The following is a 262859-nucleotide window of genomic DNA, read 5'->3' on the forward strand; positions in this document are numbered from 1 at the left end:
TACCATGCTTACAAGCTATGGCACTTGTTTATGGCCGCCATCGCAACGTTATTGGGCCTTTCCCGGATACGGAATACTTGATAACGCTGTTAGAGCGCTGTAGTGACTACGAAGAGCGTGATCGATTAGTTTGCCTTTTTTCACAGTTGGTCAACGAGCCACTTAACGTTAAGGGCATGCTAGACGCCGATGGATTGCGCTCACTCATTGATCTCCTTCCTTTGGCCCACCTTCACACTCGTCGAGCTGTACTAGTCAGCCAGAGCAATGTGATTGAAGCTGGCCACGATATGCAGCACCCAGGAGAGAAAGAAAAAGAGTGGTATTATGGAAATGCTGCAGGCGAGCGCCTAGGACCCTTCAGCTTCGTCGAAATGAAAGAGTTATTTAAAAAGGTCTATTAACCGCCAAATTCTTTGGGGAAAAGTTACTAATAGGTCATGCCGTTTACAGGGTAATCTAAATGCGAAAAGTCGCTGCTGGGCACAAGGACTGGACGGTTGGAAGTCACTCCAGAACGTGGCTATTTTCAAGTGGAGCATTTTGGCTACGGGTTCTCCTTTACTGAACGAAAGTGACTTGGCTGCTTTAATCTTGAACATCTTGATTCGCATCTGCGAATACTTTCCTAGTCGAGACAATGAAGGTTCAATTATTCGGCCTCTACCCCGAGTAAAACGAATTTTGAGCGATGCACTTTCTCTGCCACATGTGGTCCAATTGCTTTTGACGTTTGACCCTATTTTGGTTGAAAAAGTTGCAACTCTTCTGTCACTCGTGATGAGTGATAATCCACTGCTGTCACGGCTCTTCAACAGCGGCGTCTTCTTTTTTGTCATGATGTATACAGGTCAGTTTTACTTTATCCTAAGAAATACGACAATTGGTCCTAAACAAGTGTCATTTCATGTTGTAGGGTCGAACGTTCTCCCCATCGCCAAGTTCCTGAGAATGACTCATACCACTCAAGCTCTGAGCTTAGAGGACAGCAGTGATCAACTACCTCGAAGCGTACTCTCACCTATGCTACCTGAAGCCATGATTCGTTATCTAGACACTTATGGACCGGAAGAATTTTCCCAAGTTTTCTTGGGTGAATTCGATACCCCCGAGGTGATTTGGGGATCTGAAATGAGGCGTTTATTGATAGAAAAAATCGCAGCTCATCTAGCCGATTTCACTCCGCGCTTACAAAGCAATCCACGTGCCTTGTACCAGTTTTGCCCTATTCCTGCCATCGCATACCCGCAGCTGGAAGCGGAACTGTTCTGCCAGGCGTACTACCTCCGTCATCTGTGTGATACGGTTCGTTTCCCCGACTGGCCAATCAAAGAGCCTGTGAACTTGTTGCGGGAATTGCTCGAATCTTGGAAAAGAGAAGTGGAGAAGAAACCGTCAGGAATGACAGAAGATGACGCCTTAACAACTCTCGGCCTTCCGAAATCAACTCCTTTTAACGATGCTACTATTCGTAAAGCCTATTTCAAACTTGCCCAACAATATCACCCGGATAAAAATCCTGAAGGTTGCTCTCTTTTTCTCCACATTCTCGATTTTATTCGATGCCTTACATTGTATGTTCGTTTTAACAGGACGCGTTATGTTCGAAAAAGTGGCTGTTGCCTATCAGTGGCTTTGCAATCGCAATTTGCGCGTGACTGATGGCCCGGATGCGTATAATATCCTACTACTTTTACAGGCACAAACTATAGTATTCGATCGTTATGGTGTAGAACTCGAGCCGTTTAAGTATCCAGGCTATCCTCAATTGCTCCAAACGGTACGACTCGAAACAGAAGACAGCCAGCTGTTTAGCAAGTAATAGTTACATGGATATTTATCGAGAATGCGTTAATTAACCTATCAACAAATTGTTGTACAGAACCACTTCACTTTTGGGCGCCGGAGTCGCTTTAGCTTACCAAACCGTGCGATGTTCCGCTCTGAACGCGGAAGAGTTAAGACGTGAAGGAGGATTAGAATCATTTTTAGAAGCCATTAGCCGATGCATACCGATGATTGGATCTTCTTCCAAACTGGAAGATGTGGCGGTTCAGGTAAACTTTGACAAGTTGCCAATTATTCTTCATCAATTTATCAACTCTTTTCTTTTATTGTAAGGTTTGCATGCATGCTTCTAGATGTCTGGCGGTGGCAGGTCGTTTTCCAGCCTGTCGTGATCGCTTAGCTGAGCTGAAAATGCTGACGCCGGAAATTTGCCGTTTACTTAGCCATCGCCATTTACCCAAGCTATGCCAAGCGGCTTGTGAGTGTGTGGCTTCGTTGGCCCAAGACTCCGTGTTGCAACTCCAACTGCTTCAAGCTGGAGCTCTATGGCATTTGTTAATCATGCTTTTTGATTATGACTTCACTTTGGACGAGGGCGGAGTTCAACGGTCCGAAACGTCAAATAAGCAAGAGGCAGGGATTTAAAGTGCTGGTAGATGTGATAGCTAAATCTTCTAATGTCGATTTGAATTTCCATAGGTGTCGAACACTTTAGCCAAGTCGGCTTTGTTTGCCTGTGCAAGACTGGGTGGTTATCTTAAAGGTTCCAGTGCATCGCCCCCCAATGCGGCAGTCCAAGAAGCTCTCAGCGCCATGTTGACGCCTTACTTGGCTGGTAGATTAGGCGTTTGGACAGCAGAAGAATTTCTTAAAGTGCTGACGAACAATACGGAAAATCCCGTCTTAATTTGGGATAATAGTACACGTTCCCAATTATTGGAATTCCTGCTGGAACAGCAACGAACGCACATTCGGTCTGGAGAGAGCGATCTGACTTATGGCGCTACTTACGTTCATGAGACTTACGCTAAAGAACTGATTATTGGCGGCATTTTTGCCCGCGTCTACAACCGTCAACCGGATTTTCAACTCGAAAATTCATCTAATTTTGTCATTCACCTGCTAGATTATTTAACGGAACACTCCCAACAGGTACCACCGTATCACTCGAAACTCATACGCTAATTTTGATCATACATTGTTTTGTTTTAAAGACTCTTGGAACAGATCTGCAGGCTATCGATTCAGCTTTGCAATCGTTATTGAATGTGATAAAAGCAACTCCGGCGGTAGCTTTGCAGTGCCTTGGACGTTTTCAGTGTCTTTTCCAACTTGTAGAGAACACGTCTACAACCGGATATTTGGCTCTGCAGGTAAATGCACTTGCTATTGAAAGAGAACTCATCAAAAGCTCATAAGTTACTCACCCGATGCAGGTGATTCATCTAGCTACCCAACAAAATGACTGCGTTGTTGACGTTGGCTCAGCTCAACTAATCAATTACCTTCTTTCCGTTCTCCGCTCACCAAATTCTAATAATGTTAGATTATGTCTCGATATAATCTACACACTTCTTTCACACACCCCTATTGTTAAAGAGGCATTGGCAAAAGGAGGTAATCAGTTCTCGTATTTGAAATATTTATAATTGATGACTTGTTATTATTTTAATTTTATTTAAATTTGTGTAGGCGTTGTTTTTGTGTTAGACGTCTTTTGCAATGAAACAGACATGGAATTGAGAATCCGATCTGCTGAGCTTTTAGCTCGTATGACAGCCGACCGACTCGTTGGGGGCAGAGTTCGTATCCAGATGGGAAAATTTCTTCCAGTGCTCTTTGCCGATGCCATGCGAGATGCCCCTTCTACTGCAGTTCAACTTTTTGAATCGAGTTCTGAGAATCCCGAGCTTATTTGGACAGAGGAAATGCGGCTCCGACTATCAACTGTAAGTTGTTGTATAAATCATTATTCATGTTTCACAGATGTCCCGGTTTAACACTCGACCCATATTAAAAGGTTCTTCGAAAAATAATCAAACGCCAGTTGACTGTAATAAGTCAAAATCCAAAGGCAGAATGGGCTGGCATTGACCCTCATGATGAATCCGAACTACCCAATTTAGATGCTGAAATCTGTGTCGGCGGAATTTATCTCCGATTGTTAGTGGCGAACCCCGGTTGGATCCTGCGCAAGCCAAAGGAAATACTTGGTGAACTGCTAGAAGCCGCACTCCAAGGCTTGCAAAAAGAAGGAGTAAGGCTCGCCAGTTACAATTTGCTGATTAAAAAAATTCCTTACGACATATCTAATTCTAGAGGCAACAATAATAACTCGTTTATAAATCAATCAATCTTTTTTAATAGGAAACGGAGAAAACCAAGATTATCGTCTCGGCCATTTCGGGACTGTTGCATAGTCAACCTGTTTTATTGGAACACATTCCTGCACTAGGTCCACTACCTCGATTGCTTCGTCTACTGTCATCCTCTACGGGTTCTAGTACAGTTACTGCTCGATTACTGGCGCTGTTGAACCCGATGACGATCAGCAGCACCTGCATCGAAGCGTTTTCTAGGTTAGAATGCGTCGCGCCCATTGCATCTGCCATGCACCACCATCCTGAGCATGTTACAATTGCATTGGAGACTCTCGAAAAGATGATAACGTCAAATTCGGGAACCGAAGAGTTTGCACAGCAATCAATTAATGTTGAATTGGTGCCGCAGTTGTTAAAATTACTAGAAGACTCCTTCAATCCACACTTGTCTTCTTCTGGCCGAGCTTTAGTGGTTTCCATCCTGAAAGCTTTGTCCGTCAGCCGTTTGCATGGATGTCGGGTAACCTCACTCCTAGATCAGTCGTCTTGCTGGGCTTCCTATCGAGACCAACGCCATGATCTGTTCCTACAAGCATCTGGCTCTGCATTGCCGATTGCAGCCGGAGCTGGAGTAGCCGGTTACATTACTCATCATAATCGTGGATCGGCCGGACAGCAGCATCAATCACCTCCTCCTCCTCCGCCGACCGACCCTCTACAGTCGCGTGATTAAATTTTCGGAAAACCTCACAAGTGCCAATTGTTTAATTGTATTATTGTTGTTTAGCGTTGCACGCAGGTGCACGCGTACATATTCTTTCCTATCCGGTGTACGTGTAGGTCATACATTAACTTTCATCATTCTTCTTACCGCCGGTGATGCCAGATGTTTCAAGTAATACAAAAAAAGAGCTCATGCTTAGATAATCACTAGTTCGATCAAAATACCTTACTTGCATCCGTGCTGAGAATGCGTATCATGGGGCGGAGTCTCGCTTCAGAGAGAGGCCGTCGCCCTTTCTTATGCAAAGATGACGTTTACGAGACCCTTTAAGCAAGACGCATTTTGGCTGATGAATTTCTGAGCCCATAACCTTACGTCCTTAAGCTAGTCAGTAACAAAGTTACGCATGCCGTGTGAGAAGGTTTGCTGAAGACTGGTTTACCTCGTCGGATGAAATGGCAACGGGTTCCAGCGCTGAAGTTAATTCCCGATTGAGGGCACTCTTAATGAGCCTTCATTTTCCGGAACGATATAACTAATCGGCGTCGGAGGGGTTAAACCATTGGAAGGTGGGAAGAGGGAAAAAGGAATATTAGGAAGAGGAGTGGGGTGAATGATGAAAAGCGGAAGAAAAAGGGAACAGAGAATGAGGTCACGTGATCAGTTTCGATTGGCCGGCCTCTAGATATTCTGAGATGTGTCACAACGAATGAAGGACTAGCGACGCTAACGTCATCTATGGATTGAGAGGTGCGCTAGGAATTAGTAGGAGCTGCTAACGTAACACTCGTGATAGAAATGCATAACATTGTAGTTACGATCCACAATCGCATGGAGCGCCACTTGAGATCCAGGAATCGTAGTTCCATAATGGAGCAGATTCTATAATTGTTCATTGGTTGTCCGTACTCCCCTAACTACAAGCATACACTCTACACTAAAAAGATACCTTAAGCGTGGTCGCCATTTTCAGGCTTCGAATTTCCACTCCACTCAGCTGGCATATCCATGGATTAAAACTGTGGATCTGCAAACACATTTTTGCAGTTCTCCATGGGAAAGTTGAGCATATCCCGTAATTGATTTTCATTTTAAACGGTGAGAAGTTAATTATCAACCTTTCGTAACCTACAGCTAGCCCTCTGCTGTTTGACAATCGTGGCGGGAATGGATTTGTTCTTGGGTTTTGTACGAATAAATGTATCGTTTCATTTCAATATTCATAACAGATTAGATTTTTGGATTAAACTTGAAGCTAGAAGTCGATTTTTTGTAATATCGCGTATAATTTCAAGAGTTGCAAATGTTTGTTTATGTTTGGTAGTTCATTCAAAACCTGCTTGGTTGTTGTCATTTGAACTTGGTGGTCTAACTTGTACTTTTAATAGGCATCTACTATGAATTCTGACCCAGAGGATTTAAAAAAAATCCTGGATTCTACAGAGGATGCAGAAATCAAAATGGAAATGAATGGTGATGTGACTACCCCACAGGAAAATGGAAAACATCAGACTGTTGTGGTAGATGGCTCCTCTCCGGTGGATGAAGAAGTTGCTAGCATATCTAAAAGTGCAGCATCTTGTGAAGATTCCTTGTCTGTGATTGAAGCCAAAACGGGAGAACAAATTCTAGTTGGCCAGAAAAAGGAACTCCCCAGCAAAAATGTTGGTTTGGAAGAATCAATACAAAAAGAGAAAATGGATGAAACAATGGCTGACGTGAATGGGCAGAGTAAGGCCCCTTCAGCCATAAGTAAAGATGGGAAGCCTCCTGTGCAAAGGAGGATGTCCCTAAGACAGAGGGCTGCACCGAAGAAATATTCTGAAGCAGACGGCAACAGTGATGATGATGTAAAAGATCAGTCAGCTTCTGTGAAAGACCCTTTGGAGATTCCCCTAGGAAAAAATTCATCAACAGTACTCATTAGGAAATCACCTATTGCATCAGTGGTAGTGAAATCCCCACCAAAGCCTCTCTCTCCTGTCAAAATGACTAAAGTGATGAGACCCCCACCAGAGCTTATCAAAGCTCCAATTTTGTCAAAAATTTCCATCTCTTCCGCCACAAGTGTGACCGTAGTGCCACGGTCTAAAGAGAACAATTCTAGCTCTAGATTTGTTGTAGTTGACACACAGTCAATTTTAAAAGGCAAAAATGCTACATTAGCCAGCAACGTCCCAGCATCAGTGACAGTTTCTGCCGTACCTCCTCTCCCTAAAACAATGCCCAAGCCTACTCCACCGCCTGCTACTTCGAGTGCAAGTCGAAAGAACATCACCTCATCGAATTCCAACTCAACCAGTCTTCCAGATCCATTTGAATCCTTAGGTACAACCTCTTTTCATTTTTCTTCCCCCTCCCCCCTTTTTTTTTGGAGTTGATCTTACATAGACCTTTTTTTCTGTAGGTTTGGCAGATGACTCTTTCATCGTCGAAGCGCCGTCGTTTGTCGTTCCGTACCTGATTGAGAAATCGGCCTCTCAAAATTTGAAAAAAACAGTTCAATCAATGGATCCGTTCCCTACATCGGAAAAGAAAGAAGACGTTATAGTTTTGAGCGAAGAAGATTCGAATGACTCAGGAAAGAAAGAAACAGACGATGTCAAATCCACTAGTGCAACTGCTATACCGGGAGGATCTCCGCTCGATAAATCGTCGATGAAATCGGAAATGGACAAATCTATTGCTAAATCCGACACGAACAAAGAAGATGAAAATTATTTTGCGGGTCCGATTGGTCGCTTTTTTCTTGATATTGGACTATCGTTAGTTCAGGAATACGTTCAAGGAGATCTCCTTCGAGTCCAAAAGAGGAAAGTACACAAGGGAACAAAAATCAGCGACCCCAGTCTTACCGTAAACGCCTTGACCAAAGGTAAAAATTATTATCTTGTCATTCAGTACTCACAATTCATACTTTTGTCTCTTGTTTGTTGTAGGGCTTGACGTTACCCGTGCAAAAAATGATCCTTTCCGGTTGCCTTTGCGCTCTTGCGACCGCTGTAGTTTCAAAAGCGAATCATCATTAACGATGGCTCATCATTGGAGCCTACCGTTGGCCCTTGGTTCTGGCTCCTCTGCACGTCATGTTTGCCATTGGTGCTCGTTCGAAGCCAAGGAACCACATTTGGTATCAGCACATATCGAGACGGACCACGGCATGAAGTCGCGGATTGGACCTGACCTGCCGTTACATCAGTGTCCACTTTGCCCATTCGAAGATAACGTCAAGTCCAAAGTAACACGTCACATGTTGAGCTGCCAGAAACGATTCGTCGCTGACCGTAATCTTGAACCTCCGCTTGACTGGGAACCGCCAGCTAAGATACCAAGAATGCCAGCTCGAGGTATGCGGACTTTTGCTCCTGGTATGAATAACGCAGTAGGGTTGCATGGATACTCACTTGCGTCGACCAAAGGACTTAGTCTGCCTTACCACCCACTACTACCGAAATCGGCCTTGGTAAATACTCTGGGATACAATAGTGGCATACCTTCAGCAGGGACCGGTAAGATATTTTTGGGGCCTATTCCATTAAGAAGGATTGATCCTATTCTGCAATCCATGTGTTTCTCCATCGCTTAGCTAACAACCTTTCATAATTTCGTCATAGGTCAAAATCATTACTTGGGTAATATGCCACCAGTAGTTCAAGGCAAGGGCAACAAAACAGGAAGCCCTTCCCAGTCAGCGCTTGCTGGTTTGCGTCTCCCGGCAGAATTGCACGTTGTATCGGGGGTGGCTCCACGCGTTGCAGGAACACCTTCGGGATCAGCGTCTCAAGCTAAGGTTCGAGATGGTCGTCAGCAAGTCTCTAATCAATCCTCCCCTTATTTAAATCCTTCCTCTTACGGTGTCCCCAACAATCAGATTTATCAGGTAATAAAAAACAAAAAACAAACACACATTGGCTAAAACAAGACGCAGTTTAATCGCTAACATCACGATGTATCCTTTCCGTGCGGGTTGTAGGCGATTGCCAAGTCTTTCCAACTGTTGCAAGGACACGGGTCTTCAATGTCCGTCTTACCATCAACTGTTTCCAAGAACCAATCTCCAGGTGCCAGTGCACTTGAAAAGTTGAAGAAAGCGTCCAACACCAACTCTATTAGTTTATTGCCTGGCTTAGTTAACACGAGCGGATTGACAATTCAAAGCTCAAGCACCCCTACGGCCAATAAGACGAAGACTAACCAGCAGCCAAGCATCTCCATCACTCCCCTGCCCCGATCGAGCACATCGACTGTAACAAACAAACCCTCTCTTTCCGTAAGTCCTGTCACTCCCGCGGCCACGAACACAACGGTTACAGTTGGAAATAATACCGTGGCGGCGAAAGCTGGACAACCGGCAACTCCAGGCCAAAAGGGGGGAGTTGTCTGTGAAATATGCGACAGTACTATTAAGGTAAGCAATTTTTTTGTTTTGTTTGTTTGTTTTTTTCGGATATAAGATTTTTTTTCTTTTAGGATTTGGAACAGTTACGTCATCATATGCAATGGATTCACAAAGTGAAAATTCATCCCAAAATGATACACAATCGACCACCGTTGAACTGTCAAAAATGCCAGTGCCGTTTTTTTACCGATCAAGGTCTTGAGAGGCATTTGTTAGGATCCCACGGTTTGGTAACGTCTTCTATGCAAGAAGCAGCCAATCGTGGCCAAGACGGTGGCCGTTGTCCTATCTGTGGAAAGGTATTTTTAATTTCGTCGCATCATTAACACGTTGTGATTTCCATATTGTTATATTTTTATTGATACCGATTGTTTCTTTCTTTCTCAATTGGTAGGTTCACCAGTGGAAACTGCTCAGCCATGTTGTGAAGGATCATGGCCTCAGTTTGAAGCCTGCTCATCTCTCGTACAAGTGTACGGTCTGCACAGCCACTTTCACTATGTACAAACTTTTTGAGAACCATGTGTATACAGCACACTCGGTGGTAGCTAGAAAAGTTCTCGACAAGGACAAAGTCGATATCAAAAAGGGAAGTTCAGGCTCGACCAATTCCAGCACAACTGGAGCCTTGAGAATCAATGACGAGATCACCATCATACCTCAGACGACTCGCCACGATTCGTCTGATCAGAACTCGTGTCGGCCCTCCAAGGGTGAAAAAAGGAGTCGAGTAGACATCATTGACTTATCTGATGACGAGGACAACAAAGACGGACTGTCTCTTCCTAAATCCCAAGTGACGATTACGAAAGTGCCCGCCCCCAAAGGCTACCTAAGCAGAAATAATAGGGAGTCCATGTCCAAGCGCAGCCGGACGGACGACAACGATACCGAGTGAATTTTTTTTTGGGGGAGGTGGGGGGGGGACGTTTCGTTTCAAATGTGCTCCCCTAGCACCTTCTCCTTTCCTCCCCAACCTCTCGTTTGAGGCAATCCAATTTGAATGTTGGATGGTATGAATGTTACGCGAATATTCTTATGAAACAAAATTCAGAAACAATACAGGATTATTTACTTTTACACAGTTGGATCAGTGTTACGATGTCATGCCTGATATAGAAAAAGAAACATAAGCCATGTCAAGGTGCATTACGAACGTAAAGATGCTGTTGATATTCGAGATCATGTTCTCAACCCCGCCATGCTTCTTGATATCACAATTTCCTTTATAAACGCATTTCTGCCATCCTTTTTTCTTTACCCTTTTCATTTTCCGTAAAGTTGACATACGTTTAGTTCTCGCTGTTAACTAATTGTTAATCGTTTATTTTTACCAACAGTCCGCTCGCTGAAGCCCTTTCTGTTTGACTAAGAAAGTTTGTTTATTCTTGTATATTTTCTTCTTTACTCAAACCCATTGATTTCTTCGCCGTTCATACCGACACCTTTTATTTCCTTTCCACCCTGTGTCAAAAGGAATGTCAAAGAGGTCATGTCAACATGACTGTCTTCATGTGGCCAGCTGTTAAAAAGATACAATAAACTGCGTTTAGAACCATCGAGCAGAAGCACTATGTAACTACTAGAACTTTCTTAAAATTATTAACGAATTTAGAAAAACAAGGGACACAAAAAACAAACAATTTATTACCAAAATCTTCAGCAAAAAAAGGCTGCTGCAGCAGAATGATTAACTCATGATTCGGCTAGGTCCGAGGGGACCATTCCATTACTGTCACGGACGTTGCGGTTGGCGCCAAGCGTTTCTAAAAGACGTATACACTCATCATGGCCGCATGCAAAAGCATAGTGTAGAGGGGTTTGTCCATCACCATCTGTCATGTTCACATCGGCACCTTTTTTCGCAAGTAGCTGGATCATGGCGATATCGCCTCTATCCGCTGCCCAGTGAATTAACGCCATTTTACTTTCGTCACGATAAGAAATGAGAGATGGGTTAGTAGTCAATGAGGATGAAACATTTTCCAAACTGCCTTCTTTCAGCCAATCAAAAACTGTTTTATCACTGTCGTTGAGTTCTTGTTCTGTTTTCGCCATACAACTGACGGAAACTCCAAAAGCTGAAGCTTTGTTAACACTTTGTGCTTCTTGTTTGTCGTTCGGAGTCAGACTGTTAACTAATTCAATATATTGGGATTTCGCATCTGCAACACTTGTTGATCCCAGCGAATTCCATGCTTCCCATTTCTGCCGGGCTGTATAACTTAATATTCCTGGTTTAGAAATGTTGCACTCCCCTTGGGTTGCTTGTTTGTAAAGTCCATAGAGACGCAGCATTGTTGCCTTGTCAACGTTCAAAAATTGGTTCACCGTCACTGAGGCTTCGTGGAACGCAGAATCTAAATCCAATAATGCATCCATTTTAATAAGGACAGGAACGTTATGATGCACGGTAGATTTCGAAGAGTTGTATGGTGTTATCCTGAGTCAACTCGGCAACATCGACTACAGAGCTTGAGACAATGTTACCCACTTCTAGAGTTCTGCAGCACAGTTTCCACTTTGATAAATATGGCTCAAAGCTCCAATCTGAGCTTCTCTCTTTATAGGAGCATACAAAACTGGCTGAAGGGTTCTTATTCAGTAAGTAAGATACAGTCACTAGAATTGGCTCAAAAACAGCTGGATCATAGAAACAGTCTGAGCTAATGATCAGGTCAACAGGCTGGAGTTTTAGAAGTTGTGGTTCAAATGTCCCCCATGTAAGTCCAATTATGTTTACCTGTACAACAAAAAAATATCAGAAACTATAACACCCTGTTTATTTTATTTTTTAAATTTAGAACAAAAAGTGAGATCAGGATAATAGAACGTTCTTACCTTATCACCTACTCCATTTGTTGTAGCACTTATTCTACAATTTTCAAGGCATTTGGTGAATCGTGAACAATCACTCAAGGTAACATTGGCTCCACACTTAGCTGCAACTACTCCTGGAAGTGAAGTTCCGGCACCCAACTCAATTACGTGTTTCCCCACTAATCCCACTCTTTGACTCCACAAATACCAAGCTAAAACTGGAGCGCATGGCCATGTGTACATGCCATAACTTGCATGGAGTTGCTGAATGTAAATAAAGTTAAGCAAAAACTAAAAGTCTTGAAATATAAAATTATATTAACCTCAGGAATGATAACTGCTAGAGTTTCAGCTGGATTATCAGGACAAGAGAAGAAGAAGTGCTTGTGGGTTGGTTTTGATGAATCAGTACCAATTGAATTTATGTCCATTGCACATATACTTAAAAAACAACACAAATTTCACTTTCTACTCCTGATGCGCCTTCTCGAGTACTCCTTCAATATCTCCCATACCTTGATAATGATGAAAACCAAAGACACCACAGCTAGCGGCGGTAAACTGACAGATAAAATATTTCTGCTCCCAGAGACGCCAGATCATGGCAAATACACCGATGCAGCCCGTATCGAAGAAGAGAAGTAGGCAAGACTGGCAACTTGGCAAGTAGCAGCGGTCAGCGGAAGCAGCAAGGAGAAGCTGGCAGATGACAAGAAGAAGTAGACAGTGACAGACAGAGACAGGGCATTGGGCCACAAGCCCAGAACCATGCCAGAACCTCGGAAGGCGGCCGGCTTTCATTATGCCGCTGATCGCCAGGTGCTCTTGCATCGTGAGTGGAACCAACAAGTAAAGTACGTCGTAATTTATAGTAATTTTTGTGGATTAGAGAAAAAACACTAGGGGCCCTCACTCCGTTCAGGAAGTTCCCGATAGGGTACGGCCTGGTCACCAATTCGCCATAATATCTCGGAAAACGTTTGCTCTTCCGGCAAAACAGACTCCGTATACATGTCCTATGAGGCGTGCGCTAATCATCAACGCCTTCATCCCGCCTTCCCACTTTTGTCAAAATCGGACAAAAATGACATCTCATGAATTTCTCCAAAAATCAGACGGCACAATCGAAATTGAACGCTGATTTCGATTTAGTCATTGGTTTTCTCTTTAGACTAGCCGTTAAAAAAATTAACGAAAACAGTTCTGTTAGCGCACCAACTTCATTTATGGTTTTTAACATGTAAATGAAAAACTATAAGACCAATAAAAAAATAAACCTGATTTCCGTGATTTTCATTCAATTCTAAATCTAAATCATGTATTTTAAGCCAAATTTAAAATTTGGCCAAAAATGAAAAAGTGGGAAGGGTATAGCCTTTCCACTTTTGTCAAAATCGGGCAAAAATGACATCTCTTGAAATTCTCCAAAAATCAGACGGCATAATGGAAATTGAACGCTGATTTTAATTTAGTCATTGGTTTTCTCTTTAGACTAGCCGTTTAAAAAATTAACGAAAACAGTTCTGTTAGTGCACCAACTTCATTAATGGTTTTTAACATGTAAATGAAAAACTATAAGACCAATAGAAAAATAAACCTGATTTCCGTGATTTTCATTCAATTCTGAATCTAAATCATGTATTTTAAGCAAAATTTGAAATTTGGCTAAAAATGAAAAAGTGGGAAGGGTATAGCCTTCCCACTTTTGTCAAAATCTACCAAAAACGACATCCTTTGAAATTCTCCAAAAATCACACGGAATAATCGAAATTGAACGCTGATTTCGATTTAGTTATTGGTTTTCTCGTTAAACCAGCCGTTTCAAAAATTAACGAAACAGTGCTGTTAGCGCAACAACTTAATTTAGGGTTTTTAAGGATTAAATCAAAAACTATAAGACCAATAGGAAAATAAACCTGATTTTCGTGATTTTCATTCAATTTTGATTCGAATTCATGTATTTTAAGCAAAATTTGAAATTTGGCCAAAAATGAAAAAGTGGGAAGGGTATAGCCTTCCCACTTTTGTCAAAATCTACCAAAAACGACATCTCTTGAAATTCTCCAAAAATCACACTGAATAATCGAAATTGAACGCTGATTTCGATTTAGTTATTGGTTTTCTCGTTAAACCAGCCGTTTCAAAAATTAACGAAACAGTGCTGTTAGCGCAACAACTTAATTTAGGGTTTTTAAGAATTAAATCAAAAACTATAAGACCAATAGGAAAATAAACCTGATTTTCGTGATTTTCATTCAATTTTGATTCGAATTCATGTATTTTAAGCAAAATTTGAAATTTGGCCAAAAATGAAAAAGTGGGAAGGGTATAGCCTTCCCACTTTTGTCAAAATCTACCAAAAACGACATCTCTTGAAATTCTCCAAAAATCACACGGAATAATCGAAATTGAACGCTGATTTCGATTTAGTTATTGGTTTTCTCGTTAAACCAGCCGTTTCAAAAATTAACGAAACAGTGCTGTTAGCGCAACAACTTAATTTAGGGTTTTTAAGGATTAAATCAAAAACTATAAGACCAATAGGAAAATAAACCTGATTTTCGTTATTTTCATTCAATTTTGATTCGAATTCCTGTATTTTAAGCAAAATTTGAAATTTGGCCAAAAATGAAAAAGTGGGAAGGGTATAGCCTTCCCACTTTTGTCAAAATCTACCAAAAACGACATCTCTTGAAATTCTCCAAAAATCACACTGAATAATCGAAATTGAACGCTGATTTCGATTTAGTTATTGGTTTTCTCGTTAAACCAGCCGTTTCAAAAATTAACGAAACAGTGCTGTTAGCGCAACAACTTAATTTAGGGTTTTTAAGGATTAAATCAAAAACTATAAGACCAATAGGAAAATAAACCTGATTTTCGTGATTTTCATTCAATTTTGATTCGAATTCATGTATTTTAAGCAAAATTTGAAATTTGGCCAAAAACGAAAAAGTGGGCCTTCCCACTTTTGTCAAAATCTACCAAAAACGACATCTCTTGAAATTCTCCAAAAATCACACTGAATAATCGAAATTGAACGCTGATTTCGATTTAGTTATTGGTTTTCTCGTTAAACCAGCCGTTTCAAAAATTAACGAAACAGTGCTGTTAGCGCAACAACTTAATTTAGGGTTTTTAAGGATTAAATCAAAAACTATAAGACCAATAGGAAAATAAACCTGATTTTCGTGATTTTCATTCAATTTTGATTCGAATTCATGTATTTTAAGCAAAATTTGAAATTTGGCCAAAAAATGAAAAAGTGGGAAGGGTATAGCCTTCCCACTTTTGTCAAAATCTACCAAAAACGACATCTCTTGAAATTCTCCAAAAATCACACTGAATAATCGAAATTGAACGCTGATTTCGATTTAGTTATTGGTTTTCTCGTTAAACCAGCCGTTTCAAAAATTAACGAAACAGTGCTGTTAGCGCAACAACTTAATTTAGGGTTTTTAAGGATTAAATCAAAAACTATAAGACCAATAGGAAAATAAACCTGATTTTCGTTATTTTCATTCAATTTTGATTCGAATTCATGTATTTTAAGCAAAATTTGAAATTTGGCCAAAAATGAAAAAGTGGGAAGGGTATAGCCTTCCCATTTTTGTCAAAATCTACCAAAAACGACATCTCTTGAAATTCTCCAAAAATCACACGGAATAATCGAAATTGAACGCTGATTTCGATTTAGTTATTGGTTTTCTCGTTAAACCAGCCGTTTCAAAAATTAACGAAACAGTGCTGTTAGCGCAACAACTTAATTTAGGGTTTTTAAGGATTAAATCAAAAACTATAAGACCAATAGGAAAATAAACCTGATTTTCGTGATTTTCATTCAATTTTGATTCGAATTCATGTATTTTAAGCAAAATTTGAAATTTGGCCAAAAACGAAAAAGTGGGCCTTCCCACTTTTGTCAAAATCTACCAAAAACGACATCTCTTGAAATTCTCCAAAAATCACACTGAATAATCGAAATTGAACGCTGATTTCGATTTAGTTATTGGTTTTCTCGTTAAACCAGCCGTTTCAAAAATTAACGAAACAGTGCTGTTGGCGCAACAACTTAATTTAGGGTTTTTAAGGATTAAATCAAAAACTATAAGACCAATAGGAAAATAAGCCTGATTTTCGTGATTTTCATTCAATTTTGATTCGAATTCATGTATTTTAAGCAAAATTTGAAATTTGGCCAAAAATGAAAAAGTGGGAAGGGTATAGCCTTCCCACTTTTGTCAAAATCTATCAAAAACGACATCTCTTGAAATTCTCCAAAAATCGAACGGAATAATCGAAATTGAACGCTGATTTCGATTTAGTTATTGGTTTTCTCGTTAAACCAGCCGTTTCAAAAATTAACGAAACAGTGCTGTTAGCGCAACAACTTAATTTAGGGTTTTTAAGGATTAAATCAAAAACTATAAGACCAATAGGAAAATAAGCCTGATTTTCGTGATTTTCATTCAATTTTGATTCGAATTCATGTATTTTAAGCAAAATTTGAAATTTGACCAAAAATGAAAAAGTGGGAAGGGTATAGCCTTCCCACTTTTGTCAAAATCTACCAAAAACGACATCTCTTGAAATTCTCCAAAAATCACACGGAATAATCGAAATTGAACGCTGATTTCGATTTAGTTATTGGTTTTCTCGTTAAACCAGCCGTTTCAAAAATTAACGAAACAGTGCTGTTAGCGCAACAACTTAATTTAGGGTTTTTAAGGATTAAATCAAAAACTATAAGACCAATAGGAAAATAAACCTGATTTTCGTGATTTTCATTCAATTTTGATTCGAATTCATGTATTTTAAGCAAAATTTGAAATTTGGCCAAAAAATGAAAAAGTGGGAAGGGTATAGCCTTCCCACTTTTGTCAAAATCTACCAAAAACGACCTCTCTTGAAATTCTCCAAAAATCACACTGAATAATCGAAATTGAACGCTGATTTCGATTTAGTTATTGGTTTTCTCGTTAAACCAGCCGTTTCAAAAATTAACGAAACAGTGCTGTTAGCGCAACAACTTAATTTAGGGTTTTTAAGGATTAAATCAAAAACTATAAGACCAATAGGAAAATAAACCTGATTTTCGTTATTTTCATTCAATTTTGATTCGAATTCATGTATTTTAAGCAAAATTTGAAATTTGGCCAAAAATGAAAAAGTGGGAAGGGTATAGCCTTCCCACTTTTGTCAAAATCTACCAAAAACGACATCTCTTGAAATTCTCCAAAAATCACACGGAATAATCGAAATTGAACGCTGATTTCGATTTAGTTATTGGTTTTCTCGTTAAACCAGCCGTTTCAAAAATTAACGAAACAGTGCTGTTAGCGCAACAACTTAATTTAGGGTTTTTAAGGATTAAATCAAAAACTATAAGACCAATAGGAAAATAAACCTGATTTTCGTGATTTTCATTCAATTTTGATTCGAATTCATGTATTTTAAGCAAAATTTGAAATTTGGCCAAAAAATGAAAAAGTGGGAAGGGTATAGCCTTCCCACTTTTGTCAAAATCTACCAAAAACGACATCTCTTGAAATTCTCCAAAAATCACACTGAATAATCGAAATTGAACGCTGATTTCGATTTAGTTATTGGTTTTCTCGTTAAACCAGCCGTTTCAAAAATTAACGAAACAGTGCTGTTAGCGCAACAACTTAATTTAGGGTTTTTAAGGATTAAATCAAAAACTATAAGACCAATAGGAAAATAAACCTGATTTTCGTTATTTTCATTCAATTTTGATTCGAATTCATGTATTTTAAGCAAAATTTGAAATTTGGCCAAAAATGAAAAAGTGGGAAGGGTATAGCCTTCCCATTTTTGTCAAAATCTACCAAAAACGACATCTCTTGAAATTCTCCAAAAATCACACGGAATAATCGAAATTGAACGCTGATTTCGATTTAGTTATTGGTTTTCTCGTTAAACCAGCCGTTTCAAAAATTAACGAAACAGTGCTGTTAGCGCAACAACTTAATTTAGGGTTTTTAAGGATTAAATCAAAAACTATAAGACCAATAGGAAAATAAACCTGATTTTCGTGATTTTCATTCAATTTTGATTCGAATTCATGTATTTTAAGCAAAATTTGAAATTTGGCCAAAAACGAAAAAGTGGGACTTCCCACTTTTGTCAAAATCTACCAAAAACGACATCTCTTGAAATTCTCCAAAAATCACACTGAATAATCGAAATTGAACGCTGATTTCGATTTAGTTATTGGTTTTCTCGTTAAACCAGCCGTTTCAAAAATTAACGAAACAGTGCTGTTGGCGCAACAACTTAATTTAGGGTTTTTAAGGATTAAATCAAAAACTATAAGACCAATAGGAAAATAAGCCTGATTTTCGTGATTTTCATTCAATTTTGATTCGAATTCATGTATTTTAAGCAAAATTTGAAATTTGGCCAAAAATGAAAAAGTGGGAAGGGTATATAGCCTTCCCACTTTTGTCAAAATCTACCAAAAACGACATCTCTTGAAATTCTCCAAAAATCACACGGAATAATCGAAATTGAACGCTGATTTCGATTTAGTAATTGGTTTTCTCGTTAAACCAGCCGTTTCAAAAATTAACGAAACAGTGCTGTTAGCGCAACAACTTAATTTAGGGTTTTTAAGGATTAAATCAAAAACTATAAGACCAATAGGAAAATAAACCTGATTTTCGTGATTTTCATTCAATTTTGATTCGAATTCATGTATTTTAAGCAAAATTTGAAATTTGGCAAAAAATGAAAAAGTGGGAAGGGTATAGCCTTCCCACTTTTGTCAAAATCTACCAAAAACGACATCTCTTGAAATTCTCCAAAAATCACACGGAATAATCGAAATTGAACGCTGATTTCGATTTAGTTATTGGTTTTCTCGTTAAACCAGCCGTTTCAAAAATTAACGAAACAGTGCTGTTAGCGCAACAACTTAATTTAGGGTTTTTAGAATTAAATCAAAAACTATAAGACCAATAGGAAAATAAACCTGATTTTCGTGATTTTCATTCAATTTTGATTCGAATTCATGTATTTTAAGCAAAATTTGAAATTTGGCCAAAAAATGAAAAAGTGGGAATGGTATAGCTTTCCCACTTTTGTCAAAATCTACCAAAAACGACATCTCTTGAAATTCTCCAAAAATCACACTGAATAATCGAAATTGAACGCTGATTTCGATTTAGTTATTGGTTTTCTCGTTAAACCAGCCGTTTCAAAAATTAACGAAACAGTGCTGTTAGCGCAACAACTTAATTTAGGGTTTTTAAGGATTAAATCAAAAACTATAAGACCAATAGGAAAATAAACCTGATTTTCGTTATTTTCATTCAATTTTGATTCGAATTCCTGTATTTTAAGCAAAATTTGAAATTTGGCCAAAAATGAAAAAGTGGGAAGGGTATAGCCTTCCCACTTTTGTCAAAATCTACCAAAAACGACATCTCTTGAAATTCTCCAAAAATCACACTGAATAATCGAAATTGAACGCTGATTTCGATTTAGTTATTGGTTTTCTCGTTAAACCAGCCGTTTCAAAAATTAACGAAACAGTGCTGTTAGCGCAACAACTTAATTTAGGGTTTTTAAGGATTAAATCAAAAACTATAAGACCAATAGGAAAATAAACCTGATTTTCGTGATTTTCATTCAATTTTGATTCGAATTCATGTATTTTAAGCAAAATTTGAAATTTGGCCAAAAATGAAAAAGTGGGAAGGGTATAGCCTTCCCACTTTTGTCAAAATCTACCAAAAACGACATCTCTTGAAATTCTCCAAAAATCACACTGAATAATCGAAATTGAACGCTGATTTCGATTTAGTTATTGGTTTTCTCGTTAAACCAGCCGTTTCAAAAATTAACGAAACAGTGCTGTTAGCGCAACAACTTAATTTAGGGTTTTTAAGGATTAAATCAAAAACTATAAGACCAATAGGAAAATAAGCCTGATTTTCGTGATTTTCATTCAATTTTGATTCGAATTCATGTATTTTAAGCAAAATTTGAAATTTGGCCAAAAATGAAAAAGTGGGAAGGGTATAGCCTTCCCACTTTTGTCAAAATCTACCAAAAACGACATCTCTTGAAATTCTCCAAAAATCACACGGAATAATCGAAATTGAACGCTGATTTCGATTTAGTAATTGGTTTTCTCGTTAAACCAGCCGTTTCAAAAATTAACGAAACAGTGCTGTTAGCGCAACAACTTAATTTAGGGTTTTTAAGGATTAAATCAAAAACTATGAGACCAATAGGAAAATAAACCTGATTTTCGTGATTTTCATTCAATTTTGATTCGAATTCATGTATTTTAAGCAAAATTTGAAATTTGGCAAAAAATGAAAAAGTGGGAAGGGTATAGCCTTCCCACTTTTGTCAAAATCTACCAAAAACGACATCTCTTGAAATTCTCCAAAAATCACACGGAATAATCGAAATTGAACGCTGATTTCGATTTAGTTATTGGTTTTCTCGTTAAACCAGCCGTTTCAAAAATTAACGAAACAGTGCTGTTAGCGCAACAACTTAATTTAGGGTTTTTAAGGAATAAATCAAAAACTATAAGACCAATAGGAAAATAAACCTGATTTTCGTGATTTTCATTCAATTTTGATTCGAATTCATGTATTTTAAGCAAAATTTGAAATTTGGCCAAAAATGAAAAAGTGGGAAGGGTATAGCCTTCCCACTTTTGTCAAAATCTACCAAAAACGACATCTCTTGAAATTCTCCAAAAATCACACGGAATAATCGAAATTGAACGCTGATTTCGATTTAGTAATTGGTTTTCTCGTTAAACCAGCCGTTTCAAAAATTAACGAAACAGTGCTGTTAGCGCAACAACTTAATTTAGGGTTTTTAAGGATTAAATCAAAAACTATAAGACCAATAGGAAAATAAGCCTGATTTTCGTGATTTTCATTCAATTTTGATTCGAATTCATGTATTTTAAATAAAAATTTGAAATTTGGCCAAAAATGAAAAAGTGGGAAGGGTATAGCCTTCCCACTTTTGTCAAAATCTACCAAAAACGACATCTCTTGAAATTCTCCAAAAATCACACGGAATAATCGAAATTGAACGCTGATTTCGATTTAGTGATTGGTTTTCTCGTTAAACCAGCCGTTTTAAAAATTAACGAAACAGTGCTGTTAGCGCAACAACTTAATTTAGGGTTCTTAAGGATTAAATCAAAAACTATAAGACCAATAGGAAAATAAACCTGATTTTCGTGATTTTCATTCAATTTTGATTCGAATTCATGTATTTTAAGCAAAATTTGAAATTTGGCCAAAAATGAAAAAGTGGGAAGGGTAAAGCCTTCCATCTTTTGTCAAAATCTACCAAAAACGACATCTCTTGAAATTCTCCAAAAAACACACGGAATAATCGAAATTGAACGCTGATTTCGATTTAGTAATTGGTTTTCTCGTTAAATCAGCCGTTTCAAAAATTAACGAAACAGTGCTGTTAGCGCAACAACTTAATTTAGGGTTTTTAAGGATTAAATCAAAAACTATAAGACCAATAGGAAAATAAGCCTGATTTTCGTGATTTTCATTCAATTTTGATTCGAATTCATGTATTTTAAGCAAAATTTGAAATTTGGCCAAAAATGAAAAAGTGGGAAGGGTATAGCCTTCCCACTTTTGTCAAAATCTACCAAAAACGACATCTCTTGAAATTCTCCAAAAATCACACGGAATAATCGAAATTGAACGCTGATTTCGATTTAGTAATTGGTTTTCTCGTTAAACCAGCCGTTTCAAAAATTAACGAAACAGTGCTGTTAGCGCAACAACTTAATTTAGGGTTTTTAAGGATTAAATCAAAAACTATGAGACCAATAGGAAAATAAACCTGATTTTCGTGATTTTCATTCAATTTTGATTCGAATTCATGTATTTTAAGCAAAATTTGAAATTTGGCCAAAAATGAAAAAGTGGGAAGGGTATAGCCTTCCCACTTTTGTCAAAATCTACCAAAAACAAAATCTCTTGAAATTCTCCAAAAATCACACGGAATAATCGAAATTGAACGCTGATTTCGATTTAGTAATTGGTTTTCTCGTTAAACCAGCCGTTTCAAAAATTAACGAAACAGTGCTGTTAGCGCAACAACTTAATTTAGGGTTTTTAAGGATTAAATCAAAAACTATAAGACCAATAGGAAAATAAACCTGATTTTCGTGATTTTCATTCAATTTTGATTCGAATTTATGTATTTTAAGCAAAATTTGAAATTTGGCCAAAAATGAAAAAGTGGGAAGGGTATAGCCTTCCCACTTTTGTCAAAATCTACCAAAAACGACATCTCTTGAAATTCTCCAAAAAATCAAACGGTATAATCGAAATTGAACGCTGATTTTGATTTAGTCATTGGTTTTCTCTTTAGACTAGCCGTTAAAAAAATTAACGAAAACAGTTCTGTTAGCGCACCAACTTCATTTATGGTTTTTAAAATGTAAATGAAAAATTATAAGACTAATAGAAAAATAAACCGGATTTCCGTGATTTTCATTCAATTCTGAATCTAAATCATGTATTTTAAGCCAAATTTGAAATTTGGCCAAAAATGAAAAAGTGGGAAGGGTGCCTTCCCACTTTTGTCAAAATCTACCAAAAACGACATCTCTTGAAATTCTCCAAAAATCACACGGAATAATCGAAATTGAACGCTGATTTCGATTTAGTAATTGGTTTTCTCGTTAAACCAGCCGTTTTAAAAATTAACGAAACAGTGCTGTTAGCGCAACAACTTAATTTAGGGTTTTTAAGGATTAAATCAAAAACTATAGGACCAATAGGAAAATAAGCCTGATTTTCGTGATTTTCATTCAATTTTGATTCGAATTCATGTATTTTAAGCAAAATTTGAAATTTGGCCAAAAATGAAAAAGTGGGAAGGGTATAGCCTTCCCACTTTTGTCAAAATCTACCAAAAACGACATCTCTTGAAATTCTCCAAAAATCACACGGAATAATCGAAATTGAACGCTGATTTCGATTTAGTAATTGGTTTTCTCGTTAAACCAGCCGTTTCAAAAATTAACGAAACAGTGCTGTTAGCGCAACCACTTAATTTAGGGTTTTTAAGGATTAAATCAAAAACTATAAGACCAATAGGAAAATAAGCCTGATTTTCGTGATTTTCATTCAATTTTGATTCGAATTCATGTATTTTAAGCAAAATTTGAAATTTGGCCAAAAATGAAAAAGTGGGAAGGGTAAAGCCTTCCATCTTTTGTCAAAATCTACCAAAAACGACATCTCTTGAAATTCTCCAAAAAACACACGGAATAATCGAAATTGAACGCTGATTTCGATTTAGTAATTGGTTTTCTCGTTAAATCAGCCGTTTCAAAAATTAACGAAACAGTGCTGTTAGCGCAACAACTTAATTTAGGGTTTTTAAGGATTAAATCAAAAACTATAAGACCAATAGGAAAATAAGCCTGATTTTCGTGATTTTCATTCAATTTTGATTCGAATTCATGTATTTTAAGCAAAATTTGAAATTTGGCCAAAAATGAAAAAGTGGGAAGGGTATAGCCTTCCCACTTTTGTCAAAATCTACCAAAAACGACATCTCTTGAAATTCTCCAAAAATCACACGGAATAATCAAAATTGAACGCTGATTTCGATTTAGTTTTTGGTTTTCTCGTTAAACCAGCCGTTTCAAAAATTAACGAAACAGTGCTGTTAGCGCAACAACTTAATTTAGGGTTTTTAAGGATTAAATCAAAAACTATAAGACCAATAGGAAAATAAACCTGATTTTCGTGATTTTCATTCAATTTTGATTCGAATTCATGTATTTTAAGCAAAATTTGAAATTTGGCCAAAAATGAAAAAGTGGGAAGGGTATAGCCTTCCCACTTTTGTCAAAATCTACCAAAAACAAAATCTCTTGAAATTCTCCAAAAATCACACGGAATAATCGAAATTGAACGCTGATTTCGATTTAGTAATTGGTTTTCTCGTTAAACCAGCCGTTTCAAAAATTAACGAAACAGTGCTGTTAGCGCAACAACTTAATTTAGGGTTTTTAAGGATTAAATCAAAAACTATAAGACCAATAGGAAAATAAACCTGATTTTCGTGATTTTCATTCAATTTTGATTCGAAGTTATGTATTTTAAGCAAAATTTGAAATTTGGCCAAAAATGAAAAAGTGGGAAGGGTATAGCCTTCCCACTTTTGTCAAAATCTACCAAAAACGACATCTCTTGAAATTCTCCAAAAATCAGACGGTATAATCGAAATTGAACGCTGATTTTGATTTAGTCATTGGTTTTCTCTTTAGACTAGCCGTTAAAAAAATTAACGAAAACAGTTCTGTTAGCGCACCAACTTCATTTATGGTTTTTAAAATTTAAATGAAAAATTATAAGACTAATAGAAAAATAAACCGGATTTCCGTCATTTTCATTCAATTCTGAATCTAAATCATGTATTTTAAGCCAAATTTGAAATTTGGCCAAAAATGAAAAAGTGGGAAGGGTGCCTTCCCACTTTTGTCAAAATCTACCAAAAACGACATCTCTTGAAATTCTCCAAAAATCACACGGAATAATCGAAATTGAACGCTGATTTCGATTTAGTAATTGGTTTTCTCGTTAAACCAGCCGTTTCAAAAATTAACGAAACAGTGCTGTTAGCGCAACAACTTAATTTAGGGTTTTAAAGGATTAAATCAAAAACTATAAGACCAATAGGAAAATAAGCCTGATTTTCGTGATTTTCATTCAATTTTGATTCGAATTCATGTATTTTGAGCAAAATTTGAAATTTGGCCAAAAATGAAAAAAGTGGGAAGGGTATAGCCTTCCCAATTTTGTCAAAATCTACCAAAAACGACATCTCTTGAAATTCTCCAAAAATCACACGGAATAATCGAAATTGAACGCTGATTTCGATTTAGTTATTGGTTTTCTCGTTAAACCAGCCGTTTCAAAAATTAACGAAACAGTGCTGTTAGCGCAACAACTTAATTTAGGGTTTTTAAGGATTAAATCAAAAACTATAAGACCAATAGGAAAATAAGCCTGATTTTCGTGATTTTCATTCAATTTTGATTCGAATTCATGTATTTTAAGCAAAATCTGAAATTTGGCCAAAAATGAAAAAGTGGGAAGGGTATAGCCTTCCCACTTTTGTCAAAATCTACCAAAAACGACCTCTCTTGAAATTCTCCAAAAATCACACGGAATAATCGAAATTGAACGCTGATTTCGATTTAGTAATTGGTTTTCTCGTTAAACCAGCCGTTTCAAAAATTAACGAAACAGTGCTGTTAGCGCAACAACTTAATTTAGGGTTTTTAAGGATTAAATCAAAAACTATAAGACCAATAGGAAAATAAACCTGATTTTCGTGATTTTCATTCAATTTTGATTCGAATTCATGTATTTTAGGCAAAATTTGAAATTTGGCCAAAAATGAAAAAGTGGGAAGGGTATAGCCTTCCCACTTTTGTCAAAATCTACCAAAAACGACATCTCTTGAAATTCTCCAAAAATCACACGGAATAATCGAAATTGAACGCTGATTTCGATTTAGTTATTGGTTTTCTCGTTAAACCAGCCGTTTCAAAAATTAACGAAACAGTACTGTTAGCGCAACAACTTAATTTAGGGTTTTTAAGGATTAAATCAAAAACTATAATACCAATAGGAAAATAAACCTGATTTTCGTGATTTTCATTCAATTTTGATTCGAATTCATGAATTTTAAGCAAAATTTGAAATTTGGCCAAAAATGAAAAAGTGGGAAGGGTATACCCTTCCCACTTTTGTCAAAATCTACCAAAAACGACATCTCTTGAAATTCTCCAAAAATCACACGGAATAATCGAAATTGAACGCTGATTTCGATTTAGTCATTGGTTTTCTCTTTAGACTAGCCGTTTAAAAAATTAACGAAAACAGTTCTGTTAGCGCACCAACTTCATTTATGGTTTTTAACATGTAAATGAAAAACTATAAGACCAATAGAAAAATAAACCTGATTTCCGTGATTTTCATTCAATTCTGAATCTAAATCATGTATTTTAAGCCAAATTTGAAATTTGGCCAAAAATGAAAAAGTGGGAAGGGTATAGCCTTCCCACTTTTGTCAAAATTGGCCAAAAATGACATCTCTTGAAATTCTCCAAAAATCAGACGGTATAATCGAAATTGAACGCTGATATCGATTTAGTGATTGGTTTTCTCTTTAGACTAGCCGTTAAAAAAATTAACGAAAACAGTTCTGTTAGCGCACCAACTTCATTCATGGTTTTTTAAATGTAAATGAAAAACTATAAGACCAATAGAAAAATAAACCGGATTTCCGTGATTTTCATTCAATTCTGAATCTAAATCATGTATTTTACCACTCACTAATACTCATACTCTTCTTTCTTCTTACCAGGCTTCAGCATCACTCAGAGGATGACCAACATCAATGTTTCTTTTTACTTTCTTTGCAAGACACTTGTTGGTTTCAGACATCAATGCCTCTAATATTCCTGTCCACACAAAGCAGGAAAAGCTTCTTGGCTCAAGGGTCATCTCAAGCAAGTCCAAAGTCATAAACTTCCGAGAGAAGAATTTTTTTTACCGTCTAATACTATAAATAATAAAAATTTAGCTAATATTGTCACACGAGTTGTATTTGGACAAGAACAAACGAATACAACAAGTGATGACATCAATTCTAAACAATGGTTTAACTCAAACAAAAGGGATAACCATTACCAAAAGTTGGAAAAGCGTCTGAAGACCTCTTGGGAAACCAGGGAACTCCTCTTACGGAGCCCAGCTCCGGGAGCTCACCCGATGGAGACTCATCTAACGCAGATTCGGGGCAGCGTTTTATACCGTCGCGCGAATTACTCCCCTTCCGGACTGCATATCTGCGTATCTTTCTTAGAGCGGACTTCTCCCGATAATTTCTTCACCACGATCGCAGCGTTGTCCAAGGAGCGGATGACTCATCTCTGTGAAGAGATAACCAATCTCCCTTTTCACCCGCGACAATATCAGCATGCCATAGAGTTGTATGTTAAAGCAAACTGCAAACTAAAAATACTGTTGATAGGTTTTTTTATGCCTATTTATACAAACCAGCATTGTTTAGTTCAGGATAGAAGGGCAGAAATTCTCAATATTTTCCATTGGAATGTTTTCTCTGGGATTGATGTATTCACGATGCACACTGTGTGTAAAGCTGCTGATAGTGACCATACCTGAAGAAACACATTAATAATGAAGGTGTGTGCAAAAGCAGAATCCTTGTGGTTGGCATGAAGATATGGCAAATTTATATCTAGTCGAAGAAAAACCATGGATATAAATTTAAAAATAACAGTAATTAAAATGCAACATGTGATAAACAAAAGATACGCTCAAAAAGTCTAAACTATTTTCAGATAGAATGTGTTGTTTACCGCTGACTAATTATATTGTTGCAATTGCACTGTTGGTTTGTCTCGAGTCACATGTAACTCATTCCACGGTTGGAGATGCAAGATTAATTGTTGAAGGAAAAAGTACTGCTAAAACAAAACAAAGTCCTTGAGGCACTCAAGGACTTCACCTAGCTGCCAACAAAGTGAGACATTATGGCATGACTAATTGGATAATGCCTTAAATACCTTTATTTATCAATACGCTCACCAACGGAGCTTTGTTATTGTGCAACGCTCATCGAGGTGCAAACACGCGTACACTTCCAACGTGCGTGTCAAGATCTCGTCAAGTTGTCATTCATTAACTATACAATGCTGATCGAAATCGGCCTAACAATCGATCGATAAATTCAATATGTTGTAGACTCCTCCTCCCTTGAAGGCGTCGTCTATCGAAATCGCTACATGGCAGTACAAGTTGTTTATTTATTTGCTAAATAAACGGACAACTATTAAAAAGTGGATCAAACGGCGTTCCGTAGTTGCCCCTTTTTATGTAGACGACCATGATCGAAACAATGGAGCTCACACGGCCTGTGAAAAAACCTGTCCGTTGCCGGGCGACGCACAAAGCCTCGCCTTGAAAAATAGCTTCGCGGCCTGATTTTTCCCTATCTTCATGACCGACGCGCCATCTCTCTGAAAAAAAATCTCCAGAAATGTCGAGTCGCTCTTAGATTGCTCCGCATTCCTTTATTGTTGAGCCGATAATTGACAGGACCCCTTCGTTAATCTCCGCGTTATCTCCTCTACAACACGACGTCAAGTTTTGCGACGCAGCATCTAAAATAAGAAAACGTATAAAGGATACGTACGAGACCCTGAAATCGACTCGAGTTGGCTGACTAAACTGCTCCACACTCCTTCGTCGTTCAGCCGATAAAAACGGGGACTCGACCGGGAGCTGCTGCGTTATTTCCTCTACAAATGGAGACCAATCTCAGCGGCACAGCATCTAAAAAAAAAAAAACGAACGAAAGATTAGTGCGGACACCCCTGAAATCGCCGCGCCATCAGCGCCATCTCTGGGGTAAAGTCTCAGAAAAAGTGTCGGTCGATCCACCGGTCGTTGTAGAAAGGTAAGGGTGCCTGTATCAGGGGGTTGGGAAATGCGAGTTTTGATAGAATCCCTATCGGGAAACTATTAGAAGAATTTTTTTTATTGTGCTCACATTTAATTTTAATAATTGTAAATTACATGTAAAAGCAGTTGTCAGTGTTAGTAAGGAAAGCATATTCCCCTTGCCAATCCAAATTGTATCAATCCTTAATTAATTCTTTCGTACATATTAGAGTAGTGCTTCCAGATGGGAAATGTTCATATTTTATCAAATGAATGGTTTCCTAATTGCCTCCAGGAGTAAATTTGTAGAGTTAAATTCATTTATTACCAGTTGATCATGGTACACTGATCAGATTTATATATTTAATTTAATTTTCATAGTTTTTTTGTTTTTTTTCGCTTTTATTTTTCAAATTTTATTTATTTGTTTATTTATTTTTTATTTTTTTCATAAACAATTATTATTATTATTTTGCTTTTCTTAAGATGCTGGCATGGTTTCGTTTTTTAATGTGCATTTAGGATTACTAGTTTTGGATCCGTGGTTGTTATTCTGCCATAGGCATCTTCACGAAAAACCGCTAATCGATTGACTACTGAAAGGATGTAAGTTTTCTACCAATATCTTAAGCCGGGTTACAAGATCATCAATCATCCATGGGTTATTAGAGTTCTTCTGGATCTCAGAGTAGAACAATATTTTACGCTGAAAAACTTAACCGTTTGCAGGGCTCGACCCCGTCTACCCATGGGTTACCCGTGACCAGCTTACTACTAAAATCTACCGTAAGTTATAGCGTTAACTTGTATACTTGTCCGACTTTTTTCATGTAATTTGAGTAATTTACCATTTCGTAGTCATACGGGTCGTTTCCTGTAACCCGGCAAACGGTTTACTAACAGAAATTTTCATTCGGCAATACCCGGAAAAAGTAATCATCGCTAACACAGTAAAGTAAAGTAGAATGGCCATAGTGTGATGTAAGTTAGGGAAAACCGTTAAGATTTGTTTAAGTGGCTGACTTGGCCAATCCTGCATTTTTGAAACATTCTTGCCTTGTTCTTCGTTTTTTCTGTACTAAAGATTATGTTTTGAAAGGTGTGTTCTATTACCATCACAACATACGCATGATGAATCCCAGGGATTTTGGACCGACCAAGGAAATTGTCTCGAGCAATGCAAAATTTTGACATGCAAAATAGGTGAGCGAAAGGTAACAACGGATTTTGGCTTAGAAAGTATGTAAGACGTTACATTGTATCTTTCAATGTAACGTCATATCACTTGAACAGTAGAATTGAATTTACTCGAAGGAAAGAGTAAGGTAAAAGATAAATCTTTCTAACATTACCAACTTAAATTTCCAGCAAATCTCGCTACCTTTTTATGTGCCATGTCATTGTCACCTGTTTTTTGGGAGGGGGGGGGTGTTCTTCTCTTCCCGGAATAAGATTAGAGTTTGGGAAACGAAAATATGAGAGCCCATGGCTGATTGGCTGTTGGACACTTGATTCGTGTACTACCTCCGCATTTCATTACATCCTATTGCAACGATCTCTTCTAAAGAATATCCTTAGGCATTTAAAAAATGTACATGTATGTGACGTATAGACGTAGTTAATTCAGTATCGCTCAAACTGTCATGATGGATATTTGAATAGATTTGCTTCCTTTAGTTACATTGGTAATATTTCAAGGATTCATAGTTTACAGTGCGTTTTAATAGGGTAGGATAAATTTGTCACGTTGCATCTACCAGATGCCAGCTTGTTTAGTTTGGGGCAGGCTGTCCTTCACTTGCATTGTGGATTGTTCGTATCATTTTGTATTAGCGTTGGCAGAAGTCTAATTACTTCTTCGTTTACCTTTTTCAAGCGACCTGGCTGTGTTTCTGCTCTGAGTTCAAGAATGGCGAGGCCATTTACTAACCACAATCTGATCTGGAATTGGTATAATGTATTTCTGGTATGATATTGCAAGTTTTTTTCTTACAAAATGATCAGAATAAGAAACATTGGTTAAAATGCTTGGAATGTGGGAATGTAATGTTTGCGTTTAGAAATTTGATTGCATTAGCTCTCTCTGTAGACAAGGATCTCAGAAGTTCTTCAGACATTAGGTCAGCTCTAAAAGTTTTTAGAAAGTATGACTGGTTGGAGATACAGAGTTTTAGAATAATGTCAATGACAACTATGCAACTTTCGTCAGTAGGGTAACTATCACTTGATTAGACCAATAAATCATACTTGTTGGTTATCAACTAACACACTTTGAGTAAACTGTAGCAAAAGGAATCTGTGTATTACTCTCAAGAGTACCATACGCCACACCGTCTTGTCTACGTACAAGAAAATTCTGGATTACCCCTTCTCTCCCTGTGCAGCGTTGCCGCTCTTCCCAGTTTGTTGCCTTGTTATATTCAACCATATTCAACACCTCCCCTCAAACTGAGGAAACACAGGACATGAAGACAATACAATGACATCAATACAAAGTATGCTGGAAAAGATACCGATCCTTGTGTCGGAAATCCTTATGTTCGACAATCCTGGCGACCATAAGCTTACATCATACATGATCAAAGAAGACAACAACACACAAAAAAAACTTAACACGAAATCCAAAGGCTCGCCCTGTGTCCGCCTTTACAGAGCGCCTACATCACTAACACCAATCTTGTCACGAAGGTATTTGAAACGTGGAGCAGGCAGGGGCTTCGTGAAGGTGTCTGCTAGTTGTTCCTGGGTGCTCACATAGCTGGTGTTTATTACTCCGTTAGTTTGGGCTTCTCTGATGTACCAATATCGGATGGCGATATGCTTCATTTTCCGATGCATTTCCTGGTTGTATGCTACTTTAATTGCCCCTTGATTATCACAGAATAATGTGATGGGACCAGGTTTTCCTTGCCCGATCTCCTCCAGCAGTGACTTGATCCAAGTTCCCTCTTTGGCCGCTTCACTTCCGGCCACAAATTCCGCCTCGGTTGTAGAGGTGGCTGTGCATTCCTGCTTGCGGCTGAACCATGAGATAGGCCCACCATTTAGGAGAAAGATGCATCCTGATGTTGACTTTCTGTCGTCATGATCTCCGCCATAGTCAGCATCAGTGAATCCCAGCGCTCCTTGTTCTTTTGTTGAGGAGAAGATTATCCCATAATCCTTGGTTCCGGCAAGATAACGAATAATGCGTTTGACAGCAATCCAGTGTTGAGGCCCTGGGTTCTGATTGAACCGTGCTACTTTGCTCACAGCATAAGCAATATCAGGCCGTGTCGTGGTTGAGAGATACAGAAGAGCTCCAACTGCGCTCTGATACGGAACTTCCTTCATTTTTTCTTCTTCCTCTTTGTTTTTAGGGGACATAGCAGAACTGAGATGTAGACCCGGCTCAGCAGGAATCACATTTGGGTGACAGCTTTCCATTTTAAATCTTGCCACAAGATCGTCCACAAAATCGGGTTGGGAGAGACTCAGCGTGCGTGTGCTTCTGTCTCGTTTGATTGTGAGACCCAGGAATCGGCCTACAGGAAGAGTCCTCAGCTCGAACTTTTTCTTGAGATATGTCACAAAGTCGTCCAGTGCCTTGTTATTGGTTCCACATACAATAGCGTCATCAACGAAGAACAGGGCCGCCATCCATTCCTCCCCTTGAAGACGGAAGTAAAGACACTGATCATGCTGAGAGCGAGTGAGGCCATATGTAACTATAGCGTCATTTAGCTCCATATTCCATACTCGGGGGCCTGTTTCAGTCCGTAGATACTCTTTATCAACCGGCAGACATCAGCCTCACGGCCGTAGGCCACATAGCCTTCCGGCTGGCACATGTAGACTTCCTCCTCAAGACGTCCATAGAGGAACGCCGTCTTCACATCTAGTTGGATGACGCTAAGATCACACACGGCAACTAGAGCTAGGATAATCCGAAGAGTGGATAGTCTGACAACCGGAGCTAATGAATAAGAAACGAATATGAAACAAATTACAAATTAAAATTAATTAGCGAATAACAAACCGAATGTTTCATTATAGTCCAGTCCAGCCCGCTGAGAGCAGCCAAGGGCCACGAGCCGGGCCTTGTAGCGCTCAGCAACTCCATCATAGCCGGGCTTGAGCTCAAAAATCCACTTGCTTTTGATAGGCTTGCGTCCTGGTGGCAGTGGGACGAGTTCCCACGTCTCATTCTTATGAAGTGAGTTAAGTTCGTCTTCGACGGCAGTCTTCCAGAGAGGTCCTTGCGGTGATGAGAGGGCAGCACTCAAAGTGATGTTTAGTTTGCCATAAATTTTCTTTTCTGGCTGATCAGTCGATGTTCGATGTCCAGGTGCTGTAGCATGATATCCACGGTAGAGAAGATATTTTTCTGATGGCCTTGCAGTTCTCAGGGACCGGCGGAGGTGGCCTACTGGATCAGCAACTGGCTCAAAACCATGGAAAAATTCATCCTCCGTTTCTCCATTCGTTTCGTTTAAATCAGCCTCCCCTAGTCCATCTATGACGGGATCATTTGGTTGGGAAGCTCCATCATCGGCCCCCATGTTCACATCAGATTGATCCGTAGGAATCTGTTCGTCCAGCAGAGACTCAGGCATCTGTTCATCAGGTGACAATGGAAGAAGTGAGTAGTATTCCCGCTCTTGTAGCTCAGAAGAGTTTTCATGGTTGAGGTTTTCTTCAAATACAACATCTCTGCTGGTGATGATTTTTCTGGTCACCGGATCCCATATCTTGTACACTTTGGATGAATCGCCATATCCCACCATGATTCCTTCCGTAGCCTTCGGGTCAAGTTTCCTTCGTTTTTCATCCGGTATATGCGTAAAAGCTGGTGAACCAAATGTCCTCAAGTGTGACACGTCCGGTTCCTTCCCATGCCAGAGTTCAAAAGGTGTTATTTTCCCAGTACTAGAAATCACCCTGTTCTGAACATAAGCTGCACATAGGACTGCCAATCCCCAGAGTTCCAGGGGAACTTTCTTCCCGTACATCTGGCTCCGTGCTGACTCGATCACCGTCCTATTTGTTCTTTCGGCAACTCCGTTCAGTTGAGGGGTATAAGGCGGAGTGACTTGATGAGTGATTCCAGCTTTGGCCAGCCAATTCTCAAAATCCTTGCTGCAATATTCACCTCCTCCATCAGAGCGAAGGATCTTTGTTTCTCGTCCAGTCTCAGCCTTCATCTTTGCATTGAACTTCATGAATGCTTCAGGGACCTCAGATTTTCGTTTCAGCAGTTGGATATCACAAAAGCTCGAGAAATCATCCTTAAATGTCACAAAAAACCTTAAAAGCAAAACAGAAAAAAAATGAACAAAATTTGTTGTGATAAAATTACACAATGATTCAAAAAACCTTGCTCCGCTTGGTGTGCATATTTGGATGGGGCCACACACATCAGAGTGGACTATATCTCCAACGTGTGTTCCTCTAGTGCGGGTAGACAAGAAAGATGTACGTGACATTTTCCCCAGGAGACATCCTCGGCAGTGGGTAGAGAGATGAAGCTTGTCATTGAAAAGGGCGAGTCCAGCGACACTCCCCAATGTTGCCATCCTTAGGACAGTCTTGTGGTTGAGGTGGCCAAAACGTTGATGCCATAAGGAGAGAGAGGCAACTTGAGCAGCAGAGAGTGCCCTTTCAACAGTATGGTGATTCTCCTTTGCTTGGATGTTGAGTTGATATAAAGTTTTCTTTCCTTCTCGCTTCCCTTCCATGATGACGACATCGTCTTGAGAGAAAGAAACAGTGTCGTCGTCAAAGACTACTTTGAGGCCTGCATCAGTCGCCGTACCAATCGAGTAAAGATTGATACCTAATCCAGGGACGTAGAGGACTCCTCTCATCTTTCCGTGCAGATGTTCACCATTCACTGTAGCAGTAAGAATAACATCTCCTTGCCCTGCTACAGTGAGACTTGATTCTCCTATACCAGAGACAGACCATTTCTCTGGTCCAGTGGGTACAAAGTTGGTCAGAAGTGCCCTATTGTCCGTCATGTGCTGAGTAGCACCTGAGTCAGCGTACCATGTTGACGGCTTTTTGACTTCGCGATCCGTCGAGGATGTATAGCTGTACCCCTTTCGTTCTTTTTGGTAGTCCTTTTCATCTCTGCTGTCGTCACGGCGATGTCTGTCTTTGTCTCTCTGGTCTCTGCTATGATCACTATCTCTTCTGTCATTCCGATCAAAACGTTTTCTTTTTCGGTCTGCTTCGTCTTCCTCTTTTTCACGCCGGCGTTTGTATTTACGACATTGAGCTCTGACATGCGTCGTCGATTTGCACTCCCAGCATTCCTTCGTTGCGCCAGACTGTTGATGAGAAGGATGGCCTCGTTTTCCACGATCGAACTGGGCAGGTAGAGCACGTTCTCTTGATTCTTCATCATGTGGTTCAGCGCCGTTTTTATTCTTACTGAGAAATGCTGCATCAGGAGTTGATCGTTTTTCTTCATCATTTCTCATGCTCTTGTCGAGTGTAATGAGACGGGTCGTGAGCCTTTTTAGAGTCTTCTCAGCGACGGGTGTACTTTCCCAAGCAAAGCCAAAGACACGGAATTCTGCAGGTAGTGACATGAGGACTTTTGCCATTATTTGTTCGTCATCAATGGCTATGTTGAGGCTCTTCAGACGAAATGCAATTTGCTCTAGTTCTGTCAAAAAACTTGAGACACTCTGGCCTTGCCTAAAGGTGCACCCATAAAACTTGGTCCACAATAATGGTATGCTATCAGCGGCAGCTTCTTCATACTCAGATTCTAGTTTGATCCACATCTCTCTGGCTGAGTTGCAGGTCATCAGGATTCGTGATTGTTCTTCTTTAATGGCTCCGAATATGTTCTGCATTGCCCTGGTGTTTTTCTTCTCCCAATTGGTGATATCAGCTGCATTCACAATGGCTTGGGCATCATTGCGTCTCTGAAGTGAGGAAAGAAAAAAAAAAGAAGGCTGGTTAGCTTTTTTTTTTTTTTTTTTTTTTTTTTTTTTTGATGTCCATGCTCGGCCTCACATTGTCATAATGCGGAATCCCTCTCACATTGTCACAATGTGGAAAAGCACCAGCTTTCTACTCGGTTCTTCACATTCTCTCAATGCCGAATCCCTCTCACATTGTCATAATGTGGAATCCCTCTCATATCATCACGATATGGAAAAACACTAAACTGTCTTGTAGATGTTCACTCAGACCATAGCAAAGGAAAGAAAAAAAATACTGACAACATAGCCTCATGGCCTTGCTGGCCACCAATTTCCATCAACACATAACTAGCAAGAAACACAACAAAGAATAATAACTGTTTCTTACCACATCAGGTTTTTGTTCAGTCCCGTCAACAATTCCCCAGAGCTCATCACTTTGTAGTGCCAATTTCATCCCGAACTTCCATGATTCGTAGTTTCTGCCATCAAGGCTCCATCCAACATGGCGGCGTCCATCCTTTTCCATCGCCGAAGATCAGTTCAATTCACTTTTCCGAACTATAAAAAAAAACACGAACGAAAGAAAAAAAATATAGCTACGCGTATAGCTGGGCCCATAACCTGTTGGTTATCAACTAACACACTTTGAGTAAACTGTAGCAAAAGGAATCTGTGTATTACTCTCAAGAGTACCATACGCCACACCGTCTTGTCTACGTACAAGAAAATTCTGGATTACCCCTTCTCTCCCTGTGCAGCGTTGCCGCTCTTCCCAGTTTGTTGCCTTGTTATATTCAACCATATTCAACAATACTTTCATATAATCATAGTTTTCTCTTTTGGCTTTTGGATTCCTTAATGGCCTAGCCTTTAAGTGATGTTTCATTTGTGCAATTTCTGTGAGTGCACAAGCAAACAAGCCTTAGTGACCTTACCAGCTTGAATATTCTACCTGTGTTACTACACTAGTTATTGGTCCATTTCTTGTTAAACCTCATTTACTGGAACTGACAGGATTAGCTGATATGTGATCTCATGGTATTATTCATCATTTGTTTGATAACTAGATCAGTTAATTAATTGTAGTAGAGTACAGTTTTAATTGGATTCCTTGTTAATAGAGTTCACATTGTTTAAACCGTTTCGGCGCTTGGTGCTGCGTTCCACTTGCAGAAATTATCCTGTTGCGTTTAGCAACAGTCGACTGAAGGGACTAATGATGAAAACATTAGAAACAGTGAATTTGATTGCAGTCTGGCGTTTGCTGCTGATCCTTCACGAGATCCCAGCCAATTGTAGAGGACTAACATCAATTAAGTATAATGCAAAGGGTACAGCTGAACTGGAAGAGATAACCAACCATTTTTCGCCTTCTAGCCAACCGTTACCTCATCCTGAAGTTGATCTCTTCTGGAAAAAATTCATCGGTCGCCTCGTCACCGTCGTTACTCTGCCCACACTCGTATTGGCTGCCATCATGACATCACACTCGTTTCGACTTTTTTTTTTTGGCCACGATTTTTCTGTCTCTTAACTTCCTTTCGTCATTTATTCGATGAATGAAAAATTGATATCAACAATAATTTCGATGAATCAGCAACGGCTATAGCAGTATGCGGCTCAACGCCAAAAACAGCCTATTGCGATCCAGCGCTCGCACCTTGAAACGGCAGCCAATGGTCAACTCTACTAGCAAACCAGAGGTGATTGATCATATTTCTCATCCAGACATGAATGGTTTAATATATGGTAAACTAATGTGCCGATTTATCGCTTTGATTTCGTTAGAATGGATCGTACAAATCGTACAGACGTGATTCTGGCAATGGCAGCTCGGAACAATGATTCTTCTCCCCGTTAGCAACAAGTTTGCGAACAGTAGACATAAGTTCAGCAACAAGTCCAGCTGCAGCAGCAATAATAGGCGTTGATCGAGCAAAAACAGCCAACTAATGGGAGTATATATTGGTCTCGTGGAAACAACTACGCACATCCAGATTGCTATCCCATCGAACTTTCTCGCGCCGTTTGGCCCATGATCACCAACAACATTTAAGGGGCTCCAACAAGGACAGACACTCCGCTTCGCCGTGGTACCACAGCTTCATGAAGATTGACCTGAGACAAGCTGGAGGTGCCAGCTAAACAAGAACCAATGAAACGGAAGAACATAAAAGCGGAACACTTTCTTATCGTGCTAACGAAGAGATTGAACGTAGGGCAGGATGTAGCGGGGGCGATCCGTGTCCGTGCAATAATAACCACCAAAATCAATTGCAACGAGAGCCGACGGTCTTGCACTACTAGCAGGCGTCGGATCTATGTATCTTGTGGCCATCGAGCTGTGCTGGAACAGCAACGGAGTGCTGCTGCCAAACAGAAGCTCACCGCCTCATCTACCGAATGCTGAACGTGTTTGAAAAAAGGCAAAAGGTGAAAATACAATCATGTTTAGAAGAAGAGGACGTTTGCCATGTCCAGAAAAGAATCACATGGAAAAGAAAATTCCTTGTTATTTAATATGAACTTTTCGCATGTGGGTAATCAGAGACGGAAAGGAGAATTTATGTTTCTTTTCTTTCTTTTTTTTTTCATTTTCACTTCGAAAATAGAAAAGAAAAAAAGAAAGAGAAACATATTTATATTTAAGAAAGCGTGTCATTGCTGTTGAAACTCCCACTTCCCCTGAATATCCTTAGTATATCAACTTGTTTTGTTTTTTTTCAAATTATTTATATATTTAATTATATGTATATATTGTATGTACCACAAAAAAAGCTCAGAATATCAGCCTTACTATCACTAAATCCTCCCTCCAATTGACATGATTATTTCACTTTATAGTTATGTATATCCAGTCTGCTTCAACTATGTCGAAGAAAATTTTGTCAACGAACTAAAGACATTCCTGCAAAATTGAACTGTTGTGTGTAATGTCGATTGCGACGTGTTTGTGTCTATGTTTCGGTGGATGCTGTTTGGTTTTGATAAAACTGTCGTGTATTCTGTTTGTATTCTTTTTAGTACAAAATTCAAAAATTTCTGCAATTTGTTTCTGTTTTGTTTGACAAATACACAACTTAATCTGTAGCCTACTGCATTTTCAGGGAGCTGTGGTGGTTACAATATTTTCTTTTGACGTTAAATGCGCCACTACCACCACAAGCAATTGCCAGGTGGATGTTGCAAGCCATCCAATGGACAGGCAACAATATTTTTGTAAGTCCAGAATTTATTCCTAGAATGGCTATAAATAATAGCATGATAAAAATATCGGAAATAGCTCAATGGTAGAGCATCTGCTTCGGAAGTTGAAGCATAAGGGTTCGGTTCCCACTTGAGACTCTGCAGCATATATTAGTTGAAAATATAGGGATTTTTTTGTTTATCGAACACGATTAATGTCGAAATGGAAAATGAACAAAAATTTTATAATATTATTTCTCATCGAGAATGTTATGTCCGCAACTCTCAAGCAACATTACTCAATCTGGGAATCAAACCATAGACCTTTGAATCCTCAGCTAAGTACGATATGGTTGTGCCATACCTATACTTACGCTATGAATTTCAAATTTTAATGGCTATGTATAATTTGTGATGCACTCCACACTAAGTTATCATGGAATGCCTATTGCAGACAAATTAAATCGTGGCTAGATTAATGGTAAAGCCAGCGGCTGACACGTTAGATATCTTGGGTTCGATCCCCAACTCAGATAATGCCCAAATAAATAAATAATTACGAAAGAAAATAATATAACGAAAATGCATTTTATTGTCCCACCATCCACCCACAAATCCACCACTATTTTATACGTTTCAAAATACAATACACAACATACAATACAAACAAAAATACATACAACTAACCCGTTGGCTGCCACGCCACATTTAAACTACGCTAGCTACATCGCGATCAAATGGATCGCGACCAAGGGGGACTTGAAAAGTCCGGGCTGACACGATGATGGAAGCCGTTATGGGAATACACACCCCAGGCAACCATCACCGCATCGACAAGAGGGAGTCCCTACTGGTGTATTGCCTCGACGATCGACGTTGCGCCACACGGCTTGTGCAACTGTCCTACCCATGGCATATAGACCATTGGGCAGAACAGCGCTGCCGGACCCTAACAAGCTAAAAAAAAAAAGGGATCAAAGTGGGTGGCAGCCAACGGGTTAATTAACACTACACATTACAAAATTCAACAATACCACGAAGAAGAGGCGATGGCGGGGCGACCACGAGGCGAAGACGGGGCGATGGGCGTGGCGAAGACGTGGCGAAGATGGGGCGACGGACGTGGCGAAGACGGGGCGACGGACGAGGCGAAGACGTGGCGACGGGCGAGGAGAAGACGGGGCGACGGGCGAGGACGAGTCGACGATGAAGCGAAGAAGGGGTAGAACTTAGAATCTTGATGATCAATTTTGCATGGAACGGAAGAGGAAAATGGCATAGATCTAGATGGTAAATGTGAAGAAAAAGTGTAAGTGGGGAACATAATATTGTTTATGTAACTATAACAGAGAAGGCAATTTGACTTACGCCTGTTGTCCGAAGGCTGGAAAGACTTCAGGGCCAGCAATTAAGCAGAAGAAGGCAAAGACTTGGCTGTCCTATGATGGGATATTTAAATTAAAAAAAAAAAATAGCAATACTTGACAAGAAAACATTTTTATTACCGAAGGTGATGGTTTTGAGTTCCATGTCTTTGTGTGTTGACAAGCTTAGTAGAAAAGACAAGAAGACTGCTGAAATGGTGGTAGTTTTCATTGGCAACACAACATTAAGAAATATGGTGCACTTGTCGTATCAAAACTGACAGAAGATGATGAATACACAAAGCTAGGCAGAATGATATTATGGTATCCAATTTCCAAGCCATAGGATTTGCACCATTGGTGACATTCCTACACGGTCAACATCCTTTGCAATTAAAATTTCACAAGCTAGATCTCAAAAGTCAAATCAATGCCAATCGGATAGTATTGACCAAAATGTAAGTCTTATATACCTCTAAATGAGCTAAAGCATAGCATGATGGAATGCAAATGTTTCAGGATGCTAACAGCACAGACTAGGAGTAGAAAACTCTACTTCTAGTCTGTGCTAACAGTTTGTGGGTTTGGTAGCTGTCATCGATGATCACAAGAATACCCATTACAGATGGACTAATCCATTTGATGTGCTTCACTTCCAAAACACACAACAGGATGAAAACACTTAATAGTTGACAGCACACCACATGTTTTTCTTTTCTTTTTTTCTTTTGGAATGTAAAACAGTTAACAAACATTCGAACACGGGTTTCACACGTCACACATAATCACGAAACAAACATTAGAGGCGCAGCAGCGTCATCTTGTTTTCTGATTAATAACCAAAAGAAAAGCCAGATTTAATAAAAGCAAAACTTGTTTTCTAAAGCGTGAACTTAACCAGAGTAATAGAATACTTAAATAATAATTTACCTAGTAGGTAAATTTTAAGCTCCGGGATTCCGGAGCTGGCCGAAAGGAGCAGCGCAGTCGAATTCGTCTGCTAGAGAGGGGGAGGAGGGAAAATGTCGACTGCTGGGCTTTACGTGGAGTGAGCCATCTCCTTATCTCTGATTATCAAAAACCCTTCAATTTCTAATGAGTGTCTGTTATTCATATCTGGGTGCTAGTAATAACACCAATATAGTGTGACCGAATTGTAGCTAGTTTGAAAAAGGTCATGAAAATGTACGTGGCAAAACAATTTTTGAAACCCGTCAATCTCGAACAGTACCCTAACTACGCTTCCATTGTCAAGTACCCAATGGATTTATCTACAATTCAAGCAAGACTGGAAAGCCATTTTTATCGACAAGTGTCTGCGGTAGAGAATGATGTAAGCCATATTTACATCAACGCATTCGAATACAATCTACCAACTTCAGACATTGTTCGAAATGCATCAGTCGTTTCGGACTTGTGTCTTGAAATTATTCGAAACAAGGATTCTAGTGAAGTCAAAGCCCTGTACCAACAGGTCTTGGAAAAATACAGAATCCAAGATGAAAAAGAAGAAGACGAACCAAAACCAAAAGTAAATATGAACTTGCGTTATTTTTAAAATTTCAACTTTTTCATTTTTTTTTAAATTTCAACAGAAAACTAAACCTACTACTTTAGCCACGACTTCTGATCCATGCTGGAAACAGCAGTGCAATGATCCATTGGAACTCTCTAAACAGCAGTGCAAGGATCCATTGGAAATCTCCAAACAGCAGTGCAAGGATCCATTGGAACTCTCAAACAGCCCGAAGATTCAGTTCTGTTCATTGACCTAGCCAACAATATTACGCGTCACAGCAATAAAGAACAGGTAATTAATTAACTTTCTTATTAATTACAGAGATGAATTAATTACTTATTTATTAACTAGATTCTGGAGCTGAAAGCTGACATCCAAAAGGATATCCATGTATTGTTGGAACAACTGGAACAAATTAATGGAAACTGTTCCACTTTGTTTGAAAAATTAAATAAATTTAATCAGCTTTTAGAGTAGAAGCCAGTAGAAGCCGTTCCATTTGCATTACCGACTTTGTAATGTAACTCGCCATTAGTTGCCATTACCCCATATGACGTGCAATAAAAGGTTTCGCGATCGGGGAACGAAGTAATTTATTGTTTGTCATTTAAATAATTAAAAAAAAAGATGGCGCCGTCCGGTTCCATAAATTTATAAGTTACGAGGGCGAAAGTGCATTTTGCACCACAGCCAACGGCTAAAACAGAGGATTGCTTCTTCAATTGTTGTATATCCACTGGCAAACAAAATTTTTAAAATTTTTTTAATATGCCGCTCCGGTTTACTACACCGAAGCTCCTCAATACTATACCACAAAGGCAACTGAATACTACACAACTGCCGCCCAGGAGTATTACACGAAGAAAGCTGAGTACTACACCACAACATACGCTGCTCCAGCTTACTACACTGAGTCTCCCAAGTATTACCAGACTGAGGCACCGCAATATTATGTATTATATTTAAAATACTTTTGTTTGTTTTTTCGTAAACCTTTTTGTTTCCAATTTTTTTTGGAGGGAATTTGGCCCAGCGCATCGAGGATGAGGGGATGGGTGATCAAAAATCCATGATGGCCGCCGTCTGGCCTTTTCCACCAATCGAATTTCTTCACCCTCCCACCCACTTCACCCGCCTCTAGCCCTCTACCGATGAGACTCATTTCAACGACACTTGTGTCTCGCCCGAGCAGTGCAACATTGCAGAAAAAGGTCAACCATCAACCTAGACCTGCCGCTAGACCTGTCTACAAAGGTCCTGCTGCTGCTCCCAATCGCTTTGGTATTTTGCCTGGTTACAGGTGGGATGGGGTTGACCGGTCCACAGGCTACGAGAAGATGTATTTCGAAAAGCAAAACAGCGCTGTAGCCCTCCAGGAAGAGGCATACAAATGGAGCGTATCCGACATGTGATTTCGATGATGCTTTGTGAAATTTTAATACGCACTAATCTTTGTAATTTGTCCAAGCAGTTCTTACCGAATTGCAGGCAACCCCAGCTCCAACTCCAACGCAATATCCGATAACGACGACAAAAGCTAGTAAATAACGTCATTGCGTGTATAATTTTTGCCGCTAGATTTGCATTATAATGGTTTACTTTAAAGTGACCTGCACAAGCGAAGGAACATATTATGCTGATCCGGCCAACTGCACCAAATACTACCGATGTGTTAATGGCAAGATTATCACTTACTACTGTCCAGCTAGCCTTGCCTTCAACTCTTACATCAGCCGTAAGTTTTATTTCTTAGTATGTCAAACAATTATATAATTAAATTTGATTTCGATTAGAATGTGATTGGCCCTACAACGTACCTGGATGCGCCTAATCTTCCCGTTTAAACTTGGACTTTTTCTTCCCGCTTCCTTATGGAAATAAGTTGCCGTATTTGAAGTAGAAAACCATTACTTGCTAAAACATGGATATGAAAAAACTTAGTAATATAAATATGACCCATATAGAAAGAATAATAAAGATACCTGCGTATACCTATTCCATTTCTCTTAAATATCGCTCTAGTACATCGAACTGCCATGATTATAACTGATTTGGTTACAACTTTCAAGTTTGTCAAATTTAGCAGACAACAACATATTTGTAAACATTAAGATAGAATAGAAACACATTAAGCTAGAATATGTTGAACTTAATAACGAGTCAATTACATCACATAAGAGTGTTCTGCAGACAATTCAAGTAAGTACCTTCAAAATTTTTTTCTAAACTGTGTTTTGCTTCCTTGCCTAGCTGACTTTCGGTTGACTTCTATCGTTTAAAAAAATTTTTTCTCAATTTAGGTCTCAATGTTTCGTGTTACTTTTATGAAATCTAACCTTGGGTACTTGCTACAATCAAACTTATTAAAAATTTTGATTTTTTTTTTTTTTTCAAGGCCAGTGTAATCGTCACGGAAGAACCCGAAAAATTGCCTGTCAGTGGTGGCAAAACTGACTGTCAAGGTAGCTTAGAACTGTGGGACACTTCTACTGTTTTCAATTCACAAGGTATTTACGTTCTGTTTCAAGATTGCATACGGAAATATATATATATATTTCGCTCCCAAGGAGATACTTTGAAAGGGTCATCTGAATTGGGCGCACCTACTGACGATTGGACGACTGCTACGAAAGAATCAAATTCTGCGTGCAATTTGACGATATCACCGGCTATTGACTGTGATGATTAGAATGCCGCATCCAGGAGAGATATGAGAATATCCATTGAGCGCTGTAAGAAAAACGGGGAAGAGAAAACAGTTGGAAAAGCTCCAATCGACGATGACTAGGGTGCAAAGGCTGATTCGTGCAAAACCGACTCTTTCATAGCTGATTCGTGCAAAACCGACTCTTTCATAGCTGATTCGTGCAAAACCGACTCTTTCATAGCTGATTCGACCGAAAAAGAAATAGCCCCACGTCCAAATGAAACACAATCCGTTGATGACTGGGGAGCATGTGCCGATGCTTGGGCGTCCAATAGCAAAACAACATCGCATGCCACTAAAGCAGGAACCAACAGCTGTAGTCAGTCGGATTGGGACTAATGGACCAATTTTGGACCAACCCCTCCCGCCTTTTCCAGAGGGATGTAGAATAGCACTGCAGTTCAAAAGAAGGTCTATTTTTCCTGTAGATTCTTCCATGATTTTTGGGACAACCTGTTTGATGTTATTTTCCTTTGTTACATCAACATTGATTAGCACCATTTTATTGGGAAATTGGAAATGTTGTTCAACATTTGTGGGCCATATGCTTTATGCGGTTCGCAGAAAGTGAATCCTTGTAGTCGAACCGTGCTAAAGGGATCCAATCCAGAGAGACTCTTGAGATCTTCGAATTCATCTATTTGGCCACTGACGGCGTCACGCGTGAAGTAATTTGGATAGAAAGCTCCGTAGAGGACGACATGGAGCAACAGAGCCTTTTCACTTTCTGTTAATGGTGTGATATTGGGTTCAATCGCCTCCTCAATACCAATGGAACTTAGTCGTTGTTTAATTTCCTTCACCAGGAGATCCATGTCCTACCAGGAAAACAGATACGCCAATCATTTTCACGCATGTTCGAATAACGAAAATTGTCTTCCTTAAACACACACAAAAAAAATATTACCTTGAGTGTTTTGAGCTGGATAAAATTTTCGTCAGCCCAGCGCTGTTCAAAATTTATTTCCCACTCCCCACTCATTTTTAAATAATCTAAATACACATCGCTTTTATAGGCTTGATATGCGTTGATTGGTACGAAGTGCTGGCGTCGATGGCTTAAGTTGGCAAAAATCTAGCCCGAAATGAAAACGGAAGGCCGGTGGTTTCTCTTATTACTCCCGAATCCTTATTCGTTCTCTAAAGATCCAACCACTTATTTTTCTTGATCAAAATATTCAACATTAAACTTTTACCTCTTCTTGGATCCCTGCCAGGTTCAAACATTGTGTGAACTTTGATAATCCGACATGATCATGGTTGTTCCATCAGCAACACCCTAATATTTGAGAAACCACAAAAGTGAACATAATGGGTGGCAAACAAACCAGTAAGTTGTGTTGCAACTCACTTACACAAGGGAACAAATAATTAAGTGGCACAATCAGTCCTTCCAGAAGCTCCTTGGTTGCAGGCTCTACAACATTTCAAAATCTCTTATGCTGATACCAAAAATATCGAGTTTTGGTTATTCTATATTCACAAAAAATATTATCTCACAGTGACTCATTTATACAGTAACAAAAACTTGCTGATTCTAAAGGCCACACCAATTGGACAAACCAGATTTAAGCCACTCATATGCATCAAGAAGCTGAACTGCAGTGCCAACATTAACATCTCATAAGCACAATGTGTTACACCTATAAAAGAACTAGCATTCAGTTACGGATTCTTACACAAATAAAAAGCAAAATGACGGTTTTTTTTATCACTTAAGCAGTCCTACAACTCTGGCTCCTTCGACATTCCTCCTACTAAATTCTTCTACCATAAATCTTCACCATAAAACCACAGACTAGGAGTAGATCTACTACTCCTAGTCGGTGATAAAACTTTTGTTGAACCATGAAGGCAGATACCTTAAACAAAAAAAGCTAAATTATAACCTGAATGGGAATGATAATTATCAATATTATCGCTTGCTCTCAACCATTTGGAAGAGTAAATTCAGTAGCTCGTATCATCTCAAGAAAACATTACCAATCAAAAGTTTTTCCATTACACACATTTTTCCCATTGTTAACAGCTTCACACCTCAAATGGTTGGATGTAAAAGATTCAAGGAGATACAACTGCAAACACGCGGTATGAAACGTGAGATGCATGTATAATACACCACCTGTATAAGAATCAATTTAGTACAAATGAGAAGTAGAAGTACCAAGATATGGAAAGTTGGAAACCCATGCCAAGGAAATCGATCTGTCGATAACTTACAAAGATGCTTCGTCCGTTGCGTCTCGTGTTACTCCAGCCTCTTAGTGAGCTTGGTGCGCCATAATTCCAACGTTGCCTGATGAGCAACTGTTTTTAGCGCCTCTTATGGAGACAAATGTAACTTCGCTAAATGTATATCTGTCATTGACTCATTGTTCCGAAGTTGAAATTTTTTTTATACTACTAAAATTTAAGGCTGTTCACCTCAAATCGAGTTGGCGTGTGTGGCTGGTCCCTCTTTGTTGAATTTTTTTAACCGAGAGGGGGTTCGGTTTCGGTGCCACTGGTCATTACTATTTGTAATTATCACTGTGTAATAGTTTTAGTTTGTAATTACTGCTTAAACAAGGCCGTATAGCTATCTCTTGTCAAGCATCATCCTATAAGCTTCCCAATCGCCTCATGGGCAGTAAAACATAGTAATGCATCAGTGTAGCAAATGCACACACTATACAGATTGAAATAATAAAAATGTATTTCCGTATGTGTATTCAGGTTTACCAAATAGAATTCGATATTTGATGTGCAATATAACAAGAAACAATACGGAAAAACTTTAGATTTAAATAAAATACAGCAATGATCGCTTTTTCGTCAAAATTGTGTGTCGACATGACCGATCACGCCCTGTTAACTATACATTAACTATTCCGAAACTGAAGGTATTCAGTTTTGATGGATTTAACATTTTAGTATTCAACCATTAAGCACGTTCTTCCTCAGAATCGTTGTAGGACTTTGTGGTAGTCCTATAACGACCAGAGACCTCTTTCACTTTCTTTCCAGACCCATATTCAGGCTCCTTTGCTTTCTTTTCAGATCCATACTCGCTATTTGATTCGTATCCTTTGATTGTTCCTGGGGGGCCAGCAGGTCCAACTGGTCCGGGATATCCTGGGGCACCCGGGGCACCAGTCTCACCTTGTTTGCCAGTGGGTCCAGCAGGTCCAGCTGGGCCTTTAGGACCAGTGGCACCTGGATATCCTGCAGGTCCTACTTTGCCTTCAGGTCCAACCGGGCCAGTGGGGCCAGTTTCTCCAGCTGGGCCTGTAGGTCCACGGGGTCCTTCAACGCCTCTTTCTCCTTGAGGTCCTTGAGGTCCTGGAGCTCCTGCAGGGCCAGTTGCACCAGGAAGACCATCTTTGCCAGGTACTCCCTCCTCGCCTTGAGGACCTGAATGTAAAATTGTTTTGTTTTTAAGAAACAGACGAAAGATGGCTGAATGGTGTTGATTTACAAACCTTGGGAGCCAGGAGCACCATCTTCTCCATTTTTACCGGGGGCACCTGCTTCGCCGTTAAGACCATCCTTACCAGGTAAACCTGGTACACCGGCAGGTCCTTGAGGCCCTGTTTGACCTTGGGGTCCAGGTTGGGTACTTGGGGCACCAGGAAGACCATTTTTGCCAGGAGCTCCGGGGGATCCGGGAGCTCCGTCTTCTCCTTTGGGACCAGGTCCGCCGTTGAGTCCAGGAGCACCATCTTTGCCGGAAGGTCCTTGAGATCCTTGTGGGCCTACAGGGCCAGCTGGCCCAGTTAAACCGGGGGCGCCTGGAGCTCCATCTTTACCAGGAGCTCCTGGAGCACCTGGTGGGCCAGGGATCTTGGAAGCAATAGTCTGACCGGGAGCGCCAGTATCACCCTTTGGTCCTTGTGGTCCGGCTTCCCCTGGTCGACCGTCTTTTCCTGGAGCACCTGGAGCTCCGACAAAACCTGGTAGGCCGTTACGTCCCGTTTCTCCTCTCTCTCCTTTAGCTCCAGGTAGGCCAGCAGCTCCGGGGGATCCATCATCACCTCGTTCGCCTTTAGATCCCTGAGGTCCAGGTGCTCCATCAGAACCATCTTTTCCTTGAGGGCCAGTTTCACCGGGAGCTCCAGGTGATCCTGCACTTCCAGTGTCTCCTTTAGGTCCGGCTGGGCCAGTTGGACCAACGGGGCCTTGCGGTCCTGGTACAACGACGACTTCTCCAGGAGCACCTGGAGCACCAGTGAGTCCTTGGGGTCCTGCAGGACCGACAGGTCCCGTCAACCAGGGAAGGTATCTAAAACAATTTAAATTCTCTATTAGAAATGTCCCTTGCTATAATCCATTCTTCATCCGGAGTGAATTTTACTTACTGAAGAAAGCTGGCCCATTGTTTCTGGATCTCTTCGTTCTCGTATGGGTTTTCAGATCTAATAGGATTCAATGATGCCCACTGCTCATCCGTGTATGAAGATACTTTTTCTGCACGTTGTCCATAGCCAGAGCCATACTGAGAAGGAGCAGCCAACGCCGCTGCGACGAAGAAACTCAAAATAATCTATTCAGGAAAAAAATATATTAAAAAAATAATAATAAATTCATGATATGCCAGAGAAACGCTTTTCGAAAGTTATTTGTTTCTACGAAACGAAACATATTATTAGGTACTATGTAGTCAACTTACTACTGCGTTCATTCCTGTTAGTTTTCCAATCAGCAAATATATTCAATCAGCTTCCAGTACTAAACAGAACTCCTAGAAAAATGAAAATATGAACAATTTAGTTCCAGCCATTTCCCTCACACGACATAGGAAATTCTTTTAGTAAGATGTGAAGAATTAAGTAAACTTTGACAAACAAAAATTGCAAAACAAAAATGTTGTGAATGATCGCAAAAGAGCGCAACGCGTTAAAGACGCGTATTTGATGCAATTTGGATAAAGCGATTAATACCTTTAATAAAGTTGTTAACGGACGCTGTTTCCTTATTCACCACCGAACCAACGATGAATGGTGAACAGAAATCGGCAACCGCTTCTTTTTAAAGTGTCGCGTGAGTGTACAGAAAACGATACCAATTCAAAAAAAAACCTGGAAAACCTGTGTAAGGTGCAAGGTTAATAGAATGTCCAGACTCGTACCTGCATCGGCCAGTCTCCTTTACGTCGGTGGCTCGAAAATATCCATCACCAGCGATCTACACAAGTGAAAGGAGTACCCCCGGTTTGAGCTGTTTACGTGCCGTTAACCCATAGCGGTTTCAAATGGAGTTGACAAACTCGATCGTCCACGTTGTTATCGCAACCAGCTTTTGATACCTTTATAAAAGAAATTTTTTTTGATACTTTTAGAATTAAGAAACACATCAAGTCCAGATACCGATTTTCTCTCTCTTTCTTTCGCCTTTTTTTTCAAATTTCAAATTCATATCTTTTCGTCAGTTTTGACACGCATTAACATAGCCATATTAAGTGTTAAGGTACCAAAGATGATTCACATCGATTTCGAAATAACAGTCACATAGTCTAAAGGAAAGTTTTTGAACAGATATGTGAGAAAATTCGACAATTAAAACTTAGCCAAAGGGTTAAGTAATTTTTTTGTAGACGTGTTTACTTTCTGTAGCAGACAAAAACTGGCGGGCTCCCTTATCAGCCCGCCAGTTTCCTCTACAACATCCATTTTTGTCTGCTACAGAAAGTAAACACGTCTACAAAAAAATTAATAATAAATAAAGTACAGTCTATATCGAGGTCAAATAAAAATTACAAGATTACCTGATAACGAAGGAATTTCGTGATCCAATTATGAATGGAAAGAAAGATAATTTCAATGGAAAAAATTAAAACTAAAACTACAACGGGCGAAACTCCGTAAGCCGCCATGCAAAAACTGTTACTAGTTTGTGTCCATTTTTTTTTTCACAATTAATCGAACTGGCAACTTCGGACGTTAGCCAACTCTATTGAATTGTTTGCGTAGTTTGAGACGTATTGCGCAACTGTCAGTACGTATAAACAACGACAGGTTATGTTGGCCCGTCGCGTTCCACTTGTTCCAGGGTCGAAATAGGGAATTTTGACTGGGTGTCAATCCAGTTTTCGTGTCGCACAAATAGTGACACAATTCAAACGACGTGACATTGATAGTGACTTGTTAAACGTTCGAAAAGAAAAGTAGAAATGAGAAAACAACGATAATCTTGAAATTAGGCTAACGATTTGAATCACGTGCGTGTTTTACAACTGAGGGCACATTTAAATAAAAGACCAAATTTCATTTACTTTACGTACCACTGATCATAATAAATGGTGTAATTGAAGTTGTGCGCAAGCAACGTTTTGTTAAAATATTGAAAATATTGAAAGAAGTAATGGACAGAAAATTTTACCTTTCTTAGAGGTTTCTCTTTTTTAATCAAGTTTTGTATCGTTGAACGAGCAAGTAAAAGCTTTAAACATTACAAGTTTCAATCACGATATTAACATTGCCAGGCTATTTTGCATGGCGCACTTTCACCACATTTTACGTCATGTGTTTTCACATTGTCAATCAACATCAAGTTTCTGTGATATTTTGCTGCTAATTCATACAGACGGGAAGTCTGTACAACTTGGTCGGTATTAGATAATTAGGAATCTTATGACGCAATGCCGGTTGATCTAGTCATATGCATATTTTGGACTAGAACTAGCCCCTGACAACGTTTGACAATTTATGCTTTCAGAAAAAAAAAACCACTGGAATTTTCTTTTTCCCTCATTATGTTCGATCTATTTTATGTTGGATAATAATCAAGCCAGTTCTCCCGAATAATCGGCTAGTCAATGTAGTGCTGTCAGTTGTCACAAAAAAATTAATGGAAAGGAATAATCGCGCTTTCGTTCTGCTTCTGTTTTCACTTTCTCCTATACGTCAATCGATTGCTGAAAATAAAGCAAGTCGAACGACTCAATCTCTATGGGCCTAACGCACGTCAAAAATCATCATGGCTTTGTCTGTCCAGATCAAATCTGTCAAATCTGCAGTTTCATTTGAATATCTGTATGAATTTTGTTTAAATGTTTGTGGGCCTCCAATAATAATAAATAATTCAGGGGTACGTTGTCCCTTTAATTACAATCTAATGGCCCACCAATTGAAATTTCTGCAATTCTACTACTCGTCTTGGCCTTGAACGTTGCAACGTTTATCGGGACACGCGCGGCCTTTGCAATCATTACTAAATCACTGAGAACAATCACTACGCAACACCTGAATGGTCACAATCGACACTGATAAAGAAAGTTCATTCCAAGAAACGGAGCTGAAAAGACACGACGGAATGGTACCATACAGTATGTTGAAAGATCTACCTGTTTATGGCATTTTGCTTTCATTGTTGCTCGTCGAACGACGTAACGCCCCTCTTCTCCAGAACTGCAACTTTACTGGTCCTTGTTTTTAATTCGAATTGGTAGTTCTGGAAAGGCGCAGCAAAACCTGCAAAGACATACGTAAGTGGATGTATAATGCGTTTAGATCGTTGGGTGAATGGTGGTATTTGGAAAACATTCCAGCGGTTTGGTCGCTGAATTGATCAGAGGCAGTTTAGCTTGCAAACAAGACAAAATGAAACGCCAAAGATATATGTTGCTTTTTTCTTTTATGGCGAAGCATTCCATACCATACTAAATTTACCAAAGAACCGCATTGTCCATGTTTTGAAGGCTAGGATTAGCCAGCACAATGCAAACGCGATGGGACATGCTGTGCCGAAGGGAAATGTTACGGCATCATTGACATTTACTGCGAATTCCTGTAAAGGGTAACAGTTGCCATGTGACACATGCCGCCTAGCAGATAATGGTGTAAAACACTTTTACGTAACAGCAACATAATCTAATAATAAGCACGGCCTGTTTTGTATGTTAAGGCATTGTCTGGGATGAGATTCGATCAAAAACATTTAGTGCATCCACCGAAACCGCGACTGCCTTTTTTTTCTACTTTCAGTACAACAACTATAAAAAATGGCCCTAAGCATACGTCTCCTTTCACTCTCTGATTTCTTGATTATAACGTTTTCGTTTGCCCTCTTGTGAAACAACTAGAATCCTGGCTTAGAACAGTTTTTCTCCCAAGCAATTTCTCTTTTTACGCCTCTATTGTTCCCTTACCGATAACGCACTCTAAATCTCCAACCAATTTGGTACAAATTTTGTAGCCAAATGCACAGCGCACTGTTTTTTTAACTTACATCATCAGCCTATTGTTCTTAGTTGAACCCGTACGTTGAACCATATCGTAGTTCATAAAGTGACCTACGTATCCAAAAATGCCTAAATGACGAAAATTTCTCAGAAAAGCTACGTTTCAGTCTAGTGTCGGTCAGTGGTCGGTTGTTTGTCGACCATTAGACGTTCGTATTTAGTTTTCTCAAACAACGAATTTAACCACAAATCGGCCTTTTAGAATCTTTAGTTTTCACACATATCAGGTATGGGAACGTGAGAATTGTAAAGCAAATACGTACCACATTACCATCAATATTACGTTCTTTACTCGTAAATTGAGTAAGGCTAGTGGATGTCGGAGATGGCACTGGAAATCTGGAATCAGCTTTCCCTTTCTTTCGCGATGCTGCATGTAATGGCGGATCGAGTTGTTGCAAAGTGAACTTTCAGGCTACACACCCCGGAGCAGACGGTGGACTGCTAAACAATAGTGACTTTACAGCATTTGACAATGGTCATAAATTTCTTGCCGAAGAATGATGTGACAAAGTTAAACGTCATTACATCGAAAAAAAGCTGCAAAAATAGGCGAGTAGTTGTGAACTGTCCTATGGAACATCAAATATTTAGCTCATTCAGAGTTATAGACCAATGTCTGTTTTCCCTCTCTGGGGGGAATACTATAAAAAAAACGAGGGTTTCAGGTTGGGGCGGTCGGGGTGTAAGAGTGATTTTCCACCCGTGAGAGCGCCTCTTGTGGGTGTGTTGGTTCATTCCACGCAGAGACTCATTTGTAGCAAAATGGCACTCGCTGACCCATGGAACATCAAATATTTAGCTCATTTTCAGTATTTTTAAAACAGCCAAGTAATGCTGTCATATCTAATTTGCCATGTCTGAATAAATAATGTTGTCTGAACACTGTCTAGTTCTTTAGATTTGATTGATTGTATAATTGATTTTACATTTTAGGAAATAGAAGGTCGGTCGTTGGACAACCACCCATTGTTTTCATGGCCGCTAGGCGCTAGGTGACCTTCACTTGCTCTTCCGGTTGGATCTTATCAACTCGGATGGGCTACAACGCCATAGCTTTCTCCGAACCCTCAAATGACAGTTGCTAGGGAATGGTCGTGTCTGCTTGTTCTTTGTTGATTTCCAACTGACATTGCGTTCTGTTATTGCCTTATAAATCAAGCCAAAGTAGTTGAGTTAGGGTGTTTCATTCAGAAAGAATCATGGCAGATGAGGTAAAAAAACCAGATCTAGCCGTAACAAGTGAACCTCAGCCGGTTAAAGAAGTAACTGTACAGGCATCTCCTGAACAGACAACCGTCTGTGAATGTCTTTACTGGCTGGGTCTCTATTATGCACTGTGTAACTGCTGGGAACTTTGCGTAGACTGTTGTGTTTGCTGTGCCAACGGCTGCTCCACATAGTTTGCAGATTTCTCAGGTATGGTAAGTAAATTTGTTTTTCATAGTTGTTTGCACTAAATTTGTAGTTTGTTCTTTAATCATATCTCTGCCTTCTTTATATTTTAGAGATCAAGCCGTTTCATTTTAGTTTGTTTTTTTAGATTTGATTTTTGAAATGTTGTACCTCTTATTTCTTTTGTTTGCAGGATAGACAGCCATTGGATATAACAACAGGTGTCTTTTGGAAGAGACTTCTTCTATTGTTTCCAGTTAATAGATTCTATCTGTGACATTTCATTGGAAAAGACAACTCGTTCAGCCAGTGTGATGATGCCAAACAGCATGCACTCTTTCCTTTGCCACAATTGTTATAGATGTTTTAAAAATTCTTCATTACTTATTTCATGTTTTTACACCATCTAAAAAAAAGCAAACAAACGAATTGAATTTCCGAAAAATTTTGCATGTGTTATATCTTGGCATGAAATAAACAGTTAAAATTTTTACCACCTTTTTCTTTTTCTGGGCGTGCAATCACTGATTACATGGATGCGACCAACATTAATTCCTGAAACCTTTGCATGATGTTCGCAATTTTGCACGAAAGCAATGAACAACGAAAATGCAAACGCCCACTGTTTTGTCAACTTGGTCTCCGCGAGACGGTCTCGAAGGGTCGAGACCGTCACCCGTACATCCCAGTGGGACTATCCCGGCCCTCTGATTGGCTCTCTTCACCCTTACATCCTTCTATGTCTTTCTGCTTTCCGCTCCCACATTTTCCTGATGTACACAGTGTGGTTTTCCGTGGGGCTGCCGCTTTGATTTGTTTGTTTCTTTCGTGTATTTTTATTATTTACATTTATTGTTTGTTCTTTATTAAGTTTTACAAATACAATATTTTTACTTACATTAATTGTTTTTTTCATTTTATATAATAGATTGAATTAATTACCGGTGTGTTTTCTTAAATAAGTGTAAATTGTCATCCAATGGGCCTTGGGTTGGCGGTTCCAAAACCCGATCTTGTAATGATCGGGGGAAACTATAAGTCCAAAACTTAAAAACTTATAGGAATGGATATATCTGGATAAGATCTGTCCATTTCTGCAAAAATATTGCTTAAAAACTACTTATTGGAAGAGTAACCCGATTTGCCATTTTTCCGGTAGGTCGGTGCGGTTTAGCGGGTATCCGGTAATCCCCACCCCCGAATAATACTTAATATTTAAATAATTTTTTGCGGGAAAACTATAAGACCAAAATTAATAAATTTTACAGAAATGGATAGCTCTTATCAAGAGCTATCCATTTCTGTAAAAAAGTTAAGACAATTTTCATAAACAAAAAAATTTTGGGCAAGAACTTTTTTGTAGTTTTTGCGCTCTAGAGATATACTCGATCCTATTGACTTAAGTAATAATTTTCATTGTTTTTGAAACTTTTTAGTGTATGAATATTTTTTCATAAATTATAGAGAAATAGATAGCCCTTATCAAGAGCTTTCCATTTATATAAAATTTATTAATTTTGGTCCTATAGTTTCCCCGAAAAAAATTATTTAAATTTCCCGTATTACTGGGAGATGCGGGTTAACTTAGACCCGCTAAACTGCACCGACCTACCTGAAAAATGCCGAAGCGGTTTACTTCTCCAATAAGGAAATTTTGAGCAATATTTTTACAGAAATGGATAGATCTTATCAAGATATATCCATTCCTATAATTGTTAAAACTTTTGGACTTATAGTTTTCCCGATTGTCCCAAAATCGGGTGTTGAAACCGTTTTTCTCCAGCCCGCACCAACCCAGTTGCCCATGAAAGTTCATTCACAATAATTCTGATGGAAACACACCGATTTTTAATTCATTCCTGTTTTATAAATTGAAAAGCGATTTAATAAAGGTATAAGTAGTGTAATAGCATAAATTAATAAATTAAAACAAAAAATCCAACGATAACGAAAAAATATTCATACACAAAAAAGTTTAAAAAAAATTTATATTGTTACTTAAGTCTATTGGATCTAGTATATATATCTAGAGCGCAAAAACTACAAACAACGTCTTGTCCAAAATTTGTTTGTTTATGAAAATTATGTTAATTATTTTACAGAAATGGATAGCGCTTACTAAGAGCTATCCATTTCTGCAAAATTTATTAATTTTTTCCTTATAGTTTTCCCGCAATAAATTATTGAAATATGACGTATTTTTATGAGGGGGGTTCCTTAGCCCCGCTAAACCGCACCGACCTACCCGTAAAATGGCGAAGCGGTTTACTTTCCTAATTAGTACACCTTAAGCAAAATTTTTGCAGAATTGGATAGACCTTATCAAGATTTATCCATTCCTATAAGTATTAAAACTTTTGGACATATAGTTTTCCCGATTCTCCCAAAATCGGGTTTTGAACCTTTTTTCTCAGACCCGCACCAACCCAATTGCCCATGGATGACAATTAACAATAGTTATAATGAAAACACACCAATATTTAATTTATTCCTGTGCTATAAAATTTAAAACGATATAATGAAGATACAAATAGTTTATTAACAAAATAGTTAGTTAGAAACAATAAATATAAACATAAATAATCATAAATAAATAAACATGAAAAACAAACAAATGAAGGCGGCAGCCCGACTACTCCACACACGCCACAGCCCCACAGGCCACACACCACAAGCAGAAGGGGTGGAGGGGCTATAGGGTGAGGAGAGGGAGAGAGCCAATCAGAGGGCCGGGATAGTCCCACTGGGATGTACGGGTGACGGTCTCGACCCTTCGAGACCGTCTCGCGGAGACCAAGTTGCAAAAACCCCCGAGCCGTTATTTTTTTGACATCAGTGTTTCGGATTTTCTAAATTTGCCGGATTTGACTCAAATCCAAATCATTGCGTGTGTTTTGAAATCCGTTCCAAATCCTAAGCTCGAAAAAATCAGCAAAATCCAATCCAAATCAAATCCAAATCCAAATCATTTTAAATTTGAGAAAATCCGATCCAAATCCGATCCAAATCAAATCCAATTCACAATCAATTGTTAATTTTTTGATAGACCAAGATCGGATGCTGAGTTGCCAAGGCTGAATTCCGACCTGCGGTATTTGTCCTCTCGGGCCCTATAGAAGGGAAATGAAAAATAATATATTTAATTAAGTTATAGTTAGTTTTATTACAAAATCTTTTGGAATCGTGTACTATACCTCTGTGCTGATATAATACAAATAATTTTATCTCCAAAAAAGCTGTTATTTTTCCAGGAAACTTTTTGAAAGATACTTGTTTACCTTTCCACAACACCCCCCCTCCCTCCCCGTATTACAACTGTAGAACAAGAAGCAGACGTTTTTCTAAGTAAATTTCTTTTTCCTTATGAATAAGTCCTTTAGCATAATCAGATAACTTAAAAAGACTAATTGTGTCAAATAACTCATTACCGACATCACAAACTACACTACTCATGACATAAAAAACGAAAACAGTTTGACACTACAGTCACTAGTCACTAGTCACTAGTCACTGTATATTAAAATTTATAAAAAACGGTGATTTTGATTTTAAAAAATGATTAATTTTCGCATAAATCAAATCAAAAATCGCAAAATTTAAAAATGATTTAAATCAAAATCATGAAAAAATGATTTAAATTGCGATTTAAATCATTTGTGATTTAAATCGCAATAGATTTTGACAACACTGCTGTTAAGAAAACTGCGGCATTTTCAATTGTTATTATTTCCTTCAAATTCCAATTTCAATGAATAGTTTATTATTGAACTACGTATATGCTTTATTAGTTAAATTCGAATTATATCGTAATAAAACATTATTGAGTTTTAATTATTCTTTTCAAGTACGTTCAAAATAATATTCTTGTGTCTACTGTTTTCGTGACTTGAAGAAGAGAGTGAAGCAGAGATGTTTATTGCAACCCACCATTCGCCTGGGCAGCGTCCATTCTGGAACATGTGGAAGGGATCGAAAGGTGTATGCATCTATTGCCCAGAAACCCGCTTCAGTTGACGTCTATACTTAAATCTATCACGCTTGTAACACAGCATAGTTGTTGTAGCACCAACAAGAATGGCTGGCGTTAATTGTCTCAGGTATATTGGTTGCTCCAACGATTGGACTTGGATGTTCGAAATCACTTATTAGCCTTGCTACTCGTTGTAGATTAAGGAAGTAAAATGTTGGAACAGGCTCGGTTTACAGTTAAAGTTGACCTTAGCTTTTACTTTTGCTTTGCACGATCATCCAACGATGCAAACAAACCGAACTGTGACGTTGATTTAAAGGGAAGTGCAGGCGATTATCTGTTGCCGTCACTGTAAATGTGTAGAAAGGCAGCACAGAGGTCGTAAGCGTAACGATAAGGAAGAAAACTGTTGAACTGTTTTGTGGTTGAGTGCAATTTCCCAGCACTTTCAGTGTCCATAACTGTTGTGTATCCCTTGTGGTGTCACCTATTCGTAATCTTCTCTTGTCGCTTTGCCGAAGAAAGGCCATCTTAATTTCTATTCTTTTCGATTTGATACGCAGTTTCGAATTTTTATCTGTTGACTATAAAATTTGCACTTATCATTGCTGCCATTCTTTACAACATATAAACATTCTCCTTGACTGCCTTCCGGTTTAGCGGCATCCGGATGCAAAATCCACGCTCCGCAGGGAAGTCGCCTCTTCCAGCGATTTCGTGCCGCAAAGCCTTTTAATGTTCAACAAAACCGAGATGAACTGCGAGCCTAAGTGAACGTGTTCTTCATCTTCTTTTGGCTGTCCAGCAACTGATAACCGGGTAATATGTCCGTTTTGGTTCCATCTAGTATGACACAGACACAACATCAGGTTAACACGCTTGAGGTTTTGACTTTCAAAATTTGTTGCGTGTCTTTTGCGCAAAATATCCGCAATTTGAATAGGATTTCTACAGTTATTGTATCATGTTTTCTTTAGCCACGAATCACCTCCCTTTTTTGGGCTTCTGTTGCTTCCTCATCTCGTTTGAAACAACTTGCAGGGATTCTTCTTTTTCTCTTAGCACTATCGAGTTTTCCCCTTACGGCAATAACAGTTCCATTGCGTGCCTAAAAAATTATTCTCTGCTAACTTTCGAACAAAAGATTGTTTTTGAATATTTAGCAACATACAAAATTGGGCAAGATTTTTTCCAAATGGCCCATATCATCATATTTTCAAGTATCACTGTTGTGGTTTATCTGCTCGGTTGGGTGTGAAGTCAGCGGGCTTACGCAATCAAGTCAAGTCTCTAGACAGTCGCAGATGGCTTCATGTATCAACAAAACAGCAATGTTTACAAACATTGCGGACCGTAGTCACGTAGCTATCTTTAGAAGCTCTTTCCTTATTCGTACTCTGTGCGTGACTGTTCTGTACGACTGTAAAGGGAATGAACAAGAAAACGAAAGGACTTGGAACACATTCTCAAACCAATAAATTGCGGTGTCCTACCTTTTTTTCGTGTTTGTGTCAGAAGAAAGGGAAAAACAAAATCAAAGTTGTATCAAGATAAATCCATTAAAATTATTTTTCAATTTCGTACAAACGTTTCTTTCACTTTTGCTGGTCCGCCATTTCAGGTTTCCATATACACAGTGGGGCCAACAGCCCCATTCTTAACAATTAAAATGTAATTGAATATCAAGATTTTAAAAACAGGTTTTCTTGATGACTAATCGCTATGCGTAAATTTCAGCATAAGAACCAGATTAAACAACAATAGATCCAGTTAATTTCTTTAGAAATAACTCGCTACGGTCCATGTCTCCATGTATAGAGACGCGAGTAGAGAGAAATGACTTTGAGGTTATTTAGTGCAAGAATGTGGTAGCGACATCTTTCTAATTTGTGTTTCGTAGAATTCTTTGAAAAAAAAATTATTTTATAGGCAGCCCACTTATTTTACTCAGAGAATTTTAAGATACCTATTTTTAAGAAAGGTCAATATGAAGAAAGTGAAAGTAGTTAGGCTATACTAGCAATGTTCCTATATGCTTAGCTATCGTGATTATGTGGATCCCCTAACAAGAATTGTCGCTTGTCAATAGGTGGGACTGACTACGAATGCCCGTACAATCAGAACTTTAAAAAGTAGAACCTCTTTAGAGCATCGTTTTTGGGAGGAATACCTTACACTCTCTAGTTCAAATGCCTTTTTTGTTGTTGCCACCAAACGCTTAGAATTACACGTCATCGCTCAATATGACATAATACGACTTACGTTATTCTCCTAAAAAAAACTAGGGCATGTAAAAGAGATCGTATTGAATGGGCCTAGAACGAGCCTTTTTTCCCGCTATATACATTATAAAGATTGCACACAGCAGGATGTTTCGTTTGAGTGCTGAAGTGTTTGATGCTATAAGGCATTGAAGATTTCCTCTTTGATTTATTTTGGAACAGGGCACAGCAGAGCTTCAGTTTAAAACAATCCGACGCTTCGAAAGGTTTTGTATACTGAGAAAAAAAAGCCTACACATCATTTTCCATATTATTTTTTTATCGATTAGCATACATTTCAAAAAATGAAATTAAAAAAGAATGGATTTAACGATGTTCACAGAAGCGCCCGAAATCGTGAAACGGAACAAGCGCGTTTACCTTATAAAACCGTTAGCTTTGCCAAGATTTATAAATCACTATTTTTTCGGTACTTTCTATCATAAACAAGCGTGCCATTAGATTACATAATTGCACAGTCAGACATTAGACAGCGACGGCTGCAAAGCAGGACGTCAGTGGGGTGTACGGGTACATTTCACGCTGTCTGAGTAATGCGAGCAGCTACATCAGGAAATACGCGACACACGCAGCCTATATTCTAACGTCAATGAAGAGTGAGAAGCCGGAGGACAGGGTGGGAGGAGTATAAGTAAAAAGAGAAAAAAATATATAAATAATCTGAAAAGAGCTGTGCATAGAGACTGGCTCTTAGAGAGGAAACTCTATGAGTAAAATAAGAGAAACGCACAGCCACGGTTTGTTTTGAGTCTGAACAGTACTCGTAGTCAGCGAGACTTGTACGGCCGTGTGGCCATTACAGTCTTTTCAATTAAACCAATTTGTGCAAAGCGTGCTTTGTATAGGCTTATAATTCCAGTGAATGCATCGCCTTTAAATTAGAAACAGTGTAGCAGCAGCAGCCAGCAGGCCTGGAAGACTGTGCAAAGTTGTTGGCGGTCAAAATTGTTTATGTGTGACATTCGTCCAGGGCACCAGTGTATATTTACCTCAAATTGAATGCTGATCACCGGAAAATTATGAAACGGCTCGTTGGTAAGGTGAGTGACACATGCGACTACTTTAAAGCCCACCATTTTGTGCGCTTCCAGCATAGATTGAGATTGCAAAATAAATTCCTAAAATTTGTTTTTGCTACGAGATAAGCCTATCGGAATTCTTTGTAACGAGACGCGGATGCACGTTTAATGTTGATAGAATTATGAGTTTTCCTAGAGCCGGACCCATCGAGGTGTTGTGCTGACTAATTCCAAATCTTAACGGGGTGGGTTCCAAATATACCGAGAACTCTTCCATCACTGAAGTTTAAAGACAATATCATGAATAATCTGATTCTAAAATCAACACCATGGTTAATCATTATTAATTTAAGTCAGCTCTTCTATAAGATAAATTCATTTTTCAACCAAGGGAAGCTATAGCTGTGAAAAGATTTACCTATTTGAATCTGGATTTGTTGTATCACGAAGCCAACGCTGCTAAAATCAGGCTTCTCGGCACGTATAATCTTATCCCGATAGAAAATACGCTGCCAGATGATGTCTCGCTGTCAGTTTAGAAAGCCAGCAAACTCTACATGTACGGCTAAGCGGGGCAGCGACGAATTGAGCCGCGCAATAAACTGGAAATAAATCAACACAAAGTAGGAGGTTGCACAAAGGAAGTGATGATCATGGTCCAATTTACGACTGGTAAAGAAAAATCTTAACGAACCATTCTCAGCTTAAGTGGCCCGTTGATGCCTTTGATGGGATCAATCTATGCGGGAAACAGCTGATCACTCTGGAGACGGACCTTTCTCGTCGTCCAGCCTACCTACTTAGACCAGTTGTTAATTGTTTTTATTTGTTTCAGACGAAGGAGTGACCAGTGTAACTCGTAGGTTATGTTCGGTTTTGACCTCCTCGATTTCAAAACTAATTTCTCGATATTATTTTGTTGTTTTATGTTTGACTGATTGACTTTCGGATTAGCTCGTAGGTTACGTACGGCGTTGGGCGTTTACGTGTGGTTACCAACTCACAACTGTGTATGATTATCAATATGATATTAATTGATTGGGAACTATAAATGTGTGAATAAAAAGCTGTCTTATTATTCATTTTCCCTTACGTTTTTACCAGACTTATGTACTCCAGATGACCTAATCGATTGAGGGACCTGTTTTGTTTTCAATCCTACATGCCATAGTTATACCAGCGCCATTTACAAAACTATTTTCTCAGGTACGTAGGTAATATCGATTTCAATCGAAATAAAACCATCGGCATTGTTCAAACTGCAGCAATAAGCTAAATATGAAATAATTCAATGGTCTCTTCAGGGCTGACGTACTAAACGTGGATCGAGCTGTAGAATGGCTTCAATTAATTTCGATTCAGTGTTGGAATCTTTGGGAGCCGAAGGTCGATATCAAACAGTTCTCTACTATTTGTTGTGCATTCCAGCCACAATCCCGGCGGCTTTCCTTGCGTTTAATCAAGTGTTTCTATCAGCCACACCCGGTCATTGGTGTCAAATACCACAGCTGGCCAATCTTACGATAGAGAACCGCAAGGCCTTGGCCATCCCGTTTGATGGAACAAAATACTCTTCGTGTACAATGTACCACGTCGATTACAATCAAATACTGCCAGAAACTATTTTGGCTGGAATCTGGCCGGCAAACACGTCACTCTCCCAGCCAGTCGTAGATTCCACATGGCCCGTTGTAAACTGCCTCTACGGTTGGGAATATGACAAGACTCAGTACGATGCCACCTTAGTTACTGAGGTTAGTTTGTTTTTTATTGCAACTGATACATATTTTTGGAAAATACCTTGAAATAATTTACGCATTCTATGATTAGTTGAATTTAGTTTGCGACAACAAGTGGCTGCCATCTTTTTCAACGACCCTTTTCTACGTGGGGTCTCTTTTTGGAAACCTCCTCTTCGGCTGGATCGCCGATAAGTATGAGACACTTTCAATTATTCGCAGCTTCCCAATGGATTTGTTAATGTTATACGTTTATTAAGATGGGGACGCAGAATTTCTTTTTTGCTAATGATCTACATGGCTGTTATGCTGTCAATTGCTACAGCCTTCTCGCCCAATTACACCGTCTACATGGTTTTTCGGGCAATCAATGGATTAACCTTCCCAGCTTTGTTTCAGATACCATATATTCTTGGTGAGTCTTTTACTTGTTCCAAGTGGAATTTTGTCCTCAAAGTAAAGTAGAAATTGTTTTCTAAAAAAAAAAGAAGAACAATGTCAAAGAGATACTTTTTTTTACATGCTGCTTAAGAATCGTAAGAATGCTTAACAGATGTGACAGGAATGCAACCCCGCAATTCATTTAAACGAGGTCCTTTTGAAATAAACAGTGATGGAGTTGGTAGGCCCCGAATTCAGGACGTTTGCTGGGAACGGAATCAGCATGTTCTTTGGTCTGTCACTCGCTCTACTTGCCGGCCTGGCTTATTTTCTGCGACATTGGTTCCATCTCGCATTGGCGACATCGGTTCCATTCCTACCACTTTTTGGGTAAGTCTTCATGCACTGGTTTTTTTTTGTTGTTTTCGGTGGCTTTAATTTCACAGTTTCCCACTTTCTTTTTGTATTTCCCAACACCAAATGTTTTTATTTCACGATATGTTTCAAAGGTATTATTGGGTTGTCCCAGAATCTCCACGATGGCTCCTTAGCAGAAATCGAATCGACGAAGCAGAGGCCATAGTCCAGCACATCGCTCGGATCAATAAACGAACCATACCACCTAATTATTTACGAAGCTTACAGCAGGTAGAACTCTCTGACGTACACATGACGCCGTAGATTTATTATTTTTTCGTCCTTTCTTTATGATGTGATTGATCTAGCACCCGGACTTATTGTTGCAGACGGATATCAACATTAAGCTGTCAACGGAAGAACAACAGGAAATACCTCGTCATCCATCGCATCAGCCGAGCAAGGGAACGATGTTGGAACTGTTGAGCTATCCAAACATGCGTCGTAAATTTTACATTCTGACTTTCCTGTGGCTTGCCAACTCAGTGGCGTACAATGGCCTTTCGTACAACTCGTCGAATCTTGGCGTATCGGACACATTAGCTTTCTTTATCAACGCAATCGTTGAAGCCCCAGCCTACGTCCTGACATGGTGGGCAATGAGCAGATGGGGTCGTCGATGGGTTACATGTTTAACTATGTTGCTCGGTGGCCTGGCCTGCTGCTGTTGTATGCTAGTTCCAGAAGGTAAACGAAACCATTTTGCATATTCACTTGTGGATTTCATAACTATGTATAGGCATGATGTTTACAATTATGGAAGAATCGCATCTTTCCAAAAATACTTTCTTTCGTTTGCCGTTTTTGGACACATTTTTCTAACGCGGTTTGCTTCTTTTCTTACGGAATTGTAGATCCATTATGGATTTCAGTCACGTTGGCGATGATCGGCAAATTCGGAATCGCTGCATCGTTCGGAATCATTTTCCTTTACGCCAGTGAACTTCTTCCTACAGTTGTACGAAGTCAAGCTATGGCGATTGCATCTTTTGTGGCCGGAATAGGACTTATTGCTTTTCCTTACATAGTTTTCTTGGTAACGAATCAATCATTTCGTTAATAATCTTACAGTTTTTACCCACAAGACAACTACTTCATACATAACTATCTCAGGCAGTCTATTCTCGTCTGCTACCCTTGTTGATTATGGGTTTGCTAGCAACAGCCGGGGCCCTGTGTTCAGTTTTGCTTCCAGAGACGTTGGGCGTAAGCCTACCACAAACTTTAGAAGAAGGAGAAGCCTTCGGTCTACGGCATCGCATCTGGAGTTGTCCAGCGGGTCGCAAAAGGTAATGAATAATTTTCTTCATGGGCTAGTACCATTATGCCTACTCAATCTGTGTCTTTTCCTGAAAGCATACTATTCTGATTCGGTAATCTTACAAGTATGTACTGTTGTTTTGCATTAGGAGATGCCAAAAGGTTGACGGTGTTAAAAGTTCAGACATCGGAAACGAATCCTTGGTTCTTCTAGTGCCAAGCGATGCAGCAATTACGAACGCGGAATTTTCTCAACAGCCGCCATCATCCACGTCTTGTAGTCTGTAAAGTCATTCATTTTTTTTTTTCTATTCTTACATTTTCAGTGACATCAAATCTCATTGGGATATGTTTCTTTTCATCAATATGAAATATACTAAAACATATTTTCATTTAAATCTCATGGATCTTGTGCATGTCATGCAAAAACGATGATATCATACCCCTAAAAGACAGTGACAATTTCTCTTATAACAGTTAATAAAACCTTGCATGGGCAGAAATCTACCAGATATTCTTAACAGTGAACATACACATGGTAAAGTTCAATATGTAGTGTATTACCTGAAGGCAGCTTAGATGTATAAATTACCAGTTTTGGTGCACTTGTCACGAGCTGGGAAGCGTCTTGTCGGGCTGATTAGTAGTTGCTGAGTACACTCGACTGAGCGCAAGAATGTAGTAAACCCATTTACCACGTCTGCGTCCAAAGTGGAAGAAAAAGCGACACATGCAACGGCTGGGATTTGTCTTATGTCGCATACTGTCAAAACTAGAGACGATACAAGGCGTTAAACTGGAACTCTCTTAAAAAAAGACATTGATTAAATGTAAAAATACTTCCTGCCGCCACTCCTCCTAATATGTTGGGCTGCTCAAGTCTGATGTTTTTTACAAAGCCATTTGAGTTATATGCTGAGTTGGCTAAAGTTCTTATCAGTGGTGCCTCTGTGCAGGTTGCTTGATCATCCCTTTTGTAATTTGTGATAGCAGATACAGTTAATACCACCACAGCCATGGTGCTATTAAAACTAGTTATCACCTGTGTAAATGAAAAACCAGTTGTTACTCATGGGTTAGTGATACATGGTAAACACCAAAGGTTAAGCTCACAGTTTTAGTAAATAGCGAAAAATCTTCTGATGAAATTGTGGGGCTACAGGTGCACAGCAAGGTTTCATCATTGATTTGAAAAAACCATGATGGTTCGGGTTCCTTATATTGCAATCCCCAAATCTCAACTTCAGACTTATCTAACTGTGTTTGCTTCACAAGTTTCCCAATAGGTTGACTACCAACCAGAGGAAGATGGCTTTTGGCAAAATCTAATATAAATAAATGTTAATAATAAAAGTTACAAATATTCCTAACTTGCAGATATTTGTTTTTCTTTTTTACCTGTTGCTTCTAATCCGTCACAAATGATAATTGTTTTGCATTTTTCTCGAGTTGCTTCTTCTAGCATAACTGTATAAGTAGGTATCCTGAAATTCATCAATTCCAAATTAAACATATGGGTGAACAAGGTATTTCGCTGCTGCCCCTATGGAAATTATACTTAGAACTGTCAAAGGAAATGAAGCCTTCGTCGTCATCATCTTCAAGTACTTCTTCGTTTGTGCTGGGGTCCTCGAAAGTTTGAGGTGACATTATTTCCATTTTTTTAAAATGCAGATAAGCGGATCCGTAAACTTTCTTTCGCTCTGGATTACTTCACCTACAACTATTGAAATTTCACCAATATCTTTTCGCTCAGAAAGAAAAAGGTCTGTGTCATTCACTTTTTCAAAGCAGACGAATTTGTTTTAAAGTTGTATTTTTGACATATGAAATAAAAGGTAAACAAGTAACTGTAAAAAAAAATCAATTTTAGTATTCGTTTTATTAATGAGTTACACAGAAGTTTGGTACAATTTCTTTATTGATATATATTTTTTTTTATATTACAAGGAAAATTATTATTGCTGACATGTAGAATATTTTTTATTTTCTCATGGCAAATGACAATGTTGGTGATGCATTATACCTAGATAGGACTCGGTACGCAAACGACTTTCCGCAGCGCCAATGTGACGACAATACGTGCATGACATTGACATCTGAAAAATATATTAGCTACGGGCAAGTAATCTTAAACTGGAAATGTCTTGGTTTCCTCCCACGGGATATCACTGCCGCCACGTTTGCTCTTAGTACGTTACCTGGGAAGACTGTGCTGCGTTCGTGTAGACAAAAAAAACTACGAGTGGTTAGGCTGTCTAATCTAGACTTTTCCTCAGCGATCGGCATTTGTTTCACATGGAAATCAATTGTCACAATTGATTCAGTCACACTCACATTTTGTCGTCATTCACTCATAACTTGCCCCACCGGGAAATCGTTTGCCGATTTGTGTGTCGAACTATGTTTGGAGTAGCAATCTGAGTTGTTGAATGTTATTCATTTTTTAAAAACCGTAGTCAAAGAGGGTATAACGATTTTCGTAGATTCTCGAAACCAGTGTAACAAATATGGATCCTTTCGTAATTTTACCACAAGAAAAAGCTCGTTATGTCGAGCAATTTAACTCACTGAAACCGGCTGGAGGATTTGTAAGCGGAGACCAAGCCAAAGGGTTTCTTTTGCAATCTCAACTTCCTCCTGTAATTCTGGGACATATATGGTACACTTTGAAATATAATGATAAGTAAACAAGTTCTAAGGGTTTTTTCTCCTTAAAGGGAACTTGCTGACGTAAATTCTGATGGCAAGCTTGACTTTACCGAATTTAGCATTGCCTGCAAATTGATAAATGCTAAACTCAGAGGATTTGATATTCCTAAAGTTTTGCCACCTAATTTAAGGAATTCTGCATCTTCTGGACTGACAAGTAAAATGGCCTAACACATTTGATTTTCATCTGTTGTGTTAAAATGTATATCATTTTTATATTGGTTTGTTTGTTTATTTTTAGCCTCTTCTGCTGGAACCCCTCCTGCAACTATGATGGGAGTCCCATTGGCTCCTCTAGGAATGACTCCGTCAGCAGTAATCCAACCGTTAACCATGGCTGCTGCCAAACCTCCATCAACAGTCATGGCACCACACCTAAACAATCAACCATTGGTTCAACCAACAATCCAGCCCATGATACAGCCAATGGCACAACCCATGATGCAGCCCATGATGCAGCCCATGATGCAGGCTGTACTGCAGCCTACTATGCAACCCATAATGCAACCCACAATGCAAACCACAATTCAACCCATAATACAGCCTATGATGCAACCAATGATGCAGCCCATGATACAACCTATTGTTCCAGTAAATCTTCCACTCCTTGGTGCTGGTTCTCCTGTTGGGTTACCTTTAATGGCAAACAACATGCCAGGTAATGCAGGAATAGTATCACCTCCTTCGGCTGCTGCAGCATCAGCTGTTGTTTCGGGATTCCCCGGTTCATCATTCAGTTTTGATGGTTCGAAGCCAAATACCCCCGATTCGTCAAAAACAGTCGCTAGAGCCCCATCAATAGCTAGCAGAGAGTCGTAAGATTCTTTTCCAGTTTCTTCTACATTCAACTATTAGCTTACAGATGAAAAATTCACTTTTCTAAATCTGCAGGTCGATCGAATGGACTGTGCCGCATTCATCAAAACTGAAGTATGCACAAGTTTTCAATAGTCATGATCGTGGAAAAACAGGATTCTTGACAGGTGTTCAAGCCCGTGGGATACTTGTCCAGACTCAGCTACCACAACCGTTATTGGCCCGTGTTTGGTATAACATCTAGGAGAAAATCATACCCAAGAAAATGCCTCACAAAATACGTTTTTTTTTTTTATTTAAATTTATATTATAGGGGATTATCTGACATCGATATGGATGGACGCTTGTCCTGTGACGAATTTGTATTAGCCATGCATCTGTGCGATACTGTTCGAGCTGGAGATAAATTACCAGATGTATTACCGCATGACCTCGTGCCACCATGCTTTCGTCGACCTAGTTTACCTACTGTAACTGGCTTAGTAGTCAGCCCAAAAGGATCATCTACACCGGATTTGCTTGCGCAAGCTTTCGCCGGAACGTCACCGCCTCCTTCGGACGATGTGAAAGTGACATCTCCAGTCTCCTTTGAGGATAAACGAAAAGAAAATTTTGATAAAGGTTTGCTACCGTCCCAATGGAAAGGGCATATACATGATTTTAAAAAATATTAATTTTTTGTTCTTCAGGTCAAGCTGAGCTTGATAAGCGTAGAAAGGCTTTAGCGGAACAACAACGACGCGAGCAAGAAGAAAGACAAAGAAAAGAACGCGAGGAATATGAACGAAAAGAAAAATTGCGCCTTGAACAAGAGCGCCGTCAGCAAGCCGAATTGGAGAAGAAGATGGCCAAACAGCGTGAACTAGAAATGGTGAATGGATTGCTAAAAAGAAGATTAAGTTTGTAGTTGCTAAAAAAATTCTTTTGTAACAGGAAAAAGAAGAACAGCGTCGTAAAATGTTGGAGCAGCGTGAAGCTGCGAGGAAAGAAATGGAAAGACAACGGCAGCTGGAGTGGCAGAAACAGAGACTGCAGGAACTTCTTCAGCAAAGACAGAAAGAGCAGGAGAAGGTCGCTCTCCTTCGTGCAAATCACCAACGTCTTCAAACGGAACTCTCTGTCCTGGTAACATAGTCTCATTTGGTTAGCTGTCACCTGCATTTTGAAATTCATGGCCGTTTTAGGATGACAGAGTGATGGAGCTATCTTCAAAGATAATTGAAACGCGGACAGGCGTTGCTGAAACTAAGAATACAATTGACGGTATGCGAACTACACGTGACACACAAATGCAGCAACTTTCAGCACTGAAAACGCAGCTTCGGGATCAAAATCAACGTCTTCTTAGCGTTAGCCAGGAGAAAGTTAGGCTAGAAGCTAAAAATCGAATAAATGCAGCCACCACACCTAACGCAGGTACGAACAATCCGTACTTTAAAAGATTGGTGCTCTTAAATTTATATTGGGCCACCTTGCAATCGTCCTAGTTGACGCTGACTTAACACAGAATACCACGGCTCGTCAAATCGCGCTAAATCAGTCAAAAGAGAAGCTTCAGTTGTTAACGGAAGAGGTTTGTTGCTCAAACAATGCATTTTCTCTTGATCATTGTGAAATGTCAACGATGTTTCGATTTTTTTTTTAGTTGAACAAGAAACTTGAAGATTCTGAAAACAATAACGCCCAGTTAAGCACTTTGAGGACCGAGATGTCTATACTAGCTCGTACCTGTCAAGAGACGCATAAGGCATATCTTAAAAAGCGAGAAGAAGTTCTACTGTTGCGTGCTACTGGTGGCAAGCAACAGTCTTGGAGTAATGACTCCTGGTCTGATTCGGCTAACAGTTGGCCAGTTAGTACCGGAGCCACTCCTGCTGCAGTTGACGTTAGCTCCAATTCCGGTTTGACGCGTTACCGGGCATTGTACGAGTTTGTGGCTCGTAATGGAGACGAAATCTCTTTTCAGCCTGGCGATATTATCATGGTATTATTTACTTCTTCATTTTTTTTACATACGAACTCTAATTTAATATTATGATAACCGCACAAACAGGTCACGGAGTCGCTTTCAAACGAACCCGGTTGGTTGAGTGGGGAAGTACGTGGGCATGTCGGCTGGTTCCCAGAGGCTTATGTGGAAAAAATGGATCAAGCGGGATGGCCAGATACGGGTAGTTCAACAGCAGGCAGCAATGTTGATAGTCCCATAACAGGAGCAAAACGACACCCTCTAGAAGGCATTCAAGAACTGCCAGAGAACGTCAGTGACAACGGATCCATCGCTGATGCAGGTGCATCTGTTTCTGCCGCTATAGAAGCGTCTCATTTTGCTTTTATGCCAGTTGGAACAAGAGTATCAGAAGATTCATCCTCTCCTATCCGTGGACAAGTATAGCGAACCTTCCCGTTGATATTGCGTCCGTTCGTGTTAATACCTTTTTAACGACGTGTTCAGGGAGAAATTGTCGACAACTTGAAAGCAGAAGCCATTTACGTCTGGCAAGGCAAAAAGGATAACCACCTCTCCTTCAACAAAGGCGATGTTATTCTGGTTCGCGAACAGCAAGATCTTTGGTGGTTTGGACAGTGTAATGGGCGAAGTGGTTGGTTTCCTAAATCATTTGTTTCCCTTTTCCACACCGATGCTGCACCGCTATCTCCAAAATCAATTGTCTCCACGCAAAATACCAAAGGTATAGTTAAAGTTGATGATTCGAATTAACCATTAAATCTCTTCGAGAAATGATGGCGTATAATCGAGTTTTTCAGTATTTATTTTTTATGTGCGCTAATAACACCGTACTTATTCTTGGTTGTTTTTTTAATATTTTTTTTTATTGTCATGGACTAGAAGACAATTACTACGTAGCTATGTATCCATATGAATCGAACGAGCCGGGAGATTTGTCATTCGTGGCTGGTGAAATGGTGACAATTATCAAGAAAGATGGAGATTGGTGGACTGGAACTATTGGAGCCCGTACCGGTGTGTTCCCTTCCAACTACGTTCAGAAAGCTGAGCTTCAATATGAAGCCGCCGCTGATTCCGAAGTTGAAGCCGCCTCAGCTGCTGCCGACGCTGCAGCTGCCGCCGCCGTTGCAGCTGCCGCCGCCGCCGTTGCAAAAACCGTTACGCCTAATGTGAAGGCGGCAACGAGTCAGCTAGACTCTAAAAGACCCAATACAGCCCCTATCGACAGCGAATTCGAGGTATTCTATGATGTCTTAAAATGCCTTTTTACGCTTTGAGGGCCAGAATCGATTTCCAGAAAATTCTGTCGCTTCACATAGAATCAACTGGATGTGCTAAAAGTCATTCATCTGTATCCATTTGATTCGTTGAAAACAGGCATCTCTTCCTGGGATTCCTCGAGCTGCCTCCGCCGCTTCTAGCGGTGCACCGTCACCATCCAACATGGTACTCTTCCACTAATATTTTCAAATTTTTGTGTTAAATTTTTTTAGCTAAAGATAATCAGTATTTTAGGGCGTGAATGCATTGGTAAATGAAAATTTATTCGAACAACAGGGACGGGGAAGCAAAAAACCTGAAATTGCCACGGTGATTGCACCTTATTCCGCAACTAGTAGTGAACAGCTATCGCTACAACGAGGACAGTTAATCATGATCCGGAAAAAATCTGCATCTGGTTGGTGGGAGGGAGAACTTCAGGTAATATACTATACCATTTTTTCCATGGAGCCATATTAGATGTCCCTTTACTTTAATTTAACTGTTTGAATTCGCAGGCCAAGGGACGAAAACGTCAACTAGGATGGTTTCCGGCATCGTACGTTAAAGTGTTAAGCAGCTCGGGTGGAAGCAGTAGAACTACACCTGTGCCTGCCGAAATGGACGATGAAATGCCGCAGATGCCACCTACCGTTCCAACCCAGACAGCAATCACTGCAGCTTTCGAAGTTAACAACACCCCTACACTTGGTAAACTTGTCAATTAATAAAATTGAATGTAACCTCTTTTTAAAAACGTGTGTGGCCCGTTTAAATTGACGCAACAGATCAGGTGGTGGCGCTTTTCCCTTACACGGCCCAAAACGAAGATGAACTGAGCTTCCTGCAAGGCGACGTTCTGATCATATTGGATCGTGAAGACCCAGCCTGGTGGCGTGGTGAACTCAAGGGCCAGGTATTAAATGTATAGAAAATTAACTGTCGTGCATTTTGGTTACCCTTTTATTTGTTGTCGTACTAGACTGGTCTCTTCCCTTCAAACTACGTCGAGGTCATGGGAAGTTTGGCTGCTTCAGCAGCGCTAGGAGCAGCTGCCAGTTCAGCCAGTGCCAGCGTTGCTTCTACCGCGACTTCTCAGTGTAAGTGATCGAGTTTCAACGCTTGTATGCTTTGTCAGTTCTTTTGGCTAGTGGGGAATCAAACTCTTTGGTATTTACAATTAGTTTACTTTATTGGCGTTGATGCTTTTTTGCATCACCCCTTTGTTTTCTGTCAATCTGGGGGTTATGGGTGGAGCTTTACACGACACCAGGCCGGAAATCAATTCATTCTTTCCACCACATTTCAAAGCATAATATAGAACTACTGACGGATTGTGTTTCCTTATGTCATGGTTGTCTCGTCTCCCTCCTGTTTCACTCATTTTCTTACTCTGTCCTTCCTCTTTTTAATGCCCTTCTATAATTTTTTTTTTTTTTTTGCTCCTGTTTTTGTGTGAAGAATTTGACCTTTTTTTGTGGTGTGGGCGGCTTTTTAAGTAGATTGTGTTTATCGTTATTGTAGGAAAAAAAAAAAAAAGAAAGAAAGGACTGACGCGATGAGCCATCCATCCGGGGGGAAAGATCAACTTGCACACCATGCCGTGCTTCCGCGTTCAATGGAAACTCGGAAAACAAATCAGCCAGAAATGTTTCCGTTTTCTCTCTCTTTTGTTTTCTTTTCGCCTCTTCATTTTCTTCTAGTCTCGCGTGTCTTCTCCAACATCTCTTTTTCGATGTGCACCTTGAAAGTAGTTGCGACGACGTGCCTTTTTTTTTTTTTTAATCCTTCTTCGTTGTCTTTTAGTTGAGTTTCAATCAATGTGGTTACCCAGTTTCCCATTGGATGCAACTCACATCAATGGACGTTTTCTTTCTCTTGGTTCCCGTATCCATTATTTTCGATTTTTGATCATAATGAGGCTTGATGTTGCTCGGTGTGGTTGCGATATTTTCACCTTCATAAGAAAAAAAACCCCGTGATTTATAATTCCTTATCTGAAATCACGGCTTCCGTATGATTCTTATTCGGGTCTTCGCACTCTTCGTCTGGTTTATGTGTACTCTACGTTCTTTTGTTTCTCTTTAACTCCAGAAAAGAAAAAGGTAGCTTTGTACAGTTTGCTTGCTTCTTTCTGTGTCGCAGTATCATCTTTGTAGTGTCCTTCGCTTGTCTGTCCCTCTTTTGCTTTTGTCTGTGACGCGTCGGTAACTCGTGATGCACCACACACTATGCCCTCTTGTTTTTGTATTTTGAATGCTACTTCTTGCCGCAGTTGTCCATCGGGCATCTCGGTAGGAATGAGACGTTTGATTTAAAATCTGGCAGAGCTCTTCTTGGCCACTCTAAGGCATAATAGCAAACACAAATTAAGTCCCACCTCCTAGTCTCCCGGTGCACACACACACACACACACAAAACAGACGCAATCAAACTGTCAATTGCACCGGGCTGAGGAGCGATATTGCGTCGCATCTTAGTTTTTGTTCTGCTTTGGATTAAAACAAGAGTATTTAGCATCATTGTTACCTAACTCCATTTCGTATAGTTGGAGTGCGTAACCAGATTGTGTTTTATTTAGTCTATTCACTTTCTATGTTAGTTTCTTAATTTTCGCCTCAAAGTAATTTCAAATACTCTTCGGTGGTTTCTTTTTCACGATTGATTGTTGGGTGTCGTCTGTTTCCAGTACTTTTTGGGATTTCAAAGATACTGTAAGAGTCTGAGAAAACACAATTAGCTCCTCATCTGCTCTGTGTGTGTTTTACTTGTTCATCCATGCAGTACAGTTTTCTCACTGTTAGTCTGTATTAACACCTGGCAAGGTGAAATGTGTTTTTTTTTTTTTTTGTTTCCTCTTCTCTTATTATTCTCCGCTATGGATTCCAGTAGCTGAAATACATCGTTTGTCTTTGTTGAACACCGATCGATTTTTGTGGATGAATTTCTTGATATCATGGACTTTCGATATGGGCCTGTTTAAAATTGTACACTCGTTTTAAGCGCACTGTTGTCGGTTGAAGTCCTTCTTTGTCAATGCAATCAACCTAATGTCGGCATAAAGTTCGGTTGTTGTGCATGTTCGAGATTGTTTCTGAGCTGCTGCTGCTTCATCTTAGGGGCAACATCGAGACAGACCGATGCCGCAGCCTTTTCCAAACTGTCTCCTACTGAGAAAAAGCGCCAAATTGTTATCCAAGAACTGATTAGTACGGAAGAAACTTACATGGAGGACATGTCTATCGTCAACGAAGTAATTATTCACTATCCCAAACAAAGAATTCACTAACTGAAACTCTATTTTCTTCCGTAGGTCTTCCAGAAACCAATGATTGAGTCGGGGGTCGTCAAACTGGAAGACGTGGACACAATTTTCGTCAATTGGAAGGATATCATCGCGTGCAATAACACGTTTTTGAGGTACACGCAATCGTCTTAACATTTTCTTTCTTGCTAACGTGAACGAATTCATGGTGATCTTTGCTAGGGCTCTACGCATCCGAAAGAAGATGAGCCCTGGTGGGGTTATTCAGGCCGTTGGAGATATTTTGATAGATTGTGTAGGTGCAAAAATAATTGAATAATATTCCAAAGCCAATGCTAAGTTGGGTCACATCTTCTACACCTTATGTTGGCGTTTGTGCGCCACCAAATTCATGCCGACTCAGCTTCCGCACATGTCGCCGTACATTCGTTTTTGCAGTAGGCAGCTGAACGCTGCGGCGTTAATTCAGAGGCGCCACGAAGGTGTTCCAGAGTTCCGCGCTTTACTGAAAAAATGCCAACTCCACCCGAAAGTTAAAGGAATGCCGCTGACTTCATATTTACTGAAGCCTATGCAGAGAATAACAAAATACCCTCTGCTCATTAAAAAGGTTGATACTTTTTTCCTTTTTTGTTTGTTTTTGTAATAACATTTTGGTGGCCCAAAATGCAATAGATTTTGGAATCAACCGATGTTGACCACCCTGACCGGCTGCTGCTGGACGAAGCTCTCGTTAAAGCCGAAGAACTCTGCAATCAGGTAAGCAAATGCTGCGCAAAGAGAAAACTAATTTCCTAATAAATATAAATAGGAAAGAGGATTAATTTCCTATTATTGCTAGGTTAACGAAGGTGTAAGGGAACAAGAAAACTCAGACAGATTGGAGTGGTTGCAGCGCAGAGTCCATATTGAAGGATTGGATGAACGATTGGTCTTCAATTCCGTCACAAACATGCTTGGTCCCCGCAAGCTTATTCATTTTGGCCCTCTAAAAAAAGTAAAGCCAACAATGTAAACGATAGTTTGAATTTTCTAAAAAAAATTATTAATAATCAATTAGGTCAAAAGTAGCAAAGAACTGCTGGCGTTCGTGTTCAACGATTTCCTCCTGTTCACCACAATCAACAAACCGTTGGCTTCCATCAACCTTCAATTTCTTTTTGACAAGAAATCCAGTGTGACGTTACGAATGTATAGAAAGGTAAAAGAAACGCCCTGACATTTCGTTTTGAATGAAATTTCTAACACATAATTTTTTTGTTTCATTAAATCTATCACGTTAGCCTATATTCCTCAGAGAGATGTCAGTTGTGCCAGGGGATAATCAACCCACCGAAGGTGGTAATGAGCACGAGTCTGTGCCAACACGCTTCACAATCCAAGACACGGCCTGCAAACTTCTAGTGACGTGTACCAGTTCGGCCGACCGAATTCTATGGTTACGTAAACTGGAAGAAGCCCGGAAACACTGCCTGCTGACGGAACGAGCCGTCCTTCAACGCCAAAGATCAAGTAGCTACCAAACTTTTCTATTTTTCGGCATATTTTGCCATACGATGATAGACTTTTCCACGATTTTGGTAATGTTAACGACGAGCGCATTCGTAAGATGGTCCGGTACCTAAAGAGACTTTACCAGATAGTTAGGATTACTAGTCATTGTTAGACGACGCGTGTTTTAACTCGTAATCCTTTAGAACAAAACGAAGGCAATGTGTGTGGACGATTGCTGGTACTGGTCATCGAAGCAGAAAACCTACAACCCAGTTCGGAAACGGGTAAGATGTAGACTCTTAATTGAGAGCCGAAATACTCGATACGCATGCGCGAACGTACGCAAACTTCATTAGGACCCCGCTTTCCTTCGTTTGGTTTCACACTAACAAATCCCGTTTTTTTTTTTTTGAGGTTTATTTACACCATAGGTACACCTAGGTTTTAGTTGAACAATCCTTTTTTGATTTACTAGTTGATTTCGCATGGCATATCGGTGCACTTATCTTTATCTTTCCTCTTTCTCCACTTTACGCTAGCTTGGCGTACCAGTTGCATTCTAATAATAACAACACGCACGATACCACTGATAATATTTTTTCGGCTTTCATTCTCTCTCCTTTTTCTCCTGCACTTGTCTACAGTAAGGCAAAGGCCACCCGTAGGCAAATTGCGAGTCGTCGTTGCTGAAGGCCTCGCTCTTGCTGCACGGGGGAATCCTAAAGGTACTGTCTTCTTCCTCAGTCTTGACAATTGGCTTTGACTCACTGCCTATTTATCCTCAACACCAATGAATCTGTTTTCTCTCCTGCGCGATGCTTGACACGTCCCTAAATTTAACGTTGTGGCACAACCTGCGCTAATCTATGCGTTAAATTGATCATCAGGAAAAAGTGATACTTTCTGCGAAGTCTACCTCGGATCGCAAGAACATCGGACGAAAGTGGTACCGAAATCTCTCAATCCCAAGTGGAATGCATCAATGCAGTTTCTAGTTAAAGATCTCCAGCAAGATGTTCTCTGCATTACCGTGTTAGATCGTGACTATTTCTCACCGAACGGTAAGCTTCGAACGTTCAGAAACTTAAAATCCTCGGATAGCTATTCTGATTCTTGCGTTGAATGCGATAGAATTTCTGGGGCGAACCGAAGTGCGTATCGCCGATGTACTGCAAGATTCGAAAATTTATCGTGGACCGCTCATCAAACGGCTTCCTTTGCACGAAGTAGAGTGCGGAGAAATCGTCTTGAAGCTCGATCTTCAGCTATTTAAAAGCCGTTGACGCCCTCTCATGCCACAAGATTAGTGGGTTTCTATTCTCATTGATTTACCGTTTAACCTGTGTATAACTGCCAAGCTATTGCAATCAAAATTCACCATATTTGATTGTTGCCTCCTCATTTACCAGGAATCTACTGTACTTGAATTGTATTCCGTGTCGTTATGGCAGGGTTTCTCGAAACAATCTCGTAATCGGTAAAACTCATTGCGGTCAGTTATACAGGTGGTTGCATAATAGCATTCTTACCTTTACATTCATTTACAAGACAAAGAACGATTCGTTTGTTACACCGCGTGTGATCAATATTGGCTTGAAGCGAAATTACCTTAAATTGCTTACTTTTTTATGTGCAGTCTGTCACTAAATATTTCACTGGCTACCACCATACTTCCAAGTTTTGTCCCGAAACTTTTAGAAGGGATTCACGCGGCTAGTCCACGGCAGTCAGTATCGTTTTAAAGTGCCTCATGTATCTGGAAACAACGTGTATCATTCAAGGGATTTCACATAATTAAAATTGCACCATTTTGCAAGCGCTTCTGCTGTTTGAGTAGATTCTTAAGCACCCGTTTCAAATTGCGGTTAGGTCCGTCGTACCTTCTTCTTCAATCATCCAATGAAGAAGTGGATCTAGATCCCACTGGATATCTAATGTTTCGATAAGAATCCGCACATTTCGGCTGCGATCCCTTCATCGGAACACAAGCACATTCCTCGTAGTTGAATCATTTAAAATACTGTGCACAATTCAAAAAAAACTTAATTGGGATTTTTAAAAAGGGCAACGATTTTAGATGACGTAATACTTAGAGACCAGGTGCCAGGTGCTAGAATATTAAACGAGTCAGCCTTCTACCTGTAGAGGGGGGGGGTGGAGGGATGAAACAAAAACTGTTTTGTGACAGTCGGCACTGAAAACGCCAAAAGAAGCGCTTTTTTTCTCATCGATCGCGCTCAGAAGCGATACGGGGTCGGAATGTCGCAGTTAAAAAGCCGTTGCAAACGTACCGACAAGGAAGTCACCTCATTGCTCGCTTTGCGTTATCGGCGGCGGGAAACAAACAAGTGTCTCTCCGCCCCACAAACGTTTTTTTTTTAAAGGATTGACACTTCGTGTGAAAACCAATCGCTACCGAAGAAGATAGTATCGTTGCTGATAGTCGTCAAATACCATTAGTCTTTAAAAGCAGATTTTGTAAGAAGACGGGCTGACGCACCGAACCTAAAACTATTCAATTGCTCATCCGCTCTTCGTCAGTTGTCAGCACTCACGCGTCTAACGAGCTCCCCCGCAAACTGGTAAGACCTAACAATCGAAAGCTGGACAATACAAGCGAAGTTGGGGAAAGACTACACTAAATTGGTCGGACCAAGTGATGTCTTTCGATCAAGCTCGAAGTAGTGATCTGTCGGCCCGAGCTAAGGCGTTCTCCGTTTCCAGTCTCATTGGTGCTCCTCTCGGTTCGTGCGGCGATTCCAGTGATGCAGATGCGTCCAAACATCAGCCGTCGGTTCGCCTTCTGGATGGCGATAAAGATGACGATAAATTCATACCTAATCAAAGTATAGTAGGTGAATTACTTTGTCGTGAACTCTGGTTAGAGTTTCATACCCTTGGAACTGAAATGATCATCACGAAAGCTGGAAGGTAAGCCGTTTTTGAACAAAGTGCATGTCATCGTATGTAAAAGAGTTTTGACTATGTTTTTGCTTTTGTCAATGAAGGAGAATGTTCCCATCGCTGAAGGTCCGCCTTAGTGGTTTGGATGACGAAGTGCTGTATATTGTCTACGTCGACATGGATTTGGTTGATGACAAAAGATATAGATATATCTATCAGAGGTATATTATAGCACCTAGAAATTTGGTTAAGGAACATGATCAAATAGCGTCGTATAGTTGGCATTAATGTTTGCCTATTTCTAGTTCTAAATGGGTTCCTGGAGGTCCTGGGGATGTTCCACATCAGGAACGTTGCTTTCTGCATCCGGATGGTCCGCAGCTAGGCAAATTCTGGAACAAACAGAGTTGTGTGGCGTTCGATAAACTCAAATTGACCAACAACCGTAAGCCTTCCCAACGTGACCAAGTACGCTCTTTACTCAGTTTAGCTTGCAATAAAAATAGTGAATCGTCTTTAATGAACGAAATTTCTTCAGATTCCCCTGCATTCAATGCATCGTTACCAGCCGAAACTATATGTTCAACCGATCCCCAGTGACTGCAGAGAAGCCTTCAACACTTGTAGCGACTGGTGGAGGACTTTCTGCCGAAGACGAAGCTCAGCCACATCGCTCACCTTTCCTGAAACTCAGTTTATCACCGTTACTGCCTACCAAAATCAACAGGTAGACGCATCAATGTTTTCCTTTGATTATCCCCCAAATTCAAGCAAAAAAAAATTAATAATACGTGTCCATTTCAATACCAGATCACTAGACTGAAAATTGCTAGTAACCCCTTCGCCAAAGGTTTTCGCGAATCGAGCCGTGAACCAAGGTAAGAAAAATTTGTATTCCTCGTTAGTTAGCGGGATAAGCTTTCTTAGATGTAGTTTTAGCAACTAAAGATGCGGGGGGTTGGCAACTGTTCCAAAACTCGTACACTAGGCCGAGGATCATTCTGGATCTTCAGCAGAATTTTAGGCTAAAATTGAAAATTTTAAGCCAATTTTAAGCCAAAGTAAGGCCAATCCGTACACTTTGGTTGGGAGTTGCCAACCCCCCGTAAAGATGCATCGCAATGCTGTTGCTGATTAAGCGCATTCTATTTTCCCTGGTGTTAAAAAAAGATGTATTGCGCTGTCCGTAAGACACGTGAGCTTCTGATAGTCTGGCAACGCAATATTATGGCTTGCCAATCAAAAGAATATCATGCTACTAATCACACAACAGTTGTGAAAGCTTACTAAGTACAATCGTAAGCTGCCTATGCGATCCACGAACAAATAGCGGCATTCTTTGACGGTGGAAAGCACAGCGACCGAAAGAAGATCGGCACGTTCTTAGCTTGCCGTTGTTGCTTCCTCAAAAGCTGTCGGTTGATTTAACGTGATTGAGAAGTAAACAGATATTGCAACAGGGAAAAAATGTTGCCCTAGGATGCACATCAAAGGCGCAAACGTACGTTGGCCTAGACTGGCGCCATCGAGAACTAACTCAAACTGTCTAGGAGCGATAACAACACGTGTGACTATGTAAACATGATGCTACCTACAAATTGTCTTGCAAGTCGCCCGGCGACTGCTGCCGTATTTAGAGCTATGTTAGGGGTAACTCATTTCTTCTAATGCTACTGGAATTTCTTTTAACAAACACCTCTCCAAATCTAGTGTGTACGGTAAACGATGCAAACCATTAAGCGTCTTTAAAAGCTTAGCCCTTTTTTGTGTGTTAAACATGGATAGGAACTCTGATGTAAAAGAGGACGACCGAGCACAAAGTGATAGTAAAAAAATGCGCATTTCATCGAGCAGCAAAGACAGCAACACAAGCAATTTTCCTCTTGCAAATTCATGGCATCCGTTTGACCATCGCGCCGTTCACCAGCCGATACATCATTGGTGGATTCAACAGTACTCCATATTACATCCTTTCCTACCCATAGTTCCATCACTGCCTCATGTACAAACGGAAGAGGCCTTACAACATTGTTTTTTCTCTGACTCAACATTTGTTTAAATCGTTTCCGTTTGTATTTATGGTGATTCAAATAAAAATACGTTAGCAGGCCTTCAAAACTGAGTTCGGTTGTCATAAATGAGGTACCTCCTACGCTAATTGAAAACGATGGTTATACTGAAAGCGAAACTCTAATGCAAACGTTTCTAGAAAAGAAATCTCAAGCTGCTGAATGTTTGCAAAGGTGATACGTGCGATAGAAAAGCTGGTCTGTTTTCAAAACTATTACCAATCGACACCGACAAAAAAAGTACCTTTTGTCGGTGCTTCCTATCTGTGTACGTAATCAGCAAAACCATCGTCTGTACAAGTCGGTCACTTCAAAGATTATTGTGTACTGCACAAGGCTTGAAGCTAAAGCGCCTATGAAAGGCAAATCGGTACGCGTTAAAGTAGACGGCACCTTACCATTGAAGTTCACACGTTCGTCTTTCGCTATCAATCGCATTTGTCAATGCTGTTAGATTAAGCCACTAAGTTTAGTGACACAACACAGTCTTGCACTTTCAGTTCAATAAATAAATCGTTGAAAGGGAAAGTTTCAAAAAAACCTTTGTAGCGATGAAACATTAAAGTGCTTCACAGCATTTTGACTGCAAACAAATGTATTATTTACAACAATAAGGCCCGGAGCTATACACATTTTTAAAAAGCACAGTCGTCTTCACCACAGGATGCCCGTGAGGACCTTTGGTTTCCGTGAACCGGATAACTTGTTGTTGTGACAGTCAACAGAATTTTATTGTAAAGAGAGCCCGACGGCAATCCACTAATGATCTTTATTAGTTGTCTCAAACTTTTCACGAGGATGAATGGGGGGGTGGGATAGTTTGATTCTTGTTTCTTGTTGAGACCAATACCAGGGAGCAGGGACATCACATTTCTACCATGGGACATCGAAAACATCAAACTTCCATTAACTACATGGAGAAGAGGATGCTTTTCGCTAAATGATGGATGTGTTAATTACTTTAAAATTCAAGAAAAATTTAAAAGTTTGGCTACTAAAAAAATTGCTTCTGGTGATTTCAAAAATCACGTTTTCACACAAACCATCATCAATCGTGAGTTAACAGAAATTGAAGACAATAAGAAAACTTTCACTTCATTACCACAAAAGTAGAGGAACTTCTAATAAATCTACATAATGCAAGAATTTTTCCTGGCATCATAAACAATTGTGAGAAACATGTTAACCAAACAACAGGTTTGATTCGTAATGGTAAATAAGTCGATGGAGTTTGGCGAGCCAATTAGTATGTTATTTTTTAAATATATTATTTTAGTTGATAGCTACTGCTGTATACTCATAGATGTAATTGCTTGATTTCCAGATGCAGCCTCCTTAATTCCAAAACAGGTACAATGAAGCTATGTAAATTTTGCAAATGGCTAGACAAGGCTATGAAATTGCAATTTAAAATACACAAGACAGTGACTAACCATGTGTATTTAAATGTATAACAACTCTGACGGAAAGTAAAATAATGAGTATAATGACTTTGTATCTCTAAAAGCAAGTCTTAGGACCACCTCATCAGTGGTGACTTGAGAATATACAACAAATCATAAATATAGTAAAACGATTGCCCGCGAGCAAACCATTTTACGACGCTTGCGCTGTTTGGAAAATGTAGAACGATCGATTTGTATTCGCTGCATTTGTTGAAGACTGTTTTCCTTCAGCACTAGGCAAGAATACAGAAGATTGTTGTAGTAAGCAGTATTCTAAAAGACAACAACAAGTGTTTGATGGATTCGTTGTATTTATCGCCACCTGAAATGGATAACGGAAATGTCACGGAAATTGCCAACATCGATAGAGAACCTGTTTTTAAGACCATCATGATGCACTCGTTTAACGACACTTTACAGTTTAACGACATATTCAATATGTCATGGGGGCGTAAGTTTCGAACCTAACCATCTTAATGTACTTGAAAATATAGTTCTATATTGTACATCTTTTACATGGCTCCATAGGTTTCTTCATACCTTGTGAAAACTGGCGTGAGCCACAACACATTCTTTTCCAGTTGGCTTATGGTTGCTTCTTCATTTCATGCCTGGCACCAGATCACTCTGTAGGCATTGTCATCATGCATGCAGCTCTTCTATTAGGTAAATTCTCATCATTCTAATATAACAAGGTTTCCTTCTTTAAAGTCTTTGTAAATGATATCAATTGTGATGTCAGGTGGATTGTTGTATTCTACTTGGGCCTGGAATATGCTCTGTGCTCCTGACATATTTTCTTGGACATTTGGTTTTGTCTTCCTTAATTTTTGCCAGTTGATGTACGATCTCTACCGTATACGGCCTGTTCGTCTTGACCCAGAAGTAGAGGCACTTTTTGCTCTTCTATTCCAACCCCTTGGGGTAAGGTGTTTGTGATGGATGTCATGAATAGTTAAATTTGTGATTCAAGAGGTTGTACGATTAGATTAGTCGAATGACATTCAAAAAGTTGGTTGGCCAAGAATACGCCGAGATCTCCACCCTATATCCTGGTAAAAATCATTACTAGAATATTTTGAAATAGCTCTGTTTTAACGAACTTCCTTTGTAAACTGTAGGGGATTTTTATGCCCTTCAAAACCTTACACGTATTGATCGACTATCTATCATGCTTTCCGGAAAGGTCTCGAAATTCGCCATTTTACATTTTTTCAAAAATCTTCTTGTACTCGTAACAACAACCATAAAAAACAGGTGCAAGTGGTATCCGATGGAACAATACTGCATACCATAGACGCAAACGAATTTCTTGATTCTCCGGAATTTGAATCTAGTCGTGCTTCTATCGAAGACAAATTTCGGGTAAGCCAAGATCGTTATCAAAATTATTTGAACAGGATTTTTAACTAGTTAAAATTTCGCTAGGTATCCATTGTTGCCACTGGAACATGTCGTTACATCAGTTGGCAGAGATCGACCCTCGAGTACCTTTTCGTCAAAGAAACAACTTTGGCAAATGTTTTTGGCGTTCTCGTTGCTAGGGACGTTATTAACAAAGTCTTTTCCATGAACAAAAAGGTTCATCATCAGTCAACCATAATTGGTCTATTAGTTGAGTTGATCAAAACTAAAGCCTTAAAATTATTTTAGTTAGCAGTTCAGAGAGGTCATCTATTAGATATCCGTCTGCCCGGAATCGCAAATTGTAGTTACGATTTGTCTCGAGAAACATCATCAAATGCGTCGTCGGATTTAAGTAATATTTTAAACTATCCACTTGTGTCTTGTACGCTGGACTTTGATTCTATTAATTTCTTTAAATCTGACTTTCGTTCCACAGGCCCCTCACTGAAACTCCAGCAAAATGGGGGCATGCCCAATTGCGTATTCTATCCACTTACTCGAACAAAGAATTCTAGAACTGAATTTCACTGAATGCGGTCATTTTTACGGAAGATCACCATCTGGGTTTTTAAATCTCAATGGAAGGATTGATTGTTGACTGTTAAAAGCGGACGACTGCGGGTTGGAGAGATTTTTTGCGTATCCACATGCGCCCCGAGTCACGGTGAACAAAAACGAGTGCTAAACGTCCGCAAACAAAGGTGCTGCAACCATCAGGTCTAAAATCAACAACAGTTAAGTTTTGTTAGTTATTTTTCTTCTTGGTCTCATTCTCATGTGACAGCTAAGGGCTAAGGTCCAGCTTGCTGACGCTTTTTCAGTGGATTATAGTTCTTGATTGAAAAAAAATAATTTGCTGTACGAGCATGGTACGAGTATTTCAGTTCAAAACACATTGTTGTTGTACAAAATGGAAAAAATTTATAAAAAAAAATAGACCAAAGAAAAAAAGTTAAAACAGCATGAGGTCGATCCCTAAAGCCCCTAATTATGATTTATGAATATTGAATAATGACGTAATTAGCAAAACTTTCTTTTGCTGGCAATGAAGCTTCTGATTTCGTCTGCTTTACTCGGATGAAAACTGAGGGAAACCTGAACAGCGCTTTTGTAAACAGAAAGTGGTACACATACGATACAGATTTTGTATTGGCACGATAAAATGAAAGCTATTCAACAGTATCACTGTACAGTTGTTAAGAACACTTTTTTTTGTTTTTTTGTTTGTTTTGTTTTTGTGGTAAAACGCTAGTCAATTTTGCATCATAGACATGATGGCAAGTCCTGAAAATAAACCAGTAGCAGTAGTTTCTATCCGGCTGGTGAGTGCCGATTACTACATGTCTAGTCCGATTCCGGGATTGGATATTGGTTACTCAACATATAGAGGCTTAGAAGTAAAAAAGGTTCCTGTCATTAGGGTATTCGGCTCAACTTCAACAGGTATGCAGCAATGGTTTGTGCCCATGTTTCACTGATAATCTTTATTGAAGATCTGTTTTATCTGATAATCTGTATTGAAGAAAAATTTGCATTCAAATGGATTGTCCATTCACCTTTCTACATTTTCCGATAGGTTATAAGGTGTGCCTTCATGTTCATGGAGTATTTCCATATTTATATATTCCATATGATGGATCAGCTCCACCTGAACAGATGGGCCACCAGATTGTTATGGCTCTTGATAAAGCCATCAATATTTTACAAGGCCAGGGTAATTCATCATTTCATCATGTTTTCAAGGCTGTGCTTGTCAGTGGTATTCCAATTTATGGATTTCATGCCAAAGAACATCAACTATTCAAAGTATATTTTTACAACCCAAATACAAGGAAGCATTCATATGACCTTTTACTGGTGATAGTACTGTAGTGTAAGCATAAATATATTTAAGATAATAATGATAAATTATACTACCAGAATGGAGCTGTGCTAAAAAAAATTCTCCAACCTTGTGAAGCTCACATACCCTTCATTCTGCAGTTTCTTATGGATTTTAATTTGCAAGGAATGAACTTTATTCACTTAAAAAAAGTATTTGCACGCCGTAACCCAGGTAAAAAGCAATGTTCTTTTATTGCAAAAATTGTCGTTAAGATTAGTTGTTTTTGAAAAGTAGGTGATGACGTCGAGAATTTTTATCCTAGTAAAGCTGAACCTGTAAGCACTTGTGAGATGGAGCTCGATTGTTTTGCCAGTGATATTTTAAATTCCTTAGATGTCCAAGGTAATCCACACACGTCCTATTTGTTTTCATTGGGTGTTTATTTTTTTACTTGTTATTAATTTTCCTTGTATGATTTTTAAGATGGAATTCAAATGAATCCCGGTCTAGCTGCTTTGTGGGAAGAAGAAATAGAGCGCCGAAAAGTGAAAAATATTAATGTGGATAGCATAAACCCTCCGGCTTCGCAACCCAGGTCTCAAGCTTTACCAACATCCAGTCACATCTTTTACAAAACCAACTTGATTAAACAGTTGCGCGAGTATGCTAGTGAAACGGTATATAAGTCTTATAGATGGCAAATTTATTTGCATTTAATAGCAAATCACTTTGCTTCATAAACAGGGAGATGTATCGCTGTCGTTCTGCGAGGTGAATGAGCAGCTAGAAACGAGTTTAGCTATTGAAACGCCAGACGGAGTAGAGGGTACATTATTGTCGGCTTCCAGTATCGATTTTCATAGCTCACTGGAAACAAAGGTGTATCATCCTGTGGGAGGAGATGCTGACTTATTGGACATCCTCTGCGATTTGGCTGACGAGCACGAATCGTTTGTTTGCACGCCTTCCGGATCTTCAAGTTCTATGGATGATACAGCAGTTAAATCCCAAAATTCACAAACTTCAAGACTGACTGTGACTACCCCAGTATTAGAATTTGTTTCCAGTGGGGATTCAGTCGAGGATTTACCTTACGACGATGATAGCGTCTTAGGGACACAACATTCTGGAACCAAACCTGATAATATAACTCATACAGGCATCAGCGACCCTAAAAGTGATAGTGACGAAGAACGCGAAACCCTGGAAATGTCCCAGATCTTTGAAGAATCAGAACACTCTGTTGATATTTTTAGAAGTAAGGGGTTTACATCATCTTGCTTCCATTACAGTATCTAATTATTAATTATATTTTCACAAGATGGCCAAGATAAAAACAATCGATTTGCCTCAGGTTCCACCTCTCTTGTGCAAATAGTTGAGCGAGATGAAATAGTTGAAGAAACCTCTTGTTCGTCATTCGAAGAATATTTTCTGCCAAATGTCGATGGAGCCGACGACAGCAGCTCGGAGGACGAACGACATGATCCGGCAGCAACAAAGCGCGTAAAAAAGGAAAAGAAATATAAACCCTTAATGTTTCGCTCGACGTCAAACGCGACCATCAATGAAGTATCACACGATACCTACACCGCTCTTAAACTGCGATATCCATCGTCCAGCCCTACACGTTTTCCTAGTGCCTGTTCGACGTCTTTGGCAATGACGCCTCGAACGAATTTTTCAGTAGTCGACGAAACATGTCTAGAAAGTAGCCATACATGCAGTCGACCACGATCGGGATTAACGACAATATCCAATAACTCTGAATATACAGACGCTTTGTACACAATGAGCTACTTAAGCCCTCTTCCCCTCCAGCCTCCAGAATCGCCTCCGCGGCCGTTAACTCCAATCAAAGACGTGCGAGTAACCATACGACCTTTATTGCAAGACATTTCAGCTTTTGAAGACGCAAGTGGTTGTAAAGTCAAGATGAATTCCGGGCTGGTAGTGTTGAAGAGCCTGGAGGAAGAAATTTTAGCTTACCAAAACCGAACCCTTCGAAAGCTGCGAATCCCCTCTCATGTTCCTCGTCAAGAGAATTTATTCAAACAAAATCCCAGAAAACAAAAACGTAAGAGAAAGCCGCATGCCGAAAAAGAAATGAAGAATCCTCTGAACAAAGAATCACAAGTAAAGGAAGAAAGTCAACATATCGACAGAAGTGCAGACGATTTAACGTTATCGGAGAAAGTAAAATTTACCTGCGAGCTCAGTCAAAAAGAAAGTTTTATTGCAATCGGAGGTGAAAGCATGGAGGGAAAAGTACTAGAAACCAAATCAGAAGAAACTAAACAAACTACGGATGAAGAGGCGTGTGAGTATGTAGCTCAAGAAATGGCGAAAGAGAATGAAGCTTCCAGCCAGACAATTTACGAGGTCTCAGAAAGTGAGAAAGAAAGTACAACATTAGTAAAGGAGTCACAAGACTACACTAGCGACCCTGGCATCAACTTCCTCTCTTCCATAATTACTGACACTAACCAATGCTCTAGAATGTCAAAGCTTTCAAATACGGAAAATTCTGGAGAGGAGGCATTATCCGACGTTGAGTTAACCCCAAATTTATCACAATCTTCGAGTAGTCATCTGCTTCTTCCCAGCCAAAATAGTACATCCAACTTTTCTTGGAACGAAGACAGTAGTTGCCTTCTCCAAGATATTGCCGAGGCTGACAAAACTGCAGCAGAGCTACCCTCGTTGACAGATAGTTCATTAAAGCTGTACCCGCAAATATTTCATTCGTCAAAAATATATGCTACCGCCGTGGACAGCCCAAGTTGGGAGCGGGTGGTGTCCACCTTGAATCTGTACGACATTCCATCGAAAGACAATGGCAAGCCTTTCTGGAGTGATGCCAATGATTTTCTATCAACTTCCAAAACAAAAGATGTTCGCCAGCAATCAGTAACGATTGGTACACATTTGATCTGCCACCTTCCAGATTTCGGTAAAAGTTTATGTCAGGTAAGGCGTATAATTTAGCTTTTGAAACAGTAACACACTGTTAATCGTAACCTTGCGCATGATTTTAGATTGATGGAATAAGCTCAAACGAGGCGTATGTTCCAGTCGTTCTTACTCCGCTTTCAATGCCACCGTCTAGACAAAGCGTCATCAAATGGTTAGAAGAAAAAAAGATTCGAGATTCTTCGGATGTTGCCCGGTCATCAGTAATCAAAACCGATGCTTTAAATAAAGCCGCGAGGAAGATCAAGGCTGGTGATCGGTCACAATTGGAAGCACCGTCACTAAACAACAGTTTCGGATTCAGGGTTTCATTTGGAAACTGCCACGAAGCGAAAGCTGTACATCAAGTATGAATTTGTTTTGGGGTTTTACTTTAGTATTGCATTCAATTACGGTTTACATTCCTGACGGTTGAAATCTAGAATCAGTACTTGACCATTTTGAGTTTGGAACTTCATATTGAAACGCGACAAAGTTTACGGCCAGATCCGGAATTTGATGCTGTCGTCGCTTTGTTCTATACTGTCACCAACGACGTGCCTTTAGATAGTCCAACACCGGACATGGTGACGGGTGTAATTGTTGTTGACCCAGAAGAGACTCCGGAATCCAACCAGAAAAGTAAATTTTTCAGTCGCGCTGGAATTGTCAACGTGGAAGTTCTTTCGGTTAGCAGCGAGGCAGCTCTTTTCGAGCAACTTCGAGAGCTTGTTAGTTTTTGGGATCCCGATATTTTGGTTGGCTATGAGGTTAGTTCCATTATGTACTGTAAGAAATCGAACGAATGATGAAGTTTATTGTAATTTTTTTACAGATTGAAATGTTGTCCTGGGGCTATTTGCTACAACGTGGGAAAATCCTCGGAATAAATGTTCACAGTCAACTTTCACGGATACCAGGAGCCTTTCCAGACCGACCCACAGGTGTTCTCGAAGATATCATTGAAGGAGGTTACATGGTAGAAAAGAATTCAGACATCACTATCGGTGGTCGTATAGTTCTTAACCTGTGGCGCATCCTTCGAGTTGAGGTATACATCATTTCCTTCATTCGTTAGATATAGACTTTTATCATTCCACTGGTAGGTTGCGCTTCAAAGTTATACGTTTGAGAATTTGGTTTTTCACATTCTACATCGACGAGTTTCAACTTTCCCCTTTGAAAAACTGACCGGTTGGTGGCACAGCAATCACGATCGGTAACTCATTTTTCAAGAAATTTTCCCTTGGCATCCGTTAAATGTTTCGTTTTTTAGGTGGCAAGTAGTTGAACATTACATCTCTCGTGTCCGAGGCAATATAGATCTCATGGAACAACTTGACGTGATTGGCAGAACAAGTGAACTAGCCCGCCTCTTCGGAATTCAGTTTTACGAAGTTTTTACTCGTGGGTCTCAGGTATAACCTTTTATTCGGAAGCTTACGAACATTAGTATTAACTATTATTACACAAAAAGTATCGAGTTGAATCAATGATGCTAAGATTGGCCAAGCCTAAAAATTTCATCGCGGTCTCGCCATCGGTTCAGCAACGTGCACGAATGAAAGCACCAGAATGGCTTCCACTGATCCTAGAACCGGAATCCAAGTAAAGTTTTAAATAACATCTGGTATAATCATTTGCAATTGTTTGATTGACTATTTCAGGTTTTACACGGATCCCGTACTGGTTTTAGATTTCCAATCGCTTTATCCATCAATGATTATAGCATACAATTATTGCTACTCTACGTGTCTGGGCAGGACGCATCTATTGGGAAAGTAAGGGCAAACTATCTTTTATCTTTTGATGACCAAATAGCTGACGATATGACCTCCCGTTTTTAGAAACGAACCGTTTGAATTTGGCTGTACTCAATTGCTCGTCCCTCCTGTTACAGTCCGAAAGTTAATTAAACAAGATTTGGTTAACATATCACCAGCAGGTGTTGTCTTCGTCAAACCGGAAGTTAGAACAGGCATCATACCGCAGATGCTAAGTGAAATTCTTAACACGAGAATAATGGTACCTTCTAATTATCAAAGAGACGAGAAAAACAAAGAAAATAATTTTCTTTTCTCACTTACATTCAAATCGATTCAAGGTTAAACAGTCAATGAAAGAATATGAAGGGGATACAACCCTACGGCGAGTCTTCGATTCACGCCAATTAGGACTTAAACTGATTGCTAATGTAACTTATGGTTACACTTCGGCTAACTTTTCTGGTCGGATGCCCTGCGTTGAGCTGGGTGATAGTGTAGTTAGCAAAGGTCGTGAAACGCTGGAGCGAGCGATTCGTTTGATAGAAGAGCGCAAAGATTGGAAGGCACGGGTCGTCTATGGCGACACAGACTCTGTATTTGTTTTGTTAGCTGGTCGGAGTCGAGAAGAAGCTTTCAAAATTGGCGATGAAATTGCACATGCCGTTACTCAAGCCAATCCTCAACCTGTGAAGCTAAAGTTTGAAAAAGTGTATCAGCCATGTATCCTTCAGGTCAGTAAATTGTTTTCAAAAAATTCATTTTAATAATTGAATTTAAAATGTTCTCACTTTTCTGTATAGACCAAGAAAAGATATGTCGGATACAAGTACGAGTCTGTAAATCAAAAAGAACCGGTATACGAAGCAAAAGGAATCGAGACTGTGCGCCGCGATGGGTGCCCTGCTGTTGTTAAGGTAATGAGAACACTATATATTTTTTTACCTTCTGATCTGACTGGTAACGAACACTCTCATTTCATAGCTACTTGAACGTTCGCTACGCTTGCTGTTTGAATCGTGCGATGTCAGTAAAGTGAAAGTTTACCTTCAACGACAGTTCATGAAAATCTTGCAGAACCGCAACAGCTTGCAAGATTTCATATTTGCCAAAGAATTTCGGGGCCGCGAAGGATACAAGCCAGGTGCTTGCGTTCCAGCTTTGGAGATTGCCAAGTCAGTTTTAAAATCTCTTTGCATTTTCCCCTTTCACGTATTAGTTCCTAATTTTTGCAGGCAACAAGCAAAGATCGATCGTCGTTCTGAACCGCGAATTGGGGAGCGCGTCCCGTATATTATAGTTTATGGATCTCCAGGAGTACCTCTTATCCGTTTGGTTGTGCCAGCTAATCAGCTGCTAGTAGATACATCGCTTCGATTAAATGCCCATTATTACATAAGCCGGGCCATCATTCCTGCACTGCAAAGGTGCTTAGGTCTGTTGGGAGTTGATGTACTTTCGTGGTAAATTGATCAACTGCCATGAGTGAGGAACTTAATTTCACATTAACGAGTCCTTGATCTATCACAGGTATCAAAACCTTCCACGAGTTGGTGTTGCGCCATCGTCCCTAATACAAAACGAACATGGGAATGCCCGGAAGGCAACCATTTCCCAGTATTTTGGTTCATCACTTTGCCTCCTGTGTGATGAGCCTATCTTAGCAAACGGTCTATGCGCTGCGTGTAGTTCTAATCGCCAGGCCAGCTCGTTCTCCCTTTCGGCTATGCAACGTATTAGGGAGAAAGATTATACCGAATTAATCAGCCTTTGCCAGAGTTGTACGGACAACATTCGCATCCAGCAAGATTGTGTCTCCATGGACTGCCCCGTCCTCTACAGCCGTGTCAAGGCTTTCCAAAATCTACAACATGTATCGAAATGGAGTGACGCTCTATCTCGGCTGTAATTGTGCGCCACCATCATTTTATTGTCGCTGGTTACAACGGAAAAATCAGGCGCTATAAAAAAATCGTCAAGTTTTCCGTGGATTCACACCACGAAGAATGGTTGATCGTCATTGAAATGGGTGTGCCAGAACTCACAAAAGCGAGACGAGGAAAATATTATCGGACTATAGAGGAATTTGAGCTACTTGGCCTTGATGTGTTTCAAGTGAGGGTTTACACATGATTGCTTCATATCACCTTGGACTGCGACGCACATCTTGTTACCAAATTTATGACTAGTACTCCATCATCTACCGCGGATGTAAGTGTGGCGGTAATCCCCGTGTCTTCTACTTACCACGAAGCCGATGGAGGTAAAGTCCTTGGGAGTAGGAGCACGACACATTTTTTTATGTAATCATATAGTTTATGATAGTTTTTATTCGCATATTCAAATCAACTTTTCCAGTGTCGTCGCGGGAAATAGAAGGTGCTGTAATAATTCATGGTGAAATGTGGTGGTTGAGCCCTTCCTTAGCAGACGAGGAAGTGGAAGAATACTCTTCCTCGTATTCTGTTAATGGGAGATGCGAGCAGGGCAAACTTCCGTCAAGGTCGAAACTATTGGATTTTCCGAACCGTGACACATCAGAAAACACCTTTTGCACCTCAGTGCTTCCGGCCATGACCTCGTTCTGTTTCTTATTTTTCTGACCATACGACTTGTTTTTGTCGCGCGACTTTTGTTGACTAGACAAACTTTCTCAAAACAAGTAGATGAGCCCATTTAGGCGGATACGTTCCATCATATTCGAGAACGCTATGGCGCTCATAGGTAAACATTAAGAGAAAACGAAGCTCATCTTGTGTCAGATGCAAAAGTACCCCATCAATGACGTGTAAGTTTTTACTTGACGAAATTATGCCCATGTCATCGCGATCGGGAAGGCATCCTGATTGCCATGTGAAAGACGTCAAAATTGTGTACAATGCAGAACTGAAAATCCTACGCCATTACCGAATTTTGTATGTTTTTACCGAGGAAATTGAAAGGTAATTGCGGTTGATGGGGAACAGGTTACTTCCATTTATGTAGGCTACGAGTTTTGTATTGAAAAGACAAGCAAAAAAGGGGAAAAGGGAAAACCTGGAGTTGGTGAGGGGGACGTTTTTGGGAAAGGAGGCGGGCAATGAGGGGAGGGAAAAGAGACTGGTATATTTTGTCCTGGAACTTGGTCAGTTAATTCATCAGTCTTCAGGACGTTGGCAACCGAGTAAGAACGAAAAATCATCAAGTGAATAAAAATGTGGACTGCAATTTTTTTCTTCACTCTAATTGCCTCGACGTTAGCGGGGAAATTTGGTAAGTTTGATTCCTTTTCTATTAGAGTTGATACTAGCCTGTGCAAGAAAAGTAAATTTGCTTAGATTGAGCCAAACTATACGTGTGTCCTAGTAACAGAAACTGCCTCACTTAACGGAAGAAAACCCAGAATTTGGACTTTATGCGCCATTTGTTTTGGTTTAAATACTAAACATGTAAATTTTGTTTTTCCTTATTGAATAGGTGATTCCCTTAAACAGTGCGACTCCAATAACCAAGCTGCATTAAACACTTGCCTTTTTAAGATCGTCGAGGATTTGAGACCTTTCATGCCCACAGGTAAGAATCGTTTATTACTTTAAACCTCAGCCTTTCACAAAGAAGGAAATCATTTTTACAAGGGGTGATGCCCGTTGTGTGCTATTTGCACCTGTGCTTTCTAGTTGGGAAAAAGAGTAAAACAAATTTTGCATGCGAAACACATTCGAAATGAAAGTGAAAGTTGTGCTTCCAGCTGTCAGTGTAGTTACTACTACAATGAATCATCAGTTTCATTTTTTTGTTTGTGCAAACATCTTTCCTATTATCCCTCATATGTCATACGTCTTGGTTTCTTCCGTCGTAAATTTTTTTTCCTTTTTTCTGAATATTGCAGGCATTCCGGAAATCAACGTCCCCGTTTTGGTGAGTCAGCGATTTGTCCCTTCCCAGTAATTATTATTAACTCAAGTTAAATGACGTTTCTTTTTTCTCAATTTTTATCAGGATCCCATGTTTATCCAAAGCATTAACTTGGTGCAAGGCGAATTCAGGTCCACTTTCTCTCAGATCCAAGTCCGTGGAATGTCCAAGTTCATCACTAATAGCGTGACGTAAGTGAACTGAAAATAAAACCGCTCCTTACTGGTGCTTGTATCTCTTAAAAAAAAAAAAAAAAAAAGAAAGTTACGCGTCATTCATGTCAATGTTATCATTCAATAGGGCCGATCCGGATGCAATGACAATGAAACTTCGACTTTCAATTCCCGAGTTGCGTATTACTGGTCAGTACAAAACTTCTGGAAGGATCTTCGTGCTTGCTGTAGAAGGATCTGGCACATTTTGGAACATTCTAAGTGCGAAATACTTCTTTCTCCACATGCATTTTCTGTTCCAACCTAATTCACTGTTCTCAAATGAAAATTTCAGGCAACGTCACTGTCGATGCCACGAGCAATTTAGTTTTGAAGGGAAATCCACCAAACCAGAACCTCCAGGTGGCCAACAACGTCCTTGACTTAAATGTTAGCAAAATGCGTATGAGGTTGAACAACCTTTTCAATGGTGATGCCATTTTAGGTCAGTAGCGGAACGTTACATTTAAATAGCTTTTACCTAGGCCTCTTCATTTCGTATTTGAAGCACTTGGCATGCTTTCTTTATAGTCTTGAAGATTAATGTGTCATTTCTTCTTCATGGACATCCCTAGGCGAGACAGTTAATAATTTTCTGAACGAGAATTCGCAAGAGGTCTTCGCCGAAGTGAAACCAGAAATGGCCAAACAAGTAGGCGAACTCGTCATTAAAGTTATGAACGATGCCATGGGCGCCCTTCCAGCTGAAAAGTTTGTGTCGACCAGGAGGAGAACATGAACGTAACATTCATTACGTGGCAGTCTGTGACTAGAGACTCTTTGATCAATCTCAAGTCGGAGGATTTATATACAAGTTTCAATGTCCGACCATATTTGTTTTTCTAAAAATAGACATATTCCATTTTCTTTTGTGATTTTTCTTTCCTGGTTAATTTTTATAATATTAGAAAATAAACTGTGAAGGATTGTTCAAAAATATCGTCCCCAGGATTATAAAAAATACAACAAAAAATAATACAGTTATCTATATTACTAGATTTTAGTCGTATTTCTATTTATATGGTTAAATTTTGTTTTATTACTATCTACGGAACGCCGTTTGATCCATTTTTTTAAATAGACAGCTCTTATCGCCAGCTGATCGTTTATGTAGCAAATAAAGAGCTAACTAGCATTGTCATCTAACGGTAAAAAATGACACTAATAGAAGGGATTTAAATAGACCACGCCTTCAACGAAGGAGGAGCTACATATTGACTTTATCGATCGATTGTTAGGCCCATTTTGATCGCCACTGTACAGTCAATGGCGGCATGGCGGTGACGTGCATTGTAAGTTTGTAACTTGGAAGTGTATGCATGTGCGAATTGATGTGGCGTTGCATGTCTTAGGCCCCGTTGGTAACTCCGAGTGATGATGACATATGGTAAAAAGATAAAGCAGTATGAATATTTGCTGCATTATTTACTTCTATTATTTATATCTTCAAGGTATCTTACTGACTTCTATTGGTATTTGTGGAAAGAATGTCTTGAGTGGGAGAATTGGATCACAATTGACTAAATGTTTTACTATTTTTTTATGAGTTTATCACAAAGAATTTTTTACTCATTCATGCTCTGTTTCTTTAATGTAGGTAGAATAATCGCAATGTCGTGGTAGTTGTTCGCGAGAGATATGCCAATAGGGTTTCCCTATTGACATATTGATACAGGCCTGTTTTCAGTAAGTGTATCAGCAAGAATATTATACTGAAGCACATTTAATTTCTTTAATGTAGATTTGTAATGGATTCGAAGAGGATATTGATGGAGTTTTGGTATCAAAAAGTATAAGTACATGTTCGTTGGAAGGGCAACCGTAGAGTTCCGGATCCTTTTGCTATTGCAAAATATTATGGTATTTTTACAAAATCATTGAAGTTTTTATCTGGACCCCCTTGTTTTCTGTGGCCCTGTTTCACCTTGACTTATATTATATTCTTTGAACCTTCAGTGCGTGTAAAACTAAACGCTAAAAGAAGAAGAAGAATGATTCAAAAATTCAGGGAGAGAATCATCAAAGAATTATACTTGTTTAGGTAATCCAAGGAAATAAGAAAGAGTATTAACTCGGCGCAGTCTTCGATTCCATCTTTTTAAAAGCTGTTTTTACTGTCCATAGAACTTTTTTGGTCGAGACGTTATGGGTGTCTTAAAGGCACTGAAGGTTGCGTTAGATGTCATAATCCCCAACAAAAAGGAAACGCTGAAAATCCCAGGTGGTGATGGGAATTATTGGCAATGTTACGGTGTAGATAAATTCAGAAAGTGTGAAGCTAGCTGATGTAAACCGCGCCAGCTGTGCTATTACCGAGTCTTTCTCACTTTTGCCGCCTAGGTATCTTTTCCAACAAAATTTGTCTTATCAAATTTTCCGTTTGTTAACTGATTCTCATTTAGCAGGAAAAGGTTGTGAGAGTAGCAGAAGAAGAGAAAATTGCAGTAAACCCGGTTTTGAAAGAAGCCAAACATTCCGATGATATGGGAGCCCAGCCTGTGGAAACAAAAACCCTATGTTTCAGATAGTAAGCTATCTCAACATTCGATAAACCCAAAGTTTCACACATAGATCTGCTTAAACATTCTTTGTTTCTTAATTTATATCGACATCAGGAAAGACAAAAGGAACACATCGTTCCTCAACCACTTCTGAGGACCACTGTCACCGAAAGAAAATCACCTCGCTTATAGACTCGGAAGGTGAAAGCGAGACCCAAAAGTTTTCCACAACGCAGTAAGTAAAGTATTTTGGCAGATTATCGTGCCCGCAAAGCTAAATAGCCAATTCAATTAAATTTCTTAACAAATTTTACATGACCATTCGCTTAAAACGATTTTAGGTCCTCCACCGTTACAGACCACAATGTGTAAATGCGTCACATCCGGGAAATTAATACTGCAGTAATCAGAGCGATAAAAAAATTGGCACCAATTCGTATATACCAGGTAGACTTATCCTATTCGAAAGCATTCGGAAAAACAGATTTGTAGAAAAGTTCTGTGTAGATTATGCCGCAACGCATTCAAGAATGGAGCTTAACACCTTGCAGGGCTGAAGAAAATGATAGAAAAGAATTAGAACAAATTTGTTGGCCGTAAAACAAACCGCGGGAGGCTCAGGAAGAGCTAGATCTTAAACAAAAGGTTTTACTTTGTCTTGAAGTTTATTCATTTTTACGTTTTTTACTTATGAAGATGTGTTACTTGTTCTAGTGCTCTAAAGGAACTAGATAACCATAGCAAAGGCTAATAAATTTAGGGTTGACATAAACTTTCGCGACGAAGCAGTTAAAGTAGGCGAAAGCCAATCGACAATCGAGTGCGCTACTGTCCCGTGCGTCACTCGCGGCATCAGCATTGCGGCAAGTAAGGCATCCGACACATGAAGGGATGTTTCAACAAATAAAACAAACGGGGTTCGGTCCAATCTTTTAAACCAAAATAGTGTGCAGTAAAAAGTTACACGGCGGTTCCAATCCCAGTAACCAAATATACTGGAGGCAATTTAAAGTCCGGTGCATTGCAAAAATCCTAATAAGGGAATCAGACGAATTAGTTTCTCGAAGTACAAGATTACATCCATTGTTGTCCATTTATGTCAGAAAACTGATGTAGGTTAGCGGTATCCTGTAGTACGAGAAGTTTACCGATAAGGATCCTGTGTAGATGAGATGATAGTCACCACCGACTCCGTTTTTAACGATATTCCTCTCAATAGACAGTGTTAGCTGTAATAGGGATTTTATATAGGTTTTTGGGGTGGTTCAGAAACGTTTACCACGTTTTGCAACTAGACGTCATATGAATGGTACAGTTCAGTATATTTGCTAATTTTCATGCTATTTCTTTCAGTTTTAATCTGCTGTCCGACAATGTTTCTATATCTTTAGGTGCAGTTCCTATCTGCTGTGTGCAAAAATAAATGGTGGAAAAAATCTGCTCATCATGCTGATCAGCACAATGCCAGCTTCATTAAGCATTCTTGAGATGACCTATGAACAGTAAGTTTGGTTTATATTTGGCTTTCACTTGCAAATCTGTGACAAATATTTATAATAGCTAAATTGTTACTGAACATAGGACTACACAGTATTAAAAGACTCTTCCCTTAAGGAGATTTGTAGCAGTGGACTTTCTTTAGAAGACTTGTATCAAATATTTGCCTGCTTCTTGGAACAAGGAACTTAGGAGGTCTTGATGACAACCAAGTATCCTTGGAAAGATTGTAAAAAAGATGTTTAAGGTATTTGACAAATCTGTGATCATGTTAATAAAGTGACTTTTTTTGGTATTCTTAAATTAGCAGGAAATACCTTAAGTTGGAGGACGGTACATTTTTTGTTTCCCGTTACTAGTTTTGTAAAACAAATGGTAAATTTGGTGAAATGAAAACAACACATGATCTATTACTTAAGATCAATTGTTTTCACAAGTGGAGATTGATTCCACAATCTTCAGCTTCCTAGGCAGACAATCCGCAAGGCAATGGGATATACATTTCCTGTATATTTTCGAGACATCTAGTGGAGAAATAACTAACTCCTTAGAACTTTTATTGGTGTGTCAGCTGTCCCGTCAGCTGTTCCATTTCGCGTGGCTGCGGACTGAGGATGGCTGCTGAAACGAACGTCAATCTTCCTGAAATTATACCGCCGATTCCGTGTATTTTGAGATGCATCTTGTGAATTCAACCAATGCAGAGTTGTTCAAGGTATTATGGCAAAAATTCATGTCAAAGAAACATCATACTACTTATATTTTAAATTTTTAAAGGAGGAACATGGCTTGGCTATGCTAGCATGTTTTGTTTGTTTTTTTTTTATCTCCGTTAGCCTGATATATCCATTTTGTTTCAAAGGTGATACGTTAAAAGAGTAGTTCTTAACAATCTTTTTCTCTATCTAAATCTCTTAGATTCTTGGAGGTGTCTTAAGGTGATGTTTGAATTTATTGTTAACAGTTTAAGTTTCGTAAATCATGCTTTCAGGTCTTTGGAATGTATCTGATGTACTGTGGTGGCCGCAAAATCATTCAATTACTTGGTTCAATCCAGGACTTTGTTTTCTTGATAGTGGGTTACAGTTTTAATTTGCAGAGATTCTGGAGGCACCTGATGTGTTTCATTGGCATTGGAGTCCCTCGGTTACAGAAGAGAATGCCACTACTGTTATGTTGTCAGTGTAAATAAAACATATCCAGTATCATTCTTGTGTTTGTTGAATTATTACCTCATTCAACGGAAACAAAGGAGTTAAAGAAGGTAATGGTTAATTCCTTTTGTGATGCCACCATGTGAAGTTGGTTTGTTTCAGTCATTTTCTCCCTTTCTTCTTTTTTTTGCTAAGTAATTGCACTTGAAGTCAAATGTAACAAAGGAAACAATTTATTCATTGATGTTTTACTGACTGCAAAATCTATTGAAATAAGTACTAGTGAGATAGCTGGACTTAGAATGAATTAGGTTGGGAAAACAAATAATCTAAGTTTATCTTTGATTTGCATAAATTCAAATAAGGTAAAATGAAATAAACACGAAGAATAAATTAAAATTGAAATTGTTTTTATTGTCCCACCGCCTCCCAACAATTCCACCACTATTTTACATCACATTAAATATACATACACATATTTACATAAACATACATACAATTAACTAAGTTAACCCGTTGGCTGCCAGGCCATGCAACCCGTAGGTTCCTTAAACTACAGTAGCTAAACATCGCGTCATAAGGATCGCGAACAAGGTGGGACTTGTCCGAAGACAAGTCCGGGCTGACACGGTGACGGAATCCATTACAGGGAATGCACACCCTCAGGAATCCGCCACCGCATCGACAAAGAGAAGTCCCTACTGGTGCATTGCCTAAGGCGCCTTGCGGCGAAGGCCATTGCGGCCGGTCCCTACAAGCTAAAAAAAAATGGGACGCAAACGGGGTGGCAGCCAACGGGTTAACTTAAACATAAAAATGCCAAATAAAACAATACCAGGACGACGATCCACGGTGAACTCCCTACGTGAAGGGCGAAGGAGAAGCCGGCGACGAAGTGATGGCGTAGAAATAAACGGCCAAGACGGCGATGAAACAAAGGCGAAGACGACGATGAAACAAAGGCGAAGACGGCCAAGACGACGAGACGGAGATGAAGGCGAAGACGGCCAAGACGACGAGACGGAGATGAAGGCGAAGACGGCCAAGACGACGAGACGGAGATGAAGGCAAAGACGGCCAAGACGACGAAGGAAGATGAATATTTGCAGTCCTGTCACAGAAGTTTTTCTTACAACACAACAATGCTCCATAACATAGAAATTTAAAATACCAAAAAAATGGAGATGTTGTTAAAGCCTGTCCATGTGAGCTGGCTAAGTAACGGTGCGAAAAACAGCAGCTAGATAATCCACCAAATTAAAATACCATGGAAAGGCAATGACGATGAACCTTATTCAATTTTGGCATTCAGCAGACTAAGAAGAGAGGAAGAGAAGCCTGTGTAGAGATAATTGTTACAGATGTGTGTAGTGGAAGATAAGTAATGTTCTGAAATACCACAATGAAGAGCTGAAGGGTATGGATGATGGTTGGCTAATCAGAGAAACTTGGAAATCTGGATACCTGGGATGCTGAGGGCTGATGCTTAGCAACACAAAGTAGATGAAGACTCTGTTGTTGACTGACGAGAGAACACATCATTAAGCTTAAACAAAAGGCTTGAGGTCCATTAACAGTACTTGAACTGGATGGTGATCTTCATGTAAGGAATAGTGGCCTTCTTAAAGTGTCAGGATCCCTTGTGGTACATTGATAGCAGGAATGAAGGCTGCTGGTTCAGGCGCTGGCATAGCTGACAAGGCGAAACAACACCACGTACAAACAGCAATCTATTTCAAGGGTTTCCTTTTCAATACATACCCAACGATAGCAATACTGAATAGATAATAACATACCGTAAATATTTGACGAAAAATCCTTTGAAACACATAAAAGGGTAACGTAACAAACACGTAACTTGTCACTCATAATCTTCATAGACGCACATCAACGCCATCTAGAGTTTCCGCCTAAAACCAAAAATTCTATTTTACTTTGAAATTTGAATGTTTAAATGAATACAATACTTGCTTTTAAGTACTTGAATTTTGCTAATCTCTGATAGCTGAATTCCAATTTTAGGCTTAACATCCTAGAATATCAACTACTAGTTGCAGCACGAAACGCTAACATTTGTAGGTAAAACTGTCGTAGCTCGTAGGATCAGCCTGTAGTGTTGAAAGCAAGAAAAACACGGAATAATAGCTACCACACCCTAACGCATGCGAGAAAAGTATTTTAAATTGTTAGAACAATACAGCTCATTTTTTAATTCCGGAAATCTAAAAAATGAACTTTTGTTCTCATTTAAATGGTTAACAATATTTTGATAGTTGTAAAAGTTAACTATTGTTAATAAAAGCTATGCGGTGTTTTAAAAGTTCTAAAAGTACAATTTCAGTTCTGACACCTACAAAGACTTGAATCGAAAAATCATACATTTAACGCAACTAAAACAATTACTTACTTGGTATTTAGTGAAAAACTGCAAACGAAATATGACAGTACTTGTCAAAACAATGTTTTGGGTTCTACAAGTATCTGGCTGGATGCAGCTAGACTGCGCAAGGCCCTTTCAATGGTTCGTCTGCTCACGAACTGCCGCGTGTGCGCGAATGGAAATGCCATGAGGAATTACAGTTTTATACTTTTATTACCCTCCACTTACCCATGTATTGGTATTTTTCATGGATTAATCAACAATTATCATCAATGAATCCCCCCTGAAAAGTGAAAAACACCTCTAGGTTTTAAGAATAAAGATTGGGTGCCATTGTTACACGCTACCTGTCAGTTCCAAGCAGATTCATTGGGCAAAGCAAAGGATCCATTCTTAAAACCGTCATCTGACGCTTCAATAAGCAGTACCTTTGCCGCTTACCAAAAACGTCATAGCTGTTCTTCACCCTTAGAAGCCTACGTACCCTTTCCTATAGTCATACTTTATAGTACCACCCTGATTAGATCTTAACAATTTGCTAACATGTACCAGATTTTCTTAACGTTCAATTTCAGGAAATAGCATAACGCCTAGAGTAGCCTTTGGAGAGCAACAACAACCCACCTAGCTGCACTTTAAGAATGTTTAATTTGTTCGACGAAAACCAAATTTAACCATTATTTCCGATAAGTGTGCATGTATATTAAGGAATACTCAACAAGTCATCACGTGAATTTTTCCTAAGAAGCGAGTTTAATAGATTTTCACGAGACGACAGAGCTGACTAATTTTTCAATTTCAAAAGTCTATACTGAATCCACTATTATGATATATCCCATCTAAATCTGGTCAGTGATACAATTCCGCTTCCGTGTCCTGTAAAGAGTGGCGGAGATTATTTGCATAAGCAACGTTCTTAAATCAAATCAACTCCGTTTTCCAGGGTGGTTTAGCCGTTAGATCATACAAGACCCTGAAAATTCCTGAAACAGTTAAGACGGCTTCAACCATCTTGGCTACAACCTAATAAGCGGTATCCATGTTTACAGCAAGATCTATTTAAAAATGTATCCACTTTTTACGTACCTCTTGGGGCAAATGGATATTAGGAATTGCAGGAAGTCCAGTCATAAAATCCTGAGAAAAGAATGATCAAAAAACGACTGATCACTGGAATGATGGAGTGCGTTGACTCGAATCACAATCAAAGTGGAAGGGATCAAGCCGATTGGCATCTGTGCTAGCTTTTTTTTGCAACCCGAATCCCATAATATTTTATTTGAAAAATAATCCGCTTTCCTCAAGATCGCCAAAATGTTACTCGTTAAGTAGGTAGGTGAAACGTCTGTCACCGATTCACGCACAGCCTTTCCGAATATTTAGTAAACACAATTGACATTATGGCACACACGCTGTGTTAAGCGGGCGTAGGTGACGAGATCATTCCAGTTTGGTTGTGTCTGATCAGAGCTCGGTTCTACACAATAGCTACAAGTTCGGCAATCTCACTGCAAGGAAGAACCATCGTTATACAATTCCGCCAACTAAACGTCTAAATTGCGAAATTACCTTAACACCAACAATGCGAATAGGCAGTAGCGTGGCCGTGGCTTTCCTGATGTCGAATAATTAAGAAACAAAGAATGATTAAGCAGATCTATGTGTGAAACTTTGGGTTTATCGAATGTTGAGATAGCTTACTATCTGAAACATAGGGTTTTTGTTTCCACAGGTTGGGCTCCCATATCATCGGAATGTTTGGCTTCTTTCAAAACCGGGTTTACTGCAATTTCCTCTTCTTCTGCTACTCTCACAACCTTTTCCTGCTAAATGAGAATCAGTTAACAAACGGAAAATTTGATAAGACAAATTTTGTTGGAAAAGATACCTAGGCGGCCAAAGTGAGACAGAGTCAGTAATAGCACAGCTGGCGCGGTTTACATCAGCTAGCGTCACACTTTCTGAATTTATCTACACCGTAACATTGCCACTAATTCCCATCGCCACCTGGGATTTTCAGCGTTTCCTTTTTTTGTGTGGATTATGACATCTAACGCAACCTTCAGTGCCTTTAAGACACCCATAACGTCTCGACCAAAAAAGTTCTATGGACAGTAAAAACTGCTTTTAAAAAGATGGAATCGAAGACTGCGCCGAGTTAATACTCTTTCTTATATCCTTGGATTACCTAAAGAAGTATAATTCTTTGATGATTCTCTCCCTGAATTTTTGAATCATTCTTCTTCTTCTTCTTTTAGTCTTTAGTTTTACACACACTGAAGGTTCAAAGAATATAATATAGAATATAATATAAGTCAAGGGGAAACAGGGCCACAGAAAACAAGGGGGTCCAGATAAACACTTCAATGATTTTGTAAAAATACCATGATATTGTGCGATAGCAAAAGGATCCGGAACTCTTTGGTTGCCCTTCCAATGAACATGTACTTATACTTTTTTATACCAAAACTCCATCAATATCCTCTTCGAATCCATTACAAATCTACATTAAAGAAATTAAATATGCTTCAGTATAATATTCTTGCTGATACACTTACTGAAAACAGGCCTGTATCAGTATTTCAATAGGGGAACCCTATTGGCATATCTCTGGTGAACTACTACCACGACATTGCGATTATTCTACCTACATTAAAGAAACAGAGCATGAATGAGTAAAAAATTCTTTGTGATAAACTCATTAAAAATAGTAAAACATTTAGTCAATTGTGATCCAATTCTCCCACGCAAGATATTCTTTCCACAAATAAAACCAATAGAAGTCAGTAAGATACCTTGAAGATATAAATAATAGAAGTAAATAATGCAGCAAATATTCATACTGCTTTATCTTTTTACCATATGTCACCATCACTCAGAGTATTACCAACGGGGCCTCCCACATGCAACGCCACATCAAGTCACACATGCATACACTTCCAAGTTACAAACTTACAATACACGTCACCGCCATGCCGCCATTGACTGTACAGTGGCGATCAAAATGGGCCTAACAATCGATCGATAAATTCAATATGTAGTGCTCCTCCTTCGTTGAAGGCGTGGTCTATTTAAATCTCTTCTATTAGTGTCATTTTTTACCGTTAGATGGCAAAGCTAGTTAGCTATTTATTTGCTACATAAACGATCAGCTAGCGATAAGAGTTGTCTATAAAAAACATGGATCAAACGGCGTTCCGTAACTATCAGCCATTCTTCGTCAAAATCATCTCATCCAGCTATAAGTATATCTTCATCTTTTAGATGTATTTGCCGTATGTATGCACAACTCCATCGAATACGAAATGAAGATGCCTAGGTAAAAGATAATTAAATAGAAAATTCGGAACGCCGTTTGATCCATTTTTTTTTTAGTCAACTCTTTTTCGATGGTTGTCCGTTTATTTTGCAAATAAATAGATAACTTGCATAGTCATCTAGCGGTCAAAATCGTCACTTGAAGGAGGGATATGAATAGATGACGGCTTTAAGGGAGGAGGAGTGTACCTAACCATTGTTGATCGATTGTTAGATCGATTTCGATCGCCATCGTATAGTTAATGGCGTCGTGCATTGGAAGTATAGGCGTGTGTGAATTTCGATGAGCGTTGCACACCTTGGAGGCCTCTTTGGTAATCGTATTGATATTGATAATAAAGGTATGTAAAACAATTAGTTATGGAATAATTTTCCACTTTTTTCTTAGACTCGCCAGTTGAAGATACGTGTGCACAGTGTTAGTGTTTGGGTGCCTCGAGAGGAAATCGCAGAACATAGCCATACAGATAAATGTCAGAAGTTATAACTATAAAACCAATAGAAAAATAAACCTGATTTTCGTGATTTTCATTCAATTCTGAATCGAATTCATGTATTTTAAGCAAAATTTGAAATTTGGCCAAAAATGAAAAAGTGGGAAGGGCGCCGTTTCAAAAATTAACGAAAACAGTGCTGTTAGCGCAACAACTTAATTTAGGGTTTTTAACGTTAATGATTCCGTTAATTTTTTTAATGGCTAGTCTAAAGAGAAAACCAATGAAGAAATCGAAATCAGCGTTTAATTTCGATTATGCCGTGTGATTTTTGGATAATTTCAAGAGATGTCGTTTTTGGCCGATTTTGACAAAAGTGGGAAGGCTATACCCTTCCCACTTTTTCATTTTTGGCCAAATTTCAAATTTTGCATAAAATACATGAATTCGATTCAGAATTGAATGAAAATCACGAAAATCAGGTTTATTTTTCTATTGGTTTTATAGTTTTTGATTTAAACGTTAAAAACCCTAAACTAAGTTGTTGCGCTAACAGCACTGTTTTCGTTAATTTTTGAAACGGCTGGTATAATGAGAAAACCAATCACTAAATCGAAATCAGCGTTTATATTCGATTATGCCGTGTGATTTTTGGAAAATTTCAAGAGATGTCGTTTTTGGCCGATTTTGACAAAAATGGGAAGGCGGGGTGAAGCGGGGATGATTACTTCACACTTCGTCTTCATCCTACATGGATACGTTTTTAGTTTTGCCGTAAGGACAAACGGTTTCCGAGATTCTATGGCGAATTGGCGACCAGGCCGGACCCTATCGGGAACTTCCTGAACGGAGTGAGGGCCCCTAGTATTAGTGCAATATTAAATATAACTCATGGCTCAACGGTTGAGCATCGGCAATGTACGCTGAAAGTTAAGGGATCGATACCCGAATGAGTTAAAATAAAATCTGGGATAGCAATCCAATAACTCTGATAAACCGATATATACAAAGATTGTATACAAAATCATTCTGCAGGAACATAAAACACTCGTAAGTATGAAATTCAAGTATGTATAACAGCAATTTACCAACTCAAGTATTGCAATTAAGATCGGCGGTAATTCAAAGGCCTTCTTAATTCAAAAGAGTTCTCAGTACAAGAACTGTAAATCAGCATGGTAAGATTCCAATTCCTAAATAACATAAATGTATAGTATAAACACAAAGAAGGTATAAAAGACAAGTGTTCGAAGAACAAGAAATTACAAAATTAATATTTTTAAATCTTTGTATTGTTTAAGTAGTAGTAAGTAGTTTATTAAGGCAGTACCTCCACTTGCCATCAACAAAGACAAGCCGAGACACTGCCTCAATTGAATTTGAGCCCCCGGGGAGATTACCCGGGGCGTGGCTAAGAGAAGCCGGAAGAGGATGGAAGGTTTCGGACAAGTTTTTACGTGAGCAATTAACCGTTAATTTGGATTTGTGGGTAGCCTCTTCGCCCTCCAATGATATCACAGAACTTGAGGACCCCCACGTCCCCTTTCCGGACAGCGCACTCACAACCTTTGCTGCTGATCACGGTAGGGGCATGACCCCCTACGGGCTTATCACAAGTCAAGGGGAAACGGGGCCACAGAAAAGAAGGGAGCCCAGATATGCACTGCAACATATTTGTATAAGTACCATAACATGTGAGATAATAGAAGAATCCGGAAATCTTCGGTCGCCTTTCCAACATTGTACACATACTTTTGTACACCAAACCTCCATCAATATCCTCTTCGAACTCACTATGATTGCGGATTAAAACTAAAGAAATAAAATGTTCATCGGTATAATATTCTTGCTGATACACTTACTTAACACAGCGAAACCCTATTAGCATATTTCTCGCGAATTATTACCACGACTTTGCGATTATTTTATCTACATTAAAGAAACAAAGCATGAATGATTTAAAATTTCTATTTAACGAACTCATTTAAAATGGTAAAACACCTACTAAATTGTGATCCTGTTTCTCCCACACAACATTCTTTTTTCCATGAATAGAACCAATGGATCAATAAGATACCTAAAAGATACAAATTATAATAGTAATGGTGCAGCAAATAGTCATACTATTCATTTTTCTTACTATGCTTCAGCATCACTCAGAGGATAACCAACATCAATGTTTCTTTTTACTTTCTTTGCAAGACACTTGTTGGTTTCAGACATCAATGGATTCAATGCCTCTAATGTCCCTGTCCACACAAAGCAGGAAAGGCTTCTTGCCTCAAGGGTCATCTCAAGCAAGTCCAAAGTCATAAACTTCTGAGAGAAAATTTTTTCGTACTGTCTAATCCTATAAATAATAAAAATTTAGCTAACATCAACATGCCATAGAGTTGTATGTTGAAGCAAACTGCAAACTAAAAATACTGTTGATAGGTTTTTTATGCCTATTTATATAAACCAGCATTATGCAGTTCAGGATGGAAGGGCAGAAATTCCCAATAGTTTCCATTGGAATGTTTTCTCTTGGATTGGTGTATTTACAATGCACACTGTGTGTAAAGCTGCTGATAGTGACCATACCTGAAGAACCACATTAATAATGAAGGTGTGTGAAAAAGCAGAATCCTTGTGGTTGGCATGAAGATATGGCAAATTTTAATCTAGTTAAAGAAAAACCATCAATATAAATTAAAAAATAACAGTAATTAAAATGCAACATGTGATAAACAAAAGATACACTCAAAAAGTCTAAACTATTCTCAGAAAGAATGTGTTGTTTACAGCTTACTAATTATATTGTTGCAATTGCACCGTTTGTTTGTCTCGAGTCACATGTAACTCATTCCACGGTTGGAGATGCAAGATTGATTGTTGAAGGAAAACATACTGCCAAAACAAAACAAAATCAAATTACTAAACATGTAAAACAAAACAAAAAACTTCCAAGACTTTTACCTATATGACGATGTTCGGCAATTCCTTCCCCACATAACACAATGCAGTCCGTCGTATGTCTGACAGATATCGGGGTCGGATGTTGAGTACATCTTTTTGATATCCTCCGGACAGCCTGATATCCGATTTGGATGTCCTATGGATGTAATTTTTTTTGGTTTTGACCGCCCTAAACAGCGCCGTCGGATATTCTAAGGATATCCGAACGGGCTTTTATTTGGCTATAAATATGACATTTATTGGACCTCTAATCTTGAAAAATATTAGTTTCTATCAGGATTAGAACCCGGGTCTCCCGCACCACAGTCGAATATTATTCCACTGTGCCAATCTACAGATACAATATTTATGGTTTTCGAACAATACAATCGAATTGTTGTAAAACACTTGAGTTTTTTTCAATAACAATTTCACATACAGGATTTTTAAGAAGTCAAGATGATGTCGAACTTAGATTAAACCTGAAGTGTATAAATTGCAATTAAACAATTTAGGCTAAATATTTTTTGAATTTTAAACTTCAGCATGATTTATTAAGATTAAAGTAGTTTTTTATTATTTGAAATTAAAATCCTATCATAAGTATACTTGCTTTGAATATTATTAAATGCCAAATAATATTTATTTTCTGTAAGTTAATTTCCAATGGTTTGGTTCCCGTAAGCTAAACGGAAAGCCTGTGCAAACAAAATCATGACTAACATATATTTTATTCATTTTTGTAATAAATTTTAAAATAAACCATCCGGCAAATAGATAATTACATCTTAATTTATTTAATTTTTCGTATTAAATGCTGGACTTAAAATAAAAATACGTTCAAGGGAAAAATTGGAACATGGTTAAGTTCTCCCCTTTTGAAAACAAAGAAATTTTGACAATTAATAATGAAACTTAGGGATCGGCCCCAATTAGTTCTAATCGAGTTAACCGCCCCGCACCGATAAAGTGCATTCAGGGTTGAATTGAGGTGCCATTTTTTCAACCGGGGCGGTGCGGGGAAAAATTTGAGGTTAACCCGTTGCCCCGACGCAATTTAAAAAAAATGCTGTTCTTTCGGTTTCAGAGTAAAAATCGGGGTAAGCGGGTAGAACGAGCTATTATCGGGGTTGTTATCGGATCGATCGGGTGAAACAGTCAATCGATAATGTTTTTTGCATTAATGAATCGATTGATTGCAAACCCCAATTGAATTCGGGGAGAAGAATTTTCCACCCTGAGCCACGCCTCGATGGCCCGAAGTGAGAAACCCGATTTGCAAAAAAGCGCCCCGATTGGCTCGAGGCCGATCCTTAAATGAAACAATTGAAAATCTTCTTGGCTGTTGAAAGGAGGTCCGTAGAATATAATTTCCGCACATCCATTGCACTTCCAAGGTGACTAGCCGACGGACATCCCTGGAACTACCCCTTGAGTACATGGATATGTAACGGATGTTCGGCCATGATTCGGACATCCGACGGCAGAAATGTGCTATATGGGTCTTGAGGCACTCAAGGACTTCACCTAGCTGCCAACAAAGTGAAACATTATGGCATGACTTATTGGATAATGCCTTAAACACCTTTATTTATCAATACGCTTACCAACGGGGCTTTGTTATTGTGCAACGCTCATAGTCGCTGTTCGTTTCGGGGGACACCCGGAAAATAGACAATTTTGACGTTAGCAGACGCTAGCGCCCCCTTTCTTCTCTGCATGGAATAAAGTAAAATTCAATCAAGGATTCTTCAATGAGACGGATGTTCAGTGCTAATGGTTTTCGAGTGTTCTTTCCTTATGTAGATGGGTTGAAACATGAAAATTATCGTTTATCGGTCAAAAACGGATATTCCGAGTAGTGAAAAACGGATTCGTTTCCTTTCACCGACACAAGTGGGCAACACCAGACACCCCTGACAACTAAATAAGTAAATAGGCAAACCTGGTCACAGCTAGCGCGGCAGTACATTACGTACCAAATTTTTTCGCTATTTCAACTAAGTTTTAGCATTGGGGAACCTAGAAAAATCTAGTTTTCACATTGGGCTTATGGTTTTTGGAGTAAAAAAACAAAAAAAAAACCGGATAAACAATGCTGGCACGCCAGAATCACGTTGGTTCTGTTTATTACAAAATTACGTTTTATTCAAAAACTGCATAGCTAACGGAAAAAATAATATTCCAGCCGAAATCAGCATTCAACTTCGAGTATTGCGCTTGGTAGAAATTTTACATTACGTTTCTTATTTTAAAAACAACGCGCATTCAAACGTTTATGCTGTACTTTTTTTCCGGTTTTATTGTAATGTTTCCTTCAACTTTAATCCACTTCTTGCTACTCACGGTTTGACGGTTAATATGTATGTAGAACAACAGAAGGGAAAGTACGAATAAAACATTCAGTGATATAGGCTCCAATTAAGCACAAAATGAAGAAACCATGAAACATTGCCAGCGCTGTAACACAGGTTCGGGAGAAATAGTCATTCAGAGGAGACAGATAGTAGTAGGAAAGAAAAAAAAAAAGGATATTTATAACACATACAGAATAGGTATAAAATACTGTAGGAAAAGAGAAAAGATATAAACAGGATGGAAGGTAGTATTTCTTTGTTTCCTAACACAGCAAAGAGATAATTGTGATAATCTTTTGTTTAACGGTAAGAGACACATGACAAAGAGGGATAGGAAGAGAAAGTAGAGCTACACAGTACGCACCGTCATGGCCGACACGCTGAGATTTTAGACAAACGAAAAGAAAAACGAAGCATTACTTGTACAGTTAAAGGAAATTAGGATATCGGGAGCTAGATAAGGTATATCAATGTACAGAAAAGCAGATCCAACACTCTCTGGCGGTTATTGCTTTGTTAAAAACAGGATGTAATGAATGCATATTCCCACAAACACCACACGCAGAAGAAAAGACGAGGAAAGGAGGGCAACGGGCGTAGTCACCTGCCAAAAATATCAAAACATTTGACAGTTCAACACACACGAAAAGGGGAGTAATAAAGATTGGCCACAGGAAAAGGAGAAAGAATACACGACCCCAATACGGAATCAAAATAAGCCCACAGGCAAACCATCCACCGAATGATAACGAATGAAAACATCCACAAGTATTAACTAGAAAACAATAGTAATAAGACGACTTTCTTTATCTTTCCAAAATAGAAACCATGTGTGTGGGCATAGCCATTCAGAACATCGACCATGGTCATTACCAGCAAAAAAAAAAAAAAATGAAAAGAATAAACAAGGAAAAAAAAATAAGGAACCAAAACCAGTGAGAGAATCACAAACTATCTTTCATGGGTGGAAATATCAACTCTGGATATACAAACCACTGTATCATTTAAAACAGGGGCAGTGTTCACGTTGAATTTCCACGCAGAACCGCGTCGAAGGAATCTCACTTTTGTTTTTCTTCTTCTTTTCTTTTGTTACATAAAAACAGAGAAGACACACACACGAAGACAAGGAAGGAAAAACCCACCGAAAAGTAAGACGTAGTGATAACAGCGACAGCAAAAATAGTACGCAAAGAGACTAAGCAAATAGAAGGCAAACATTCACGAAACCCATCGTCCATCAAAACATTTGTTTGTTTTTTCTCCATAATTTCTTCTTCGCCAATTCTTCCGTTTTCCTCCAGCGATCCAAGACGTTCACCGCAAAGCTCCCAGCTGTCAAGTGTCAGCTGCCTACAGGTGTGTCTGTAAACGTTTCAATGTACAAGTCCGATATCAACGCTTAGCTTCTTTGTAATGGTTCTAACAAAGAGAAAACAAACTCGGACTTGGGGGGGGGACACTTTAAATTTCGATAGATCTTCTTCCGGCAATATGGCGAAGAAAAAAACAAAAATTTTTGTTCATCCCATTTGCAACAACTAGCGGGGTAGGAAAACTTTCTTCCGCATCCGGAACGGCTTTGTCACTGGTCAGCAAACGTTTACCAAACCGGAGGAACAAGTTATGGTATCAAGCAAAATTAGACGTTGGTAATATGAAAAGAAGTGTCCAGGCAGTATAAGAAATAAAAAAAAAAAGGTGAAACATATTTGTTTTTTTTTTTTTTTTTAGACTTTAAAGAAATTTTGGGCATACGGAAGACGTATTGAAAATTCGTAAAGACGATTCGCTTTATAGGAACCAGGAGTCTCAAAAGTTCGTTGTTTTTCATCGTTCTGGTGTCATCCGCCTTTCCAGGACAGCAAAATTGTTCACGGAATGCGAACGGAACTCACCATTTCATGATCCTGATGAAAACTCGAGGACAAAGTTTCTTCGTTGACAACCTTGACATGAACGCGGGACGAGTTGGCTGACGTTTGGTTCATTTTCGGCGATCCTGAAAACCCTGTTGAAACAGAAAACATAACGTAATTCGTATACGAATATAATAGATGCAATACCTAATTCACCCGAAGATGATGATTCAGTGAAAGAAGGCGTTCCTTCCGTCCATGTTGGTGTCGGTGTATGGCCTCCGGAAAGAACACCACTCGCCATTCTTAAGATTTCCCCACTTCCTAGTGATGACGCTTTGCTATTCGATCGTACCTCCAGTTGGACTTCGGACATGCTATTTGTGAACAGACAATCAATGATCCTTAAAGGTGAGTGAGAATTGTCGACACAGAAATTAGATTTAGAGACAACACGCAAACGTCACCGGACACATCTATGAAGCCCTTTTGTTTAGTTCCTCGAGCTTCTCTCTTTAAAGTGGCTGTTAGTAAAACTATTCACACAAAAATCAATTTTCCAATCATTTTTTCCAGTTCATGCAGGCACCATTGTCCAATCCTAAAAAAAGCTAATACCCATCCAAGGAGTCCTTGGGTTCTAATCGATTGCTGGTGTTAATATGCAAGCTGTTAACCAAACTCCGTCGTTGCAGTTAGCGCGTTTCTCGATTCACGATAAAAGAGAAAACCGAAACTGAATAATAGTTTTCTAACCTGAAGATATGATGACTTGTCATGCAAACCAATTCTTCGGTATGACTGACCACTGATGTTTCGATCTGCTTCCCGAATTCTTGATTCCTAACCACAGAAGCCTTTCGTGTTAACTGATCGCTTGTTCAAATTGTTCGCTTTCTAACCCTTAATTATAGCAATGATTATGCCTAAGAAAAAAAAAAAAAGGGAAGCCCTACCTGATAGCTTCAGCTTGCGACGTCCAGTTCCTGCTTACGGTTGCCTCCGTTTGTCTCTTTCCCGAGACGTTAACCGATTTACTTCCAGCTCGGCTAGTCTGGGCCATCGGTTGTTCCCGGGGTCTATCCGATGGACCCGAACGCAAAACATCCTCAAATGCAGGAGGAGGAGTCGATGACGACGATGAAGATGACGGCAGACTTCGGGATTCTCCATCTTCATTGCTGGCTCTTGGTCGAAATGATACTGTTTAAGAGAGAAAGAATGTATGAAATGCTTTGAAGAAACACGGACGCAAGGCGAAATTCCAATGCCAACAGATTACATGCAGCGGCAGCTACTTCGTGCAGCGGCATCGGACGGATACATTAAAAGTCTGAAAGAAAAAAAAACCAAAAAAAAAAAACAACACGCAAATCCACGCAAACTAACCAAACCAAACTGAAAATACCACATCAAGCTTTACTACAACGACCGGGAATAGGCGATTAATTCAAAGGGCACTGTCAAACTGACATCATCTATGTCTTTTAGTCAACGATGCGAGGACTAAGGTGAGAAGGGAATGAGAACGCTTGATGAGTGAAAAACAGTCATAAACGTTCCAAATCAACGCCATCATGCTCAGTTCACAAACGATCAGCCAACAAATTTCCGAAAAATAAGAAACAACTAATAAAAAAATAAAAAAAAACACAAAACAAAAAATTATCATCAAGTAGTCAAATTTTTCTGATGATGAAAATACTGGAGCGAAAGTTCACCGATCATTCTTTATTCATTTCACCTTTAGCCGGACCTGCCGACACCCCTCCTTGAGACGTTGGCACTGCAATGTTAACCCGCTTAGGAGAACGCGGAGGAACAGGCGGAGGTGGGCCCCTGGAGCCAGCCCCAGAAGCCAACCTCAAGTTGCTTGGCACACGATCTTTAAGGACGGCTGGCAAATTGACGGGCGTACCGGAACTTCCGCCAATGCCACCGCCGACACTATTTCCGGCAGCGCTGGTACCACCGCCTCCAACCACTGTGTTGCTGAAAGTAACTGCAGTTGCTGGTCCTGACATTGAACTCGCTCCTGTCGGATGTGGCAAAGTCGAAACACCACCCATCGCTCCGGCGTCTGACGCTGGGCGATTCGAAAGCAGACAACAATAACATCAACTTTTCTCTTACGTTTAAAAACCTATCGCTGTGAAGGCGCCTATTCTGTTTCACTACGCGCTGGAGGAAAGGCACTTGCCATTAAGTGAAATCCCCGGCAGATTGACGTAGACAGTGAATGTGTACAATAGCCGTATTTGAGATAGAGGCAGATTCTGCTAGGAATTGTAGGCTTGTTGGCAAGGACGATGTAGATTACCTGATTCCTGGCTGACGGCGAGCTGGTCGTAATTTGCCGGAGCCGCACTATCCGTGACGGAGGTTGCTCGTGTCCGAGCCGTCAATTTCTTCTTAGAAGGTGAATGTTTCAGCGCTGCATTTGCAGTCACGGAAAAAAAAATAAATAAATAAATAAAAATAAAATGAGGAAAATTCAAATACATCAGTCCTTCGATAAAAACAAATCTCACAGAGCTAATCAATAATTAAACTACAAAATGGCTTAGAAAGTAAAGAGAGAAAGAATAAAACGATGGAGGGATTATTGAAGATCAACTGAAATCATAGTCCAACTAGGGACATCAACGGAAAAAAAAAACAAACTAAGTTGCTTACGAACCGAAACATTTTGACGCAATATTCATAGTACGTGAACTACATCAGAAATGAGTTTTCTAATAAGCAGGAAGTTTTAATCTCAAAAGCTACGGAAGGAATAATGAAATCGTGTTCGATTAAAAACTGAGTCAGCGCCTGGAATCAAAATGAAGACCTCGTTTCGGATGCAATAGACAAGCATCCGAAACTAGAAAATAAAAAGGGCGCAAAAATAAAAGGATTACTCCTCAAGGACGGTAAACAAAAAAAAAAAAAAGGGGAAAAGGAAAAACCACAAAGAAACCAACGCATCGAAATTTGCCCACAAAAAAAAAACTAAACATTGTCGTGCTAGATGTCTGACCATGACGAAAAAAGAAAACGAAAAATGAGACCAGTCTTTGGAATCCACCAACCAAGAAATAAAATAAAAAAACGTATGCATGTTTATGTCGACATAACATGCCAGTTGGAAAAAAAGTGTGCTGAATCCGAGAACATTGAACACGGACGCCAAAAGAGAACAAAAAAAGTTTGGTCAAAATAGATTTAAAAAAAAAAAAAAAAGTGCGGAATAGACGAATGAAAAGTTGAGAACGCTGGAATTGTTCTAAACGGAGCATTTACCTAAGTAGCTGGATACCAAGTTGCGGAATTTACGATGTTTGCCTTTAAATTCGGGCAAATCCACTGCAAGCCGATTTTTGTAAATTGATTCGGTATTTTTTCGAGCAATAAGTTAGAGGGGGCAGAAAACGAGAAAAGAGAATAATATGAAAGACATGAAGTTCAGAAAGGCCGTGAAAAAAAAAAAAAACATAAGAGCAGACGGAAATGCCACACAGTTAGGCGAGGAGGAGGAGGAGGAGGATAACGACAGTTAAGTCCAAAACCCATCACGGAAACTCGAATAGAACCCAGGGGGGGAAAAAAAGAGAGACAGAAGGACAAATTGAGAACGGCAGAGGTAAGTCATATAGAAATATTTTCATCAAAGGAAAAGCTGTTTGTTTACGTTGTCCCAACTTTTCCTCAAAAATGAAAGAAAGAAAAAGAAAACAGCTTGAAGCACTGCTTTTCTTTGAGGTTCAAATACCGTATACATCAGAGTGAAAGAAGATCCCGACAACCAAACTCATGATAAGAAATCTTTGAACGAAGCTCATTTGCCATAGTGAAAAAATAGTAATTTTGACTTACGTGATGGCACCTTTCTGAAGACCTGCTTAGCCATGAAGTTTTGGAATCGCTGCGAATAAAAGCCAGGACGATGGACCGATACCGTATCCTATACAGAATAGTGTTACAACATTAGGCCTTGATTTAAACAAAATAACACACACGATAGAAAGAAGCTTGAGCAATTCCAGACAATTCAAAAGAAAACAAACAATCATACCCCATCATGGATCATGGCCTTGAGTGTGTGTTCAAGCTTTTTCTTCAGTCGGTAGCTCTGCAAAATGTCTATAATACCTAGAAATATGAGAAGTCTCTCGCCCTTAGCATTACGGGCTGGAATACCACCGGGTCTATTCAAGGGTAATCAGAAAGACGAAGTATAAACACGACTGATACCATGTGTGAAGATGTTTTCAAATTAACTTACGGAACATCGTCTTCCTCGTCAATGGGTTCACTTTCCGCCTGGATACTTTCTAAAGCAGTGGAATGAGCCACCAATTTCTGACGGTTGATGGAGCGGCTACGAACTAAAGGTGGGGGTTGAGTAGATCCTGTTGCCCCGGAGGACGTTCCTGCCACAGCTCCGTTCTCCTCTCCACTATCTTCGTCACCAATTGAATTGTTCCTACGACGCTCAGCTTCTTCTTTGGCTGCCAAATCCAGATTGTGAATTGCAACTAAAAGGCTGTAGTCCATTATCTTAAAGCTTTCCAAAACACGACAGTCTCGTTGAATCGTCTTAATCAATGCATTATACGTATCCGCTTCCAACATAATTCCATCTGGATGCAGTTCTAGGAAATCCAGGTCCTTGAAAGTGGGCACTGTTTTACTCCGCTCTGATTTTGAAGCCTTTAATAAAGGGGAAACATAATTGCATAAACTGAACGTATTATGTCCCATTAACACAATAAACTAACGTACTTTTCTTTTATAGGTAGAACCTTTGAGATCGTATTTTTCATGTAGCTTTATGGAAGATGGTAGTAAGTTGTTCATTACCACCATGCGTACGTTTTTCGAGTTGCAAATGTAACAATACAATCCGAAAAACTTTGGCAGTAGTGTCCGTGGGTTCTGATTGAGGTTCTAAAGAAATTAAATAATGAGTAATTAGACATCTACATACTAAGGTTGAAGTATAATTTCATACCATGTAATAACCAAGGAGCAATTTCATGAGAAATTCTCCCTCTTTGTGTTGTACAGTTTTTATAATGAATTCGTCGTCTGCCGACAGGTAGAAAATAGATCCGCTAGCTCCCGGATTAGTCAATTCTCTTAGCGGCTCGTTACACAGCGATAACTGTAAACACAAGTTTAATTGGCATGCGTACGGCAATTACAATATGAAAAATGGTAAAAAAAAAAAATCCTTTTTCGTTTAACCCACCAAGAAGTCATCGGGTTGAATACCGAAGAGATCACGAAAATATCGGAAGGCGATAGGGGCGAATGACTTAAAACGAAAATCTGAGTAATGATGTGCAGGGGTCAGCTGCGATCCTTGGGAATAAAAATTTGTTGTTTCAATGGTCATGAAATCTTGCATCAGAAGGTCTCTTTCAGGTTTGGAGGCTAGGCCTCCAACAGCGTGGCTGATTCCCAATTGTATGGAACCCATAATTTGTGAAGTGTGTATCTAAATATCAATATGGTAGAATATAATAGATACACCATCTAGTCAAACAATATAACTTGCTCACTTTTTTATACGTCACTTCACCTCCTTCTCCTACTCTCCGATGACCAAGTTTCTTTTCTCTATCTGTTTTTAATGTACCAGCAGATCTAGCTCGTGGAGATAAAGGAGTTTTTGGACCATCTCCCGTTGCCAGAGAAGGATCTTGAGCCATCTAAGAGCATTAAAAACATGAAACTAAACTAGGAAAAGGGCTTTAAGAATCTACTAAATAACATGAGATGTACCACTATTGCAAAACTTTGGGTTTCTTTTGCTGTATTGCACAACCACAATGGTCTGCAAACATATGTGAAATTATTCTATATACATCAACAGAAAAGCTTAACATACCTCAAGTGGTGGTGGCCTCTTTTCTTTTTTACTAGAACCTGTAGCAACATCTTCAGAGGAACTGAGCTCATCATCATGTTGAGGGATACAGTCGTTTGGATCAAAAGATGGATTATGCTGATTCATGGGAGTTAAACTTCTTGCTGCTTCTTTATGGTTACTCTCAGTATGAGAGAGACCATCTTGATGAACTGTTGTATCATTTTCTGAAGATGGATGTGTTTTTTCCTGTCTTTCACCTATCTCCAAGATAGAATGTGGGCCTGACATGGACGAAACGGCACCGAGTTGTACGACGGCTGAAATTGTACTCATTCCACTCAGAATGGGTTTTAAGATTTGAAGACGATTACAAGTGAGTTACATGGAATTCAGTAAGTTTTTTTTTTCATTAAACGTCCACCCTGATCTCTAGTTACGAACAGAACTCGTCTACTCAACGCCTCACACAAACTAGGACAAATTCAGTTTAGTATTTTAATACTACAGCGATCAGCTGGTTTCTAATGTAAGAGGTTGCCGCGGCAACGAGTTGTTTAGGCTGAATTTAAGGTTTTCTTGTTACAAACGTATTATTTGAATTTTCAGAATACTTTTTCCTCTTTTTCAAAGTTTCAGTACTATTTACGTTACATTTAGTCACCCAATTTAGTGTGTTTTAGGGAATAGAAGAAGAAAAACGTAAAATGCCTTTAGTACGGAACAAACCACTTGCAGACTGTCTCGATTTTGAAGCAAGCATTCGACATTATCAAGATCTTAGTACGCTTGACAAAAAATAATTATTGTAAACTTTCAATTTTCCTTATTCTTGGGCATAATATTTTATCTTTTTGACAGATCACCAGATAGAACAACAAACGACTGCTGTATTCGATATGGTGAACAGACTAAATAATTCCAAGAACTCCGAAAACGTAAATCGCGCCAATTATTCACATAAATATTTATTCTAGTTGAAGTAGCAATTATTTTTTTTATCAATGATAAACAAACAGAACGGATTTCCTTTGACGTTCATGTCAAACACTTAATGTAAAACACTTACAGTGGTAGAAATAATTGCTGTAAAAAAATTTAAATAGTTCCAACAGACCAGTTAAATTTCATATTTTCTGTCTCCAACGGTGAAGTCACAATACGCAGAAAAATCCAAAACTGAGGTCCTGGATCAGTTCAAGGAAAGCAGCAAGAACACTTCATCAGACGCAACAGTCGCAGTGCCGCGTGCAGCCACTCGTGACAAACCTGCGGTGAATAAACATCAAATCATAGTAGATTTGAACCAACGTTTACGCGACCTTCAAAACGAATTGGAATCTTCAAGACTTCAACAGAAAAAATCGGTTGGTTTGCTGAACTGTCTTTCTGTTTCTTTTAAAAACGACATTTTAATCACTCTAAAGGAAGAAGACAGAGAAATGCAAAGACAGGAATTAATTCATCTTAAGGAGAATGTAAAAAAAATGAAAAGCGCCCTTCATTCGAAGCAGTTGCTTTATGATGCTAACAAGAAAGAAATGGCGTTAGCGATGGAGAAGTTGAAATCGGAAGAACAGTCACGAAAGTCTTTACAAAAGGTATGGTTAGCAAATCCGAAACCCGTCAAATAGTAGAAGATAAAAGTTTAAACTATATTTCTAATAGGAAATCGAAAGGATTTCTAAACAGTTAGTGCTTGTCACAGCCGATAAGGAGAAATTGGTGGAAAAGCTAGAACATTCAAAGACGGACCTCATGTTGTTAAAGCAACATAAAATTGACGATCATCCCGTTAACAAAGTTCCCATAATGCTCAAATGTATTCGGAAACAGTCCCTACTAATCGATAACTTATTAAGGCAAATATCGTGCTTGGAACAGTCGAAAAACTTATTGTAAAGCATAGTCTAATCGCATTCCCAAATAATATTATTTTAATACGCCCTTTTAAATGCAGTCCTGTTTTGCTTGTCACGCGCATTATCATGTACGAGAATACAATAGTGTTATTTGACGAAGCAGAAAGAGAAATTTCTTCTTTCAAGTTTCAAAAATTGGTCTTATTTAATAATCATGGTACTTGCGTAACACTATTTTCAGATAATAGCACAAGTAGCATGAGTTTTCAGGCGTTTATCTTCGATAGGGGAGATTTTGGGCTTTACCATAAAAATATCAACTATAACGATTTAAGCCCGTCGTAATCGCACTTTTCAGACGCAAAGAGATTGTGCAACTACTAACTGCACATGGGACGAATAAAAATCAGAAGGCTATACGTAAAACTTACAAAATGATAAGAGATGTTTTTAATCTTTGCCTGTACCTGATATTTTTATTTTGGTTTCAGTTTCATTTTTGATTTCAGTTTCACCCAACCTTATTGGGCATGTTTTCGTTCTTTTACGTATTGCTGGTGTTGTGGTACTGGGTATGTTTTACATGGAAGTGTCGTATGTGTCCTTAACCTCAGTAAACTGACTCTCTAAGCTTTCTGTAGATGTTCTTAATCATCTTAGCTAACACGACGAAGAATCTGAAGACAATTTTAAAGAAAAAAATGAACAATATTTTGGAGAGTGGCCAAACATGCGAGTGGCGACTGGCGATTGGGGAGAATGGCGACTGCTTTTCTTTTAGATTTTTTTCTTTGTCGAATTTGAAGCTTGGCAACATCGCATTCAGTAATAATTGATGAAGAGAGCTAAAAAAACCATCAAGTTGGAGCAATCAGCGTAGAAAAACTTGCAGCTAACTATTTTCAATATACGTAAGTTTTAGCTATTTACCTCCAATAAACAATAGCAAGTGCTGGTACTGCGAATTTATGTTAGTACATTTACCGGTGACTAGATCTTGTATTTAAGTCTCACGGTGAAAGCCTGATGCTTTGCCATGAGTTTCTATGCGAATTTCTTTTTTCCGAATTTTATCCGTTGTTTATTTCTGTGTGTTGTTTGGGAAATGATTTCAATTACTAGTAATTTTTTATATTTATCATGTATTCTCAATTTAAATTGAATTTAAATGGTCAAGTCAAGTGATGTAAAAGGTAAACAATACCATTGGCTTCTTCCAACACTAGCCATTTCATTTCTTACATAGGACTTTGGACTTGAAACATGGGCAATTTGATGGTAATGATATATTTTACATCTTTCTCTTAGGTGCAATGATGTCCAGTCAACGTGGCCAAAGCAGTTATGGGTCTAAAGCACCCATAGATCTGGAACACATTTGGTCAGACCTTTTACAAGGCATTGAAAAAGTCTACAACAAACAGGCCATGTCTAAAAAACAGTACATGGATCTATACACGTAATATTTTTATTAACACCATTTATTTTTATTTTATTTCCCTTTTGTTTATGTTAAAAGTAATATGTATAATCTTTCTCAGTCATGTGTATGATTATTGCACCAACGTAAATAATCAAGGAGGAAGGGGAAATTCAGTTTCAATCCCCTCTGCTGCCACTAGTAAAGCCAAAAAGAGTCAGGCGGCTGGTGGGGCCCAGTTTGTGGGACATGAACTGTATAAAAGATTAAAGGAATACCTAAAGGCTCATTTAGTCAGTGTTCTTAAGGTATATCTCCAATACAAATCTATACCTTGCACTGGCCCTAGGGAAAGCTGTCTTCTGCAAATTATTTTTCTGTTTTGGTAGAATGGAGTTGACTACATGGATGAAACTGTACTCAAGTTTTACACACAACAATGGGAAGAATACCAGTTCAGCTCAAAGGTTTTGAACGGAGTTTGTGCCTATTTAAATCGGTAACGAGGTTTGATGCGATATTAAGAGTGGAAAAATTATTAATTACAATTATTTCAATAGACATTGGGTGAAACGAGAGTGTGAAGAAGGGCAGAAAGGAATTTACGAAATTTATCAATTGGCGCTTGTTACATGGAGAGAAAACTTATTTCGCCATCTCCACAAACAAGTACTACAACCCTAGATGAATTACTTTTTCGCTACAACTTGATCCAATTTCATTTAACAATAGGTAACAAATGCCGTGCTGAAACTCATTGAAAAAGAGCGAAACGGAGATCCTATTAATACACGATTAGTTAGCGGTGTCATGAACTGCTACGTTGAACTTGGTACTTTGCTTACATAGATGGAGAACAGAAAATCCGAATACGTAAAATATCTCTTTTTTTTTTTTTTTAGGCTTGAACGAGGAAGATCAGTCAGCCAAGGGACAGAATTTATCGGTCTATAAGGATTCATTTGAGAATTCATTCTTAGAGGATACCGAGCGCTTCTATACCCGGGAAAGTGCCGAGTTCCTCCGCCACAATCCAGTGACAGAGTACATGAAGCGAGCCGAACAGCGGTTAACTGAGGAACAAAAACGAGTGCAGACATACTTGCATGAAGCCACCCTTGACAAATTAAGCAAAACCTGTGAAAAAGTCCTCATAGAAAAGCATTTGGAGATCTTTCAGGTATACCCTTTTCATCAGATCGTTGGAGCCCCTTTTCTTATTTATATCTCTTTATTCTTCAGGCGGAATTTCAACACCTCCTTGCCGACGACAAACATGATGACCTCGGGCGGATGTACCAATTGGTGTCGCGCATATCAGAAGGGTTAACGGAATTGCGAACATTGCTCGAAGATCACATAACCCAGCAAGGCTTGTCGGCCATCGAACGCGAAGGAGAAGCAGCACACAATGATCCTAAGGTATGTCGACCTACTGATGTACAACGAAGCAATACTCGAATAACGTTTACGGACGGTCGCAAAGGTTTACGTTACTACCATTTTGGACGTGCATCGTAAATACAACGCCCTTGTGATGTCAGCGTTTCATAACGATGCTGGATTTGTGGCCGCTTTGGACAAAGCTTGCGGGAAGTTCATTAATAGCAACGCCGTGACAAAGGCTGCAAATTCCTCGTCGAAATCGCCAGAATTGCTGGCCAAATACTGTGATCTTTTACTGAAAAAGAGCGCCAAAAATCCTGAAGAGGCCGAATTAGAGGATACGTTAAATCAAGTGGTTAGTTTTATCTATCAATGATTTCTCTTTACGCGCACCAATTTATTGATTGAACGTGTTTTAAATAGATGGTCGTCTTCAAGTATATTGAAGACAAAGACGTATTCCAGAGGTTCTACAGCAAAATGCTGGCAAAGCGTTTGGTGCAGCATATGTCGGCTTCGGACGACGCCGAAGCGTCAATGATCTCCAAATTAAAACAAGCCTGTGGTTTCGAATATACTTCTAAACTTCAGCGCATGTTTCAAGACATCGGAGTCAGTAAAGATCTCAACGAACAATTTAAGCGCCATCTAACCAATTCTGCCGAGCCGCTTGACATCGACTTCAGTATTCAGGTTAGAAGGCTAGAAGAAGTTTAAAGTTAGCAACGAATGATATTCTATTTCTTAATTTGTACAACAGGTCCTGTCGTCTGGTTCGTGGCCTTTTCAGCAATCAGTCAACTTTTCTCTTCCATCCGAATTAGAGCGCTCCGTCCAACGTTTTACTACCTTTTACAGCAGCCAACACAGTGGTCGCAAATTACATTGGCTCTATCAGATGTCTAAAGGCGAATTAGTCACCAATTGTTTCAAAAATAGATACACTCTTCAGGTTTCTTAAAATTGGATTTAATTTGTTATGGTATTCCTCTGTTTCTTATGCATTTTTTATTGAATTGTTCTGTAGGCTTCAACTTTACAGATGGCTGTACTCTTGCAATACAACGTCTCTACTACTTGGACAGCCACACAGCTAAGCGATGCAACAGGAATCAAAATGGATTTATTGCTGCAGGTTATTACGGCCTCTTAAGTGCAGAAGCCTTTTTGATTCGCCAACATCTTTTTCTTTTATTTATTCATTACTATATTAATTTGTTTGTTGTTTCTTTCAGGTGGCACAAATTCTGCTGAAATCTAAACTGTTGTCGTCTGACGATGACGAAAACGAATTGCAGCAGTCATCTCAGCTGTCGCTTTTTGTTGGATACAAAAAGTAAGGAACGGTTTATCATATTATTTAGTTCGTAGCCACTCGTCTTTATCTTATTGGCTTTATTCTTGTCTTGAACCTTTTCTGCAAAGTAGTGAAGCTTGTAACATTTTATAAAATTACTCAATTTCAGCAAAAAATTACGCGTTAACATCAACATTCCAATGAAGGCGGAACTGAAACAAGAGCAAGAAGCGACGCAACGGCATTTAGAAGAAGACAGGAAGCTATTGATCCAAGCCGCAATTGTACGAATCATGAAAATGCGCAAAGTACTTAAACATCAACAGTTACTAGCTGAGGTTCTAAATCAGCTCTCCTCTCGGTTCAAGCCGAGAGTTCACATAATAAAGGTATTATTTTGATTTACTTATTGGCACAACTTTATCTATAAACATTTGTATAAACTATATTTCTGTCATATGTTAATTTTTTTTTTTTTCTTTCAGAAATGTATTGACATTCTCATCGAAAAGGAATACTTGGAGAGAACCGAGGGACAGAAGGATACTTATTCCTACCTCGCATGACTTCTTTATTCTGCGAGTTTTTCCTTAACTTTTGCCATTTTCGCGTTTAACTTCTACGCTAAAAAATGGGAGTCGAGGAGAGAAAGAGTTTTCACGGTTGTTGCCGCTGTTCAATAGCGGTTTTGTACGAACAGTAGGAACCGTGACCAATTCTAGGAACAAAGACGCTCACGGAGTTGATACATCATATGACTCCTGTTTAGCATACCCATTTCTGTCTTGACTCCCGTTCTATATTTACTTATTTTCCTCGTTCTTTGTTCGTGTATCTTACTGCACTTTTGATTTGGCATTTTCCCCCGTCTGCTCATCCCCTCCATCTGGCTGAGAACTCTTTGTATATACGTAATCCTCGGATCTGAGCGATAGAAAGAAAAGGGGCCCTTTGCCAAAGGAAATTGTTTGCCTTTGCTAACTGGGGTTCCTGTCTAAGGCTGTACTAAGTTGATTGAAATCTTGTGACCATGCTGCAACATTGTCCCGTCTTCTTGCGGGATGAGTGGTAAGTGTATTTTGAGTCCTTAGTTTTTGTCGCTCTCTGGAGGTTATCATTTTCGATTGTTAGTGGGTGCGAATGGGTTAATGTGTGAAGTTCTGCTAATAATATCACAAATAAAAATGAAAATTATTTCATATTAGAATTTCCGAAAGAATGTATGTTAGTGTTGTGTTCCCAAATAATTTCGACATTTTACAACAACAAACTGAGGTGGTCTGATAAATTCTAACGCTGGAAATTGGTAGCGGTAATAGGGGCATGCTATGCGGACCCACCCGTCTCTGTTTCGATACACAAATCGTACATTTTGTATACAAATCTTTCCTCTAATTGTCACAGTTCTTTGTTCGAAGAAACTGTAATACACCGTGATAAGTAAGTAACCAGATGAAACTGGTATACTAATGCAATAAAAGCATTTATGGAATTTAGAAAAATGAAAAATCTCGACTGTAAAAATATCCCTTTCTTTGAACGAGCTATGTTTGAAGAAAAAATCAAGCTGATCTCCCTTTCAGCATAATTCACACCAATAATGAAGGCTGAACTCATCGGGTCTTGGATTGGGTACACCATGAGAGTAGAACGCGGTGCCTCGTAGAAATGAGGACTACGTTGGCCGTACTCCGTAGACTGTGGTGTGGTTGCCGCCACCGCGTAAATCATAGAATGAAACTGGTGAGCTCCTCCGATTTTGTCAAAAGTTACCATAATTAAATTTTGCGTTCATCCCTTATTCTGAATTACTATATGAAACTTTAATGAGGTATGTGGCATATTTGATGTTCTACCTTCCATGACAACTACCAAAATGGGGAAAAAACAACAACAAACAAACAAACCCAAACACAAAACTGGCTTTTCTCTTTTCTAGCTTTTTACCTGGACCATGCTTGCGTCTCTAACGAACGATGGAAATGTTCTTCTGCTGTGTGTGATACATTTTTGTTTGGAAATTTCTTATTTCGATTGTTGGAAACTTATCACTGCCTCAAATACAAAGTATACATTTATGTGTACAGGCTTGCATCAATTTCCTTTAAAATATTTTGAGGAAACAGGTTCCACAGAATATTCCCCAGGTGAGTCCAAGTAGGAAGAGGAGGCCTTTTGCTCCACCAGTGATTTCGATCGCCATGTCTTTGTCTTCCAACATGGCCGCACACATCTAGATGATGCTGACGGCAAAGCAACACCGGTTTTTACATTCATTTAAATTGAAATCAACAAATCTTCAGAAAAACTATTGAACACTGTTCGAAAAATATTAATCTTTCTAATCCAGAAAAAAATTTCGTTACAAATTAGAAATTAAATTTGTAAAATGCATACCAATATGCTTAGTTCTACCTGCAACTCCAGTCATCACCAGAGAAAGAGATATGGGTATCAGCGATATCCGGTGAAAATATCGAAGTTTCTTAAAGTTTTCTCCCCCAAGAAAACAACGCAATTTCAAAAATGGTGTTTGCATCACTTTTCTCTTTGCTTCCTTCGTGGCCAAAAGCACGTACAGAACCAAAGATCAGAAAAAGTTTTCCGCCTGAATATCCCGATCTTAATCAACCGACTGATGAGGAATTTACCACAAACCCAGCAGACCAGATCAACAAGAATTCATCGTTCCTCCAATGTGAGAATGAGAGAATGCCAAACCATCGCACTGCTTCACAGCTTTATCTGGAGGCAGAGGCACTTGAACACGAACTGCGTGCACTAAACAACCAGCGAATTCCCCGGAATTCGTTACAATCAAAACCAGCAATTACGCCAGCAAGTCCCTTTGCCAAAGGTGACAGCCGTAATGAACCAATTCGTCAAAATGGACCTCTAAATTCAGTAATGTCACAAGAGACTCAATCCCCAGCTTTTGTGAATCAGCTCCAATTACTAGAACAACGCATTGCTGAATTGGAATGGAGAGGCTCCTTTATGTCTAAAGATCTAAAGAAAGCACAATTTGAAATGCTGGAGCTCCGGGACGCACTTCAGGATTCAAACGAAATTATAAAAAAACTGGAAGAGATGCTCGGCGACGAAACTTTATACCGCCGTGAAGCACAATCACACCAAGTTGACGATAAGGCCAATCCCTATCGACTGGAAAAGGACAACGGTATTCGATCCTCACCTAGGCCAGTCCTTACGACAGTGACAGGATATCCACCACCGACGCCGCAACAGTTCCAGGAACGAATCTGGCCTACCGAAAAAAGATTTGAAAACGTGGAAATCTTTACCCCAACTCCTGTACCGGAAGATGGTATTCCGCCTTCTGTAAAGAAGGCTAATCCATATCGACTGGAAAATGACAACGGTATTCGATCCTCACCTAGGCCAGTCCTTACGGCAGTGACAGGATTTCCACCACCGACGCCGCAACAGTTCCAGGAACGAATCTGGCCTACCGAAAAAAGATTTGAAAACTTGGAAATCTTTACCCCAACTCCTGTACCGGAAGATGGTATTCCGCCTTCTGTAATGAAGGCTAATCCATATCGACTGGAAAATGACAACGGTATTCGATCCTCACCTAGGCCAGTCCTTACGGCAGTGACAGGATTTCCACCACCGACGCCGCAACAGTTCCAGGAACGAATCTGGCCTACCGAAAAAAGATTTGAAAACTTGGAAATCTTTTCCCCAACTCCTGTACCGGAAGATGGTATTCCGCCTTCTGTAATGAAGGCTAATCCATATCGACTGGAAAATGACAACGGTATTCGATCCTCACCTAGGCCAGTCCTTACGGCAGTGACAGGATTTCCACCACCGACGCCGCAACAGTTCCAGGAACGAATCTGGCCTACCGAAAAAGATTTGAAAACTTGGAAATCTTTACCCCAACTCCTGTACCGGAAGATGGTATTCCGCCTTCTGTAAAGAAGGCTAATCCATATCGACTGGAAAATGACAACGGTATTCGATCCTCACCTAGGCCAGTCCTTACGGCAGTGACAGGATTTCCACCACCGACGCCGCAACAGTTCCAGGAACGAATCTGGCCTACCGAAAAAAGATTTGAAAACGTGGAAATCTTTACCCCAACTCCTGTACCGGAAGATGGTATTCCGCCTTCTGTAAAGAAGGCTAATCCATATCGACTGGAAAATGACAACGGTATTCGATCCTCACCTAGGCCAGTCCTTACGGCAGTGACAGGATTTCCACCACCGACGCCGCAACAGTTCCAGGAACGAATCTGGCCTACCGAAAAAAGATTTCAAAACGTTAAGATCTTTACCCCAACCATTGTCCCGAAAAATTAAATTCCATTTTCTATGACCCTTGAAATTTTTGACGATGAAAATGAAATCCAAACTAAGACTGAGCAACCACCAAACCGACAGAAACGTCGCTGGTTTTTTTTTTTTTATTTGATTTTATGCTCTTTCTGTGTAGCAATCTGAAGGCACTGGTCGACTAACCGGACTTCCTCTACGTTTTTTTGCTTCTCTTGCCTTCTTCACGGCGCAGCTTGTGCTTGTCTTGGATGTCAGTATTGCACTTGAATCCCTTTAAGTGCTTGCCGGTATCTCGACACTTGCATTCGCTAGTCTGAAGAAGATAAAATTATGGTAGAAAATGTAGGGGTTGTCTTAGCTTTCGCGACACTGATCCAGTTATCATTAGAGGGGATTACATCCTTAAATGAATTATTCAGTTCCTACAGTGCGTTACACGAACAGAGCTGAGCATAACGCTTTCAAAATTTTATCTTGTAAATTTGATTTAATAAATGGATTCTGTTCCAACATTTGAACATCTTATTATAATTTTCGCATTTGTGGAGAACTTGCAACGTAGGATGTTTTACTGCTCTATTCTCTGATTGACGAGTTGACAAAATTTGTGAAGAAAGAGAGAATAATATTGTGATAGTTTACTTTTAAAGAATACAAAATGGTAAGCATGGGCTCAAAAAATACTGTTAAGGGTAATTTATCTTCGATATTGAGATTCGTCATTTCGAACCTCTCAATGGTAGATAATACGAATACAATTACACAAAATATTTCTATGATATGATATTCATACCAATAAGTAAAAGGCTGATTGCTATTTGTTATTTTACATCCAGTTTGGGTTTGGTTTTCTGGAAATGCCTCGGCCATTTAATACCCAATACAGGTAAGTTGTATACATACTATTTGAAGTGGTGCTAACTCAGAAAGGTTTTTTTAGGTGTTATTCAGTCTCCATGTTGCCTGGTCAAGAACGTCAAGATGTTGAAAAAGGAGGAAAAAGTAAATAGATTTTTTTTATCTGCCTAATTATCTCCTGCTTTATCTTGTGTTTCTTATTTAGTTATAATGCCACCCTCTGCCCTGGATCAGTTGACAAGGCTTAATATTGTGTACCCAATGTTGTTTAAATTGACAAACCCTAGAGAGGGACGTATTACTCATTGTGGAGTATTAGAATTTGTTGCAGATGAAGGTAAAATATACCTACCTTACTGGGTAAGTTTCAACTAAAATATTCATAAAATTCCAACAAAGTTATTGTATTTATATATTAGATGATGCAGAACCTTCTTTTAGATGAAGGTGATTTGCTTAACATTGAAAGTGCATCATTACCTGTTGCAACCTTCTCCAAGTTTCAACCACAGTCTGAAGACTTTTTGGATATCAGCAATCCCAAAGCTGTTTTAGAAAATGCTTTGCGAAACTTTGCATGCCTTACTAGTGGGTAAATGTGAAAAATTGGCATGATCTATTTTTCTTCTTACCCCAGTTAATTTTGTTGTATATACCAGGGATGTTGTTGCCATTACTTACAATGAAAAGGTTTATGAGCTACGGGTCCTCGAGACTAAGCCGGGAAAAGCTGTTTCAATCATCGAATGTGATATGAATGTAGAGTTCGCTCCGCCTGTGGGATACTCTGAACCTAAAAAAATTGTGAAAAAAAATCAAGAAGAACACATGGATACAATTGAACCAATAACTTACGAGCCAGAAGATCAAGGATTTATAGCCTTTGCTGGACAAGGAATCAGGTAAAATTCTCTCAGAAGCTTATTGATAATTTAAGTCGCAGAGTTCGGGCTTTCAAAATCACGTCTCGATAGAATATAGACATTTTTCAGATAATACGAAGTTTAGACTCCTATTCAATAACTGTTCGAAGTTGAAATCATCGCTCTATTGCTCAAAACCTTTAATATTTTGATATCAGGTTGGACGGAAAAGTAAGAAAAGTCAAAGACGATGAGCCCCCTGTCATTAAAGCTAGTTATAAACGAGGAGTACCTGACTATGATTACCATTTCGGTAACCTCAAGTTTATTCGAGCCCCAAAGAAAGATGATGACAAAAAGAAGGAATCTGCTGAAACTTCTACCTTTGAAGCTTTCTCAGGTGCTGGAAAATCTTTGCGCCAAACGAAAGCAGTTTAAAATAAATCTTCTCCTATAAGTCGAAATACACGTGTTTTCTATTCCTTCTTATGATTATTCCTATACGGGTATTAAAAAGAATTACAAAATTGATGTATACAGTTGTAAGATATCACAAATTTTATTGTTGTATGTTCAGAGGTTATGAAATGGACTTCTCTTGTGGTGTATTGCTATACTATTCTCCTTTATCTTTTTGGCTATTCATTTCTCTTTGTGGTAATTCTCACGATGTCACCATAGGTTGAAACAACAGTCTGAAAGCATAACACATTTTGACACTAGCACGCTACGGTGTCATCCCCCTTCTGTGTTAAAGCGAATTGAAAACGAATTTCCTTTTTTTCTTCCTCCGATCTGGCGACGTAAGGCAATCAGAAGTTTGCCCAATTTAGCAGGGGAATTACTCCCAAATTAGAGACCCTCCGTATTAACCAAGACAGGGAACCAAAAATAAGCGAGTACCTTACGAGAGCAGAAAAAAAAAATTTGAATTAAAACATTTGGAGTCCTTATCTTAAACGCGAATTTCGCAAAGACCGTCATAACTGTTCGCTTAAGGAATTTCCGCTTTGTATTAATATGTAGAAAGTAAGATTAAGTACATGTAAGCAATATAAAAACAAACCATCTAAACCATAAAGATCAATTTTTTTTTGTACACTCTTTTAACAATCCCTATGTACAAAATGCATACAGTCACCAATACGTTCTTAAAGCGTAAATATGTTGCACAGTATATAAATTGATGCATCAAACACAAAAAAGTCTAATACATTTCAATACGTAAAGATACTGATAGTCATGTAATAGGTTAAAATCAGTTTCGATCTTAACAAGAAACGCGTTGATAAACAAAACAAAAATACGATGCCTAAAATAAAAGGAAGACAATGTAATTAACCGCCATGAACCCTTAGATGATAAGAGCGAGAATTACTGAAATTGTTTTTACCCATCAAGACGACGAACCCTAATTCTTTGCTTATAATGATATTCTTTTAAATAAAGTTTCAGAGCTTTGGGTAGATTAAGTTCATTTACGCCATCGTAAGTGATATTGCTGCAGATAACTGCCCTGCTGAGATGTTGCAGCGTGAACGGCGAATTACGGTGTAGGGGTAGCGTCAGTGTCGGTTCGAAAAACATACACAGTTCGGGATTTTTATAATGATCAATCAGGCCAAGGATAGTGGGTGAACTGTATACTCCTGGATCATGGGAATCGAAACTAAACCTGTGATTCCACTGTTCTATTCGCGCATGCAACGATCGGTTATATCGGCGAAAACTAACACTGAAAAGGTATTCTTCTTGTGCAGAATCCCGCAGCAAAAATGTTCCATCAGCTCGATTCTCCAGTAATCTCTCGGCTTCATAACGATCCATTTTTCCCCAATAAAAAGAGCACTTTGTTATATCCAGCAAATCAGGGACTAAACAATGAAGATAATCCACTTGGGTATGAGCTTGTCTTAGGAACTCTGTTCCTTGTGCATCCACTTCTAATTCAACAGTTGCGATATTTGAAGATGAAGTATCTCCGTTTCTTGGCGTCAAAGTAAACATGCCCTTAATAAAAAAAAAAATGTAAGAAGATAAATCCTTACATCACAAGAACTAAGTAATTACTTGAGGTCCATGTTGATGCTGATGCCAATGAAAGTGTTGAACAAGGAAGTGTAAATCTCCGTGCGTCAAGACATTCCATGCTCGTTGAGAATCCATACTAATCGCAAGGGATCTGTGGAGCAAAACGGTTAGTCCTTCTATCAGCGAAGCACTCAGATTCGGCTGGGGAGCAGCTGTAACCCTGCTTTCCAACTGGGGTTCTACAACAGTTGACTCAGCTGGTGGCATTTCAGCTTGAGGATTTGCTACAGTATTCTCTTCAGTATCATCACTCTGTAGACGGTAGCAAGATGGTAGAGACTCAATTTCCATTTCTATGCCTTCAGCTATTTCTCTTGCTCTTGCTATCCTGGCAACTTCATCTTTATCTAGAATTTTGAATTGAAAGGTGAAATTTAGGATCTATCCAGATAAAAGTATAAGTTTCAATGGACTAATATACACCTTCAACTGGATAATCAGATGGATTGAATCTTGCAAGATCAATCATAGGCTCCTGTGGTGCACTAGCTTCTACTTTAAGAGATGTTGGAGACTTCAGCCTCCAACTTAGAGTCCACGAAAGCTTGGATTTGCTAGATTTTTCAGTTTTTTCTTTAGATTTTGAGGATTTTCTGCACCCTAGAGAAAGATTACGAAATGTTCTTCTTGGTACACTTTCACGTGGGACAGCCCCTTGACTTGGAGATGTCTCAGTATTTTCAGAAACTTGGCTCAGTAATGGATGGCAAGTAGCACAAATTGCTGAAGATGAAGAAGGTTTGGTTGCACAGTTGCAGCTTACTGGATTATGGGCTTCAGCCATTTTTGTCAATTTAATGGTTGAGAGCTGCCGACATAAACAAACCCCCATTACATCTCTTCCATTGTTTTGACGGATCTGTCTAGGAGTCGATAAGAATGGAATGGAATAGCAATATCTTTTCGTCCGATAGTGGATAACGAAGAGACCAAAAACGGGGATTCCACTACTGCACCACACCCTTCCTTGAAATGCTCGGAGTTTTAACAGTAAGAGATAACAATCACCCAGCAATTACCGTCACGGCAGTTGTAACATTTGGGTAATAATTTACACAAATTAACGCGTTATTCGGACAACTTATTTCGGAGAACAAGTTAACCTTACACAACGCATTAACTGTATACTAACAAGGCCTGCTATGTTAACCAAGCCAAAAAGTGTACTTTCAACATCAGAAAGGTAGAGACACCTAACGGTTTTACTAGTACTAGTCCGAACATGCATTATGCTCAAACAAGAATAACAAAAAATCTTTTCAGCCAAAAATTTTTATATTTTAATTAATTTTTAATTTTAGTAAATCTTTTTACTAAAACAGCCAGAAATATTGGTGCATGGCAATGAGAAAAGTGGAAAAATTGATTTCTTGAGCTCCCGTTTCCCGTGTTTTGCACTTTTGGTAGTGGCTGTGGTACTTCTTAAGATGTATGTAACGTTATAGCCTTTTAGTGATTTTAAATAAAATTTAAGTGTCTGATTTCCTTTTTCTACTAATTTTTACTTATTAGTTCGCTATTTGCTGATTTTATAAATTTCCTTTTCTGTGACAAGAGGGGTTTCTTAAGGATTGTCTGGCAACGTCCTTTCATCTTTTGCTTGGTTGTCATATCGCTAAGCGCTGGCAGTCTTCCTCATCACTTCCATTCCAGTTCGGTATCAGTACTGATTCATCACTTGGTAAGTATCTTGTTCGTGATTTCATCGTTTAAAATCTAAGCAATCTTAAACTTAACTTGTGTTGTAGTTGTTTAATCTGATCTGCATTAAACATGTCATTAGTTATAGCCGGTAAATATTGCTCAGATATGTTGGAATATTATATTCACGTGGATTCATTTACCTAGCGTGACATTCTCTAACTTTTTTTTGTCATTTAGTCCTTAAATCACCTTTAGGAGATCCTTGTAACCCACAAACAAGATGGGCAGGGAGGACAAGACTTCGTGGAAAGCTAACTACTTCGTAAAACTCGTCGTAAGTCTCAGCGGGGTGGTTTTTACTGATCGTTTTCTCAGCCGAATTTTTCTTTTAGCAACTTCTTGAGGACTACCCGAAGTGCTTCATTGTAGGGGCAGACAATGTCGGGTCAAAGCAATTGCAGCAGATTCGTCGTTCCTTGAGGGATCATGCAGTGGTTCTCATGGGCAAAAACACGATGATTCGCAAAGCCATCCGCGGTCATTTGGAGAACAATCCAGCTCTGGAAAAGTAGGTTAATATTTGAATGACAACTTGTATTTTTGTGTGATGCAAAATAATTATGATCTTTGGTCAAACTTGGATCCAGAAATGGAAGAACCCTCCAAGTCAAAGAGTTAAGATTACAAATGCAAGAATGCTGTCTGATATTTGTTTTTGTTAAGAATTTTAGGATGTTATATACTTTGCCTTTAATTGTATCTTGCTTTTGCAGGCTCCTTCCTCACATCAGAGGAAATGTAGGCTTCGTTTTCACTAAGAGCGATTTGGTTGACGTTCGAGATCGCCTTACTGAGAACCGTGTTCGCGCTCCTGCTCGAGCTGGTGCGCTGGCTCCCATGCCTGTCGACATCGAACCACAAAACACGGGTCTTGGCCCCGAAAAGACTTCTTTCTTCCAGGCTTTGTCTATTCCAACCAAGATTTCCAAGGGTACCATTGAAATCATCGTAAGTAAATATACTTGTGTAGCGGTTTGGTGTTCTATTTTCTATGATGTTACTTTAAACTTTCGTTCTCCTGAATCGCCAAAGAGTGGCTTGTTGAAATTTGTTTAACTGAGTATTTTCCTCTCCATATATGATGCTGATGTAGTGGCCAGAACCTCAATCCTGTGATTTTTTTTGAATTTTAGACTACCGTGAACGTGATTAAAGAGGGTGAGCGTGTCGATGCTTCTGCTGCCACTCTATTGAACATGTTGAACATCTCTCCATTCACGTATGGTTTGGTTGTTCAACAAGTCTACGATTCCGGAACTGTCTTCGAGCCAAAGATCTTGGACATTAAACCCGAATCTCTTCGTACACGTTTCATGGAGGTATTTGTTAATCTCCGAAAGATTGTTTTTATTAAGTGATGTAAAATCTGAAACTGATCCCGGAACAACCTTTAGACCCAGAAATGGGAGAACCCTCTGAAGGCCGGGTTTTTAGTGACGTACAGTGCCTTCATGGCAGTCTGAATTTTCATTTGATGTTGTTAACCGTTGGGTATGGAGTGCATCTGGTAACGTAGTTTTCCTTCTCAGGGTGTTCGTAATGTGGCAAGTGTCTCGCTGCGTATTGGTTATCCAACATTGGCGTCCGCTCCTCACTCTTTGATCAACGGCTTCAAGAACTTGCTTGCTGTTGCTGCTGCGACTGACATTGAATTTAAAGAAGCTATGACCGTCAAGGAATTTTTGAAAGATCCCAGCAAATTCGTTGCTGCTGCTGCAGCGTCTGCACCTGCTGCCGCTGCTGCTCCGGCTGCTGCTGCTGCCCCCAAGAAAGAGGAGAAGAAAGAAGAATCCGAGGAGGAAGATGATGACATGGGCTTTGGTCTTTTTGACTAAGTGGTCATGCTGTCAATTTGATCTGTTTTTTCAAACTGTTAAGTGCTATTACATGGTGGGTGCGTCCCATGTACCGCGGATAGTTATCTTGACTGGAATACAATGGCAGATTATCTAAATCGTTCGTATCTCCTGTAGATCTTAAGGAAAGTTAATTTGTCGGCGTTAGAATCAAATCTTGTTATAGCGGAAGGGAAGTTAGCAGAAATGGATAGCGAAAACAAATACGAATTAGAATGGATTTGGATTTTCAACTCTTAATCACTACAGTCATACACTGAATCAAACCATAAAAAAAACTGTTTACAAATTTTGAGGATTTAGTTTCGTAGTGAAATATCGATTGGGTTTCATTGGATTTAAGTTTTAAATATTATCCCTCAACTAATCGCATTGAAAAATGTAACTGTTGGTAAACGATTTTAGAGCGTGAAAGGATCTAAGACAATTTTTTATTGTACTCCTAATCATTCAATATTATCATGAATTTTTACAACATCAGGTTCTTCTTCTAATTTGCTGTACAACTTCGATACTAACGCTATATCTTCTTCGGATTCAATTAGTACTCTACTTAATGGGATATAATGTAAATCAGATTCTATTACATTGTAGCCAAGTTGGTTTATAGCTCTTCTGATGTTAAAAAAATCTCTAGGGTTGCATGTAAAGACAAAATGCCCCTCTTCTTCAGCTATAATGATAAAAAAGAGAATGGTTATACATAAGGATGAATGATCCTGTTTCTAATACCTGTGACATCTTCAGCTCCTACATTAATTGCATCATCAAGAACTTGTTCAAGTGTTTGGCCTTGTGATAGTGGGGAAACCTTTATTAATCCTTTATGATTAAACAAATTGTTTGAAACTCCATCTGCCCAAGATCCACTAAGGGAAAAAATTATATCAAATTCATTTAGTGGTATGCTATAGCTGAAACAAATCTCTTTACTTACTTGAACTTTCTGTTGATTGTATTGATACCCTGTTTTGCTTTTAAATAACTGGTAGAGAGAACCTCAAGTACAAAAAAAGTTCCTTTGGGACCTCTGACTTCCAGAATATATTGCTTTAAATCTTCTTGTGACTGAGCAGCACTTTTCAGTACTTGGTGTACCTTCTCTACTGGCACATTGTGTTGACGTGCTTGCTCTACAAGATGGGCTAGTTTGATATTTTGTTTTGGATCAGATGAGCCTTGTTCTGTAATAAAAATATTGCTGCTTTCACTAATTGGATGTCAACAAAATTTATGTTTAATTAAGGAGATTGAACTGTTGAACCTTTGATAACTGCCTAAATTTGAAAAGAAAATGGCATGTTAATAAAATTTTTTGACACTAGGATAATAAATTAGGGACAAACCTTAATTTGTCGAAAAAGTTTCATATGGAGATCAGCCCTTTCAGCATCTTTGGCACCTTTTATATGCTTGATATTAGCCCACTTACTGTGCCCTGCCATGTTTCTCGATAGCGAGACAAGAAAACTTAAATGTGACCTTTTAAACATTTCTATCGATGTTAGTTTTACATGCAGATGTATGTGTGCAAAAAAGGAAAGTCCCAGATATTTAACGTTTTTACAATACCCTGATGTGATTTGAATTGTAAAAAATTACGGTTTAGGCAAACGCAAAACTGCTAGACGAAGTCGAACTAGTCGATATGTTTCGTCTGCTAGTCGATCTTCTCGCAAACATCGGCTGCTTGCCTTGTATTTCGAACACACAGAGCATAAACAGTGTTGTGTTAGCTGCTATAGCCTTGCATGTGTTTCATCTCTGAATTCTAATTTTTAAAATCATAAATAAAATGGACGTCGAAGAAAACAACCAGAATCTGAATGTGATGGCTTCATCAGGAGCAACGGGAAGTATATCTGTATTACTGCACCCTTTGGTTGTCATGAATATATCGGAACACTGGACTCGAGTACGAGCACAAGAAGGGAAAGCACAGCAAGGTACATGTGTTCACTACGTGTTTATCATATATATTTAAATTAAATTATTTTATGCGCCATAAACTCACAGTGATTGGTGCACTCATTGGGCAACAGAAAGGCAGAAGCTTGGAAATTATGAATTCCTTTGAACTGGTGTTCACTGTTATTGACAACATTGTAATTGACCGAGACTACTACAACACTAAAGAGGAACAATGTATACATAAATTTTTGTTAAAGTATTGTTGAATTCCATTTTACCTCAAGAGTATTTGAAAATATTAAGTTAAGCAGGTGTTTAGTGATATGGATTTCCTTGGCTGGTATACAACTGGAGATGCTCCCAATGAATCTGACATTCACGTCCACAAACAGATATGTGAAATTAACGAGAGTCCTGTGATTCTCAAGCTAAATCCATTTACTCGCAATGCTGATCTTCCTGTTACAATGTATGAATCTGTAATTGATCTTGTTAACGGGGAGGCAACTATGCTCTTTGTTGAGCTGAGTTATACTTTGGCTACAGAGGAAGCAGAAAGAATTGGAGTTGATCATGTTGCCAGAATGGCATCTGGTGATTCAGCCGAAAGCTCACAAGGTGGTTTCTTGCTTTCTTGACATCTACAATACATTAATTACACATTTATAAACAGTGGCGGAGCAATTGCAAGCCCAGCACAACGCAGTAAAAATGCTGGCAAATCGTGTGCGATTAATATTGGAATACATTCGAGCCATGGAACGGGGAGAGGTTCCAAAATCTCACGAAGTCTTGCGTGAGGCTAAATCGTTGACCCACAGATTGCCTGTTCTCAACTCGGAAATTTTCCAGGAAGAATATTACACGGTAAAATCAAAAATTTCCCATTAAGTTCCATGGTTTTATAACTTATTTTTTTCTTACATATCAGCAATATAATGATGTCCTGCTGCAGACCTATTTGGCATCCATTACCAAAGCCTGCCATGACCTTCACCAATTTGTCACTAAATTCAATATACTTTGTGATCGTCAAGGCATAATGGGTCGCCGGATGCGAGGCCTGTTTTTTTGAACTGAGCTATTCATAAACTATTCAAACAACATTTTTCGTGTCAACCCTAATACAGAAACTTCGTTACGATTTAAGAGCTGTTGAGTCCTAAAAACCTTCGTGCTCTGCTGAAGGCTTAAAATAATAAGACATCCAAAGTAAAGTATCACAGTTTTATGGGGTTTTTTCTTTGAGAAGAAGTCATTCTTTTTAATAAGAGGTACATACAACAAGGCTCATTTACACATAGTCCAATGGTTCCAATAATTGTGCCTAAAAACCCTAGTTGCAGAAGAGCGAAGAGCGATTTTGTCTTCTGCGAAACGTGGTCAAGAAACGGGATGTGAAGAACTGGTTATTTTTACCTCGTGTCTCGTGCTCTACAAAACCCTGCGTTATTTGAAGATGCATAACAACTTACTGTGTATCTCGTAAAATATCTCAAAGTGTCGGTTTGCACCAATTACCAACGAATTTTATCAGTCATCACCTACTGCAGAAGGCTACAAAACCGTTAGTGACGTTTACAGTGTTCATTAATTGCTGCTTTACAGTGGTTCCTGATTATTGTCTTCCTCCTGGTAGGCTGCACTTTCGGTTGATGTAATGATTCATGGAAAAATGTTTGAACTGATCTACCAATTGGGTCAACCATTAAGATGATGGCGATAGATATATTTAAGAATGAACGGTGAACTTTGGTTTGCCTGCCAAATGTTCACAGGTGGCAGCAGCTCTTTCCGACAAAGTAATCGAATGAAAATGACCAAACATTAAGAATCATGCTGTAACTAGGAAATGGTCGAATTCATCAGCATCCGCTTGAAAAAACAAAACAAAAAAACAATTCATTTCGTGGAATAACTGGTCTCTGTCGATGTAAAATGAAGCTCAAAAATGTTTAAAATGTGTTTCCTACAGTCGTACGAAAACCATGCAGTCAGAAATGGAGGACAAAAGTGGGAGGAAACAAACTCTTATTAAAAGCCGCCATCATGTGTTTTTCAGGTTCAGGCAGGCACCAAGTATACTATAGGTTGGGCAGAATGGTGGTGTGAAAGAAAACTCGGATAAAGCGAAAGAGGAGAAGTTGGAAAACACACACAAAAAAAAGCCTGGAGGAACTGGAGTGGGCGGTTTAAAAATATACAAGACAAAAAGACGAGAAGGACTGTGCGATGTGAGGGGGGCCTGGGTGCATACTGGAGAGAGCGCCATCAGAGTTCCGTGGAATCCCAAGGAGTAAGGACGCACAAATCATCAAGCTTTTTATTCTGCCGTTTTCAGTCGTGTGTGTGTGTGTGTGTGTGTGTGTTGTGTGCATTTCGCGTGTATTCAACTCTTATTTCTCTTCCACACCTACAGGCGTAAACCCTTAGGCTCGTTGTTTTGCTCGATGTGTCGTCTGTTTTTGGAAAACTCCACGAGAAAACGATCGCCGGTCAATCCCCGTCACTGGTAAGCAATTGAAGATAAATTTAACATAGAGTTAGTTATTTTGTTTCGTCTATCGACACATCTTGTACGTGTACCGTGTGAAGAGCTCAGGGCGAGGCTACTAGTTAGTCTTTTTTTGTTTCGTGGGTGCTGCTTGACGAGTCCCTCCAGGGCCTGCCTGTTTTTTTTTTTTGTGATTCTTCCATCTTTGAAGCCAGTTGAAAAGAAGTAAATAAGCAAGAAAGAGGATTGATGTGTGTGTGTGTGTGTGTGGTGTGTCTGCTTGTGTGAGGGCAAGGCAACTTGATGGAATACGAAATGTAGGGAGCACCTTGATGACCTTGCCTGGGTAAGTTGCACAAGTACCTTTCGGGCTTGCGTCAAACATGGGCAACCTAATCAGAAATCGAACAATCTCGTTGTGCTGATCGTTTCTTACGATTTAGCCAGAGCTTAACGGAAGTGTAACAAAACATGAAAAGCATTCGGCAGTGTCGGACGACGTGCCTCTACACAAATATTAGTGAGCCGTGCCCTGTGATGAGAGTTAGCAACGCTGCGTGTCCATATATGTTCAAAACGTGAGCGGCTGAACGAAGGGAGAGGCGGTGCCTGCAAGAGGCTGTTCACCGCCAAGCTTTTTGGCTTCAGGCTGGACGGAAACAAAAACAAGAAAGAAAAAAACAACATGTATTCAGATGCGCTTTTCGTAGGCGTCTGCTTTACAGCTGCGTTCAATTTTCTTTGGCGTTCGTTCCTTCTAAGAAAACGCGCAAAAATTATGAAATTGGCGATTTCTCTTCCATCCGTCATTGCGTTGCACCTGCTGCTTTACCCTATATTTAAATAATAGTGAAAATGCGTGTGTGTGTGTGTGTGTGTGTCGTCAAACAACCGCCATGGCGGTTGTTCCGCCGCCCAGGTAAAGTCTATACATGGTAGCAATATGGGCGGTGTGTGTGTGTGTGTGCGGTGTATAAAAAAAAACTAAATAAATAAAAACAACAAAAAAAACTGCATGTTAAGATTAAAGAAAAAAGAAGGGCGAGGAAGAAGAAAAACCGAAGCTGTGAGAATAATCCATGACGTCACGAAACGTTCATTCACCTTTACAAGTTTCTCCTTGTTCACGCCTTTTCGTATAAATTTGGTTCCCCCCCCCATTTTTTTCTTTTCTCCTAACACGCCGAAATATCACTAATAAGAAATTACCAGGTAGAAAATATCTAAAATATAATATCAAACCTCAATCTGGGCTACTTTCCAATCATTGCACACACCGTTGTCTGTTTCATCTTTTTCATTTGTCTTTTGTTTTTTTTTTCCCTATTGCCCAGCAGATTAAAAAAAAAAAAAAGAGAGAGAGAAGGCACACACATGTTATTTGGGGAGAAAATGAGTTCGAGAGAAACCGCAAAAGACAAGAAAGTTGGTTTTTGTGGAAAGTCTAACAGCTCGTCAAGTCAGCCACACACACACACACACACGATTGGCGGAAAGATGATATTGCCCGCATAACGACGCGGCCAGTTCTCGAATTAAGTCTGTGGCTTCTAGTTGTCATAAACGAGTGCTCACGGATAGATTCGGAATGGACGAACACATTCGGCAAAGCAAAAGAGAAAGCCTCTTCAAATAAGGATGGTTAACAAGGGCGTTGGTACGATCTCCACCTTGTGAATGTTATTATTTCCTGTGTTTACTACGCACACGCAAAGATTTCTTTTCTTGTTTCAGTTTGGGTTTGTCATTTTTGGGGGGGCGAGTTTTTGCCAAGAAAGAGATTGCGAGAAATAACTCGGAATTTTTAAAATTTGATGTCCGACTCGAAATTGTTCTGGTGCAGCTGACAGCTCCGTGAGACGTATCGCTGCGGAAGACAAAAAATAAACGCATCCATCAGTTTTTGAGAACTACGCAAAAGTTCATTTACGATAAAAATTCATCCAATTGTTATCTTCTTCTTTTCTGTTTATTTATTTATTTATTTTATATTATTTTATTTTATTTTATTTTAATTTTTTTTTTCGTGTGTCCTATTCTCTTTTTATGCCATCGATCGTCGTTCCCGGTAAGCTGGCGTTGAGTTGTCGTCCGGATCTCTTTCCGATTTCCTGGCACATTTTTTCTAGTTTGTTGATCTGTCAGTTTGACTTGGCCACATCTGGTCCGTCCCTCTCTCTCTGACGTCTGGTCTCGCTATGTTCGGCCGGGGAGAAGACACACACACACACACACACACACTCACATATAATTAGCCTGCCGGAGCCAGAAAGTTCCGTTGCTGCACCCGAACTGCTCATTTTGAGAAGGAGGAGGGTTTCTTCCTCCCCACGCTTTTTTTTTTTCTTCTTCTTTCCGCTCGTCTTCTGCTGCCTTGGAGATTCAGAAATAGAACCATCCGCACAAACCCCCCGAAAAAGAAGTCTGAAGGCCCGTTCTGCCCTAGAAGGCTCGCAATCATTATTCAGCCGGAAGAAATAAAAAGAAAGAATCAAAACTGAATTTTTTTTTTTTTGAAAACGATGACCTGCTGTTTTGCAAGCCTTCCGTCCTAGAAAACCTTAACTGTTTAACTCAAAATGTCCTCCTTTTTTTTTTTTTTTTTTTTGCCGATCAAGTACCGCATCTATTTCCATTTTTAGATTATTGTAATCTGCCCTTCTTCCATCCCTGGCTTTAGCTCTGTTTCGTTTCTCAAATTCCTTACGGTCGTCTGGCCAACATTCCGGTGGCCCAACCAGCTGATCACCTCCTCAAGGGGGTGGTTGCTGGACGTGATAAGATAAAACTATAGTCACGATATCTCGCTGCCAACAAAACGCTAAAACTTAATCCAATCAATAAAAAAAGAAAAAAAGAAACTGATGATGATGATTGTATTTGTCTTGATTTCATTACAGGAGAATGCGGTGAATTGGCGAGTCCAATCATTGTCACGGCAGACGTAAACGAAGGTCGCGTAGTTAGCACCCCACCCTCAGCGGCCAGCCGAGACGACGGAGTGCCTTGCGTACGGCTGGCCAGCCGTCTCAACACTTTCGTCAGTTGTTCGGTCCACGTGGGCGCTTCCCGTCACGTCCACTACCCCAGTTTGAACGCCTGTCTGATCCATCAGGGCCGATCTCGCGGCTTCCAGTGCCGCACGGTCCACTTTGGTTACGCCATTCCAGTCATCGTCCATCGGCATTCGACAGGCACAAGCGGCCGACATTCGTGCGAGATCGTCTTGGATAGTCATGCGACTCTGGAGCCGGCCACTGCTTCTTATCTTTTAGAACAGCATCCGGATTTAGTGGCCATCGGTGCCACGCTTCGCAATCCGAACGCGTCGGCTTCAGCGCAAACAGCAGACGGACCACAGGCCGTAATTCAAGCTGCAAAACTGGCAGCCTTCAAGTCCGTCGAGGTGCGGACTCATCACCGCTCCGGATCGCAGACACCGCTCATCCAATCCGACGTCTCGTCCTCCAACAAGATGGCCGTCGATCCCAACGAACTGTACGATCAGCTGATGCGTCAGAATTCTGCCGAGCAGGACATTCAAGCCATTGCGAAACAGATCTCCGATCACGCCGAAGCCATTTATCAGACGTGGAAATCGAAAGGATTGACGCCCAATGAGCTGCTTCATTTACATTCGACGGAGACGGAGAGTCCAGGCGACGTTGCCACTACACCGGCCTTCCGTCAAATGCGAACTTCGTCGTCGATGGATCGACGAAGTGCGTCAGAGAGACCCAAATCGGGATCGTCTTTATCTCCGGTCGAATTGTTAGCCAGTCCGCAATTGGACGCCACTTTGGAACAGCTCGTTAATAGTTTCGTTCACGAAGATAAAGCTAGATTGGCGGCTAGGGCGCGGACGGTCTCGCCATCGCCGGCGGGCGTCCAGCAAGCCACAGCGGCCTCTACCATTCAGACGGCCCTCAAACGTTTCGAAATGAAGGGTCTCAACTACGAATCGGCTCGTGCGCCTTCCAATCGGGTGACGCAATCGGAGCCACCAGCTGACGTGACAGTGAGGAGTTCGCCCTCTTTCCAGGAAGCCGTGCAGTCAAGTAATCGGACGTCACCTGGACAAGCAGCGGAACCCACGGGGACGGTGAAAAGCCGGGCGCAAAGATTCGCCACTCGCATCGAACTAGCGAACGCGTCTCACGTTTCGCCCAGCTGGCCGGTCAAGCGAGCCGTCTCGCCCGGACCGGTTCAATATCACAAGGTCACCGTAGTAGCTGAAGTGGCAGCTCACCATCCGGTTGCCGCCGCACCGACACCCAAGTCCCCGTCGAACACGAGCGAAGTGGACAAGGAAGAGGAAAAACTAATCAACGCCCTCAAGACGGGCCGGATCATTGACGAAGTCGCAGTTCCTAATTCTCAAACACCCAGCGATCATTTTCATCAGTCGATGATCAAGAAAACGAGAGAACGGCATCAGCGGACTGCCCCGACGCCGCGAGCCGGAAATGCGGAAGAGGAACTCGAATCGCTGGTTGGCCGGTTGAAGATCACGGAACCGGCGTCTAGGACGTCCGCCAGCAGAGAAAACAGTCCCAGGGCCCATAACGTTGGGTGTTCGCGATGGATCGCCTGCGCGATCCACCTCTCCGCGCTCCGTCAAACTCTCTGAAACGGTGCCCGTCGCCGGAGTTTCAACTGTCGATTACGCCAAAGTTCGTTACCAAGCGGCCCAGGCTAATCCGCTGACTCAGCAACGACTGGAGGACTCCAGGACGATCGGCAAAGCGCAAAATTCTCCGCAACCGAACGTCGTCTCGGAGACCCGCAGCCGTTTCGAAGGATCGACCCGCCCGGCTGTCAACACGTGCGCCGTACCGTGGCGTTCCGGCGTGCAAATCAACGAATGGTCGCCCGTTCGTCCGCCGGCATCCGTCGATCCGGCCGATGAATTTCAAGCATCCGCTCAGCAATCGCAGTTGGCTGGCAGTTCCGGTTTGAATTTGGAGGCGTTGCGCCGGATGAAGACGCGCAAAATGCGCAAATCGCCCGAACCGCAGCCGGCGGGTGGCGGATCGAACACGACCAGTCCGACGTCGTCTCCGTTGCCTCATCCGGAATTGACGGTGCAGCAGAAACAACATTTGCGCGAACGCAATCTGCAACAGCACGGCGCTGGTGGTCATCACGCGACGTCAGTCGGATTGCCTGTCCAGTACACGTCGACGGGCATCCCCATCCGGCCATTTTTGACGCGAGGCTCCGTCGCCGAGAGGGTTCTCATTTTTGAAAAATGCCCGACAACCATCATGACGGAATCGGCCACCAAATCGGACAAGGTGACCTCTGCTGCCACCGCCGCGACGGCAGAAAAAACGAAACGGGCCGGCAGCCCAGCACCGCAGCCTTGGCGACACTCCAACGACGTTCAGACTCGAGTGCAGGTCAGTTTTTTTGTTTCTTATTTTTGTTTTTTTGTTAGTGAATTTTCAACGATGAATATGGAGACGAGATGATGTTTCCCGTTATTACAAAACGAGCGTACTCGTTCGGGATTGGCCGCCAACGCCCGTGCGCTATTCATTACCCCGTAGATTATGCACGTCCCTTACAAAACTTGAATTTTTTTTCCCGAGTTTTTGAAATATTTTTTTTATGTTGTTTGTTTTTTCAACAGTCGAGTGTTTCTAATGGCGTGTCGTGTGTTTTTCTTTTTCTTTTTTTCAAACCGGAGTTTGCGTGTCAGTTTAAATGGGTGGAGGTGTCAAATTGTCACCCGTCTTTTGTTTTGTTCTGAAACAGCTAAATTGGGTCTTGTAACTGGATGAATCTTGTAGCCATCCATTGTCCAATTTTTTTGTTTTTAAATTTGATACGCAATTCGAGGACCATGTTACAAACGAAGGGAAGGGACAGGTATCTGTCGTGACACACTACACCTACCCTTTTGCCCTAGAAGATGCCTTATTCCTACCGTGCGCGGTAGCACAACGTGCGATCCGGTTTCAATGGACGGTAATGGGAGAACCGCTTTCTCGCCGGATGCGTTTATTGGCCTCTCGCTTTTTCCTTGTTCACGTTGAGATGTTACAAAGCGCACAAGTACAGAAACGCTAACTGAAAACAACTCGAGCCGACATCTTGTCGCCCACTTTGCCATTGGAAAATAGAATTTGTTTCTCTCTGGTTGGGGCTATTTTTGATCTTCAACCTTTTTGATTTGAATTTGATTGGTCCCCCAATTGATTGACGAGTCATCTGCAAATATGATTGACTTGATTGCATATAGATATTGAGGAAAAGCCATTTCATAATCTGTTTGGCGTGTGATCAGGTGATTAACCTCTAGCGGAAGAACCATGTTTTTCTTTCTTTTTTTTTTTTGCTGGCGTTTGCATTTCGATTGCTTCGTTACAGGCGTGCGTTCCATTTTGATGGTTCCAGAGGCGGAATCACGATATCCTGTAGCCGCAGAAAGAAAAAAAAAAATCGACTGCCGAAAATTACAATTATCTTTGGAGCAGGATAGAAAAGCTAGCGATCGTTTGCATGAAGCAAAAAAATAAAAAGAAGCACCCACACAAGAAAAAAAAGGCAAATCAGCCGTTATTAGAGTAATTTGCTCGCGATGAATTTCGGCCTCGTCATTCCGTTAGTTTTCTTATAGGCGAAGTTCCACAACGAGGAAGGGAGGCAAAGTCAAATAAAATGCGAAACGAGTGTAACGAAGAAGTCAATAGACGGGTCGGGGATCAGATTGTAGTAGTCACGCGAAACTGTCGTTTACGCCGTTCACACGAATCATTTTCGATGTAAAAATAGCTGGCCGTGGCCCTAACCTAAGTCTTTTCTACTCCCTTCCGTTATGTCCGTACATTGGATTACGTAGTTGTTCTTTGACAATGTGTGTTAAGGCGTATTGGGACTAGCTTTCGCCATTTTACGCTCGGGAGCATCGGGTGCGTGACCGCGTACAGAGTGAAACTGTTTGAAAAGGCATCTACGTAATCTATCCTAACAAAGTGGTACTTTCTTTTATTTCTTTTTATTTATTTATTTATTCGTCTTATATTTTTTTTTACGGGTTACGTGTCACTCATAATAATTTTATTGCTTCTCCTTACGGGGGGATGCTCCATGAATGTATTCATTTTATTATTGTTTTATTCGAAAACATTGAAACTAGCGCCATCTCGTAGTAAGAAAAGTTTATAAAGGCGACCGCTAGGTGGCGTTGTAGGTTTTTCACCGCGTCTATTCGAAATACGTACACATACAGAACTCCTTCGAGGAACGATACAGAATCATGGTATCACCGGCACCATATCAACAAGAAACGAACGTAATTCTAAACTCTCGTGAGAATTGTTCTGATGTGGCCAAAATATTTAACTGGTATTTAAAAAAAAAAAAAAGGAAATGTATATTCAGATTGAGCAAAATCACAGGATCCAATCCTCCTACTCATTTTCGTCCTACACCACGTTTGGTTGCTGAAAGGAAAAAAAAAACATGCCAAGGCTGTTTCTAGCTGCTGGCACACACCGTGCTTGGCATTCATCCCTTTTGTGGGCATCCGATCTATGCAAAGTATGTGCCGTCTGTGTCTCCAGAGTTTCGGAATGCTCGACAAACAAAAAGAACCCCCCCCCCCCAAAAAAAAAAGCCAGTTTTAACAGAATTTGAAAGAAATAAAACAAGAAAAAAAAATTGAAAGTCTATTGAAAACAAAGGTAGAACAAAAAAATAGTGTTTTATTTAGCATTATTTTGCATTGCAAAAAACAAAGGCGACAGCCAGACCCCCAACCCACAAAGCAAATATAGAATCTCGTAGTTTGCTGCCTAAAATTCGGTTTGGTGTCATTTTGCTCGATAGATTCTCTCATCTTTCTTGCAAGTCGTCGTCCTCTAATTTGCATGAATTTTGGTTTTCTTTCTTCCCCTCCATCTACTCGAAATCTATGACGCTATAATTGCTCAAGGCTGAGGGCAAGGGCGCCTTGTAAAAAAAAAAAAACATCACTTGCCGAAATTGAACGAAAGCAAACACCTCTTTGGCACACACCGTCTTTTCCTCCCGCCTGTGGAGCAGCAGGCTTTTGTTTTCCTCTCTAACCTACTTGAGGAAGATGCATTGTGGGATGCATACAATGATTTCATCTCGCCCTGCCCTGCAGGACCAGTTTGATCTACATGCACGCCATCTCTTAACTTACCTTTCCTATAGATTACCTCGTCGTGCTATTTCAGTTTGACTCGAGAAACCTACTGGGCCAAGGACGCAGTTTCCTTTTTGCATCTCGCTGTGCTTGTAATGGGCCAGCTAAAAAAGAAAAAAAGAAAAAATTCCAGCCACGAGACATGCCCACCAGAGATGATGGAAACGGTTGAGATATCTTGCAACTATGTGGTTTGCAATGTCATTGCACAAACGGAGATTTTTACCTGCCGTTGTCTCTAGTCGATCACACAGCGTCCAATCCAAAGTCTTTCAAAGAGTTAGCCTTCGGGAATCGATAACAAACGCCAATGCGTCGTCGTCGTCGTGTCGCGTTCTTTCTCGTTTCCAATCGCAATCTGTTGCTGTTTTCCAGCTAGTCAGTAGGTGAAGGTTAATATCGTATCGCTTTCTCTCGGTCACGCTTTTCGTTAAGAGCCTCGACGCGGCCGCAAGGCACCGTCTTAGAAGCTATACCTGGAAATTCTTTATCTGCGTTATTGTTTCAATGTCAGCCATACCTGCTCGATGGTGTAACATGCTGCCACGTTTAACCTCATCCAACTCGTACAGCACTAAAGCATTTCCGACCGACCAAAAATAAAAAAAACAAAATAAATAAATGGTCAGTTGTTTGGTCCGGGCTGTTAAATGCGAATCTATAAGATAGGTTAAAGACAATGAACATCTATCTTGATGGTTAATGTTTTCCCAACGAACAATGTTGAATTTCCAGCCGTATACCCTTCACGGACGCTGTTCGCTACGTTCGGGATTTATTTTTTTATTTTATGGAAGAATTTTTGTTTGTTTTTTCCTTCCAAAATCGGCGCGAGACCTCGGCGCTTTGCATAAAATGGCGGGGCATTAAAAATGGGACCGGATGGTGACGTTAGAGATCCAGGTGATTGCTACAGCATTTTCTAGTATCAAAGGCCATTCTTCACGTTTTAGTCCGTACAGAAAAGGCGACGTTGCCCTTGAGAATAACACATCAAAACTTGAGAATTTTTTCTTCTTCTTCTTCTTCTCCTCCGATATTTTCTTATACGAGCGTTTCTTTTGTCTTCTCAAGTTGTTCTTTTTGTTTGTTTTTATTTAACTGTCTTTGGATTTTGAATCGTTTTTGTCTAGCATCTCTTGCGGCCCAATTCCAGTGTAACCATAGGCTGATTAGTATGCACAACAGTGCGTTGGCAGTAGCTGAAATATCCTTCGAAACAGCCAGTTGCTCTCTTTCAACTATTGTTGGTTCTTTTGTTTTTTAAACTGTCAAAACTGCTTCCATCTGGCAACTGTCATAGCGTGTTTTCAAACACAGGCGCTTACGACCGTGATTTTCTAAAGAGAATTACCAGATGTTCAATGAGTTCCTCGATGACTTGCACGGCCAACTAATTTAAGTTGACATGTTTCATAGTAATGGAAATTTAATTTTTGGCTGTTAGTTGTTAACTCTTTATTCGATCTACTTGACCAATCCAGTCGCCTTTAATTGGCAAGTTCAAAGCGGATCGTTAGTTTCATCATCTTCCCGTCTAACGCGTGACCTTTCGCAGACGTTTTGAATCAAAACAAACAAATTTCAATTATCCGTTTGTCCTCGGGGATGGATTAATTAGGCTCGTTTTCCATGGCAACCTGTGTGCTGACGTGTTATCATTTTATGGTAATGCTATCAGTTCATAATATGCTGTGAAACAGGCTCGTTCGACTGTCTAATGGGCGGGAATGTACGTAGTTGTTGTCTTCATTCCCCTGATTAAAATCATATGCCCTTTTTGTTTTTCTCATTTTCTTTCCTTTCTCGTTAGCTTTTATTCATTTATTTATTTTTTGTGACTTTGCGTTGCTTTTTTTTTTTCCAAGACGTGACCGAACGAAACACGATATTAACAGTCCGCCTCACGTATGGCCAAACGGCCGAAAAAGTCCTAGCAGAAAAAAAGAAAATTCCAAAATGGAGTGTTATTCAAATTCGATTCGGCTAGTTTTTTGTTCCAACAAGAAAATCCGCTCAGCTTCAAAGACGTGTGGGTTCCCGACGTGCCGTGAATTTTACTTGGCCGTCTCACCTGCTGCCGAAGAACCTCAAGGTTAAAAAACCCGAGCTCACCTTTCCGATGGTGGACTGTTTTTGCTTTTGTTTTAACATCGCTATCATTTCAGAGGACAAACGAAACATTTTTGTTTTTGTATTTTGAAAACTTCAAAATTCGATAAGAAATGATCGACCATCGTTTAGCGTTCATCCGATTTGTATTTAAAAACAAAAAAGATAAGATAAGAAATTGAAAACTGATTGAAAAGGTTCATTGTCGTATTTCGTGTAATATGTGTGTCTGTTAGTGCACGTTTCTCAAAACTATGCGTGCTACAATGATGAGGGCCAAGGTTTTTTCTCTCCCCCCCCCCCCTCAGCATCTCTTTTCTAACATGGCGATCCAATGCAAATTGAAGAAAGGAAACGAAAGAAAACGGCAGTCGAGTCCCGTCAGACGCCGCCGGGAAAAAACGTATGGTGCTGTGTATGTGTTACGTGACGTCATTATACCTCCCTCCTCGATGAACGCCTCCTTCTTTTTTTCTTTCTCTTTCCCGAGTGTGTGTGTGTGTGTCAGTTATTCTCTCTTTCTTTTTTTCGAATCTTTTGAACTGTTGGTGCTAAGAGGGCGCTACGGTATTGCGGTGAACGATTGCAAGACTCTTGCCGAAGGGTCTTGCCATAAGCTTTGCTTTCGCTTTAGTCGAGTCTGCGGTGTCTGACGTGCAGCATGTTGACGCCGTTCATTCCCGCACCCACGCTCTTCCACCATTTCTAAAGAAAAATCGTGTCGAAATTGACGTAGGAAACAGCAAATCCTGGATATTCGGTTTTTCGTTTGCCTTTTGCGGTCAATCGGTTTTTCGTTTGCCTTTTGCGGTCAATCGGATGGCCAATTGCGACATTTGAAGACATCGGGATTTGAACGCAAGTTGTGCTACAAGTGCCCTCTGTGTTTGTTTTCCAATTTTTTCTTTCTCGTCATCTACTTTTCCTGGGAAAACGGAGGGGATTTTTAAAAACAAAACAAAACATGGTGAACGTTCGGTGCCAAGCTTGCCAAGCGAAATATCGTTTATTGGCGGCGAAAAGACTCAATTTGTTGGGTCTGGCCTTTGAAGCCCGGCCTCAAAAACCCACACCCCGTTTCCCTTATCGGCCGCCTATTCAACGTCGTCCACGATCTTACATTATTCAACCAAACTCTCTGGTATATTCAAGCTTTCTAAATATATATATATATATTTCTGTTTATTTTAACGATTCTACTAACACACAAACACAAAAAAAAAACGAAACACCACAGAAGAAGAGGAAACAAAGTTCGAATGTTTTTCCCTCTTTTCTTTAATAGTTAAATAAGAAGGCGCCTAGCCAACCATAACACGGACGATTGGGATTGAAGCCAAAGTCTGTTGTTGTATTGTGCCTCTTTGGCGCCTTTCTTTAGCTGAATTATTATACTGTACATTCAAATAGGGTTCAACTGTTTGCCTCTTTTTTTTTTCTTTTCTGGGGTCATTGAATACCATCAGATGGGTGTGTACCCTAAAGTTGTCTGCCCGTTGGTTTGCCATTATACATCGTGCGTGTTGCTGATGCAACCTTGAAAAACGTGAAGAAGAAATGAAGAATATCTAAAGGGGAAAAGAGAAATAGAGGCAAGACACACGGCTTTGTTTAACTATGCAAAGCTCGTTGCCGATGAGATGGCGCGTTGGAAGACTCGCCCCAAAAAAGGGCTGTCAGAAAGAGAGAGAGAGAGAGAAAGAGAAAAAAGGAAGATGCTTCTTTTCCTGCCTTTACCTCAACCATCAGATAAAAATAACGAACCGCCTTTTGCTAGCCGGATGAGGGGTTCAAAAGTTCTTTCAAAACTTGAGCGTCAACATATATTATTTTTTTTTACTTAAAAACAATTTTTTTTTTTCACTGACAATTGCTGTCGTCACTTGTTTTTTTTTAAAAGATACAATTCTCATTGCACCGTGCAATACTCGAGTTTTATGCTCGGTTTGTTTGTTGTCCAGGGAAGGATGTTTTAAACCTTTCTTTCCAACCTGTTCTTATCTCATTTTGAACAAAAAAAAAAAACGTTCGACTTTTGTTTTGTTATTTGTTTGGCTTGTGTCTACATTTCAACGATGGACGTCTACGATGTTTGCCCATCTATTTGACCAGTGAGCTTCGTGCAAACGCACAGACTCGTCGTCTTTTTCTTAATGGAGACGCGATCCTTTCACGGCAGTCTGAAAATCTGTCACTGTCAACTGTCCCGCCCTTTTTCCCGCTACACTATGTATATATATATATAGGGCCCGCATTAAACTAAACCCAACATGTGAATGAAGTTCTTTTTTTTTTTTGAAAAAGAAAAACAGAAAAAAAAAACCAGTTCGTTGAACGAACGAAGAAGAGTTTGACTAATCGACTGTCTCTCTACATTTGTATTTTCATTGAAAAAAAAAAGAAAATCCATATCAATGAGCTTTTCTATTCTCTTTTTGATCAGGGCTATGCCAAGGATAACAACAAAGAAAACCGATCTACATCGACGAGCATTTCGTCGCCCAGGTCGACTCTTCGCCGCCAGGCGAAAGCCAACAACAATCTTCTTTTGCCCAGGTGTGTGTTTCTCTCTACGTTTTCTTGTTTTTTCGCCGACTGTTTTTCTCGTCTTGACATCTCATTGGAATGCCCCCCCCCCCTTTTTTTCTTCTTCTTCTTCTTCTTTTGCCCCATATGGTACGTAGATTTTACTACCCAACGGGACGACCCATCAGTAAAGAACAGCTGGATGCCTCGCTGTTAAGACTGGCCGCCACGTTTCAACAGCTGCCTAACTGCCAAGCCAGTCGTGAGCACTTTGGAACCATCGCCAAGGTAATCCTTTCTATTCTTTATGATTTTGTTTTTTTTGTCTACGAGATTTGTGTTTCTGCAATGAAATGTCGATTCATTGACTGGGTTCTTTATCTTTCAGGCTTGCGGCTGCCCTTATTACTGGAAAGCCATCTTGTTTATCGCAAGCGGTGGCGAAAAGCTTGGACATGTTACGCTGGAAACCTTCACCGACTTCTGGGGAAAGTAATAATCGATTGCTTTCATCAACCGTGATCATTTCTTGCTTCATTTTACTTACCTGCATTTGGTTTGTTTATCTGTCTGCGATAATTGAACAGAATCATCAACAACTATCACGACGAAGCTTCGCGATTTGTTCAACTCCTGACCATGATCAATCTGAATGTGACCGTGAGCAGAACAGACAACAATTTAAACACATCGATGAACAACTGTACCGGTTCTGGCCGGTTCTATCTAATACCAGAGGATTTCGTACCTCTTGTGCAAGACGTGGTCGACACCCATCCGGGATTGACCTTCCTCAAGGAGGCGGCGGAATTTCATTCGCGCTACGTTCACACGGTTTGATATTTATTGACAATACGCCGCGAAAGGGCTATCCAGTTTGTTTTTGTTTTTTTTATGACGTGTCCTTTTTGTTTACTGACTTGCCAACAGGTGATAGCCAGAATTTATTACAATGTCAACCGATCCTGGTCAGGCCACATCACTTTAACCGAACTGCGCCATTCGAATCTGTTGGCTACCATTCGCCTACTGGAAGAAGAGGAAGATATTAACCAAATCACTGACTACTTCAGTTACGAGCATTTCTACGTCATCTATTGCAAGTTTTGGGAACTCGATAAAGATCACGACCTCTTTATCGATAAGAAAGATCTGGCTCGTCACAACGATCACGGTATTCATTTCGATCAACAATTTTTTATCCTCAGCTCCATAATCATCGGATTCTTTTTTTTTTTTCTTCTTCAACAAACGACAGCGTTGTCTTCTAAGATGATTGACCGGATATTCTCTGGAGCGGTCACTCGTGGAGTTGCCCATAATAATCGAATGGTCAAATTTGGCAATACCAACACCAATATGAACAATCAGCCGCGTATGAGTTACACCGAGTTTGTCTGGTTCCTCATCTCTGAAGAAGACAAGAGACACTCGACGGCTATCGAGTACTGGTTCAGGTATATTCAAACTTAATCGAATTAGTAATTGATATGTTGACTGAATCCATTTGACAGGTGTATGGACCTGGACGGCGACGGTTTCCTTTCAATGTACGAACTGGAATATTTTTACGAGGAACAATTGCAACGGATGGAATCTTTAGGCATAGAAACATTGCCATTTGAAGATTGCCTGTGTCAGGTTTGAATCTCTTTTGAATGACACACTATGGATCAATTTTTCTATCGAGTTTGGTTTCTACGACCAGATGTTAGACATGATTCATCCGGCTGTGCCCGGTAAAATCTCGCTGAACGACCTCAAACGTTGCCAGATGACACCCATCTTTTTCGACACGTTCTTCAACCTGGAAAAGTACCTGGATCACGAACAACGCGATCCGTTTGCATCGCAACGCGACCCCGATTCAGAGAATGGCGATGAAATACTCAAAGTGATTATTAATCTTAAATAGAAATGCAAACAAATAGATATATTGATTGCATTCTTTGCACAGATTTCCGACTGGGATAGATACGCTGCCGAAGAATACGAACTCCTTGTGGCCGAAGAGGGTGGACCGGATCACGGCGAAGACATGTGAGTAGAATAACCATTATTTTTGGTGAATTTCATCTTGATTACAAAGCACAATGGGAAAAAACATGTTTGTTATGAAAGGGACACGATTAGATGTTTGACTATATTTATATATATATTCCTTCGTTACGTTGTTGCTTGTCGGTCACGATGAATTTTAGGCTCCACGATACAACCGTGTGAGAGAGAGAGAGAGGCACACGATGATTCGTTTGCTAGTGTTGGTCGTGAGCGCGGTAAGCCATTGGCACGTACTCGTGTGTTCTTGTGCGTGTACTGATTGCCCGTTTGCCACTAATCCATCGTCAACACTTTACATCGTCATTTCCCCCTTTTGCATGGATGAAAATTGACTCTTAAAACAAAAAGAATCTTTATGTTTTCCCTCCAGAACTGAGTGATGGGCTTTCGCATGCAGGTTTTAGAAAGGAGAATATTATGTTACTAATGTTTTTTTTTCACTTTTACCATTTACAGGTTCATGCGGGAAGAAATGGCCACAGGCGAAGAGGACGGCAACGACCATTCTTCTCTTCCCTTATCGATGGAACGTGACGTCATTATGGCCGATTCAGATGTTAACGACGGCCATGACGATTATTCGCCCTTGTCGGTCCATTCAAGCCTGGGCCTCGGCAATGCTGGCCATCGTTCACTTTTCTCGGTCACGCCGTGCTCGATCGAATATCAATATTGATCGACCTCCCGGGCCATGATGATTCTTATTGTTTTTTTTTTTCTTTTTAGCGACTAGCATGAACCAGTCCTGTTTCTGTTGTCACGATCAGCTGACGAATTTCTAAGCAGTCAAATGTCATTGCAGAGCCTTAAAATCTCCGTATCCCTATCTGTGCAATATGCAATATGTTTTTTTTTTTATGTATTCCGGTGGGTGGATGGGGAAGGGGAGGTTGGGGAGATATATTTTTAATTGCCACTGATTATTGTAGAATCTTTCTGGCTGGTTTGGACCCTTTCCTCGCACTACACCGTCAGTAAATACCTTCATTGCACCTGAGAAATTTGTGGGTCACACACACACACACACGTTGTTCGTCTAGTCTCATCGATTTGTTTGCGTATGTGCTCTTTTCTGATCTTTGAAACCATCAAGACTTGTAGTGCATAGAAGGAGAAAAGAAAACATCAACTCGGATTTCTTATTTTGATCGTTTAACTTTAACTTGTGCATCACATCTTTTAATGTTTCTTTTAATAATTTTTCTTTTTCTTCTTTTTTTTTTAATAATTCAATTCTTTTATTACCTCTTATATACATAGATTCCCCTAGAAGTGATTCGATTTGTCGCTGGTTTTCTATGATTGTGATTGATCACGATGTAAGAAATCATGCCCTTCACACATAATTTAAGATCTAATTGATTTGTCCTCTTACCATGTATTTTTTTTAAACTCGGTTTAAAGTATGTTGGCAGTAGGGTGCGAAAGTTTATACATAAATTACAATCATCAGCAGGTGAAAAAAAAAATGTCTGCCGTGTATTTTGTTGTGTTCAAAAGTGGCTCTTTAAGTTAATGTATGTATAATGTTGTGGATGTCTCTCTCCCTGTGTACCTGGAGAAAGTTAAAACAAAACAAAACATGAACTAAGAATAGGAAGGGTTCCCCTTGACGGCTGCCATAAAATAAACATGGATTCGTTTCATTATTTGGCATTCCCTTTTTAATTTGCAGCTTGTGTTCCAATCTGTGAAAGAACACATACAACAATGTCCCCCCCCCCGCCCCGTTCATTAAAACAATTCATCTTAGTCAACCCACATGAAAAATTGAATTTTACAGATAGTATTTGATCAAGCCTAACGAGCGCCATCGTTTTTACGTTTCAGAATTCTCAGAGACCTTGTTACCAATATACGCGTAATGATCCACTTTCCAATCATTCCCATGGCAACGGCCAGCGTGTAGGTGTAACAATCAAGGCAAAATCGAAAGTAGGACACGCTTAAGTCCACCGATGCAAGAATTATCGCACGATTGGAGTGCTACTCTATCTATACATAAACTATAAACATTTTTCTGAAGCTATCACGAAGCTAGACGGTTTATTTTTCTCCCGTTATCAGATTAATCTACAGTTGCACGAGATGTAATTGCCATTTTGAATGTTTATCGCACTAGTGGTTGAAAGTAGTTTGAAGTACGGGTTGCTGATTACCTTTAATAAAAAAAAAGAAATTGTAAGCCACAAAAAAATGGGGAAAAACATAGACGTCTATACGTCATCAAAACATTTTGAAAGTACCGCTGCGATTGCATCTAACATAATACAAATAGAGGTGGAATAGCTGAACGTTGCATACAGAGGACATTGAATTCGATTTGTTTTAGAAAATGTACAGTGCACAGTCTCCAGTTGGCATGGCGGCTTAACATGGTAGGGAAATAAAACTGGACATTCCGTGCCATCAAAGCAAAACAACAAGGTCAAAGAAATTTATTCATGTTTCTTCTTCCATTTGGAAATAAACTATTAAACATTATGAACGAGACGGACAAAAGATGAGCAACGACGAGCCAACAACCCAAATGGAAATTTTGGCCAAACGAAATAAACGTTCGTCCAGCTTTGTATTTTTTTGACAGTTTAGGAAGAAGATATAAGCGAAATAGCCTTGCCAAGCTTTAGTTAAAGATAGCTAGTATATTTTGTTTGCCATTCATCTGTCCAATCGAGCAATAATAAGCCATGCTATCCTAAACGAGAAGAATCTGTTAATCAAAACAGGAAACGCTACCGGTACCGCCGATCGCTTTCGTACAATTTACAGTTGATGCGTTTCTCCTAAAATGATACAAATGTGGTCAGATCTTGTCGAGTTCATCCCTCTCCCCCTTCCGACATCAAACGTCTTTTGTTTGACTTGTCTGACATCAAAAAAGGTATATATGCTGAGGCACGTAATGCCTCGATCACCTGCGTCAGACATTCCTGCGAACGCGAATGACGCATTACAAAATGCACGAGCCAATGAAAAGCTATAACTCATAACGATTTATCACGCAAAGAAACCTGTTAGTGTTTTGCATTTTTACACTTTTCAAAGCTTTCTGAAATAAATACTTGAATAGTAAACCTTTGCAATTTGACATAGCGGAAAAAAGGTGAAACGAACGCACGAATATGGGATGAAGGTAAAATGTATATTTTTCCATATGTTCATCTCTTTCGAACCAATTTACTACGACTTCGATTCTTTTTCGAAATAATTAGCTAGTATTTTTCCATCGATGGCGTTGGCTGTGGCTGACTATATGACAATTTTTGTTTGTTTGTTTTTTGCTTTTTTTTTTTCCTGTTTTTATAACAGAAGTAAGTAGGCAGGGCGGTCAAAGAGAAGGAAATGTAATTGTGCCTATTTGTTTTTGTGCAAACCACCGATTCAATGTTGGGATGTGATTTTCTTTTTATGCATTGGACAAGATCTCCAGGTTGGTCATGCCCAAACGGCGTTGTCGATCGACGACGATATTTTTGGCCCACAGACGGCAGCTGATTTTAACTGTAACACCCACTGTTAGGCGTGGATTTAGAATTCAGGAAAAAGAAAAAGGGAAAGTATCAGTCGGTATGGACAAATATAGACGACGCTGATAAATTATGACGTTACTTGGTAAATTGTCGATTTGCATAGCTACGAATGGTGTCAGGTATCCCGCCTGATTGGCATAAGGGAAATAGAAAGTCGGGAACCCAATGTGCGTGTCGTATTCCAAAGTGACGTTCATGTTGTCCATATCCATACACGAGACCCAAATGTTTTTCTCAATCTTGAGCAAGATATTCATAAATTTAGAGTTAGGTCGTCGTGGAAACTTCAGAACATGTGCAAAAATACGTACCACATCAGTTGGAAGTTTGAGAATTGCAGCCTGCAAGTTGGCCGGCATCTGAAGTTCCTCGGACTCGATTTCCTCTTTGGTGTATGGAATCGGAGTCCAACCGAAGATCTTGATCAGAAGAAAAAGAATTCAATTAAGATTTGCGGCAGTATAGCGAACGCTCAAACATATACCATACCTTGTTCGGTTTCAGGAAAAGACAGGGCTTGTTCACTCCGAAACCGTAGTCGTTTTGAGCGCATTTATTTAAATCAACTTTGAAGCTGCATGGCGTTATTGGGTCAGCATTGGCAGTTCCATAGTTGCATTCGGCGTATGCGTCGGCCTTGGGTGCAATTGTGTAGTAAGCTGCCAAAATAAAAGTGTTTATTTTTCATCAATTTGAATGAGAAATCAATCACTTACGGCCAAGAAAATCATCAACTCGATCAGACCAGTATTTGGGATCCTTTGCATTGAACGAGATGACTGTGACGTCCGGATCGGCGTGCGTCGGTCTGTATCCCATTCCTGATCATTTATTAGAGATGTAATATGAGTTGTTCTATAGCGTCACTAGATGTCGACAGAGCTCACGCTCACGGAATCCAAACAATAGGGGAAAACTTCATAGACTCACCAGGACTGTTCCCGATCAAGCTGTTATCCATCGTCCATTTTGGTTCGTGATCGTTCAAAGTCTGATAGAAGACGGTGAGAAGGGCGATGAAGAATCCGGCCAAGAACGCATAGAGCACAACGTAAAACAACGCGATCTGAACTGCATGGCGATTGAGAAAATCAATGAGAACTCAAATGGAAAAACATCTTTAAGGTTCTTAAAACAAAAAGGAACAAATAAAACCTAAAGTATAATCAATTCCACAGTTACGTTATTGTATTAGACTAGCTCTATTTTCTTATCTCTTCAAATCAAGCGGAAATTCCGATATAGTTTTGTAAAGGGTTCTGTGTGTTGCACACTGGAAATTCCAGCCACACGACTGAATGATAATGGGTGCCCCCAAAACAAGGACACCTCATAAAAAATGTAACTTACACCAACTCTTCGCCGTGCGGCCAAGAACCTCGTGAGTTTCACTGTTGTACAGAAAATGGGTGATTTGCTCGCAACGAGTGAGAGTTTGCGGTCGTTTGTAGGGCTCGTCAGTTTTCTTATCAGCCATGATGGACGATGAAATGTGTTTTGAGACTTGAAATTCTCACCGAGTTACGGCTCCGTTTAGATGACGGTTACACCTGAACAGTAAAAAGACGAAACAAATCATCAACACAACTCACCAGGAAATTTCAAACAAAACAATAAACAGAACGTTTGCACTAACAAAGATTTAAAAAACCAAACGACAGAAAAAGATGGTCGAAAATCGATTCACTCACAGTACGAACTGCAACGGAGGCTCACGACTTCTCGTCTCGGGAAAGATCAGCTTTCGGCAGCAAACTGGCCCGCGCAATCTACTTCTCCTGTGCTCTAGCGGCGCACGCAGACGTTGCTGCACTTTCTTCTATCGCCGTTCGCGGCGGCGCACAACGTCTCAACGTCCCCGCCCTTACCCTCTATTGTAAGCGATAAACTAGGTGCCTGCAGTCCTGCGCACTTGATTCGTGGATCAGCATGCATCCGTCTCTAAAACGATCACGAAAAACCTACTATATCATATTCACGAAAAGGAAAAATGGCTTCTGCTTTCAAATATTACCAGCAAAAAATGGGGCTGGTGATTGATGAATAATCACGCTAGACAAATAAAAAAAAAAAAGGGAGTTAATAAAAATGCAAAAATGTTTGGTTCTCTGGTTTTGGCCGACACCAATATTTTATTTTATTTTTTTTTTCTTATTGGGGAAAGACTTTCACTTTTAAGATCTAAAAAGGAGAGAAAAAACGACTAAAAATAGTAAGATTCAAGCTGCCTTTACTAGATCTATGAATAACCATCTTGCCGCAGTCTTTCCTGTGTGTCACGCGTGTAGTTTTGGCGAGAAGAAGAGTTCGTACACAGATTTTTTTTTGTAATGATTGCAACGATAGGGAAACATGCAACTATTTTCTTTCCTTATTTTTCGTTTTACATTGGGGTCAGTTATCATTAATGCTCCGTTGCGTACGCTGGCGAACCATAAACGGGCTAACGTAAAAACGCTTGATTTCAATATCGCCACTAACCGTGGTGATGTTCGTCCCGTATTTTATTTCTTATCACTTCGTCAAGTTGTATAGTATTAGAAAGCATGCAGAGTTAGCCAAGTCTGTCTCTTTTCATATTGAATAGCTGCCGTACCACGCGGGATTAGTCGCACCTATACGTATATATGACCTATTTAAGATAACATTTTGATGGCGCAACGGCCCGCTGCACCAGCAGCCAATTGTAGACAAGAGCTCGGTTTTTCCAAAATCATACTGCAACAGGATAGAACTATAAGAATGTTTGACGGAGCGTAGGATATAAAACCAGGTACTTTTCTAGCGGCTGGATGCCAAACATTTAAAATCTAGTATGAACTAGGCCTTCTACTGTACGAAAAGAAAAAATTGGGGAACAATGTTACTTCGACAATGGAATTAGTACAAGCACATTCCGAAAAGGCAAAGAAACTAAAAGTTGGTCGACAAGAAAATAGAGAGTTGGACAAGTACAAATTTTAGATTTTTTGATTATCGAGCCTGTTTATGCTATCTCATGTGGCTATCTGTTAAATTTTAACTTTTAGATCTTTTCGCCTCCTACAGAACGTGTCTGTCGAATTTGAGCTACACGGAAGGTCGTATAGTCTGAACCAAGTTTTCTACGCGTAAAACTGAAACATACAAAACAATCTTGTTAGATAAAGATCACATTTGTAATAACCTTACATGTGAATCTATACGAGACATTCCTATCTGCATACGATGGGCCATATTTGTAAAACTTGCTGAGTTGCAAGTTAACCAGAATTTCTGTTTTAGTTGCGAAACTAGTTTCGTTCCGATTCACGAAAGTCGGTGATCTCATTGCTTTCCTTTAGCCCAGTTAGGTTACAATCACATTGACTTGGATTTCGAAGGACTACGGGGAAATCTAGAACGCTCCCGTATACCGTGAAGACTTGATTTGTATTAAAAATAGATCAGTGGCCACCGTCACCACGGCACAAGGGCGAATGGGTTCAAAAGAGAACAAATAGATGAAGGGAAAGAGAAAAGAATGGGATGAAAAAGGAAACCCAAAGATACATTCTTTGCAATCCAACCCTTTATTACATGGATGGTCAATCAATCGAGAAGGTCTGTATATGTTTCAACTCGAGAAATTATGAGATACTTATCGATGCGATTGCCAAAAGAGACGTGCAATGAAATCAACGACGACGGTCACCATAATTTTGCTGGTTTAACTAATTATTTACGGTTGTATGTATTAATACCCAACGTAAGTTCGAACTCCTTAGATATATCGAACATGCTGCTCAAATTAAGGGAGATGGAGATGTAGCAAGTATAGGGAATATAGAAAACTAATTGTGCATTTATACCTAAGACGGTGCAGCACGAGTAAATACGAAACTGTCGAGTTGCGTCACTTCACTGATTACATGACACCTACATTTCGTCACTCATCTGAAATACAATGGCGTCTCGTGATATTGGCCTTACAGTGGCCAACTGTCAACTGATATATAGTAAACCGAACGATCAAAGAGTCATCTAGGGATATCTGTCTTAATAAGACAATCATGGTTTAATTGACAGTCAAGTTGTGTTTACCCTATTAGGTAAAAAATAAACGTACGTTGCCATTTCGTTGGTCTTTTTACGGCTAGTATTCGCCATTTAAATTGTCTTGATTTCAAACATTTTATTTGAGACGGTAAGGCACATTTAAACAACGCGGACGAAACAACAACATGAAAAATGTTTAGATTATCGCCTATTTACCAAGATAAGGAAAATTCCATGACGCGAAAAAAATAAAAAAAATACCCGAAGACGTTTATGATAACCACAACAGATAGTTCTGTAGTTCCGTTATTAACTTCTCAGCCCGTATTTTGTTGGATGTGGAAGAATTTCGGATTAATAGTTAATTAGGACGAGCGCCGATCCTTTAAAAGTCCAATGAGCAATTCAGCAGAACTAGAATTGTGTTTTTAAGAATCAGTTTGGTACACTGTCACTGCACTACTATATGCATAGAAATTCCATGACAAAATTAGCCAATAAATAAAACGAAGACGGAACCCAAATGATTGTTCTATCAACGCTAACAGTGCATTTGCATCTAAAGCGTTTTGACTATAGCTCTGAAACGTTTGCAGTACGAGAAGAAGGAAGCAAGATCAAGAAGATAAAAAAAGCAAAACAGGTGAAATGAAGAAGATGACTGTAAAAGAGGCAACAGACCGTCGTCAGCCAAAGACGGACAAGTCGACCGCTGAAATTCGTGGAATTCGAGACAGGAAACTTATGTAATAAGTAACGCTTGTATAACGTGGTAATTTTTTTCTTCAAACTTTTTGAAATCTTTTGAAATTCCCTGATGCTTCTAAAGTTTATACTTGTATATAATACGAGACATTTGATGATTTGATTAGGCTATATCTCCATCATTGTACAGCCGAATAAAGGGACTGTGTGCCGACAGTAGCGCACTGAAACTTTGACTTAATCCATATGTAAACAGCCCTAATGCAAGGAATCTCTTTGTTTGTCAAGATCCATACCCGCTGTTGATCCGTCGGACAAATAATCCGACCCTTTCAAGTTTATTGGGCTCTTTTGCTGCTGCCATTCCGGCTATGTCAGCAAACGAAGCATGCAACTTTAGACTATATACTAACTATGTTTTTTTGCTTAGAGGGTTTTCAAAAACATACAATAAAGACGTGGGCTACAAAGCTATGTAGACCTCGTTGTTCTTTTAATTAATAATATTATAAACAAATTGCGTTATTTTATATGACTAAATGATGTCACATTGGAGATGCGACCTAAGCAAAGGGCGGCAGAACTCGGGCCTTACTAATTTTAATTTGCCGGCCACCCAAACGTAGCCTACCAGGGGATAGTGTAAATTTAAATTTTCTTAAAGTCTTTTTACAAATTTTTTCTCCTTTCTTGAAATTATTACCTTTTTTTCAATCAGCTAACGTACACCGTCTAGTTCGTATGGCGCCAAAATCAAAGTCGACAGCAAACCGTGCTGAAACACTGCAGCTGGTATTGCAATGAACTTTTCTCGCCTGTCGATTTATCAGCAGTAGACGAGTGAAGAAAGCAGTCATTGACAGTGATGAGCACTTATATAGGTATATAGAAACAATGAAGAAGAAAGAAAAACAAAAGCTCCTTATCTTGCAGTTTGCGTTGCAGCATTCAGGTCGTTGTGGCACAATTTGACATCAGGGCCTAAGTATAGAAGGGTGTATAGGACTTGCATGATGAAGAGCCTAAGCGCATCTCCAATACCTCATCGACGCAAACACTCGATTGCCTTTTTTCCCCCGTGTACATTCAACTTGGCCAGTGAAGCGAAACAAATAAGTGATTGATTGACAAGTTGATCTATCTCGCTGTCGATAGCCGATGAAGGTTGCAGTGTTGCCAGTGACGGTATGCCTCCTGTGCACACACAGGAATCTAAAGCTCTCTAGTCTTGTTTGTTTTATAGTAGGCTAGTAAACCAATTGCATTATATTAACTGAATCATGTTTTCATTAAACCTGAATTTTTATTGCTTTACGAGTATTGCTTTAAGCTGTTCTGGATAAATGTGATGTGTTAAAGCTTCAGCAGAAGAAGGCTGATCAAGCACGATCTGATTACTTATGTATCACAAAATTTTTTTATATTGTTAACTGAAAAGGTCATCAGGGTATAACCAGTTACGTGAACAATAATTACTTGCCCTTCGCTTGCAAACCCTTAAGCAACTGCTAGAGTTTGATATATGGTCTTGCAATGGTTCAATAAACCATGAATTTAAAAATGCCCGTAAAATTCTTGAACTTTCTAAAGCCATTCTATGCATTTCTGTTTATAACTTTTGGCTTATCGAAAGAACGGTAGGGGCACAGTAGAACGATAGTCTTTGATTTCAAAATCACTATCCGTCAGCATTTTATCACGACAAAGATGGACACTAGTACCGTGTAAAATAGGGGAAATAGTCAGTTGTCCGTCATCAGCAGAACTAGCAGTCAAGTCCAGTTATGAGGAACATTTTAATATTTTCGCTCCTGGTCGCTTTCGCCACAGGTATATCCCTCAATTTCCTTAAAATGATTTCTTGACTTTGGTTGTGATTATGAATTTAACCAAATGTGAAGGAGCACCGCAAGATATTTCTGACCGCATCGCGGGCGGAAGTCTAGCAGTTGAAGGCGAGTTTCCCTACATCGCTTCTATTCAGCTTGAGCGTCGCCACTTTTGCAGTGGTTTTATCTACAATGAGCGATGGATTTTAACAACAGCCTCCTGTGTTTACGGGTGATTCTTATTGTCAACTAGCTATATCATTTTTTAAACTTGACCTGAATTAACGTAACAAGTCTTCGGTGTACTCTTGAATCTTATCTTGTGAGTGTAGACTTTTACCAACTCAGTTGGATGTTGCTGTGGGCATCATAAGCTTTTCAGAACCCTCCGCTCAACAGCAGATAATTGCAGTGTCGTCCATTTCCATCAACGATCAGTATGACCCGTTAACTAAAATGAACGACATCGCCTTACTATCCGTAAGATTTCACAGTATTTTCAATCACGTTGAGTTTTTGCATTTGAAATGTTTGGTGGATCTTTAGCTTTCGCGGCCCGTAGTGTTCGGTACTGCTGTGCAGACCATACGGTACGACGAAGTGGATGAAACAATAAATACAGCCGTTACCATGGGATGGGGAGCAACAACGGTTAGGCCTATAGATTTTTAAGAACAATTAACTTTGATTGCTGTAAGAGTTATGTGATATTTTTATTGTTATGCTGTTGAAATAGGAGGGTGGCCTAGAAACCTTGAAGCTTCGTAAGACAGAGCTCACAATGCCAGCTGATTGCTTAAGCTACGGTTCGATAGAATTCGACAATAATTACATGATTTGCGCTGGCAGTGGTAAGTTTGCTTTTTGCAGTGCATCTAACTTTCAATGATTTAAAAACCCAATCTATTCGAAGATGTTTCGAGTCCGTGCCAATATGACGAAGGATCTCCATTGGTACAAAATGGTATTGCTGTGGGGGTTATGTCCAAAAATCAAGGCTGTGGGGTTCCTTACGTTCCAAGCATTTTTACTCGATTATCTGTCTATTACTATTGGCTTAATGTCATCGCAGGACAGCAGCCATTACCAACTGCCACAACAACAACGAAACCAACGACCACTACTACTATTGTTGTTCCGACCGCTCCCTGTATTAATTGTGAGACTCCCCCACCAACTACCACCACGATAGTGATCCCAACAGCTCCGTGTCTGAACTGTGAGACTCCCCCACCAACTACCACCACGATAGTGATCCCAACAGCTCCGTGTCTGAACTGTGAGACTCCCCCACCAACTACCACCACGATAGTAATCCCAACAGCTCCGTGTCTGAACTGTGAGACTCCCCCACCAACTACCACCACGACAGTGATCCCAACAGCTCCGTGTCTGAACTGTGAGACTCCACCAACGACAACTGTTGCCCCGATTGTTCCTACAGCACCTTGTTTGAATTGCGAGCCCGCTCCTGAAACTACTACCGTTCTAGTCGTTCCAACGGCTCCTTGTATCGGCTGTGATGCCTAGGCCGTCGTAATTGCCTAGTTTAATATCGATGCATCGGCTAATTTGCATATGAATATCTAGAATTTATAGTGCGCTAACCAAGCAATAGTTCCAAGTAAAAACGAAAAAAGAATTGTAGAGTAGTAATACAATATAGCCTCATCAAAGCGTCCACGTATAGTAGGCTACTGCTATGTAGCGGTGTTCTCCTTATTTAACAACGAAATAAACGCCCAGACAGTGTCCTTGTAGGACTTTTAAAGTAACTAACGGGTTCTTCTTGCTAAATAAATTTTCTTTTACAATTAAAGATAATGGAGGAATATAGGCTTCATACTTGTCTTCGTTATCGGCAGTCTGAAGGAATGGAACTTTCAAATCAAATTCATGTTGACCATTCTTCTTTTGACATAGATGAGCTTATACGGGAGATTCTCAGCAGTTTTAGCAGAGAGTGTCTTTTTCGTTTAGTATATAATAGAAGTTAATCTACATTTACATTAATTTACTATATTGAAGGTTTCAATTAAAAATTTTAGGCGTTATTGAAATGCCTCTTCTATATACGAAATGTTACCAGTCGCTATATGTCATTTTATTCAAAAACGACATGATTAACGGGAAAACTAATGTGACAGCCGGAATCAGCGTTCAATTTTGAGTATGACGTGTGTGTTTTTATTGAATTATAAGAGATGTCGATTTTTGCAGATTTTGACGAAAATGAGAAGCCTTCCCACTTTTTCAATTTTGACTAAATTCTAAATCTAATTAAAAATACATGATTTCGATTCAGAATTGAACCGTAATCACGATACACGAGTTATTTTTAATTTTAGGGTTATAGTTTTTTAAATAATCGTAAAAAACGGACAGGTAGTGCTGGCGCGCCAGCAACTCGTTGGTCCGATTTATTTCAAAACAGCTGTCTTGATGTGAAAACTCATATTTTTCCCGGATTAAGCGTTCAATTTTGATCATAACGTGCAATTTTCAGCGAATTCCAAGAGGTCAATTTTTTGTGCCAATTTGGAGAAAAATTAGGGGAATCCCCAGGGAATTCCTTCCAAATTCGTCCACTTTTTTGGGTTTCTTCTTAAATACACAATAAAAATAGAAAAGTATACATGATTTAGATTCGAAATTCAACGAGGATCACGAAAATCGACATTGGTTTTACGTAGGACTCATACTTTTGCGTAATTACAATTATAAAGGCATTTGCGATTTAACTACCACGTTGCGTTTTATTCAAAAACGACATGATTAACGGGAAAACTAATGTAACAGCCGGAATCAGCGTTCAATTTTGAGTATGACGTGTGTGTTTTTATTGAATTATAAGAGATGTCGATTTTTGCAGATTTTGACGAAAATGAGAAGGCTAGCCTTCCCACTTTTTCAATTTTGACTAAATTCTAAATCTAATTAAAAATACATGATTTCGATTCAGAATTGAACCGTAATCACGATACACGAGTTATTTTTAATTTTAGGGTTATAGTTTTTTAAATAATCGTAAAAAACGGACAGGTAGTGCTGGCGCGCCAGCAACTCGTTGGTCCGATTTATTTCAAAAACAGCTGTCTTGATGTGAAAACTCATATTTTTCCCGGATTAAGCGTTCAATTTTGATCATAACGTGCAATTTTCAGCGAATTCCAAGAGGTCAATTTTTTGTGCCAATTTGGAGAAAAAATTAGGGGAATCCCCAGGGGAATTCCCTTCCAAATTCGTCCACTTTTTTGGGTTTCTTCTTAAATACACAATAAAAATAGAAAAGTATACATGATTTAGATTCGAAATTCAACGAGGATCACGAAAATCGACATTGGTTTTACGTAGGACTCATACTTTTTGCGTAATTACAATTATAAAGGCATTTGCGATTTAACTACCACGATTGCGTTTTATTCAAAAACGACATGATTAACGGGAAAACTAATGTAACAGCCGGAATCAGCGTTCAATTTTGAGTATGACGTGTGTGTTTTTATTGAATTATAAGAGATGTCGATTTTTGCAGATTTTGACGAAAATGAGAAGGCTAGCCTTCCCACTTTTTCAATTTTGACTAAATTCTAAATCTAATTAAAAATACATGATTTCGATTCAGAATTGAACCGTAATCACGATACACGAGTTATTTTTAATTTTAGGGTTATAGTTTTTTAAATAATCGTAAAAAACGGACAGGTAGTGCTGGCGCGCCAGCAACTCGTTGGTCCGATTTATTTCAAAAACAGCTGTCTTGATGTGAAAACTCATATTTTTCCCGGATTAAGCGTTCAATTTTGATCATAACGTGCAATTTTCAGCGAATTCCAAGAGGTCAATTTTTGTGCCAATTTGGAGAAAAAATTAGGGGAATCCCCAGGGGAATTCCCTTCCAAATTCGTCCACTTTTTTGGGTTTCTTCTTAAATACACAATAAAAATAGAAAAGTATACATGATTTAGATTCGAAATTCAACGAGGATCACGAAAATCGACATTGGTTTTACGTAGGACTCATACTTTTTGCGTAATTACAATTATAAAGGCATTTGCGATTTAACTACTACGATTGCGTTTTATTCAAAAACGACATGATTAACGGGAAAACTAATGTAACAGCCGGAATCAGCGTTCAATTTTGAGTATGACGTGTGTGTTTTTATTGAATTATAAGAGATGTCGATTTTTGCAGATTTTGACGAAAATGAGAAGGCTATAGCCTTCCCACTTTTTCAATTTTGACTAAATTCTAAATCTAATTAAAAATACATGATTTCGATTCAGAATTGAACCGTAATCACGATACACGAGTTATTTTTAATTTTAGGGTTATAGTTTTTTAAATAATCGTAAAAAACGGACAGGTAGTGCTGGCGCGCCAGCAACTCGTTGGTCCGATTTATTTCAAAAACAGCTGTCTTGATGTGAAAACTCATATTTTTCCCGGATTAAGCGTTCAATTTTGATCATAACGTGCAATTTTCAGCGAATTCCAAGAGGTCAATTTTTTGTGCCAATTTGGAGAAAAATTAGGGAATCCCCAGGGGAATTCCCTTCCAAATTCGTCCACTTTTTTGGGTTTCTTCTTAAATACACAATAAAAATAGAAAAGTATACATGATTTAGATTCGAAATTCAACGAGGATCACGAAAATCGACATTGGTTTTACGTAGGACTCATACTTTTTGCGTAATTACAATTATAAAGGCATTTGCGATTTCACTACTACGATTGCGTTTTATTCAAAAACGACATGATTAACGGGAAAACTAATGTAACAGCCGGAATCAGCGTTCAATTTTGAGTATGACGTGTGTGTTTTTATTGAATTATAAGAGATGTCGATTTTTGCAGATTTTGACGAAAATGAGAAGGCTTAGCCTTCCCACTTTTTCAATTTTGACTAAATTCTAAATCTAATTAAAAATACATGATTTCGATTCAGAATTGAACCGTAATCACGATACACGAGTTATTTTTAATTTTAGGGTTATAGTTTTTTAAATAATCGTAAAAAACGGACAGGTAGTGCTGGCGCGCCAGCAACTCGTTGGTCCGATTTATTTCAAAAACAGCTGTCTTGATGTGAAAACTCATATTTTTCCCGGATTAAGCGTTCAATTTTGATCATAACGTGCAATTTTCAGCGAATTCCAAGAGGTCAATTTTTTGTGCCAATTTGGAGAAAAAATTAGGGGAATCCCCAGGGGAATTCCCTTCCAAATTCGTCCACTTTTTTGGGTTTCTTCTTAAATACACAATAAAAATAGAAAAGTATACATGATTTAGATTCGAAATTCAACGAGGATCACGAAAATCGACATTGGTTTTACGTAGGACTCATACTTTTTGCGTAATTACAATTATAAAGGCATTTGCGATTTAACTACTACGATTGCGTTTTATTCAAAAACGACATGATTAACGGGAAAACTAATGTAACAGCCGGAATCAGCGTTCAATTTTGAGTATGACGTGTGTGTTTTTATTGAATTATAAGAGATGTCGATTTTTGCAGATTTTGACGAAAATGAGAAGGCTATAGCCTTCCCACTTTTTCAATTTTGACTAAATTCTAAATCTAATTAAAAATACATGATTTCGATTCAGAATTGAACCTTAATCACGATACACGAGTTATTTTTAATTTTAGGGTTATAGTTTTTTAAATAATCGTAAAAAACGGACAGGTAGTGCTGGCGCGCCAGCAACTCGTTGGTCCGATTTATTTCAAAAACAGCTGTCTTGATGTGAAAACTCATATTTTTCCCGGATTAAGCGTTCAATTTTGATCATAACGTGCAATTTTCAGCGAATTCCAAGAGGTCAATTTTTTGTGCCAATTTGGAGAAAAAATTAGGGGAATCCCCAGGGGAATTCCCTTCCAAATTCGTCCACTTTTTTTGGGTTTCTTCTTAAATACACAATAAAAATAGAAAAGTATACATGATTTAGATTCGAAATTCAACGAGGATCACGAAAATCGACATTGGTTTTACGTAGGACTCATACTTTTTGCGTAATTACAATTATAAAGGCATTTGCGATTTAACTACTACGATTGCGTTTTATTCAAAAACGACATGATTAACGGGAAAACTAATGTAACAGCCGGAATCAGCGTTCAATTTTGAGTATGACGTGTGTGTTTTTATTGAATTATAAGAGATGTCGATTTTTGCAGATTTTGACGAAAATGAGAAGGCTATAGCCTTCCCACTTTTTCAATTTTGACTAAATTCTAAATCTAATTAAAAATACATGATTTCGATTCAGAATTGAACCGTAATCACGATACACGAGTTATTTTTAATTTTAGGGTTATAGTTTTTTAAATAATCGTAAAAAACGGACAGGTAGTGCTGGCGCGCCAGCAACTCGTTGGTCCGATTTATTTCAAAAACAGCTGTCTTGATGTGAAAACTCATATTTTTCCCGGATTAAGCGTTCAATTTTGATCATAACGTGCAATTTTCAGCGAATTCCAAGAGGTCAATTTTTTGTGCCAATTTGGAGAAAAATTAGGGGAATCCCCAGGGGAATTCCCTTCCAAATTCGTCCACTTTTTTGGGTTTCTTCTTAAATACACAATAAAAATAGAAAAGTATACATGATTTAGATTCGAAATTCAACGAGGATCACGAAAATCGACATTGGTTTTACGTAGGACTCATACTTTTTGCGTAATTACAATTATAAAGGCATTTGCGATTTAACTACTACGATTGCGTTTTATTCAAAAACGACATGATTAACGGGAAAACTAATGTAACAGCCGGAATCAGCGTTCAATTTTGAGTATGACGTGTGTGTTTTTATTGAATTATAAGAGATGTCGATTTTTGCAGATTTTGACGAAAATGAGAAGGCTATAGCCTTCCCACTTTTTCAATTTTGACTAAATTCTAAATCTAATTAAAAATACATGATTTCGATTCAGAATTGAACCGTAATCACGATACACGAGTTATTTTTAATTTTAGGGTTATAGTTTTTTAAATAATCGTAAAAAACGGACAGGTAGTGCTGGCGCGCCAGCAACTCGTTGGTCCGATTTATTTCAAAAACAGCTGTCTTGATGTGAAAACTCATATTTTTCCCGGATTAAGCGTTCAATTTTGATCATAACGTGCAATTTTCAGCGAATTCCAAGAGGTAAATTTTTTGTGCCAATTTGGAGAAAAAATTAGGGGAATCCCCAGGGGAATTCCCTTCCAAATTCGTCCACTTTTTTGGGTTTCTTCTTAAATACACAATAAAAATAGAAAAGTATACATGATTTAGATTCGAAATTCAACGAGGATCACGAAAATCGACATTGGTTTTACGTAGGACTCATACTTTTTGCGTAATTACAATTATAAAGGCATTTGCGATTTAACTACTACGATTGCGTTTTATTCAAAAACGACATGATTAACGGGAAAACTAATGTAACAGCCGGAATCAGCGTTCAATTTTGAGTATGACGTGTGTGTTTTTATTGAATTATAAGAGATGTCGATTTTTGCAGATTTTTTGACGAAAATGAGAAGGCTATAGCCTTCCCACTTTTTCAATTTTGACTAAATTCTAAATCTAATTAAAAATACATGATTTCGATTCAGAATTGAACCGTAATCACGATACACGAGTTATTTTTAATTTTAGAGTTATAGTTTTTTAAATAATCGTAAAAAACGGACAGGTAGTGCTGGCGCGCCAGCAACTCGTTGGTCCGATTTATTTCAAAAACAGCTGTCTTGATGTGAAAACTCATATTTTTCCCGGATTAAGCGTTCAATTTTGATCATAACGTGCAATTTTCAGCGAATTCCAAGAGGTCAATTTTTTGTGCCAATTTGGAGAAAAAATTAGGGGAATCCCCAGGGGAATTCCCTTCCAAATTCGTCCACTTTTTTGGGTTTCTTCTTAAATACACAATAAAAATAGAAAAGTATACATGATTTAGATTCGAAATTCAACGAGGATCACGAAAATCGACATTGGTTTTACGTAGGACTCATACTTTTTGCGTAATTACAATTATAAAGGCATTTGCGATTTAACTACTACGATTGCGTTTTATTCAAAAACGACATGATTAACGGGAAAACTAATGTAACAGCCGGAATCAGCGTTCAATTTTGAGTATGACGTGTGTGTTTTTATTGAATTATAAGAGATGTCGATTTTTGCAGATTTTGACGAAAATGAGAAGGCTATAGCCTTCCCACTTTTTCAATTTTGACTAAATTCTAAATCTAATTAAAAATACATGATTTCGATTCAGAATTGAACCGTTATCACGATACACGAGTTATTTTTAATTTGAGCGTTATAGTTTTTTTAATAATCGTAAAAAACGGAGAGGTAGTGCTGGCACGCAACAATAGACTATACATGATTTAGATTCGAAATTCAACGAGGACCACAAAAATCGATATTGTTTTACGTGGGATTTATGGTTTTTTAGTTATTTGAATTATAATAGTATCTGCGTTATTGTGTTATAACTAGTATGATTTCGCTTTATTCTAAAACTTTGTACGTAACGGGGAAACTAATTTTGAGCTTAATGTATTTTTTAAACTGTCTAGAGTAATTCCCCATCGGGAAACTACTTAAGTAAAAAATTTTAGACTTGCGATAAGATGGCAAAAATTCAGCTAAGTCTACTCTATCAACAGACGAAGTAAAGAAAACGATTGCTCAGTCAACGATGTAATCAAGTTTCACGAAGAATAATTTGATACAGCGTATACCAATAACTCTTTTTTATATCCAATTATCAAACGCTCTTCACACCATTGCTACCCCTATATGGGCTACTTCATCAAAATCATTTAATTGCCTAGATTAGCAATGAAAAAAATTGTTAAAGGCTAGCCCCCATTTTCAACATCCTACAATTCTTGAACAGTATCCACAGTTCAATTCAGCCGCATTTTCTTTTTTTCATTTTCTCTCGCATCTTCGGCTATATCCTCATCAATGATCGGGCCAATGCTCTGAAGTAAAGCACTGTTGCTATATCTACCAAATAAGGACACCAAAAAGCCTACACCGTAGCCGGTTGCTCTTTCTCCACAATGAACTGGAGCAGCCATATCGACATGCATCCAGACACCAGGATAATCAAATCCCAGATGTGCTAGGATAAATAGCCCCGCGCATGAGGACAATGCATTGCTGCGATCCTAAAGAAAAAGAGCAACAATTAAACTGAATTACTCCTTGCTTAATTAAGACAAATAATTTTCCTACAGCGACAGAATTTTTCATGTCAGCCACAGCTGAGTTGAACTCAGAGAAGTGAAACTCTGGACAGAACGGAATCGGAAATGTCAAATCGCCAGAGACCAGTCCAGCATTAACCATTGCATTTTCCCAGTGCTCGTTGTTGGTAAGCACAGCGGCGTGTTGCTTACCTGTTGCAACACTCTACAAAAACATCATATTCACGCACTTTATCAAGTGTCTTGCAGAAATATTTCTTTCCGAATACCTGGCCTCCAGTTAGAGTTGCCATATCTAGAATAATGTCAGCTTTCAAGTCTTTATGGGCGTAGAACACGCCATCCGCCAAAACCTGTGATGTTCAACAATACAGTTTTTGTTTTTTAAAATACCGCCGTCCAAGATGAATGAGCAAAACAAACCAGGCGGCCTTCTGCATCCGTGTTGTTGATTTCGACCGTTCGACCCGAATATAATGTATGAATATCATCCGGCCGAGTTGACAGTGGGCCGACAGAATTTTCTGCCAAACAAAATACGGCATGCAAATTTTCCTTAAAGCCGGTCAGGACAGCCTGTGAATTTTAGTTCTATCAAGCTGCTTAGGCCAACAATATTTGAATATTAGTTTCACCAGACGAAAAGCTCCTAAAATCTATTTGAAATGGAAATAAAAAAAGTATTTAAGAGAAAATAAATTTTTTTATAAAAAAAAAGAAAACAAAGGTACCCCACTCGCCCCTCCACAGTCGCGCTTCATTCCTTAAGATAAGAAAAAATTATTTATTTTCTCAGTATCTTGTTTCTCGTAATCGGGACATACCTGGCATAGCTGTCTGTATATCAATAAAACGAGACAAATGAAAGTCAAAAATGGGTTAATTAAGAAAACACATATCCAAAATATGAGCTTTAATTACCTTGCCCTTGATCGACAATCCACCTGCATCAAGAACAATAGTTTTAGTATGAATAATCAATATTCAAAATAGTAAATTTTACCTGTATCATACATTATTCCTTTACCCACCCACGCAATGGTTTTGGTAGCCCCCTTTCCAAGAGAAATAACGGGTTAAGTAAACCGTTTACCGTAGGAAAAGCAAAAACCAAACAAACATTCAAACATAACAGAATACCTTAGGTAGATGACTCAAAACCGCAAGAGCTGGTGGATTCAAAGCAGCCTAAAATAAGAAAGAAACATAAAATTAACCTTAAAAAACTCACATAAGTTAAGTAAGAGTAAACTAACCTTTCCCACTCCATAAATACCACCAAATCCTTGATTCTCAAGTTCTTTATCACGAATGACGAACGGCACAATCCCCAATTCTTTAGCAACTATGCTGATTTCCTAAATAACGAGAAATAAAAAAAGACGCCTGTGAAGCGAAAACTACTAAGCATGCTGACATGGTGTTTTAGAATTTCACCTCAAGGAAATGGTCAGTGTTCATTTCATTGCATGGAGTATCGACTATACGAGCGGTAGTTCGTACAGATTCTGCAGCTCTCTCCAGCATTATGCATTCATCTTCAGTCAGAGGGCTGGTATTGCCAATTAACAGGTACTCTACTGTCACAGTGATCAGTGATTTCTCTGAACTTGTACTTCCAGCTTGCAATTTATTTGATAGATTTGTCTTTTTCGAATAGAGTGGGTATGCTCTAGCAACTGCAATGGCTGAGGGGAAAACATCATGTTTTTCACAAGCAATCTATCATATTAAGTATTTGCGTTAATCAATGAAAAAGAAAACTGCATCATATAAACTTACCACAATGAAACTGTCCTTTCCTGAAACAGCTGCTGAACGCACACATTTAGTGATTGCATGGGATCTTGAAGGGGCATTGTGCCTGCTACATTTTGTAGGAAGAGGTGATAGAGTTGCAGAGTTCAAGTATAAAGGACAAACATCTGGACTTGATTGGACAGCATTCAAGGCTGAAGAGAAAATCTTGAAGGAGGTTGTGGTATTTTACAAATTTAGGTTGTCATTTTAACTTTTGGCTGCTTCACTTACCTCTTCAGGTACTCTCGCCCCAAACTTTACATTTATGTCATGGTAATTTATTTTGGCAAGATTTTTAGGAATGCCTACATTGAATTAGAAATTCCAATAGATTGCCAAAATATCACAATTAAAATTATAATTACCAATTATAACGACCGGATTTGCATGCGGATCAGACGATGAAAGCGCTGATGAAAACTTAAGTTTGACAGCCGCCATGTTGTTTCTCTAACTCGCGTCTGAAAACTTGACAATTCAAGGAGTATAATAGTGGCAGGAGACAACGAGAACAGTTTGAATGCAGTATATGACAGAATTATCTAATCTAGATGGCTAAGGTTATTTCGTCGACCGACTGATTCGGCGGCTACAAAATCCAAAGTGATTATTGCTCAGTGAACTAGAAGTGGAACTAAAATCGTATATTCCAATCAATTATTCAGAACAGCAGACAGAGACAGACTCGGAACACGGAAATCCGTGAGAAATGAACGTTAATCAATCATGCTTTTAAGGGTTACATTCAGCCAATCTTGACTTATATCATCAAAATGATCATCAAAATCAACAAGTTTTTTGTAAAGCTTCTTGGAAAGCAAATTGGAAACAGAATCCAATGCTGAGTCATTGTTGGGAAGAATCTTGAAGCTATGAACATCAATAAACTGTTTTTAACAAAGGCAATATTAGCTGAAAAAAATCAATAAACTTTACTTTTCTTTGTCTTTGACTTTCCATTTTCCTCCATCACAATACTGAACAACACTGAGTGAAGTATGAGTCATTTGCTTTGCGAGTTGACGGTTGTTTATCAAAACTAGACATGCATTTGGGAAATACTCTGCGATTTTCTCACAAATTCTTTGACTCACAATATCTGGACTAAAAATAAAATAATTATGATTTTCCATTGTTATTTTAAAATATTGTAATAGCAAACCTCATTTCTGCAAGTGCTTCACTGGCATGATAATATCCAGCTATGACTAGTCCAGCTGTGCGGCAGTAGCTGTCAATCTAAATATTGTGCACACATTTGAGATTACATTAAACTACACATAATAGGGAGACAAGATATATTGAAATGAAATATGACCTGCATTAAGGCCACTTCTAACATTGGAGCTAGCCCTAAATTATGATGAAACAGGGGGATTGCATCCACATATTTAACGGAATGATTACTAGAACCTTCATTAGCTAGTAAAACTCCATTTACTGACGTGTGTGGATATTTAAAGGCATGTAAAATAATCTTGGAATAAGCCAATTTTGACAGTTCACAGGAGGACGCCATGTTTAGAGGAGTACTGACACCTAGCGACTACAGCGACACCTTCATTATCCTATGATTGTCAACATCCTGATCTCTTGCTGGCGCGCAAGCCCACGAATACAGTAGGCCCTACATTGCAAACAAAATGTCGTTAATTGCTCGTTTTGCTTGGAACGTAATCAAGTTTGCATACTATATTTCCTGGCAAACAGACATGGGCACTGGCGCACTGCACATTTCTTTAACGATAGTTCTTTGCTCTACGCCCTTGTTTTCTAGTCGCAACAATGTTTTAAAGAAACTAATCAAAATTCGCTCATTCTACTTCGATCCTACTGTCAGAAAAGATCTACGGTTAATGCAACTTGCGGGCTGCTTTATCTATGTAAGATCAATTCATACCCAGCTTATTCGTAATCTGGGTCGCTTAACAATCTTGCGGATTCCGGGGGTAACAGAAGTAAAAAGAGGTGATAATGAATTCAATCAAAGCAACGTAACACAACAGCACAATGTAGTCCCTCGTGAATATATTCATAGACAACACCTACAACATACGTTCACAACAAATGCTAACATACAGGCACACTGGGGGCCGCACATCCGCGTACTAATGTGATCACGTAAGGGACGGGACATGAACGGCTACACGTAACTGATATTTCTTTTCGCGCACCTTGTTGCGAATGTGTATGCGTGTGTAAATGTATGAGCCTGCTGGACAAAGTATTTGATCATACAACCAGAGAAAACAAAAAATAATAATAATAAATGTGTCAATGGGTAGGAGTATCGGGAAGGGGAAAGGATAAAAGACAAGCTGAAAATTAGTTTAAATCTACTACTTCCGAAGGCTCAAGCCAGATGGGGAAAATCAAAGAAAAACATCGAGGGGATTGAAATCAATGATATAGTTACTTACATACTACTGACCTAATGCCGTTGGAACCCATGACGGATCGATTTCATATTTCCACACAAGACTACGAATGCATCCGAAATGAGTTGGAACAAAAGCAAATCGGCAGTAACAATCACGCGCTTATTTTATAAAGGGGCGTAAAGTATGGTGGATATAATAGGGGGAAAAAAATTGTATGATTAAACGAATTCTCTATCATAAAAAAGACGTGAAAATGGGAATAAAAAACCGATGAAAGGATGAAAGCAACGTTATTCGTCGTCTCGGCGCTCTTCTCAATGGCTTATTATTTCTTTGACGATTTAATTATTAAAAAAAAAAAAAAAAAACACATAATAATGTTCTCTTTAAGCTCCCTATATGTTCAATCATTCAGTATATACTTTGAATTCTTGCCCAGTGTTGCTTTTCTTCGTGTTGGGAGTGTCTTTCTTCAGGATGTAGCCAGCTGTCAAATTGCGAGGAGCGCGGCCCGTGCGACGCAAACGATCTGGAAAGGATACAGAACGAAATTATGACAATGGAAAGAAAAAGAAATAAATTGAGGTGAGTTAGATGACGAAACGTAATGATAATGCACAGGATTGAAGTGATTCAGGCAAACGATCAAAAAGTGGATTATTATTCGGTGGATTAATGGAGATCCGTATTTAAATGGTGCCAGCACTTCCACATCATGATAAATGCAGGTACATGATTTAAAAAGTAAATGTTTCATGAACATACAAATATCTAACACTGAAAGCGAAAAACCTGAACGAATTTAAATATAGAAAGAATGATTCTTTACATTTTTTAAAATTCCTATACATTCCACTATTGTTTATGGTTTCCAACAGCTAACGGGATTTGCTGTCCGAGAATCGTTTGAACAACGAATAACGATATAAATTAACCCTCCACTCTTTTTGCATTAAAGACATTAGCTAATTTTATGAATTTCAATATTGGTTTACCCAGGCAAGGAACATGCTCTTTTTAACGCTATGCAACACTTGCATAAATCATTAGGAAGGTAAGCGGAGACCAATAAGTGCCTAGCTTATACGTATGGAGAATTAAGCGCACGAGTTCCAGTTCCATTAAATAAAATTATAAAATAATTAAAAAATAAAATTAAAAAATGTGATGTTAAAAAGCAACCGTACAAAGCCAAACGATAAAGAAAAACGAGGCGGTGGGGTTGGCGGCAACGGCCAAAAACGTGAAATAAAAAAAAAAAAAAAATGAAAAAGAATCAAATGCCAATGAGCTGTCACACGTGAACAAGCGAATACCTGACGCGGTGAAAATTGGGGGGAGTGAATACATAGAGAATTGTCTTTACGCGGTGGTTTCGTGATAGTGTGACACGCTGTTCTTTCGTCATTCTGTCCTCTCAACAGTTCACCCTCTGGGTCCGTACGCTTTGAAAGACGCGCACTCCGACGCTGACTTTAACCATTTTCCGGGCTTTTCGTTGTAGATCAGTTTTTGTTTGTTTTACATTTTTTTTTATACATCGGGCACGCACACGCAAGTGTAGGCCGGGGAGATCGCATCGTGGCGGAGGAGAAGAGCGGATTTTTGTTTGTTTGTTTTTACATTTGCAGAATAAACGAGAAAAACACAAAAGATACGGAATGATTACAAACGTTGGAATCGAAATTTGATGCTTCCAAGAAGAAAACCAAAGCCGAAATCAATTTTGTTTTTTTAAATATGTGCATCGAGTGCAAGTTATATCGTCAGCGCATACCGTTAATGAGCAAAGAATAAGTAAAATAAAAAAATTGCAAAACAAAAGAGAATTAAAAAAAAAGAACCGCTGTTATGGTGAAATTAGTTAAGATTAATCAAATAAAACCGAATTTAAATTTGGACCTGAACTGGAACCCTAATTCGTTGGCCTGACTTTAAAAAAAAACAAACAAAAAACACACAGAGAAAAGGATAGTTAAGTTCAACGACCTGAAGGAAAATAATGACCGCATTCTTTGGATCTTGTCTCATGTTCACATAACTCTTGCCTTACGAATTCATAAACTCGCCGGAAATACTGTTTGATTCTTGGCCAGCTGTTTAACAACACAAAAATAGGAAAGACACAAAAAGGGACAGCATCTAGACGGGTGCGGAAGAGGGTAGTCAAGACGAAGTAGTTGCCGCATCTTTTTTTGTTTGTTTTTTCTAATTTCGATACGGAAGAAAATGGTGGAATCTGATGTTGGCAAGGAAACTCGAGCGACGAAAGACCAGAGGGGGGAAAAAAACCAACCAACAATAGAAAACAAAGGGGGGGACCACAAGGAAAAACTATCTATGAACTGTGAAACTATTAATGCCGATATTCATGGGTGTGTGTTCTTAGTTAGTATGGACAACGCGCTTGACTACCGTTCACGTCCCTGATTTTTCGGTTGCCGATTTAGTGGAGTTATTATAGAATAGCAGTCATTAACCCGAAAAACACAATTAGCACACATAGCTATTTGGGAGGGGGCTAAAAACGAGGAATAATTAAGCTGTGTGAAACGGGGTCGCGCATATACTCTCCGGTCGGTGTCACTTTGCAATGGAAAGCCGAACATGCTTAGTAATTATGGGTAGCAGGCCGGGCAGACGGGAAGTAGGAAATGTATGCCAGAGCAAGGGCCAAGAAAAACTTGAATACTTAAAACAAAGAAGAAAAAAAAAAAACGAAAATAATATGAAAAGTGTGAAATCTTACTGCGGTCAATGTTTTTCTGCAAATGGTTGGCCACTCGACTCCGGGCGTCATTGAACTCGAAAAAGAGCCCTACCCGCATCAGGGTGGTATTTTGCTCGATGCATTGGGTGATGTCCATTTCCGCTTTGTTGCCCAAGACATGGGCAGTCAACTAAAAGGGAAAACAGAACGTAAATAACATCATAAAGTTAAGGCAAAAAATACAACATGTTGTTCTAGGAATCTATGTCACGCTGGAAAGCTGACGCCAGCAAACTGGCTTTTAAAATACGTATAGCCAGTGTGAAAAGTTGGATCTATTTTCAAAAAGTCTAAAAAAAATAAAATAAAAATAAAAATGTTTTTCCTTCCCCCGCGTTTTACACGACGCAAGAGAAAGGAAATAGTAGGGCACCCGTGTAGACCGCGTTTTACCTGGTTGGAGGCGCGGAATTCTTCGATATTCTTCTGTACCAATAAGCTCTTTACGAGCCGGACGATTCCATTAGCGCTCACTTGATTGGTTTCAATACTATGGAATTATGATACAAACAAAAAGGAAAAGAGAGAATTCGTTAAACTTAAGTTCGCAAGGTTTTTATGTTTTCTTATGCTGTCAATACTTGATAACGCGTAATGTGGCATTCTTTTCAAGAGCGATGGCCAATTTTTCAGCTGTGCGATCTGTGAGGCCCGTGTTGCTAAGACTAAGGACTTCCAAGCGCGTGTTGATCTCCAGCGCTTTGAACAACCTGTCAAGTAAAAATCTAAAGTTAATTTATGCATCAATTTCATCGTTCCGATTGGCTTTCAGTCTAACCGGTCGAATTGGTCGTCTGTCAAGTTGATATTGTTGAAGCATAGTTCAATTGTTTTGCTATCATCGTCATAAACTTTGAGGATAGATTGTTCCGGATCTGTGGTATTGGGAGGCTCGAAAGGTAGAGCTTTGGGTTGCGAGGCTTTCGTTACGCCATCCCAGCCCAAACCCACTTTGCCCTTGTTAAGGAGTGAGGCGTGGTACTGATCCTGATTCATCATCGAATGGAATCCCAGAATAGCTGAAAGCAAAAATTAAAAAAGAAATTTACCATTAACATATTTCTGATATGTAAATGAAATAAAGAGGATTAATCCAGTGCGAATATTTTCATCTTTAGGGAGTCGTCACCTGCCAAGTCAACGAGCTCCTCTTCGGTGGCCGTCCCCAGAGCTTGCTCGTATTCGTCCTCGAGATTGAAAGAAACGCCTTCATCTTCACGGGTGGCAATAACCGGCGCTTCCGGAGGTATCCACTATACACGGACAAAAAAACATAAGAAATCAAAATAAATAAACAAACGAAGAAAAACATCCCATCTTTCATCAGCCATTCCTATTTTTGAAACCCAAAGCGGCATGGAAATTATCCACCGATGGCTAATATGTAACGGTCGTTAATTGATTTTTGTTTTTTTTTTGTTTTCTTTTCTTTTCCCCGGTTAGCCAACAGTTTTGCCCTTGAAAATAGTGGCAAACATTTTGAATGTGCCGGAGCGCGAGAGATGGCCGCGATATTGGCCGAAAAAGGCAAATGATGCAGGGAAGTTTTAGCGTCGGTTCCCCCCGACCATTTTGTATAGTAGCGGCGAACGCAGGTTTGAAAATAAACATAACTATCGTCTATTTATAGGGTGTAAAGGGACAAGGACCGGAGGCGGGACCAGCGAATCGCGGCGGCCACATCTCTTTCCAGCTTGCCAGACACCATCGTTACGGCCCAGCCCAAAGAGGAGTGAAAAGAATACCGGATTGTCGGGAGGATATCGAGACAGATGGGACCCGGCGGATGGGAATAAGGTGATTGAGAGTGTCACCATGCCAACCTTTTTCTTTGCCAACCACACAGATTGATGAATCACTTCTTATATAAAGAAAAAGGCCTTCATAGAAAACGCCAGCGACGGCATACTAACACTCCAAAGTCTTAACACGGGCAACATCGGGCCAGCTATCCCATAGCCAGATGCGCTACCTCCGTGAAGACGGCGGAAGGAGTTGGGAACCGAATTGGGACTTCCTGACGGCGATCCAACCTGACGTCTGGTTACGTAAGACGTGTGCAACTCATACGTCTATTGCTTAACACTGAGAACTTGGAAGAAAAAATAACACCGAGGTCCGATATAGGAAGAACCGTGGTAAAAAAAAAAATTAAAGGATCGTAATTGCATTAATTACCTTTTTACCACGGACGACTCCGGCGACGAATGGCACGTTTTCAGGTTGATCGGGTGTTTCGAGTGCAATCTTGTTAATGTGCTCGATAAGTTGCTTACGATCGACTGGACCGGTAGGTTCCCGTTCGCAGTGGTAGTTTGTACGCTGATCAGGAGGCATAAACCGGTCCTGCAAGGGTTTTATGTCACATAAAAAGTTTCAAAATGAACCGATAAAAGCCCAATGTCTTTCACGAGAAGCCAAAACATTAATTTACGTACATCAGGATCTACTTCTTTGGAGAGGATTTCCAATTCTTCGGCCGACAGTTGGGTGAGAAGGTCGTCGACATCCACATCGTCGAATTCTTTCAAGTCTTTACCGTAGAGCTTTTTGGACGTCATGGCTGCGGCGAACGAAACGCTAGCAGGGTTGAAAAACCTGGGAATAGCCGGAGAAAAAGAACAATCACATTATAGCGGTTTGCTCGCAGCAGTTGAAAGGAAAGCAAAAAAAAAAAATAAAAATAAAAATGATGTTGGAAATAGTTGGGCAACAATCAGCTGACTGGCCTTTCCTGCCTTCTTCAGATAAAGGCATGTTGTGGGCGTCGCGCCAGACTCATGTCGTACGTTTCGCAGGTCCCTTTTTCTTGCCCACCTATGAGCTACATTTCAAAGCCTCCACCAATTCCCTTGGAAATTGAATAGTGCAGCCTTTCAACAAACTGTCGCTTGCGCGAAACATAGTGCCTCGAAATAAGCCATTCGCTTTGCAATCAGCACCCGACTCTAATGTCCCTTATCTTTTCTCTTGCTTTTTTCCAGTACGAGCCAACCAAATAATACATTCATAGCAGTCGCGTCATCTGCCTTTTACGACTTGACCTTGCGCGTGTTGCTAGACAACTATAGCCACTGTGCTCAACAACTTTGAAATAGCTTTTGTCTACTACGGGGATCGAGGTATATTTGCGCTATTGGCGCCGTTTGTTGACGTGATTCCCCCCTCCCCCCAACCCAAGTCTTTCGGGTTATTTGGATAAGTTTGGGAAAGAGCAAGCAACAAAAACGCTTAGCCATTCGGGAGCAAAAACTGCAGTTTTGCGTCTGAAAAATGTTAGGTGGTGGTGTGTGTGTACATTGGGTAGGTAAGGCAACGCACAGACAACCAAAACAACGAAAAATGTACGTGCAGCGGAGCTGAGGCAAAATGCCAGATAAAAGAGTTGACTGAACTGCCCATCTGACGAAACAAAACAAGACAACGGACGAGTGGAGAGAAAAAGAAAAAAAACATTTTTCAAGATGGGGTGGGTTGAGAAGCGCCGGAACGAAGAATAAGTTACTACTTTTTCTTGCTGGCATTACAGGGAACGGACAAGCGAGTTTAGGAGGTGACACTATTCTTCTGCTGTCGTGTGCGTTGCAGTCAAGCGGGACAGTAATTTTAGTTAGGACGGACTTTTTGGGACGCTCCAGCGGATCGAGTTCCTGAGAAAACCTTCTGCGTTTGCTTGCTGTCGATTGTCGTAAATATAAGAAGGGGGCAAGGCGGAAGACGACCAGCGACGCAGCAACGTCTATCAGCGTCGATGCTCTCTCTTGCGTATTCTTGGGTACGATCCAACCTGCACTTTTTTTTTTCTTCCTGTCCTTCAGTTGAGATGTGGAGAGGGGGGTTGTAAAAAGAGGGGCAACACGCCACCCAAGCGGACCAGGACGCTCCTAATTTTAGACTGGTGGGTTCCAACGATAGACTACGGAACTATACGATCCACCCTCCCTCCCATCCATATCACATCCAAAACAGCTCCCTCCAGCCTGCTCAGATTCCCTACCTGATTGGCAAATGTGAAAAGCAAATTTTTTGCGTTTTTCTGCCTTTTTCTTTTCAAGTTCGCCGGCTGATCCGGGAGTTAATAAAGAAAACAAAAGACTGAATGTCTGACAGAATCAAACATCCAGTAAATCTTTCCTAAAGCCACAAACGGTATAACAATATATCTTTTTGCGAAATCTGTGTAAATAGAAAAAAACCACTTTAAGGGTGTTAGATAAGAAATAACTCTTAGCATTAAGTCTTCTCCCAATCGAATGATTTCAGAGGTGGGAGCACCTGCAAGGGCTACGTGGCACAAAGTACTTCTTCTTAAAACATTCCTGAATGCCAATGAAAGCCTGTAAGGTGAGGCTCTTATGATTTTAGAAAGTGGTCCCCTGATGTGAGTAGAAAGTTCTATGAGCTAATGCTATTGAGAAGGAGGAATTCTTGGAATACCATCTTCATTTAGGGTCAAACCAAACGATACACTTCAAAGCGTTGAATGGCCCACTGCAATATTCTCACATTAAGATGGAAAGATTAATAATTTTCAAATAAATCATACCACAGTCAGAGAGATATTCCTTCCAACTGCCTATCCGAGAGGCGTGTCTGATACTATTGAGGTATATTTCTTATTGCGAATAACAATCACGAACGCCCAGTCGACGTGCCCGAGAGCTCGAAACAATTTCACAACAGACAGACAGAACTCCCACAATAATGCCAACAGGAAACCGCAACGAAATGTCGATTTCGTATGACAGGCAAAGATGATATGCTCCGGCAATATAGCCCAGCCCTAAGAGACTGATCACGGTTTAGTCGTTACTACTTTGGTCGGCAACCGATGCAAATACGGGCTTCCATGTCACTTTTTCGGAATAGACGAACCCCTCCCTACTCCCGCATCCAGCCTCTACTGCACCGTCATGGCCGAAAACTCTGTCCTCGTTTTTCCGCCTATACCAGCATGAGAAAAATCCTGGTGGGAGCGCCCCTAGCGGTTATTGGGTTCAATGTTTGTCGAGACACCTAGCGGTCTACACCGATACTTTTACGAGGCATGGAAGAATTTTTGCTCAATCCTAAGGTTGTCGAAACGTTGACAACCCACATTAGAAGAAATAGGACTATTCGCATACCATTGTCAACTGTATAAATAGCTTTTTTTGTGTATTTAGTGACGTGACAAGTTGATGACTTTAACCTTGTTGCTCTTGAGGAGAGTGACGGAAGTTTATTAGCTATTTTTTACACACTAAATTCCTCCGGCCTGGTCGGCGTACGTTCGGAATTACTCAGCAACGGAAGAAGCGACAAGTGCCAGTTCTGATTCATAATTAGCATAGCAACGGTATTTTTTTGCCTAAGTAGAACGACGGCTCACGTGACAGTCATGCGTCGGCGGACGGAAGTCCTAATGCCTTCCCCGCTTATCCTCATTTTTGCCTGCAATGTAAGTAACTGATATTTCCAGACAGTTGCTGACAGCATGTAAATGGAGATGTATTTAAACATAAGTAAGTTTCCTCTTTTCACACTCTGAAGTTATGGTGTAACTATCAGATTGTCATTTAGATTTTTTTCAAATGGAACGGTTTCAAAATTAAGAAAGTAAAAGATTTCGAATTTCCGGCGACGTGTTGATTTTAAAGCAAATGTCCATCAGGTTTTCGTCTTTGCCACTCGGTTCTCTGCCATCGTTATGTCCAACCCACTCTTCGCTTGGGTTCTGAGCGTTCCAGTTGCGATTATTGGAAACGGATGTGCCATGGGGGACCATTCGCTTTCCATACCTATCGGATGATAACCAAGAAGCTGTCAAAATTGAATCAAATATTAAGGACGTTATAGTTGAGCTTACCTGGCGTGGGTCTGTGTCATTAAATAATTTGTCAAAGTGGAGCGTATGTGATTTCTGAAGTCTTCGAGATTCTTCGAGGACGTGTTAGTCTCTGCAGGTGGTGCCGCCACAGCACCGGCCGGCCATAGGGTCAACACTAACTGGCAAAGGATGAACGCGGTTGCTACTGAGTTCACTAGATTTTTTTTTTTTTTTAAGACAATTGACAAAATAAACAATGAATTAAATATACAGAAAACTTAATAAAGATGTATAGATTACTTTTTTAAATAGTAAAATTTGCGTTTTGCGCTCGAAGGCTCTCGATAGGTATGTGATGACTTGGATGGCTGGAACAATTGTCCTCAACCAGACATATTTCTCTATTTATACAACCGAAACCAAATCTAATGAGGGGCTGCTGTGCGCAAGCGGATGGATGTCTATGTGTGCCAATATTTAATAGCTGTCGTTTGCTAAGTGTAAAACGAATACTTACAGGACAGTTACTGCTTGTGCGTAGTTAAATGGATATCATAAAAGTTCGTGACGAGCTATTCGGCAAGTCGCATGCTAGGACGACGACGAGCACCTGACGCCAAGATTGCGTCAAATGTGTCAAGTGTAAAAGACATGAAGGTATTGACTTGTGTGACTAGTCAACGAGATGCCTTACGTTAAATTCAGTTGGCTTGCCAATTTATCACGGGATGTGTTTGATATCGATCCAAAAATGCGTCAACACTACGTACAACCCTTACGTCTCATGAATTGCGTGTGGGCTTGATCAAGGCAAAAACATATTCCTTAATTTACATAGGCTACATGCTGACCACGGCAGTATGCCGGATTATTCAAATGTTTTACCTTCAGAATAAAATTAGCGAAATGCTATGACTCCTCCAATGTGCTATATACGAACGAATGGCAGGATTGCATAAAACAATGATTTTTTCTGGACAGCAAGACGTGCAACCTTGAAGACTCGTATAATCTATGAAGAAATTTGACTTATGGAAATTGGCCGGATATTTCTCGTGCGTATGGAACGACGCATAACGTGTAGGAGGTTTAATGTGACTCATTTCTTTTATATAAGCTTTTCGCTATATTGGCAAAGATTATAATAAGACAGGTAATTCTGAGTCATGGCGTAGGAGGGACCTTTTCTTTTGCCAATTGTTGAAATCTCGTGTATAAAAAGGGGAGATTATAAAAACGGGAGTTCATATTTTAATTTGTTGTCAACGGATGCTGACCTTGTTGCCCGGGTACAGGAAACGAGACACCACGAAAGCTTCAATGCATCGCACAAAGCAAGGTTAAAAATAGAATTATACTTCCCATCATATCTCCCGATTTGGTTGCACTGATGGCATCGAACAAAAAAAAAATTCGGGATTTACGCACGAAGAGCGTTCGTATCTCATTCTTTAACGAGCGACGTTTCAAAAAATGGGTATTCGAAGCATGTCGTATAAAAAGAAATCAACGACGATCCTAGCGAGGATGCGATAGATACGGTTGAGTGCGTGGGAAGAATTTGTTCAATGAAATCCGGTAGCTGGAGGGCCACATTAAGTAGCTAGCAGTGCGGTATAACACAGTGCTCAAGTAATAAAGATTTATTGCCATTAACTTTGGGCTCTATACTCTCAATCTAATAAATTCGGATGGTGTTTTAATATTTTCAGTATAGTTTTTATCAAGAGATCACATGTAATTCTTGTATCGTAACGCTTGTATTCATTAATTTGTTGTTTTAGTCTTTACATTCTTGTTTGAAGATTAGCCATTTGTGCTTTACGGCCTATGATACTCACAGTCAATTTCTGAACGAGATTGGGGACGAAAAAATACAGGAATTCAGTCCAGTACAGCTATATATAGAGGGAGTGAAATTTTAGGGCGAAAAAAAAAAAAATTCAGACAAAAATAATTAGAGTAAAAAATTATATGTTTTTGGTTGACTTTCAACTAACCAGTATCTTGTGAAACCAGTAAGCTGATGTTCTAGTTTCCACTCCGAGAGAGCGTAATAACGCAGCCTCTACGTACGTTTTGGCTGTTGGCACATCGAAACTGGATTTACCACTCAGTCCGGGCAATTTTGTTGCCACGTAACCTGGCAATATAGACTGGACAACGATGCCGTCCGAACGATATTCTGCAGCCAAATCGCACGAGAATTTGTCGACAAAAGCCTATATATACTCAGACAAATACCAGCAGCATGATTTAAGAATAGACCCATGTCAAATGATGTTTTTGGTTCTCAAACTGACTTTCGTAGCTCCGTAGGTTGTCCTCATTGGAGCAAATCCCGTGCCGGCAAGTGATCCGATATTGATGATCAATCCTCTCTTTTTCTTTCTCATGGCAGGTAGAAGCATATTGGTCAACCGGACCATCGACATAACGTTGCAATTAATTATCTCGTTAAACTGTTCACCAGATGGAACATCGGCGATCTGACAAGTTGGCAGCTTCATACCTTATACATCAACACAAGCCCATCAGTTTCATTTGATTCTTATAGATTCGTTGAATTCATTAAATATGATGTGCATCATACCAACATTGTTAACGAGTATTCCTATTTGTCCAAATAGGTGAGATAGTTCTTTCTTTAGTTTAGGATAAATGGCATTGCCGTCAGTGAAATCGACAGCCACCGTTAAAATTTGGATAGCACGATTTTGACGACCTTATCAACCAAATAAATCGATACATTAGCTGCTTTATATTCGAATTAACACACGATTATAATCGATTATAATAAATAAAAGGATTGTTTTATACTTATCTCGTCTGAAACTTGCTTCAGTTTTACGGGTGATCGACTAACAAGTACAATATTTAATCCCAAGGCCGCCAACTGTCACGTCAATTGTTTCCACGTGCAAACAAAATTGATTAATAATTCACTGAATAAATAAAAAAAAAAGAAAGAACTGGAACAAGTCCAGGTTTAATACTTGTTGAGCGTAAGCTTTTCCTATTCCATCCGTTGCTCCCGTCACAACTATACAATCCAAAACAAAATTCAAAAAATGTAATCAATTCAAATGGATTATGCGAAAACGAAATTGCGTCATTTTGCACGTTAGACTCGCCTGCCCAAGAGCCGAATTGTTTTATTTTAGGGACCAGGTTGTGTCCTAACGCCGCTGCCAAGTATGTGGCATAGAAGAAATCGTAGCAATTGAACAGCAGTTTGGCTCCCATCACCACCATAATTCCCCATCCGAAAACTTCAACGCAAAACACCATTTTGAAGCTGCAAAAGGTTTTAACAAATAGTGAATTATGCAAGCCATCACACTATATATGCGTGATTTTACCTTATTTTCTAATGAGGTAGAAGATGAGCGCTATTCGTTTTCTATATACACAATTTTCGTATGGCGGGAAGAAACGTCAGCTTTTGAAGGCAAGTTACAGCCAAAGGCGATTAAAAGACACGGTTTGTTACATTGCTGCCGCTGAACTATATACGATTATTTATATGAATATTAGATAAGATATTATGGATTCTTATCAAATAAAACTCTGCCCTTGAATAGATCGTCCTTCCCGCGTAGCATAGGTCTAATACGTTTACACACAACATTACAAGTTTAAATATACATAATGGATTTTTTTCCCCCTTTTATGAATCTATAAATCTCTTGATCACCGTAAAGCGAAATCAATTTGCATTTGCGCTGGTCATACGTATGAAAAGGTTCTTTAACACCATCGATTTACATAATTTTTTAGCTATCGGAATAATCGATTATGGCTGACTGCTGCTGTTTAAGCTTCTTTACATAGAGCTCGACACGCTAGACTACATTCGGCTTACGCTCTGTCAAAGATAAAATAAAAACGAAAATTGCAAACGGCTGTAGGACATCTCATCATTTTATCGTTTGACTTCACGCTTGTTTGATAACCTGAAATTTTCCATTTTCTTGGGGTGGTTTCCCCACCATTTCTTTTCTGACTTTTAAAAATATAAGCGCTCATTTCAATTTACAATTTCTGAACTCGCTCTGTTCTAACTCGGAAAAAGAAGACAGAAAAATTCCGTTAAGAGACGGAGATTTTTTAAAAATGTTGTTAGACTATTAATCTATGGAAAAATGATTTCCTGGAGATTGCAGCCACGTCTTAAACAGTTTTTACCATTTGTCCGTAACACGACATAACTCCCGCGCGTCTTCAAAGCTGAAAAAATGGCTATGTAGACGCTGTTCAACTGGGTTTTTTCATAATATGGAATGGAAGAGGTGTGTATATTCAGGTCCATTAATGACCATTTAGGTCAGATTTAACACTTTCTATCAAGTCAAACCAAATATAAAAAAAAAAAAAAGTTTTGACATTTGAATCGCACAAGGTGAACTTGTAAAAATACTTTCCCCTTGGTTAATATAGCCTACTATACATCTTTAATTTAAAAAAAGGGGTAAAACCGTAACGTGCTGAATACATAGTTGCCCAATGTGTTATGATGGTTACCTTTGACCCATATGAATAAAAAAAAAAATATCTTCGTTATTACAAACCCACCACAGGGCAGTCCAATCTTACATAATGAAAATGTCTAATAAGATTTCAAAGAAAAAAGTCTAAATATTTTACTTTTACGAAAGGAATCATAATTGATATCTATTAATTGATATTGAACACGATAAATGCTTATTATCGCTAATAGGTGTTTAGATAAATATAAAAGAAATAACGTAGATATTAAATAAATCAACTGACCTGGACGCCATCTCCACATTACTTTCTACTCGGGGGATTTTTTTTTTTGTGTTTTTTTTTTTTTTTTTTTGCTTTTTGTAACGCGATAAAACAACTAGTTTGTTTTTACTCCAAAATCCAGAAAGAAAAAAAAACCTATCCCTTTTCTGGAATGTTTATTTAGTGACTTTCTTGCAAGTTCTGCCTTGTCATTTCTTTCCAAAAAGTTGGCCCTTCACTTTCGCCAAGACGTTAAGAAAAACAACTCTGAATGCCAGCGTATTTCATATGAATGTTACGTATTATATCAGCATATCTTCTATTGTTCATCAGGTTTTTATATAAGCGTCATGCCAATCTTTCGTGTGTAATATACGCCCAGCACTTTTGTAAAAAATCCATTCAACATGTTCGGCCAGAAGGTGTGACGCTGTGCTTCCAAGAAGGGAGAAACTGCATTATTGCCGCATCATTGTACATATAGATCTTTGGGTAGCCTAATGACAAATCACAATTCAACCGAGATCGATGATGCAGTCAGGAATTTGTAGGGTTATACATAGACTTCCATCCACAAATGGAGGGCACTTATATATTATAGAGCCCCGGAATACTTGAAATAAGGGAATAGTCACGAATTACGTTAAACTGAGTCTATAGCCTATAGGCCCATATGAGGTTATATTTTTACCATGATCTCTCATAACTAACTTAACTTTCAGGAGATTGTGACCATATAAGTCTGTATTGAAAAGTTGGTCTTCTGAGTTTAAGGCTTTAGTGAAAATGATGTTGTATTGACGAGTCATGTGCCTTAGTTGACGTCAGCAGTTGTAGTAAACTGCTATAAACTGGACGAATGTCTTGTAGAAATTTCGAGAGAGGCACTGGTACGGTGGCGGATCTGCATATATCCAGTTGATTGAAACTTGTGTAGACTATACAACAAAGTGAAACAAAACTGGATTTGAATAGATGTTTTTCGGGTAGGTTTCGTATTTGTACCTGTCCAATCTGTCTGCATAGCTGATTTCACGTAACGTACCATATGGCCACACAGTTACATTAGAAAAAATGATAACACTTATCATGCTTTAAACACTGTACTAAATCGTTCAATTAAACAGACGGATCAAACCAATGGCATCAGCACTTCTTCTTGAGGGTAATTTCCGTGACGCTATAGAACTATATAGCCTACCTTCTCACAACAATTCTATAATGTTCAATGTAACCTATACCTGAATTGTTGCTTCATGAAGTTGTTTCTCTTGTCAAAATCAAATCAACGTGTGCGAAGTTGTGCAAAATTTCTTTGAGAAGCGGACATTGAAAACACCGCGTGTAAAACAAACTACAAAGTCACGCGTTTGCTGACGTCTATAGCTAATCTGGTAATCTATAGACTATATACTCGTTGTCATTCCTATACAGCAGCTTACGAGGGGATATAGTGACACCTGAAAGCTAACGACATTATACGACATTGAGATAATTGACACTTATCCTAGATCGACCTTCATCAGTATCTTTGCTATCTACTGCCAATTTACTACGGGACTTAAAAAAATGTTAGAGAATGGATGTGTATACGAACTTTCACGCGTGACCTTATTTTAATATTGATGGGAGAAAAAGTTTTTTTATTTATCTAGAAAAACCACTTCATAAACAAGAGAACGAGCCAACGTTTCTATCGTTCAGTATATAGAAGTTGTTTCATCTTATTTGAAAAAAAGGCAAGAATTTGTTGACTAACTTCTTTTTCGCTATTTCTCTTCAGGTTATGGTCTTTTTTTATTGTCTACTTGTAAACAATTACAACCTGTTTGCAATGCAATAAAAAAGACCACAAAGGTGTTTTCAGCCAATTTTCGAGAAGACAAACATTGCAAAATATATCGATTTCAAAACGAGATTTTGTGATTAGAGAACACAAAGGAAATAACGAAGCATAATAATTGATTGGATAGTTTCAAACCACTTCTGATATACGTATACTATTTGTAGCTCTGAATTTATTTTTAAATGTTCACTTAGGACATATACAGCTATAATATTCAATCAATCTTGTTTTTTGACGCCCACAAGACCAGTACGGTAGCTAATAAGCGGAAAAGAATAATGTTTTGATGCTTGTAAATTAAGGATAGACATTACTACAACGCTACGTGCTAATTATATACAATTATATCTGATATTTAACACGCGCGTGACAAATAATCACAATCCATCGACCGCCAGAGAATCTTGTAATGAATTACACAGTATGCAGGCGGCCTCAACACATTGAGTTGCTGGATTTTATTTGAAAGAAACAGCTGTAGGCTAGTACCGGCAGTTCGTGTACATAGAGTGGATTATGTGTTTGTATAGATATGGTAATTAATTGTCAACCTGTCTTACGACCTTGTATTAACAGGTTTTTTTGAGCTAATTCAGGGTTTTGTTGTATACGCGACGCGTTTTCATTTTCTACACCTTCACTGCAGCTCATGATGGTTTAAAAGGACAGTACCGTGTGCTGTTTGATCAGCATTCGTTTGCTGGTCAATGAGGAAAGAGTAACAATAAAAAAAGGTAAGATTCATTGTCCCACCCTTAATAAAGCAAAATTTTATTCGCCCAAATTTATAGTGTTTTCGTATAAGGCTTAAGGCAAACCTTGGGTGCTGCCTATTTTCATTAAATAAAAATAGAACAAAACGAAAGAAAAAAAAAAAACATCCAAAGATTCGTGCTGATTTTATATACCAAACAATCATTTTGAATTTTAATAGTATAAACCGCATGTCTCGATTAATTTCTAACACTCCATTTATTTCTCAGTTCCTCGCTTTGCCACTCATCGATTTTGGGAATTGAAAAGTCTCACCTTTGTGTGCTCATCACGAGACATCCCCCCCACATCATTTCTCAATTGTTGTCAGCAATTTCTGTGCCGTTTAATTCACGCAAAAGAAACTATAGAGAAAAAAAACCCAACACTCAAGTCAACACCGCAAATTCCAGTCATGAACGTTGTGGTAAGTTCATTAGAATCACTCAAAAAGACGCAAATTAAAAATCACTTTAACGAACGATTTCAAATAATTTTACGCAACGACGATAAAAAAAAACTAATTCATTTTTCGAATGTCTTATAGGCTATTTTAGCTTTCGTTGTCGCAGTAGCCTGGGCTGCTCCTCCTGTTAATCGCGGATCAGATTATGCTCCAGCAGCGGTTGATCCATATGCGGCGGCTCAAATGCGTTACTTAAACTATCCATTTAGTAGTTCCGATGGATCTGATGAAGATGAAGACATTCACCGACAATGGAACGATTTCCTTATTAAGTAAGTATATATAGGCCCCTATCACTTTTGGATTTAAAGCAATGGAATTTTAACCAACGTTATAGCTACAGCAACGTTTCAGTATTAGGACAACGAGGGCAAACGAGTTTGTGTTTGTTTATTTATGTATATAGATGTCGTAAAAATCGCTAACGTCTATTGAAATGGGAAAGCGCCCAACTGGGTCACGACAATGTTTAAACCTTTTAAAGGGTATATAGCTTAATTTTGTTATCTTTGTCTGGTGGCCTGGCACGAAGGCGGTTCAATAACCCAAAAGGAAAATATGTTTAAGATTTAACTGGTTTTTCTAGTTCCCCTTATACGAAAGAACCGCAAGAACCAGAAATATTTGAATGTATGCAAATGAATTTTTTTAGTTACCTTCCAATGCTGACGAAAACGGCTGTTGCACCTGGAACGTACGCTGGTTCGTATCACGGCACGCCGACATACATCGCTGGACCACCAGGTCCGGCCGGACCGAAAGGAGACACTGGAGACAGAGGAGAACCCGGTGCACCCGGTGCATTTGGTCCCCAGGGACTGCCTGGTTTGGATGGAGCTCCTGGACCTCAAGGAGAAAAGGGTAGCGATGGAGCACCTGGACAGGACGGTGCACGTGGTGAAAAGGGAGAAAAGGGAGAATCAGGATATAATGGCGCACCTGGATCAGATGGTTCACCTGGAGCTCCAGGAAAAGACGGTCAAACTGGGCCAGCTGGACCTCAAGGACCCAAAGGTGAAACCGGTGCTCCTGGTCAATCGTACGCGACTGCTGGACCACCAGGAACCCCTGGACTTCCTGGCAAAGACGGAGCCCCAGGTGCTCCAGGGTATACGGGACCACAAGGACCGCAAGGGCCATCTGGAAAAGACGGAGCTCCTGGTCCAAAAGGCGACACTGGCTCTAAAGGAGAAAAAGGAGACTCTGGATCACCTGGAACTCCAGGTAAAGATGGACTCCCTGGTGCACCCAGTTACGTAGCCGGACCTACAGGACCTCAGGGACCAGCTGGTGCTCCAGGTGCCCCTGGTAAAGATGGCCTTGATGGATATGCAGGCACCCCGGGTAAAGACGGAAAAGATGGCGCTCCAGGCTTCCCAGGTTCGTCATATTTAAATATTGAATTAAAAATCTTGTTTTCTAATTGAATCGTTTTACAATTCAGGTCCTCAGGGCGAAAAAGGGGATAGCGGAAAAGACGGCATGCCTGGTCCTCAAGGTCCTCAAGGACCAGCTGGTTATCCTGGACCCTCTGGCTCCGAAGGTCCTACTGGTCCCGTTGGACCTGCTGGACCTGAAGGAAAACCCGGTTTCGATGGAAGCAATGGTGAACCAGGCTATCCTGGACCTGTTGGACCTGAAGGACCACATGGACCGCAGGGATTACCGGGGGTACCAGGACCCCAAGGACCTAAGGGTAACACGGAACCAATCGGTTACACCGCTCATTCTGGAACCGAATCGCACGGCCAAAAGGGTGGCTCTGGTGTTTCGGGAGTGTACCTACCTGTGGTCGCCATTCAAACAGCTGGATTCAACGGATATCAAAATTCCGGATACGGTCTACCTGAGAACTGGTATCAATCCTCATCCTATAAGAGCGATGGTCAGTCCTCCACCTATAAGAGCGATGGTCAGTCCTCCACCTATAAGAGCGATGACCATTCCTCAAGCTATCAGAGCGATGGTCAGTCCTCCAACAAGTCTGACGAAGACAGGGCTTAAACGTTAAATAATAATCGGATGAAAATGTGCAACCGCCGTTCATCTTTCTCGACTCAAATCATAAAATGGAATCAGAGAACATATTATATTAAAGCAAATTATTCTGCTATATTCATATTCATTCATTTCAAAAAATTACGTTTCAGATAATATAACCGTCACGGAATAATTGGACAGTGATTAATAAACGCTAAATAAAACAATTCTTCATTCCTGTTTTTAATTTTCAAACTCTGAAGAAATGATTAACCAAAGCAAAATTCAAGTTTTGATGCATTTTTATTTCATGAAGCAAAGTTGTACACAATGGGCAGGCTTACAGTGTTAAAGCAGATGATTTAGTCATCAGTTGTTTTATAGCTCCTAACATCAATCATAGCATTTGAATCAATTGTAGTATATACTGCAAAACTTTGATTCTAATTTGAAAATTTGGTCAATTTAAAGTGTGTAGTTTTTAAAATTAAAACGTTTTCAGAAGTTGTCAAGATTATTCTGAAATGCGTAATACTATATATTTTTAATAAAGCTATTTGCATGAACTTTGCATTCCCTGGTTTGTACGGAAGACAGCCATTTCTACAACAACACTATATATAAATATAACACTGCCAATATATATACTGTACGTAGAAATCATCACCTTTCACCTCAGCAGAGCATCACACTGAAGAAGAAGCATCACATTTTGAAAATGAACACGCGTCACACCAAAAGTAATACCTAACTAACTACACATGCTATATGCTAATGAACGTGCTGACATCATGCCCAACAACCGTGGGGGATCCAAACTGGGTTTTTAAAATGGCCCGTTTAATCGTAAGGCTTCTATTTGATTGGCTCGTTGGCGTCTGAGATCCGAACGAATAAAGAACGACAATGCGGCCCCGACGAACAACGCTGCCGACAATATGCCGTTGCAAACGAGATCACCGTAGCTGTTTAACAGCCAACCACCCATGATTGTGAAGACAATGCCGAATACTTGTGCGGACGCGTTGAGCAAACCGGATGAAGTCACTTCTGGCTCGGGGTATGTTAATTCAGCTGCGAATTCGAATCCGACAGGAAGATATCCTGTCATAAAGAACCTTAATTGCGTCAAGGCAAAAATATAAAGGGCGTCCTTGTTAACAAAAATGAATTTTAAAAAAAAAAAGGGAATTGTTTAATTGTTTCAAATTTACCCAACGGCTCCAGCTGTGACGAACGTTACGACAATATACTGGAGCTCGAATGTAAAGGTATAGGCAACCATTCCGGCCACTGCTAATCCGTACACCACAAGAGTGGTTTCCCTTTTATTTTTTTTAAAGAAAGAAATGCGCGTTAATTGCCATTGCATAATGACGATGGGCTAAGCTGAGCATCACCTGAATTTGTGCGTTTTATCAAGAACAATACCACACACTACCGAACCAAACATTCCGCAAACGACGATAGTCAAACCAATTCGACCAGCGTTTTCTTCTTCGCCCTGTAATTGAAAAAATACATGGCCCTAATTGAATTTATGAATTTCAAAACAATTTAAAAGTCCCACGCCACTGCCTATAAGAAACAGATCCAACGCATCCGCACAAACTTATACCGGAAAATGTTTGAGCACAGTTTGGTTGAGCAGCGTAGACATGGCGTAAAAAACACCCGCGTTGATGCCGTACGTAATCAAGAGCAAGATGTAATTGCGATTGGTTACGATCTTTGTGATTGACTGGTAATAAGTCACCGGCTCGGCGGATTGAGGTGTAGCGCGTGCCGCGTTCGGTGGAAGTGGCGGTTTGGCTTGAAAAGCTATTCATCATCACCAAACAGATTAGTACACAGTAGGTACATACTAGAAACACACTAAAAAAACAAAACAATGTACCGACGAGGACAAGCAAGAAAAAGGCTGTGCAAACGCCCGCCACGATGTAAAACATGCGTTTCAAATCAGCACCGATGTCTTCGACATTATCGTGATCTTGTACCATTATTGGGGGCAACAAAAATCCTAAAGCGATACCTAGCTGGCATTAAAAAAAAAATATCGCCCATTGATTTAATCTGAAGCATTTTATGCATATCACAATTGATAGTCACCTGGTTTCCAAAGACGCCTATAGAGCAAGCAGACGAAACTTGTTCGGCTCCGAACCAGACGGCGGCGACGTTGGGTGGAACACCGAGAATAAAGACCTTTTACATTATAAGCATTAAACGCTAATTATTTCTACAATAAGCAGACACCAAAGAATTTTAAGTATGCATAGTAATCAAACCTGAGACATGGCTGTAATTGTCTGGCCAATGAGAGCCACGTAGAAAAGATCGGGAGCCGCGCCTAATACTTTAATCCACGATCCCAAAGCCGTTCCAAAAGAGCCCATTAGCAGCGTCACGCGCAATCCCTGAAAATGACACCGTTCCCATTTCAAGTTTTAAAAAAATGGTTTAAGAAATAAATTATGAGCGAACAATAAATTCATACCACTTTATCCATAATCCAGGCTCCAGGAAAAATGAGCGGAATCTAACCAAATAAAATAAATTATTGTCAAGAAATTGCCACTTTGGATGAGGTTCATTGTGTATGTTCGGGAAAAGGATGTATAACTTACGTAAGTGACCATATAAACAAGGGAAGTCCAATCAACGGTGGTTGAGTCAACGTTGTAGTATCTTGCGTTATTAATAAATAAGAATTAAACAACGTCTCTCGAAAAATAAAAATTCAGACGTACTTCATAATCAAATTGGTGATGATGGAGAATTGGATCCATTGGAAGGCACTTGACATTGAAACCAGTATGAATATGACAAGCATTAGCCATCGACGTCGGTACACTTTCGTTTGCGTTGGCAGCGGGGATAGAAAAAGCTCTTCGCGTACGCCATCGCCATTTAACTTTTGGGTCTCTTCTGACACGTCTGTTTTACTAGGGCCACGCTGAGGTCCAGTTGAAACAGGTTGAACGGTCGGAACAATTTGATAGCTCGTCATGGTGTGTTTGGCTTCGTGACCTATGCAAATCTAATGATTCCTATGTATTTAAAGACAAATACGTTCATTTAATCAGATGGTCGTAAGCAATTGGAAGTGCTAATCAGCGTGAACATGCATTGTTTGTTATCCACGTTCGTTATTGTCTATCGGATGTTTAAGTTTCGTGCTGGTACGCTTCAAGTAGGGACGTAAATGAAAAGACGGAATTTGAGCGTGAAACATTAGGAATAAGCACGGGCCTTTCTTTGTAAATTTGAGCTATTTTTGGGTCACGCTTGTAAGTTATAGAGTAACGTCTCAAGGGCCAGTGAACGCATGGCTGCGGATATACGTAAATCCACAGACAAGTGAAAACTTTACAGTTGCGAGTAATTTAAGCACCGTGAATTTGCGTTTGAATTCATTCTTTTTTGCATTAAAGTGCTGGGATGGATTACAATTTATTTACGAGGAAAGGGAATATAATCTTACTTTTGTGTTGTCACTACTTTTCAGTTGATACTTTCGCGAGGGTTCACTGGCCTCCAGTTGTGTCTACTAAAGTTTGTGCCAAACGTAGTGCCAAGCGCCCGATCCTAGGACTAAAATTCGAATAATGAAGTCAGAGTGTTTCGTGTTATTTAACATTTAATTTAATTTCATCGATCTTGTTTTTTTGTTTTTTTTACCAAATACAGCATGAAATCTAATGCGGTTATGTTGCCAGCCATGAATCTTGAGGACGCCACGAATTTTTTTTAATGAGATTTTCCTGAAAAATTCAATGCCTTATCAGATTTAGTGTTATGCAACTTTATCGATTGAGTTCAGTTGATTTCTACAGGCGCACGACAACTGCTGTTTCGAATTGCACGACTCGGCTAAGCAACTGGGTGTCGTTGGGTACTGCTAATCAGTGAAATTGGATTGCAAACTTGTTGCGTTTAGTTCTAACCAAACAATGCGTATCAATTTAAACGGGACAACAAAGTTCCGCACGCAAATTCTTTTAAAGTGCAACAATTCTCTATCAAACGAGTTTTTCAAATTTCTTTTCAAATTAATTGTTACTTTTTTCTTGTTAGTCGTGCAATTGTTCTACTACAATCTAACACGGAGTTACATAATCCGATATCAAAAAGGGGTTGCACCGGTCCCACACTGACAAAGTCTGTTCGATAATTCTTCGACATTAGAATATTTACGGTGAATTCTCCTGTGTTTATATTCCATCAGTTCAATTACTATCCCTAGAGGGCAGCACGTAAGTGTCATTTCCCAAACTGAATCTCGATATAAATAGGAAAATGTCGTCCCAACATGTACTGTCTGGCGTCGACTGTCAATGCATGTAAAAATATTGTTAACTTACCTAACGGTATCTGGTGTTCTGGACGAACGTGGCAAAAGAAGGCACTGCACTTGTGAATTTGGAAGACGATAATGGAGGCAACCTCCTGAGACGATGAACACACAGAGCAAAAGAAACGAATCACAATTGGAGGCTTTCAGCTGTGGTTTTTTTACCCTAGTAACCTTAGAACTGGATAGTCCTCTGGTTTCAACGTTTAGCCAGCCTTCATATAACTAAGGTTCGCGTATCTCGTCTCGCATTCGGTACTGGGAAGCTGCTGCTCACGTGGCGCGATGGGGGGAATAGACCACACGCTCTCCCATCCATGCACGGCTATATATGATTTCCTCTCGGCGTTAAATGACGGATGCTGATGCTTTGTGACTTGGGAATCTACTGACTCGTGTATCATGTGAACAAGAAGACTAATACACGGAATGACTGCGTTCTTTATTCGAATCAGTCGTTGTATATTTATTATGCGGAGCAATACCCACACAATAATTTCATATGTCATCAATCGACTGACAGGATGTTATGAAGGCCATACATCCTTTACATCTTCTTCCCTTGTTCAGCTGATTATGGTCAGTTTTCATTCAATTTTTTTATGGTTATTGCTGTATCGTCACTAGAGAGATGCGTTCTAGCATTTTTCAGCGTAAACACAACGATAAATATGGAAAGAATTCTTCAAACATCTGCGCTTGCTTCGCAAAAACGTCTGTATTTCAGAACTGAACAAACGACTTCCTGTGATCGATTTGACGTGACACTGATCCCGACAAGCATATGCTACTGTCTTAGTCCAAATTGGTTGAATTTAATTTTAAAAGAACAGAGTCAACTGGAGCTTTTTAACGTTATTGACGTGATTGAAAAGTTACAATTTACCTCAAGTCACGTCCGATTTCTCATAGATCAGAATAGTACAAATCCAATTATGATACAATACCATCTACTGGGCCTGCCAAACACATACAATATGAGATACCACAATGGTTTTCCTTACAACCTAGCCTTAGATCGTTGGCACCAATCATTACTGAAAAAAAGAGGAACAGGAGTGTGGTTGCGTATGAAACAGTTGGTCACATAGGTTGGCCGGCATTATCTAATAGTCTGAAAGGTGGCGCAGCCACACACTTGTAATCTAGCTACGACAATGAGCTAATTTAGTCATTTCCTTGATAGCAAACAAGACAGACGGCCAGACAAAAAACAACCATTAAATGTAAAGAATGTACATATCAGCAACTGCACGTCATACGATCAAGGTTAAAATATTTATCCCTAATCTACTGTAACAACAGTTTAAGTAGCTCCATTTTTTCTTGATGCCGCCTCTCTCTCGCTTCTTCCTTCTCTCGATGAATTTGTAGTAATACTGTAGACAAGGTTTGACGGAATCGCTTTTTATCCCGTTTTTCATCTTCGTCGTTAGAATCACATGCGGCGTTACTATAGCTAACTTGACCAACTCCTCTCCTCACTTCCACGTCATCTCCTGTTGTTTCTGTAACATCTGTAGATTTTAATAGTTCTGAACCATCTGTTTGGATCCTTGAATTTCCAGATGATGTTCTGTTATCATCAGGAAATCTTTTCCTTTTGGGACTTTCTCTGCAATAACCATAGTGTCTCGTGAAAAGAAGCTGATTCTTTTTGGATATTATTATTAAGATTTCAAGTACTGTTGATGGTTTAATTTAGCTAATGTTCTGTTAGGTCTAACTAATCATATCAATACAGAGCTCAAAGCTTCAAAAACCAGATTTATGTTCAAAATTTATTTACCCGTTTAAGTCCAAACCTCCTCCCTTATCATCTTGGTTGTCAACCCAACCTTTACGTTTCCTGACTGTTTTGTACCTTAAGTATAAATCAGATTATGTTAGTTGTAAAGACTGATGTTAAATTTAAATTAGATTGTTTTGCCTGTTTTCACATTGTGCTCCTGTCTTAAGTGATCCTAGCTCAGAAAGTATATCAGTTGATATTTTTTCCCACATGGCTTTCTTGTTTTTAAACTTTTTCATTGGACCAACTTCATGTTGATAATCGCGAAACTTGTCCATCAACAGTTGAGCCTCTGTATCACTCCAGAAATTTTGTGCCGTACAAATAACATACTCCATTGTTTTGATCTCTGTGCGATTTCTACTGACAATGACGAGCTTACCAGCTCCACACAAATAGCTACGGCCGAGTGCAATCACAGTGGCGTCAGTGCCTTTTACTTTCACTAGGGCCTGAGGCTATTGCATGGAACGTGGATCGATGAAACGTGGAAACGAACCGTGGAAATGGGTTGAGCCAAACATTTGCGTCACTAAATATTATTAATGTTACGTTTGATATGAATAACAAATCGAAAGTAAGTGATTATTTTTTTATTTTTCTTCCACTTTTTTGTCAATACTAAAATGTTGTAAATCCAATAGGCCGTTGCTGTGAACTCCATGCCAAGCGTTAAAAGATTGGCCTCCACGTAAGCGTCCGGCGTATGGACGCACAAGAATGGCATAGTCTTTAAAGCAGAAATGTTCATTGCAAACATCTTAGGCATTGTTGACTGAATAATTATTCCATCCTGTCGGCATTCGGCTGCTAAATCACGCGAAAATTTTTCCACGAATGCCTATAGAAGAACAATTATTTATTAGCTGACAAGAATTCCAATATCCTCAGTGACAGAAATTGAGGGAGGAAAAAATTGATTGACCTTTGTTGCCCCATAAACCAAGTTGTAGGATTCTGAAGTGTTCGTCAAATTCGAAAAATCAGTGCCTCTTAACGGTCCTACGTTGATAATTATTCCTCGCTGTTTCTGAATCATCCCGGGTAGTAGCATATTGGTTAACCTCGTCATCGCCATGATATTACAATTGATGATTTTCTGGATCTTATCGTCTGGCGTAAGCTCAGCAGAAGGATCCAATGAAACATCCATGCCGATGATGTTAATCAGTAATCCAACTCCGGACGGTAGATTGGCTAATTCGAATCGCAACAACGGATAGATTGACTGTCCTTCAGTGAAATCGACAGCGATGGTCCTAATGTGGACTGTGCGATACTCTCGTTCTGTCAACATCATCAATCAGTTAATCTATGTAAAGAAATGTCCGTTTATCATAAGAAGTCATCACTGATTTCGTATGCCACTTCTTGAAGCTTGCTGTGCGATTGGTCGATTAGTACAATGTTCATTCCTAAAGACGCCAGCTTCTCCCAATCAAAAATAGTCTTTTATCAGTTTCAAAAATGGAATTCATTAAAGAGAAACGAACCTTTCGAGCGTATGCTTCGCCCAGCCCATCCGTTGCTCCGGTTACGACTAACAAATAAAAATGTCGGAGACTGATGTTTAAATTTATGATATAACAAAATAATGTTGCGTATTATTTTTACCCGCCCAGGGTCCATATCGGCGTAGATCAAGGCTATGTCCGAGCGCAGCAATCAGGTAAACAGAGTAAATAAAACGGGACACACTATAAAGCAATTTGACGACTATTAGTGTAAAAATGACCCATCCAACTACAATGACGAATGTCATTTTGCACAAATCTCCTCTAGTTGTTATTGCGACACGTCGAACGAAGGTTGCGAAAATCAATAACTCGTGTTTCTAAAAAAATGCTTGAACGAGCCCATAACTGAATCGTTCACGTTCGCTTTTGAAACTGTTATCAGTATAGGCGATATATTATGAGCGATATACGCAGCAGGTCGTTGCGGATAAAATTTTCGGTTATCCCCGTTTTCCCATAGCGTAACACGGCAAAGAACGAGGCAAAAAGCGTATGTGATTTGCGATATGTTATCTATCCTCAAATGAACCCATACGGTGCTGTGGTATATATTTGACATCAATGTGGCCTACTTAAGTGGAAAAACCAGAATATCTTTAGCTACATTGCCTTTAGGAATGAAATTATACTCTTCTCGTTTGCATCGTTTTTCGGTATAATAATATCGGGTATATACTATATAACACAAATCCTCCATCTGCAACGCAACTCTCGTGACAACGTGAAAACTAATGAACAATTCAGACAACAAAGATCGTTGTATATTTCTGTCCACTAAAGCATCAGAATCGTAAATCGTGTTTTAGCGAGATTTTTTATTTTGAGCGGCTTTCTTCAATTCGTCAAAATGCTTTATGACGCCACTTTCCAACAGGTGACGCGGTATAAAGAAATTGGCAAGATCGGTGAAATACAACTGCGACCAATGTAAAGGTTATTTTATCAGTTGTTAATATAATTTTAAACAAATTCCTTTAGAATACATGGCAATTAGGCCTATACCTGTATCTTGTGAGTCCAATATCCTGCCGTTCGCTGCTCTAGCCCAAGAGTGCGCAGAGTTGCCGCAGCGAACGTATCCGGATGGGGGCTGATATATGACGGTTTCATATGACTGGCCATGTTGGTGGCCACGTAACCAGGATGGACCGTTTGAACGGTAATACCCAAAGACTGGACCTCGGCCGCTAAATCGCGCGAGAATTTCTCAACGAATGCCTGCCACCATTTTTGAGTAACAAATTTAATGCAGAACGTAATGAATGTATAGGATTTAATGTTGAATTTTACTTTTGTAGCGCCGTAAATGGTGAGATAGGGTGTAGGCATTGCGCTTGAAAGTGATCCCACATTGACGATGACGCCCTTTTTGCGTTTGGTCATTTGAGGCAAAATGATGTGACACATGCGTGCCATGCTCAATATGTTGCAGTTGATGATATCGTGAATGCTCTTATCGTCCTCTATGTTGCCAAAGCGCTGGCCAAATCCGATCAACATGCCAACGTTGTTGATCAAAATGCCGATTTGCAACTTGTTCAGTTCATCTCTCAGAGTGTTGTAGATTTTCTGGCTTTCGGTGAAGTCTACGGCGATCGTTTTCACCTGGATCGAGCTGTGCTCACTTTCTACAAACGTACATGGGATTATTTTGTTCAATAAAAAATGTTTAAAAATAGGACGTAGAGATTTAAATTTTTAGGAAATTGCAACTTGCTAATTTCATCGGCTACTTTCTGTAGTTTCGCGGAATTCCGGCTAACTAAAACGACGTTCAGACCAGCTGCAGCAAGCTACGTTTAGCCAACAGAAATACAATGTTAGTTATTATCTTTTTTTTAGTATAATGCAGGGCAAATTTTACTTGTTTGGCAAATGATTTTCCTATGCCATCGGTAGCTCCGGTGACAACTATAAAACAAATAGTGGACGGTAAAGATGTTATGTGTATACCAATACCTGAATTGAAAATTACCTGCCCATGGCCCACAAGATGCGAGATCGATGCCATGTCCTAACAGACGGCCCAAAAAAGTTGTGTAAATGAAATGAGACACGTTATACAAGGATTTGGCTGCAAAGACGGCCAAAGCTGCCCAGCCAACACATTCTGCCAAGCAGCAACCCGACATTTGTGTATTGGATACGATGAAATTTAATCTCACAAGCTTTCAGCTAGAACACAGCGATGTTTGTAACCGACTGCACTTACGTAGGGATGCTCATTTTGCCTTGTCAGCTTGTCATAGGTTTGATGATAAGACCATATAGCTGAGATATCTTACACAACTTTAAAGCTATGGAACACCTCGTCCAACCAGAATTAATCCCATATTTTTGTCTAGTCATTGCAGAGCTGTTGCCGTACGAATTATTGAACTCTGGTCACAGTACCTTGATGAAGATTTAGAGTTCCGCTTCCATAATGTCCTAATACTTAAACGCAAAATAAAACAGTTCAACCAATTAAGTGAATTAGACACAACTTTCTTTATCTATTTCAAGTTCTCTTTCAATTTTTCTCTTTGAAATGTCACGTTTGTATTATGAAAAATTCCCCAGACGAATTGAAATTATGTTTACATCAATTGCATGGTATAAACGTTTCACTAATAGTAGTTCTCGCATATTGCTGATGAATAAGCGTTATTTTGATTGACTCTGCCTGTTGAATACTCTCTGACGATAAGATTCCAGAAATTTAATCATAAAAAATGCCATTGATTCCGGAAAAAGAAATCTTATTAATTCGCCCCAGTAAAGCTGTGAAATCAGGAAAGTCAGGTTAGTGATCGATTATACGTGATGATTCACCGTTTCATTTTAAAACATGCTGCTAAATTGTACTATATATACCTGAATGGAGTGGAACCAAAACCCAGACGTGCGGTCGGCCAGGCCTAAAGTGGACAAAGCAGCTGCGACAAACCTATCCGGACTAGGAGATTTCCAATTGGCCCTCCTCAATTTCGACATATTGGTGACGACGAAGCCCGGATGAACCGTTTGAACAATAACACCCGATTCTCTCACTTCAGACGATAAATCACGAGAAAATTTATCAACAAATCCCTGAAAAAAAAAAATAGCAATTTAAATGAATGCCATTTTACACGAATATTTAATGATAGGGTTCTACCTTGGTTGCACCGTAAATTGTAGCCAAAGGGGTGGCGAATGCTCCTGATATCGACCCGATATTGACGATGACGCCCTTCTTTCGTTTAATCATTTGGGGTAAAACCAATCTGGACATTCGGACCTAATCAACATAGATATAGCAATTTAATTGGTCATAACCTATGAGTAATGATAACAAGAATGTACCATAGATAATATATTGCAGTTGATGATATCGTTAAGACTCTTCTCGTCAGCGATATCAGCAAAGCGTTCGGCGAAACCAACAGCTATCCCTACATTGTTAATCAAAATGCCAATCTCGAGCTGACTCAGCTCTGCTTCAAGTTTAGAGTAGATCGAGTTGCCATCTGTGAAGTCGACTGCAATCGTCTTGATTTCAATCGAGCCGTACTCATTCTCTACGAATGTGCAGACACATACTTAAAATAAGTAAATACATTTTTTACTGAAAATGTTTTAAACTAACTGATTTCGTCGGCAACTTTCTCGAGCTTGGCCGGTGTCCTACTGACTAGCACCACGTTCAAGCCTTCCGCTGCCAACTGTTATTAAACAATACATACATTTAAAACGATAAAAGATTTATGTTTCAGGCATAGCCTATTGAATAAATAAATACCAAACGAGCATAAGATTTTCCGATTCCGTCTGTTGCACCCGTTACCACTGACAACGTCATTTTAAAAAAAATGAATAAACATTATAATAAATTTTGATTTTTTTGCTATATTTAAATTACCCGCCCAAGGACCACACTTGCTGATGTTGAGGCCGTGGCCAAGAAGTCGGCCCAGGAAATTGACATAAACAAAATGGCTCAAGTTGTAAACTGATTTTAGAATGAGCACCAAAGCGGTTACGAATCCTAGGATTTCAAGCCAGCACATTGTTGCAAAACAATGTTTCCAACTTGCAGGAAATGAAACTCGCACAAAACTGAACGCTCTTGAAACGTTAAACGTCTACGAGCAAAATTATGTCGATCGCTAGTATTCAGAATTGCTGACTGTACACAACCATTGAGATTGACCCAATGTCAGAGCATGCGCATAACGAATGCCTTCGTTTCCCTTCAACTCGACTGCCTCTGCGCTGTACAACTCTGCAGAAACGTCGATGAAAACTATAACAACAGATCCATTTGTCCAAAGTCCAGCGCTCATGCGCAAAGGTTCCGTGCCCGTCTCCCATCATCGTTTCCCGTTTCTCCAAATAGCCGGGCTCTACCTTATCAGCTGAGACATGGAGGTTGATACAAACCAGACCCTTCTCATATCTACCCCTGTTTACCAGTGTGTTTAGTCAGGATCCATTCCGTCCCCATCGTGTTATCGCATTTATTTGTGTTCTCTCGCAAACTCAAATTACTAAACGGCTCGGGTACGGCAACAGCGTTGCCAGGAATAGTCCCCCCACACAGGCACCTCCTATCCCTTTAGACATAACATTCCGTTTTGTGCGTGTGCCGATTTGCTATTTTTAAGTTACGACCGACGGTATAGGCAGTAAAACACAAATGGACACGTCAAAATTGTTTATTGCGTTTTAATGTCACGACTTTATTTCGCGAAGCGTTTAAAGTGATATAAAGATGTACTTGAAGAGTTGATTTTTATCAACAACTTTCCCTCTATAAACCCATAAAGCGTATTGCGCAGTAAAAAAATTACAATCGCGATATCTTCACATGTCAGCATGGCCTTCGATGCAAAAATATGGGTCGTCAGCTATTGTCCTAGAATTTTAGGAATTAGCATATTGCAACTTCAATGACGAACCCAAAGCAGCGACTGTCGTTTAAGCAGATTACAATAGCGTAACCCTAGAAAATCAAATTTAAGTACATTGTATGAACATTGTGCTTTTAATACACAAACACAAATCGTGAACAACAGATTAACAAAATTGAATAATACAATATCGATTAACAGAGAAGAAGGTCCATTATTACGGTAATGTAACGTAACGCAAAACCGTGAAAAAGCGGGGAATCACAAGTGCAATTGGTATAAATATATGGTAATTGGTCGACATTCGTACTGGTGTAGGTGTTCATCTTCTATTCGGCGTTTGTACTACTTGGTGAATGATAGCGAATTCAATGGGCCACTGGCCACTCTGAGTCCTTCAAGATGTTTACGAGCGAAAAAGCTGAACGCATCTGGAAAGAGGAAACACGTGGTTTCGCAAAACGAAAGCTAATGCACGAAATGGAACCCGATTTGATGAAAGAAAAATGATTTTAGACCGTGACACGTTATCAAATAGAAAGGCAATAGTTTATACCGTACCATGAGCTTGTGGTACCAAAATGAGGCAGTGCGTGACTCGAGCCCGAGAGTACGGAAATTGGCCTCGACGAAATCCTGTGGGTTCGGCACTGTCCAGGAGGACTTACTGAAGGTCGTGTCGTTTAGCATGTTTGTCATAACGTAACCTGGCAACACCGTCTGAATTCGAGCCGTGCGAAATTTGCATTTAAATGGGAAAGAACGAAGAAAATCGATGACGTTCTACCTGAACAATCACTCCGGTGCCACCGAGTTCAGTTGTCAGGTCACGCGAGAATTTGTCGACAAAGGCCTTGAAACATGTCAAAACAAAATAAAAAAGGACGTGGGAATGAGCACGCAAAATTCAAGAATAATTGGATCATTATTACTGTACCTTCGTGGCGGCATACACAGTGGCCAGAGGAGCTGTAGAAAAAATGGCGATTTCATGTGTCATTAGAAATTGATTAAACTCGTTCGTTTCAGTTCAACTTACTTGCGAAAGCGCCTGAAATTGATCCGATATTAAGGATAACACCTCGATCCCGACGAATCATCCCAGGTAAGATCATGTGAGTCATTCGAGCCATGGACAACACATTGCTGCCATTTACGGTCGAAAAATTATAGTTCTAATAGCAGATCCATTGATTAAACTTTAATTTAAATACCAATGGATAATATCGTCCAAAACATTTTCGTCCTCTAGATCGGTGAAAGGCTGACAAAATCCGGGGTTCATGCCCACGTTGTTGATCAAAATACCCACGTCCAAGTCCATCAACTCCGAGGCAATGGCCTTGTAGATAGAACGATCTCCAGTAAAGTCAATGGCCACCGTTTTTACACGAACGAGTGGATAAAGGGTTTCTACGATTTAAAAAAGGGGGAATCAGAAAATGAGGTTGATGGCACTAAGGAAATCGAGGTAAGAAAAAGAGAACATCACGGAAGAAGAAACAATATGACTTACGAATTTCTCGTGCCGTTGCCTGAAGCTTAGAAGACGACCGACTTATAAGTACAACGTTGATACCCATTGAGGCCAGCTGTGGGGGTTTGAAAGAAAGCAAAGTAAGCCGCGTTTAGTCAAAATGAAATACAATTTCTCAAGAGGCTATTTGCGTTTTGACTTAAATCTTTGTTGCAAAGAGTAAATCTTAGGCAATACCTTGTGTGCATAAGCTTTGCCAATTCCATCTGTCGACCCCGTGACAACTGCAATGTTCAACAGAAACGTCATCGTTTTACGTTATGTAAACACTTACATAACACACATGTAACGAAAAAATAGCATAGGATATCTCAGCACTATTCTTCCAGGAATGCTTTAACAAGGTACTCATGTCCTTTCTGACTTCAAGGAATCGCGTTCCAAGTCAAGGACACGGCAACCTGTTTTTGATGTTTCCACAAGATGTTCCACTAAATTAACCGTGCAAATTCAATTTAAAAACATCAAATTCAAAAACAAATTTGCAAAACGCCACGCTTCAATTCACAATCATTTGATCAGCATCATTTGCACGGCAATAAACAATTTTAATCAACTTAAAACTTGTGCTGAAACGTGTAGCAGAGCTAGAGCAATTAGTTTTTAAAATAGGAAGTCCCTACTAACCCGACCACGGTCCGTAATCTGTCAGATTTAAATTCAAGTTGAGCCAGGATCCGAGAAATGTGGTGAAGACAAAATGGAAAAAGTTCCACGATAATTTAAATCCAACCAATGCCAAAGTTACAACTGCGATCCATTCTAGCACCGAAAGCGCCATCTTGGCGATTCTATAGTCGCGAGATGTTTGAAGCAAAACGCCAGCCCGCCGAGTGGTTTTCTGCTGTATTTCCAGCTGGCCGGAGAGTAAGCCTGAGAGAGGGGCGGTTACGACAAATGATTCGAGAAAAATGTTGATGTTTTTTTTGTATTCTTATACTCTTGCCTCTCGTCTCATTCCTTACCCATGTTTGCACGAAAATTCCCTATGGCGTTGTCATTTCAAGGCTACATCATACGCCATATTTCAAACTTGGGATCTCGTAGCAGCAAACTGGTTTCGATCCCGGCGGCAGTGTTCGTAATGGATGGCTTTTTCGTATTTTGAAGTTAGGAGTGCCATAATCAACCTTGAAAACATAGCCGGATCCACTAAAATAAACGTGGCGTTCATAACTTCGTGTAATAGAAGTTTTCTTAGCAATTATTTGCCACTAGTTTTGTGAGAGTAGTTCAATGATTCCAATAAAACTGTAGTTCAGATGCTTGTTCAAGAGTCATTCATAAGCAGCAAGGAAAAACAGGGTGTGAAGCTTACGTTTTCATTTTTTAAAATACAGAATGCTAGCTAAAGAATTCCAAAAAAATTGCAACATCATTGGACTAGAGTGCTCCTTATAGTAAACAGTTGGAAACTCTCGAGTCGTTGGCCGACGAACCTTATATTGTTGACTAGATAGCCGTAGGCACTGAACGGTATAAATTTCGTGTAATTCGCATTCACAACAGCCAGCACGTGGCCTTGAATGCGTCTGTGACTATATAGATAATCGAGACAAAAAAAAAGCAGTTAACGCTTCGGCAATCTAATCCAATTGAAATTTAAGCTGTATAGAAAAGAAAACAGAACAAGGAAAAAGAGCATGTTACCTGCTTTCTTTGGTTGGATAATTCGATATCACAACTTCTACATGTAAGCCCCATGTGCATGTGCATGTGGTTCATTGCCAGAAGAGAAACTGTATGGCTAGGGCTAGTGCGACTGTACAGGACAACTCGGTCTCCGTGAAATGGTCTACATCCCAGTGGAAATATCCTAGCCCTCTGATTGGCTCTCTTCCTCTCCCCACCTTCAAGCGCCTCCATCTCTTTCTGTTTCCCGCGCTCCCACATTTGTCTGTTGTGCAGTTTCGTCTCCATTTGTTTTGTTTTTTGTGCATATGTTTATTATGTAAATTTATTGTTTGTTTTTCATTTTAACTTTTTGCAATACAATGTTTTTTTTACCCTAATTAAATCTTTTTTAATTTGATAGAAAATAGAAAATGATTTATCTTTGCAACGTTGTGTTTTCACTACACGCTTCAATACTTTAAATTGAACTATAAATAATTACATTAATTGGTTTTTTAATTACATCGTGATATTTCTTATTTTAAGAGTAATCTAACGATAATTTTTTTATTATTTTAAAACTAAAACAAGGCCCGAACGACGGGTCCAAAGTAGCCCCCCCCCCCCGCCGATAGTAAACGAAATTCAAATAATTATTATCAGGAAAACTGTAAGTCCAAAATACAGAAATTTTACAGAAATGGATAGCTCTCATCAAGGGCTATCGATTTCTATAAAATTTGTAAAGGAATTCTTATAAACAAAAAAAGTTGACTCAAAACGTTTTTGAGAGTTTTTTCGCTCTACGAATGTACTCGACCCAAGACTTGTGGGAAAAATATCGTTCTGCTCCAAAATTTTTTGTTTATGAAAATTCTTCTATAAATTTTAAAGAAATGAATAGTCCTCGTCAAGAGCTATCCATTTCTGTAAAATTTGTTTATTTTGGACTTATAGTTTTACCGATAAAAATTATTTTAATTTTGTGTACTACGGGGGAGGGAAGGGATTCCCCGAGACCCGTTAAACCACACCGACCTACCCGAAAAATGGCAGGTAGTTTTCAAGGGATTCGGCTTAAAATACCCGTCATAACCGGTACGATCCATAGCAAACATGAAAAATAGCGAATAAGTAAAAAAAAATTTTTTAAAATGCAATTTTTTACACGAAATGGGGAAACCGGGTACAAAGCAGTGAAGTCGGGTATTGAAACGGTTTCCGGCCTGGAAGCCGACCCAAATGCACATGGGCAGGTTAACAAAGCTCTGAAACCTGAAAGAACCGTCCCGAAATTTGAAACGACCGAACCATTCGTCAAAAAAGCCACCCGATTGACGTGAGGCTCAGACGTCAGTCCCGGTTTCATATCTACATATATTTTAATTTGTTTACTTCACGTATCTATAAACCTCTATATTAACTTGTATATTTCATAGATTTTAACTATATTAATAAAAAATATTAATTTCCATGATGTTGAATAAACAACTGTTAAAATGTATTTTTAAAAGAATCAACACACATAATTTCATTACAGCAACGATACGAATAGACAGAGTGAACCTGATTCAATCATGTGTGTACATACTACGTACACGCGTCCTCATTAATATTCAATTTTTCGGAGTGGCGGGAAGATTTCAGCACCGCTGCAGTTTTTTTTTTTTGTTTTTTGTTTTTTGTGGTTTACAATAATGCAGCGGCAGGAAGAAAACCTTTTTCCTTTGTTCCCTTTGTGGCAAGCGAGAGGGAGGGCAAGAAAACAAACCCATTTGCAAAAACAACAGTAGCACACACATTTTCCCGCCACTTGGAGAGGGGCGGGGGTCCGATATTTTTAGAGGCGAATGTACTAAACATACCCTGAGTCCGTGATAGATCGATGTTTCGATTACCACTTGATCAGTAGCCTCAGGAGGGTGAGCAGGACAGGTCGCAGAAATCTCAATACGCTATTATTTTATGAGCCATGCGTTTACGAAATCCCTTTCTACATTTTATCGTAATTATGTTTTTCATTTTATTCAAAATTCATTTCCCTTTTCGAAGTTAAGTTGGCGCAATTCAAAACATATCCCCATAGAACACGCCGTAGTGATTTCTGGGATAGTTTGCATGATCACAACCGTAGCAGTGCAAAATTCACTCAAAATTTGTATACCTCTTTGTTAGACAACCCGACCTATCTTTTCACGAACAGCATTTGTACTCCACTCATTTTTCTGAATATGTGATAAAATCGGCCGTAAATTGTCAACGTTAATTAAAAGAAAGTTTCAATTTTCCTTCCAAAGATGGCATAAGCAACCAGAAGCATGTTGATAAAGTGGAAAACATTCACGCTAGTAGTCTGCTATTGAACTGTGAAAATACAAAATTGAACTGTCGAAAGAACAAAACCAACGTTTAAGTATTCAGTTTCAATCAGTCAGAGTAATGAAAAGCTGCGAAATACTGGCGTGCTCGTTTTCCGAATGGTATCCACATTTTAAAAAGGTGACATTTCCCAGTCGTGTCATTCCATTGTCACAAGAGTTCGTTGATTACTTGCTCGCCGATAATCTAGTGTTGCGTAGCGATCAAGCGTTGTTCACATACGAGAAAGGTAACGAATCATCCTCCAGCGATTCCGAAGATGACGAAGAAGGTTGGATCAAGGCAGAAAGTGAAACACCTGCACTTGAGGTAGTTGTCATTCACATTGTTTTCTGATTTTCAATTGAAAATTCATTTTTTTAGGCACCACATTTTGAGGATATTGATAAAAAGATTGCAAATGTAATTGCTGAATTTGGCGGCAAAGTCTTTGTTAAGTTAAACTGGAGCTCTCCAAAGGTTTATCCCAAAGAATTTTTACACTTTATTTAATCTATATGAGCATTCCGCAATTGCTTATTCTTAACCTTCTAGGATGCCTCTTGGATTGCTTTAAATAATTCCCTCCAATGCCACATGCCAGCAGATGTGCATCTCCTTCTGAAAAGCTCGGATTTTGTTCTTCATGATCTGACCCAACCATTTAAGGTAGAATCTAAGTGAACTCATCCAAGAGTTATGATCAAACTGAACATTATTTTACAGGATTGTGAAGACCATGTCATTAATTCAGAACCTGTCAAATATGATCTTGTTCTCAGAAAGTGGATTGAGATCAACCCGGCAAATGAATTCCGTTGTTTCGTAAGAAATAAGATTTTAATAGGTATGTAACCGTAACAGAGTTTTATATTATTTAAAACATCGCGGCTTTTAATTCATATTGATTTTTTACATTAAGGTATCTCTCAAAGAGACGATTCTATATACTGTGCTCATATTGAAATCGAAAAGGAGGACATAGTACGTGACATCATGAGTTTCTTCAATGAACAGATAGGCCCCAAATTCCCCCTCGACAATTACGTGATGGATGTGGTTCGACAGCGGAAGGATAAAATCGTTTTAGTTGACATCAATCCTTATGGAATTACCACGGACGCTTTACTATTCGACTGGAATGAAAATTTGTTGCAGACCAGCAATAACTCAGAGGCTGCCACATGTTCCTATAGGTAATTGTATCATACTCATTGTAAAACATTTGCTAGGAATAATTATTGTTAAAACTTCTGTCAATCTGGATAGTGCGCCCGATTTTCGTTTCATCGCCGAAGAATCTGGGATCCGCACCAATCCTCTCCGTCGTTATTGCGTCCCTGAAGATATAGCTCATTTGACTTCTGGTGAAGATCCTTACAAACTGATGGATCTTCTGAAATTGCGCTCTGGGCAAGCCGATACCACCGATAGTGATTGAAATTTCTGCGGGTATGTATGTGTTTACGTGGCTGCCGTGTCCTGGCGTATACCGCAATTAAATTGTGGTTTTTGTAAAGGACATACGATTGAATTTTTTGTTAAGAATATATCCATCACATGTAAGTAAGGAGCATGTTTGCAACAAGATCTAAATCAAGTAAATTTGCTTTTCTTAAAAGTTAAGTTGAAAGATTCTTACAACGTGTTTTACTTTCGCATAAAGTACCATTTTCATGGATGAGCGAAAGTCATACTAACTTTCACCTTCGCTCTCGAACTTTCTCGTTTTTGCTACGTACTTGTAACCTTTTTCAAGGTCCAACAGTGCGACAGAACATCCGAGCTATTTAGGTGGCGAAAACTGCGGTGAACCGCAAATAGTGGGAGCAGATGAGCGCAACAGATGGTTGCCAGTGCCTTTAAGTTCCCTACGCCACCGACCCATATAAGAGGAATAGGCGTGTCGCGTGAGTCGACGCTGGACAAATTCAAAACTTTTTTTTTTTTTCTTTTTTTTCAAAAACAAAAGGAACTTTACATATCGAACCATGTTCTTTCAACTCCAGGTATACCACCATTTGAGGATCATTCAATCACGGGGCAGAGCGTTGTGCAATCGCTCACTTTCTATGGGTGTCGTTTTCCCTTTTTCCCCCTCATCCTTTCATTTGCTAAGTTGTTTTAACTATCCATTGTTTGCGCGCATGTGAACTGGAACAGTTCTCATCAGCTATGGGTAGTAATTATTAAACGACTTGTTTCACTGTGAATCGAGCAGATTCGAGAATTATCTGAAGAGAACTGTAGCCTTAAAATTCGCATGTTAAAATCCGAATGGACTTCGTCTCGCACACGTACGGATCTAGATTAATTAATAAGTACATGATACGTGCGGTAGGGTAATAAACAACCGAATACCAGATATACTACGTATGTGTTTCACCTCTAAAAAAGATGCGTCATCACTCGGTTTAATTGTGAGAATACCGGACAATTTGATGAGGTTCTCTTTGTTTCTCCTAATTCCGTCTACCAGGGGGTTTTCAAAGAGGCGATGGGAGTTATTACCAACATCGGCCATACCAGCTGCGTCCAGGTAAGCAAACGTCCTTGAAGCAAATGTGTGAAAGACCCCAAGTGTGTGTGTGTGTGTGTGTCATTGTTTGTGTCGCGTCTTACCAATAGTTTAGCGCTGTTCCTTTTCCCTTTTTTTCTCTCTTCCTGCGGCTTACTATACAATTGTGGAAGTCTTAGTAGCTCAAAGAGAGAAAAAAAAAAAATTGCCGGGAAAGAAGAAAAACCTCAACCAGGCCAGGTACAACAAAGTCTGCTCACAGTTGGACGGCAATCGTCAAGAAGTGCGGACGCTAACAAGGTTCCTTCACTTGTATATCGGCTCCACGAGATTTCAAACCGACAGGTAAGAAAACAAACACCTTTCAGTAATTTTTATTCATAACGTAAGTCATTTAATTGTTTGTACATTTGAAGAGGCTGTTTATTGATTCATGTATTATGCGGAATACTCGAATATTGTCATTTCTTTCAATCAATTTGTCCTCAGACAATTGTTGCACGGGATTCTTCCAATGTTGATACAACAAAAGTTGATCATTGCTTTTCAAAAAACGTACCGGTCCGCAACTTGCATTGTATCGTAACGTGTACATTATAGCGGTAGATCATTGAAAGCGTGCCAGACTGTTTCCCGTGGGAAAACGTTCATTCGAATAAGATTTCGTTTATTGTGTCCTTTCGATTACCGTTCACTTGAGCTGGCTCTTGATTGGCATCGTTTGTGAACACAAAAGTTGCACAATAGGATGTGTAAGCGTGTGCACATCGTTTCATAACGGATTCTTGAAAAACGCTAGACAAAAAAAAAGATAGGTCCTTAAACTTCGTGCAGTAGGTCCGTGAACTTCGTATGTCTACATTCACGCAAGAGGAGAATGCGTCCACTGACACGGGGCAGTGCTCGTGTGCTTTCCTTCCTCATCTCTCAAACAATAGGGAAGGACAATCTAAATTGAGGAAGGTTATTAAAACAGATGGCCAAGCATCATTTGCATGTTGTGCTGTTTAATCACCGTCGCATTCGACCGAACGACAGAATAGCCCTTTTTTTTTTTTGGTCATCGCATTAAATAACGTCATTCCACCTGGCGCTGTTAAAGAAAGTTGCTTTATTTGTTTCTCCGAGACGTTCTCCCTTTATTTTTCTGCATCTCTCCTAAATCTATGGTTCCCTTCCTGGGATGTGGTGTAAATCATCGGGCTTAAAGGTTCACAACGATGCCGCTGAGCAATTTAACGGGATATTCCCAAAGTCCGTGAAGCGCATACTTTGTAAAAGCTGTTGTCTGCGCGATGAACGAATACTATTCAAATCGAAACATTAGCGGTAACGTAACGTGCGTGAAAATGTGTTTCACAAAGAAGTATTTCTTTCAATGGTTACCACACACAACACGCCATTTGTATTTGAATTGCTGTGAAACTGGGACCTGTCATGTTTCGTCTGCTCTAAATGTTTTCCTGTAAACTAGCCAGAAACACGACACATCCCAGATTTGAAAGCAAATTTTGAAAATCGAGTTAAAAACGATTCCTTTGCGTTTCCATGTCTTGTTCGTTGTTTTTCCTTTTTTTCTTGACATGGCTAATTTATTTTGACAGCTGTTGCTTGCAATGAATATAATCAAAACAGATTGCCACTGCACGCGAAGTATATGACATCTGATTTGTTGATACCCCAGTAATAATTTGTGGGTGTCGATCCGATGGGAATCAGGCGTGGTTTTAGTCGATTTCCTGTGAGGTTTATTATTGTTTAATTTTGTTATGATCAAGGCTCTTATTTTCTTTAAGGCCATTGTGTTGTTAAAGGCGAATTATGCATAGTGTATACGTATATATACGTCGTCCATGTTTAACGCCATTTATTTTGATAACGATATTAATTGCTCTGTTCTTTTTTTGCATAACAGGTTATTGTTATAATCTGAAAAGGTAGACATGATGGCTTCCATTCCTGTAACTTTCCTTATAACAATAACAGCTCTGCTGCTAAGAAATCAGCCGGTTGTCGGTGACATGTTTTCGGCTTCAGCCGATTTGGCCAATACCTTTCGTCTTGAACAACAAGTGGTCAACGTTCTCGGAGAATTAGTGGCCCAAACGGAAGCTAAATTGGGAATTATTCGTCAGTAAGTGAAATAACATTTCCTTTAACGGAGGCCTGCATGTCCTTAATTACAATCAGCAAAAAGGTTCAAACAAAAAATTTCTTCTTCGTGTTATAGATATCTGAAAGACTACGAGAGCGTCGTCGAGGAAAAAGCGGCTAGCGAAGGAGAGTTCATGGAACGCGTAGCCGGAAATCCGATCCATGCTTACCGATTGATGAAACGGCTCTATTTCGACTGGCAAACTGTTGAAAAAGAAATCAAAACCGACAATTGGCGAAGTATTGTTATCAATCTATACGTGTGTGTGTCATGGATCAAACTATTCGTGTTTTCAACAGACGCGTTGAGACAGTTGGAACACGTACGTATGGGGGCCAAATTCCCGAAAGAAGAGGACTTTTTCGGTGCAGCCCAAGCGTTGGTTCGTTTACAAGATACCTACGAGCTAAATATGACTCAATTAGCTAGAGGAAACCTTTGGGGAAGGCAAACACGAGCGGGTAATGTTCGCCTCTTTTATTTTCAAGCCACCTGGTGCGGCAGCACTGATGACACCGTTTCACTTTTCTTCCGTAGAATTAACAGCTCAAGATTGCCTGTTTATGGGTAAACACGCCTTCAATGCCGGAGCATATGCTCGAGCAGTCGAGTGGTTCGAAGAGTCTTACATTTTGGCTGGGCAGGAAAACAACAGAACTCTAAGACAGGACCAGGTTATGGAATTTATTCAACACGCCATCAACATGGTAAAGACATATCGTTTTTATTCAATTCCATTTTATCTGCTAATGAATGTTTTTTGATGATACAGCACGACGATACTTTGCAACAGACGAAAAAACGGCATCCGATGGCTGTTCTGTCGCACACCAACTCGTTTCGATTGCCTTTGAAAGAGAAACCGGCCGGCGTTCAGCGCAGCGAAATCATCCGCAGCCGAAAGTACAACGTGGGAAAGCACATCACCGATCAAGATGACGCCACCAATTTCAACGCACTGTGTAGGGGCGAAACGCTTCTGGTATAACCGCAAATACTTTGAACATTGACGTTTGATGAACAGTACGCATCCTGTAATTTTCCTTTTCTGAAGAACGACAAACTGCTGGCGCAACTCAAATGTTGGTACGATTCCCGTCGCCAGCCTTATTTCCTCCTTATGCCTATCAAAATCGAACAGAATTCAATGGAGCCAGCCATCTACTCTTTTCACGATGTCCTCAGTGATGACGAAATCGAAACGATCAAACAATTGGCCAAGCCCTTGGTAACTCTATTTCTGTAGAAGAAAAGAAGATGAATGTGATTCGAAAAACGATTGAATTGAATGCAGTTGGCTCGATCGATGGTGCAAGGAAGAACGGGAGTCGGACACGAAGTTTCCAACGTCCGAACTTCCAAAACGGCCTGGCTTCCTGAAGGATTACATCCATTGTTAAACCGTCTAACTCGACGAATTTCGCTCATTACTGGCTTGAAAACCAATCCTATCAGCGATGAAGCTGAGCTACTTCAGGTCTTTCTTTTTAACTCAATTCGATTATTCAAATTGTTTCCTAACTCCTCGTTTCTTAGGTTGCTAATTACGGGATCGGGGGTCATTACGCACCTCATCACGACTACCTGATGAAAGGCAAAGCGGATTTCGAGGTAACTATGGTTTTTTAATTTTTTTTTTTTTCGTTTTTGTTTTTCAAAATTGTGATGCGCCGGTAGAATTTCCCTTCATTGATTGGTCACAATTATTGTACAGGCCCGTGTTCCCCCACTTTTTTTTTTTTTTTCAGTAGTGAACCGCGTTTTGAAACGAATACGTAGGCAACCAGAACAATTTCAGTCAACAATCGCGTTCACTTTTTTCATTCCCATTGTTCCCCAATTTGTTGGCGGTCACCTTGAGACGATCTCTTTTAATTGTGGCAGTGGTAACAGATTCCACGATAGCTTTTGTTCAAAGAAGCTCCTGAAAAAAGAAAAAATGAAATGTCTCTCCTTTTATCGAGTTGGATGTTTTTAGCAAAAGTTTACGAGCCATTTTCATTGAATCGGACGATACGCTTCACGATTTCTCACGATAAAATCCTTAATTCCTTTTAACGGAAGATTAAGTTAGACTGGCTTTCAAAGTCGAGACATTTACGGGGCGATTTGAAACGAATTCGCTGGCGCATCACTAATTTTCACAGCTGTTCAACTCTATTTTTCAAACTGTTTGCCTTGCACTGTTGACATGACTGACATACTTTATGCGGCCTAATGGTCCCATTTGCAGCTGGGACAGATGCCACCTCAAGAACTTGCAATGGGCGACAGAATATCTACTTTCATGTTTTACGTAAGTCGAAACACAGAAAAAAAAAACTCTGGCATATAAAATGTGATGTTTAGAAAAGGGAATAGATCAACATGTGACGGGTATAGAATTCGACTAAAAACAAAAGAATAGTTTTCTTCACTGGCAACGGGCAGTAGACAGAACGACCCTTTCTCACGCTTTTAACACGCTTCTTCCGGAAAAAAAAAAATCTGAAAAATATAGTTCTGGTCGAGCTAACCTCTTTTTGTTTTTCTGGTTGAATGCCAATGCTTCGTTTTCGCAATTTCGTTTTTTTAAATTTAGGCGAAAAAGAAATACATGCACCATCGAGAGCTTCAAGCTGGTGATCGGATTGCAACTTTTATGTTTTACGTGAGTATTACACGGTAGTTCCCCGTCGGCCACATTCCGTGTGATGTCGCATGTTTTCTCACTGTTCATGCCGCATGTCCAAAAATGCTCAGTCCAAGCTGAGAAACTATGTTACATCGGTATTTTTTTGAATTCATTTTTCACGCGCGCTCCCCCGCTTTGTTTCTTTCTGGTTTGGCGTCTCTGCCTTTGCTGTTGTATTCTAATATTAAGAGAGCCTTTTGTTTGTTTGTTTTTTTTCGCATTGTTTCTTAACGTTTTTTACGGGTTCGTTAGAGACCCACCCTTACCAATAACCAGTCAAGTTTGATTATGTTTATGGGAAACTTTATTTGGTGAGCACACCCGGTGAAAAGTACCTCAAGTCTGTTTCTATGTATTGTTCGCCAATTTATGGGGCCTTGTGGTTAGCTGTACTAGACACAATTTAGTCACGCTGCAATATTTTTAGCCGCAAGGCTCTGCCTTTTTTTTTTTTTCAAAAATGATATTCCCAATTTTTCTTTTCCCGTTTTCGCGGCTGGGTGTTCGGTAGGTAATTACACGGGCAGATGGGTAAAAACATTTGGCAGCATCGTAAAACCCACCATTTATATGTACAAGTGATCACCATTGTCATTCGATTACAGCTTAACGACGTGGAACGCGGTGGGTCGACGGCTTTCCCGCGGGCTGGCGTCGCGGTCAAGCCGGTCAGAGGCGGGGCGGCGTTTTGGTTCAATTTGAAACGCAGTGGAAAACCTGATCCTTTGACTCTTCACGGAGCCTGTCCCGTCCTATTGGGTCACAAATGGGGTGAGTCACGTCACCGATTTCTGTCCGATAGTTTTGTTTCAAATGAAATCATTTTGTTTTTGCCCAAACAGTCAGCAACAAATGGATTCGAGAAACGGCACAAACTTTCAACAGACGCTGCACACTGGATGCCAACCAATGAAGAACAGAGGCGGCTGTCGATGCGGTAAAAAAAAAAGATGTTTCGGGGGAAAGTTTCATAAAAAACCGACTACGTTATTGATATGTAAGGGTGTGGACCTGTGGTATATGGATATTGTTTTAAGATTAATTTGTTTAATTATTTTAAGATTGTCATCACGTATAGTGGTATATTATTTTTTTGAAATCTGGTTTTGTTTTATGTTGGCCTAGTCAAGAATTTAAAACAATTTTCCTTTATGCATTCCAAAATGAAATGATTTTATTGGCTCTGGTTCGACCAATGTGATTGACTTGTTGTAATTATTTTTTTTTTACTTTAAAGCACGCCACGGTTGGTGTGTGTGATTACAATAAATACACGTTACTTTCACGGTGTGTAATTATGAGAATAAACGTGGATTTTACCAATGTCATCGCCGACAAGAAGGGCCTATACAACAAATAGAAATGCGCAGCTGCAATTGAAGCAATTAAAAAATTCTATTACTGGATGATTGGCTCACCTTTGAATGAGGAAGGAAACACACGGTAGTGAGTCGTGAAGTTTTACACGCGGGATCGGGCATCCTGCGAGCGCTGATTAAAAACATGGCCGCTGGAAATATTTTCCACAGTTCGATTGAATCAGGTTTCAAGATGGCCATCAACTCTGGGGTATCAGGGTTACACGTGAAATTGATGATGGATCCCTGTTTGACATCCCCATATATTTTGTTTAAAAAATGGTGTTTTTACTCACATCGTATTATAAAAATTGGCAAAGAAAATAGAAAAACAAAACAAATACAATTGTTACCAAGGGCTCGGGAAAGAGAGGTGTAACTTGACCTTTCTCTCTTGCCAGCAGTGTCTCCACGTATATCATGTTATCATTTCCGAGGGAGATGAGAAATTCCTTGCCTTCATAATCTATTCCTGTGATGAAACAAATCGAGTTGACTTTTGCCATCCAAACTGATCGTACCTTCCATGATAATCATTCACACAAATTGCTTTTACATCGAGCAGTGTTAGTTCTATAAACATAGGCAACGAAAGCTACATCTTTCATATCCTGCATTATTATTTGAAGCGCTAAGAACGAAAGAATCAAATGTTTTAATTAATTAAAATCGTACTTTCCATATGAACGACTGCCCCGACATGCCTTTGATTCGTCAAGAGCGGTACATAGTTTTGAAGGAAAGAAAACTAAAAAGAAAATGTACGTTTCGTTACTATTCAAATGAAATTAAAAAAAAAATCAAAACAAATTTCAGGATTCATACGGTGTGAAGAGAACCATCTTCGGAGCCAATGATAAATCGATCCGGGTCGCTTTTGAGCGGTGCGACGCAACACCGAGCAGCCGGCGTAGGAAGGCAGTCCGGTTGTGAGAGCAAAGTCAGTTCAATCAACCTTGGCAGTTCCAGATGATAGTAGGACGGTTGCAGTTCTGCAATAACTGCGTACATTATAAATTATCAGTAAAAAAAAAATAAACACCTTTTCTTTTATGATATGGTCACTGAAGTGAAGAATACGGTCCGCATTATACCTTGACATTCGAGTGTGAGCTCGATCGTCACAGCCGTCCACATGAGAACTCGCCCGTCACTTCCGCTGCTGAGTACTTTGCTCCCAACCCAACACAAGTCAAGCACGCTTCCTTTATGGCCAGTGTCTAATGGAACGTTAGCTATACATATCATTTGTACGTAAAAAACGAGTAGAATTGAAACTGTACTTTGAACCCGATTTTCTGCAATGTGGCCTGACGAAGAGGAGATGCTAATGAAGCGAACCATGCCACTTTCGTCGCCAACTGCGATGAGACGTGGATTGTCAATCGAGAATTTAACGGTGGTTGGGTTGGTGCTAGAGGAAATAACAAGTTCCGGATAAGTTATGTTTTGCACGTTCCAGCAAGTGATGAAGCCTCTGTAGGTGCTCAGGTTCTGATACGCTACGGCGAAGAGCATCTGGGAACGTGACGTAGAACAATAATATCATTAATATTACAAACATAAATCATTTTTTGTGTGTGCAATTGTTAAATGAAAAATTGCGTACTCGATCTTGTGGGTTACACGCCACACAGTTGACTTTGGTAAATTGATTGTCGTCGCACCAAATCATCTTCCATTCCAATTTGAATCTTAATCCATCGTCAGTCTCCACTCTTTGAAGAGGATCTCGCGGCCAAGCGACGCCAACCATTTCGGCCCACAGAGGAGCGATTTCGATCGACGACAGAGATCTTCCTAATGACGTTATTTTAGAAACTGTTGGTGGGCTTTTTATTGCATTCGACTTTTCATCGGTTGGTTCGTCTTTTTCTACAGCTCGATAAGAATCTAACAAGAAAATGATTTTGTGATCGCCATGTTCAATGCAAAGATGATTCGAAATTGATCTCAAGACTTACCGAACAAATCCCAAACAGTTGCCTGCGAGTCTTGGTCCTGCATTGAAGAAAAGTTTGCATATTTTTGCTGTTACAAAATAATAATATAAACAACTGATTGAGCAACCAACATTCATAATCAAGGGAGCTGTTTGTTCTTTCTCCGAGATCTGCAACGCGGTGTTCGTTTGGGTGCTCTTGCAACATCCTTGCGCATTTGGATTTAAATTTTTTAATTCCAATTGATTTTCTTCTGAAATGTCAGCAGATTCCGTTATGAGACAATCACTGTCTATTTTTAACAAAAAGATGGTAGGACTCTCGACAAGCTTCACCTTAACGTTCATTGCTTAGATATGTTGTTTTCAGCTATTTAACGTCACCATGACAACAGTTCGCAGTTATCTCTACCCAGATTTGTGTGTAGTCAATGGGTAGAAGAATAAATATGAACACTACATTAACCCTTAGTTGTCCCATTGCAGTTGATCTCGATTCGTTTCTTGTTGCACAATAACAGCTTCGTTTTTGCCAGTCCTGTTGCTATGTTTCTGACGTTTTCACATGTGTATTGAAATAAAAATAACAACCTGCGTGGCAGCAAAAAGTTGTGATGCCTTTGGCGGAAACAGTTAGTAATATGAATCAGATACAACAAAGTCAAAGTGATTATTATTATACTCCAACCGAATGTTTTACGTCTTTTATTAAAATAATAATTATTATTATAAACTCTTAGCCACGATTTGATTTGTTTTGAAGTTCAGAAAAATTCGATGTTGTTCCGCGCATTCTGTTGAGCTTTTGCGTGTGAAAAGCCCGCTGTCCGCGTAGTTTAGTGACACCCAAATGGCGGATGAGGTAAGTTGGTTGTTTTTTCGCTTCACCATTGTATAAAGTATAAATACACGACATTATTTTAGTGAAATGTTTTCGACTTCGTCAGTGGTAAAAAAAATTACAGCGTAGTCTTACCTTCTCGCAATGATTCGTTGTCAAAAGTTATTTTTCTTGTTTGTGAAAGTGCCAAGTTCTAAAACTGTTGTGTTTTGTTTTCAGCTTTTGAATGACGGGGAGCTAAGCCCCGGGAAGGGAGGTACGTAAATTGTTGTTTACAAACATTTTCTGTGGAGTCGTCAAGATATTTATTGATCTTCTTTTTACTGTGTCGTTGAACAAGGTGATGGGGACCAAGAATTTGAACCTACAGCTGATATGTTAGTTCATGATTTTGATGACGAACAAACCTTAGCTGAAGAAGAAGCCATAGCAAGTGCCGGTGGAGAAGATCCGCAAAATGAGTTAAACAACTTGCAAAAAGTAATGACCTTTAACAAATAGAGATAGTGGTTGATTGTACAACAGTGAAACCTGTTAACCCCACTGGTTCTTGGTTAATCGCTAACTGTCTTATCATGCTAAACAGCCACCTGTCCATACTCAGCCAAATTTAGCCCTGACTAAATTGTCTTCTACGCAGGAGTCAGATATGCCTATTGAACAGCTACTCGCACTTTATGGCTATGGAGACAGAGGTAGTGGCAATGGAAATGGAGAAGTAGCAGCACCAACGGATGCAAGACTACCCGAAGAAGAATTGGATGAGGAAATGGAAGAAGACGATGGAGAAGAAGAGGAGGATAATGACGATGATGAGAGTGTAGAATCTGAAAGTAGTTCTTCGGGAAATGCAATCTCTGCTAATAAGAAGGACCTGCATGCGGAAGATTCAATAGCGCATCCATGTGAAGAAGCAGTTCATCCTGTCAAGAATAACGTTGATATCAAACCCCGCTCCGACCTACACCTTATTTATTCGAACGAAGAAGGTAATGTTCCCGAAGCAAGACTGCTTCGATCGTCAGGAGCAGCCGGTGCCACTGCATCGGATGAAGAAGCTGACGAAGAGGATGACGTTGATTATGCACCAGGAGAAGACGAATGGCGAAAGGTATTGAACATTACACTGAAATGCATTGATGCGTTTTAACGCGTTTCTGGTCTCTTGTCAGACGATCATGATCGGCTCAGAGTACCAATCCAGCGTTCCCTCTGGATTGAGTCCTTACGACAACCTCCAAACGGTGCCTTATGAAAATGAAGACAAACTATTATGGACTCCTTGGGTCCTTGATGACACTGTCACGGACGAATATCTGCAGCGCTGCGCTCAAATTCAACAGGAACTAATGAGGAGTAAACTCACTTCATCTACTACCCAACCGCTGCAGACACTTGCTCTACTGGCTAGCCTACCCATGGGGGCTCACACAAGAGATGACGAACAGGTAATGTAAAACACTGAGACCATTTTCTATTTAAAAACAGACAGACAAACAAAAAGTAGTGGGCCTTGTTGTATTCACCGTTGTGTTAATTTCAAACAAATTTGGAACACGCATTTTTTTTTAGGCATTGCATCAGCTATTGCAATGCGGACACAACGTCGAAGAAGCCTTGCGAAGACGAAAAATGAGCAATGTGACACCATGCGACACGGTCTCCCTGTGGTCGGAGGAGGAGTGTCGGAATTTTGAATCCGGTCTGCGCGTATTCGGCAAAGATTTCCATCACATCCAACAGCAAAAAGTGCGAACGCGTTCCGTAGGCGAATTGGTCCAATTCTATTACTTGTGGAAGAAAACGGAGCGGCACGACGTGCTGGCCAATCGGGCGCGACTGGAAAAGAAAAAGTATGCCCTCCATCCGGGTACGACCGACTACATGGATCGTTTCTTGGACGAGCAGGAATTACAAGGTACAACCGCTGCCGCCGCTCCGCACCACTTCACCCGTGAGCGGAGTAATTCGCGCAGCAGCTCGCCCAATGTCCATTCCTTGATTTACGGAGACCCCAAGCGATTACGGGTGACGGCCACGCCACCTGCTGGTAATGAAATGTGTTTATTATTTTTTTTTTTTGAAATCTATTGAGTTGTTCAATCATTTGCGATTGGATTGAACTCGATTGCCAGCAGGCGGTGAGGATGGCGCTCCAAATGGATTACCCGTGGCTGGCGATGAGGCGGGACTTCTTGATGGAGCGGACGAAAGTAACGGACAAGTCCTAAGCGCTGCCGCCGCTGCTGCCGCCGCCGCCGCTACTGTTCTCCCTCCTCCATCAGATGCCATGACCGCGTCCAACAGAGACTTGATGAGCTGATTCCTACCCGTTAACAATTTTTTTACAAACCACCTTTTTTAAATTATTCCTGTTGCACTCGATTCCACCTCGTATCTCTCCAGTCCTTTTCTATCTGTTACTTTCGTAACACGTGAAGAAAATCGCAAAAAAAAAAATTAAATGAAGAGGAGATTATTATTTTTTTTTTTTTAATAGTTGCATTGAAACTGAAATTGGGGACCTGCTGCTGTTCAAACTCACCAGCTGATTCATTTTGAATAACAAATAAGAGGCTCTAGTGATTTTTCTTCTTCATTCAGTTTTTCGGTGACGTCCAAAGCGATCCGTCATCATTTTAGCCGTTGTGGGCTTGTTTTTTTTTCTTCTTCTTCTTCTTTTTTTTTTAATGATTGTTTTCTCTTTTGTTTCGGCTATTGCAGTCGGATGGTATGACCCGAGTATCAGTGTTTCTCTTGTGTGTGCGTGTGCGTGTGGCCGTAAACTTCTCATTGCCACCTTCGCTCTCCCCCGTCGCTCCGTTTGACTTCGATTTTATTCCATGAAATTTTCCTTTTTTTTTTTTTTTTTTCTTGTTCTTTTTTTTTTTTTTGGGGGGGGAGCAGTGGCACAGCAGGAGGATGGGCTTACCATGTAAATTGGTAAAGATCATGCCATGTTGGTATTGGCGAATCGTATAAAAATAGCTGACGTCTCTCTCTTTTTTTTTTTGTTTGGTTTTTTGTTTACCAGCGTGCAACAAACCCTAATACAATCGAAATTAAATTTTTTTAAAAAAATAAATAACAATGAAATCGATGCATCTCTTTTGACTTACGTCACGTGATTGCGCTTGGAGCAATTAGTTTGGCTGTGTCTTTGGTATTTCCTTAATTAGTAACCGGCAACTCGGGGGGGCAAGAAACGAAACGAAATGGGCTGGCCGCAGACAACACGGCAACAAATCGCCGTGTTTTCTTGGAACTGAACGTGCCGACCAAGGCGGAGGAACGAAGTGCAAATGAGTCTTTGTTTGATTTCTTTTTTCTTTTCTTTTCTTTTTTCTTTTTTTTTTCCGGCTACGTGGAGATGGGCGCGCGTGGCGTTTGGATTTGTTAAGAACCTCGTCACAAGTCGTTTTTCTTTCAGCTGGCCTCGAGCATGTTGCCGGCCGCTTGCTGCTGCTGTTCCAAATCGCGGACGCGACCCCAACACCTCATCAAGAGGCCTCTGGTGGTCTGCAGCTCTTGCATCAGCCTCTGCCTATTATAGACGAGTGGCAAGTAAATGAGAAATGCTCCGTTCGAAACAATTAATTAAGGGCGTGAAAGAGGCATCCCATCATCCATCTCATTGGGGGTCAAAGGAGCGCCGGGGTTGCCGGCATGTCGTAAAAGAAAAAAAAAGGCCAACAAGACACACAACCGAAAAATAAGAAATCAAACAAAACCAAAACCAAAAAAACCAAAAAAACAGGGTGTGTCTTGCTTACTTGCTAATGGACGCTTGCAGCAAACCTTGACGGGCAAGGTCTAACTCTTCCTCGGCGTACAAAAGCCTCTGGTCGAGCCTTTGGAGACAGCGACGCACCTGATCCAGTTCCACCTGCGTGAAAAGCAGTTCGGTCTGCGTCTGGTGCAGCTCGGCCGTTAACCGCCTCAACTCGGATTGCCGTTGCTGAAGAATGCGGCCGAGATCGCGCATATTCCGCCTGTGAACGAACTTTTTGGGTCCAACGCAATCAAAGAGAAACATTACAATCAAATTCCCGACAATGTTGTCGTTTTTTCTTAGGAATGTAGGGCGGGGAGGGGAATAGTTCTTGTTTTAATTTAAAGGCTAAACTGACAGGCGATGTGAACGGAGACGTCGGTTGCGATGAGGCGATGTCGCGCAAGTCCTCGATCAGCCGATCCAGTTTAGCCGTTTGACTGGCTCCTACATCCTCCTGCTGTTCGGCCATTAGACCCCACTCGTCCAGCGTTTGAAGTTTGGCTGCTTGTAAAAAGAAAAGAAAAGAAAAGAAAACAAGAATCAGAAGAATGTTAAGGATACAAAAATCGAAGATGTTTTTTCTGTTGTTGCATAACAAATGAAGAAGAAGGACACACTCTACGCTGTTTTTGAATACACATTATCGTGAAGGGATTGAATCAACGTCCATACATATGTTTATTGGTCGATAAATCAAGCTGCTGGATGACCGTCTCTTTGACTGTGGCCCCCACCAGGGCCTTGATTTTTCTTCTTCTTTCTCTCTATATGTTGCTTGAAACAAAAAAACAAGAGAAAACGGCTGAAGCAATGACAACGCATCGGTCTCCATATACGGACGAGTTTGAAAATGATTATCAGATGGGCTGATCGGCGCGGTCAGCTAGAATTTATGACAGCCAAGGCCGGACAAGGGCTTTCTTTTTCTTTACAAAAGAATACGTATGTACTGTATACATTTCTTGTTTCTCTGCTGAAAACAACGAAGCCAGCGACCCACAGCACGCCGCGTGTCTAAACGTGTTCCTATACGCCGCTCAACGTGGTGCGCACCTCGTGCGCTTTGACCTCTGCCGTCTAGAGATAATGAGGCTGCAGTATTTTGTCAAGAGAGTCGCTGGGTGGGTGGGTTCGCATGCTTTGATCCGGCCAAGGCGGAAGGGCAGGCATTCAAATGAGCACATCGCGCCACACAAGGGCCTAGTGTCTAACGACCAAATAAGGCGAAAACGTGCAGCAAGCCTCACGCTAACGGGCACGACCGAAGACCCCAAAAGTCCGATGCAAACAATCGGCCAGCTTCTTCTATATCTTTTTATTTTGGACGTTAGAATGAAAGAAAAGAAGGAAAAAAGATAGGAAGAATAATGAAAACATGATTGTGCATGACTCGCCCCTTTTTTTTTTGTAGATGGCCCCCTCGTTTTTTTATATCCTTATGTAAGCTTGCGTATCATCAGATAGTAAGACGTAACTAAAAGAAAAAGAAAAAAAGGTGGCACACGCCTAGTTTCGGATTACTCTATCTTTTTGCAGACGCGACCAACACGCTACGTAGCGTGAATTCACGCTCTTGCACGAATTCCAGCTCTCCTTATTATTATTATTATTTTTTTTTAAAAATCTCTTCAGCCCCCATTTTGTGTGTGTGTGTGTGTAAAACTCGTTTCTCTACATTTTCTATCTGGTTTTTTAGTTATGATTTAATTTCCTTTTTTTTAAATTTCTCTTTCCTTTATTGATAATGCAGTGGGCATTCCATGATCGAAGTTATGCGAAGAAGATGAATTCACGCTTGTTGGGTGATGGACGTGAACGTCCGCCATTCCGATGACGGACGAGAAAGGACTGTGCACATCGGGAATTCGTTTAAAAGAAATAAGCAATTGCTTGTCGACAAGGTTGGGCCACGTTGGCGCCTCTAGAAAAGAGGCCAACCTTTTTTTTTCGAAATTCAATCTATGATGCCTTTTTTTTTTTACTTTGCGTTTCGCTGTGCTGAGAAGAGATGACCACGATGATTAGAGCGGCAGATAGGCAACAGTGGCTCTTTGTGAAAGACATGGAAACGATGACCGAAGCGCGGCATCAATGTATTAAGATTTATGACGGGCTATTTCCATGCAAAACGACCGTATTTAGCAGCCGGGGAGAAGAGAACAACGAAAATTGAGGGACACGTTAATAGAAGCGGCGGTATTTTCTCTTCTTCTTCTTCTTTTTTTTTTTTTTTAAATAATTCCATTATTTATACTAGCACATAGCTTACTATTTTGTTACTTCCATTTGAAGTCGAGTATTTTGATTTCCATGTGGCAACACACACAAAAAGTCGTGATCCTCCAAGTTCGTGATCGGATGCCCACCGAATACTTGCCGTAACAATTCAACAGTATATAACAAGGCAATTCAACATCAACAATAAACTCCAACCTCCCCACATCCTAAAAAGAAGCATTTAACAGAGAAATAGGACAATTACCTTTGAGTAGAAGATTCTCTTCTTCGGACAGTCGAAGTGCGGCGTTCAATTCACTGGCCAAATGTCGTAGAGCGCCCATCTCTTCGTGGTCCATTTTATCGGCTGTCTGATGCTGTTGGTAAGTCGATGGGGCGGCAGCCGTCGCCGTCATACGGAAGCCGTTGGCACCGTCTTTGTGCCGTTGCGTTCGCCGATGATGCGACGCCAATAAAACGGCCGGTTCAGCCTCGACGACATCGGGAAACCGCGGAATAGGCAGCGAAGAAGGGACGGCCATCATCGGTGGTCCTACCGACGTTTCGGCGCCTAAATTCAAATCGACGGGCGACGTCCGTCGCACGCTGCTCGTGCTGCTACCGGAGAACAGTTGACCTGGCGATTCCTTGTTGTGGCCGCCACTCATCATGCGACTCCCGCTACTCGATCTCTGACTCGAAGACGACCGCCAAGGAAAGAGCCGGTTCAAAAATCGTGTCCTCTTTCCGCTGCCTGGAATTTCGATTCGAAAGAAACAAGCCGATTAGGAAATGCCAGCCAATTTAGAAAGAAATGGCCGTCGATCGGGAATTCAATTTAGAATGCCGCGCGTGAATATCGCTGGAATTTATGGGCACAATTTAATAATGATATACAGCCGAGCATCGTCGTTGTTGAGCAAAGAGTTCAAGTTTAAAGGCTACAACGAATGTGGAATGAATACAAGATACGCGAAACTCTTGTTGACAATGTTTACATAACAAGACGGAAGAACAACAGCCATATATACGAACCGGAAGAATGTTGATGGCCAGAAGCCATTTGTCAGTGGTATAATGTTTGCTTTTTCTTTTTCTTTCTTTTGGGTGTTTTTTTTTCGGAGTGTGGAGGGAAAACACACAACAACAAAAAAAAGGAAGGCCAGATGACTCCAGACGACGGGAAACGGGACGGCGCAACAAACAGTTCACTGTCCTTCCCCTTCACGTTTCCTACACGAAAAACAACCGTCAAATCGTCAATGTTGTCTCTGTTCTTTTCTCTCTCTTGATTTGTTTTCACTCGGTTTTTTTTCGTCTGTCCTTTTTTCACAGTCCCTCCTCCGTCTCCATCCGAAAATTCCGTGGATTTTTATTTGTTTCGTGTGTGTTTATGGTCCTCTTTATTTTCTTTCTATGTTTCCTTCCTGCTTCGTTTCCGATTTGAAATTGACGTTTGTCACCGTTGGCTTATGGCTTTCTCGTAGGCACACGGCGATCCAACGTTTGCCTTTAGGCGCAAGATCGGAAGCGTCTGTCAAACTGGTTGCATTTCCTTCCGCAACTCGGCAGATGTTGACGAGAATGGGGCCATGAGTTATCACCGTCGGTGCACCAGCGCTGGCCGCTTTCTTTCTAGAGAACCTCGGGGAAAATGAAACGAAGAAGAAGAGGCAGGTCGATCAGCAGCACATTCTTCTGCGAAGTGGCGGCGCCGCGTTCAACAGCCAAAAATTCTTTTCTTCACTTCAAAGTTGTTGATGTCCGTCGTCGATCGCAGCTTCTCCTGTTTTATACGCCACCCCAAAACGAAAATAAAATTTAAATTTAAAAAAAAAAAAGGTTAAGAGAGAAGATGAAACACAAAATATCAATAAACAAAAGTAACACTTTTAAAGGCTTTCGACTCGTCCCCTCCCTTCATCCATAAACGAAAATTCCTAAATAAAGATGAGAAGGGTAAAGAAATAAGAACGGTCGTAAAGCTGTGGGTGCGTGCCTTCCCCCCCTAAAAAAAAACTGAACTCTACTAACTGAATGGTATATATATATATTATAGGGGTTTGTCTGTTTAGTGTAACAAGTTAGAAAGCCGGGCAAAGAAAACGAAGATATCGCTGCAAGATGGCGAAGGAACGAAGACGGGGAGTTCAGTTTGAAGTGGGGGTCTGCCCATTTCGAGTTGAAAATAATAACAATAAAAATAATAGTTTTTTGAGAAAAAAAAAGGAAAAAGGGCTATGAAAAGCGTTCTGTCGCTGGTAGGCTCAATTCTATGGTTGAGTGGGCATTAAATCGCTCCACCCAACCATCACTTCACAGCTGTACATATTCTTCAATCATCAATAGCGTCGTCAAAGACACACACGAAAAAGAAGAAGAGTTTTTTTTTAAACATCTTTAACGCTTTTGCTATCGCTTTTTGGCCGGATGTATATGGCACTTTTACTCGACTGTCATTTCAAAAAAATATTGGATAGAAAGTTCACTTTGAAAAAAGAAATAGAAAGTCCAAATAAAAATCGACTTGCAAAACTAGAAAACGATTGTGATGAGACAATTGTTTGTGACCGACTACCATGCGATGCGAAAGTTCTATATCTTTCGGCTTAAATGCTGGTCGTTCATCCAACATGCAATGCCGCAAACACACATACACCCTAGCGGAGAAGTAAAAAATAATTTAAAAAGACATTAATGAATGATCCGAGGACGGGAAAGAGAACCGGCCGTCCATAGGAATCAACGATTAACAAACGGAAGTCTGTCATTAGTTACGAGGGGGCGTCTCTATAAAGAGATTAATGCGGCCCGTATATAGAACGTTTTCTTTCGAGTGCGTAGGCATGTGGTGAAGAAAAATCGGGACCATACGCTCAACGCAAAAAAAGAAAAGTGATAGTCGGTTGTGTGTGAAAAATGGAAAAAAAAAAAAAGAATGTGAAGGCTGTTGGACTCGTTAACTGCAAAGCTCAGAAAATAGGCTTTTGTTTGAATTCACATGCAATTCAAATAAATAGTGGACGCTTACCGGTACCCGCAGCATCGCCTTCGGTCGTGTTTATTTTCTTTCTTGATCGTCTGTTTTCTCCTTTTGAACGGCAATGTGTGTGCAAGATGGACGTCCACTTTCACGAATTCTGACCGCCGAGCATCGACTTGTCGGCGGTGCGCTACAGCAAATACAGTCGCACATGCACGCCAAGAAATAGGCCCATGCACAGTGTGTAAACTAATAAGCGTATATAGGAAACGCCCGCGCAGACCCCACCAAACACGCACGCACACACGCCAATTACGTCGCCGCCAGTGCGCACTTTCCCTCTTGACAATATCCCGCCTGCAGGCGTAGTTTTTTTTTTTTTTTACAACCCAAACGTCTATTTGTTTTTTGGCTTTTTTGCTTGTTTCGTTGTGTGATCAACTTTCCTCTTTGTCGTGTTCTTCTTCTTCTTCTTTGCGGACAATTTTTGGGGGTTTTTTTGTTGTTGTTGTTTTTCTTTCTGAAGCAACACAATTAAATTGAAGTGAAGATCGTGCACAGGAGAACGCCCATATTGCCGAGATTCGTTCACAGTCAGCTGCTCTCTACTCTCTCTTTCATTCTCTTTTCTCTCTCGCTCTTATACTCTCTCTCTCGTTGTCCTTTTTTTTTCTTTCGCTCTTTTCAGTTAAGAGTCACAGATACACAAATGAGATGAAGGGAACGAATCAAAAAAAAAAAAAAAAATGAAACGAAGATCAAATAGAAAAGAGCGTGATTTCAAAGCGGCCCGACGGGAGGCAGCTTCGCTCCTCGACTGCCGAATAGTGGGACCGTGCGTTTGGAGGTGATGGTTTGTGGCAGTGGCGGTGTTTCTTTTTCGGTCCGTCCTCCCGTTTTCTATGCGTACACGCTTGTGCTGTGTTGACTTTGAATGGATTTTCCTCTCTCTCCTTCTCGTTCAGCGTGATACGCGTATAGCCCACATAACGGACCGCCCAGTTGTTTTCTCATTCTCTCTCTCTCTCTGTGTAGTATTCCGTTCGTTCTCTCTCTCTCTCTCTCGCCGTATGCTGGCCGCTATAAAAGTTAAATGCAGTGGAAACACAGACATAGACCGGCGGGTACACCGTAGGGCCACTTGAACCATCCGACACGGCCCCGCTTTCACGCAAATTTCGCTAGTAATGTTGAAAGGTATGCAACTGACACTTGAGAAGGACTCGGTATAACTTTGTCAGAGACATACACACCCATAAGAGAGAGTGGCTTGTCTGAAGATGCACTCAAGGCTAAAGTTGCAATATGCTTAAGTCTCGCAGCTGAAATATACGAAATGGTTGGCGTGAGGCCCGTCTAGGTCACGCGTGAAATCGCCAACCAGAAAAAAAAAATAAATAAAAAATTAAGCGACCTCCTTCCTTTGTTAAATCTCAATCGACGTGCACGTTAGTGACTCGCAAGCTATTTCGACATTCAAAAAGAAAAGAAAGAAACGAGTCCTGTATTTGTGGCGTCTAAAGGAAGCACTCCTTCTTCGTTATATCTGAGCCTGTCAATACAGCTGTTTTAACTCGTCTCCCGTACGCGTGTATTGCGTGGCTAAATTGGAACGAGTTTGACATGAAAAGAATCGATTCGAGTTCCATGCGAGCCTAACATCAAGGCTGCACGAAAGCCAGTGGTCACTGTGGATTTTGGTAATTTGTGTGGCATCAGTTTGATGCTGAAAGACAAACACTCGGCACATTCGAGTTCATACGCAGCTAACGTGTAGGACCATCAACTTTGAAAAGGGCGTTATTTTCTGAATACGTGCAGTGCGTATTTCAGCCGGCTCGGCTAGACATGCAAATGGTGTGAGACATTTATGAGCTGCAACATGTTTCCCGATTCAGTTTGCCAAGGTGCCGTGAAAAATTCTTTTAATCCAAGGACAAAACCAACCTTATACTAATTCGTTCTTGTCTACTGTCGTATCAAGTCGTTTGCGGTGGTTTAATTTGAATAAGGAAAAAAAGAAAAAGGCGAAATCTACAAACTTGTTCGATATACAGAAAGGTGACTCTTTCTTTCGACGTTACTCGATTATTTTTGTTCACTGGCTTTGATTGAACACAACGTTATACGTGCACACAGGGAAAAAAAGGGGAGTGTATATATATACATTCAAAAGAGGTCACTTTCTCAACTTTAAAGGCTTAAGAAACGGCCGCTATGGGCATATCGCAAAGCGTTAGAAATCGCTGGGCTTATTTTATTTTTGAAAAAAAAAAAGAAAAGTGAGATTATTTTTGACAGTCGGCCATGAGATTGGAACAGTATATGGATAGACATGCGCTAGTTTCGTAAATGCTGATATCGTCTCTCACAACACACATCCGTAGCTCACCTTGAAAGAATCCCAAGTTGAGTCGTTTCCTCTTGATGTCGATGATTGACTGTTTACGAACACGCACACAAAAACAAATTTTTTTTCTCTCTCACTCTCTCGCAAAGCGATAAGACCACCCGCCCTTGTATTATCTTTTTTCTATGGGTGACGGCCAGGCATTACTGCCGCTTTGACGAGCCATCATGACACGTACTGTGTGTGACGTGTCAGGAGATGAACAGAAGAGATAAGAGTGGAGAGGTGCTGCCCTTTGATGTCCCATCCAATTCGGCTCATTCAGCAAACGATCCGGACTTTATTCTTGCCACCTCCGACCGGTTTCGTGTCAGTTCTGCACTTTTCGACGTCAGCTTGTTGAACGATTGCCTAATCCTAAATGTCGACACAGTCCCTTCACTGAAACTCTTCTTCTCATAACGCAACCTTTTATTTCTTTTTTTTTCTGTTTGGTTTTTGTTTTTGTTGTTTTGTTTCAAATATGGTTTCAGTTTTGTGTTTTTTGTTGAGTTCAGCGCTTTTTCCTGCTCGCATAGTAACCTCCCGCCTTTGTTGTGTCGGTTTATTGATGGCTGGTGATAAAACACATGCGAATATGAGGCAACGCAACGGGATATAGATGCAAACAAATATTAATAAAAAGAGGAAAGGACTAAGGATGAAAGAGAGATTATAAAAGCATATTCGCGTCCAAGAGTTTGGCCTGTGTCCATCTAAGGGCATTCAACAAGAAAAGCTATAATGAACTGCCTTTGAATGTGGCCGATGTGGTGGGTCGAACACGCTCAACGGGAAAGGAGATGGCGTGGGAGAAGCGCAAACAAAACAGACGAGAATTAAATGCCATATAAATACTAATAGAATCAAAATAAATAAAGGAAGTGCGTCAATCAATTCATCGTACTCGACTGGCACGTAATCCTTCGTCTTATCCATTTACGATCAGTGAAGTGAAGCGGCTAAGTAAGTTGCGTGATCGTGAGGTGATTGGAACACCGTGTTCTCGGAATGGGTGTGACCGTGGGTACGTCGCTGTCAATGCGTGGCCAACATTAAGCCAAAGAAAAAAAAAAATATATATATAAATAAATAAATAAAAAGAATGTAGAGGTTTTTTTGTTTTTTGTTCCTTCGGGAGGTCTGAGACGATAACATTCCGCGATAATGTATTTCGACTAACGAAAAAGAAGGAGAGAACAAACGGATGGCTAGAGTTTCTCTCGCGTTCATCGACTCATTGTGCCCCGAGGGAGGTCATTCTTTCATTCTATCTTTGGGGTTCTCTTTATTATGTACTACGGCACGTGATTTGCATAGTGACTTGGTAGCCGTACATATTTATTCCTCTGCGCCGTGATTGTTGTTGCTAGAGCGGCGCGCAGGCCGCTTTGAATTTCGTTTGACCGTCCCATCATTGTATTTCCTTTCACGGCATGTTACTTTCATCCTCAGTCCCTTGAAATGTTCGTTCTCTATAGGTTTATGTCTCTCCTTCAATTTTGACAGGAATGTTCTTCAACAACCATCGCCTTTTAAACAATAGGTGCCAATAATAGAAAATTTCTTTTGAATGCGTGCCTCCTGTAAATGGGCATCTTGATTGGAAAAGCATTTTCCATCAGCTCAGGTAGCGGAACAGCGAATGTTGTTGCAAAGTTCATTGATTTGGTGGTGGTGTTTCTTACTTGTAATCCGTTTCTTTATACACTTGATTGAGATGCGTCAAACAGCGGCATTAAATGTCAACAGCACGGTAGACGGGAGGAAAATGCCGGGATAAACATACGGTACCAAGACAGAAGAATGGGGCTGCATGATGCGCGCCCAATCAATTAATATAAATCACTGACTCACGTATCGCATGCTATGGCGTGTGAGCACTACCGTCGAGGAAACGAGGATAAACAGAATTGGGGGAAACAACAGAGAGGAAATTGGCTGGCTAGATTATGACGTTTGGCTACTGGTACTGTTGGGATCCAAATGAAGGTGGAGAATTCATCGGCTCTTCTGTGGGAGGGCTCATCGGCCGAAATTGATCAGCTGTCATTCGCGTGAAAAGAATGCCCATTCCTTCGATTAGGGCTAAAATTAAACCTCCAACAACTGCGCTGCCGACCATGGCACCCGCACCGTCTACGAAACAGGAACATGAAGTTAATTAACAGTCACATACATCCATGATAGGCTGACCATGTTCTTACTTCTAGCAGCTAGGATACCACCAGTTGCAAATCCACTGATGATAGAGTTCCAGGGGTCTTCTTTCTGTCGCAAGTAAACTAATGTGCAATCTATGGTGGAGAACATTCCACCCCACACAGCAAAATTTCCACCAATAATTGGAGCCCTTTCCTTGACTGCAATTATACTGCCAAATGCTCGTCTTTGGAAACCCTGCATGACCGTAGGATCAACAAGACTTTCATAAGTGAAAAGGTACTGCAATTCTGTTTGTTTCCTCAACTTACACTTGGGGCATTCCTAAATCCTTTGATGCTCTGGAAGACAGCTCCACCGATAGCTCCCATGGTGAAGGCTCCACCACAATCATCAACAATTCGCCAGGGGCTGAAAACACATGACAAATAATTATAGTATTGAAATTCAGAAGACAGAGTAAGGTGTGAGAAACAGTGAAATTCGTCATGAACCGGGAAGTGCCCACGTTGCTTTAGCTAGCTAGCCCTCCCGGCATAGAAAAAGTTCAGGACGATAAAGCACTGTCATAGAACCCACATTTTGATCACAGCTGATTTAGGATTTAAAGTAGATAGTTTTACCATGGTTCTCTTTGATATTCCATAGTTTAGTTTGATGTTCTGTGACTTCAACGGAAGTTCGACACATAAAAAAACGGAACTTAGAGGAAAAGGACAGGCCGAATTCGTCTGCTAGACGATGCCATGGTACTGAATGCTTCGAAACGCGTGCATGTTGCCTCACCGAGAGAGGCAATTGCGTAATTTAACATTTCATTTGTGATTTTGCTGTTACGATACGACGGGGAAAACTATTACTATACTACGCGTGATATGCAGGTTTAGCATTTCATAAGAAATTTAAGATGTTGTTTTGAAATATATTTAGGGGATCTATTCGTTATTACAAAAATCGAACTGGAACTACTACTACTAGGATAAGAGCGCTAGTTACCATTTTTCTCGTACCCGGTAGGTCGCAAGTTGGCCTTCGTGTATAAAGCATTCTACGACTGTCGCCTGCTGGGAAAATTCTGTGTCTTTCGCTAAATCACGAAGTGGAAAGCAACGAATTACTGACACGTGTGTCAACATTTTCCTGACGGTGTCACATCCATTCTGTTGGTTCGCTAAAGGTATTGCTAATTACCAATATCCACAAAATGTATTTTGTTGAAAAATTTTACATATTTTGACATAAACATCATTTAGAATGTCCACCGTAAAGCGGCTAGCTCTGGCAATCGTACAATTTCTAGCTGAGCAAAAACAATACGGAAATTTATTACCCGATGCTCAGGTATATTACATATCTGTTTTAAGCATAAAAATATTAAATATTTCAAGTACTATATTGTGTGAAATGTGTAGGAAAGTCTTGAGGTTGCTGTGCAATGTTTAGAAACTGCGTTTGAACTGTCACCTGATGACGCAGCATCCATGAGCGTCTCAAAGTCTTTGCTTGATATCTTCCATGATGCTGTTGCCTCTGAGGTTAGAGTTTTCTGAATTAAGTTTAAATATGATATAATCCATAACATTACTACACTTCAGGTAACAAGCCTACCAGATGAAGCATCTGAGGAAAGCAAAGTACAAGCTGAAAAGCTGAAAAATGAAGGAAATAATCTAATGAAATCAGAGCAGTTTACTGAAGCCCTTTCATGTTATTCAAAGTACTAGCCACCATTTACTGGCTTTTATCTGCTCATGGCCTTACCAATTTTTATTCTACTTCTTTGATTTCTTTACATAGAGCTATTGAACTGGACGGAAGAAATGCTGTCTATTATTGTAACCGGGCTGCAGCGCATAGTAAACTCAATCAACACCAGAATGCCATCGACGACTGCAAAAAAGCGATCAATATTGACCCTCTCTATAGCAAAGCCTACGGCCGAATGGGGTAGGAACCTGTAGTTCGTCGCAATCGGAATGCGGTGTTTTTTTCCCTGCCAATATCCAGTGTGTTTAAAATTAAATTTAAATATTTTTAAAACGTAGCCTGGCTCACGCTAGTCTAAACCAGCACGATGAAGCTGTCAGATGCTATGAACGTGCTGTCCAGTTGGAGCCAGACAACGAGAGCTACCAAAGTAATCTACAGATCGCAGAAGAAAAGCTTAAGCTAACAGGGGGAGCCGAGCGTCTTCCTGGAATGCCTCCTGGCATGGGTATTCCAGGACTCGATGTGGGAGCTATGCTTAATAACCCAGGTATGTTAAGCAACGAACAGTAATCCGTAGCTTATTATGTTAAATGCTTGTTTCTACTTTAAGGTTTGATGTCTATGGCGCAGCAAATGCTAAGCAATCCAAATATGCAGCAACTGTAAGTTTTCGTCTTCTACTCCTTTTTGTGAACGATAACAAACGTAACTATGGTTTATAGGATGAATCAAATGATGGCGGGTTCTAGTCAAGGTGGTGGTGGACTGGAATCCCTGCTTCAAGTGTAAGCAACGCAACATTTACCGAATTTCTTAATGTTGAAGGGGTTTGATATTTTATTCTCATGCAGGGGCCAGCAACTGGCTCAGCAGATGCAAGCAACCAATCCTGAACTGGTTGAACAACTGAGGAGGCAAATGGGTGGACCAGGTGGACCGAATCCATTCGATCCTTCCTCTGATTCGGAGCCCAAGGATCCCCAGTAAAAATCAGTACATCTTGTCGAGCCACTGGTGTCCCCCATTTATCTAGGTTTCTCCTAACTCGGCCCTTTATCACTATGTTTCATTTTCGAACTCATATTTTTTTTTTTTTTTTTTTAATTTTTTTTGTCTTTCTGGTTCCTACCTGTTGGTAGTGTCATCCATGTGAAACATAAATAGTTACGCGTAATTTTTCTATGCTTCAAGTGCATAACAATGTATTTGTGGTCATGAGAAAAGCAAACGGTAATGAGTAAAAGAAAAAACAAAACAAATGTAGAGCCCATATATATAGATTTTTTTTTTTTTTTTTTGGCATTTAATAGTTAATACTAGGGTGATGCAGGCAGATACACCACGTAAATGTCACGGTTATTGATCGAAATCCAAAAGCTTTCACCCAATTCAGTCGTGCACTATTTGATGGAAGAAATCTCCTTATCATACGATTGGTTGGCAAGAAAAAAAAAAGCGAAAAGCAAATCGAAATGAAAACGTTGCCATTCGACGATTGTCTACGTCATTCTCATAAACGGAATATGAGCGGTGTATCTACTGTTAAAACCAGGGATTTGGATCCAGTAGAATAACAGAAAAACATTGACTAGTCATACTACTAGTCATACACTCACAGTGTTCGCGAGAGTCTCGTTTGCATTGTAGGGTCCATAAATAGTTGTGCGGTTGTCGTTAAGGTTATGTTTTAGACTTTTTGCCAGAATCAATTATTAGTGTACCAAGACTGAAGGCGTTACATTAGTCTAAATCTAAAATGAAATCACTTTAATTCAGATGAAGCTAGCTAATTAAACGCGAAAATGAACGCAGATTCCGTCTGGCATACTAGTTTTCCCGTTAATGATGTCGTTTTTGAATAAAACGCAATCGTTGACGTTATATCGCATATGCCTTTATAATTGTAATTACGCGAAAAGTATAAGTCCTACGTGAAAATAATGTCCATTTTTGTGATCCTCGTAGAATTTCGAATCTAAATCATGCATAGTTTTCTATATTTATTGTGTATTTTAGAAAAAACCCAAAAAAGTGGACAAATTAGGTAGGGAATTCCCCTAATTTTCTCTCCAAATTGGCACACAAAAGTGACATCTTGGAATTCGCTGAAAATTTCACGTTATGATTAAAATTGAACGCTTAATCCGGTAAAAATAAGAGTTTTCACATCAAGACAGCTGTTTTTGAAATAAATGGGACCAACGCTTTGCTAGCGCGCCAGCACTGCCATTCCGTTTTTAACGTTTATTTTAAAGACTATCAGCCTGACGTTAAAAAGAACCTGCGTATCGTGTTTATGGTTCAATTCTGAATCGAAATCACGTGTTTTTAATTAGATTTAGATTTTAGTCAAAATTGAAAAAGTGGGAAGGCTTCTCATTTTCGTCAAAATCTGCAAAAAATCGACATCTCTTATAATTAAAAAAAAACACACACGTTATACTCAAAATTGAACGCTGATTCCAGCTGTCACATTAGTTTTCCCGTTAATCATGTCGTTTTTGAATAAAACGCAATCGTAGTAGTTAAATGGCAAATGCCTTTATAATTGTAATTACGGAAAAAGTATGAGTCCTACGTAAAAACAATGTCGATTTTCGTGATCCTCGTTGAATTTTGAATCTAAATCATGTATACTTTTCTATTTTTATTGTGTATTTAAGAAGAAACCCAAAAAAGTGGACGAATTTGGAAGGGAATTCCCCTGGGGATTCCCCAAATTTTTCTCCAAATTGGCACAAAAAATTGACCTCTTGGAATTCGCTGAAAATTTCACGTTATGATCAAAATTGAACGCTTAATCCGGGAAAAATATGAATTTTCACATCAAGACAGCTGTTTTTGAAATAAATCGGACCAACGAGTTGCTGGCGCGCCAGCACTACCTGTCCGTTTTTTACGATTATTTAAAAAACTATAACCCTCACGTTAAAAATAACTCGTGTATCGTGATTACGGTTCAATTCTGAATCGAAATCATGTATTTTTAATTAGATTTAGAATTTAGTCAAAATTGAAAAAGTGGGAAGGCTATAGCCTTCTCACTTTCGTCAAAATCTGCAAAAATCGACATCTGTTATAATTCAATAAAAACACACACGTCATACTCAAAATTGAACGCTGATTCCGGCTGTCACATTAGTTTTCCCGTTAATCATGTCGTTTTTGAATAAAACGCAATCGTAGTAGTTAAATTGCAAATGCCTTTATAATTGTAATTACGGAAAAAGTATGAGTCCTACGTAAAAACAATGTCAATTTTCGTGATCCTCGTTGAATTTCGAATCTAAATCATGTATACTTTTCTATTTTTATTGTGTATTTAAGAAGAAACCCAAAAAAGTGGACGAATTTGGAAAGGAATTCCCCTGGGGATTCCCCTAATTTTTTTCTCCCAAATGGGCACAAAAAATTGACCTCTTGGAATTCGCTGAAAATTTCACGTTATGATCAAAATTGAACGCTTAATCCGGGAAAAATATGAATTTTCACATCAAGACAGCTGTTTTTGAAATAAATCGGACCAACGAGTTGCTGGCGCGCCAGCACTACCTGTCCGTTTTTTACGATTATTTAAAAAACTATAACCCTCACGTTAAAAATAACTCTTGTATCGTGATTACGGTTCAATTCTGAATCGAAATCATGTATTTTTAATTAGATTTAGAATTTAGTCAAAATTGAAAAAGTGGGAAGGCTATAGCCTTCTCATTTTCGTCAAAATCTGCAAAAATCGACATCTATTATAATTCAATAAAAACACACACGTCATACTCAAAATTGAACGCTGATTCCGGCTGTCACATTAGTTTTCCCGTTAATCATGTCGTTTTTGAATAAAACGCAATCGTAGTAGTTAAATTGCAAATGCCTTTATAATTGTAATTACGGAAAAAGTATGAGTCCTACGTAAAAACAATGTCGATTTTCGTGATCCTCGTTGAATTTCGAATCTAAATCATGTATACTTTTCTATTTTTATTGTGTATTTAAGAAGAAACCCAAAAAGTGGACGAATTTGGAAGGGAATTCCCCTGGGGATTCCCCTAATTTTTTCTCCCAAATGGGCACAAAAAATTGACCTCTTGGAATTCGCTGAAAATTTCACGTTATGATCAAAATTGAACGCTTAATCCGGGAAAAATATGAATTTTCACATCAAGACAGTTGTTTTTGAAATAAATCGGACCAACGAGTTGCTGGCGCGCCAGCACTACCTGTCCGTTTTTTACGATTATTTAAAAAACTATAATCCTCACGTTAAAAATAACTCTTGTATCGTGATTACGGTTCAATTCTGAATCGAAATCATGTATTTTTAATTAGATTTAGAATTTAGTCAAAATTGAAAAAGTGGGAAGGCTATAGCCTTCTCATTTTCGTCAAAATCTGCAAAAATCGACATCTCTTATAATTCAATAAAAACACACACGTCATACTCAAAATTGAACGCTGATTCCGGCTGTCACATTAGTTTTCCCGTTAATCATCTCGTTTTTGAATAAAACGCAATCGTAGTAGTTAAATGGCAAATGCCTTTATAATTGTAATTACGGAAAAAGGATGAGTCCTATGTAAAAACAATGTCGATTTTCGTGATCCTCGTTGAATTTCGAATCTAAATCATGTATACTTTTCTATTTTTTTTTGTGTATTTAAGAAGAAACCCAAAAAAGTGGACGAATTTGGAAGGGAATTCCCCTGGGGATTCCCCTAATTTTTTTTTCAAATTGGCACAAAAAATTGACCTCTTGGAATTCGCTGAAAATTTCACGTTATGATCAAAATTGAACGCTTAATCCGGGAAAAATATGAATTTTCACATCAAGACAGCTGTTTTTGAAATAAATCGGACCAACGAGTTGCTGGCGCGCCAGCACTACCTGTCCGTTTTTTACGATTATTTAAAAAACTATAATCCTCACGTTAAAAATAACTCTTGTATCGTGATTACGGTTCAATTCTGAATCGAAATCATGTATTTTTAATTAGATTTAGAATTTAGTCAAAATTGAAAAAGTGGGAAGGCTATAGCCTTCTCATTTTCGTCAAAATCTGCAAAAATCGACATCTCTTATAATTCAATAAAAACACACACGTCATACTCAAAATTGAACGCTGATTCCGGCTGTCACATTAGTTTTCCCGTTAATCATCTCGTTTTTGAATAAAACGCAATCGTAGTAGTTAAATGGCAAATGCCTTTATAATTGTAATTACGGAAAAAGGATGAGTCCTATGTAAAAACAATGTCGATTTTCGTGATCCTCGTTGAATTTCGAATCTAAATCATGTATACTTTTCTATTTTTTTTGTGTATTTAAGAAGAAACCCAAAAAAGTGGACGAATTTGGAAGGGAATTCCCCTGGGGATTCCCCTAATTTTTCTCCAAATTGGCACAAAAATTGACCTCTTGGAATTCGCTGAAAATTTCACGTTATGATCAAAATTGAACGCTTAATCCGGGAAAAATATGAATTTTCACATCAAGACAGCTGTTTTTGAAATAAATCGGACCAACGAGTTGCTGGCGCGCCAGCACTACCTGTCCGTTTTTACGATTATTTAAAAAACTATAATCCTCACGTTAAAAATAACTCTTGTATCGTGATTACGGTTCAATTCTGAATCGAAATCATGTATTTTTAATTAGATTTAGAATTTAGTCAAAATTGAAAAAGTGGGAAGGCTATAGCCTTCTCATTTTCGTCAAAATCTGCAAAAATCGACATCTCTTATAATTCAATAAAAACACACACGTCATACTCAAAATTGAACGCTGATTCCGGCTGTCACATTAGTTTTCCCGTTAATCATCTCGTTTTTGAATAAAACGCAATCGTAGTAGTTATAAGGCAAATGCCTTTATAATTGTAATTACGGAAAAAGGATGAGTCCTACGTAAAAACAATGTCGATTTTCGTGATCCTCGTTGAATTTTGAATCTAAATCATGTATACTTTTCTATTTTTATTGTGTATTTAAGAAGAAACCCAAAAAAGTGGACGAATTTGGAAGGGAATTCCCCTGGGGATTCCCCTAATTTTTTTCTCCCAAATGGGCACAAAAAATTGACCTCTTGGAATTCGCTGAAAATTTCACGTTATGATCAAAATTGAACGCTTAATCCGGGAAAAATATGAATTTTCACATCAAGACAGCTGTTTTTGAAATAAATCGGACCAACGAGTTGCTGGCGCGCCAGCACTACCTGTCCGTTTTTTACGATTATTTAAAAAACTATAATCCTCACGTTAAAAATAACTCTTGTATCGTGATTACGGTTCAATTCTGAATCGAAATCATGTATTTTTAATTAGATTTAGAATTTAGTCAAAATTGAAAAAGTGGGAAGGCTATAGCCTTCTCATTTTCGTCAAAATCTGCAAAAATCGACATCTCTTATAATTCAATAAAAACACACACGTCATACTCAAAATTGAACGCTGATTCCGGCTGTCACATTAGTTTTCCCGTTAATCATCTCGTTTTTGAATAAAACGCAATCGTAGTAGTTAAATGGCAAATGCCTTTATAATTGTAATTACGGAAAAAGGATGAGTCCTATGTAAAAACAATGTCGATTTTCGTGATCCTCGTTGAATTTCGAATCTAAATCATGTATACTTTTCTATTTTTTTTGTGTATTTAAGAAGAAACCCAAAAAAGTGGACGAATTTGGAAGGGAATTCCCTGGGGATTCCCCTAATTTTTCTCCAAATTGGCACAAAAAATTGACCTCTTGGAATTCGCTGAAAATTTCACGTTATGATCAAAATTGAACGCTTAATCCGGGAAAAATATGAATTTTCACATCAAGACAGCTGTTTTTGAAATAAATCGGACCAACGAGTTGCTGGCGCGCCAGCACTACCTGTCCGTTTTTTACGATTATTTAAAAAACTATAATCCTCACGTTAAAAATAACTCTTGTATCGTGATTACGGTTCAATTCTGAATCGAAATCATGTATTTTTAATTAGATTTAGAATTTAGTCAAAATTGAAAAAGTGGGAAGGCCTTCTCATTTTCGTCAAAATCTGCAAAAATCGACATCTCTTATAATTCAATAAAAACATACACGTCATACTCAAAATTGAACGCTGATTCCGGCTGTCACATTAGTTTTCCCGTTAATCATCTCGTTTTTGAATAAAACGCAATCGTAGTAGTTAAATGGCAAATGCCTTTATAATTGTAATTACGGAAAAAGGATGAGTCCTATGTAAAAACAATGTCGATTTTCGTGATCCTCGTTGAATTTCGAATCTAAATCATGTATACTTTTCTATTTTTTTTTGTGTATTTAAGAAGAAACCCAAAAAAGTGGACGAATTTGGAAGGGAATTCCCCTGGGGATTCCCCTAATTTTTTCTCCAAATTGGCACAAAAAATTGACCTCTTGGAATTCGCTGAAAATTTCACGTTATGATCAAAATTGAACGCTTAATCCGGGAAAAATATGAATTTTCACATCAAGACAGCTGTTTTTGAAATAAATCGGACCAACGAGTTGCTGGCGCGCCAGCACTACCTGTCCGTTTTTTACGATTATTTAAAAAACTATAATCCTCACGTTAAAAATAACTCTTGTATCGTGATTACGGTTCAATTCTGAATCGAAATCATGTATTTTTAATTAGATTTAGAATTTAGTCAAAATTGAAAAAGTGGGAAGGCTATAGCCTTCTCATTTTCGTCAAAATCTGCAAAAATCGACATCTCTTATAATTCAATAAAAACACACACGTCATACTCAAAATTGAACGCTGATTCCGGCTGTCACATTAGTTTTCCCGTTAATCATCTCGTTTTTGAATAAAACGCAATCGTAGTAGTTAAATGGCAAATGCCTTTATAGTTGTAATTACGGAAAAAGTATGAGTCCTACGTAAAAACAATGTCGATTTTCGTGATCCTCGTTGAATTTTGAATCTAAATCATGTATACTTTTCTATTTTTATTGTGTATTTAAGAAGAAACCCAAAAAAGTGGACGAATTTGGAAGGGAATTCCCTGGGGATTCCCCTAATTTTTCTCCAAATTGGCACAAAAAATTGACCTCTTGGAATTCGCTGAAAATTTCACGTTATGATCAAAATTGAACGCTTAATCCGGGAAAAATATGAATTTTCACATCAAGACAGCTGTTTTTGAAATAAATCGGACCAACGAGTTGCTGGCGCGCCAGCACTACCTGTCCGTTTTTTACGATTATTTAAAAAACTATAACCCTCACGTTAAAAATAACTCGTGTATCGTGATTACGGTTCAATTCTGAATCGAAATCATGTATTTTTAATTAGATTTAGAATTTAGTCAAAATTGAAAAAGTGGGAAGGCTATAGCCTTCTCACTTTCGTCAAAATCTGCAAAAATCGACATCTGTTATAATTCAATAAAAACACACACGTCATACTCAAAATTGAACGCTGATTCCGGCTGTCACATTAGTTTTCCCGTTAATCATGTCGTTTTTGAATAAAACGCAATCGTAGTAGTTAAATTGCAAATGCCTTTATAATTGTAATTACGGAAAAAGTATGAGTCCTACGTAAAAACAATGTCGATTTTCGTGATCCTCGTTGAATTTCGAATCTAAATCATGTATACTTTTCTATTTTTATTGTGTATTTAAGAAGAAACCCAAAAAAGTGGACGAATTTGGAAGGGAATTCCCCTGGGGATTCCCCTAATTTTTTTCTCCCAAATGGGCACAAAAAATTGACCTCTTGGAATTCGCTGAAAATTTCACGTTATGATCAAAATTGAACGCTTAATCCGGGAAAAATATGAATTTTCACATCAAGACAGCTGTTTTTGAAATAAATCGGACCAACGAGTTGCTGGCGCGCCAGCACTACCTGTCCGTTTTTTACGATTATTTAAAAAACTATAATCCTCACGTTAAAAATAACTCTTGTATCGTGATTACGGTTCAATTCTGAATCGAAATCATGTATTTTTAATTAGATTTAGAATTTAGTCAAAATTGAAAAAGTGGGAAGGCTATAGCCTTCTCATTTTCGTCAAAATCTGCAAAAATCGACATCTCTTATAATTCAATAAAAACACACACGTCATACTCAAAATTGAACGCTGATTCCGGCTGTCACATTAGTTTTCCCGTTAATCATCTCGTTTTTGAATAAAACGCAATCGTAGTAGTTAAATAACAAATGCCTTTATAATTGTAATTACGGAAAAAGGATGAGTCCTATGTAAAAACAATGTCGATTTTCGTGATCCTCGTTGAATTTCGAATCTAAATCATGTATACTTTTCTATTTTTATTGTGTATTTAAGAAGAAACCCAAAAAAGTGGACGAATTTGGAAGGGAATTCCCCTGGGGATTCCCTAATTTTTTCTCCCAAATTGGCACAAAAAATTGACCTCTTGGAATTCGCTGAAAATTTCACGTTATGATCAAAATTGAACGCTTAATCCGGGAAAAATATGAATTTTCACATCAAGACAGCTGTTTTTGAAATAAATCGGACCAACGAGTTGCTGGCGCGCCAGCACTACCTGTCCGTTTTTTACGATTATTTAAAAAACTATAATCCTCACGTTAAAAATAACTCTTGTATCGTGATTACGGTTCAATTCTGAATCGAAATCATGTATTTTTAATTAGATTTAGAATTTAGTCAAAATTGAAAAAGTGGGAAGGCTATAGCCTTCTCATTTTCGTCAAAATCTGCAAAAATCGACATCTATTATAATTCAATAAAAACACACACGTCATACTCAAAATTGAACGCTGATTCCGGCTGTCACATTAGTTTTCCCGTTAATCATCTCGTTTTTGAATAAAACGCAATCGTAGTAGTTAAATGGCAAATGCCTTTATAATTGTAATTACGGAAAAAGTATGAGTCCTACGTAAAAACAATGTCGATTTTCGTGATCCTCGTTGAATTTTGAATCTAAATCATGTATACTTTTCTATTTTTATTGTGTATTTAAGAAGAAACCCAAAAAAGTGGACGAATTTGGAAGGGAATTCCCTGGGGATTCCCTAATTTTTTCTCCCAAATGGGCACAAAAAATTGACCTCTTGGAATTCGCTGAAAATTTCACGTTATGATCAAAATTGAACGCTTAATCCGGGAAAAATATGAATTTTCACATCAAGACAGCTGTTTTTGAAATAAATCGGACCAACGAGTTGCTGGCGCGCCAGCACTACCTGTCCGTTTTTTACGATTATTTAAAAAACTATAATCCTCACGTTAAAAATAACTCTTGTATCGTGATTACGGTTCAATTCTGAATCGAAATCATGTATTTTTAATTAGATTTAGAATTTAGTCAAAATTGAAAAAGTGGGAAGTTAGCCTTCTCATTTTCGTCAAAATCTGCAAAAATCGACATCTCTTATAATTCAATAAAAACACACACGTCATACTCAAAATTGAACGCTGATTCCGGCTGTCACATTAGTTTTCCCGTTAATCATCTCGTTTTTGAATAAAACGCAATCGTAGTAGTTAAATGGCAAATGCCTTTATAATTGTAATTACGGAAAAAGGATGAGTCCTATGTAAAAACAATGTCGATTTTCGTGATCCTCGTTGAATTTCGAATCTAAATCATGTATACTTTTCTATTTTTTTTGTGTATTTAAGAAGAAACCCAAAAAAGTGGACGAATTTGGAAGGGAATTCCCTGGGGATTCCCCTAATTTTTTCTCCCAAATTGGCACAAAAAATTGACCTCTTGGAATTCGCTGAAAATTTCACGTTATGATCAAAATTGAACGCTTAATCCGGGAAAAATATGAATTTTCACATCAAGACAGCTGTTTTTGAAATAAATCGGACCAACGAGTTGCTGGCGCGCCAGCACTACCTGTCCGTTTTTTACGATTATTTAAAAAACTATAATCCTCACGTTAAAAATAACTCTTGTATCGTGATTACGGTTCAATTCTGAATCGAAATCATGTATTTTTAATTAGATTTAGAATTTAGTCAAAATTGAAAAAGTGGGAAGGCCTTCTCATTTTCGTCAAAATCTGCAAAAATCGACATCTCTTATAATTCAATAAAAACACACACGTCATACTCAAAATTGAACGCTGATTCCGGCTGTCACATTAGTTTTCCCGTTAATCATCTCGTTTTTGAATAAAACGCAATCGTAGTAGTTAAATGGCAAATGCCTTTATAATTGTAATTACGGAAAAAGGATGAGTCCTATGTAAAAACAATATCGATTTTCGTGATCCTCGTTGAATTTCGAATCTAAATCATGTATACTTTTCTATTTTTTTTTGTGTATTTAAGAAGAAACCCAAAAAAGTGGACGAATTTGGAAGGGAATTCCCCTGGGGATTCCCCTAATTTTTTCTCCAAATTGGCACAAAAAATTGACCTCTTGGAATTCGCTGAAAATTTCACGTTATGATCAAAATTGAACGCTTAATCCGGGAAAAATATGAATTTTCACATCAAGACAGCTGTTTTTGAAATAAATCGGACCAACGAGTTGCTGGCGCGCCAGCACTACCTGTCCGTTTTTTCCGATTATTTAAAAAACTATAATCCTCACGTTAAAAATAACTCTTGTATCGTGATTACGGTTCAATTCTGAATCGAAATCATGTATTTTTAATTAGATTTAGAATTTAGTCAAAATTGAAAAAGTGGGAAGGCTATAGCCTTCTCATTTTCGTCAAAATCTGCAAAAATCGACATCTATTATAATTCAATAAAAACACACACGTCATACTCAAAATTGAACGCTGATTCCGGCTGTCACATTAGTTTTCCCGTTAATCATCTCGTTTTTGAATAAAACGCAATCGTAGTAGTTAAATGGCAAATGCCTTTATAATTGTAATTACGGAAAAAGTATGAGTCCTACGTAAAAACAATGTCGATTTTCGTGATCCTCGTTGAATTTTGAATCTAAATCATGTATACTTTTCTATTTTTATTGTGTATTTAAGAAGAAACCCAAAAAAGTGGACGAATTTGGAAGGGAATTCCCTGGGGATTCCCCTAATTTTTTCTCCCAAATGGGCACAAAAAATTGACCTCTTGGAATTCGCTGAAAATTTCACGTTATGATCAAAATTGAACGCTTAATCCGGGAAAAATATGAATTTTCACATCAAGACAGCTGTTTTTGAAATAAATCGGACCAACGAGTTGCTGGCGCGCCAGCACTACCTGTCCGTTTTTTACGATTATTTAAAAAACTATAATCCTCACGTTAAAAATAACTCTTGTATCGTGATTACGGTTCAATTCTGAATCGAAATCATGTATTTTTAATTAGATTTAGAATTTAGTCAAAATTGAAAAAGTGGGAAGGCTATAGCCTTCTCATTTTCGTCAAAATCTGCAAAAATCGACATCTCTTATAATTCAATAAAAACACACACGTCATACTCAAAATTGAACGCTGATTCCGGCTGTCACATTAGTTTTCCCGTTAATCATCTCGTTTTTGAATAAAACGCAATCGTAGTAGTTAAATGGCAAATGCCTTTATAATTGTAATTACGGAAAAAGGATGAGTCCTACGTAAAAACAATGTCGATTTTCGTGATCCTCGTTGAATTTTGAATCTAAATCATGTATACTTTTCTATTTTTTTGTGTATTTAAGAAGAAACCCAAAAAAGTGGACGAATTTGGAAGGGAATTCCCTGGGGATTCCCCTAATTTTTTCTCCCAAATTGGCACAAAAAATTGACCTCTTGGAATTCGCTGAAAATTTCACGTTATGATCAAAATTGAACGCTTAATCCGGGAAAAATATGAATTTTCACATCAAGACAGCTGTTTTTGAAATAAATCGGACCAACGAGTTGCTGGCGCGCCAGCACTACCTGTCCGTTTTTTCCGATTATTTAAAAAACTATAATCCTCACGTTAAAAATAACTCTTGTATCGTGATTACGGTTCAATTCTGAATCGAAATCATGTATTTTTAATTAGATTTAGAATTTAGTCAAAATTGAAAAAGTGGGAAGGCTATAGCCTTCTCATTTTCGTCAAAATCTGCAAAAATCGACATCTATTATAATTCAATAAAAACACACACGTCATACTCAAAATTGAACGCTGATTCCGGCTGTCACATTAGTTTTCCCGTTAATCATCTCGTTTTTGAATAAAACGCAATCGTAGTAGTTAAATGGCAAATGCCTTTATAATTGTAATTACGGAAAAAGTATGAGTCCTACGTAAAAACAATGTCGATTTTCGTGATCCTCGTTGAATTTTGAATCTAAATCATGTATACTTTTCTATTTTTATTGTGTATTTAAGAAGAAACCCAAAAAAGTGGACGAATTTGGAAGGGAATTCCCTGGGGATTCCCCTAATTTTTTCTCCCAAATGGGCACAAAAATTGACCTCTTGGAATTCGCTGAAAATTTCACGTTATGATCAAAATTGAACGCTTAATCCGGGAAAAATATGAATTTTCACATCAAGACAGCTGTTTTTGAAATAAATCGGACCAACGAGTTGCTGGCGCGCCAGCACTACCTGTCCGTTTTTTACGATTATTTAAAAAACTATAATCCTCACGTTAAAAATAACTCTTGTATCGTGATTACGGTTCAATTCTGAATCGAAATCATGTATTTTTAATTAGATTTAGAATTTAGTCAAAATTGAAAAAGTGGGAAGGCTATAGCCTTCTCATTTTCGTCAAAATCTGCAAAAATCGACATCTCTTATAATTCAATAAAAACACACACGTCATACTCAAAATTGAACGCTGATTCCGGCTGTCACATTAGTTTTCCCGTTAATCATCTCGTTTTTGAATAAAACGCAATCGTAGTAGTTAAATGGCAAATGCCTTTATAATTGTAATTACGGAAAAAGGATGAGTCCTACGTAAAAACAATGTCGATTTTCGTGATCCTCGTTGAATTTCGAATCTAAATCATGTATACTTTTCTATTTTTTTGTGTATTTAAGAAGAAACCCAAAAAAGTGGACGAATTTGGAAGGGAATTCCCTGGGGATTCCCCTAATTTTTTCTCCCAAATTGGCACAAAAAATTGACCTCTTGGAATTCGCTGAAAATTTCACGTTATGATCAAAATTGAACGCTTAATCCGGGAAAAATATGAATTTTCACATCAAGACAGCTGTTTTTGAAATAAATCGGACCAACGAGTTGCTGGCGCGCCAGCACTACCTGTCCGTTTTTTCCGATTATTTAAAAAACTATAATCCTCACGTTAAAAATAACTCTTGTATCGTGATTACGGTTCAATTCTGAATCGAAATCATGTATTTTTAATTAGATTTAGAATTTAGTCAAAATTGAAAAAGTGGGAAGGCTATAGCCTTCTCATTTTCGTCAAAATCTGCAAAAATCGACATCTATTATAATTCAATAAAAACACACACGTCATACTCAAAATTGAACGCTGATTCCGGCTGTCACATTAGTTTTCCCGTTAATCATCTCGTTTTTGAATAAAACGCAATCGTAGTAGTTAAATGGCAAATGCCTTTATAATTGTAATTACGGAAAAAGTATGAGTCCTACGTAAAAACAATGTCGATTTTCGTGATCCTCGTTGAATTTTGAATCTAAATCATGTATACTTTTCTATTTTTATTGTGTATTTAAGAAGAAACCCAAAAAAGTGGACGAATTTGGAAGGGAATTCCCTGGGGATTCCCCTAATTTTTCTCTCCAAATGGGCACAAAAAATTGACCTCTTGGAATTCGCTGAAAATTTCACGTTATGATCAAAATTGAACGCTTAATCCGGGAAAAATATGAATTTTCACATCAAGACAGCTGTTTTTGAAATAAATCGGACCAACGAGTTGCTGGCGCGCCAGCACTACCTGTCCGTTTTTTCCGATTATTTAAAAAACTATAATCCTCACGTTAAAAATAACTCTTGTATCGTGATTACGGTTCAATTCTGAATCGAAATCATGTATTTTTAATTAGATTTAGAATTTAGTCAAAATTGAAAAAGTGGGAAGGCTATAGCCTTCTCATTTTCGTCAAAATCTGCAAAAATCGACATCTATTATAATTCAATAAAAACACACACGTCATACTCAAAATTGAACGCTGATTCCGGCTGTCACATTAGTTTTCCCGTTAATCATCTCGTTTTTGAATAAAACGCAATCGTAGTAGTTAAATGGCAAATGCCTTTATAATTGTAATTACGGAAAAAGTATGAGTCCTACGTAAAAACAATGTCGATTTTCGTGATCCTCGTTGAATTTTGAATCTAAATCATGTATACTTTTCTATTTTTATTGTGTATTTAAGAAGAAACCCAAAAAAGTGGACGAATTTGGAAGGGAATTCCCTGGGGATTCCCCTAATTTTTTTCTCCCAAATGGGCACAAAAAATTGACCTCTTGGAATTCGCTGAAAATTTCACGTTATGATCAAAATTGAACGCTTAATCCGGGAAAAATATGAATTTTCACATCAAGACAGCTGTTTTTGAAATAAATCGGACCAACGAGTTGCTGGCGCGCCAGCACTACCTGTCCGTTTTTTACGATTATTTAAAAAACTATAATCCTCACGTTAAAAATAACTCTTGTATCGTGATTACGGTTCAATTCTGAATCGAAATCATGTATTTTTAATTAGATTTAGAATTTAGTCAAAATTGAAAAAGTGGGAAGGCTATAGCCTTCTCATTTTCGTCAAAATCTGCAAAAATCGACATCTCTTATAATTCAATAAAAACACACACGTCATACTCAAAATTGAACGCTGATTCCGGCTGTCACATTAGTTTTCCCGTTAATCATCTCGTTTTTGAATAAAACGCAATCGTAGTAGTTAAATGGCAAATGCCTTTATAATTGTAATTACGGAAAAAGGATGAGTCCTACGTAAAAACAATGTCGATTTTCGTGATCCTCGTTGAATTTCGAATCTAAATCATGTATACTTTTCTATTTTTTTTGTGTATTTAAGAAGAAACCCAAAAAAGTGGACGAATTTGGAAGGGAATTCCCCTGGGGATTCCCCTAATTTTTCTCCAAATTGGCACAAAAATTGACCTCTTGGAATTCGCTGAAAATTTCACGTTATGATCAAAATTGAACGCTTAATCCGGGAAAAATATGAATTTTCACATCAAGACAGCTGTTTTTGAAATAAATCGGACCAACGAGTTGCTGGCGCGCCAGCACTACCTGTCCGTTTTTTACGATTATTTAAAAAACTATAATCCTCACGTTAAAAATAACTCTTGTATCGTGATTACGGTTCAATTCTGAATCGAAATCATGTATTTTTAATTAGATTTAGAATTTAGTCAAAATTGAAAAAGTGGGAAGGCTATAGCCTTCTCATTTTCGTCAAAATCTGCAAAAATCGACATCTATTATAATTCAATAAAAACACACACGTCATACTCAAAATTGAACGCTGATTCCGGCTGTCACATTAGTTTTCCCGTTAATCATCTCGTTTTTGAATAAAACGCAATCGTAGTAGTTAAATGGCAAATGCCTTTATAATTGTAATTACGGAAAAAGTATGAGTCCTACGTAAAAACAATGTCGATTTTCGTGATCCTCGTTGAATTTTGAATCTAAATCATGTATACTTTTCTATTTTTATTGTGTATTTAAGAAGAAACCCAAAAAAGTGGACGAATTTGGAAGGGAATTCCCCTGGGGATTCCCCTAATTTTTCTCCCAAATGGGCACAAAAATTGACCTCTTGGAATTCGCTGAAAATTTCACGTTATGATCAAAATTGAACGCTTAATCCGGGAAAAATATGAATTTTCACATCAAGACAGCTGTTTTTGAAATAAATCGGACCAATGAGTTGCTGGCGCGCCAGCACTACCTGTCCGTTTTTTACGATTATTTAAAAAACTATAATCCTCACGTTAAAAATAACTCTTGTATCGTGATTACGGTTCAATTCTGAATCGAAATCATGTATTTTTAATTAGATTTAGAATTTAGTCAAAATTGAAAAAGTGGGAAGGCTATAGCCTTCTCATTTTCGTCAAAATCTGCAAAAATCGACATCTATTATAATTCAATAAAAACACACACGTCATACTCAAAATTGAACGCTGATTCCGGCTGTCACATTAGTTTTCCCGTTAATCATCTCGTTTTTGAATAAAACGCAATCGTAGTAGTTAAATGGCAAATGCCTTTATAATTGTAATTACGGAAAAAGGATGAGTCCTACGTAAAAACAATGTCGATTTTCGTGATCCTCGTTGAATTTCGAATCTAAATCATGTATACTTTTCTATTTTTTTTGTGTATTTAAGAAGAAACCCAAAAAAGTGGACGAATTTGGAAGGGAATTCCCTGGGGATTCCCCTAATTTTTCTCCAAATTGGCACAAAAAATTGACCTCTTGGAATTCGCTGAAAATTTCACGTTATGATCAAAATTGAACGCTTAATCCGGGAAAAATATGAATTTTCACATCAAGACAGCTGTTTTTGAAATAAATCGGACCAACGAGTTGCTGGCGCGCCAGCACTACCTGTCCGTTTTTTACGATTATTTAAAAAACTATAATCCTCACGTTAAAAATAACTCTTGTATCGTGATTACGGTTCAATTCTGAATCGAAATCATGTATTTTTAATTAGATTTAGAATTTAGTCAAAATTGAAAAAGTGGGAAGGCTATAGCCTTCTCATTTTCGTCAAAATCTGCAAAAATCGACATCTATTATAATTCAATAAAAACACACACGTCATACTCAAAATTGAACGCTGATTCCGGCTGTCACATTAGTTTTCCCGTTAATCATCTCGTTTTTGAATAAAACGCAATCGTAGTAGTTAAATGGCAAATGCCTTTATAATTGTAATTACGGAAAAAGTATGAGTCCTACGTAAAAACAATGTCGATTTTCGTGATCCTCGTTGAATTTTGAATCTAAATCATGTATACTTTTCTATTTTTATTGTGTATTTAAGAAGAAACCCAAAAAAGTGGACGAATTTGGAAGGGAATTCCCCTGGGGATTCCCCTAATTTTTTTCACCCAAATGGGCACAAAAAATTGACCTCTTGGAATTCGCTGAAAATTTCACGTTATGATCAAAATTGAACGCTTAATCCGGGAAAAATATGAATTTTCACATCAAGACAGCTGTTTTTGAAATAAATCGGACCAACGAGTTGCTGGCGCGCCAGCACTACCTGTCCGTTTTTTACGATTATTTAAAAAACTATAACCCTCACGTTAAAAATAACTCGTGTATCGTGATTACGGTTCAATTCTGAATCGAAATCATGTATTTTTAATTAGATTTAGAATTTAGTCAAAATTGAAAAAGTGGGAAGGCTATAGCCTTCTCACTTTCGTCAAAATCTGCAAAAATCGACATCTGTTATAATTCAATAAAAACACACACGTCATACTCAAAATTGAACGCTGATTCCGGCTGTCACATTAGTTTTCCCGTTAATCATGTCGTTTTTGAATAAAACGCAATCGTAGTAGTTAAATTGCAAATGCCTTTATAATTGTAATTACGGAAAAAGTATGAGTCCTACGTAAAAACAATGTCGATTTTCGTGATCCTCGTTGAATTTCGAATCTAAATCATGTATACTTTTCTATTTTTATTGTGTATTTAAGAAGAAACCCAAAAAAGTGGACGAATTTGGAAGGGAATTCCCATGGGGATTCCCCTAATTTTTTTCTCCCAAATGGGCACAAAAAATTGACCTCTTGGAATTCGCTGAAAATTTCACGTTATGATCAAAATTGAACGCTTAATCCGGGAAAAATATGAATTTTCACATCAAGACAGCTGTTTTTGAAATAAATCGGACCAACGAGTTGCTGGCGCGCCAGCACTACCTGTCCGTTTTTTACGATTATTTAAAAAACTATAATCCTCACGTTAAAAATAACTCTTGTATCGTGATTACGGTTCAATTCTGAATCGAAATCATGTATTTTTAATTAGATTTAGAATTTAGTCAAAATTGAAAAAGTGGGAAGGCTATAGCCTTCTCATTTTCGTCAAAATCTGCAAAAATCGACATCTCTTATAATTCAATAAAAACACATACGTCATACTCAAAATTGAACGCTGATTCCGGCTGTCACATTAGTTTTCCCGTTAATCATCTCGTTTTTGAATAAAACGCAATCGTAGTAGTTAAATGGCAAATGCCTTTATAATTGTAATTACGGGAAAAGGATGAGTCCTACGTAAAAACAATGTCGATTTTCGTGATCCTCGTTGAATTTCGAATCTAAATCATGTATACTTTTCTATTTTTTTGTGTATTTAAGAAGAAACCCAAAAAAGTGGACGAATTTGGAAGGGAATTCCCCTGGGGATTCCCCTAATTTTTCTCCAAATTGGCACAAAAATTGACCTCTTGGAATTCGCTGAAAATTTCACGTTATGATCAAAATTGAACGCTTAATCCGGGAAAAATATGAATTTTCACATCAAGACAGCTGTTTTTGAAATAAATCGGACCAATGAGTTGCTGGCGCGCCAGCACTACCTGTCCGTTTTTTACGATTATTTAAAAAACTATAATCCTCACGTTAAAAATAACTCTTGTATCGTGATTACGGTTCAATTCTGAATCGAAATCATGTATTTTTAATTAGATTTAGAATTTAGTCAAAATTGAAAAAGTGGGAAGGCTATAGCCTTCTCATTTTCGTCAAAATCTGCAAAAATCGACATCTATTATAATTCAATAAAAACACACACGTCATACTCAAAATTGAACGCTGATTCCGGCTGTCACATTAGTTTTCCCGTTAATCATCTCGTTTTTGAATAAAACGCAATCGTAGTAGTTAAATGGCAAATGCCTTTATAATTGTAATTACGGAAAAAGTATGAGTCCTACGTAAAAACAATGTCGATTTTCGTGATCCTCGTTGAATTTTGAATCCAAATCATGTATACTTTTCTATTTTTATTGTGTATTTAAGAAGAAACCCAAAAAAGTGGACGAATTTGGAAGGGAATTCCCATGGGGATTCCCCTAATTTTTTCTCCAAATTGGCACAAAAAATTGACCTCTTGGAATTCGCTGAAAATTTCACGTTATGAT

The 262859-nt window shown here is 39.3% G+C and overlaps 43 protein-coding genes and 11 long non-coding RNA genes across 120 annotated transcripts in view; 25 read left to right on the forward strand and 29 right to left on the reverse strand.

Moving 5' to 3' along the window:
* Positions 1–5036, forward strand: part of LOC116925533 (dnaJ homolog subfamily C member 13) — an 8519-nt gene extending 3483 nt beyond the window's left edge. The window contains exons 10-21 of the mRNA XM_045175671.1: positions 1–395; positions 454–850; positions 917–1525; positions 1593–1818; positions 1883–2057; positions 2122–2421; positions 2488–2940; positions 3003–3161; positions 3225–3405; positions 3481–3737; positions 3809–4045; positions 4156–5036. The exon at positions 1–395 is cut by the window's left edge and continues 2 nt beyond it. Coding sequence (XP_045031606.1) covers positions 1–395; positions 454–850; positions 917–1525; positions 1593–1818; positions 1883–2057; positions 2122–2421; positions 2488–2940; positions 3003–3161; positions 3225–3405; positions 3481–3737; positions 3809–4045; positions 4156–4842 — 4076 coding nt within the window. The 3' untranslated portion in view covers positions 4843–5036. The remainder of the gene's footprint in view (positions 396–453; positions 851–916; positions 1526–1592; positions 1819–1882; positions 2058–2121; positions 2422–2487; positions 2941–3002; positions 3162–3224; positions 3406–3480; positions 3738–3808; positions 4046–4155) is intronic.
* Positions 5037–5737: 701 nt separating this feature from the next.
* Positions 5738–10792, forward strand: LOC116925542. Of its 2 annotated transcripts, none has more exons than XM_032932246.2 (8): positions 5738–5908; positions 6222–7161; positions 7241–7708; positions 7773–8342; positions 8448–8713; positions 8807–9241; positions 9304–9531; positions 9627–10792. In XM_032932246.2, exons 2-8 carry the CDS (start codon positions 6231–6233, stop codon positions 10128–10130), a joined length of 3402 nt encoding a protein of 1133 aa, XP_032788137.2. In that variant the 5' UTR covers positions 5738–5908; positions 6222–6230; the 3' UTR covers positions 10131–10792. The 2 variants fall into 2 exon arrangements, with proteins under 2 accessions (XP_032788137.2, XP_032788136.2); XM_032932245.2 differs by having other exon boundaries at positions 5739–5931.
* LOC116925611 (acyl-CoA-binding domain-containing protein 6) lies at positions 10143–11614 on the reverse strand. Its single transcript, XM_032932348.2, has 2 exons — positions 10884–11614; positions 10143–10754 (listed from the first exon to the last, which is right to left on the reverse strand). Exon 1 carries the CDS (start codon positions 11612–11614, stop codon positions 10928–10930), a length of 687 nt encoding a protein of 228 aa, XP_032788239.2. The 3' UTR covers positions 10143–10754; positions 10884–10927.
* Positions 11615–11633: 19 nt separating this feature from the next.
* On the reverse strand, positions 11634–12641 carry LOC116925610 (methyltransferase-like protein 23). The gene is made up of 3 exons (XM_032932346.2): positions 12376–12641; positions 12074–12316; positions 11634–11975 (listed from the first exon to the last, which is right to left on the reverse strand). Exons 1-3 carry the CDS (start codon positions 12481–12483, stop codon positions 11634–11636), a joined length of 693 nt encoding a protein of 230 aa, XP_032788237.1. The 5' UTR covers positions 12484–12641.
* Positions 12642–27003: 14362 nt separating this feature from the next.
* LOC123473969 lies at positions 27004–27963 on the reverse strand. Of its 4 annotated transcripts, XR_006648539.1 has the most exons (4): positions 27699–27963; positions 27492–27644; positions 27169–27370; positions 27004–27064 (listed from the first exon to the last, which is right to left on the reverse strand). It is a non-coding gene; the product is annotated as an uncharacterized LOC123473969 (long non-coding RNA). The 4 variants fall into 4 exon arrangements; XR_006648540.1 differs by lacking the exon at positions 27004–27064 and having other exon boundaries at positions 27071–27370; positions 27721–27963; XR_006648538.1 differs by lacking the exon at positions 27004–27064 and having other exon boundaries at positions 27071–27290.
* An 11287-nt stretch (positions 27964–39250) lies between these two features.
* Positions 39251–41156, reverse strand: LOC123466343. Of its 2 annotated transcripts, none has more exons than XR_006648542.1 (5): positions 40976–41156; positions 40519–40873; positions 40187–40453; positions 40050–40120; positions 39251–39964 (listed from the first exon to the last, which is right to left on the reverse strand). It is a non-coding gene; the product is annotated as an uncharacterized LOC123466343 (long non-coding RNA). The 2 variants fall into 2 exon arrangements; XR_006648541.1 differs by having other exon boundaries at positions 40187–40459.
* Positions 41076–42170, forward strand: LOC123473964 (PH-interacting protein-like). The gene is made up of 3 exons (XM_045175707.1): positions 41076–41576; positions 41641–41855; positions 41916–42170. The coding sequence occupies exons 1-2, from the start codon at positions 41223–41225 to the stop codon at positions 41818–41820; spliced, it is 534 nt and encodes a 177-aa protein (XP_045031642.1). The 5' UTR covers positions 41076–41222; the 3' UTR covers positions 41821–41855; positions 41916–42170.
* Positions 42171–42785: 615 nt separating this feature from the next.
* On the forward strand, positions 42786–43508 carry LOC123473965. The gene is made up of 4 exons (XR_006648514.1): positions 42786–42972; positions 43036–43104; positions 43171–43299; positions 43358–43508. It is a non-coding gene; the product is annotated as an uncharacterized LOC123473965 (long non-coding RNA).
* A 1158-nt stretch (positions 43509–44666) lies between these two features.
* LOC116925638 lies at positions 44667–46640 on the reverse strand. 4 transcript variants are annotated; one of them, XR_006648517.1, is made up of 7 exons: positions 46492–46640; positions 46255–46393; positions 45987–46133; positions 45627–45914; positions 45468–45550; positions 45179–45411; positions 44667–45089 (listed from the first exon to the last, which is right to left on the reverse strand). It is a non-coding gene; the product is annotated as an uncharacterized LOC116925638 (long non-coding RNA). The 4 variants fall into 4 exon arrangements; XR_006648519.1 differs by having other exon boundaries at positions 45627–45925; XR_006648516.1 differs by having other exon boundaries at positions 45627–46133.
* A 323-nt stretch (positions 46641–46963) lies between these two features.
* Positions 46964–52890, reverse strand: LOC116925569 (collagen alpha-1(I) chain). The gene is made up of 7 exons (XM_032932289.2): positions 52753–52890; positions 51593–51719; positions 49191–49555; positions 48920–48991; positions 48609–48793; positions 47733–48532; positions 46964–47664 (listed from the first exon to the last, which is right to left on the reverse strand). Exons 4-7 carry the CDS (start codon positions 48929–48931, stop codon positions 47195–47197), a joined length of 1467 nt encoding a protein of 488 aa, XP_032788180.2. The 5' UTR covers positions 48932–48991; positions 49191–49555; positions 51593–51719; positions 52753–52890; the 3' UTR covers positions 46964–47194.
* Positions 52891–52929: 39 nt separating this feature from the next.
* On the forward strand, positions 52930–54377 carry LOC116925635. 2 transcript variants are annotated; one of them, XR_004395604.2, is made up of 3 exons: positions 53021–53320; positions 53426–53913; positions 54078–54377. It is a non-coding gene; the product is annotated as an uncharacterized LOC116925635 (long non-coding RNA). The 2 variants fall into 2 exon arrangements; XR_006648515.1 differs by having other exon boundaries at positions 52930–53913.
* LOC123473966 lies at positions 53970–54731 on the reverse strand. The gene is made up of 2 exons (XR_006648520.1): positions 54382–54731; positions 53970–54290 (listed from the first exon to the last, which is right to left on the reverse strand). It is a non-coding gene; the product is annotated as an uncharacterized LOC123473966 (long non-coding RNA).
* A 3387-nt stretch (positions 54732–58118) lies between these two features.
* LOC116925561 (organic cation transporter 1) lies at positions 58119–65350 on the forward strand. 9 transcript variants are annotated; one of them, XM_045175689.1, is made up of 12 exons: positions 58119–58673; positions 60299–61176; positions 62260–62361; positions 62460–62909; positions 62986–63089; positions 63155–63309; positions 63506–63665; positions 63785–63923; positions 64001–64379; positions 64547–64728; positions 64806–64981; positions 65102–65350. In XM_045175689.1, the coding sequence occupies exons 4-12, from the start codon at positions 62493–62495 to the stop codon at positions 65238–65240; spliced, it is 1851 nt and encodes a 616-aa protein (XP_045031624.1). In that variant the 5' UTR covers positions 58119–58673; positions 60299–61176; positions 62260–62361; positions 62460–62492; the 3' UTR covers positions 65241–65350. The 9 variants fall into 9 exon arrangements, with proteins under 9 accessions (XP_045031624.1, XP_045031625.1, XP_045031628.1 ...); XM_045175690.1 differs by having other exon boundaries at positions 61019–61176; XM_045175691.1 differs by lacking the exon at positions 58119–58673 and adding an exon at positions 58707–59525 and having other exon boundaries at positions 61019–61176.
* Positions 65351–65491: 141 nt separating this feature from the next.
* Positions 65492–66757, reverse strand: LOC116925601 (proteasome assembly chaperone 1). Its single transcript, XM_032932337.2, has 5 exons — positions 66511–66757; positions 66351–66436; positions 66066–66277; positions 65793–65994; positions 65492–65724 (listed from the first exon to the last, which is right to left on the reverse strand). Exons 1-5 carry the CDS (start codon positions 66609–66611, stop codon positions 65528–65530), a joined length of 798 nt encoding a protein of 265 aa, XP_032788228.2. The 5' UTR covers positions 66612–66757; the 3' UTR covers positions 65492–65527.
* A 252-nt stretch (positions 66758–67009) lies between these two features.
* LOC116934110 (intersectin-1) lies at positions 67010–77858 on the forward strand. 6 transcript variants are annotated; one of them, XM_045175673.1, is made up of 30 exons: positions 67010–67614; positions 67673–67821; positions 67906–68479; positions 68556–68711; positions 68794–69101; positions 69170–69351; positions 69414–69605; positions 69665–69896; positions 69968–70053; positions 70126–70464; positions 70534–70869; positions 70936–71173; positions 71335–71690; positions 71830–71898; positions 71968–72153; positions 72231–72423; positions 72501–72628; positions 72695–72812; positions 74832–74965; positions 75026–75132; positions 75200–75272; positions 75381–75587; positions 75653–75736; positions 75819–75974; positions 76038–76178; positions 76261–76489; positions 76675–76755; positions 77116–77196; positions 77359–77532; positions 77603–77858. In XM_045175673.1, exons 1-30 carry the CDS (start codon positions 67463–67465, stop codon positions 77752–77754), a joined length of 5613 nt encoding a protein of 1870 aa, XP_045031608.1. In that variant the 5' UTR covers positions 67010–67462; the 3' UTR covers positions 77755–77858. The 6 variants fall into 6 exon arrangements, with proteins under 6 accessions (XP_045031608.1, XP_045031607.1, XP_045031609.1 ...); XM_045175672.1 differs by having other exon boundaries at positions 67011–67614; positions 71332–71690; XM_045175674.1 differs by having other exon boundaries at positions 67011–67614; positions 71332–71690; positions 72010–72153.
* A 583-nt stretch (positions 77859–78441) lies between these two features.
* Positions 78442–81493, forward strand: LOC116924416 (T-box transcription factor TBX15). 2 transcript variants are annotated; one of them, XM_045175700.1, is made up of 6 exons: positions 78442–79402; positions 79480–79596; positions 79681–79843; positions 79914–80102; positions 80186–80253; positions 81161–81493. In XM_045175700.1, the coding sequence occupies exons 1-6, from the start codon at positions 79131–79133 to the stop codon at positions 81432–81434; spliced, it is 1083 nt and encodes a 360-aa protein (XP_045031635.1). In that variant the 5' UTR covers positions 78442–79130; the 3' UTR covers positions 81435–81493. The 2 variants fall into 2 exon arrangements, with proteins under 2 accessions (XP_045031635.1, XP_045031636.1); XM_045175701.1 differs by lacking the exon at positions 81161–81493 and adding an exon at positions 80487–80620 and having other exon boundaries at positions 80186–80323.
* Positions 81494–82274: 781 nt separating this feature from the next.
* On the forward strand, positions 82275–85157 carry LOC116925584 (popeye domain-containing protein 3). The gene is made up of 9 exons (XM_032932313.2): positions 82275–83340; positions 83418–83555; positions 83632–83813; positions 83878–83944; positions 84011–84075; positions 84147–84254; positions 84318–84470; positions 84543–84648; positions 84733–85157. The coding sequence occupies exons 1-9, from the start codon at positions 83187–83189 to the stop codon at positions 84825–84827; spliced, it is 1068 nt and encodes a 355-aa protein (XP_032788204.2). The 5' UTR covers positions 82275–83186; the 3' UTR covers positions 84828–85157.
* A 73-nt stretch (positions 85158–85230) lies between these two features.
* LOC116925537 (DNA polymerase zeta catalytic subunit) lies at positions 85231–93747 on the forward strand. The gene is made up of 21 exons (XM_032932238.2): positions 85231–85420; positions 85549–85739; positions 85873–86153; positions 86217–86352; positions 86413–86523; positions 86605–86798; positions 86866–87379; positions 87443–89091; positions 89160–89441; positions 89517–89843; positions 89909–90124; positions 90180–90292; positions 90350–90491; positions 90551–90681; positions 90741–90854; positions 90921–91098; positions 91178–91570; positions 91640–91753; positions 91821–92011; positions 92072–92299; positions 92367–93747. The coding sequence occupies exons 1-21, from the start codon at positions 85374–85376 to the stop codon at positions 92743–92745; spliced, it is 5931 nt and encodes a 1976-aa protein (XP_032788129.2). The 5' UTR covers positions 85231–85373; the 3' UTR covers positions 92746–93747.
* Positions 93748–93927: 180 nt separating this feature from the next.
* On the forward strand, positions 93928–95809 carry LOC116925608 (protein takeout). The gene is made up of 7 exons (XM_032932344.2): positions 93928–94088; positions 94293–94388; positions 94705–94733; positions 94815–94921; positions 95031–95164; positions 95238–95387; positions 95518–95809. The coding sequence occupies exons 1-7, from the start codon at positions 94031–94033 to the stop codon at positions 95679–95681; spliced, it is 738 nt and encodes a 245-aa protein (XP_032788235.1). The 5' UTR covers positions 93928–94030; the 3' UTR covers positions 95682–95809.
* A 391-nt stretch (positions 95810–96200) lies between these two features.
* On the forward strand, positions 96201–100148 carry LOC123473967. Of its 12 annotated transcripts, none has more exons than XR_006648525.1 (14): positions 96201–96329; positions 96394–96468; positions 96540–96628; positions 96684–96802; positions 96899–96983; positions 97067–97282; positions 97345–97469; positions 97558–97678; positions 97785–97890; positions 97951–98945; positions 99025–99187; positions 99248–99315; positions 99378–99655; positions 99718–100148. It is a non-coding gene; the product is annotated as an uncharacterized LOC123473967 (long non-coding RNA). The 12 variants fall into 12 exon arrangements; XR_006648526.1 differs by having other exon boundaries at positions 99383–99655; XR_006648527.1 differs by having other exon boundaries at positions 99251–99315.
* Positions 98938–99398, reverse strand: LOC123473971. Its single transcript, XR_006648544.1, has 2 exons — positions 99258–99398; positions 98938–99157 (listed from the first exon to the last, which is right to left on the reverse strand). It is a non-coding gene; the product is annotated as an uncharacterized LOC123473971 (long non-coding RNA).
* A 655-nt stretch (positions 100149–100803) lies between the features above and the next one.
* LOC116927854 lies at positions 100804–102038 on the reverse strand. The gene is made up of 5 exons (XR_006648536.1): positions 101891–102038; positions 101675–101824; positions 101493–101616; positions 101266–101432; positions 100804–101205 (listed from the first exon to the last, which is right to left on the reverse strand). It is a non-coding gene; the product is annotated as an uncharacterized LOC116927854 (long non-coding RNA).
* Positions 102039–103154: 1116 nt separating this feature from the next.
* Positions 103155–105664, reverse strand: LOC123473968. Of its 3 annotated transcripts, none has more exons than XR_006648535.1 (10): positions 105334–105664; positions 105192–105269; positions 105033–105121; positions 104859–104977; positions 104663–104750; positions 104363–104595; positions 104176–104300; positions 104044–104089; positions 103561–103982; positions 103155–103497 (listed from the first exon to the last, which is right to left on the reverse strand). It is a non-coding gene; the product is annotated as an uncharacterized LOC123473968 (long non-coding RNA). The 3 variants fall into 3 exon arrangements; XR_006648534.1 differs by having other exon boundaries at positions 103205–103497; positions 104176–104297; positions 104363–104579; positions 105334–105661; XR_006648533.1 differs by having other exon boundaries at positions 103205–103497; positions 104363–104579; positions 105334–105659.
* Positions 105665–108750: 3086 nt separating this feature from the next.
* Positions 108751–109212, reverse strand: LOC123473970. The gene is made up of 3 exons (XR_006648543.1): positions 109185–109212; positions 109011–109115; positions 108751–108889 (listed from the first exon to the last, which is right to left on the reverse strand). It is a non-coding gene; the product is annotated as an uncharacterized LOC123473970 (long non-coding RNA).
* Positions 109213–111447: 2235 nt separating this feature from the next.
* Positions 111448–121862, reverse strand: LOC116925545 (phosphatidylinositol 4-phosphate 5-kinase type-1 alpha). Of its 9 annotated transcripts, none has more exons than XM_032932253.2 (17): positions 121566–121862; positions 119258–120505; positions 118929–119078; positions 118616–118864; positions 118376–118528; positions 118147–118311; positions 117647–118074; positions 117437–117569; positions 117238–117325; positions 116665–116727; positions 115700–115813; positions 115124–115465; positions 114336–114582; positions 114136–114222; positions 113596–113756; positions 113419–113531; positions 111448–112885 (listed from the first exon to the last, which is right to left on the reverse strand). In XM_032932253.2, exons 2-17 carry the CDS (start codon positions 119570–119572, stop codon positions 112874–112876), a joined length of 2820 nt encoding a protein of 939 aa, XP_032788144.2. In that variant the 5' UTR covers positions 119573–120505; positions 121566–121862; the 3' UTR covers positions 111448–112873. The 9 variants fall into 9 exon arrangements, with proteins under 9 accessions (XP_032788144.2, XP_032788143.2, XP_045031615.1 ...); XM_032932252.2 differs by having other exon boundaries at positions 113587–113756; positions 121566–121861; XM_045175680.1 differs by lacking the exon at positions 111448–112885 and having other exon boundaries at positions 112918–113531.
* LOC116925651 lies at positions 120362–121257 on the forward strand. Its single transcript, XM_045175708.1, has 2 exons — positions 120362–120837; positions 120905–121257. The coding sequence occupies exons 1-2, from the start codon at positions 120679–120681 to the stop codon at positions 121136–121138; spliced, it is 393 nt and encodes a 130-aa protein (XP_045031643.1). The 5' UTR covers positions 120362–120678; the 3' UTR covers positions 121139–121257.
* Positions 121863–121868: 6 nt separating the features above from the next.
* Positions 121869–126417, forward strand: LOC116925325 (cullin-1-like). Of its 2 annotated transcripts, none has more exons than XM_045175686.1 (15): positions 121869–122009; positions 122407–122557; positions 122640–122826; positions 122908–123017; positions 123079–123187; positions 123251–123350; positions 123436–123698; positions 123761–123940; positions 124005–124259; positions 124328–124597; positions 124665–124856; positions 124932–125039; positions 125140–125240; positions 125371–125590; positions 125687–126417. In XM_045175686.1, the coding sequence occupies exons 2-15, from the start codon at positions 122412–122414 to the stop codon at positions 125765–125767; spliced, it is 2322 nt and encodes a 773-aa protein (XP_045031621.1). In that variant the 5' UTR covers positions 121869–122009; positions 122407–122411; the 3' UTR covers positions 125768–126417. The 2 variants fall into 2 exon arrangements, with proteins under 2 accessions (XP_045031621.1, XP_045031619.1); XM_045175684.1 differs by having other exon boundaries at positions 121870–122009; positions 123421–123698.
* Positions 126418–127919: 1502 nt separating this feature from the next.
* Positions 127920–129965, reverse strand: LOC116919716. Its single transcript, XM_045175072.1, has 8 exons — positions 129948–129965; positions 129728–129824; positions 129324–129473; positions 129123–129272; positions 128923–129072; positions 128722–128871; positions 128521–128670; positions 127920–128469 (listed from the first exon to the last, which is right to left on the reverse strand). Exons 1-8 carry the CDS (start codon positions 129963–129965, stop codon positions 128360–128362), a joined length of 975 nt encoding a protein of 324 aa, XP_045031007.1. The 3' UTR covers positions 127920–128359.
* A 96-nt stretch (positions 129966–130061) lies between these two features.
* On the forward strand, positions 130062–131714 carry LOC123466524 (ubiquitin recognition factor in ER-associated degradation protein 1-like). Its single transcript, XM_045175705.1, has 7 exons — positions 130062–130172; positions 130348–130397; positions 130452–130513; positions 130575–130729; positions 130789–130961; positions 131029–131271; positions 131451–131714. The coding sequence occupies exons 1-7, from the start codon at positions 130170–130172 to the stop codon at positions 131668–131670; spliced, it is 906 nt and encodes a 301-aa protein (XP_045031640.1). The 5' UTR covers positions 130062–130169; the 3' UTR covers positions 131671–131714.
* A 512-nt stretch (positions 131715–132226) lies between these two features.
* Positions 132227–134475, reverse strand: LOC116925573. The gene is made up of 3 exons (XM_032932297.2): positions 133747–134475; positions 133303–133670; positions 132227–133242 (listed from the first exon to the last, which is right to left on the reverse strand). Exons 1-3 carry the CDS (start codon positions 134153–134155, stop codon positions 132622–132624), a joined length of 1398 nt encoding a protein of 465 aa, XP_032788188.2. The 5' UTR covers positions 134156–134475; the 3' UTR covers positions 132227–132621.
* A 410-nt stretch (positions 134476–134885) lies between these two features.
* On the forward strand, positions 134886–136981 carry LOC116925590 (60S acidic ribosomal protein P0). Its single transcript, XM_032932326.2, has 6 exons — positions 134886–135004; positions 135205–135301; positions 135360–135535; positions 135741–135975; positions 136161–136346; positions 136557–136981. Exons 2-6 carry the CDS (start codon positions 135248–135250, stop codon positions 136860–136862), a joined length of 957 nt encoding a protein of 318 aa, XP_032788217.2. The 5' UTR covers positions 134886–135004; positions 135205–135247; the 3' UTR covers positions 136863–136981.
* Positions 136982–137300: 319 nt separating this feature from the next.
* Positions 137301–138527, reverse strand: LOC116925604 (probable transcriptional regulatory protein Ppro_2673). Its single transcript, XM_032932340.2, has 5 exons — positions 138230–138527; positions 138148–138160; positions 137821–138067; positions 137616–137752; positions 137301–137556 (listed from the first exon to the last, which is right to left on the reverse strand). The coding sequence occupies exons 1-5, from the start codon at positions 138374–138376 to the stop codon at positions 137330–137332; spliced, it is 771 nt and encodes a 256-aa protein (XP_032788231.1). The 5' UTR covers positions 138377–138527; the 3' UTR covers positions 137301–137329.
* A 25-nt stretch (positions 138528–138552) lies between these two features.
* Positions 138553–139943, forward strand: LOC116925591 (COP9 signalosome complex subunit 6). The gene is made up of 5 exons (XM_032932327.2): positions 138553–138829; positions 138900–139028; positions 139098–139412; positions 139468–139661; positions 139726–139943. Exons 1-5 carry the CDS (start codon positions 138679–138681, stop codon positions 139867–139869), a joined length of 933 nt encoding a protein of 310 aa, XP_032788218.1. The 5' UTR covers positions 138553–138678; the 3' UTR covers positions 139870–139943.
* A 1193-nt stretch (positions 139944–141136) lies between these two features.
* Positions 141137–145920, forward strand: LOC123473963. The gene is made up of 3 exons (XM_045175697.1): positions 141137–141141; positions 141228–141306; positions 144189–145920. Exon 3 carries the CDS (start codon positions 144764–144766, stop codon positions 145916–145918), a length of 1155 nt encoding a protein of 384 aa, XP_045031632.1. The 5' UTR covers positions 141137–141141; positions 141228–141306; positions 144189–144763; the 3' UTR covers positions 145919–145920.
* A 347-nt stretch (positions 145921–146267) lies between these two features.
* On the forward strand, positions 146268–157815 carry LOC116925541 (serine/threonine-protein phosphatase 2A regulatory subunit B'' subunit beta). Of its 4 annotated transcripts, XR_004395542.2 has the most exons (12): positions 146268–146690; positions 154023–154135; positions 154264–154393; positions 154494–154597; positions 154693–154939; positions 155036–155279; positions 155364–155562; positions 155620–155746; positions 155814–155999; positions 156063–156145; positions 156307–156381; positions 156623–156764. XR_004395542.2 is itself a non-coding variant. In XM_032932244.2 (11 exons), the coding sequence occupies exons 1-11, from the start codon at positions 146268–146270 to the stop codon at positions 156840–156842; spliced, it is 2076 nt and encodes a 691-aa protein (XP_032788135.2). In that variant the 3' UTR covers positions 156843–157815. The 4 variants fall into 4 exon arrangements, 3 of the variants coding, with proteins under 3 accessions (XP_032788135.2, XP_045031623.1, XP_045031622.1); XM_032932244.2 differs by lacking the exon at positions 156307–156381 and having other exon boundaries at positions 156623–157815; XM_045175688.1 differs by lacking the exons at positions 146268–146690; positions 156307–156381 and adding an exon at positions 150335–150370 and having other exon boundaries at positions 156623–157815.
* A 1475-nt stretch (positions 157816–159290) lies between these two features.
* Positions 159291–161550, reverse strand: LOC116924488 (sodium/potassium-transporting ATPase subunit beta). 2 transcript variants are annotated; one of them, XM_032931006.2, is made up of 8 exons: positions 161391–161550; positions 161050–161249; positions 160630–160770; positions 160416–160520; positions 160189–160358; positions 160011–160118; positions 159779–159938; positions 159291–159682 (listed from the first exon to the last, which is right to left on the reverse strand). In XM_032931006.2, exons 2-8 carry the CDS (start codon positions 161174–161176, stop codon positions 159576–159578), a joined length of 918 nt encoding a protein of 305 aa, XP_032786897.2. In that variant the 5' UTR covers positions 161177–161249; positions 161391–161550; the 3' UTR covers positions 159291–159575. The 2 variants fall into 2 exon arrangements, with proteins under 2 accessions (XP_032786897.2, XP_045031639.1); XM_045175704.1 differs by having other exon boundaries at positions 161336–161443.
* Positions 161551–166091: 4541 nt separating this feature from the next.
* On the forward strand, positions 166092–168025 carry LOC116924490 (trypsin-1). Of its 2 annotated transcripts, XM_045175699.1 has the most exons (7): positions 166092–166251; positions 166323–166482; positions 166583–166730; positions 166797–166901; positions 166987–167101; positions 167164–167470; positions 167651–168025. In XM_045175699.1, the coding sequence occupies exons 1-7, from the start codon at positions 166206–166208 to the stop codon at positions 167778–167780; spliced, it is 1011 nt and encodes a 336-aa protein (XP_045031634.1). In that variant the 5' UTR covers positions 166092–166205; the 3' UTR covers positions 167781–168025. The 2 variants fall into 2 exon arrangements, with proteins under 2 accessions (XP_045031634.1, XP_032786898.2); XM_032931007.2 differs by having other exon boundaries at positions 167164–168025.
* A 6921-nt stretch (positions 168026–174946) lies between these two features.
* On the reverse strand, positions 174947–177867 carry LOC116924417 (probable aminopeptidase NPEPL1). Its single transcript, XM_032930940.2, has 15 exons — positions 177640–177867; positions 177506–177579; positions 177257–177439; positions 176912–177196; positions 176731–176832; positions 176615–176662; positions 176478–176529; positions 176396–176418; positions 176299–176311; positions 176206–176237; positions 176110–176130; positions 175898–176050; positions 175744–175827; positions 175503–175679; positions 174947–175435 (listed from the first exon to the last, which is right to left on the reverse strand). The coding sequence occupies exons 1-15, from the start codon at positions 177713–177715 to the stop codon at positions 175169–175171; spliced, it is 1590 nt and encodes a 529-aa protein (XP_032786831.2). The 5' UTR covers positions 177716–177867; the 3' UTR covers positions 174947–175168.
* A 36-nt stretch (positions 177868–177903) lies between these two features.
* On the reverse strand, positions 177904–187315 carry LOC116924491 (tropomodulin). 3 transcript variants are annotated; one of them, XM_045175716.1, is made up of 12 exons: positions 186972–187315; positions 184864–185023; positions 184604–184771; positions 183555–183678; positions 183204–183444; positions 183007–183135; positions 182819–182915; positions 182405–182555; positions 180078–180184; positions 178437–178513; positions 178211–178378; positions 177904–178144 (listed from the first exon to the last, which is right to left on the reverse strand). In XM_045175716.1, exons 2-12 carry the CDS (start codon positions 184984–184986, stop codon positions 177991–177993), a joined length of 1539 nt encoding a protein of 512 aa, XP_045031651.1. In that variant the 5' UTR covers positions 184987–185023; positions 186972–187315; the 3' UTR covers positions 177904–177990. The 3 variants fall into 3 exon arrangements, with proteins under 3 accessions (XP_045031651.1, XP_045031650.1, XP_045031649.1); XM_045175715.1 differs by lacking the exons at positions 177904–178144; positions 178211–178378; positions 178437–178513 and adding an exon at positions 179288–179986 and having other exon boundaries at positions 186972–187312; XM_045175714.1 differs by lacking the exons at positions 177904–178144; positions 178211–178378; positions 178437–178513; positions 186972–187315 and adding an exon at positions 186423–186444 and having other exon boundaries at positions 179288–180184.
* A 579-nt stretch (positions 187316–187894) lies between these two features.
* On the reverse strand, positions 187895–188906 carry LOC116924497. 3 transcript variants are annotated; one of them, XR_006648546.1, is made up of 4 exons: positions 188752–188906; positions 188535–188635; positions 188274–188448; positions 187895–188205 (listed from the first exon to the last, which is right to left on the reverse strand). XR_006648546.1 is itself a non-coding variant. In XM_032931015.2 (3 exons), coding segments are annotated over exons 1-3 (366 nt in total). In that variant the 5' UTR covers positions 188536–188698; the 3' UTR covers positions 187895–188015. The 3 variants fall into 3 exon arrangements, 1 of the variants encoding a protein (XP_032786906.1); XR_006648545.1 differs by having other exon boundaries at positions 188535–188695; positions 188752–188901; XM_032931015.2 differs by lacking the exon at positions 188752–188906 and having other exon boundaries at positions 188535–188698.
* Positions 188907–189975: 1069 nt separating this feature from the next.
* LOC116924494 (very-long-chain 3-oxoacyl-CoA reductase) lies at positions 189976–191755 on the reverse strand. The gene is made up of 8 exons (XM_032931012.2): positions 191597–191755; positions 191369–191532; positions 191231–191277; positions 191055–191130; positions 190828–190959; positions 190538–190746; positions 190235–190456; positions 189976–190132 (listed from the first exon to the last, which is right to left on the reverse strand). The coding sequence occupies exons 2-8, from the start codon at positions 191523–191525 to the stop codon at positions 190022–190024; spliced, it is 954 nt and encodes a 317-aa protein (XP_032786903.2). The 5' UTR covers positions 191526–191532; positions 191597–191755; the 3' UTR covers positions 189976–190021.
* A 3669-nt stretch (positions 191756–195424) lies between these two features.
* LOC116924492 (collagen alpha-1(I) chain) lies at positions 195425–198258 on the forward strand. Its single transcript, XM_032931009.2, has 5 exons — positions 195425–195566; positions 195816–196012; positions 196133–196323; positions 196704–197431; positions 197496–198258. Exons 2-5 carry the CDS (start codon positions 196001–196003, stop codon positions 198053–198055), a joined length of 1491 nt encoding a protein of 496 aa, XP_032786900.2. The 5' UTR covers positions 195425–195566; positions 195816–196000; the 3' UTR covers positions 198056–198258.
* Positions 198259–198315: 57 nt separating this feature from the next.
* LOC116924493 (feline leukemia virus subgroup C receptor-related protein 2) lies at positions 198316–202829 on the reverse strand. 3 transcript variants are annotated; one of them, XM_045175712.1, is made up of 13 exons: positions 202399–202805; positions 201716–201798; positions 201519–201628; positions 200785–201084; positions 200662–200722; positions 200532–200573; positions 200323–200451; positions 200144–200239; positions 199929–200070; positions 199650–199852; positions 199432–199535; positions 199246–199356; positions 198316–199149 (listed from the first exon to the last, which is right to left on the reverse strand). In XM_045175712.1, exons 4-13 carry the CDS (start codon positions 201042–201044, stop codon positions 198858–198860), a joined length of 1440 nt encoding a protein of 479 aa, XP_045031647.1. In that variant the 5' UTR covers positions 201045–201084; positions 201519–201628; positions 201716–201798; positions 202399–202805; the 3' UTR covers positions 198316–198857. The 3 variants fall into 3 exon arrangements, with proteins under 3 accessions (XP_045031647.1, XP_032786902.2, XP_045031648.1); XM_045175713.1 differs by having other exon boundaries at positions 199046–199184; positions 202399–202829; XM_032931011.2 differs by lacking the exons at positions 201519–201628; positions 201716–201798 and having other exon boundaries at positions 202399–202809.
* A 258-nt stretch (positions 202830–203087) lies between these two features.
* Positions 203088–204533, reverse strand: LOC116924496. Its single transcript, XM_032931014.2, has 3 exons — positions 204319–204533; positions 204178–204252; positions 203088–204003 (listed from the first exon to the last, which is right to left on the reverse strand). Exons 1-3 carry the CDS (start codon positions 204516–204518, stop codon positions 203679–203681), a joined length of 600 nt encoding a protein of 199 aa, XP_032786905.1. The 5' UTR covers positions 204519–204533; the 3' UTR covers positions 203088–203678.
* LOC116924495 (very-long-chain 3-oxoacyl-CoA reductase) lies at positions 204517–206082 on the reverse strand. The gene is made up of 5 exons (XM_032931013.2): positions 205795–206082; positions 205674–205720; positions 205533–205608; positions 205106–205467; positions 204517–205021 (listed from the first exon to the last, which is right to left on the reverse strand). The coding sequence occupies exons 1-5, from the start codon at positions 205940–205942 to the stop codon at positions 204713–204715; spliced, it is 942 nt and encodes a 313-aa protein (XP_032786904.2). The 5' UTR covers positions 205943–206082; the 3' UTR covers positions 204517–204712.
* Positions 206083–206436: 354 nt separating this feature from the next.
* On the reverse strand, positions 206437–209940 carry LOC116924507. The gene is made up of 13 exons (XM_032931036.2): positions 209581–209940; positions 209461–209507; positions 209308–209383; positions 209025–209239; positions 208837–208959; positions 208554–208769; positions 208347–208460; positions 207673–207865; positions 207562–207608; positions 207415–207490; positions 206988–207325; positions 206700–206915; positions 206437–206613 (listed from the first exon to the last, which is right to left on the reverse strand). Exons 1-13 carry the CDS (start codon positions 209726–209728, stop codon positions 206500–206502), a joined length of 1923 nt encoding a protein of 640 aa, XP_032786927.2. The 5' UTR covers positions 209729–209940; the 3' UTR covers positions 206437–206499.
* Positions 209941–210360: 420 nt separating this feature from the next.
* On the reverse strand, positions 210361–213896 carry LOC116924502 (very-long-chain 3-oxoacyl-CoA reductase). Its single transcript, XM_032931030.2, has 12 exons — positions 213759–213896; positions 213548–213646; positions 213074–213260; positions 212736–212981; positions 212286–212332; positions 212088–212163; positions 211786–211984; positions 211611–211717; positions 211509–211540; positions 211359–211424; positions 211133–211291; positions 210361–211039 (listed from the first exon to the last, which is right to left on the reverse strand). The coding sequence occupies exons 3-12, from the start codon at positions 213075–213077 to the stop codon at positions 210917–210919; spliced, it is 1059 nt and encodes a 352-aa protein (XP_032786921.1). The 5' UTR covers positions 213078–213260; positions 213548–213646; positions 213759–213896; the 3' UTR covers positions 210361–210916.
* A 1686-nt stretch (positions 213897–215582) lies between these two features.
* Positions 215583–217706, forward strand: LOC116924504 (cell division cycle protein 123 homolog). Of its 2 annotated transcripts, XM_032931032.2 has the most exons (7): positions 215583–215727; positions 216020–216410; positions 216465–216560; positions 216636–216749; positions 216807–216927; positions 217003–217276; positions 217350–217706. In XM_032931032.2, the coding sequence occupies exons 2-7, from the start codon at positions 216162–216164 to the stop codon at positions 217519–217521; spliced, it is 1026 nt and encodes a 341-aa protein (XP_032786923.2). In that variant the 5' UTR covers positions 215583–215727; positions 216020–216161; the 3' UTR covers positions 217522–217706. The 2 variants fall into 2 exon arrangements, with proteins under 2 accessions (XP_032786923.2, XP_045031498.1); XM_045175563.1 differs by having other exon boundaries at positions 215636–216410.
* Positions 217707–218049: 343 nt separating this feature from the next.
* LOC116924498 (prolyl 4-hydroxylase subunit alpha-2) lies at positions 218050–224722 on the forward strand. 6 transcript variants are annotated; one of them, XM_032931016.2, is made up of 13 exons: positions 218050–218943; positions 220514–220732; positions 220829–220992; positions 221053–221214; positions 221291–221460; positions 221526–221735; positions 221808–221981; positions 222048–222230; positions 222290–222364; positions 222987–223049; positions 223335–223403; positions 224033–224198; positions 224270–224722. In XM_032931016.2, the coding sequence occupies exons 2-13, from the start codon at positions 220542–220544 to the stop codon at positions 224338–224340; spliced, it is 1698 nt and encodes a 565-aa protein (XP_032786907.2). In that variant the 5' UTR covers positions 218050–218943; positions 220514–220541; the 3' UTR covers positions 224341–224722. The 6 variants fall into 6 exon arrangements, with proteins under 6 accessions (XP_032786907.2, XP_032786911.2, XP_032786913.2 ...); XM_032931018.2 differs by lacking the exon at positions 218050–218943 and adding an exon at positions 220071–220344; XM_045175560.1 differs by lacking the exon at positions 218050–218943 and adding an exon at positions 220407–220428.
* Positions 224632–227325, reverse strand: LOC116924501 (dynein axonemal intermediate chain 4). The gene is made up of 10 exons (XM_032931028.2): positions 226860–227325; positions 226750–226786; positions 226395–226678; positions 226069–226303; positions 225880–226005; positions 225611–225786; positions 225461–225533; positions 225139–225257; positions 224846–225031; positions 224632–224772 (listed from the first exon to the last, which is right to left on the reverse strand). The coding sequence occupies exons 1-10, from the start codon at positions 227073–227075 to the stop codon at positions 224710–224712; spliced, it is 1515 nt and encodes a 504-aa protein (XP_032786919.2). The 5' UTR covers positions 227076–227325; the 3' UTR covers positions 224632–224709.
* Positions 227326–227486: 161 nt separating this feature from the next.
* LOC116924500 (mesoderm induction early response protein 1) lies at positions 227487–230668 on the forward strand. 5 transcript variants are annotated; one of them, XM_032931026.2, is made up of 7 exons: positions 227487–227589; positions 227788–227824; positions 227909–228048; positions 228155–228679; positions 228741–229016; positions 229141–229618; positions 229704–230668. In XM_032931026.2, exons 1-7 carry the CDS (start codon positions 227578–227580, stop codon positions 229889–229891), a joined length of 1656 nt encoding a protein of 551 aa, XP_032786917.2. In that variant the 5' UTR covers positions 227487–227577; the 3' UTR covers positions 229892–230668. The 5 variants fall into 5 exon arrangements, with proteins under 5 accessions (XP_032786917.2, XP_032786915.2, XP_032786916.2 ...); XM_032931024.2 differs by lacking the exon at positions 227487–227589 and adding an exon at positions 227609–227676; XM_032931025.2 differs by lacking the exon at positions 227487–227589 and adding an exon at positions 227611–227676 and having other exon boundaries at positions 229707–230668.
* Positions 229073–237359, reverse strand: LOC116924506. Its single transcript, XM_045175564.1, has 9 exons — positions 236592–237359; positions 234596–235346; positions 233826–234314; positions 231699–231844; positions 231342–231571; positions 230688–231112; positions 230114–230615; positions 229737–229985; positions 229073–229615 (listed from the first exon to the last, which is right to left on the reverse strand). The coding sequence occupies exons 2-6, from the start codon at positions 234621–234623 to the stop codon at positions 230995–230997; spliced, it is 1011 nt and encodes a 336-aa protein (XP_045031499.1). The 5' UTR covers positions 234624–235346; positions 236592–237359; the 3' UTR covers positions 229073–229615; positions 229737–229985; positions 230114–230615; positions 230688–230994.
* Positions 237360–240599: 3240 nt separating this feature from the next.
* Positions 240600–241876, reverse strand: LOC116924509 (mitochondrial import inner membrane translocase subunit Tim17-B). Its single transcript, XM_032931040.2, has 4 exons — positions 241719–241876; positions 241407–241506; positions 241140–241332; positions 240600–241071 (listed from the first exon to the last, which is right to left on the reverse strand). Exons 1-4 carry the CDS (start codon positions 241739–241741, stop codon positions 240896–240898), a joined length of 492 nt encoding a protein of 163 aa, XP_032786931.1. The 5' UTR covers positions 241742–241876; the 3' UTR covers positions 240600–240895.
* A 234-nt stretch (positions 241877–242110) lies between these two features.
* LOC116924505 (small glutamine-rich tetratricopeptide repeat-containing protein beta) lies at positions 242111–244077 on the forward strand. The gene is made up of 9 exons (XM_032931033.2): positions 242111–242272; positions 242349–242436; positions 242508–242630; positions 242691–242812; positions 242893–243042; positions 243141–243352; positions 243416–243467; positions 243528–243590; positions 243657–244077. The coding sequence occupies exons 2-9, from the start codon at positions 242350–242352 to the stop codon at positions 243790–243792; spliced, it is 945 nt and encodes a 314-aa protein (XP_032786924.2). The 5' UTR covers positions 242111–242272; position 242349; the 3' UTR covers positions 243793–244077.
* The last annotated feature ends 18782 nt before the right edge of the window (positions 244078–262859 follow it).

The sequence above is a fragment of the Daphnia magna genome, linkage group LG6 (assembly GCF_020631705.1).
Source record: "Daphnia magna isolate NIES linkage group LG6, ASM2063170v1.1, whole genome shotgun sequence".
Lineage (NCBI taxonomy): Eukaryota > Metazoa > Arthropoda > Branchiopoda > Diplostraca > Daphniidae > Daphnia > Daphnia magna.

What these genes read in the sequence shown, in the direction of transcription:
- LOC116925542 (XM_032932246.2), top strand. Translation starts at nt 6,231, where the DNA reads ATGAATTCTGACCCAGAGGATTTAAAAAAAATCCTGGATTCTACAGAG. An exon ending in AGATCCATTTGAATCCTTAG is followed by an intron (nt 7,162 to 7,240) that starts GTACAACCTCTT and finishes TTTTTTCTGTAG; the next exon opens with GTTTGGCAGATGACTCTTTC. An exon ending in CCAACAATCAGATTTATCAG is followed by an intron (nt 8,714 to 8,806) that starts GTAATAAAAAAC and finishes TGCGGGTTGTAG; the next exon opens with GCGATTGCCAAGTCTTTCCA.
- LOC116925611 (XM_032932348.2), bottom strand. Translation starts at nt 11,614, where the DNA reads ATGGATGCATTATTGGATTTAGATTCTGCGTTCCACGAAGCCTCAGTG.
- LOC116925610 (XM_032932346.2), bottom strand. Translation starts at nt 12,483, where the DNA reads ATGGACATAAATTCAATTGGTACTGATTCATCAAAACCAACCCACAAG. An exon ending in TAGCAGTTATCATTCCTGAG is followed by an intron (nt 12,317 to 12,375) that starts GTTAATATAATT and finishes ATTTACATTCAG; the next exon opens with CAACTCCATGCAAGTTATGG. An exon ending in CAAATGGAGTAGGTGATAAG is followed by an intron (nt 11,976 to 12,073) that starts GTAAGAACGTTC and finishes TTTGTTGTACAG; the next exon opens with GTAAACATAATTGGACTTAC.
- LOC123473964 (XM_045175707.1), top strand. Translation starts at nt 41,223, where the DNA reads ATGAAAATGTACGTGGCAAAACAATTTTTGAAACCCGTCAATCTCGAA. An exon ending in AAGACGAACCAAAACCAAAA is followed by an intron (nt 41,577 to 41,640) that starts GTAAATATGAAC and finishes AAATTTCAACAG; the next exon opens with AAAACTAAACCTACTACTTT.
- LOC116925569 (XM_032932289.2), bottom strand. An exon ending in CAATGGGCCAGCTTTCTTCA is followed by an intron (nt 48,533 to 48,608) that starts GTAAGTAAAATT and finishes AAATTGTTTTAG; the next exon opens with ATACCTTCCCTGGTTGACGG. An exon ending in TGGTGCTCCTGGCTCCCAAG is followed by an intron (nt 47,665 to 47,732) that starts GTTTGTAAATCA and finishes TTTTACATTCAG; the next exon opens with GTCCTCAAGGCGAGGAGGGA.
- LOC116925561 (XM_045175689.1), top strand. Translation starts at nt 62,493, where the DNA reads ATGGCTTCAATTAATTTCGATTCAGTGTTGGAATCTTTGGGAGCCGAA. An exon ending in CCATTCCTACCACTTTTTGG is followed by an intron (nt 63,666 to 63,784) that starts GTAAGTCTTCAT and finishes TATGTTTCAAAG; the next exon opens with GTATTATTGGGTTGTCCCAG. An exon ending in TTGTATGCTAGTTCCAGAAG is followed by an intron (nt 64,380 to 64,546) that starts GTAAACGAAACC and finishes ACGGAATTGTAG; the next exon opens with ATCCATTATGGATTTCAGTC.
- LOC116925601 (XM_032932337.2), bottom strand. Translation starts at nt 66,611, where the DNA reads ATGGAAATAATGTCACCTCAAACTTTCGAGGACCCCAGCACAAACGAA. An exon ending in ATTTCCTTTGACAGTTCTAA is followed by an intron (nt 66,437 to 66,510) that starts GTATAATTTCCA and finishes GATGAATTTCAG; the next exon opens with GATACCTACTTATACAGTTA. An exon ending in AGGAGGAGTGGCGGCAGGAA is followed by an intron (nt 65,725 to 65,792) that starts GTATTTTTACAT and finishes TATCGTCTCTAG; the next exon opens with TTTTGACAGTATGCGACATA.
- LOC116934110 (XM_045175672.1), top strand. Translation starts at nt 67,463, where the DNA reads ATGGATCCTTTCGTAATTTTACCACAAGAAAAAGCTCGTTATGTCGAG. An exon ending in AGCCACCACACCTAACGCAG is followed by an intron (nt 69,897 to 69,967) that starts GTACGAACAATC and finishes CAATCGTCCTAG; the next exon opens with TTGACGCTGACTTAACACAG. An exon ending in ACAACCCAGTTCGGAAACGG is followed by an intron (nt 76,756 to 77,115) that starts GTAAGATGTAGA and finishes ACTTGTCTACAG; the next exon opens with TAAGGCAAAGGCCACCCGTA.
- LOC116924416 (XM_045175700.1), top strand. Translation starts at nt 79,131, where the DNA reads ATGTCTTTCGATCAAGCTCGAAGTAGTGATCTGTCGGCCCGAGCTAAG. An exon ending in ATCATCACGAAAGCTGGAAG is followed by an intron (nt 79,403 to 79,479) that starts GTAAGCCGTTTT and finishes TTGTCAATGAAG; the next exon opens with GAGAATGTTCCCATCGCTGA. An exon ending in AGCCTTCCCAACGTGACCAA is followed by an intron (nt 79,844 to 79,913) that starts GTACGCTCTTTA and finishes AAATTTCTTCAG; the next exon opens with ATTCCCCTGCATTCAATGCA.
- LOC116925584 (XM_032932313.2), top strand. Translation starts at nt 83,187, where the DNA reads ATGGATTCGTTGTATTTATCGCCACCTGAAATGGATAACGGAAATGTC. An exon ending in GATCTCCACCCTATATCCTG is followed by an intron (nt 83,945 to 84,010) that starts GTAAAAATCATT and finishes TGTAAACTGTAG; the next exon opens with GGGATTTTTATGCCCTTCAA. An exon ending in AAATGCGTCGTCGGATTTAA is followed by an intron (nt 84,649 to 84,732) that starts GTAATATTTTAA and finishes TTCGTTCCACAG; the next exon opens with GCCCCTCACTGAAACTCCAG.
- LOC116925537 (XM_032932238.2), top strand. Translation starts at nt 85,374, where the DNA reads ATGAAAACTGAGGGAAACCTGAACAGCGCTTTTGTAAACAGAAAGTG. An exon ending in GGCGCATCCTTCGAGTTGAG is followed by an intron (nt 90,125 to 90,179) that starts GTATACATCATT and finishes TTCCACTGGTAG; the next exon opens with GTTGCGCTTCAAAGTTATAC. An exon ending in TGGCACAGCAATCACGATCG is followed by an intron (nt 90,293 to 90,349) that starts GTAACTCATTTT and finishes TTCGTTTTTTAG; the next exon opens with GTGGCAAGTAGTTGAACATT.
- LOC116925608 (XM_032932344.2), top strand. Translation starts at nt 94,031, where the DNA reads ATGTGGACTGCAATTTTTTTCTTCACTCTAATTGCCTCGACGTTAGCG. An exon ending in GACGTTAGCGGGGAAATTTG is followed by an intron (nt 94,089 to 94,292) that starts GTAAGTTTGATT and finishes CTTATTGAATAG; the next exon opens with GTGATTCCCTTAAACAGTGC. An exon ending in AAATCAACGTCCCCGTTTTG is followed by an intron (nt 94,734 to 94,814) that starts GTGAGTCAGCGA and finishes AATTTTTATCAG; the next exon opens with GATCCCATGTTTATCCAAAG.
- LOC116925545 (XM_045175679.1), bottom strand. Translation starts at nt 119,572, where the DNA reads ATGAGTACAATTTCAGCCGTCGTACAACTCGGTGCCGTTTCGTCCATG. An exon ending in CTTCAGAAAGGTGCCATCAC is followed by an intron (nt 116,728 to 117,237) that starts GTAAGTCAAAAT and finishes ATCGGCTTGCAG; the next exon opens with TGGATTTGCCCGAATTTAAA. An exon ending in GTCGGCAGGTCCGGCTAAAG is followed by an intron (nt 114,583 to 115,123) that starts GTGAAATGAATA and finishes TCTCTTAAACAG; the next exon opens with TATCATTTCGACCAAGAGCC.
- LOC116925651 (XM_045175708.1), top strand. Translation starts at nt 120,679, where the DNA reads ATGCAAAGACAGGAATTAATTCATCTTAAGGAGAATGTAAAAAAAATG. An exon ending in CACGAAAGTCTTTACAAAAG is followed by an intron (nt 120,838 to 120,904) that starts GTATGGTTAGCA and finishes TATTTCTAATAG; the next exon opens with GAAATCGAAAGGATTTCTAA.
- LOC116925325 (XM_045175684.1), top strand. Translation starts at nt 122,412, where the DNA reads ATGATGTCCAGTCAACGTGGCCAAAGCAGTTATGGGTCTAAAGCACCC. An exon ending in AGCATTTGGAGATCTTTCAG is followed by an intron (nt 123,699 to 123,760) that starts GTATACCCTTTT and finishes TTTATTCTTCAG; the next exon opens with GCGGAATTTCAACACCTCCT. An exon ending in CTTTTTGTTGGATACAAAAA is followed by an intron (nt 125,241 to 125,370) that starts GTAAGGAACGGT and finishes ACTCAATTTCAG; the next exon opens with CAAAAAATTACGCGTTAACA.
- LOC116919716 (XM_045175072.1), bottom strand. An exon ending in AGGCGGAATACCATCTTCCG is followed by an intron (nt 128,872 to 128,922) that starts GTACAGGAGTTG and finishes TTTTTTCGGTAG; the next exon opens with GCCAGATTCGTTCCTGGAAC. An exon ending in AGGCGGAATACCATCTTCCG is followed by an intron (nt 128,671 to 128,721) that starts GTACAGGAGTTG and finishes TTTTTTCGGTAG; the next exon opens with GCCAGATTCGTTCCTGGAAC.
- LOC123466524 (XM_045175705.1), top strand. An exon ending in TGTTGAAAAAGGAGGAAAAA is followed by an intron (nt 130,514 to 130,574) that starts GTAAATAGATTT and finishes TTTCTTATTTAG; the next exon opens with TTATAATGCCACCCTCTGCC. An exon ending in AAATATACCTACCTTACTGG is followed by an intron (nt 130,730 to 130,788) that starts GTAAGTTTCAAC and finishes TTTATATATTAG; the next exon opens with ATGATGCAGAACCTTCTTTT.
- LOC116925573 (XM_032932297.2), bottom strand. Translation starts at nt 134,155, where the DNA reads ATGGGGGTTTGTTTATGTCGGCAGCTCTCAACCATTAAATTGACAAAA. An exon ending in ATCTGATTATCCAGTTGAAG is followed by an intron (nt 133,671 to 133,746) that starts GTGTATATTAGT and finishes TCAAAATTCTAG; the next exon opens with ATAAAGATGAAGTTGCCAGG. An exon ending in AGCATCAACATGGACCTCAA is followed by an intron (nt 133,243 to 133,302) that starts GTAATTACTTAG and finishes TTTTTTATTAAG; the next exon opens with GGCATGTTTACTTTGACGCC.
- LOC116925590 (XM_032932326.2), top strand. Translation starts at nt 135,248, where the DNA reads ATGGGCAGGGAGGACAAGACTTCGTGGAAAGCTAACTACTTCGTAAAA. An exon ending in ACTACTTCGTAAAACTCGTC is followed by an intron (nt 135,302 to 135,359) that starts GTAAGTCTCAGC and finishes TTTTTCTTTTAG; the next exon opens with CAACTTCTTGAGGACTACCC. An exon ending in AGGGTACCATTGAAATCATC is followed by an intron (nt 135,976 to 136,160) that starts GTAAGTAAATAT and finishes TTTGAATTTTAG; the next exon opens with ACTACCGTGAACGTGATTAA.
- LOC116925604 (XM_032932340.2), bottom strand. Translation starts at nt 138,376, where the DNA reads ATGTTTAAAAGGTCACATTTAAGTTTTCTTGTCTCGCTATCGAGAAAC. An exon ending in ACAATCAACAGAAAGTTCAA is followed by an intron (nt 137,753 to 137,820) that starts GTAAGTAAAGAG and finishes TTTTTCCCTTAG; the next exon opens with TGGATCTTGGGCAGATGGAG. An exon ending in AGGAGCTGAAGATGTCACAG is followed by an intron (nt 137,557 to 137,615) that starts GTATTAGAAACA and finishes TTATCATTATAG; the next exon opens with CTGAAGAAGAGGGGCATTTT.
- LOC116925591 (XM_032932327.2), top strand. Translation starts at nt 138,679, where the DNA reads ATGGACGTCGAAGAAAACAACCAGAATCTGAATGTGATGGCTTCATCA. An exon ending in AGAAGGGAAAGCACAGCAAG is followed by an intron (nt 138,830 to 138,899) that starts GTACATGTGTTC and finishes ATAAACTCACAG; the next exon opens with TGATTGGTGCACTCATTGGG. An exon ending in CAACACTAAAGAGGAACAAT is followed by an intron (nt 139,029 to 139,097) that starts GTATACATAAAT and finishes GAAAATATTAAG; the next exon opens with TTAAGCAGGTGTTTAGTGAT.
- LOC123473963 (XM_045175697.1), top strand. Translation starts at nt 144,764, where the DNA reads ATGGCCGTCGATCCCAACGAACTGTACGATCAGCTGATGCGTCAGAAT.
- LOC116925541 (XM_032932244.2), top strand. Translation starts at nt 146,268, where the DNA reads ATGAAGACGCGCAAAATGCGCAAATCGCCCGAACCGCAGCCGGCGGGT. An exon ending in ACTTTGGAACCATCGCCAAG is followed by an intron (nt 154,394 to 154,493) that starts GTAATCCTTTCT and finishes TTTATCTTTCAG; the next exon opens with GCTTGCGGCTGCCCTTATTA. An exon ending in GGCTCGTCACAACGATCACG is followed by an intron (nt 155,280 to 155,363) that starts GTATTCATTTCG and finishes AACAAACGACAG; the next exon opens with CGTTGTCTTCTAAGATGATT.
- LOC116924488 (XM_032931006.2), bottom strand. Translation starts at nt 161,176, where the DNA reads ATGGCTGATAAGAAAACTGACGAGCCCTACAAACGACCGCAAACTCTC. An exon ending in CCGCACGGCGAAGAGTTGGT is followed by an intron (nt 160,771 to 161,049) that starts GTAAGTTACATT and finishes ATCGCCATGCAG; the next exon opens with TTCAGATCGCGTTGTTTTAC. An exon ending in TCAAACTTCCAACTGATGTG is followed by an intron (nt 159,939 to 160,010) that starts GTACGTATTTTT and finishes ATCTTGCTCAAG; the next exon opens with ATTGAGAAAAACATTTGGGT.
- LOC116924490 (XM_032931007.2), top strand. Translation starts at nt 166,206, where the DNA reads ATGAGGAACATTTTAATATTTTCGCTCCTGGTCGCTTTCGCCACAG. An exon ending in TGGGATGGGGAGCAACAACG is followed by an intron (nt 166,902 to 166,986) that starts GTTAGGCCTATA and finishes CTGTTGAAATAG; the next exon opens with GAGGGTGGCCTAGAAACCTT. An exon ending in CATGATTTGCGCTGGCAGTG is followed by an intron (nt 167,102 to 167,163) that starts GTAAGTTTGCTT and finishes ATCTATTCGAAG; the next exon opens with ATGTTTCGAGTCCGTGCCAA.
- LOC116924417 (XM_032930940.2), bottom strand. Translation starts at nt 177,715, where the DNA reads ATGGCGGCTGTCAAACTTAAGTTTTCATCAGCGCTTTCATCGTCTGAT. An exon ending in TTTTGAGTCATCTACCTAAG is followed by an intron (nt 176,530 to 176,614) that starts GTATTCTGTTAT and finishes TCTCTTGGAAAG; the next exon opens with GGGGCTACCAAAACCATTGC. An exon ending in AGGAATAATGTATGATACAG is followed by an intron (nt 176,419 to 176,477) that starts GTAAAATTTACT and finishes TTCTTGATGCAG; the next exon opens with GTGGATTGTCGATCAAGGGC.
- LOC116924491 (XM_045175716.1), bottom strand. Translation starts at nt 184,986, where the DNA reads ATGACGTCCAAAAAGCTCTACGGTAAAGACTTGAAAGAATTCGACGAT. An exon ending in GGAGCTCGTTGACTTGGCAG is followed by an intron (nt 183,445 to 183,554) that starts GTGACGACTCCC and finishes TTTTGCTTTCAG; the next exon opens with CTATTCTGGGATTCCATTCG. An exon ending in GCAGAAAAACATTGACCGCA is followed by an intron (nt 180,185 to 182,404) that starts GTAAGATTTCAC and finishes TATCCTTTCCAG; the next exon opens with ATCGTTTGCGTCGCACGGGC.
- LOC116924497 (XM_032931015.2), bottom strand. An exon ending in ATGACACAGACCCACGCCAG is followed by an intron (nt 188,206 to 188,273) that starts GTAAGCTCAACT and finishes ATCATCCGATAG; the next exon opens with GTATGGAAAGCGAATGGTCC.
- LOC116924494 (XM_032931012.2), bottom strand. Translation starts at nt 191,525, where the DNA reads ATGGTGTTTTGCGTTGAAGTTTTCGGATGGGGAATTATGGTGGTGATG. An exon ending in ACAATTCGGCTCTTGGGCAG is followed by an intron (nt 191,278 to 191,368) that starts GCGAGTCTAACG and finishes TGGATTGTATAG; the next exon opens with TTGTGACGGGAGCAACGGAT. An exon ending in GAAAAGCTTACGCTCAACAA is followed by an intron (nt 191,131 to 191,230) that starts GTATTAAACCTG and finishes TTGACGTGACAG; the next exon opens with TTGGCGGCCTTGGGATTAAA.
- LOC116924492 (XM_032931009.2), top strand. An exon ending in TGGAACGATTTCCTTATTAA is followed by an intron (nt 196,324 to 196,703) that starts GTAAGTATATAT and finishes GAATTTTTTTAG; the next exon opens with TTACCTTCCAATGCTGACGA. An exon ending in TGGCGCTCCAGGCTTCCCAG is followed by an intron (nt 197,432 to 197,495) that starts GTTCGTCATATT and finishes TTTACAATTCAG; the next exon opens with GTCCTCAGGGCGAAAAAGGG.
- LOC116924493 (XM_032931011.2), bottom strand. Translation starts at nt 201,044, where the DNA reads ATGACGAGCTATCAAATTGTTCCGACCGTTCAACCTGTTTCAACTGGA. An exon ending in TTGTTTATATGGTCACTTAC is followed by an intron (nt 200,574 to 200,661) that starts GTAAGTTATACA and finishes TTATTTGGTTAG; the next exon opens with ATTCCGCTCATTTTTCCTGG. An exon ending in GTCACAGCTGGAGCCGTTGG is followed by an intron (nt 199,150 to 199,245) that starts GTAAATTTGAAA and finishes GACGCAATTAAG; the next exon opens with GTTCTTTATGACAGGATATC.
- LOC116924496 (XM_032931014.2), bottom strand. Translation starts at nt 204,518, where the DNA reads ATGGAGTATGTTATTTGTACGGCACAAAATTTCTGGAGTGATACAGAG. An exon ending in GGAGCACAATGTGAAAACAG is followed by an intron (nt 204,253 to 204,318) that starts GCAAAACAATCT and finishes TTTATACTTAAG; the next exon opens with GTACAAAACAGTCAGGAAAC. An exon ending in GGAGGTTTGGACTTAAACGG is followed by an intron (nt 204,004 to 204,177) that starts GTAAATAAATTT and finishes TGGTTATTGCAG; the next exon opens with AGAAAGTCCCAAAAGGAAAA.
- LOC116924495 (XM_032931013.2), bottom strand. Translation starts at nt 205,942, where the DNA reads ATGACATTCGTCATTGTAGTTGGATGGGTCATTTTTACACTAATAGTC. An exon ending in CCGATATGGACCCTGGGCGG is followed by an intron (nt 205,721 to 205,794) that starts GTAAAAATAATA and finishes TTTATTTGTTAG; the next exon opens with TCGTAACCGGAGCAACGGAT. An exon ending in TGGTTTATGGGGCAACAAAG is followed by an intron (nt 205,022 to 205,105) that starts GTCAATCAATTT and finishes GTTCTTCTATAG; the next exon opens with GCATTCGTGGAAAAATTTTC.
- LOC116924507 (XM_032931036.2), bottom strand. Translation starts at nt 209,728, where the DNA reads ATGTGCTGGCTTGAAATCCTAGGATTCGTAACCGCTTTGGTGCTCATT. An exon ending in CAATTTACGGTGCAACCAAG is followed by an intron (nt 208,770 to 208,836) that starts GTAGAACCCTAT and finishes TTTTTTTTTCAG; the next exon opens with GGATTTGTTGATAAATTTTC. An exon ending in GAAAATCATTTGCCAAACAA is followed by an intron (nt 207,491 to 207,561) that starts GTAAAATTTGCC and finishes GGCTAAACGTAG; the next exon opens with CTTGCTGCAGCTGGTCTGAA.
- LOC116924502 (XM_032931030.2), bottom strand. An exon ending in GCAAAGCTTATGCACACAAG is followed by an intron (nt 212,164 to 212,285) that starts GTATTGCCTAAG and finishes AAACCCCCACAG; the next exon opens with CTGGCCTCAATGGGTATCAA. An exon ending in GGCAACGGCACGAGAAATTC is followed by an intron (nt 211,985 to 212,087) that starts GTAAGTCATATT and finishes TTTAAATCGTAG; the next exon opens with AAACCCTTTATCCACTCGTT.
- LOC116924504 (XM_032931032.2), top strand. Translation starts at nt 216,162, where the DNA reads ATGAAAAGCTGCGAAATACTGGCGTGCTCGTTTTCCGAATGGTATCCA. An exon ending in GTGAAACACCTGCACTTGAG is followed by an intron (nt 216,411 to 216,464) that starts GTAGTTGTCATT and finishes TCATTTTTTTAG; the next exon opens with GCACCACATTTTGAGGATAT. An exon ending in GCTGCCACATGTTCCTATAG is followed by an intron (nt 217,277 to 217,349) that starts GTAATTGTATCA and finishes CAATCTGGATAG; the next exon opens with TGCGCCCGATTTTCGTTTCA.
- LOC116924498 (XM_032931016.2), top strand. Translation starts at nt 220,542, where the DNA reads ATGATGGCTTCCATTCCTGTAACTTTCCTTATAACAATAACAGCTCTG. An exon ending in TTCAACACGCCATCAACATG is followed by an intron (nt 221,461 to 221,525) that starts GTAAAGACATAT and finishes TTGATGATACAG; the next exon opens with CACGACGATACTTTGCAACA. An exon ending in TATCTACTTTCATGTTTTAC is followed by an intron (nt 223,050 to 223,334) that starts GTAAGTCGAAAC and finishes TTTTAAATTTAG; the next exon opens with GCGAAAAAGAAATACATGCA.
- LOC116924501 (XM_032931028.2), bottom strand. Translation starts at nt 227,075, where the DNA reads ATGAACGTTAAGGTGAAGCTTGTCGAGAGTCCTACCATCTTTTTGTTA. An exon ending in AACTGTTTGGGATTTGTTCG is followed by an intron (nt 226,679 to 226,749) that starts GTAAGTCTTGAG and finishes TTTTCTTGTTAG; the next exon opens with ATTCTTATCGAGCTGTAGAA. An exon ending in GGCAGTCGTTCATATGGAAA is followed by an intron (nt 225,258 to 225,460) that starts GTACGATTTTAA and finishes GTTTCATCACAG; the next exon opens with GAATAGATTATGAAGGCAAG.
- LOC116924500 (XM_032931024.2), top strand. Translation starts at nt 227,656, where the DNA reads ATGTTTTCGACTTCGTCAGTG. An exon ending in GCTAAGCCCCGGGAAGGGAG is followed by an intron (nt 227,825 to 227,908) that starts GTACGTAAATTG and finishes TCGTTGAACAAG; the next exon opens with GTGATGGGGACCAAGAATTT. An exon ending in GAGAAGACGAATGGCGAAAG is followed by an intron (nt 228,680 to 228,740) that starts GTATTGAACATT and finishes GTCTCTTGTCAG; the next exon opens with ACGATCATGATCGGCTCAGA.
- LOC116924506 (XM_045175564.1), bottom strand. Translation starts at nt 234,623, where the DNA reads ATGGCTTCTGGCCATCAACATTCTTCCG. An exon ending in TGGCCATCAACATTCTTCCG is followed by an intron (nt 234,315 to 234,595) that starts GTTCGTATATAT and finishes TCGAAATTCCAG; the next exon opens with GCAGCGGAAAGAGGACACGA. An exon ending in CTGCAAGCGTCCATTAGCAA is followed by an intron (nt 231,113 to 231,341) that starts GTAAGCAAGACA and finishes CGTCTATAATAG; the next exon opens with GCAGAGGCTGATGCAAGAGC.
- LOC116924509 (XM_032931040.2), bottom strand. Translation starts at nt 241,741, where the DNA reads ATGGAATATCAAAGAGAACCATG. An exon ending in GAATATCAAAGAGAACCATG is followed by an intron (nt 241,507 to 241,718) that starts GTAAAACTATCT and finishes ATGTGTTTTCAG; the next exon opens with CCCCTGGCGAATTGTTGATG. An exon ending in GATTTAGGAATGCCCCAAGT is followed by an intron (nt 241,333 to 241,406) that starts GTAAGTTGAGGA and finishes ACGGTCATGCAG; the next exon opens with GGTTTCCAAAGACGAGCATT.
- LOC116924505 (XM_032931033.2), top strand. Translation starts at nt 242,350, where the DNA reads ATGTCCACCGTAAAGCGGCTAGCTCTGGCAATCGTACAATTTCTAGCT. An exon ending in ATTTATTACCCGATGCTCAG is followed by an intron (nt 242,437 to 242,507) that starts GTATATTACATA and finishes TGAAATGTGTAG; the next exon opens with GAAAGTCTTGAGGTTGCTGT. An exon ending in CTGGAATCCCTGCTTCAAGT is followed by an intron (nt 243,591 to 243,656) that starts GTAAGCAACGCA and finishes ATTCTCATGCAG; the next exon opens with GGGCCAGCAACTGGCTCAGC.